The sequence below is a fragment of the Mustelus asterias genome, chromosome 6 (assembly GCF_964213995.1).
Source record: "Mustelus asterias chromosome 6, sMusAst1.hap1.1, whole genome shotgun sequence".
NCBI lineage: Eukaryota > Metazoa > Chordata > Chondrichthyes > Carcharhiniformes > Triakidae > Mustelus > Mustelus asterias.
Window position 1 is genome coordinate 34,633,390 of NC_135806.1, and position 259,556 is coordinate 34,892,945.

The 259,556-nt window shown below is 45.1% G+C and overlaps 1 protein-coding gene across 2 annotated transcripts; it reads left to right on the forward strand.

Moving 5' to 3' along the window:
* Window positions 1-11,118: 11,118 nt before the first annotated feature.
* Window positions 11,119-221,054, forward strand: ttc39b (tetratricopeptide repeat domain 39B). 2 transcript variants are annotated; one of them, XM_078214156.1, is made up of 19 exons: window positions 11,119-11,266; window positions 62,526-62,560; window positions 126,832-126,936; window positions 129,607-129,738; window positions 150,111-150,187; window positions 161,212-161,279; window positions 177,341-177,405; window positions 188,161-188,263; window positions 188,381-188,446; window positions 189,842-189,950; window positions 192,318-192,385; window positions 199,414-199,473; window positions 201,074-201,235; window positions 203,429-203,520; window positions 207,301-207,421; window positions 210,404-210,515; window positions 211,256-211,373; window positions 213,216-213,332; window positions 220,523-221,054. In XM_078214156.1, exons 1-19 carry the CDS (start codon window positions 11,234-11,236, stop codon window positions 220,617-220,619), a joined length of 1,740 nt encoding a protein of 579 aa, XP_078070282.1. In that variant the 5' UTR covers window positions 11,119-11,233; the 3' UTR covers window positions 220,620-221,054. The 2 variants fall into 2 exon arrangements, with proteins under 2 accessions (XP_078070282.1, XP_078070283.1); XM_078214157.1 differs by lacking the exons at window positions 189,842-189,950; window positions 192,318-192,385.
* Window positions 221,055-259,556: the final 38,502 nt, after the last annotated feature.

Consider the following 259,556-nt stretch of genomic DNA (forward strand, 5'->3'; position numbering starts at 1 on the left):
AGCTTTTATGATGTTACTACATGCTGCATCACACTAATGCCTGGTAATCTATCTCACTTTTTGACCTATTTTCAAGTTTTATTTATATTTCTGTTCATATGCAGCAATAAATGGAAAATACATTAAGAGAATGTTAAATAGGAGAGCTATTTGGTTAATAAATCTGAAATTGTAAAGAAGTTTGTGACTTTGCTGCGACCATGGTATTAATTAGGGCCACTTATTGTTTAAATATTTCATTGGTTGCTTTAGAGTGATTGTCTCAAAATATCTTATTGCAGGATCAAAACACTTAGATTACTTGATCTAGCTATTAGCATACGCCTTTAGATTATTTATTTCTACACTTTAGGTAAATTGTTTTATATTTTGTTTCCCCTTAAAAATGAACAGATAGGAGTTTGATTTTAGAATGATGTTTTTCATTATTGATGTCAGACAGTTTTGGGCACAGTTTAAAAATTAGGTCTCCTATTTAAGACGGAAATAAGGAGGAATTTCTTCTCTTTAGAGGGTCATTAGTCTCTAGAATTTGCTTCCACAGAGAGCAGTGGAGGCTGGGGTTATTGCTGAGTTAGACACATTTTTGATCTACAAAGGAATCGAATGTTGTGGGGGAACAGGTAGGAAAGTTGAGTTAATCGGACGATCAGATCAGCCATGATCTTATAGAATGGCAGAGTGGGCTTGATGGGCTGAATGATCTTATTCCAACCACAACATACAGGGAGATGTTGTTCATCCAGGACCATAAAAAAACAAACAGCAAAATACTGGAATATTGGAGATCTGAAATGAAAGCAAAGTACTGGAAAAACTGGGTTCCAAAGAGAGTCATATCTGACTCAAAATGTTAACTTTGTTTCTTTCGCTCCATAGATGCTATCATACCTGCTGAGTTTTTCCAGCACTTTGATGAAAAATAATTTCCCAACTTTAAAAACTTTCTGTTATCATTGTATTGTTATAGACAGGAGAGAAACAGTCAACCTGCACTGATCTCCTCTTCTCCATAAGGAGAAGGTGTTTGAATTAGTTTTGAAAAGAATAGGCAGGTGGTGGTGTGTTTCCCCAATGTGTTAGGTTTTTTGTGATCCAACTTTACTAATAATCCACAGCAAATCTGAGATAGGGTTAACTCTGAGGTTAGTTTATTTTACATATTTACATCCTGGAAAAAGGAATGTTGGCAGCAACCCGCTCGCATGCACGCGTATATATACACACACAGTCAAACAGGTGGTGCAGGGACAGGCATATAAAGAATTGGGGTTTTATAAACAAGGACAACAGGAAAATTAATATTAGTTCACGCGACTTCCAGAGTCCACAATTGGGGTTCAATGAGAAATTCTTTCATGTAGGCATTTGAGTTCAGCTGGGGAGTTGTAGCATTCACTCTACAGTGGGGATGATCCCATAAGATGAAATGGGTATTGCAGAGATTGAGAGAGAATAGAGCCAATTAGTAGCTCTGATGGAGGGTCATCCAGACTCAAAACATTGGCTCTATTCTCTCCACAGATACTGTCAGACCTGCTGAGTTTTTCCAGCATTCTCCGTTTTTGTTCCTGATTCCAGCATTTGCAGTATTTTGCCTTAATGCAGAGATCGAGTTGGTTATGTAGGCAATGGTGCAAAATCTGTACCTTTAAGACTTGATTAGCTGTAAAGACTCGCATTCCAATCATTATTCATTATTCTGTAAATTGAGTTTGTGTCTTTATATGCCCTGTTTATGAACAGAACTCCCACTCACCTGACGAAGGAGCAGCGCTCCGAAAGCAAGTGGCGTTTGCTACCAATTGTGGACTTTAACCTGGTGTTGTTAGACTCCTTACTGTGTTTACCCCAGTTCAACGCCGGCATTTCCACAGCAAAATCTTCCAGCAGAGCCAGGCTACATGGCCAAGTTATTATTGAGCTTGGAGGAGCCTGTTTCTTGGCTCATCAGTTCAATACTAGAACAGCAGACTGACTGTGATTTGATTTGATTTGATTTATTGTTGTCACAAATACTGGGATACAGTTAAAAGTATTGTTTCTTGCATACTGTACAGAAGAAACATACTGCTCATAGAGTACGTAGGGGAGAAGGAAAGGAGAGGGTTCAGAATATAGTGTTACAGTCATCATAGAGTCCCTGCAGTGCAGAAGGAGGCCATTCGGCCTATTGGTCTGCACCAACCACAATCCCACCCAGGCCCTATCCCATATCCCCACGTATTTTCCCTTGCTAGTCCCCCAACAGTAAGAAGCAATTTACAATGGCCAATCCACTTAACCCACACATCTTTGGACATAACTAGGTTGTAGAGAAAGATTAGCTTAATAGGGCGGCACGGTAGCACAGTGGTTAGCACTGCTGCTTCACAGCTCCAGGGTCCCAGGTTCGATTCCCAGCTTGGGTCACAGTCTGTGTGGAGTTTGCACATTCTCCTCGTGTCTGCGTGGGTTTCCTCTGGGTGCTCCGGTTTCCTCCCACAGTCCAAAGATGTGCGGGTTAGGTTGATTGGCTAGGTTAAAAATTGCCCCTTAGAATCCTGAGATGCGTAGGTTAGAGGGATTAGCGGGTAAAATATGTGGGGGTAGGGCCTGGGTGGGATTGTGGTCGGTGCAGACTCGATGGGCCAAATGGCCTCCTTCTGCACTGTAGGGTTTCTATGTTTCTATGTAATATTTAGTTTTATTAACATGGCAATGAAGTTACTGTGAAAATCCCGTAGTCGCCACACTCCGGTGCCTGTTCGGGTACACTGTGGAAGAATTTAGCATGGCCAATGCACCTAACCAGCACGTCTTTAAGACTGTGAGAGGAAACTGGAGTACCCGGAGGAAACCCACGCAGACACGGGGAGAACGTGCAGACTCCGCACAGACAGTGATCCAAGCCGAGAATTGAACTTGGGTCCCTGGTGCTATGAGGCAGCAGTGTGCCACTGTGTTACTTAATGGTCGGTCCATTCAAAAGTCTGATGGCAGCAGGGAAGAAGTTGTTCTTGAATCAATTGGTACATGATCCCAGACTTTTGTATTTTTTTAGGCCCAAAGCCGCAATATTAAAACTTCACAGACCAGAGGGTTGAATCATATGACATGGCTAATTGCAGCATAACAATTAGCTTCTGTGTTCCTGGTCAGGATTCCATTGTTCCTCCTTAAGAGAGACAAATTGGTTATTAGTATCTCTTCCAGTTTTGATCTTTCTCTTTTGTGAGGGAGAGTTTGTTTGCACTTCCTCTGCTTTTGTTGATTACAAAGAGTTTGTATAGTGAAGTGTAAAATTCCAGAAGCTGAAAAAAATAATTATTTTGTTTTTGAACAGAGAGCGTACCCTGTGATCAGGTGATTGTAACAGTCATCTTAATTTTCATCATTCAGCAGAAGAAGTAATTTAAAAGAATAATAAGAATAAAGTTTTAAATATACAGTGGTGAGTTTCTTTTCATGTCGTAGGAACCAACAATATAAATACATCTTCATTCGCATATACAACTTTTGTTTAGTTGCTCTCCTTACTGAGACTTTTATCTCATTTATTCATGCTTAGATCGATGCCAATGCCATTGCATTCATAAACACTCCTAGCACCAGCATGTTATGACTGAAGTTAGTATTACAAAGAACAAAGAAAATTACAGCACAGGAACAGGCCCTTCGGCCCTCCAAGCCTGCACCGCCCATGCTGCCCGACTGAACTAAAACCCCCTACCCTTCCAGGGACCATATCCTTCCATTCCCATCCTATTCATGTATTTGTCAAGACGCTCCTTAAAAGTCACTATCGTATCTGCTTCCACTACCTCCCCCGGCAGCGAGTTCCAGGTACCCACCACCCTCTGTTTAAAAAATCTGCCTCTTACATCTCCTTTAAACCTTGCCCCTTGCATCTTAAACCTGTGCCCCCAGCAATTGATGCTTCCACCCTAGGAAAAAGCTTCTGACTATCCACTCTGTCCAGATGCAGGTTGTATATGCAGCAATTCACAACATTTAATTTGACAGCATTTCCTTCCGCTATGGGCTGAATCACCAAAAAGAAAAGCACCAATGATGTCATGGGAATGCCATCACTTCCAAATTTCCATCCAATTCATACATCATCCCAATTTGGACATTAATTCCCGTATCCTTATGGCCACAAGGACAATAGACTGTTATGGTTTTGGTCATGGTCCAGGCATTAGCCATACGGCATTAATCAGATTGGCAATGTAATGCTGAAGGTTGTTGACAGCTTCACATATCTAGGCTCACAATCACCAGTAATTTGTCACCTGATGCCGGAATCAACACACAAATTGCAAAAGCTGCGGCTGTTGTGTCCAAGCTGAGTAAAATTATGGAACAACAGCAGCCTGACCAAGAACAGTAAACTGTAGGTCTACTAAGCCTGTGCCCTTTGTGCACTAATTTATAGAGGTGAATAAGTTTGTTTAAATCCTTTCCAACGGCACTAACAAACTGTCCCATGATTAGGTGGCACAGTGGTTAGCACTGTTGCCTCGCAGCGCCAGGGACCCGGGTTCAATTCCGGCCTCGGGTGACTGTGTGGAGTTTGCACATAACTCCGCGTGTCTGCGTGTTTCCTCTGGGTGCTTCGGTTTCCTCCCACGCTCCAAAGATATGTGGGTTAGGTTGATTGGCCATGGTAAATTGCCCCTTAGTGTCAGGGGATTAGCTAGGGTAAATACAATGAGGTTATGGGGATAGGGCCTGGGTGGAATTATGGTCAGTGCAGACTCGACAGGCCAGTTGGCCTCCTTCTGCATTGTAGAGATTCTATGATTTTGATCCCAGTTCTGTTGAGGTGCAATTTTTCTGGCCTCTCCACCTCCGCAAGAATGGGTTGCAAAGTTCCAAGAAGCCCTCTCTCCTGCGAAGCATTCGTCTGCTGCATGCTCCTCTTCTATACTCATCAGATGTAGCACTGAGAATGATCCAGAGATTACTCCAGAGGCTGAGCCCAGGACACTGTTCTGAGGAACGCCTGCAGTGTTAGAGCTAAGATGATTGGCCTCCAACCTTCTTCCTTTTGCTGTACATGACTCCGAGTCAAGACTGGTGCAACCACTAGGAAAACTAGGCGGTTGCCTCGAGTGGCAAAATTTAGGGTGGTGGTGGGGGATGTGCATGGCAAAGAACTGAATGAACTATTCATGAAATTACATAAATAAAGAAACAGGCTTCAGCATTGGGAATGAAGGATGTAGATCTATTAATATACATCTAAATATACTGATGTACATATAGATTTCAATGCATTTATATTGCAGTCTTTCCCAAAATATATTTCTAATTCTGTTCATGTGAGTTTTAAAAATTTGTACATTTGTAAATTTCTGTTCATGTGAGTTTTAAAAGTTTGTACATTTTCATGATATACAAACCAGTAAATATCATCAATTAACATAATTTAATCTCGCCCATTCTATCATAATGATTATTGATGTGTAAATTGTGCATTAATCATAATCTAGTAATTTTTGCAGGAAGACATAATACTATATCATGTGAGCCATATTACACATATCCTTTATTTCTTCTGGTACATATCTTGTGAAAGATACAGAACAATGAGAATATATAATTAGTGTCATGATATCCTCCTTTTTCGTGCAAAATAAATCTGTAATTATGAATGCAGAATGTTTATTCACACTAATGCACAAATTTAATTTTTGAAAGTTCGTGGGGGGCGGGGGGGTGCGGGTGGAGTTGGGGAAACAGAACACAGAAGATTCACCTATAGGGTATCTAAAACTCTTGCACTGGCTCTGCTCCCAGTGGAACCAGTGGGGAGATTTCCCCCCTTGTATTCAGTTTCTCCAGGGGCCCTTAATGCCACATTCGGTCAAAATGCTGTCTTGATGTCAAGGGCAGTCATTCTCACCTCACTTTTGAAATTCAGCACTTATGTCCATATTTAGACCAAGAACATAATAAGATATGGAGCTGAATGGAACTGGAGAAATCCAAACTTAACATCTGTGATTTGGTTATTGCTGAGTAAATGCTGCTTAAATAGCATGGCTGACAACACTTTCCATCACTTTGCTGATGATTGAGTACATGTTGGAATGGTAGGTGGCTGGATTGGCTAGAGAGAGTGAATGCAAGCAGGCTTTTTCCGCTGAGGCTGGATTGGATTTGACTTGCATACATGGGCAATTCTCCACTTTTTTCAGGTAGATACCTGTTTTGTAGCTGAGGCTAGGGGAGAAAAAAAACAGAGGGCATGTGTTAAGGGTGAAAGGAGAAAAGTTTAAAGGGAATATTAGGGGGGGCTTCTTCACGCAGAGAGTGGTGGGAGTGTGGAATGAGCTGCGGATAAAGTGGTAAATGCGGGGTCACTTTTAACATTTAAGAAAAACTTGGACGGGTTCATGGATGAGAGGGGTGTGGAGGGATATGGTCCAAGTGCAGGTCAGTGGGACGAGGCAAAAAATGGTTCGGCACAGACAAGAAGGGCCAAAAGGTCTGTTTCTGAGCTGTAATTTTCTATGGTTCTATGGTTCTATCAGCAAACTTGAAAATTGAGTTGGAGGGGAATTTGGCCACACAGTTATTGGTGTATAAGGAGTATAGTCTGTGTGGCTAGTCTGGGGCTCTAGTTTAGTACTGTCTTTTGGCATCTTTGATGGATCTCCTTCGATCATATCTGGCTTTCTTGTATAGGTCAGTGTCGCCTGACTTGAGCACCTCAGACCTAGACTTCAGCAAGCAGTGGATATCCCTGTTCATCCATGGTTTCTGGTTGGGATTTGCTTCTTTGGCACACAGTCTTCTACACACTTACTAATGAAGTCAATTACTATAGTGGCATACATCGTTCAGGCTGGTTACAGAGTTTTTAAATACTGACCAGTCCACTGACAGTGGATAGTCAGAAGATTTTTCCCAGGGTGGAAGCGTCAATTACTAGGGGGCATAGGTTTAAGGTGCGAGGGGCAAGATTTAAAGGAGATGTACGAGGCAAGTTTTTTTACAGAGGGTGGTGTGTGCCTGGAACTCACTGCCAGGAGAGGTAGTGGAAGCAGAAACGATAGTGACTTTTAAGGGGCATCTTGACAAATACATGAATAGAATGGGAATAGAGGGATATGGTCCCCAGAAGGGTAAGGGCTTTTAGTTCAGTCAGGCAACATGATCGGTGCAGGCTTGGAGGGCCAAAGGCCCTGTTCCTGTGCTGTAATTTTCTTTGTTCTTTGATTCTAAGCAGTCCCGTAAGAGATCATCCGATTTCCTCAGACCCACTTTGCACGACTTTCTTTGATGGATTCTCCCACTTCAGCTTTTGCTTGTAAGTCGGGAGCAGGAGCACAGCCTTGTGGTCCTTGTACCATTATTGGGAAATCTGTCCCATAAACTTACAGAATCTTACATCTCCTCCATCACCATCCCTGTTCTATCCACCAGCAGGGCAGACATACATTTGGCAGGGAAAGATCCTAGGAGTCATTAACGTTCTGGACCCCATTGTTTTTCATGGCGTTATTTCAAACATGAGCAAGGAAACTGTCTACTGATTACTATACTGGATCAACTAGTACTTCTCCACTGAACTGCACTAAGGGTAGCAAGAGCACTAAAATTCAATGTGGCTCGGAAGTAAATTATTGACTGAGTTGGCCGAATCCCAAAGGACATTGAAGTTTGAGTTCTGTGCACTACCAGCATGCTAAATGGGATAGATTCAGAACAGATCCAGTAGATCAAAACCAGGTATCTATGAGGCATTGTGGGCCATCTGCAGGAGAAAAAGTGTATTCCACCAATATCTGTAACCTCATTGTCCATCTCCCATTACCATCAAGTCAGGCAACTAATCCTGGTTCTATCTATACCCATCAAAATCTTATACACCTCTATCAAATCTCCCCTCAATCTTCTATGCTCCAGGGAATAAAGTCCCAACCTATTCAATCTCTCTCTGTAACTCAGCTTCTCAAGTCCCGGCAACATCCTTGTGAACCTTCTCTGCACTCTTTCAACCTTATTTACATCCTTCCTGTAACTAGGTGACCAAAACTGTACACAATACTCCAAATTCGGTCTCACCAATGCCTTATATAACCAACGCCGGCATCTCCACATTATATAACCTTACCATAACACTCCAACTTTTATACTCGATACTCCAATTTATAAAGGCCAATGTACCAAAGGCACTCTTTACGACCCTATCCACCTGTGACGTCACTTTTAGGGAATTTTGTACCTGTATTCCCAGATCCCTCTGTTCAACTGCACTCTTCAGAGTCCTACCATTTACCCTGTACGTTCTACTTTGGTTTGTCCTTCCAAAGTGCAATATCTCACACTTGTCTGCGTTAAATTCCATTTGCCATTTTTCAGCCCATTTTTCTAGTTGGTCCAAATCCCTCTGCAAGCTTTGAAAACCTTCCTCACTGTCCACTACACCTCCAATCTTTGTATCATCAGCAAACTTGCTGATCCAATTTACCACGTTATCATCCAGATCATTGATATAGATGACAAACAACAATGGACCCAACACCAATCCCTGCGGCACACCACTAGTCACAGGCCTCCACTCAGAGAAGCAATCCTCCACAACCACTCTCTGGCTTCTTCCATTGATGATGTGGAGATGCCGGCGTTGGACTGGGGTAAACACAGTAAGAAGTTTAACAACACCAGGTTAAAGTCCAACAGGTTTATTTGGTAGCAAAAGCCACACAAGCTTTCGAGGCTCTAAGCCCCTTCTTCAGGTGAGTGGGAATTCTGTTCACAAACAGAATTTATAAAGACACAGACTCAATTTACATGAATAATGGTTGGAATGCGAATGTATTCGCATTCCAACCATTATTCATGTAAATTGAGTCTGTGTCTTTATAAATTCTGTTTGTGAACAGAATTCCCACTCACCTGAAGAAGGGGCTTAGAGCCTCGAAAGCTTGTGTGGCTTTTGCTACCAAATAAACCTGTTGGACTTTAACCTGGTGTTGTTAAACTTCTTACTGTGTTCTTCCATTGAGCCAGTGTCTAATCCAATTTACTACCTCCCCATGTATACCTAGCGACTGAACCTTCCTAACTAACCTCCCATGAGGGACCTTGTCAAAGGCCTTGCCGAAATCCAGGTAGACAACATCTTCCCTTCATCCACTTTCCTGGTAACCTCCTCGAAAAACTCTAATAGATTGGTCAAACATGACCTACCACGCACAAAGCCATGTTGACTCTCCCTAATAAGTCCCTGTCTATCCAAATATTTGGAGATCCTATCCCTTATCACACCTTCCCTGCCTGCACCCCATATTGTTTGATTCCCTGAGAGACTAAAATTCTGTCTACCTCAGCCTTAAATATATTCAATAATGGTACATCCACAATGCTCTGGAGTAGAGAATTCCAAAGATTCACAACCCTTTGAGTGAAGAAATGTTTCTAGATTGACCCGATATCCTGAAACTGTGCTCCCTAGTTCTAGACTCCCCAATCAGGGGAAACAACCTCAGTCCCTATCATCCACTTCACGATCACCTTTCATTTTTCAAAACTCCACAGAATATAGGACCAATTTACTCAGCTTCTCATCATAACTCTTTATCCCAGAGACCAATCTAGTTAGCTTTTACTGTACTGCTTCTAATGCAGATATATCCTTCCTTAAATGCAGTATTCCAGGTATGACCTCACCAAAGCCTCTTACAATTGTAGCAACATTTATTTTATTCATGTTTATTTAATAAATCAAATCAAATTAAAGTTCTCCACAACTTTTGCATGACCTTTGTTACAAGCTCTAATAACTTATTGTTTAATGCACCATCCAACTAGTGTTAAGGAGTTTATAAACTACTCCCAGAGATCTGGTTGTGCAGGGGATAGTGTCCCTGCCTTTGGGCCAGAAGCTCCGGTTCCAATCCCACTCTGGTACTTGATGGCCCAAGAAGGTGCATTCATAATGCAGTTAACCAGATTGTGTGGCAACTTGTAAACCCTTCCACCATGTGTCAACAACAGGTGGTAAGAATGGGATAAATCCCTGGTCAGTCCTGTGATGGAAAGAAACTGGAGCCTTGACCATTACGATGTGCAGCTCCAGGCTATAACATGTATGTAAAAGTGCATCTTGCCACAGCAAACTGGGGACTCCTTGTGGGACTCAGTTGGCTAGACGGCCAGTGGAGCAGATTGGTGCCAACAGCATGGGTTCAATTCCTGTTCTAGCTGGAGTGGATTTGGGATCTGTCCCCTTGCCCTACCTAAGGTGCCACTGTGGGTTGGACATGCCTTTGGGCAGGGAACTGAAGAAGAATGTATCCCCACCAATGTTTTCTCACCCTTGCAATCCTAATCTCCACCCACACTGATTCTACCTCCTGATTTTCTGATCCAAGATCCTTTCTCACTGATATCATTATGTCATTATTTATTATTAGGGCCATTCTTCTTTTTCCCTCTTATACCAAGCTGCTCGAGTGAAACATAAATGCCTGGACCGGTTATGCCAAATGAACTATGTCTATGTCATATGTCCTACGTAATCCTATGTAATCAACATGAACGTTGTATCATGTCGTTTAATGTGCCTTTAACTGGATTATCTTGTTTGATTTCAGGAAAATAATTTGAAGTATGTTTATGGTAAATGACCCCCCCCCAATTATAAAAACACTATTGGGAAGCAACAGGCAAAACTTTTGTGAAACTATTAAATCCTTAGGAAAATCCAACAGATTCATGGGTCATCGTTTTTATTCCATTTTTAAATTTAAAATTACCAACTGCTTTTACGAGATTTGAACTCACATCTGCTAATTATTAGCCCTTTGAACGCTAAATTATTATAACAATTTCGCTGCCGCTTTCACAGAGTCGCTAAAAGAGATAAGAGAATTGTCTGAAATAAAAATAAAAGATGCTGGATAAACTCAGCAGGTCTGACCGTATCTATCTTCAGATAATTGTTAGGAAAATCCAACTGAGACTTGCCTGTTATAACTACAAATATCTAAGTCGGTGTATAGAATGATGCTCAGCGTTGTACCTGGCGGACAGGTGCCTGCTCCCTCTCCGGCTTTGTCGAAGGAGGAGTCTGCTCAGATGACTAACAGAGGACTTGCTCTCCTTTCGTTTTCTAGTGACACAGCGGCTGGATCCATCCGGCGGAAAGACCGCGACATAGGGAAACGTTCTCGGTTGTGCCAGTGAACAGAAACTTTCTACAGGGTTACTCACCCTGCTCGTTGTGGAGATCATGGCCAACCACACAGAAAGCGAGGCTGACGAGGTAAATTCTCCGACCTAATATTTTATTTGTGTGGGGTGGGGGGATATTTGATCTTAAATTGCATTTGTTTTTGTGATACTGATTCCAACGCGGGAGAGGGATTAAATATGCTGCAGAAGAGGTTTTGGCTGCTGGGGTGAGTCAGGTTAAAATATGAAGTATTTTCCTTATGTATATGTTAAACTGGCTGTTCGTGGAAGGTCTTTCACCCATTTTGTTACTCTGGTTTCCCACTGGCTGTGTTGTGCAATTTAACCCTATGTAGTCCAGTATTTTTAAACCTAGTAACCTTTCATTCCTTTTCGCCAAAGCACATTCAATACTTTTATATTGTATTTTTTTGGAGATCAGACATCTTGTTATTTGCCATCCATGTTGTCTCCAGGTAGTGACGCACCCCCCCACCCCCCGTTGCTGTATATTAACCTCACTCTTTCTCTCTTTCTCTTATAAAGTATTATTTACAATGTGTTTATTTACATTAGCCCCTTCCAGTTCAGTATTATTGAGAGAGGACACTGGACAGCAGTATGTTTTGCAGCTCGCAGAGCGCAGTGTTAAATCTGGTGATGGGTTTTTTTTTAAACCAGGGACCTTTTCTTTCATCCCCTAATCGTTTGTCCCATCTCATCCCCCAGTCTGAGGGTAGAAGCTCTCAGGAGCAGTCCCAAACGCTGCAGGTTTGTCCAAGGTTTACCTGCTTGTCTGCCTCTTCAGAGTTCAATGCTGCGCCTGAGCTTGCCACATGAGAGAGTAGGAAAATTCAAGGACGTAGTTTTTTTAAATAACGAATGCAAAAAAAATCAGAGGGCAACCATATGAAACAAAACCTTGGAGATGATGGGCATATTTTGTGCAGGAAATACGGCAGCCAATTTGTCCACGGCAAGGCTCTCCAAATAGCAGTGTGTATTTTTTAAGGGTAGATTTTGGCCAGGACTCTGAGGAGTAACTCCAGTGTCTCCCACTCCAAACAGTGCAGTGGGATCTTTTAGGTTTCACCTGAGAGGACTGACGTGCCCTTGTCATAACATCTCATTCGCAAACAGCTTCTCTGATGGTGCAGCATTCTCTCAGTACTGAAATGTTAGCCGAGATTGTGTTTCATCAGAAGCTCTGATGAACTGTTACACTTGAAGTGTGAACTTGTTCCATGTTCGCCAGATATGAGGGAGATTATCTGAATTTCTGCCCTGGCAGGATGGATTGCTTGAGTAATATTGAGAAAACAGGTGGGTTGAAGTATCTGCCTGCAAACGAATCCACGTATTTAAATAAATGGAAATAAACTGGGTGAGATTCTTTGAGGGTGTAATCTCTGACCTTGTGATTTGCCATCTTGCCTGAGCTTAGTTGATCCAGTGTTACTGAGTGTAGACCTGAAAAATCCTTCCTTTTTACTTTTAAGAATGCATTTGGCATTCAGCCTGTCCATCAAATTTGACTTTAAAAATTTGCATTTAAAATCTATATGTTATTTTTTAATCTCTTGGTTATTTCCTTTCCCTTCCCATACCTTTCTCTTTCATTTGCCAAGTCTTTAGAACATGTAGCGAATAAAGTGGGTTTTCCAATACAGCCAACATGTTGGAAATATATATCTGCGTTGTAAGATATCCTCGAATTATGAAGGCACTATTTGCTAAAATGTGGGATTGAAAATTTTGTTAATGATTGCAATACGTAATCAGGTCTGCACGGTGCTAGACCAATGTACGAAGCAAGTGAAGCTGACTGGGTTAATGCTTTGCAAATTTAAGCCCATTTCTATTTTTTAAATAAGCTTTTAGAAGGATAAGTCTTTTCTTTATATGAACTGATAATTATAATATATTTTATAATCGTGTGTGTATAATATATGTTTATTTCAGCTAAGTAAAACTGCATATAGAACCATGCTAAAGTTACAGCACAGAAAAGGCCATTTGGCCCAACTTGTCCATGCTGGCCCGAGGACATCCAGGTGCCCTTTCTGATCCTACCTTCCTGCACCGGGCCTAGAGCCCTGTAACAGCACTTAAGGTGTAGATCCAGGTACTTTTAAAAGAGTTTCGGGTCTCTGCCTCCACCTCCAACTCAGGCAGTGAATTCCACCCACTACCCTCTGCATAAAGATTTCTCCCTCATGTTCCCTCTACACCTTCTGCCACTTATCTTGAATATATATCATGCATAATTGTCATTACAACATTTATGATTTTAAAAAAATCTATTTTTAACACAATTTTTGCTGAACAAGTGTAAGGTCAAATTTAGTGACTTGACTAACCAGAGTTCAGTAAATGTGTAATTTGCTACACGTTAGATAATTTACATTGAGACAGTCAACCAAATATTTAAAGCTGACAGTTTCTTGTCATGCTTAACTGTCTTTTTCAATGTGCTATTTATAATAGTCGGTTAACTCAGTTGGTTGGACAGCTGGTTCGTGATGCAGAATGATGCCAACAGTATGGGTTCAATTCCTGTACCAGCTGAGGTTATCATGAAGGCCCACCTACTCAACCTTGCCCCTTGCCTGAGGTGTGGTGATCCTCTGGTTAAAATCACCACCAGTCAGCTCTTTCTCCCTCTCTCTCAAAGGGAAGAGCAGCCTATGCTCATCTGGGACTATGACAACTTTACTTTTTGACTTATAATGATAAATTAGTGTTAGTCATATAGGATGGCACAGATTGTAATCTGTTCCAATATATGCTGAGGGATTGAAATCCTGAAAAACTTTTAAGAGTTAAGGTTAGTGAATTATTAATGCCACCTGAACCATGACATATTTATTCACTTCAAACTAAGGATATTTTTTCCAAATGCAGTAAAAGATATCATGATAAATAGTTGATGTCTTAGTCAGATTAAATGATTCTAACTGTTGTGGTATTAGGTTTTGTCTCAATACTCAATAGTTTGGCCTGTTGCAAACTGCTGTTTCTCATTTTCTGTTTTTTTTTCACATCTCCATGTAGTCCCTTTGTGGATTCATAGATCCCCTCTGCACTCTCTCCAAGGCATCGACATTTTTCCTTGATTTCCAGAATTGAACATAATTGCCTTGTTGAATTTCAAAATAAAATTCAGAGATACCCCGCCTTTCTGCTTTTTCTTCCTCCAATAGGGAGATATGATGGGCGATTCTACCCAAATAATTCTAAGTGTTGAATTCGCGTAAAAACTGGAGTAAATCACGCTGGCTTTTTCAAAATGAATCTCCCACACTCTGTGCACTGCAGAGTGCACTAGCGTAAACCAGTCCAAAAAGGTGGGTGGGTGGGGCTTATTCCCATTGAAGAGCCGGCAGCATAGCACTGGGCGGGCCACTGTGCATGCGCTGATCTGTCAGCACCAAGATCGCTGCATGTCCAGTGGTCCCGCACTGCTGGCCTCCCGATCAATCATTGGCCAGCCCCACGACCCCCCATTGCTGCCCCACCGATGCCCCCATGGCACAACTGCTGACACTCTGGACATGTCTGGACCAGGCTCGACAGACACCCCTGACCCCACCGATCACCCCGCCCCCTTGGCACTGCCCGATGCCTGGTGGGCACCCACCTCATCCCTGACCTTCTGGGGGACATCGATGGCCCCCTTCACTTCAGTGGGTTGGGCCGCCAGCTCCCAGCAAGTGCGGAACTATTGTAAACCGCGCTGGAGTGAAACACTCCTGGCCGTGGGAGGGGAGGGTGGGGGTAGATCCCAGTGGGCCTGGAGACTTCAGTCCAGGGCTCACTAATAAGGTATAAAGTATATTACAATGAGCATCAGCATAATTTATTCAGCTCTGCATAGGTTTTTTGCTCAGAGCTGATGGTGCCGGAAATCCGGCGCCCAGAGACTCGCACAGGCTGTGGCCCCCAGTGGGGAGCCCATGAAACGGCCTCCGCTTAAGTCTCCCGGTCTGCTGTGCTGCTAAAGCAGTGCAATGGGCTGGGAGAATCACTCCCATGGAATCTGGCATGCTACCTAACTGAAATTAGAAATTTAGGAACTTGAGGCCTTTGTTGAGAGTAGGTACCACTGGATGCAGATCAGAGTGGGAACCATGGTTCTCTTCCTCAGCTAACCTGAACTAACTTATGAGGTGCAGAAGCACACTAGATGGTTCATTTATCCCAGTGTTGCCTAAACTATTTTCCAATGTGACTCAATTTTAGCACTATAAAATTTATGTGAACTCAGATGCCAACAAAAACAACGCAACGTAGTAATATAATTATTATGATCTGCATATTCTGGATCAATGTATAATACATAATATAAATATGGAACTCTGTTTTTAAAGTAGTGTAAAAATGTTACTTTATGTATCACCAGTCTGTTACTTCATCTGAGCCACTGCAGCTCATGGATCTTTGCCAGGAGGAACGCTCATTCAGCTTTACTTGTCTATAGCAACAGCACACACACATTCCCTAAAGGCCATCTTGACAGCATTGATTTTAATGTGAGACGATCCAAATAAAATTTAGTTTTCTACTGAGGATTTCAAATGACACAAAATCATGTTTGTAGTTTCAGAACAGTGGTGAGTAACCTGTAGCCCATCTGTTTCTGAGTGTGGCCTACGAGACATTTTGTCAACTGTTGTTCACGCGCAGGGTTGCCACATTCTGCTTTTTTCCATCCACATAGTTTTTTTCCTATAGGTACAACTGAAGTTATACGCGCATAAAGGAAGAGCATGTGAAGTGAGCATATTGACTGTGAAAGCTGCGCACTTCCTCTGCATCCGTTCAAGTATAAATCATAGAAATCATAGAAACCCTACAGTGCAGAAAGAGGCCATTCGGCCCATCGAGTCTGCACCGACCACAATCCCACCTAGGCCCTACCCCCTTATCCCTACATATTTACCTGCTAATCCCTCTAACCTACGCATCTCAGGACACTAAGGGGCAATTTTAGCATGGCCAATCAACCTAACCCGCACATCTTTGGACTGTGGGAGGAAACCGGAGCACCCGGAGGAAACCCACGCAGACACGAGGAGAATGTGCAAACTCCACACAGACAGTGACCCAAGCCGGGAATCGAACCCAGGTCCCTGGAGCTGTGAAGCAGCAGTGCTAACCACTGTGCTATTGTGCCGCCCTTCAAGTATCTGTTTTGTTTTTACCATTTGACATTGATAGTTCTATTAAAATATGAATGATTTAGCATTTTCTATACCTCGTTATGGGGTGTTCAGCGTGTATTAAATGTATTCAATCTTATTCAAGGGTTATGGTTTGTGAACAAGCCTGATTTCAAACTTGCGGCCCACTGAGATGTGAGAGGGCCTAGGTTGCCCATCACAGCAGCAAAGGCTGCAATTTCACTGTGATTTCTGCTATACACAATTTGGCTTTAAAATAAAATGGACTTAATTTGCAACTTATCTGAAGTTGTAGCAGTACTTCTCCCAATCTGGGGGGAACTGGAGTGCTTCTGAATAGGCACAGAATATAAGATGCGACTGTTAGTCATCACTGAGATTTCAGCCAAGTCTCCATATTCCCAGGTGACAGGAGACTATGTGAAGTCCCCCGCAATGCCCCAATCCCCCACACACAATAATTAGCCCTCTGGCCTCTCTTCAAATGCAGACAGATACATACACAGTAATCAAAATTTCAGTGGGGGAGCATTCTGGCTGTATTTTGTATGTTTTATTTCTGTATGTTTTAAGTTACTTATGGTTAAGGATAAGAGTAGTGCTGGGTGAACGTACTAAATTGGGGGAAGGCTAACTATTAGGAACTGGGAATCTAGATTGGGGTGGCTGTTTGAGGGTAAATCTACATCCATCATGTGGGAATCATTTAAGGCCAGTTGATTTAGAGTTTAGGACCGGCATGTTCCTGTGAGAATGAAGGATAAGGATGGCAAGATTCAGGAACCTTGGATGACAAGAGAATTGTGAGCTTAGTTGAAAAGAGAAAGGAGACATATGTAAGGTTTCGAAAACTGAAGACAGACAGAACCCTCGAGAATTTAAAGAAAGCAGGAAAGAAGGAGTTAGGAGGGCTAACAGGAGCCATGAAGTGTCCTTAGCAAACAGGATGAAGGAAAATCCCAAGGCATTTCATATAAGGAGCAAGAGGATAACTAGGGAAAAGGTAGGTCCACTCAAGGACAGGAGGAATTTATGCATGGAGCTGGAGAAAATGGATGAGGTCTTTAACGAAATTTCTGGGGCCTTGTACGAAATCTTTGTATCCTCTTTAGTCACAGGAGAGGTCCCAGAAGACCGGAGAATAGGCAGTGTTGTTCCTTTGTTTAAAATGGGCAACAGAAATAATCATAGAAATGATCCGGAATAATCCGGGAAATTACAGGCCAGAAAGCCTTACATTAGTGGTAGGGAAATTATTGGAGAGGATTCTTAGGCACAAGATTTCTCGCAGTTGGAAAAATATGGACTTATTAGCGATAGGCAGCATGGCTTTGTGCAGGGGAAGTTGTGTTTCACAAAGTTGGTTGAGTTTTTGAGGAAGTGACAAAGATGATTGATGCCACAGTGGCAGTGCTGCCTCACAATGCCAGGGACCTGGGTTCAATTCCAGCCTTGGGTGACTGTCTGTGGAGTTTGCACATTCTCCCTGTGCCTGCGTGGGTTTCCTGTGCAGGTTAGGTGAATTGCCCTTAGTGTCAGGGAGATTAGCTGGGTAAATACATGGGGTTATGAGGATAGGGCCTGGGTGGGATTGTTGTCAGTGCAGACTCGATGGGTTGAATGGCCTCCTTCTGCACTGTAGGGAATCTATGATTCTATGAGTGCAGGGCAGTGGATGTGTTCTACATGGACTTTAGCAAGACCTTTGACAAGGTCCCTCATGGCAGGCTGATACTGAATGTCAATTACTAGGGGACAAATGTTTAAGATAAAAGGGGGAAAGTTTAAAGGAGATGTGAGAGGCAAGTCTTTTTTACAGAGGGTGGTAAGTGCTTTGAATGCATTGCTAGAGGAGGTGGTAGAAGCAGATACAAGATAAGAGGCATCTTGACAGATACATAAATAGGCAGGGAATGCAAGGATATGGACTGCATAGAGGCAAAAGATCTTTAATTTACATAGGCGTCATTGTTTGCGCAGGCTTGATGGGCTGAAGGGCCTGTGCCTGTGCTGTACTGTTGTTTGCTAGTGGCAGCTCCGACAGTTTGAGTATGAGCTTGTGTGTGGCTCTTTCCCTGCAGACAATTTTTAAAAATCCTCTTGGGGGAAAAAGAGAAAAGCCCCAAGTTGGCGAAATGAGTCAGGAAAGGGCAAAGCCAGGTGCAATCTGGACCTTGATGCGGGGCAAAGCCTTGGAGGAAGGAGAGTTCATAAACTCGGGTGATGTTTCTGCGACTCAATTGGGGTTGCTACTGTTTCCGTACAGACTTGTTCAAATAAAAGTTATGATAATTGATCAGTTGTATTTGATATTTGGCTGGACTGTGTCTGAAAAATGGGTCATGCTGAAGTCAGACAGGAATATTCAGCAACAATCTCTTCAGGCTATTTAGCTTCAATGTTCTGTCCCCAGTCACTGATGGAAGACTAATTAGTTTATTTTAATAAAGAAGTATGCAAGCTCTGGTGGTAAAATTACATTAGTTTATTGTTAACATTTGGGTATTCTATTACGCAGTGTGAAACTTGGCATCATTTACTCAAACAGCAACCATCATGATTATGTATTTACAATTGTTACACGGTCACTTTCTATGGCAACTGACCATGCCAAGTTCCACTTTGCTGTAATAGATTTCGTGATTTTTCACCGGTAAATAGGGGAACCAATTCTGTTTATAATTGTGCCTCTTGATTTGTAATGAGTGAATATATCAAATTATACTTTTATTGGATGGCATTATGGAATTTTCACATGTTTTTGGAACATAATGTTTGATTCTGCTCACTCGTCCATGAGGCACAAATGGCTTTGGCTGGAACCTACTGAACATTGCAATATCCCATTGTTTATAATACCTTTTGAACTCTGGAAAGATTGTGGTTCCCATTGAAATGCAATTCTGTTTTCCTGACAGTTTAAAGGGTAAATGTATGGGCTACAGTATTGAGACATGCAAGGTTTCAGGTTTGACCTTCATCTTTTTAATTTAGCCGAGCTTGTGATGGGAGTGGGCTATATGAGAGTGCTGCATCAGTTTGTGAATCCAGAATAGGGATCGGAAAGATCAGCTTGGGTTTCCACATCTCAACTGAAGAAGTAGCCAGTTAGGCATATCCCTTTTTAAAGACAATTAAAAGCATTTGTTTTTGACTCGGTTTATGCCATTGCTTTTGTCTGTTAACATAATAACCAACCTCTTGAACCTATATCTTGTGCAGTGGATTTGAATTTTTTGCACTACTTTCTACTAATGACTGACAAAGAAAAGCTGCCAAGAAAACAGCTCCGGATGTAGTATCAGCAGATAATGAGCCAACGACCTGTTTTTGGGTGAAGCGTACATCACATGACAACTTTCAACTGTGCTTCTGGCATTAAGCTTCTCCTACCCATGTGGGTGCAGGCATGCAATTAAAAATGTAGTATTGATGCAGTGGGAGAGGGTTTGGTAGTGGCGGCGAGAAAACAGGAACACATCAGAGGAGAGTTAGTAATGCCATCTGGAAAACTAGTTTTGCATCAGTAAGGTGGGGAACATTTTCGGTACATTTGTAATTGCAAAAAAGGATTGGTTTTGTAAACCACCTTTGGCAATCTGCTGTACCAACAGTTGCATTTTAATTGTTGAAAAGCAGTGACTATCTCCAACTTATTTGGTCCTCAAAAATCATGAATGGAGGAAATCTGTTTTCTTGACTATACATGCCAGATATTTTGTCTTCCCAAATTTCACAATGTGTGTGTGTGTGTCTTTCTGCTATAAGAGGCTGCATTTGGACCACAAGTTAAGACACTCAATTTAACTCTGTGTAGCTGTTCCTGCTAAACAATAACACTTCTCATTGTGCATCCGTGCATCCGGTTTATATTTTTTTGAATAAATCCAATGTTTTCCCCATAACAAGCTATTATTGTATCTGATGTGCTTTGGGTAACAAAGAAGATGGTTGCTAAAGTATCCTCTTGCATAAACCCACCACTCGGAAATTTCAACGTTGAAAGACTTGAAAGTTAATTAATCATTTTTCTTTGACCATGAGGGCACCTTTGTAATCAAATACTTGGATTTTGTTTATTATTCATTCACAAGGTGTGGACATCATAGGCAATGTTGTCATTTGTTGTCCATCCCTAGTTGCCCTGATGAGGTAATGGTAGAACGAAGTGAAAGGCTGTGCCAAAAGAAAGGCTGTGCCTTTGACAGGAAAGGTATGACCACATTAATTACAGGCTAATAGGCTGGAGGAAATAGATGTTCGGAGGGAGGATGTCCTGGCAGTTTTGAATAAACTGAAGGTCGATAAGTCCCCTGGGCCTGATGAAATGTATCCTAGGATTCTTTGGGAGGCAAGGGATGAGATTGCAGAGCCTTTGGCTTTGATCTTTGGGTCCTCACTGTCCATGGGGATAGTGCCAGAGGACTGGAGAATGGCGAATGTTGTTCCTCTGTTTAAGAAAGGGAATAGAAATGACCCTGGTAATTATAGACCGGTTAGTCTTACTTCGGTGGTTGGTAAATTGATGGAAAAGGTCCTTAGAGATGGGATTTACGACCATTTAGAAAGATGCGGATTAATCCGGGATAGTCAGCACGGATTCGTGAAGGGCAAGTCGTGCCTCACAAATTTGATAGAATTTTTTGAGGAGGTAACTAAGTGTGTTGATGAAGGTAGGGCAGTTGGTGTCATATACATTAGTAAGGCATTTGATAAGGTCCCCCATGGTCGGCTTATGATGAAAGTGAGGAGGCGTGGGATAGAGGGAAAGTTGGCCGATTGGATAGGTAACTGGCTGTCTGATTGCAGGCAGAGGGTGGTGGTGGATGGAAAATTTTCGGATTGGAGGCAGGTTGCTAGCGGAGTGCCACAGGGATCAGTGCTTGGTCCTCTGCTCTTTGTGATTTTTATTAATGACTTAGAGGAGGGTGGATCAGTAAATTTGCTGATGACACCAAGATTGGTGGAGTAGTGAATGAGGTGGAGGGCTGTTGTAAGCTGCAAAGAGACATAGATAGGATGCAAAGCTGGGCTGAAAAATGGCAAATGGAGTTTAACCCTGATAAATGTGAGGTGATTCATTTTGGTAAGACTAATTTAAATGTGAATTACAGGGTCAAAGATAGGGTTCCGAAGACTGTGGAGGAACAGAGAGATCTTGGGGTCCATATCCACAGATCTCTAAAGGTTGCCACTCAAGTGGATAGAGCTGTGAAGAAGGCCTATAGTGTGTTAGCTTTTATTAACGGGGTTGGAGTTAAGAGCCGTGGGGTTATGTTGCAACTGTACAGGACCTTGGTGAGACCACATTTGGAATATTGTGTGCAGTTCTGGTCACCTCACTATAAGAAGGATGTGGAAGCGCTGGAAAGAGTGCAGAGGAGATTTACCAGGATGCTGCCTGGTTTGGAGGGTAGGTCTTATGAGGAAAGGTTGAGGGAGCTAGGGCTGTTCTCTCTGGAGCGGAGGAGGCTGAGGGGAGACTTAATAGAGGTTTATAAAATGATGAAGGGGATAGATAGAGTGAACGTTCAAAGACTATTTCCTCGGGTGGATGGAGCTATTACAAGGGGGCATAACTATAGGGTTCGTGGTGGGAGATATGGGAAGGATATCAGAGGTAGGTTCTTTACGCAGAGAGTGGTTGGGGTGTGGAATGGACTGCCTGCAGTGACAGTGGAGTCAGACACTTTAGGAACATTTAAGCGGTTATTGGATAGGCACATGGAGCACACCAGGATGATAGCTTGATCTTGGTTTCAGATAAAGCTCGGCACAACATCGTGGGCCGAAGGGCCTGTTCTGTGCTGTACTGTTCTATGTTCTATGTTCTATTAATGGGGTTGTATTATAAACCACCCAATAGTCAGCGAGAATTGGAGGAGCAAATCAGCGGAGAGATAGCTGACAACTGCAGGAAACACAAAGTTGTGATAGTAGGGGATTTTAATTTTCCACATATAGGTTGGGACTCGCATACTATTAAAGGTTTAGATGGGGTAGAGTTTGTAAAATGTGTTCAGGAGAATTTTCTACATCAGTATATAGAGGTGCCAACTAGAGAGGATGCGATATTGGATCTCCTATTGGGAAATGAGTTAGGGCAGGTGATGGATGTGAGTGTGAGGGAACACTTTGGATCCAGTGATCATAATGCCATTAGTTTCAACCTGATCGTGGATAAGGATAGATCTGGTCCTCGGGTTGAAGTTCTGAACTGGAAAAATGCCAAATTTGATGAAATGAGAAGGGATCTGGGAAGTGTGGATTGGCACAGGCTGTTCTCTGGTAAGGATGTAAATGGAAAGTGGGAGGCCTTCAAAGGAGAAATTTTGAGAGTGCAGAGTTTGTATGTTCCTGTCAGGATTAAAGGCAAAGTAAATAGGAATAAGGAACCTTGGTTCTCGAGGGAGATTGTAACACTGATTAAGAGGACGAGAGAGTTGTATGAAATGTACAGGCAGCAAGGAACACATCAGATGCTCGAGGAGTATAAAAAGTGCAAGAAGCTACTTAAGAGGGAAATCAGGAGGGCTAAAAGAAGACATGAGGTTGCTTTGGCAGACAGAGTGAAGGAAAATCCAAAGAGCTTCTATAGGTATGTTAGGAGCAAAAGGATAGTGAGGGATAAAATTGGTCCTCTTGAAGACCAGAGTGGTAGACTGTGTATGGAACCAAAAGGGATGGGGGAGATACTAAATGGTTTTTTTGCATCCGTATTTACTGAGGAAACGGGCATGGAGTCTAAGGAAATAGGGCAAACAGGTAGGGAGGTCATGGAACCTTTACAGATTAAAGGGGAGGAGGTGCTCGCTGTCTTGAGGCAAATCAGAGTGGATAAATCCCCAGGACCAGACAGGGTATTCCCACGGACCTTGAGGGAAGCTAGTGTTGAACTTGCAGGGGCCCTGGCAGACATATTTAAAATGTCAGTATTCACGGGGGAGGTGCCGGATGATTGGAGGGTGGCTCACGTTGTTCCGTTGTTTAAAAAAGGTTCCAAAAGAAATCCGGGAAATTATAGGCCAGTAAGTTTGACGTCGGCGGTGGGCAAATTATTGGAAGGTGTGATAAGGGATAGGATCTCCAAATATTTGGATAGACAGGGACTTATTAGGGAGAATCAACATGGCTTTGTGCGTGGTAGGTCATGTTTGACCAATCTATTAGAGTTTTTCGAGGAGGTTACCAGAAAAGTGGATGAAGGGAAGGCGGTGGATGTTGTCTACCTGGATTTCAGCAAGGCCTTTGACAAGGTCCCTCATGGGAGGTTAGTTAGGAAGGTTCAGTCGCTAGGTATACATGGGGAGGTAGAAAATTGGATTAGACACTGGCTCAATGGAAGAACAGTAAGAAGTCTCACAATACCAGGTTAAAGTCCAACAGGTCTATTTGGTAGCAAATACCATAAGCTTTCGGAGCAATGCTCCTTCGTCAGATGGAGTGGTCTCTGTTCTCAAACAGGGCACAGACACAGAAATCAAATTACAGAATACTGATTAGAATGCAAATCTCTACAGCCAGCCAGGCAAATGGAATTTACCGCAGACAAGTGTGAGATATTTGCATTCTAATCAGTATTCTGTAATTTGATTTCTGTGTCTGTGCCCTGTTTGAGAACAGAGACCACTCCATCTGACGAAGGAGCATTGCTCCGAAAGCTTATGGTATTTGCTACCAAATAAACCTGTTGGACTTTAACCTGGTGTTGTGAGACTTCTTACTGTGCTTACCCCAGTCCAACGCCGGCATCTCCACATCAATGGAAGAAGCCAGAGAGTGGTTGTGGAGGATTGCTTCTCTGAGTGGAGGCCTGTGACTAGTGGCGTGCCGCAGGGATCGGTGTTGGGTCCATTGTCGTTTGTCATCTATATCAATGATCGGGATGATAATGTGGTAAATTGGATCAGCAAGTTTGCTGATGATACAAAGATTGAAGGTGTAGTGGACAGTGAGGAAGGTTTTCAAAGCTTGCAGAGGGATTTGGACCAACTAGAAAAATGGGCTAAAAAATGGCAAATGGAATTTAACGCAGACAAGTGAGAGATATTGCACATTGGAAGGACAAACCAAAGTAGAACGTACAGGGTAAATGGTAGGACTCTGAAGAGTACAGTTGAACAGAGGGATCTGGGAATACAGGTACAGAATTCCCTAAAAGTGACGTCACAGGTGGATAGGGTCGTAAAGAGTGCCTTTGGTATATTGGCCTTTATAAATCGGAGTATCGAGTATAAAAGTTGGAGTGTTACGGTAAGGTTATATAAGGCATTGGGGAGGCCGAATTTGGAGTATTGTGTACAGTTTTGGTCACCTAGTTACAGGAAGGATGTAAATAAGGTTGAAAGAGTGCAGAGAAGGTTCACAAGGATGTTGCCGGGACTTGAGAAGCTGAGTTACAGAGAGAGATTGAATAGGTTGGGACTTTATTCCCTGGAGCGTAGAAGATTGAGGGGAGATTTGATAGAGGTGTATAAGATTTTGATGGGTATAGATAGAGAATGCAAGCAGGCTTTTTCTGCTGAGGCTAGGGGAGAAAAAACCCAGAGGGCATGGGTTAAGGGTGAAAGGAGAAAAGTTTAAGGGGAATATTAGGGGGGCCTTCTTCACGCAGAAGGTGGTGGGAGTGTGGAATGAGCTGCCGGATAAAGTGGTACATAGAACATAGAACAGTACAGCACAGAACAGGCCCTTTGGCCCACGATGTTGTGCCGAGCTTTATCTGAAACCAAGATCAAGCTATCATCCTGGTGTGCTCCATGTGCCTATCCAATAACCGCTTAAATGTTCCTAAAGTGTCTGACTCCACTATCACTGCAGGCAGTCCATTCCACACCCCAACCACTCTCTGCGTAAAGAACCTACCTCTGATATCCTTCCTGTATCTCCCACCACGAACCCTATAGTTATGCCCCCTTGTAATAGCTCCATCCACCCGAGGAAATAGTCTTTGAACGTTCACTCTATCTATCCCCTTCATCATTTTATAAACCTCTATTAAGTCTCCCCTCAGCCTCCTCCGCTCCAGAGAGAACAGCCCTAGCTCCCTCAACCTTTCCTCATAAGACCTACCCTCCAAACCAGGCAGCATCCTGGTAAATCTCCTCTGCACTCTTTCCAGCGCTTCCACATCCTTCTTATAGTGAGGTGACCAGAACTGCACACAATATTCCAAATGTGGTCTCACCAAGGTCCTGTACAGTTGCAGCATAACCCCACGGCTCTTAAACTCCAACCCCCTGTTAATAAAAGCTAACACACTACAGGCCTTCTTCGCAGCTCTATCCATTTGAGTGGCAACCTTTAGAGATCTGTGGATATGGACCCCAAGATCTCTCTGTTCCTCCACAGTCTTCAGAACCCTACCTTTGACCCTGTAATCCACATTTAAATTAGTCCTACCAAAATGAATCACCTCACGTTTATCAGGGTTAAACTCCATTTGCCATTTTTCAGCCCAGCTTTGCATCCTATCTATGTCACTTTGCAGCCTACAATAGCCCCCCACCTCATCCACTACTCCACCAATGCTTTTAACATTTAACATTTTAACTTTTAACATTTAAGAAAAACTTGGACGGGTTCATGGATGAGAGGGGTGTGGAGGGATATGGTCCAAGTGCAGGTCAGTGGGACTAGGCAAAAAATGGTTCGGCACAGACAAGAAGGGCCAAAAGGCCTGTTTCTGAGCTGTAATTTTCTATGGTTCTATGGTTCTAATGGGCAATTATGAGCCAACCATGTTGTTGTCGTGTCATATAATAAGCCAGACTGGGTCAGAACAGTCAGATTTCCTCCCTAAAGTAGTGTTAGTGAACCACTTATTTTTTAACCATGATCTAAAAGCTTTCTAGTCACTTCACTCGTACAGCTTTTTATGCATGAATTTTTAACATTAAATTCAAATTCTCAAACTGCCAGAGTGGGAATTTGAACTTGAGACTGAAGGAATAGTTGAGGTATTTGAATTACATGTCCAGTAACATGACCACTTCCTGACTATAATGCAACATGGATTATGAAAGATATTAATATGACTCCTGAGCACATCGAAGATCAAGTTTAACATAAAGTCTTTCTGTGGAAGTCTGAGGTGAGGCTAAGGAGAAAAAAATAACTTCTACAAAACTAAGCGTGCCCAAATTATTCACCTTGTGAATTAAGGTCCAAACAGACCTGACTCCATTCTTTCTGTTGAGGCCTTTCTTAGCATTGATCTTTGATCACTGTTGCACTTCAGATATTAGTTTTGGTTGTTACCATTATGTATTATATACTCTGCAGTAAAATAGCATGAATTCTTTAAAATGTTTGTAATTATTAAAACTCCTTGTTCAGTTCCTCTTTCTTAAATTCTAACATGCCTTTGTTTTTACTGGTTGAGTGTCAATGACATATACAACCTGTCTGCATATTGTCACACTTTAATCAAAGACAGCTTCTCTTGTCTAAACAAAGCACTTCGTGGAAGTCATGTTGTTTAGAAATTTGTTGAGAACCATGCTACTGTGATTTCAGACTAAAGTCCCAGATAAGTGTGAATCTTGTGTGGCTGAAGAAAATAGCAACTTGTGAGTGCTATTGGAGAGTGGCTTTATTGGAGAGACTTAAAGGAGTTCTGATTGTTCTCCTTTAGAACAGAGAAGGCTAAAGGGGGATTGAATACAAATGTTCAAAATTGAGGAGTTTTAAGAACATAGAACATAGAACATAGAAAGCCACAGCACAAACAGGCCCTTCGGCCCACAAGTTGCGCCGATCACATCCCCACCTCTAGGCCTATCTATAGCCCTCAATCCCATTAAATCCCATGTACTCATCCAGAAGTCTCTTAAAAGGCCCCAACGAGTTTGCCTCCACCACCACCGACGTCAGCCGATTCCACTCACCCACCACCCTCTGAGTGAAAAACTTACCCCTGACATCTCCTCTGTACCTACCCCCCAGCACCTTAAACCTGTGTCCTCTCGTAGCAACCATTTCAGCCCTTGGAAATAGCCTCTGAGAGTCTACCCTATCCAGACCTCTCAACATCTTGTAAACCTCTATCAGGTCACCTCTCATCCTTCGTCTCTCCAGGGAGAAGAGACCAAGCTCCCTCAACCTATCCTCATAAGGCATGCCCCCCAATCCAGGCAACATCCTTGTAAATCTCCTCTGCACCCTTTCAATGGCTTCAACATCTTTCCTGTAATGAGGTGACCAGAACTGCGCGCAGTACTCCAAGTGGGGTCTAACCAGGGTCCTATAAAGCTGCAGCATTATCTCCCGACTCCTAAACTCAATCCCTCGATTAATGAAGGCCAGTACGCCGTACGCCTTCTTGACCGCATCCTCCACCTGCGAGGCCGATTTAAGAGTCCTATGGACCCGGACCCCAAGGTCCTTCTGATCCTCTACACTGCTAAGAATGGTACCCTTCATATTATACTGCTGCTTCATCCCATTGGATCTGCCAAAATGGATCACCACACACTTATCCGGGTTGAAGTCCATCTGCCACTTCTCCGCCCAGTCTTGCATTCTATCTATGTCTCGTTTTGAAAGTGTAAATAGAAACTGTTTCCATTGGACACACTGTTTCCAGAGGACACAGATTTAAGATAATTAGCATAAGACCATCAGGTATAGGAACAGAATTAGGCCATTCGGCCCATTGAGTCTGCTCTGCCATTCAATCATAGCTGATATGATTCTCATCCCCGTTCTCCTGCCTTCTCCCCGTAACCCTTGATCTCCTTATTGATCAAGAACCGAGCTATCTCTGTCTTAAAGACACTCAATGACCTGGCCTCCACAGCGCTCTGTGGCAATGAGTTCCACAGATTCACCACCCTCTGGCTGAAGAAATTCCTCTTCATCTCAGTTTTAAAGGAACGTCCTTTCACTCTGAGGTTGTGCCCTCGACTTCTAGTCTCTCCGACTGGTGGAAACATCCTCTCCATGTCTACTCTATCTAGGCCTCTCCGTATTCTGTAAGTTTCAATTAGATCCTCCCTCAAGTCCTTCTAAACTCTATCGAGTATAGACCCAGACTCCTGAACCGCTCCTCATATGACAAACCCTTCATTCCTGGGATAATTCTTGCGAATCTCCAATGGGCCCCCTCCAAGGGCCAGCACATCCTTCCTTAGGTATGGGACCCAAAACTGCTCACAATATTCCAAATGGGGTCTGACCAGAGCCTTGTACAGCCTCAACAGTACATCAATGCTCTTGTATTCTACCACTCTAGAAATGAATGCCAGTATTGAATTTGCCTTCCTAATTGCCAACTGAACCTGCATGTTAACCTTAAGAGAGTCCTGAACCAGAACTCCCAAGTCCCTTTGTGCTTCAGATTTCCAAAGCCTTCCCCATTTAGAAAATAATCTACTCCTCTATTCTTCCTATCAAAGTGCATAACCTCACACTTTCCCACATTGTATTCCATCTGCCACTTCTTTGCCCCTTCTTCTAACCTGTTCATTCTGCAACTTCCCCACTTCCTCAACACTACCTGTCCCTCTACATATCTTTGTACTATCTGCAAATTTTGTAACCATGCCCTCAGTCCCATCTTCCAGATGATTAATGTGGAAGATGAAAAGTTGTGGTCCCAACACTGACCCCTGTGGAACACCACTAGTCACCGGTCCCAAAACTGACCCCTGTGGAACACCACTAGTCACCGGTCCCAAAACTGACCCCTGTAGAACACCATTAGTCACCGGTCCCAAAACTGACCCCTGTGGAACACCACTAGTCACCGGTCCTGTAAAGGACCCCCTTATCCCCACTCTCTGCCTTCTGTCTGTCAGCCAATCTTCTATTCATGTCAGTACCTTGCCTCTGACACCATTGGCTCTTAGCTTATTTACCAGTCTCCTGTAAGGCACCTTGTGAAAGGCTTTCTGGAAATCTAAATAAATCACGTCCACTGGCTCTCCTTTGTCTAATTTCTTTGTTACCTCCTCAAAAAATTCTAACAGATTTGTCAGATTTCCCTTTGACGAAGCCTTGCTGACTAAGCCCTATTTCCAAGTACTCTGTAATTTCATCCTTAATAATGGACTCCAAGATCTTAGCCACAACTGAGGTCAGGCCATCTGGTCTATAATTCCCCATCTTCTGCCTCCCTCCCTTCTTAAACAGGGATGTTACATTAGCTTTTTTTCCAGTCCTCTGGGACCTTCCCTGATGTGGAGATGCCGGCGTTGGACTGTGGTAAACACAGTAAGAAGTCTTACAACACCAGGTTAAAGTCCAACAGGTTTATTTGGTAGCAAATGGGTTCTTTCACTAGTGGCTTTTGCTACCAAATAAACCTGTTGGACTTTAACCTGGTGTTGTGAGACTTCTTTCTGTACCTTCCCTGACTCCAGTGATTCCTGAAAGGTCACCATCAATGCCTCCACAATCTTCTCAGCTATCTCCTTCAGAACCCTGGGGTGTAGTCCATCCGGTCTTCAGACCTTTCAGCTTCCCTAGAAACTTCTCTTTAGTGATGGCCACTACATTTACCTATGCCCTCTGACTCTCTTGAAGTTCTTCCATGTTACTGGTGTCTTCCATCGTGAAGACCGATACAAAGTACCCATTCAGTTCCTCTGCCATTTCTTTGTCCCCCATTACTACCTCTCCAGCCTCACTTTCCAGCGGTCCAATGTCCATTTTTGCCTCTCTCTTACCTTTTATATATCTAAAAAAACTCTTGCAATCTTATTTTATTTTACTAGCTAGCTTAACTTCATATTTCATCTTCTCCACCCTTTTTTTTTAGTTATCCTAAAAGAACCAGAGGGAGATGAATTTTTTTTTGTGCAGCGAATTGTTGTGATCTGGAGTGCAGTGCCTGTAGTGCAGTGCAGTGCAGTGCGGTGTTGGCAAGTGGGATTAGGTGGGCAGGTCTGGGCCTTTCATGCATCGGTGCAGACTCGATGGGCCTCTTCTGCACTGTAGTATTCTGTGTTTCGGTAAGGTGGTGGGAGCACATTTTGTAGGCACTTTTATAAGGGAATTGCAAAATTAAAGTTTGGACTATGAGATATGCAGGAGAGCGGAACTATTTGAGTAGCTTTATCAGTGTGATGGAGGCATTTTATTCTCTGATATGATATGATTTATACCCTTTCCAGTCCAGGACCATTCCCTATGAACTAAATGATGAACTTATACACAGTAATCTGAAAGCATTGGACATACCAATGGGAAATGGCTTTGTTGTATGAAATTGTGCCCAGGCCCTGTTGGATTGGCGAAGTTGACAGAATGTGCATGTCCAGCCACTGCTGAGTTTTGTTAATTTAGAAATAAAATCTGAAGCAAAAAAGTGAATTAGCAGCAGACCATTGAACAATAACACAAACGCAAGTTGCTAGAAATCAAATAATGGAAGGGATTTCGCACCCACATTCACTGTGGGCGCAAATGATTACGTGGGCACAAAATCCCATGAGAGTTGGAAAATGAAAATCTCGCCGGTGAGATCTCATTTTGTGATTTTTTTTTTTTCCCCCGCCCCCATCCACGCAAAATGAGGTTCCCGCCCAGGAAGGTCAGGAATCTCATTGCAATACATTTAAATGTAATTAGTGGGCTTCCCCTCCATATCGCCCCTCCACTTGAAGAATTCTCCCTTTCTGACATGACATGACATCACGTTGGCAACGTTTACAACTGTTTTTTAAAAACATGAGCCAGGTGATGGGAACCCACGGGGCTGCACAGGTAATTATAGCCCCCAGGAAAGGACATAGCTGGGCATTGTCCTGGCACTCACCTGGAGATTTGCTTGGCAGGTGCATACCTTGGGGGACCAGTTGGGATTTATGCCATTCTGCCCTGATGCTGATATGGATGGTTTTTCTGACCGTGAGGGTGGGATAAGCAATTTGGGTGTGGAGGCCTAATAATAATGTTCCCGATATTCAATGTCAGGAAAAGCACTCTGCCAGATGGAAGGGGGGCAATCACGTCACCTGTTCACGACAACATGCAACATGATTTGGCTGTTCCCGTGAGACTTTTCATTCGCGTTGCTGGACCCACCCGATGTGATTGGGAGCAGAAAATCATCATTCACAAAGGGTTAACTTGGTTCTTAAGAGTTTCAATCTCTTATTGTTTAGTTGTGGGAACAAGAGTAGATGGTTAAAAATTTCGAACATTCCACTATTTGTTACATTCTAGGAATTAGGCGGAAAGATACCTGCTATAAGTATTTGTCTGTTGCATATGTGCTTGCTCATTTTATAAAACACATTTGATTGAAGTTTGACATGATGGTATGCTGATTTTAAAGACTGAAGTGTTGGTATGAGGAATTTCTACTCACCCTTGAATGATCTGAAAATTGAAATCTGAAGTAACACGAACTGCAAAGATCAGAAAAGACTCCAAAAAAGTAGATTAAATGGAGGATGGCTGCTTCAGAGAGCATGTTCTCTTACTATGCTGTAAACCCTCTTGATTATGTCACATAGCCAATGGCGAGGTCAAAGAAAGTTGCATCTAACCCAACTGGACGAAGATGTACTGCACAAGTCTAAATTGGATAATTGTGATACATCAGCCATATGTACAGACTTGAAAAATAAAAGCCGGAAATGCAGGCTTGGCTGCATCAAGGGAGAAACAGCATTAAGGTTTCAGGTCATGACCTTTCACTGGAAAGATCATTGACCTGAAATGTTAATTTGATGAATTTCCAGCATTTTATGCTTTTATTACATTTCCAGCAGCTGCTGTATTTTGCTTTTGTGCAAACTTATGTTCTATGCTTTGGAGACTGTTGAGGCATTATTAATTGGAATTTAGTTGGTGGTGCTGGTCAGTGCTCAAGGTGCCCTTCATTGTGAAGGCCCTAAATTCCTATGCATTCAGCTCTTCCAGGGGCCCACTGAAAACATGTGTAATCTCCCAATCATCTGCATATCACTGTTTCGAAGTAGTGACCGATGCGCTGTTCGTGACGGCTCGCCAATATATAGACTATCGAACTATCGAAAAGGAAAGCATACAATAGGTTCAGAGAGCTAGGCGATGATGGGGATCTAGATGAGTATACGGCTTGTAGGAAAGGACTTAAGGAAATTAGGAGAGCCAGAAGGGGTCACGAGAAGGCCTTGGCAGATAAGATTAAGGAGAACCCTAAGGCATTCTATAAATATGTGAAGAGTAAAAGGATGAGATGTGAAGGAATAGAACCTATAAAATATGAAGGTGAGAAAGTCTGTATGGAACCGGAAGAAATAGCAGAGGTGCTTAATGAATACTTTACCTCGGTATTCACGGTGGAAAAAGACCTGGGTGGTTGTACTACAGGATTGCGGCGGACTGAGAAGATTGAGTTTGTCGACATTAAGAAAGAGGATGTGTTGGAAATTTTGAATAGCATCAAGATAGATAAGTCGCCGGGACCGGATGGGATGTACCCCAGGTTACTGTGGGAGGCGAGGGAAGAGATTGCAGAGCCTCTGGCGATGATCTTTGCGTCATCGATGGAGATGGGAGAGGTTCCGGAGGATTGGAGGATTGCGGATGTGGTTTCTATATTCAAGAAAGGGAATAGGGATAGCCCAGGAAATTACCGACCGGTGAGTCTCTAACCTGAGTGGTTGGTAAGTTGATGGAGGAGATCCTGTGGGACAGGATTTGTGAACATTTAGAGAAGTTTAGTATGCTCAAAAGTAGTCAGCACGGCTTTGTCAAAGGCAAATCGTATCTTACGAGCCTGGTGGAGTTCTTTGAAAATGTGACTAAACATGTTGACGGAGGAAAAGCGGTAGATGTGGTTTTCATGGACTTCAGCAAGGCGTTCGATAAGGTCCCCCATGCAAGACTTCTTGAGAAAGTGAGAGGGCATGGAATCCAAGGGGCTGTTGACTTGTGGATCCAGAACTGGCTTGCCTGCAGAAGGCAGAGAGTGGTTGTAGATGGGTCTTTTTCTGAATGGAGGTCGGTCACCAGTGGTGTGCCCCAGGGATCTGTTCTGGGACCCTTGCTGTTTGTCATTTTCATAAATGACCTGGATGAGGAAGTGGAGGGATGGGTTGGTAAGTTAGCCGACGACACGAAGGTTGGTGGTGTGTTGGATAGTTTGGAGGGATGTCAGAAGCTGCAGCGTGACATAGATAGGATGCAAGACTGGGCGGAGAAGTGGCAGTTGGACTTCAACCCGGATAAATGTGTAGTGGTACATTTTGGCAGGTCAAATGGGATGAAGGAGTATAATATCAAGGGTAAGACTCTTAGCAGTGTAGAGAATCAGAAGGACCTTGGGGTCCGGGTCCATAGGACTCTTAAATCGGCCTCGCAGGTAGAGGAGGTGATTAAGAAGGCGTATGGTGGGCTGGCCTTCATCAATCGAGGGATTGAGTTTAGGAGTCGGGAGATAATGATGCAGCTTTATAAGACCCTCGTCAGACCCCACTTAGAGTACTGTGCTCAGTTCTGGTCGCCTCATTACAGGAAGGATGTAGAAATGGTTGAAAGGGTGCAGAGAAGATTTACAAGGATGTTGCCTGGATTGGGTGGCATGCCTTATGAGGAATAGGTTGAGGGAGCTTGGTCTTTTCTCCTTGGAGAGATGAAGGACGAGAGGTGACCTGATAGAGGTGTACAAGATGTTGAGAGGTATAGATCGGGTGGATTCTCAGAGGCTTTTTCCCAGGGCTGAAATGGCTGCTACGAGAGGACACAGGTTTAAGGTGCTGGGGGGTAGGTACAGAGGAGATGTCAGGCGTAAGTTTTTCACTCAGAGGGTGGTGGGTGAGTGGAATCGGCTGCCGTCAATGGTGGTGGAGGCAAACTCGCTAGGGTCTTTTAAGAGACTTCTGGATGAGTACATGGGACTTGATAGGATTGAGGGTTATAGGTAAGCCTATATATAGGCCTAGGTAGGTAGGGACATGACCGGCGCAACTTGTGGGCCGCAGGGCCTGTTTGTGCTGTAGTTTTTCTATGTTCTCTGAACTGATGCAGGCCATCAGGTCGAAAGAGCCAAAGGTTTCAGTACTGTCACTCAATTGCCCCAGGAGCTCCCACATGGTGTTCTCCTTTGTGGCTAGCAGTGGTAGAGGCAGGCAGCTGACCCTGCTGTCCCATGTTCTGGGATGACATTGGCAGGAGTCCTTTGGCTGCCTAATGCCTGCTGGGCCTGGCATGATGCGAGAGTCCTGCACCTTCTGTCCCATAACTTGAGGTGCTGATACCGCTGGTCAAGGAGCCACAGTGCACATCCTAAGAGAAGCTCCCAGAAACAGAGAGTAGTTCATAGAAATCATAGAAACACTACAGTGCAGAAGGAGGCCATTCGGCCCATCGAGTCTGCACCGACCACAATCCCACCCAGGCCCTACCCCCACATATTTACCCACTAATCCCTCTAACCTACGCATCTCAGGACACGAAGGGGCAATTTTTAACCTGGCCAATCAACCTAACCCGCACATCTTTGGACTGTGGGAGGAAACCGGAGCACCCGGAGGAAACCCACGCAGACACGAGGAGAATGTGCAAACTCCACACAGACAGTGACCCGAGCCGGGAATCGAACCCTGGACCCTGGAGCTGTGAAGCAGCAGTGCTAACCACTGGGCTACCGTGCCTCCTCCCTCCATTATAAGCTTTACTTGTATCTTCCTGCTGACCTAAGGAAGTCAAGGACCTGGTGGGGAACCCAGAGTGCCTTATCTCCATTTTACCTGGCCATTGCTTCGTTAAACAATGGACAAGGTGATAGCATGCATGTCTTTGTGCATCTCCTGCATTCACTCACTCATTTGCTTGTTCTGGCTGTCCAGGAGGGTCACCAGCCTCTTGATAGAGGAACCCATGCGAGAAGGCAATGACAGTACTTATGGTCTGGATGGACTCCTGGATAATGATTTCAGAAGGTGGTCCAGTTCTGGCTGCCTATAAATGTGATCATGATGTGGAGATACCGGCGTTGAACTGGGGTAAACACAGTAAGAAGTCTCACAACACCAGGTTAAAGTCCAACAGGTTTATTTGGTAGCAAACGCCACTAGTTTTCTGAGCGCTGCCCCTTCGTCAGGTGAGTGGAGTTCTGTTCACAAACAGGGCATATAAAGACACAAGCTCAATTTACAAAATAATGATTGGAATGCCAGTCTTTACAAATAATCAAGTCTTAAAGGGACAGACAATGTGAGTGGAGAGAGGGTTAAGCACAGTTTAAAGAGATGTGTATTGTCTCCAGACAGGACAGTCAGTGAGATTTTGGAAGCCCAGGCAAGTCGTGGGGGTTACAGATCGTGTGACACGAACCCAAGATCCCGGTTGAGGCCGTCCTCATGCGTGCGGAACTTGGCTATCAGTCTCTGCTCAGCGACTCTGCACTGTCGTGTGCCGTGAAGGCCACCTTGGAGAACGCTTACCCGAAAATCAGAGGCCGAATGCCCGTGACCGCTGAAGTGTTCCCCAACAGGAAGAGAACACTCTTGCCTGGTGATTGTCGAGCGGTGTTCAGTCATCCGTTGTCTTGGCGTCTGCATGGTCTCCCTAATGTACCATGCCTCGGGACATCCTTTCCTGCAGCCTATCAGGTAGACAACGTTGGCTGAGTTGCAAGAGTATGTACCGTGTACCTGGTGGATGGTGTTCTCACGTGAGATGATGGCATCGGTGTCGATGATCCGGCATGTCTTGCAGAGGTTGCTGTGGCAGGGTTGTGTGGTGTCGTGGTCACTGTTCTCCTGAAGGCTGGGTAGTTTGCTGCGGACAATGGTCTGTTTGAGGTTGTGTGGTTGTTTGAAGGCAAGAAGTGGGGGTGTGGGGATGGCCTTGGTGAGATGTTCGTCTTCATCAATGACATGTTGAAGGCTCCGGAGAAGATGTCGTAGCTTCTCCGCTCCGGGGAATTACTGGACAACGAAGCGTACTCTCCACCGTGTCCCGTGTTTGTCTTCTGAGGAGGTTGGTGCGGTTTTTCGCTGTGGCACGTTGGAACTGTCGATCGATGTGTTGAGCACCATATAGGATGTGGTGCTCGACTCCAGGACTTTAACCTGGTGTTGTGAGACTTCTTACTGTATAAATGTGGTGCCAGCAGATCATACCGTGTCAGCTAATTATGTGGTTGCCACTTCAATCACCACTCCTCCTGCTGAATGATTGGCCACCCCTCCTTGCCAGCTGTTAATTGGTTGGCCAGTGTAAGATTGCTACAGAAATGTAAGTCCGAGCAGGAGAGCCCTTCCCACACGCTTCTGTCTTTCCCTTCCTGCCTGATCATGTAAAATATAGCTCTTAAAATCTCATTAATTAAAGAAATATGTTGTTGGTTCTCCAGATCACCAAGGTCCCCGATATCCTCTTTCCCTCCATGCATATTTTCAGCTTGCACTTTGAGCAACTTTGTGGACAGTTTATTTTGAAACTTAAATGCAATTTTAAGCCCCAGTCCAGCAGCATCTGTGATGAAATGTAGAAAGTTTTACACCACAGAAGGTAGGTATTCAGCCCATTATTTCTGTTCCGTAATCTGATCCTACCTTTCAGCGTTTGCTCCATAGCCCTGTAGGTTAGTGCCTCAAGTGCATATCCAAGTGTTTCTGTACCACTCCTCTGTTTCCAAATGAAACAAATCTCGCCTATCTTTCCTCATAACTAAAATTCTTCATTCCTAGTAACATAGTTCTATATTTCCTCTATATCCTTTCTAGTGTAATTGCATCCTTTCTATTGGAAGTGACTAGAACTGTACACAGAACTCCAGTTATGGTCTAACTAGTGTTTTGCACAGTGTGGTGAACCATAGATGGTTACCACTATGGGTACTGAACCATAGATGGTTATCACTATGGGTACTTGTACATATGTTACTCTTGTTACTGTTGGGGTTAGGGTTGGGGTGTTCCACCTGTTGGTATTGTTCTGTGGTACACTCCGGTTGGCTCCGCCTTCCTATAGGAGTATAAAGGTCACTGCACTTCCTCGTGACCCTTTAGTCTGAGATTGTATTGTTAAGCAGTATGCTCCATTCTTGTTGCTAATAAAAGCCTTTATTTCCCGGGTACGATCAGCCTCCCGAGTGAATTAATCGCGCATCAATTTTATTAGCAACAATTTTGTTTGGAAAAAAAAAACCATGGAGCAAATGTTAAAACCCGATCGGCTTACCTTAGATCCGCGTGCCGCTGGAGCGTTGAACACTTTCGACCATTGGTTGAAGTGTTTCCAGGATTATATCGACGCCTCAACAGCAGTCCAAAGCGACGCCGATAGATTGCGGGTCCTCCACGCAAGGGTAAGCGACACTGTGTATGCAACAATCCGCGATTCACAAGACTACAAAGAGGCCATCGAACTACTTAAGAAGCTGTACCATAAACCGCCAAACGAGATTCATGCTCTGCACCTACTAGCCACTCGACGGTGGCAGCCCGGCGAAACGACGGGACAGTACCTGCGCGAACTTCAACAGCTAGCCAGAGCCTGCAATTGCAAGCCAGTGTCGGCTACTCAATACACTAACGATCTGATCCGAGATGCGTTCGTGGCGGGAATCGGCTCATCCTATATTCGCCTGCGGCTGCTAGAGCAAAGTAACTTGGACCTAGCTAAGACAGTGGAATTGGCTGATGCGATGGAAACGGCCTCCAGAAGTCTTGAAACTTACCCCACCGACCACGTGGGAACATCGTGGCAAGTACAGCCACCGACTCAACTCTACCCAGCGGCTCCTAGGAACTGCGCGATCGTGCTTTCAACCTCGGACCTGACGGCGGCGGCAGCTCCAGGAGGCCCACGGTGCTATTTCTGTGGATTGGCGAAGCACCCTCGTCAGCGATGTCCGGCCAGAACGGTATTTTGCTCCGTGTGTGGGAAGAAAGGGCACTATGCTAACGTGTGCCGAGCGAAACCACCTTCGAAGCCAAGCAGTGCTGCGTGTGACTCTCCAGGATCCGTCTCCTCGTCTCCAGCTTCGTCGATGTCTTCAACCACGTGCGATTCACGAGCGCCGTCATTCCTGAGGATGACGACGCAAGACACGTGTGACCTGCGAGTGCCGCCACTTTCAACGCCATCGACCACGTGCGATCCATGGGCGCAGCCATTTTGGTCGACACCGACCGCAGACGACCAGCAGGGGTCCTTATCATCGACCATCTCAGCTGCCTGCAGTTGCACTCAAGATTCAACGGTGGCGTCAATCATCCTGGACCAGGTCAAGCCTCACAGACTCGACAAGTCCATGATGGACATAGAGGTAAACGGACGCCTGATACATTGTCTGTTTGACAGCGGGAGCACAGAGAGTTTCATTCATTCAGACACCGTGAAATGGTGCGGTCTCCGAGTACAGACTGTCAGACAGACAATTTCTATGGCGTCGAGGTCCCGATCTGTTACCGTTCTTGGGAGCTGTGTGGTAAATCTAATGGTGCGGGGCACAGTTTATGAGAACTTCAGGCTCCTCGTGTTACCGCACCTTTGCGCTCCGGTACTCCTGGGACTAGACTTTATGGTCCACCTGAGGAGTGTGACTGCAGTACGATGGGCCACTCCCTCCACTTTCAGTGGGAGAACAGCAGCCGCCAAATTGCCCAGCGCGCTCCACGTGCAGTCTCTCGACACTCAAGATCACCCCGCCGTCTTTATTTGAAAATCTCGTGCCAGGCTGCAAGCCCGTCGCAACTAAGAGCAGGCGTTACAGCGCTGAGGATCGGATCTTTATTCGATCTGAGGTTCAGCGGCTCCTCAGGGAAGGGATCATTCAACCTAGCACTAGCCCATGGAGAGCACAAGTTGTGGTGGTTAAGACTGGAGACAAGCCCCGGATGGTCATAGACTATAGTCAGACCATTAATAGGTACACGCAGCTGGACGCGTACCCTCTCCCGTGCATATCTGACATGGTCAATCAGATTGCGCAGTACCGGGTGTTCTCCACCATCAACTTGAAGTCAGCCTACCACCAGCTCCCCATTCACCCAGAGGACCGAAAATACGCGGCCTTTGAGGCAGATGGTCGTCTCTACCACTTCTTAAGGGTCCCTTTTGGCATCACGAATGGGGTCTCGGTCTTCCAGCGTGAAATGGACCGAATGGTGGACCAAAACGGGCTACGGGCTACCTTCCCGTACCTGGACAACGTCACTATCTGCGGCCATGACCAGCAGGACCACGATGCCAACCTCCTAAAGTTTTTACGCACTGCGTCTCGCCTGAATCTGACCTATAACAGGGAGAAGTGTGTATTCAGCAAGCGCCGCCTATCAATTCTCGGATACGTGGTGGAAAACGGGGTCCTCGGCCCTGATCCAGACCGTATGCGTCCCCTCCTTGAACTTCCCCTACCCACTAGCGTCAAAGCACTGAGAAGATGCTTAGGCTTCTTCTCGTATTACGCACAGTGGGTTCCCAATTATGCGGACAAAGCCCGTCCGCTCATAAAGTCTACCTCTTTTCCCCTGGCAGCAGAGGCTCGCTTAGCCTTTGAAGGGATAAAAGCTGACATCGCGAAAGCCACGATGCACGCTGTCGATGAGTCCATCCCCTTCCAGGTGGAGAGTGATGCATCTGATTTCGCCCTGGCCGCCACACTTAACCAGGCGGGCAGGCCCGTCGCCTTTTTCTCTCGCACCCTCCAAGGCCCTGAAATTCGGCACTCCTCTGTGGAAAAAGAGGCTCAGGCCATTGTGGAGGCCGTCCGGCATTGGCGCCATTACTTGGCTGGAAAACAATTTACCCTGCTCACGGACCAGCGGTCCGTGGCATTCATGTTCAACAACACGTTAAGGGGTAAGATCAAAAATGATAAAATCTTGAGGTGGAGAATCGAACTCTCCACCTACAACTATGATATCATGTACCGTCCGGGGAAGCTCAATGAGCCCTCGGATGCCCTGTCGCGTGGAACATGTGCCAGTGTGCAGGAGGACCGGCTACAGGCCCTCCACAATGATCTCTGCCATCCGGGGATCACTTGGCTCTTTCATTTTGTAAAGGCCCGGAATCTGCCCTACTCCGTAGAGGATGTCATTTCGATAACTCGAAGCTGCCAGGTATGTGCTGAATGCAAGCTGCACTTCTACCGACCTGACAGGGCACACCTCATTAAAGCCACTCGCCCTTTTGAACGACTGAGTGTTGATTTCAAGGGCCCCCTTCCTTCGACAGATCGGAATGTGTACTTCCTCAACGTGGTTGACGAGTACTCCCAATTCCCTTTTGCCATTCCCTGTTCAGACATGTCCGCTGCCACGGTCATCAAAGCCTTGCGGAGTCTTTTTACCCTGTTCAGCTACCCCAGTTATATCCACAGTGATAGGGGTTCGTCGTTTATGAGCGACGACATGAGGCAATACCTGCTCTCTAAAGGAATTGCCTCAAGTAGGACTACGAGTTACAACCCCAGGGGTAACGGGCAGGTCGAAAGAGAAAACGCTACAGTCTGGAAGGCTGTCTTACTGGCGTTGAGGTCTAGGGGTCTTCCAGTCTCCCGTTGGCAAGAGGTACTTTCTGATGCGCTCCATTCAATCCGGTCCCTCCTGTCTTTGGCAACCAACGCTACCCCACATGAGCGGATGTTTACCTTCCCTAGGAAGTCTTCCTCTGGGACCTCACTGCTATCTTGGTTGACGTACTTAGGACCTGTCCTCCTGCGGCGGCATGTAAGGACCCGCAAGTCCGACCCTTTGGTTGAACAGGTCCATCTCCTCCACGCCAACCCTCAATATGCCTATGTAGCATATCCTGACGGGCGAGAGGACACGGTCTCTATCCGAGATCTGGCGCCTGCAGGGGACCTGGAAACCCCCGTCGCTCCCGCACCCCTGTTTAGGGACCCCTTGCCCTTTATCTCCCCTCCTGACACAGCGCGGGCAGTATCGGGACCACCACTTAATCCTCTTACTCCCGTGTACAGCTTGCCTGAGTCCAGGAGATTGTCGTTACCTCGAGGCTTGCCTGAGTCCAGGAGATTGTCGTCACCTCGAGGTCCACCCGTCCGTGAGGAACTGGAGGAGTCACTGGACACCACCTTGGAGAGAGGGTCACCAGAACCGGCGCTACCGCCAGTGCTGAGGAGGTCGCAGAGACGGTGCGGACCTCCGATACGACTGAACTTGTGAATATATGGACAGTTCGTACTGTTTTTTTGCCCCACCGGCCTTTGTTTTTAAAGGAGGGGTGAATGTGGTGAACCATAGATGGTTACCGCTATGGGTACTGAACCATAGATGGTTATCACTATGGGTACTTGTACATATGTTACTCTTGTTACTGTTGGGGTTAGGGTTGGGGTGTTCCACCTGTTGGTATTGTTCTGTGGTACACTCCGGTTGGCTCCGCCTTCCTATAGGGGTATAAAGGTCACTGCATTTCCTAGTGACCCTTTAGTCTGGGATTGTATTGTTAAGCAGTATGCTCCATTCTTGTTGCTAATAAAAGCCTTTATTTCCCGAGTACGATCAGCCTCCCGAGTGAATTAATCGCGCATCACACAGTTCTAGCATAATCTCCCTGCTCTTATAATCTGGGCCTAAGCCAATAAAGGAAAATATCCCTGGTGCCTTTTTGACCAACTTATCTCACTGTTGTGTTATCTTCAGGGATCTGTAGACATATCCAAGTATATTTTAAATACGATGACGTTTCTGCGTCTATCACTCTGTTCCTCTGCTCTTTTTGGAATCTACCACTTATTGTATAGTCTTTCTGCCTAATGCATCAAAGAACTTCAAATTTGCAGTGGCAACTCAAACTACCAGCATGTGCCGTTAGACCTGCTACAACAAATTTTGCCCCCATATGTAACAAAGTCCACTTACAATATTGTAATGAAGCTTTAGTGTAGGCTGAAGAGAAGAATAATAGGCTGTGGAATGCTTTGATATGAATATTACCATAGTAAGTGCAAATCTTTCCATTTCTAGCAGTTTCTGGAGATCAGAAGTAGCACATATTCCATGTTAGTTTGTATTCCAACACTAAAGAAAATATGTGATGCTCATTTTGGTTCTTATTCCAAAACCATCATAGTCAATTCTTGGCTCAGTTTTCTCTAGAACTGAACAAGATGCATTTCTATATGACTTATATTTTATGACACTAATAGTTAAAGATTAAACTAATATCTACAGAATCACATAATCACAAGAACGCACTAGGATTAAGTAATTTTGGATGAACTCATTTTGAATAATGTAGCATAACTCAGAAAAGAGGATGTTGGGTCTTCTTGAGCTCCTTCTCCTGCAATCTTAATTGTCTTCTCATAATGGTGTTGGATCAGGAATTCTAGCAGATTGATAGTGATCAACAAATGGTGATTATATGTCCACATCAGGATGTTGTGTGACTTGGAAGGTCACCTGAAGTGTTGATTGTATGACCTAGCTGCTCCTGACTTTTTCCATGGTAAAAGCCACAAGGGAGGGAGGTGCTGTCAAAATATCTTGGTGAGTTATTGCTGTACATACTGCCTGTTCAGCTGCTTTAAATATCTTGCATTATTATTTTATCTATGTCCCCTTGTTCTTGACTCCTTAAATACTTCTATCTATTTCATACCATCTTTTCATATTTTAAAAACTTCTTTCATAATCCTCCCATAAATGCATTATTCTAATGAATAATGACTTAATTTTGCATTTTTTTTACACTGGTATTTGCTGTGCTAATCAGCATCCTAATTGAACATGCATTGTGCCCTTTCTAAAGGCCATAGTTAACAGTGTGCTAACTGAGGTCTTATGGAGGTTTTATATAGGTTCAATTATTATCTCTTGGCTTTTTTATTCTATACCTGGATGATAAAATCTAGAATTCAGTTCGTTATTTTTTTAACAGTCTTACCAGTCTTACTCTTTGAACCTAGTACTCCCAAATCTTCCTTCTACACTTCTGCCAGTGCTGAGATGAATTCCAAATTCAGTATAGACATGCTATAAACAATAGCAGATATAATGTGGTTGAATCCACACCTGAATCACTTTCATTCCTGCCTGACCCTAGACATGATTGGGGATCCTGGGCTTCACAGCACTAACATCATACAAGTGACTAGGCAGGCATGTTGCTCAATTGTTTATAACACATTTTAGATGTCTTTGAATCGGGGCCAAAAATTCAAGGCATTCTGTTTATCATCATCCTGAATATAACAAGAATGTTGTAGATCAAGACTGCGAGGTGTGAACAAGAAAACACAGCTGTTGCCGCACAATGTAAATGGAGAAGTTATCATTCTGTAACCAGCAACCGTACTTCTAAGTGCTCCATTGTCCTGGTTGCCAAGCATGTGTTTTTTGAGGCAGGCCTAAATTGAAAACAGAAACTGATAAGGGAAAATCAAAAAAAGAAACATAGAAAGGAAACTGACCCTCCCCATTTCTAAGGAAACAAACAGAACCTGAGATTTGCAAGCCAAAGTTTCTGGGAAGACTGAAACTCGTCAAGGCTATGTAAAGGGACACAGAGCCACGTAGGTTCAGTAATAATAGTTGATGAGTCCAGTAGTGCAGTACAGTAAGCTGAAGAAGACAGAGTCCAGATTGAGAAGCTGAGAATTAGGTGCTGCAGCTGTTTCTGTAACGTCAAGGTAACATTAGTGGATCTCACCATCCAAACGGAGTTGAGGTTGTGCAGACACATGCTATTTGTGGTGAAGACCATGATCATAGAACTTGGATTGGTTGTGTGCTGTTGTCTGCTGAGGATCAGACTATATCTTAGAAGGCGATTAGCTGAAATTCTTTGTAAGGAAAACAAAATTTTGAAGGACTTTGTGACTGAGTTGTTTGACCTATATACTGTGTTGGGCTGCCAAGCCCATTCATTAGATCTGTCTTTGTTATATCTGACATTTAATGTGTACTTTATAATTGACCACAATTTGCCTGTTGATTCATGTTCAACTCGTTTTGATTCAGGATGTTAGAATATTGGAGATAATCTAAGATAATATTTATTATTTACTTAGTGTGAGTCTTGTGTAGCAATTTCTGTTTAAACCATGGAATCTTGTGGCTTTGTCCTTTCAGTACATTTTTGGGATTTCAGATTTTTCTACCGAGATCATAACATCATACCATATTTCCAGCATGCTACACAATTCTTTGACCAAAGGCAAGGTTCCAGAGGATAAAAGCATATTGCTGTGGCTGCTGGAATCTGAAACCAAAAGAGAAAATGCTGGAAAGTCTCAGCCGGTCTGGCAGCATCTGTAAGGAGAGAAAAGAGCTGACATTTCCAAGCTTCCAGAGGACGTCTTTGACCACAGGCGAGGTTCCAGAGGACTGGAGAGTTCACCAGGATGTTGCCTAGGATGGAGCATTTGAGCTATAAGGAGAGACTAGTTGGATTGTTTTCTTTAGAACAGAGGAGGCGAAGGGATGGGGTGGGAGGGGGGTCATGATTGAGATGTGTAAGATTATGAGGGGTATGGACAGGGTGAGTAAGGAGCAGCTGTTCCCCTTGGTTGATGGGTCAATCACAAGGGGGCATAGTTTTAGTGTAAGTGGCAGGAGATTCAGAGGGCATTTGAGAAAAACTTTTTCACTCAGGATGGTGGGAATCTGGAATACACTGCCTGGGAAGGTAATCAAGACCGGAAACTTTACAACCCTTAAAAAATATTTGGATGAGCATTTGAAATATCACAATATTCAAGGATATGGAACAATTGCAGAAAAATGGGATTTGCGTGACTTCAGTGTCGGCGCAGACTCAGTGGGCTGAAGGGCCTTTTCTGCACTGTATGTATGACTCTATAATTCCAAGGCGGGACCTTCATTACCCGTGCTGGGGAGCGAGCTGGAGTTGGGCCAGATGACCTGGAAAGAAGGGCAGAGGTAGCCACAGGGTGCTGAGACAGGCTGTTTAAAAGCACCACTTTGTCCTGGTGACAAAAAAACACAAAGCTTCCTTGATCCCTCGCCCCTCAGTCTCCAAATACTCCCTATTGCTACCTCATGTCTCCCCACCAATCCCTAATATTCCCTCATGTTCCCATCCCAGACAATGACGTTCCATGTCCATTGACCCACTGTACACTTTCTGGAGTCAATGAACGTCACATTGTAAAGTGGGATGTGTAAAAAGAAGTGTTGAGAAAATGTACTCCATTGATAAATCTCTCCTAAGAAAAGAAAGTCTGGACTAATTAAGTGTCAATCATCCAGGCCCTCTGAAGTTTCAAAAGTCACATAGTTATATCAATTTGCTTATGCCAGGAAACACTTGGAAAATGATGGCAGATATTAGAGAGCCTGAACTGTCAATTAAACAATGTTTACACTGGGGAGCAGATGTTCTACCTGCTATTCTAATAGCAGGGTTCAGTCAAACCTTGTTATATATCTTTGGCTGAGAGCACATTGTTTGATTGGTAGCTTAGGCTCTCCGATATCTGCGGTCAATTTCAATGTTTGTTGACATAAGCAAATGTTTACAGGTTTTCTGTGGTTTTTGAAGCTTCTGAAGACTTGGATTTTTGACACTTTCATCATCATTCAGTTCAGACTTTTTTTCCATATGAGAGATTTATCAATGGAGTACTTATTTTTCATTTTTTTTTTAAACATCCCATTCGACAATGTAATAATTGACCCATTGTACGCTTCCTAAAACCATTGGGTGAGGAACTACCAGAGCTTGGCTTAAGGGCATGAAGAGATACAGAGGGTGGGTAGAAGCCTCAAACTTAGCATAGGGAGCCTGATGGGGCTGTGTAGTAATCTGGCATAGGGACTATGAGAAGGATCTCTTTAACTTGCCTTTTAAAAGGCCCCCTCTTGCGACTGGGTTCATGACTCCTCATGCACCATGACTCCATTAAAAACCTGGCCCAACTCCATGAAAATTGCATAGGAGATGCCCATCTCTGCAATGGAGTCATAGAATCCCGACAGTGCAGAAGGAGGCCGTTCGGTGCATCGAGCCTGCACTGACAACAATCCCACACAAACCCTATCCCCGTAACCCCATGTATTTACCCTGTTAATCCCCTGACACTAAGGGACAATTTATCACGGCCAAACCACCTAACCCGCATATCTTTGGACTGTGGGAGGAGACCGGAGCACCCGGAGGAAACCCACGCAGACACGAGGAGAATGTGCAAACGCCACACAGGCAGTGACCTGAGGCTGGAATTGAACCCGGGTCGCTGCTGCTGTGAGGCAACAGTGCTAACCACTGTGCCACTGTGCCACCTGTGGTCATCCTGGTCAGCAGTGCTAAATGCAGACTTCTGACAGAAAGCTGCCCGTATCCTTTAAATGCACTCCCAAAAATATCTCGGCACGACCCATTGTCATTTTCAAAGGCTGCCAATTCAATCCAACTCTTGTGAAAATCAGACTCAGCATGCCACAACACAGATCGCTTTCTCTGAGTAGATAAAAACAGCAGCATTGACCTGCTAGTCAGCACAAAAATTACTTTGTAGCAGAGTCATAGAGGTTTACAGCATGGAAACAGGCCTTTCGGCCCAACGTGTCCATGCCGTCTTTCTTTTTTAAAGCCCCGAAGCTAATCTCAATTGCCCGCATTTGGCCCATATCCCTCTATACCCATTGTACCCATGTAACTATCTAAATGCTTTTTAAAAGACAAAATTGTACCCGCCTCTACTACTACCTCTGGCAGCTTGTTCCAGACACTCCCCACCCTCTGTGTGAAACAATTGCCCCTCTGGACACTTTTGTATCTCTCCCCTCTCACCTTAAACCTATTTTTAGACTCCCCTACCTTTGGGAAAAGATATTGCCTTTCTAGCTGATCTATGCCCCTCATTATTTTATAGACCTCTATACCATCACCCCACAGCCTCCTTTGCTCCAGAGAAAAAAGTCCCAGACTGTCCAGCCTCTCCTTATAACTCAATCCATCAAGTCCTGGTAGCATCCGAGTAAATCTTTTCTGCACTCTTTCGAGTTTAATAATATCCTTTCTATAATAGGGTGACCAGAATTGCACACAGTATTCCAAGTGTGGCCTTACCAAGGTCTTGTACAACTTCAACAAGACATTCCAACTCCTGTATTCAGTGTTCTGACCGATAAAACCAAGCACATTGAATGCCTTCTTCACCACTCTGTCCACCTGTGACTCCACTTTCAAGGAGCTATGAACATGTACCCCTAGATCTCTTTGTTCTGTAACTCTCCCCAACGCCCTACCAACGCTCTACCATTAACTGAGTAAGTCCTGCCCTGGTTCGATCTACCAAAATGCATCACCTCGCATTTGTCTAAATTAAACTCCATCTGCCATCATCAGCCCACTGGCCCAATTGATCAAGATCCTGTTGCAATCAGAGATAACTTTCTTCACTGTCCACTATGCCACCAATCTTGGTGTCACCTGCAAACTTACTAACAATGCCTCCTATATTCTCATCCAAATCATTGCTATAAATGACAAATAACAGTGGATCCAGCACTGATCCCTGAGGCACACCGCTGGTCACAGGCCTCCAGTTTGAAAAACAACCCTCTACAACCACCCTGTATCTATTTAGATACCTCACCCTGGATCCCGTGAGATTTAACTTTATGCAACAACCTACCATGCGGTACCTTGTCAAAGGCCTTGCTAAAGTCCATGTAGACAACATCAACTGCACTGGCCTTATCTACCTTCTCGGTTACCCCTTCAAAAAACTCAATTAAATTTGTGAGACATGATTTTCCACTCATAAAGCCATGCTGACTGTCCCTAATCAGTCCTTGCGTCTCTAAATGCCTGTAGATCCTGTCTCTCAAAATATCTTCCAACAATTTGCCCACCACAGATGTGAGGCTCACTGGCCTGTAGTTCCCAGGCTTTTCCCTGCAGCCCTTTTTAAACAAAGGCACAATATTTGCCACACTCCAATCTTCAGGCACCTCACCCGTGACTATCGATGATTCAAATATCTCGGCTAGGGGTCCCGCAATTTCCTCCCTAGCCTCCCACAATGTCTTGGGATACACTTCATCAGGTCCCGGGGATTTATCTACATTGATGCGCTTTAAGACTTCCAGCACCTCCTTCTCTGTAATATGTACACTCCTCAAGACATCACTATTTATTTCCCCAAGTTCCCTAACATCCATGTTTTTCTCAACAGTAAATACTGAGGAGAAATATTCATTTAGGATCTCACCCATCTCTTGTGGATCCACACATAGATGACGTTGTTGATCCTTAAGAGGCCTTACTCTCTCCCTTGTTACTCTTTTGCCCTTTATGTATTTGTAGAAGCTCTTTGGTTCTCCTTTGCCTTATCTGCCAAAACAATCTCGTGTCCCCTTTTTGCCCCCCTGATTTCTCTCTTAATTTTACTCCTCCTCTTCAAGGGATTCACTTGATCCCAGCTGCCTATGCATGTCATGTGCCTCTTTCTTCTTGACCAGAGCCTCAATATCCCGAGTCACCCAGGGTTCCCGACTTCTGCCAGCCTCGCCTTTCACTCTAAGAAGAGTGTTTACCCTGAACCCTGGTTAACAGACTTTTGAAAGCGTGCCACTTACCAGACATCCCTTTGCCTTCCCACAGACTCCCCCAATTAACTTTTGAAAGTTCCTGCCTGATACCATCAAAATTGGCCTTTCCCCAATTTAGAATTTTAACTTTTGGGCCAGACCTATCATTCTCCATAGCTATCTTAAAACTAATGGAATTATGGTCACTGGTCCCAAAGTGATCCCTCACTAACACTTCTGTCACCTGCCCTTCCTTATTTCCCAAGAGGAGGTCAAGTTTTGCCCCCTCTCTAGTCGGGCCATCCACATACTGAATGAGAAATTTTTCCTGAATACACTCAACAAATTTCTCTCCATCTAACACAATACTTTGGCTGTCCCAGTCAATGTTGGGAAAGTTAAAATCTCTGATTATTACCACCCTATTTTTCTTGGAGCTATCTGTAATCTCCTTACATATTTGCTTCTCAATTTCTCGCTGACTATTTGGGGGCCTATAGTACAACCCTATCAAAGTGATTTCCCCCTTCTTATTTCTCAGTTCTATCCATGTAGACTCAGTGGCCAAACCCTTGGATATATCCCCTCTCAGTACGGCCGTGATGCTTTCCCTCATCAAAAGTGCATCTCCCCCTCCTCTCTTATCTCCTGTTCTATCTTTCCTATAGCATCTGTACCCTGGAACATTGAGCTGCCAGTCCTGTCCCTCCCTTAGCCATGTTTCAGTAATTGCTATAATATCCCAGTCCCATGTACCCATCCATGCCCTGAGTTCATCTGCCTTGCCCGTCAGGCCTCTTGCATTGAAGTAAATGCAGTTTAATCTGCTGGAAAGTGTTGAAATTGAGGGAATACAACAAAACAAATAACCTGCGAAAGTTAAACTACTAAATTTATGGCTGCTATTTATTATGGCAGGCTGCCAATTTAATCCTCTTGTTGATTTAAGATGACAAAATGCTGCTGCCTACAGATTAGCACAGTTTAAATGAAATCAACAACAAAAGTGCGCATCTTCATTGGCACTGGCACTATTTCAACAATTAAAGGAAATATGGCAGCAAGGTCCCACAAACAACTATGTGATAATTACCAGAGAATGCGGAGAACTAACACACTTTTTGAAATAGCACTATAGGGTCCTTACATCCACCTGAAAGTTACTAATTTTCACTATTGATGCCCTCTATATATTCTTAATAATCCCTAATTTTCTTCACAAAGCTAACAGGTGTTAGACATGCACAGTGAATAGTGGGCTAGACTGCTCCTGAATATGTACAAAGTTCAAGCTATGGAATTGAGCTGGGTAAACATTGAAAGGTGCAATGGACATCTGTCCGAATTGTTTCAAACCAAGAAGGAAATACATTTTTTAAGTGTGGAAATGGGGACCATAGTGGTTTGGATCTCAAACAATGATGAGTCAGAGTACAGGAATGAGATAGAGAATCTGGTGAACTGGTGCGGCAACAATAATCTCTCAATGTCAACAAAACAAAGGAGATTGTCATCGACTTCAGGAAGCGTAGAGGAGAACATGCCCCTGTGTACATCAATGGGGACGAAGTGGAAAGGGTCGAGAGCTTCAAGCTTTTAGGTGTCCAGGTCACCAACAACCTGTCTTGGTCGCCCCATGCCGACACTATAGTTAAGAAAGCCCACCAACGTCTCTACTTTCTCAGAAGACTAAGGAAATTTGGCATGTCAGCTATGACTCTCACCAACTTTTACAGATGCACCATAGAAAGTATTCTTTCTGGTTGTATCACAGCTTGGTATGGCTCTTGCTCTGCCCAAGACCGCAAGGAACTACAAAAGGTCATGAATGTAGCCCAATCCATCACGCAAACCAGCTTCCCATCCATTGACTCTGTCTACACTTCCCGCTGCATCGGCAAAGCAGCCAGCATAATCAAGGACTCCACGCACCCTGGACATTCTCCTTTCCACCTCCTTCTGTCAGGAAAAAGATACAAAACTCTGAGGTCACGTACCAACCGACTCAAGAACAGCTTCTTCCCGGCTGCTGTCAGACTTTTGAATGGACTTGCCTTGCATTAAGTTGATCTTTCTCTACACCCTAGCTATGACTGTAACACTACATTCAGCATTCTCTCGTTTCCTTCTCTATGAACGGTATGCTTTGTCTGTATAGCGCTTTGTCAGTATAGCATTCTCTTGTTTCCTTTCCTATGAACAGTGTGCTTTGTCTGTATAGCGCGCAAGAAACAATACTTTTCACAATGTTAATACATGTGATAATAATAAATCAAATCAAAGAAATACATCATTTGCATTCTTTTACCAATTCTCACATCCACAGGATGTTCCAAAGTGACAAATGCCAGAATATGCCTGCCTTTTATACCCTCCCAAATGCTGAGTAAGTCACCTGACTACCTGTCAAATACAGTTCCATTCATGGCTTTTTAAATGTGGAAATTAGGACTGTCCGGAACCACATAGGGGATTAACACATCAACACAGGGGCATGGCTAAGGTATTAAATGAATACTTTACATCCGTCTTTACCAAGGAAGAAGATGCTGCTCAGATAATGATGAAAGAGGAGGTAGTTGAGAATTAAAATGTTTAAAATTGATAGGAGGTATTTCTGTTCATAAAGTTGGTGAGGACCCAGGACTGGATGAGGTGCAATCAAGGATCCTGAGCAAATTGTGAGTGGAAATTGTGGACGCACCGGCCATAATTTTCCAGTCTTCCTCAGACACTGGTGGTGCTAGTGGACTGGAGAATTGCAACGTTACATGCTGTTCAAAAAGGGTGTTAAGATAAGCCCAGCATTAGAGGCCAGTCAGTTTAATTTCAGTCATAAGGAAGTTTTTAGAAATGATAATTTGGGACAAAATTAATAGTCACTTGGGAAAATGTGGGTTGATTAAGGAAAGCCAAATTGTGTTTAACTTGTTTGAGTTTTTGAAATGAAATGCCTTCGTCATGTAATTGGACCTCTAGAAGACATTTGGTAAAGTGCTGCATGGCAGACTTGTGGGTTGGAATTTTCCTGCTGTTTACGCTGGTGGCATTCTCTGCTTCCATTGCAGTGAACAGATTTGGCTGAGCACCAAATTCTCCATCCTTGCTTATAGCGGCAGCGGGGTGTGAATGGCTGGAAAATTCCAGCCGTGATCAAGGACAGTAGCAACATAGTTACAAAATTTGCTAAGTGACAGGAAACATAGAGTAGGGGTGGATGTTTTTTTTTCCTGAAGGAAAGTTTTTAGAGTGGAATTTCCTAGAGATTGGTGTTAAGACTTTCGCACTTCTTGATTGAAATTAATGACCTAGACCTTGATATCCAGGGCACAATTTCAAAATTTATAGATGATACAAAACTTGGAAGTATTCTGTACCATGAGAACGATAGTGTGGAACCTCAAAAGGGCACAGGCAAGTTGGTGGAATAGGTGGTAAAAAGGCAGGTGAAATTTAAAATAGATAAGGGTGAAGTATTTCTTTTTGGTAGGAAGAATGCAGAGAGACATTATAAAATTATAAGTATAATTCTTAAAGGGGAAAGGAGCAGAAAGACTTGGGTGTACATGTGTCCAAATAATTGAAGGTGGCAGGACAGGTTAAGAAATGGTTAATAAAGCATACTGTATCCTGGGTTTTATCAATAGGAACATAGAATACAAAAGCAAGGAAATTATGTTGAACCTATATGAAACACTGGTTCAACCTCAGTTGCAGTATTGTTTCCAGTACTGGGTGTCACACTTAAGGAAGGATGGGAAAACATTAGAGAGGAGTGCAGGAAAAATTCAGAGGGATGAAGGACTTCAGTTACATTGATAGATTGGAGAAGTTGGGATTGTTCTTCTTGGAAAAGCCATGGTTGAGAGGCGATTTGATAGAGATATTGAAAATCACGAGAGTCTTAGTAAGAGTGAACAGGGAGAAACAATTCCGATTGTTGGAAGGATTGAGAATCAGAGGGCCAGATTTAAGATAATTGGCAAAAGAATCAAGGGTGACATGAGAGGGAAATTTTTCATATTCGAGTGGTTTGAATCTGGAATGCATTGTCCGAGAGTGCGGTGGAGGCAAGGTCAAAAATAAATTGGAATCTAAAAATTAAGACTGTGTAGAGCTACAGGGGGGTGGCACTCGGTGAATTGCTCCTTCTGAGGGGCAGCAAAGATATAACAGGCCAAATGGCTCCCTCTGTGCTGTAACCAGCTTATTCTTTTCCTAACCCTTTTAGCTTTGTCTTTCTCCTTTTCCCTACTCCATGTTTAACCTATAGTAACCTACTATGAAATTACTTGACTTGTGCCATGCGTAGCATTATTGGTCATCTATTTAGCTTTTCTATTTACTTGAGGCCTGTGTGAACTTGTATGCAAGTGGGTGAAGTGTAGCCTCTTGATTTATCATGGTGCAGATGACCAAATTATTTAAAACAAAACATATTTATTGTACAATATCTTTTCATTCAAGAAGACTGATCCACTCTGGTAGTCAGTACGAACAGTATTAATGCATATTGTGATGCGCAATGTTATGAATGTTCACTGTTTTAGTTCTTTCTCAAATTTAAGACAAGTCAAGTTGCCAAGTAGCTGCTACATTTATACTTCTGATGTGGGCTGATTGATAACAAAACTTTCAGGGAAGAAGTCTATAGATTACTTGGAGCAGCCTTTGATTCACAGCTTATAACAGTTCAATATGTTGCTGGGCTAGTAATCTAGAGGTCTGAGGTGGAATCATCTTTTCGCACCAAGGGTTCTCACCAACATCTCCCCACCTCACAAACAACGATCCCTGGAGTGCTGCCACGTCCCTATCTGTTGATTGCGATCACTTTCTATGCCCCAGCACAGACAACGAGTGGCCCCATGGTTCATCGATGCCTCACTGTTGATTCACCTCCAGGTAATCTGTGAATGGTGGGAGGTCCTGTTTCCCAATGATGGCCATGATGTGGAGGTGCCGGCGTTGGACTAGGGTAAACACAGTAAGAAGTTTAACAACACCAGGTTAAAGTCCAACAGGTTTATTTGGTAGCAAAAGCCACACAAGCTCCGAAAGCTTGTGTGGCTTTTGCTACCAAATAAACCTGTTGGACTTTAACCTGGTGTTGTTAAACTTCCCAATGATGGCAGCAGGGGGCTCTCTTTGCCAGAGGTGTCATAGAGTCATAGAGGTTTACAGCATGGAAACAGGCCCTTCGGCCCAACTTGTCCATGTCGCCCTTTTTTTCTTAAAACCCCTCAGCTAATCCTAATTGCCCACATTTGTCCCATATCTCTCTATACCCATCGTACCCATGTAACTATCTAAATGCTTTTTAAAAGACAAAATTGTACCCGCCTCTACTACTACCTCTGGCAGCTTGTTCCAGACACTCACCACCCTCTGTGTGAAAAAATTGCCCCTCTGGACACTTTTGTATCTCTCCCCTCTCACCTCACACCTATGCCCTCTAGTTTTAGACTCCCCTACCTTAGGTGGTGGCAGAGATTAGCAGGGGTCCAAAAATGAGACTGGTTCAGTGCTGTACAAGGATGAAAAACCTCCTGTAAGGGTAAGTAGCACAGTGTAGTCATGACTCGACATGCACATCAATGTGATTGTCTCTCAAAGTGCATTCTGAAGTTCCCTAGCAAATCATTCGGTTGCATGAGAAATGGGTAACAGCATTCACATCCTAGAGCCATTCCTTTTTTTAAAAAAGGAATAATACTAACACTGAACTTTGCAAGCTTGAGTACTACCTGGTTGGTGTTTCAGAAGAGGACTTTGGTCATTGGTGTTTTCTGTAGAGCTGTTTACTGATTAGCTGCCTTCACCTGCAGGGTTCCCGAGTGAAATGACGAGTCTCTGTGGGATGGGAAACTAATATTAGATTTAAATTGTAGGAACTTTTCAAGAAGAAGTAATGGTCTGATGTGCTTGTGCTGTGTGCACTGTTTACATTGTGGGAGGATTACATGGTAGTGAGCAACAGCAAAACAACTATGTAACTCTTGCGTAAGAGCTTTTGCCTAAAGGTTACAAATCACAACTACCTTTCTGATTGTGAGTTCTGTCGCACATTGGGAAGAGAAATGTGGCTTAAAAGTTCTCAAGATTCATTTGAGATGTGTCCAAGTAAATGACTTCTGGAAAAGCATCCTGAGCTTACTTTCAGCATCATAGAAACCCTACAGTACAGAAAGAGGCCAATCGGCCCATCGAGTCTGCACCGACCACAATCCCACCCAGGCCCTACCCCCATATCCCTACATATTTATCCACTAATCCCTCTGACCTACACATCTCAGGACACTAAGGGCAATTTTTTTTTTAGCATGGCCTATCAACCTAACCCACACATCTTTGGACTGTGGAAGGAAACCGGAGCACCCGGAGGAAACCCACGCAGACACGAGGAGAATGTGCAAACTCCACACAGACATGACCCAAGCCGGGAATCGAACCCAGGTCCCTGGAGCTGTGAAGCAGCAATGCTAACCACTGTGCTACCGTGCCGCCCCATCTGAACTACAGCAGTCTAAGAAGAAGGCTGACCACTGTTGCGTCCACCTTCTCTGGAGGACATGGGATCCACAATAAATGCAGCGTAAACAGCAACATTCTGAGAACGAACAAATTTTGATTAAAAAAATAAATTCTCTATTTGAAGCAAAATGCATCTTTAGAAATTGAGAGATATTGCGGCCTCAATTCTCACAGTAGAATTCTAATTTCCCATTGGCAGGTTCAATGGGAGGGATTTTGGCGGGAGTGCAAATAATCGGTTTCACACCAGTGTGAATTCCCCATGGTACCTTGCACTAGTGCCTGTCATGGCAGATCGGGAAATTTTCCGGAGGCTGGTGTGAAACTGATCTGCATCCTGCTAATGGGATACAGCTGAAAGCCCAACTGGAATCATCCACCCATGCCCCATTCTACGTGATGCAGCGGGAAAACACGTCAGTCCAAAATGCATCTGGAATAACGCAGGGTACAGATGAACAATGCCTGCGCCTGACTCCTAAGTTCAGAATGGAGGCTGCTACCAACCCTGAACCCGGAACACTACAGATGTGGGTGGTGGCAACATTTACAGGTTGATCTTCCAAATTCATAGTCATCGAGGAGGTCCATCTATAGCCTCAATGTTCCTGAAGATCCATGAGGCGGGATTTTATGGCCTCGCTCATCCCGAAACTATAAAATTCTGCCCGAGGTAAATGGACCTTCCTATGCCCTGACCCTCATCCGCTCCGATTCCCGTGGCGGACGGGCCAGTAAATTCCAGCCATTGTCTTTTTCAGGACATCAATCTTTCTTCCATAGTGGTCAGTGATATTGGGCGCCTTTTCAATGTGGCATCTGGATACGATGGCAGACTACCTGCCATCAGGTCTGCCACACCATGGAATACGCCACAAAACTCCTGGTTACATAATTGCTGAGGTGGTGGCCAGAAGATATGGAGTGGTTTCCTGCGAACTATCGCAGCGGGAAACACCCCACATCCCCACTACCTTCAGGAGACTTCGTCACCATAAGACATCGGAGCTGAATTAGGCCACTTAGCCCATCGAGTCTGTTCCGCCATTCAATCATGGCTGATATTTTTCTCATTCCCATTCTCCTGCCTTTTCCCCATAACTCCTGATCCCCTTATTAAGCAAGAACCTATCTGTCTCTGTCTTAAAGACACTCAATGACCTGGCCTCCACAGCCTTCTGCGGCAAAGTGTTCCACAGATTCAACACTCTCTGGCTGAAGAAATTCCTCCTCATCTCTGTTTTCAAGGATCGTCCCTTTCGCCTGAGGTTGTGCCCTCTGATTCTAGTTTTTCCTACTAGTGGAAACATCCTCTCCACGTCCACTCTATCCAGACCTCGCAGTATCCTGTAAGTTTCAATAAGATCCCCCCTCATCCTTCTAAAATCCCACAAGTACAGACCCAGAGTTCTCGACCGTTCCTCATAAGACAAGCTCTTCATTCCAGGGATCATTCTTGTGAACCTCCTCTGGACCCTTTCCAAGGCCAGCACATCCTTCCTTAGATATGGGGCCCAAAACTGCTCACAATATTCCAAATGGAGGCTGACCAGAGCCTTATACAGCCTCAGAAGTACATCCCTGTTCTTATATTCTAGCCCTCTCGACATGAATGCTAACATTGCATTGGCCTTCCTAACTGCTGACTGAACCTGCACATTAACCTTAAGAGAATCTTGAACAAAGACTCCCAAGTCCCTTTGTGTTTCTGATTTCCTAAGCATTTCCCCATTTAGAAAATAGTCTATGACTTCATTCCTCCTTCCAAAGTGCATAACCTCTCACTTTTTTCCATGTTGTATTCCATCTGCCACTTCTTTGCCCACTCTCCTAACCTGTCCAAATCCTTCCGCAGCCCCCTGCTTCCTCAATACTACCTGTCCCTCTACATAACTTTGTATCATCTGCAAACTTAGCAACAGTGCCTTCAGTTCCTTCTTCCAAATCGTTAATATACATTGTGAAAAGTTGTGGTCCCAGCACTGACCCCTGAGGCACACTACTAATCACTGGCTACCATCCTGAAAAAGACCCTTTTATCTCCAGTCTCTGCCTTCTGCCAGTCAGTCAATCCTCGATCCATGTCAGACTCTTACTCTTTACACCATGGGCTCTTAGCTTATTTAACAGTCTCCTATGTGGCAACTTGTCAAAGGCCTTTTGGAAATCTAAATAAATCATGTCCACTGGTTCTCCTTTATCTAACTTCCTTGCTACCTCCTCAAAGAATTCTAACAGATTTGTCAGACATGGCTGCCTCTTGATGAAGCCGTGCTGACTCAGTGCTATTTTATCATGCACTTCCAAGTACTCCGCGATCGCATCTTTAATACTTTAAACTCTTGCCAATGACCGAAGTCAGGCTAACTGGCCTGGTGGCACAATGGTTAGCACTGTTGCCTCACAATGGCAGGGACCTGGGTTTGATTCCCGGCTTGGGTCACTGTCTGTGTGGAGCAAAGAAGAACAAAGAAAATTACAGCACAGGAACAGGCCCTTCGGCCCTCCAAGCCTGCACCGATCAGGCTGCCTGACTTAACTAAAACCCCCTCCCCAAAGAACAAAGAAAAAAGTTTGCACATTCTCCCCGTGTCTGAGTGGGTTTTCTCCGGTTTCGTCCCACAGTCCAAAGATGTGCGAGTTAGGTAGATTAGCCAAGCTAAATTGCCCCTTAGTCTCAGGGGGACCAGCTAGAGTAAATGCATGGGGTTATGGGGCTAGGGCTTGGGTGGGATTGTGGTCGGTGCAGACTCGATGGGCCAAATATAATCTTTCCCTCAATGTCAACAAAATGAAGGAGATTGTCATCAACTTCAGGGAGCATAAAGGAGAACATACCCCTGTCTACATCAATGGGGACGAAGTAGAAAGGGTAGAGAGCTTCAAGTTTTTAGGTGTCCAGATCACCAACAACCTGTCCTGGTCCCCCCATGCTGACAATATAGTTAAGAAAGCCCACCAACGCCTCTACTTTCTCAGAAGACTAAGGAAATTTGGCATGTCAGCTACAACTCTCTCCAACCTTTACAGATGCACCATAGAAAGCATTCTTTCTGGTTGTATCACAGCTTGGTATGGCTCCTGCTCTGCCCAAGACCGCAAAGAACTACAAAACATCATGAATGTAGCCCAATCCATCACACAAACCAGCCTCCCATCCATTGACTCTGTCTACACTTTCCGCTGTCTCGACAAAGCAGCCAGCATAATTAAGGACCCACGCACCCTGGACATTCTCTCTTCCACCTTCTTCCTTCGGGAAAAAGATACAAAAATCTGAGGTCACGTACCAACCGACAAAAGAACAGCTTCTTCCCTGCTGCTGTCTGACTTTTGAATGGACTTACCTTGCATTAAATTGATCTTTCTCTACACCCTAGCTATGACTGTAACACTACATTTTGCACTCTCTCGTTTCCTTCTCTATAAACGGTATGTTTTGTCTGTATAGCATGCAAGAAACAATACTTTTCACTGTATGTTAATATGTTAATACATGTGACAATAATAAATCAAATCAAAATGCCCCCCCCCCGCACTGTCTATGATTCTATTTCCCGTCTGCTGCCTCTCTCCCTTCTTAAACAGTGTTGTTACATTAGCTACTTTCCAGTCCTCTGGGACCCTCCCTGCCTCCAGTGATTCTGGAAAGATCACCACCAATGCTTCCACAATTTCCTCAGCAACCCCTTTTAGAACCCTGGGGTGTAGTCCATCCGGTCCAGGTGATTTATCCATCTTCAGACCTTTCAGTTTCCCCAGAACCTTCTCCTTAGTGATGGCCACTACACTCACCTGTGCCCCCGATTCTCCTGGAGCTCTGGCACTGGTGTCTTCCACCGTGAAAACTGATGCAAAGTAACTATTCAGTTCCTCTGCCATTTCTTTGTTTCCTATGATTACTTCTCCAGCCTCATTTTCCAGTGGTCCAATGTCTATTTTTGCCTTTCTCTTACCTTTTATATTTTGAAAAAAACTCTTCCTATCTTTGTTTATATTACTAGCTAGCTTGCACTCGCATTTCATCTTCTTCCCTCTTATTGCTTTTTTAATTGTCCTCTGCTCGCTTTAAAGGCTTCCCAATCCTCTGGTTTCCCACTAACCCTCGCCAATTTGTATGTCCCCAGTTAGAAGAATTTCAACTGTATTAAATAACATATTGTTTTTGTTTGTTTTTGTTGCACGTAATATATGCTGGAGGTTTGGATCATTACAGAATGTGTTCATAACTTGGCATCTGTATTTTTTATAGAATTGCAACTTTTAATTGAGTCACAAACCAAGAGTTACAGCTTAATCATTTTTGATTTCATGACAATGCATTGCATTTTGTGAGCCAAGGTATACCCTTACCGAATTAACACCATAATAGATACATACAATTTTACAAACATTAGCTCGAAGAATATCTGGCCATGAAAAACATGTATTTGGGGATATGACTCCCACATCTCCCAACATTTAAAAATGTTTTAGTTGAAGTGCCTTTTTGTGATTGACTCTCAATCTTGTTCTCAACTAATAGTTCTCGCACTCTTTCCCGTATTTTGAAGTTTCACTTTATTTAACATCTAACAAAGGTTGGTGCAGGTCATGTTATTTATTCACTGATTCTGTATACAATGTGAAATGCACAGTGCTATGTTTTCTCCTTCAGCATCCAAGTGGAAAATTGGCCATTGTACTTTTTGAAATAGAAACTCATTTAGTGCATGAGAAAACGAATAACAAATTGCTCCAAGCTCTTAATAGCTTAATGCTACCTTTTTGGTTGAAAAGCAACTCCATTTCAAGCCATTGTATAAAAGTCAAAGCCCTATTTTTTTTAATTCATTCATGGGATATGAGCATCGCTGGCTGGCCAGCACTTATTGCCCATCCCTAGTTGCCCTTGAGAAAGTAATGGTGAGCTGCCTCTTGAAACGATGCAGTCCGCAAACTGTGGGTTGACCCACAATGCTGTTAGGAAGGGAATTACAGGAATTTGACCCAGCGACTGTGAAGGAACGATGATTATATTTCCAAGTTAGGGTGGTGAGTGGTTTGGAGGGGAACTTGCAGATAGTGGTGTTCCCATGTATCTGCTGCCCTTGTCCTTCTAGATGGAAGTGGTCATGGATTTGGAAGGTGCTGCCTAAGGATCTTTGGTGACGTCTATAATTTATAAACAGTGGCAGAAACAGATTTAAAAGTAGGTGCCAAAAAGCAGAGATAGTTGCGATATTGAACCTTGAGGAAGGAAAGGGTAATCCAGATAAAATGCAGACTGAGTTGGTTAGAATTCAGTTACAAATGAATTAACTTGAACATTAAATAGAACTTTCCTGCTCTGGAGATGAAAATATGGGCGTGTGGGCAGAGCTGATGGGCTTGGGCCTTTGCAGGCAGGAAATGGCCCGACATAAAAATCCAGCCCGTTGTCTCAGCTATGAATTAACAGATAGGAAGCTTGTATTTGTTTCAGTCTTACTTCAAGTAAATTCTCCTGTCTCATACAGGGGGACTGGGCAGCACGGTAGCACAGTGGTTAGCACTGCTGCTTCACAGCTCCAAGGACCTGGGTTCGAATCCTGGCTCGGGTCACTGTCTGTGTGGAGTTTGCACATTCTCCCTGTGTCTGCGTGGGTTTCCTCCGGGTGCTCCGGTTTCCTCCCACAGTCCAAAGATGTGCAGGCTAGTTTGATTGGCCATTCTAAATTGCCCCTTAGTGTCCCGGGGTGCATAGGTTAGCGGGATTAGTGGGTAAATATATGGGGATAGGGCCTGGATGGTGCAGGCCGAATGGCCTCTTTCTGCACTGTAGGATTCTATGACTGTGTTGGTTTATGATTTGCAATGTTACCAGTTTTAAAGTCTCTTTTTCTCAAAGTATGCTTGTTGTTTATCATTTTCTATAACTCTTGTGCTTGCAGTAAGAGGATCTATTGTGTTACGAAACGTCAATGATATTATGTGCTAGAGTGGTTCCAACCTGAAACACTGGTTTTGTATGGTGTATTGTTTTTTGGATATTAGCAAGAAACGTTTGTGGAAACAGTGAGAACTCTGACCTCTCTTTCTTCAAGCCACAAATAGCAGTATTTATTAAAGCAGAAGAAAGATAATAAAACACTACAAAGAACAATCTTCTACTGCGGCATAATAACAGTAAGCACTTTACCCTCAAAGTCTCAACTCTGAGACTGAAAACCCAAAAGTATCTGTTTTCTCTATAATCCTAAACTTTGCTGAGACCCCGTTTCCCAAACGATAACCATAAACCCATAGCCAGTGATTACCACACCGTTCAACTTATGTGACCAGGACTTGGGAATGGTCTTCGATTCAGTGAAAGAAACAATATATTGCACAAACTGGCTTTAGCTAAGGTGTTTCCTAAAGATGGTTGCCTCTCTCCCCTGCTCTGCTGCAGCCTTCAGCCCCTAATCTCTGGCTGAACTGGTTCCTGGAGATGGCTGCCTCTCTCTTGCTGATACTTCTTCAACACCTCTTCTGTGTCTAAGCTGCTTCCTGTCTCACAACACACTATTAATTCTATAAGATGCAAAGAACACCCTGTTCCCTATTCTTCCCTTTCTCTTAGTTGCTGTCCGGACTTGCAGTTTGATTTTACTTGTGCAAAAATAAATTCATTTTAATAGCATCCTACAATTTTGTGACAAATGTCATAGCTGTCTTTAAGAACAGGTTTGTAACTTAGCTCTCGGCAACATATTGGAGAGATGGAAAGGGGCAGATAACTCAAATTAAGTTGCAAAACATTATGTTTGTCTTTTTTGAATGTTGATATGACAATTCTCTGATGGATTTTTGATCTATGTCAATTCAAATGCAATAATCTAAACAGATGTTTTTACTGTTTTTAAACACAAGTCAAAATTAAAATAAAGCAGTGCCAATTGCATCAGTTTTTCTCTCTCAATCACTGCATGATGTATGCAGTTAGCCTTTTTTCTCTCTTTTTTCATACCACTTATAGTACTTTCAGGGAGGGGATAAATTTAGCCATTGCTCTGTGACTTAACCTAATTTGTGAAGTGCAGTAATTTACAGTTTAAATTCAAATATAAAACTGACAATAGAATCATCTGAAAACGTATGTAATGTTTTTCCTCCACAGATAAATTGTGAATTATAATCTTCAAGTTATCAGTTTCGTTAGCTTAACCAGCCACTAGAGGGATATTATTATACTTTCTTTGTTTTATAGGACCAATTTGAAGATGCCTATGAAAACATCCCAGTGTAAGTATAGTCGAATGTTACTGTACCCTTCAGCTGTGCAAGGTTTTGCATACATGAGGAGGCAAAAACATACATGGTTAATTTAAAGCTGCTTCATCATTATTTGTAATCATTTTTCACATTTAGTTCATATCATTTGTAGATATTCCCAAGTATTAAAAGGGAACTGTCAGTGCATTGACAAGGGAGATTAACATAGAATGGCTGTGTATTGTGTGCATGTTAGATATTTTTGATGTGCTGTGTAGTTGTCGATACTGTTTTAGCAATGGCAAGGATGTCAGCTACATATTTGTGTTTGGAATGGCTGAACATCTATGGTATTTCATCAAACTTTTGTGCTCTCCTAAAGGGCTCCTGACCTCTCCAAAGACCTAAGGCTGGCTTTACAATTTTTGCACAAAGTTGGAAGGGACACTAGGCAGGTTGTGGAAATGCCAAGAAAGAAATTTACTTTTGCTTGTGGTCAGCAGCACTTTTAAATGTGCTGAAATGCCCATGTGCGAAATCCATCCTGCACCTGTTTCCCACACCCATGGTGAAAATGATTCATGCTAGACATGGTCAGGACTTTGAGATTCAGGCATCATTTTCAATAAGGTATGGCATTATAAGGACTTCCCAAAAATCTGAGCCTAAGTTTTGTTGTACATGCACCGAAAAGCACCTGCACATCCAAACAAAACATTTGGTCCCAAGTTTGCAAATATTTCAACTTCACACAGTTGTACAGAAGAGGAGTGAAGTTGATGACCATGGAACAGAATTTGTGGTGGGCCTGAACATTTCAGTCTGTGCATTATTCAATTTGAGGAAATTTCGGTTCATTCAATACAGCACAAAGAACAATACAGCACAGGAACAGGCCCTTTGGCCCTCCAAGCCCGCGCCGCTCCCTGGTCCAAACTAGACCATTCTTTTGTATCCCTCCATTCCCACTCCATTCATGTGGCTATCTAGATAAGTCTTAAACGTTCCCAGTGTGTCCGCCTCCACCACCTTGCCCGGCAGCGCATTCCAGGCCCCCACCACCCTCTGTGTAAAATACGTCCTTCTGATATCCATGTTAAACCTCGCCCCCCTCACCTTGAACCTATGACCCCTCGTGAACGTCACCACTGACCTGGGAAAAAGCTTCCCACCGTTCACCCTATCTATGCCTTTCATAATTTTATACACCTCTATTAGGTCGCCCCTCATCCTCCGTCTTTCCAGTGAGAACAACCCCAGTTTACCCAATCTCTCCTCATAGCCCAATCCCTCCTCATAACTAAGCCCTTCCATACCAGGCAACATCCTGGTAAACCTCCTCTGCACTCTCTCTAAAGCCTCCACGTCCTTCTGGTAGTGTGGCGACCAGAACTGGGCGCAGTATTCCAAATGCGGCCGAACCAACGTTCTATACAACTGCAACATCAGACCCCAACTTTTATACTCTATGCCCCGTCCTATAAAGGCTAGCATGCCATATGCCTTATTCACTACCTTCTCCACCTGTGACGTCACCTTCAAGGATCTGTGGACTTACACACCCAGGTCCCTCTACGTATCTACACCCTTTATGGTTCTGCCATTTATCGTATAGCTCCCCCCTACGTTAGTTCTACCAAAATGCATCACTTCGCATGGGGGACAAGCGAACTGACAGTTTTGAAAAAGAAGAGGGATTTAAGATGTGGTGTTTGTGGTTTAAGGATTTGGCATATAAAGGGACTAAGAGTCATCCAGACTCCATGTTAGCTGTGTTCTCTTTCCACAGATGCTTGCACACCTGCTGAGATTTTCCAGCATTTTCTGTTTTTGTTTCAGATTTCAGATTTCGCAGTAATTTGTTTTTATCTAAGGGTTAAAGTGTGGTTGAATGTAGTACTGCCCAGACTATGATGTAAGAGAATACATACCCTATGGGTCAGTATAGTGTTGGACAGAGCCATGTGTAAAAGCAAGCATGGAGAACAGCTCCTAGCTTGGATCTTTACTGTCCCTCAGTATATAGTTTATAGTAATTGAAAAACACTTACCTTTGAATTACACAAGACTATGAATAAGACCTACTGAACTACACCCAACACATTCCAAGTGGCAGCAAATAGAACAACTCAAAACTTTGCACTAACTGCAGAAAAAAACAAAAATCCTGGAAAACCAAAGGATAAATCTGAGATGCATTCTGACCTGAAGAAAAGCTCAATAAGCAAAGGCACAGAAGGATATCACCAGAGAAAATCTCCAATGTAAGGCTTAGAAATCCAAAGATGTGCTGATTAGGTGGATTGGCCATGCTAAATTGCCTCTTAGTGTCAGGGGACTAGCTAGGGTAAATGCATGGGGTTATGGGGATTGGGCCTGGGTGGGATTGTCGATGCAGACTCGATGGACCGAATGGCCTCCTTCTGTACTGTAGGGATTCTATGAAGCTGAAGGCAGTATTATATTTCTCACTGCAATAGAAGACTTAATTGAATTCTGTGGAAACGCAGTTGCAACACCTGGAATGAGCAGAGTCATTTATGCATCACCGCAGGGGCTGAAAATCACAATTTCTGAAAAACACAAGTCCTGAAAAAAGTTAAATTACTACAGTGACCACATTGCCATTTAAGTCCCTGAGTTGGCACATGGACACGTGGTGGCAAAGCTTGCTCCAAAAAAAAGACAAGATAATCGCAACAGAGTAGGCAGCTTAAAAAACCCACCAAAAACTAGGATTCAATGCACTAAAGGGGAAAACCTCTAACCAGTTGATCCAGGCAACCATGCTTCAAGTGAAGGAAAATCTATGCTTTGAGCAAGCCACCCAGGTTGTCAGGCAATCTGAAATCCGTTTGCAGCATAGATCCATGTTAAGGAGAGAAAAAAAAAGTGTGGTACAAAGTAAATTCCACTGTCCAGTCAGTGAAACAACACAAAACAGGTTCAATCCAGACCAAGGGAAGCAATGCCCTAACTGATCAGTAGAGTGACCATGCCAGCACTGTGGAGCAAAGCGTCTCTAAAGGTGTGATAAATGTCTGGCAATTTCAGTCCAATTTTTCAATGTAACCAGTTAGGACACTTTGGAAAGCTGTCCAATGCCATTTGGAGCAATAAACCCTTCGAGTACAGAGCAGATGATGCAATCTCCAGGTAACATGACAATGTTACAAACAGTGCTGGAACAGAGTAGCAAACATTCACTGATGATAACACGCCACACAGCCTAATGCCAGCTGAGCTTATTACTAAGTCGCACCCTCACCACAGGAAGAGCCATCTTCCATCCCAGTGTGCATTACGGTGAGTTGCACTAAAAGAAAAGAGAAAAAACTATCGAGACATGTTCAGAGTTCATCCACCCTGTATAAAGAGCAGGTATACCAACCTCCATCTATCACTACAATTGGGGAATTGACAATTGCAAAATCACTCTCCCCTGGTGGGAACTTGCAGTCCTGACTGTCATGGTGGATTAATGATGCATCGCCATTCCTGCCATGGGTGGTGTTGGTCTGTGTTGGGGAGGGATGTTGGGCATTAGACGGGGAGGAGAGCAATGAAGAGATGTGCAGGTGTGTAGGCTAGCGGGGCCAAGGGAGGTTGCGGATGGTAGGGGAAAGAGTTAGATTTTGTAGCAGCTATGGATTGAGTTTGTTTACGGAGTGGGATGATGGGAAGGACTGTGTACGGGCATTGGGGGGTAGTTGTGCATGTGAGTATGGACAAAGTTTGCAGGGGGAATGGGTTCGGAGAAAGGGGCCGGGCTGTCAACTGATGAGTCCTAGGGGCACACTGAGGGAATAGTTGATAGAAATGGATGGTGAGTGTTAAAGGGGGAGCTGGTAGGATGAGCATTAGCAATCAAGGGTGAAGGGATGTTGGAGGGGATACGGAAATAAAAGTCAATTCTGGGGATCAGCAGAATGGGAGGATGGGCAGATCTACTGTCACAGGTGAGCTCCTCAGGAGCGTAGGGGATGTGGACATTTGCCTGTATAGTATGGAGGATGATTTGGGGGGGAGGAGTTCAAGGGTAACTGGAAAGGTCAAAGGTGACCCTGGTTATGGGAGGGTGTGGGACCCAGGGGGAGGTGTAACGGTATTGGACTGCAGTGCAAACGTAACATGAACCATAGTCACTCACAACTATCCAGCGTCATATGGTGGCGATCTCGAAATGCTGGATGTCAGTTGGCACATTGGGGGTGTGCAGAGCTGCAGGTCATTTCAGCTGGCAACTGAACAGGAACCCCAGCATGTAGTACTGACAACGCTAGGGTGTTGGAACAGATGAGTGTGAAACAGGAGGCTTCTTTGCACATGGCTCGCAAAGGTCCGGCAAATACCTATGCTTCCCAGCATACACGTATGATTCCAGGGGGCATGGTCAGGACTGTCCCCCAGGCGGTGACTTGAGTAAGAATCACAATGAAACCACATCAGACCCGATTAAAGTAAGAATGGTAAACTTATGAGCATAGAAGGAATAGCCACAAGGAGGCAGGGCATCTGCTGCTGATATCCCTTATGTCCCACCATCCTCCTCCTCCCCTCCTATAATATGAGTTCTCTGTGGCTGGGTCAGTGACCTGCAGTTGCTTCTGTACCTGTAGACTAGATAGACTGCAGTATGACTCGGGCCTTATTTGTGAACTCTTTATCATAGAATCCCTACAATGCAGAAGGAGGCAATTGGACCCATTGAGACTGCATCAGCTCTCTCTGACAGTGTACCTTATCCAGACCCTTTTCTCCCACCCTATCCTCGTAACACGACACATTTACTATGGCTAATCCATCTAACCTACACATCTTGGGACACTAAGGGGAAATTTAGCATGGCCAATCCTAACCTGCATGGACACACAGATGGTAGCCTGTCCACTGAAGCCTATATCCCAGTTCCCATTCTGAGGCGAGTTTGAGCAGTAGATAGTTCATTTACTATGGTGACATGGGTTAGGTCCATCATCCTTTTCCTGCATTGCAGGGCTGTCACTAGTGCAGTGGTTGCCAACGTTTTCAGTATTATAAGACAAACTATTGCATAGTGCACCTACTTTTTTTCAGCTGAATTGATTGCTCACAAATGTCACACTTACACGTTTACTATGGTTATGGTCTTAGTAGAGAGGTTTGCAACACACAATTGAAATTCAATGGATCAGCGCAAAATACTAATTTGAGTAAATAGCAGCACCATTTAACTCAACATTTCCTTCATAAATCTTGATTATTTACATATTACAGCTTTCATATGTAAATTCAAAAGTTACATTGGTTAAATTTACTCTCACTTTATAGAATCATTGAAACCCTACAGTGTAGAAGGAGGCCATTCGGTCCATCGAGTCCACATCGACAACAATCCCACCCAGGCCCCATCCCCGCAGCCCCATACATTTAGCCCGCCGATTCCTCTAACCTACACATCCCGGGACACTAAGGGGCAATTTAGAATGGCCAATGCATCTAACTCGCACATCTTTGGACAGTGGGAGGAAACCGGAGCACCTGGGGGAAACCCACGCAGACACGGGGAGATGTGCAAACTCCACACAGACAGTCACCCATGCCGGGAATCAAACCCAGGTCCCTGGAGCTGTGAGGCAGCAATGTTAACCACTGTGCTACCGTGCCACCCAATATGTTTAGAATGAACATCTGATTATTTCTCAGGGTGTTGGTATCGATTGAAATACTGACATTTATTGTCCATTCCCAATTGCACTCAGGAAGGTGGGAGTGGGTTTTTCTTGAACAGTGTGTAGCTCTTTTACACAAGTGGCTTCGTGGGCCATTTCAGACAGCTAAATGAATACATAATGAAGAGTTGCATTTGTATAGCGTCTTTCACAACTAATAGAAGTTTCAAAGCCAATGAAGAACTTTCTTTTTAAGGATGGTCGCTGTTGTAATGTTGGGAACACAGTAGCCAATTTCCACACAGTAAGGTTTGCTTTGTTAAAGATCTCCTAATTGCAGCATTGAAATAGTATTTCTGAATGAATTGATTTTTTTTCAAGTTTAAATCCTTGCTTTTTTTTTAGTGAATCTTCCAAATTCCCTCGGCAGTATCCTATGTTACTGATAAATCCATCTCGGTGATATCTTCTAAGTAAATCACTCCAACTAAAGGTCTTTAGTTTAAATCAGCTAATTTAATTTCTTCCTATTCAGACAATCAAAAATAGTGTCCTTGGCATTTTACAAATAAATATTCAGATCTAAATCATAAAACAAATGTGGAGAAAAGTACCCATCACTCCACCATCTCAGGAAGGAGAATCTTACACTGCATTATTCTTTGGAATTCATTGCCAGCCGAATACATGGGGTACTGTGGGAGGCGAGGGAAATACATGGGGTTACTGTGGGAGGCGAGGGAAGAGATTGCAGAGCCTCTGGCGATGATCTTTGCGTCGTCGATGGAGACGGGAGAGGTGCCGGAGGATTGGAGGATTGCGGATGTGGTTCCTATTTTCAAGAAGGGGAATAGGGATAGCCCAGGTAATTACCGACCAGTGAGTCTAACCTCAGTGGTTGGTAAACTGATGGAGAAGATCCTGAGGGACAGGATATATGAGCATTTAGAGAGGTTTAGTATGCTCAAGAATACTCAGCATGGCTTTGTCAAGGGCAGATCATGCCTTACGAGCCTGGTGGAGTTCTTCGAAAATGTGACTAAACACATTGACGAAGGGAAGGCGGTAAATGTGGATTATATGGATTTTAGCAAGGCGTTCGATAAGGTCCCCCATGCAAGGCTTCTAGAAAAAGTGAGAGGGCATGGGATCTAAGAGGCTGCTGCATGGTGGCTCCAGAACTGGCTTGTCCAAAGGAGGTATAGATGGGTCTTTTTCTAAATGGAGGTCGGTCACCAGTGGTGTGCCCCAGGGATCTGTTCTGGGACCCTTGCTGTTTGTCATTTTCATAAATGACCTGGATGAGGAAGCAGAGGGATGGGTTGGTAAGTTTGCCGACGACACGAAGGTTGGTGGGGTTGTGGATAGTCTGGAGGGATGTCAGAAGTTACAGAGGGACATAGATAGGATGCAAGACTGGGCGGACAAGTGGCAGATGGACTTCAACCCAGATAAATGCGTTGTGGTCCATTTTGGTAGGTCAAATGGGATGAAGGAGTACAATATAAAGGGAAAGACTCTCAGTACTGTAGAGGATCAGAAGGACCTTGGGGTCCGGGTCCATAGGACTCTGAAATCGGCCCCGCAGGTGGAGGAGGTGGTTAAGAAGGCGTATGGTGTGCTGGCCTTTATCAATCGAGGGATTGAGTTTAGGAGTCCGGGGATAATGATGCAGCTATATAAGACCCTCGTCAGACCCCACTTGGAGTACTGTGCTCAGTTCTGGTCGCCTCACTATAGGAAGGATGTGGAAAAGATTGAAAGGATGCAGAGGAGATTTACAAGGATGTTGCCTGGATTGGGTGGCATGCCTTATGAGGATAGGCTGAGGGAGCTCGGTCTTTTCTCCTTGGAGAGACAAAGGATGAGAGGAGACCTAATAGAGGTGTATAAGATGTTGAGAGGTATAGATCGGGTGGACTCTCGGAGGCTTTTTCCCAGGGTGGAAATGTCTGCTACGAGAGGACACAGGTTTAGGGTGCTGGGGGGTAGGTACAGGGCAGATGTTAGGGGTAAGTTTTTCACACAGAGGGTGGTGGGCGAGTGGAATCGGCTGCCGTCAGTGGTGGTGGAGGCGAACTCAATAGGGTCTTTTAAGAGACTCCTGGATGAGTACATGGAGCGTAATAGGATGGAGGGTTATAGGTAGGTCTAGAAGGTAGGGATGTGTTCGGCACAACTTGTGGGGCCGAAGGGCCTGTTTGTGCTGTAGTTTTTCTATGTTTCTATGAATCAATGAATTTCACCGTAAACTGAGTTATAACATGTTACCACTTGTTGAATAAACTCTAAAGAAAGCTCCCTGTTAATACTACATTCTCTAATGTGGATTACTTCCACTTTCACCATGTTAGCCACCACACAAATAAAATTAACCTTTAAAAATAACAATTGCAATGTTCCATATTTCAATAAAAACCAACACACAGGAGCAGTATCAGAAGGAACTCGTTACTGACACTTGCAATGAACCAAAGGATTTTTAATCATCCCATTCAATATCAATGGACATTTTACAACATATTTACCACAATGTAAGAAATATACACGTAAATACATTAGATCTATTAAATAATGAGCAAATCTATAACAGAAGACATCATGTCAACTGGAAATTAGAGTTAATATTTTATATTAGACTCATTCTAGTGGTGAAATACAATGTGCCAATCCACCATCTCCATTTTATGTTTCCAGTTTAAATGAGCAACAATATCTTTACACTTTCTGTTATCAACAATGCTGCAAACCATCTGTCGCTAGTGACTTGGAGTATTGTAAAAATGAATAATTAATTCCAGAAAATCCATCGAATTGAGTGGAAATCGTGCTTTCAATATATATATATATACTCTGCAGTAAACTGCACATGTATTCAACACATGAATTTAAATAAAATATCTAAAACATTTGAGTATAAACGTGTTAGGAAACGAAAGGTAGCTTAAAGGGATTTATATTTGTATGGGTAAACATTAGAAATAAGATACAGTTTTAGGTAGGTTTAATTTAATGTTTCTCTGCCTGGAAGGAACCTATAGTTAGATTATGCTGGACAAAGGTGTTCATATGTGTGGGGGTTGGTTTGAATTCCAACTGGGATTCTATTGTACTTAGAGAGGTTTATGGCGTGTAGAATAAATAGCTGTGGTGCTGCTTCGCAACAAGTAGCTGACTTCCCAGAGGGGAAAAAGATTTCTTTGTTCTTTAGTTTTTATCAGGAATCTAGAGCTGTTGTAGAAAAGACACCGGTGAGGGAACATCTTCCACAGTTCTGCTAAAAGCTAGAAAGAGACCAGCTCCTTCTGCTTTGCAGGTAGTCTTGAGGAAAGGTACGAGAACAAAGGACTGTTCAGTAAAAACAGAGTTTGGAATAGGGCTGAATCGCCAGAAAGACATGTGAAGTGATTTTTCAGGTTTGTGGGATTTTACTACAGCCTACGAAACACAAATTGAAATGATTGTGAGAATCAGTGGCAGTCAAGACAAAGAAATCCTGGAGTGGATTTGCTGTTAAAAGTGAAGCAGAAGCTTCATTTAAAAGGGCTATTTGTATAATTTGGATTGGATTTTCAGAATGCAAACCGCAAAGTGAAAGTATTACTACGAGAGAAGGTTTTAAAGCATGTTTTGGGAATGCAGTTTGGAAACTCTGATATGAAAATCATCTGAGGGATTCTGAGGAGAAATCCACAGAACTAACTTGGGTTCAGACAGGAGTGTGTATTTGCTTTCAGCCAATCTGTGTGCTTTAAAAAAGCATTTTGTGTGTTAATGAGACCATTGTAGATTCAAATGTACTGTGTCATCTGTGTTAATCTTAAAACCTGTGTGTATTTGCTCATCCAAGGAGGGAGTTAGGGAGTATTGTATTAGAACCATAGAATCCCTATAGTGCAGAAGGAGGCCATTTGGCCCATCAAGCCTGCACCGACAACAGGGGGGTGGGACCCAAAGCAGTAGGGAGACAGAAGGGAAGGTTGAGGACAGCACAGAAGTTAAAGAGTGCACATTGAATAGTAAAGGCAGTGTCAGTAATCCTAGTGCTAGACAGATCAGGCAAAAGCAGAGCAGAGAGCAAGGGATGTCCATATTAAACTGCATTTATTTCAATGCAAGAAGCCTGACGAACAAGGCAGATAACTCAGGGCATGGATGGGTATATGGGACTGGGATATTCTAGCTATGACTGAAATATGGCTAAGGGAGGGACAGGACTGGCAGCTCAATGTTCCAGGGTACAGATGCTATAGGAAAGATAGAACAGGAGGTAAGAGAGGAGGGGGGAGTTGCACTTTTGATTAGGGAAAACATCACGGCAGTACTGAGAGGGCATATATCTGAGGGTTCGCCCACTGAGTCTATATGGGTAGAACTGAGAAATAAGAAGGGGGAAATCACTTTGATAGGGTTGTACTATAGGCCCCCAAAGAATCAGCGGGAAATTGAGGAGCAAACAGTTAGCTCCAAGAAAAATACGGTGGTAATAGTAGGGGATTTTAGCTTTCTCAACATTGACTGGGATAGCCATAGTATTAGAGGGTTGGATGGAGAGAAATTTGTTGAATGTATTCAGGAGGAATTTCTCATTCAGTATGTGGATGGTCCGACTAAAGAGGGGGCAAAACGTGACCTCCTCTTGGGAAATAAGGAAGGGCAGGTGACAGAAGTGTTAGTGAGGGATCACTTTGGGACCAGTGACTATAATTCCATTAGTTTTAAGATAGCTATGGAGAATGATAGGTCTGGTCCAAAAGTTAAAATTCTAAATTGGGGCAAGGCCAATTTTGATGGTATCAGGCAGGAACTTTCAAAGGTTAATTGGGGGAGTCTATTGGCAGGCAAAGGGATGTCTGGTAAGTGGGAGACTTTCAAAAGTGTGTTAACTAGGGCTCGGTAAGCACATTCCTCTGAGAGTGAAGGGCAAGGCTGGCAGAAGTAGGGAACCCTGGATGACTCAAGATATTGAGGCCCTGGTCAAGAAGAAGGAAGGAAGCACATGACATGCTTAGACAGCTGGGATCAAGTGGATCCTTTGAAGAGTATAGAGGGTGTAGAAGTAGAGTTGAGAGAGAAGTCAGGAGGGCAAAAAGGGACAAAGAACAAAGAACAGTACAGCACAGGAAACAGGCCCTTCGGCCCTCCAAGCCTGTGCCGCTCCTTGGTCCAACTAGACCAATCGTTTGTATCCCTCCATTCCCAGGCTGCTCATGTGACTATCCAGGTAAGTCTTAAACGATGTCAGCGTGCCTGCCTCCACCACCCTACTTGGCAGCGCATTCCAGGCCCCCACCACCCTCTGTGTAAAAAACGACCCTTTGATATCTGAGTTATACTTCGCCCCTCTCACCTTGAGCCCGTGACCTCTCGTGATCGTCACCTCCGACCTGGGAAAAAGCTTCCCACTGTTCACCCTATCTATCCCCTTCATAATCTTGTACACCTCTATTAGATCTCCCCTCATTCTCCGTCTTTCCAGGGAGAACAACCCCAGTTTACCCAATCTCTCCTCATAGCTAAGACCCTCCATACCAGGCAACATCCTGGTAAACCTTCTCTGCACTCTCTCTAACGCCTCCACGTCCTTCTGGTAGTGCGGCGACCAGAACTGGATGCAGTACTCCAAATGTGGCCTAACCAGCGTTCTATGCAGCTGCATCATCAGACTCCAGCTTTTATACCCTATACCACGTCCTATAAAGGCAAGCATACCATATGCCTTCTTCACCACCTTCTCCACCTGTGTTGCCACCTTCAAGGATTTGTGGACTTGCACACCTAGGTCCCTCTGTGTTTCTATACTCCTGATGACTCTGCCATTTATTGTATAACTCCTCCCTACATTATTTCTTCCAAAATGCATCACTTCGCATTTATCCGGATTGAACTCCATCTGCCATCTCTCCGCCCAATTTTCCAGCCTATCCATATCCTGCTGTATTGCCCGACAATGCTCTTCGCTATCCGCAAGTCCAGCCATCTTCGTGTCATCCGCAAACTTGCTGATTACACCAGTTACACCTTCTTCCAAATCATTTATATATATCACAAATAGCAGAGGCCCCAGTACAGAGCCCTGCGGAACACCACTGGTCACAGACCTCCAGCCGGAAAAAGACCCTTCGACCACTACCCTCTGTCTCCTATGGCCAAGCCAGTTCTCCACCCATCGAGCCACTTCTCCTTGTATCCCATGAGCCTTAACCTTCTTAACCAACCTGCCATGTGGGACTTTGTCAAATGCCTTACTGAAATCCATATAGACGACATCCACGGCCCTTCCTTCATCAACCGTTTTTGTCACTTCCTCAAAAAACTCCACCAAATTTGTAAGGCACGACCTCCCTCTTACAAAACCATGCTGTCTGTCACTAATGAGATTGTTCCGTTCTAAATGCACATACATCCTGTCTCTAAGAATCCTCTCCAACAACTTCCCTACCACGGACGTCAAGCTCACCGGCCTATAATTTCCTGGGTTATCCCTGCTACCCTTCTTAAACAACGGGACCACATTCGCTATCCTCCAATCCTCAGGGACCTCACCCGTGTCCAAAGAAGCGACAAAGATTTCCGTCAGAGGCCCAGCAATTTCATCTCTCGTCTCCCTGAGCAGTCGAGGATAGATGCCATCAGGCCCTGGGGCTCTGTCAGTTTTAATGTTCCCTAAAAAACCTAACACTTCCTCTCTTGTAATGGAGATTTTCTCTAACGGGTCAACACCTCCCTCCGAGACACTCCCGGTTAACACGCCCCTCTCCTTCGTGAATACCGATGCAAAGTATTCATTTAGGATCTCCCCTATTCCCTTGGGTTCTAAGCATAATTCCCCTCCTTTGTCCCTGAGAGGTCCGATTTTCTCCCTGACAACTCTTTTGTTCCTAACGTATGAATAGAATGCCTTAGAATTCTCCTTAATCCTGCCTGCCAAGAACATTTCGTGACCTCTTTTTGCCCTTCTAACTCCCCATTTGAGTTCTTTCCTACTCTCTCTGTATTCCTCCAGAGCTCCATCTGTTTTCAGTTGCCTGGACTTAACGTATGCCTCCCTTTTCATTTTAATCAGATCCTCAATTTCCCTGGTTATCCACGGCTCTCGAATCCTACCTTTCCTATCTTTCCTTTTTACAGGCACATGCCTATCCTGCAGCCTTATCAATAGTTCCTTAAAAGACTCCCACATGCCAGACGCGGACTTACCCTCGAACATCCTCTCCCAATCAACATCCACCAATTCCTGCCTAATCCGGCTATAGTTAGCCTTCCCCCAATTTAGCACCCTGCCCGTAGGACAGCACTCATCCTTGTCCATTGCTATCCTAAAGTTAACAGAGTTGTGGTCACTATTTGCCACATGTTCCCCTACCGAAAGTTTGACGACCTGACCGGGCTCATTTCCCAGAACTAGGTCCAGTATAGCCCCCTCTCTAGTCGGGCTATCTACATACTGTTCCAAAGAACCTTCCAGTACGCATTTTACAAATTCCTCCCCGTCCGGACCCCCAGCTCTAAGCACTTTCCAGTCTGTGCCAGGGAAATTAAAGTCCCCCATTACAACAACCCTATTTTTTCTGCACCTATCCAGAATCTCCTGACATATCCTTTCCTCCACTTCCCGTGGGCTGTTGGGTGGTCTGTAGTACACCCCCAGCATAGTGACTGCACCCTTCCTGTTTCTGAGTTCCACCCACAGCGACTCAGTACATGACCCCTCTAAGTTGTCTACCCTCTGCACCGCGGTAATATGCTCCTTAACTAATATCGCTACTCCCCCACCTTTTTTAGCCCCTCCTCTGTCTCGCCTAAAACACTTATACCCCGGAATATTCAGCTGCCAGTCCTGTCCTTCTTTTAACCACGTTTCCGTCACCGCAACCACATCCAAATTCCGCATAAGCATTAAGGCTCTAAGTTCGTCTGTTTTACACAAGACACGAGATTGCTTTGGCAGAGAAGACAAAGGAGAATCCAAAAAGGTTCTATAGATACATAAAGGGCAAAAGAGTAACTAGGGAGAGAATAGGACCTCTCAAGGATCAACAAGGTAATCTGTGTGCGGATCCACAAGAGATGAGTGAGATCCTAAAGGAATATTTCTCATCAGTACTTAGGGGCCGATTTTACCAAATCGGGACTAAGTGCCGGGTCCGGTCGTCAGACGGATCCGCGCCCGGCAGCCGCGCTCCGGCGCGCCCATACGCCTTTTTCGGCGCCGGTTTATTGGGCGGGGCTTAGCGCTGTTGGAGTGGCCGGAGCTCCAACTGCACATGCGCGGTTCGGAACAGACCGCAGGCAGCGCGCCCGGGCGCGAAAGGCAAAGCAGCACAGACAGCAGAGAGGATGAAAGGAATTCCCTTTGGAGGATAATGTCCACGTTATAATCACAGGAACAAAAAACCTGACAGTCCAAAATCTGGGATAATATTACAGGACAGGGATGGGGGGATATACATTTTGAAATATTATCCCAGACTCACCTGAAGAAGGGGCTTGGAGCTCCGAAAGCTTGTGTGGCTTTTGCTACCAAATAAACCTGTTGGACTTTAACCTGGTGTTGATGACAGAAGACAGAGGGTGCTTGTAAAAGGTTGTTTTTCAAACTGGAGACCTGTGACCAGCAGTGTGCCTCAGGGATCAGTGTTGGGTCCACTGTTATTTGTCATTAATATTAATGATTTGGATGAGAATTTAGCAAGCATGTTAGTAAGTTTGCAGATGACACCAAGGTTGGTGGCATAGTGGACAGTGAAGAAGGTTATTTTGGATTGCAACAGGATCTTGATTAATTGGTCGAGACTTCCCAGTCAAAGGATACAGTGTCCCAGTATCTATAACACCCAAAGCCCTCTGAATACCAACACTGCAGTTTACTTATCACCACCTTATCAAGGGCAATTGGAGACAGGCAATCAACACTGGTCTTGCCAGTAATGTCCACATCTCACGAACAAATAAAAATTGCAACTATAAAAACTTCCAGCTTCAGATCTACAACACAGTCTGTTGATTTAAAATCTGAGTGACTACACATTTTGTTTGTCCCCAGCAAGTGGGAGGGTGGATCTCAACTCCGTCCTTATTCAGGAGTTAATCACTGGGTCTGTCAATCAAACCGATTAACCCCCCCCTCCTCTTACAGGGGTATATAGAATCATACATTGTAGAAGGAGGCCATTCGGCCCACCAAGTCTGCACTGACCACAAGCCCACCCAGGCCCATCCCCACAACCCCATGCACTCACCATAGCTAGTCCCTCCGACACGAAGGGGCAACCCAGCATAGCCAATCTAGCCAACCCGCACATCTTTGGACTGTGGGAGGAAACCAGAGCATCCGGAGGAAATCCATGCAGACACGGGGAGCATCCAGGGGGGCTTCTTGAAACCGTATGTAGATAGTCAAACTAGGGAACGGGCCATACTGGACCTGGTATTGGGAAATGAGGCCGGCCGACGTGGTCGACATTTCAGTCGGGGAGTAGGTCGGGAACAGTGACCACAATTCAGTAAGCTTTAAGGTACTGATGGATAAAAATAAGTGTAGTCCTCAAGTTAAGGTGCTAAATTAGGGGACGGCTAATTACAACAATATTAGGCAGGAACTGAAGAATGTAGATTAGGGGCAGATGTTTGAGGGCAAATCAACATCTGGCATGTGGGAGGCTTTCAAGTGTAAGTTGATAGGGATTCAGGACCGGCACATTCCTGTAAGGATGAAGGATAAGTATGGCAAGTTTTGGGAACCTTGAATAACGAGAGATATTGTGAGCCTAGTCAAAGAGAAAAAGGAAGCATTTGTCAAGGTGAGGACAGGACGCTGGGAACACTTGAAGCAAGTGTGGAATATATGGAAAGTAAAAATAAACTTAAGCAAGGAGTAAGGAGGGCTAAAAGGAGTCACGAAAAATCATTGGATTAAGGAAAATCCCAAGGCCTTTTATACATATATAAAGAGCAAGAAGGTTGGGCCACTCAAGGACAAGGGAGGGAATCCATGCATGGAGCCAGAGGAAATGGGCAAGGTAATAAATGAGTATTTTACATCAGTATTCACCAAAGAGAAAGACTTGGGGGATGATGAGTCTGGGAAAGGGTGTGTAGATAGTTTGAGTCATGTTGAGATCAAAAAGGAGGAGGTATTGGGGTTCTTGAGCAACATTAAGGTAGACAAGTCCCCAGGGCCTGATGGGATATATCCCAGAATACTGAGAGAAGCAAGGGAGGAAATTGCTGGGGCCTTGAGAGAAATCTTTGTATCCTCATTGGCTACAGGGGAGGTACAGTAAGAAGTCTAACAACACCAGGTTGGACCTGTTGGACTTTAACCTGGTTTTAGAACATAGAACATAGAACATTACAGCGCAGTACAGGCCCTTCGGCCCTCGATGTTGCGCCGACCAGCGGTACCAATCTAAAGCCCCTCTAATCTACACTATTCCAATATCATCCATATGTTTATCCAATAACCACTTGAACGCTCTCAACGTTGACGAGTCCACCACTGCTGCAGGCAGGGCATTCCACACCCTTACTACTCTCTGAGTAAAGAACCTACCTCTAACATCTGTCCTATATCTCTCACCCCTCAATTTAAAGCTATGTCCCCTCGTGCTAGTCAACACCATCCAAGGAAAAAGGCTCTCATTATCCACCCTATCTAATCCTCTGATCATCTTGTATGCCTCTATTAAGTCACCTCTTAACCTTCTTCTCTCTAACGAAAACAACCTCAAGCCCCTCAGCCTTTCCTCATACGATTTTCCCACCATACCAGGCAACATCCTGGTAAATCTCCTCTGCACCCTTTCCAACACTACCACATCTTTCCTATAATACGGCGACCAAACTGTACGCAATACTCCAAATGCGGCCGCACCAGAGTTTTGTACAGTTGCAGCATGACCTCCTGGATCCGAAACTCAATCCCTCTACCAATAAAAGCTAACACATCGTACGCCTTCTTACTGGGAAGTTAGACTTCTTACTGTGTTTACACCAGTCCAACGCTGGCATCTCCACATCATGACTACAGGGGAGGTCCCAGAGGGGTAGAGAATATCCAATGTTGTTTTTTTGTTTAAGAAGGGTAGCAAAAATAATGTAGGTAATTACAGGCTGGTGAGCCTTACGTCAGTTGTAGGGAAATTATTGGAGAGGATTCTTTGAGACAGGATTTGCTTCCACTTGGAAATAAGTGGACGCATTAGCGAGAGGCAACATAGTTTTATGAAGGAGGGGTCATGTCTCACTAACTTGATTGAGTTTTTCGAGGAAGTGACGAAGATGATTGATGAGGGTAGGGCAGTGGATGTTGTCTACATGGACTTCACTAAGGCTTTTGACAAGGTCCCTCATGGCAGACTGGTGCAGAAGATGAAGTCACATGGGATCAGAGGTGAGCTGGCAGGGTGGATGCAGAACTGGCTTGGTCATAGAAGACAGAGGGTAACAATGGAAGGGTATGTTTCTGAATGGAGGGCTGTGACAAGTGGCGTTCCTCACGGATCAGTGCTGGAACCTTTGCTATTTGTAATATATATATATATAAATGATTTGGAGGAAAATGTAACTAGTTTGATTAGTAAATTTGCAGACGATACAAAGTTTGGTGGAATTGCAGATAGCGATGAGGACCATTGAGAGGATACAGCAGGATATAGAAGTTGGAGACTTGGACAGATGGAGTTTAATCTGGACAAATGTGAGGTAATGCATTTTGGAAGGTCTTATACAGATAGGAAATATACAGTAAATGGCAGAACCTTTAAGAGTATTGATAGGCAGAGAGATCTGTGTGTATAGGTACACAGTTCACTGAAAGTGGCAACACAGGTGGAGAAGGTAGTCAAGAAGGCATACGACATGATTGCCTTCATCGGCTGGAGCATTGAGTTTAAAAATTGGCAAGTCATTTTGAAGCTTTATAGAACCTTAGTTAGGCTGCACTTGGAATATAGTGTTCAATTCTGGTCGCCACACTACCAGAAGGATGTGGAGGCTTTGGAGAGGGTACAGAAAAGATTTATCAGGATGTTGCCTGATATGGAGGGCATTAGCTATGAGGAGAGGTTGGAGAAACTTGGTTTGTTCTCACTGGAACGACGGAGGTTGAGGGGTGACCTGATAGAAGTCTACAAGATTATGAAGGGCATGGACAGAGTGGATAGTCAGAAGCTTTTTCCTAGGGTGGAAGAGTTAGTTTCCAGGGGGCATAGGTTTAAGGTGCAAGGGGCAAGGTTTAAAGGAGATGTACGAGGCAAGTTTTTTACACAGAGGGTGATGGGTGCCTGGAACTCGCTGCTGGGGGAGGTCGTGGAAGCAGATACGATAGTGACTTTTAAGGGGCGTTTGGACAAATACATGAATAGGATGGGAATGGAGAGATATAGTCCCCGGAAGGGTAGGCGGGTTTTAGTTCAGTCGGGCAGCATGGTCGATGCAGGCTTGGAGGGTCGAAGGGCCTGTTTCTGTGCTGTAATTTTCTTTGTTTTTTTTTGGTCCAGTCGGCTGACAAATGGCAGATAGAGTTTAATTTAGATAAATGCAAGGTGATGCATTTTGGTAGATTGAACCAGGGCAGGACTTCCTCAGTTAATGCCAGGGCGTTGGGGAGAGTAATAGAACAAAGAGATCTAGGGGTACACGTTCATAGCTCATTGAAAGCTGAGTCGCAGGCGTACAGGGTGGTGAAGAAGGCATTCGGCATGCTTGGTTTCATTGGTCAGAACATTGAATACAGGAGTTGGGATGTCTTGTTGAAGTTGTACAAGACATTGGTAAGGCCACACTTGGAATACTGTGTACAGTTCTGGTCACCCTATTATAGAAAGGATATTATTAAACTAGAAAGAGTGCAGAAGAGATTTACTAGGATGCTATCGGGACTTGATGGTTTGAGTTATAAGGAGAGGCTGGATAGACTGGGACTTTTTTCTCTGGAGCATAGGAGGCTTTGGGGTGATCTTATAGAGGTCTATTAAAAAAAATGAGGGGCATAGATCAGCTAGATAGTCAATATATTTTCCCAAAGGTAGGGGAGTCTAAAACTAGAAGGCATAGGTTTAAGGTGAGCGGGGAGAGATACAGAAAGGTCCAGAGGGGCAATTATTTCACACAGCGTTTAGACAGTTACATGAGTAAAATGACTATTGAGGGATATGGGCCAAATGCGGGTAATTGGGACTAGCTTAGGCGTTTAAAAAAAGGGGCGGCGTGGACAATTTGGGCCGAAGGCCTTGTTTCCATGCTGTAAACCTCTTATGACAACATTTCCATCCAGGCCCTATCTCCGTAACCCCACGTCTTTACCCTACTGATCATATAACCAATCAACCTAACCCACATATCTGTGCTCTGTGGGATGAAACCGGAGCACCTGGAGGAAACCCACGCAGACACAGGAAGAATGTGCAAACTCCACACAGACAGAAAGGGCCCAATGCGTGGGAAAACAGGAGGTATTTACGCCCGTCTTTTGGGCGAGCTTAGTAAAATGAATTTCTGGCACTTTGAGCAGCACAGAGTCCGTCAGGTGATTTATGCCAGTTTGGGGGGGGAGAGTCTAATCTCGCTTGAGAGGCCAGCATCAGACTGCTGAGGGGCACTAATGTGCTTGCGCCAATCTCCCAGCACACTGAAAGATCGTTGAGAGCTGGCCCCACCACCAGCCCCCACCCCCAAGGCAGAGTCCACTTCATTCCCTTCCCCTCCTACCTTCGCCCTCCCCCCTCTCCTCAGTCTGGCTCTGCCCCCTCAGGCCCTGCCCCCTTGGTACTGTGCTGTGCTGGCTGGGCACTCCAGTGCCCCAAGGACCAACCCCCTGTCCCCGAACTTCTGGGGAGCTTCAATCCCCTCTGGTCCCACCAGCGAGGCTGTCACGCTTGGACACCGTTGCTGGGGACCATATGTGATCCCTACAGGTGTGGACCTCCATTGGCGGGCTCAGAAACTTTCGCGAGCCTGGAAGATTGCGTCCTGGGCTCTAAATAGATGCAAATAACATTTGCATAGTGCGATGACGTAAAAAAAAAATGACCCGGGAAGATCATGACCGCTGGATGCCAGTCGTGATCCCTGCTTTTGGCTACGCACTGACATTTCCCGTCCCACTGCCCTACTCGATCAGTGTAGCGGTTTGTGAAAATCGCGCCCATTGCCTTTTGAGCCAGGGTTGCATTCTGGGATCTTCCCATCCAGTTATAACATCAACTGGGATCGTAACAGATGGATTTATCTGTTACAAAATTTATATGTTCATTTATTCACTTTTTGAACAGAAGATGGGTATATTCATAATATTTAACAAGATATTGATAGAGTGCTTCATTATAAAGTGTTTCTGGATGTTAATTGACAGCATAATTTCCTCCTGAAGGTTAATTATCGGGAATCTGTTCACAACCAGTGAAGTGTTCAATTAAACTCTCTGGACAAACAGGAATGGGCCTTTCATGAAATTAACAGGAACACACAGGCCTGGATCAACTAGAAGCAAATCACATGGGACGTACTCCTGTAAACTTCTTTAAATTATAAAATCTGCCCCTATAATAATAAAATCCATTCTCCCCGTTTCTCCTTGCCCGGGAGGAAATAAAACCTCGGTAGACACAAACTCACATGGACCCATTGAGTGCAGCCTTTGATTGAGACAGAGGAAACAACACGCCACACACACTGCTCTCATAATGGTACCGGCCTTTCCGGGCGCGAGGCTGATTTAAGTAGTCATGTGGTAATTTAAATGTTATTAGTGAGAACATAAGAAATAGGAGCAGGAGTAGGCCATCTAGCCCCTCAAGCCTGCTCCGCCATTCAATAAGATCATGGCTGATCTGATAGTGGGTTCAGTTCCACTTACCCGCCCGCTCCCTATAACCCTTAATTCCCTTAATGGTTAAAAATCTATCTATCTGTGACTTAAACACATTTAACGAGGTAGCCTCTACTGCTTCTTTGGGCAGAGAATTCTAAAGATTCACTACCCTCTGGGAGAAGAAGTTCCTCCTCAACTGTGTTCTAAATTGACTCCCCCGTATTTTGAGGCTATGCCCCCTAGTTCTTGTTTCCATTGTAAGTGGAAATAACCTCGCTGCTTCTACCCTGTCTAGCCCCTTCATTATCTTATATGTCTCTATAAGATCTCCCCATAACCTTCAAAACTCCAATGAGTACAGGCCCATTCGTGAGTCTCAGACGCATAGTGAGCCTCGGACGCAATCGTCCGGGCTCACCTACCTTAACCTCACCAGTGGAGGTCTTCACCAGTGGGGACCTGCCATGATGGCCTCGCCGGTGAGACCGGAGGCCATTGAGATCCCTCGGGTGGATGGGGGCAGGGACAGGCAGTGCCAGCCTGACACCGTGGCACTACCTACCAGGCACCAGGAGTGCAAAGGGGACAAGGCATGCGGCCCATTAAGGGTGTGGGGCCATGACTGGGAGTCCGGGGGGTGGTGAGGAGCTCTGTGGGGAGGGAACTCTGCACTGGGTATTGGCTGGGGTAGCGACTTGGTCAGGGATGGTGATTGGCCAGGGTGTGGGGGTTTGGGGGCAATGAGCAGCTGGCGGGGGAAGCGATATTAGGGGGTGATGTCCAGAGGAAGTAACAGACTTGTACACAGTGCACTGGGAGATCCGGGTGTCTGCGCAATGGTACCCCCACAGCTTTGTAGCTGGCTTTACAGCGTGAATAGGCTCAGTCTACTCCCCCTGCTGGTGAGAATTACACTTTGCCTTGTTTATTTTTCTAAGTACTGTACGACTGTGTTGGGGAGCTCACCTAAAAAATGGGTACGATTCTCTCCTTCAGCACACTGGCTGAAAACAGTTGTTCTAGTGTGTGCTGTTCGCACTCTGGTGACTGCCATACAGGGTTGGTGAGTCAGATGGGCCTCCTCCTTCCATTCCTGGGGTACAGGAAGTCCCTCCTCTCCTCTAGTGCATTGAGCAGTGCCTCCAGATGTGGGTCACTAAATCAGGGTGCCAATGCAGCTTGCTGTCTCCAGGTCATTTCTAAACCTTTTAAGTATGGCGCCAGGATATAATGTGACACCCTGCCCACTGTACCATGTGGAACACCAGGAAACCATTAGCTGCATAATTGCTAAGTCCAGCATCACATGATTCATCATGCTTTCCTGTTCAGTTCTGCAGAGAGGAAAATATTCCCACTTCCTAACCCACCACAGGACTGGGGGGCCCAGGGCAGAAAATCCTGGCCATTGTTTTGTTTTAAACTTTTCAGCATTTGCAAATTTGCAGAAAAAAAACAACATTTAAAAAAAAGGATCAAGTAGTGCAACAGTTAAGATATAACTAAAATATACCTGGCCTGGGTTTGAACTGTCATCAATTGAAAGGAATGCTCAACAGACTTGTTTGCTGATCAATGCCTATTTCAGCCTAGTGTGTACCATGCAGTATGTGGTCAGTCCTCATGTTTCTTGTACTACTTTTGAAGCCTAAAAGGGTCGATGAGGAATTTTCAAGATTCTTCTCCCGACTTAACCTGATTTTTAAAATTATTTTGTATCTCCTCCCAGGAGATGACTCCGAGTAGTTGGGGTGTATCAGTATTGTAATTTATAAGGCATCACAACTATATGGAACAGGCCAATAGTTTTTGTCCGCTCAATATTTAGTTGAAAGAAATTTCTATTCATTCAGCAGTGGATATTAGACAATGTGACAATTTAGGGACAATGTTGAAAATGGTGGTGACAAGGTATTGTTCAGCCAGAGTGAGACAGAGAGGAGAGATTTATTGCAGGAGTGCTGGGGTAAGAGATCTACTTTTAAAATACTTTTAATTTAAAAATAATACTTTTAGTTTAACTTACTTTTTCGCAGGTGTTTTTTTAAAAAAGAACTTTGAACTCTAACCCGGAAGTAGGCCGCTGGGTGTTTTGGGAAGGTCTAATTTTTCTTCAGCGCGCAGGAGGTATATAAGTAGGCCGCACTATTCAGCGGGCAGCGTCATGAGCAGAGTGAGAGCTAAAGGGCTTTGGCTCATCGGGCTTGGGCAGAAACGGGCGAGGCAAGGTAGGATTACTTCTTATTTTGTAATAACTTAAACTAGGTAATTGTGATGGAGGGTCATGCGATGTGTTGTTTCTGCATGATGTGGGAGCTGGTGGACCCCACTGTGGTTCCCAGTGAGCATGTCTGCAGTAAGTGTTGGTTGCTTGAGGAACTCCGGCTCGGGGTTGATGAGCTGGAGTCTGAGCTTCAGACACTGCGACATATCAGGGAGGGGGAGAGTTACCTGGACACTGTGTTTCAGGAGGCAGTAACACCCCTTAGACTAACTAATTCATAGAATCATAGAATCACTACAGTACAGAAAGAGGCCATTTGGCCCATCGAGTCTGCACCGACCACAGTCCCACCCAGGCCCTACCCCCATATCCCTACATATTTATCCTCTAACCTGCGCATCTCAGGACACTAAGGTCAATTTTTAGCATGGCCAATCAACCTAACCCGCACATCTTTGGACTGTGGGAGGAAACCGGAGCACCCGGAGGAAACCCACGCAGACACAAGGAGAATGTGCAAACTCCACACAGACAGTGACCCAAGCCGGGAATCGAACCCAGGTCCCTGGAGATGTGAAGCAGCAGTGCTAACCACTGTGCTACCGTGCAGCCGGGGGTCAGGGACAAGAGAGTGTGGCTGCGAGTGAGGTAGGAATTGGGATCCAGAAGGTAGAGTTGCAAGAGCCTCAGTCCCTGAATCTGTACAACAGGTTTGAAATTCTTGCTCCCAGTGTGGACGGGAATGGCGACTGCAAGGAGGACGAGCAAACTGCCCACGGCACCTTGGTACAGGGAGCTGTTCAGGTGGAGGAAGAAAAAAGAAATGTAGTGGTAATTGGGGTAGTGTAGATAGGGGTATTGACACTGTCCTTTGTGACCAGGATCGAGATTCCTGAAGGTTGTGTTGCCTGCCTGGTGCTCGGGTCCAGGATATCTCATCTGGGCTGCAGAGGAACTTGGAGTGGGAGGGTAACAATCCAGTTGTAGTGGTCCACGTAGGTGCCAACGATATAGGCATCTGATCGAAGACAGAGGGTGGTGGTGGATGTAAAATTTTCGGACTGGAGGCGGGTTGTTGGTGGAGTGCCACAGGGATCAGTGCTTGGTCCTCTGCTCTTTGTGATTTTTATTAATGACTTAGAGGAGGGGGCTGAAGGGTGGATCAGTAAATTTGCTGATGACACCAAGATTGGTGGAGTAGTGGATGAGGTGGAGGGCTGTTGTAGGCTGCAAAGAGACATAGATAGGATGCAAAGCTGGGCTGAGAAATGGCAAATGGAGTTTAACCCTGATAAATGTGAGGTGATTCATTTTGGTAGGACTAATTTAAATGTGAATTACAGGGTCAAAGGTAGGGTTCTGAAGACTGTGGAGGAACAGAGAGATCTTGGGGTCCATATCCACAGATCTCTAAAGGTTGCCACTCAAGTGGATAGAGCTGTGAAGAAGGCCTATAGTGTGTTAGCTTTTATTAACAGGGGGTTGGAGTTTAAGAGCCGTGGGGTTATGCTGCAACTGTACAGGACATTGGTGAGACCACATTTGGAATATTGTGTGCAGTTCGGGTCACCTCACTATAAGAAGGATGTGGAAGCGCTGGAAAGAGTGCAGAGGAGATTTACCAGGATGCTGCCTGGTTTGGAGGGTAGGTCTTATGAGGAAAGGTTGAGGGAGCTAGGGCTGTTCTCTCTGGAGCGGAGGAGGCTGAGGGGAGACTTAATAGAGGTTTATAAAATGATGAAGGGGATAGATAGAGTGAACGTTCAAAGACTATTTCCTCGGGTGGATGGAGCTATTACAAGGGGGCATAACTATAGGGTTCATGGTGGGAGATATAGGAAGGATATCAGAGGTAGGTTCTTTACGCAGAGAGTGGTTGGGGTGTGGAATGGACTGCCTGCAGTGAAAGTGGAGTCAGACACTTTAGGAACATTTGAGCGGTTATTGGATAGGCACATGGAGCACACCAGGATGATAGGGAGTGGGATAGCTTGATCTTGGTTTCAGATAAAGCTCGGCACAACATCGTGGGCCGAAGGGCCTGTTCTGTGCTGTACTGTTCTATGTTCTAGAACAGGAACAGAGGTTCTGCAGAGGGAGTATGAAAAGCTAGGAACCAAATTAAAAAGCAGAACCAACAAGGTGGTAATCTCTGGATTACTACCTGAGCCACAAGCGAATTGGCGCCGGGTCAATAAGATTAAGGAGGTAAATGCGTGGCTCAAAGATTGGTGTTGGAGGAATGGGTTTGAATTCATGGGACATTGGCACTAGTATTAGGGAAGATGGGACCTGTTCAGATGGGATGGTCTTCGTCTGAATCGTGCTGGGACCAGAGTCCTGGTGAATCGTATAACCAGGGCTGTAAATAGGGCTTTAAACTAAATAGTGGGGGGGGGGGGGTTCAGGGGTATGGGGGGGGGGGGTTCAGGGGTATGGGGGGGGTTCAGGGGTATGGGGGGGGGTTCAGGGGTATGGGGGGGGGTTCAGGGGTATGGGGGGGGTTCAGGGGTATGGGGGTGGTTCAGGGGTATGTGGAATTACAAAATCAAAGGTAAAGCAGAGGGCATGAGTGAGGGTCAATGATGAGGACATTCATCTAGTTAAAGGAGTCAAGGGCTTAGGCAGAGTAAAAACGGTGACAAACACAAGAAGGGAGGTGGTCAACGCAGTGCAAGGAGATGGTCTGGGGAAGGATAACCAGTTTGCGACAGGTAGGGACAGAGCGTGCAATCAAAAGAATGCACTAACAAATCGGGTCCATATAAAGGCTAGCATAAAGACACTTTACCTGAATGCACGTAGCATTCGAAACAAAGTGAATGAGTTGATGGCACAAATCAGTACAAATGGGTATGATCGAGTGGCCATTACAGAAACGTGGTTGCAGGGTGGCCAGGACTGGGAACTGAATATCCAGGGGTATCAGACATTTCGGAAGGATAGACAGGAAGGAAAAGGAGGTGGGATAGCTCTGCTAATTAAAGATAACAGTAAGAAGTCTCACAACAAAATTCCAACAAATTTATTTGGTAGCAAATACCATAAGCTTTCGGAGCACTGCTCCTTCGTCAGATGGAGTGGAAATGTGCTCTCAAACAGTGCAAACAGACAAAATCAAGTTGCAGAATACTGATTAGAATGCGAATCCTACAGCCAGCCAGGTCTTAAAGGTACAGACAATGTGGGTGGAGGGAACATTAAACACAGGTTAAAGAAATGTGTATTGTCTCCAGACAGAACAGCGAGTGAGATTCTACAAGCCCAGGAGGCAAGCTGTGGGGGTTACTGATAATGTGACATAAATCCAACTGAGTCTCACATTTCCACTCCATCTGACGAAGGAGCAGTGCTCCGAAAGCTTATGGTATTTGCTACCAAATAAACCTGTTGGACTTTAACCTGGTGTTGTGAGACTTCTTACCGTGTTCACCCCAGTCCAACGCCGGCATCTCCACATCAATTAAAGATAACATCAGGGCGGTAGTGAGAGACGATATAGGCTCTAAGGAGCAGAATGTGGAATCGTTGTGGGTGGAGATAAGGAATAGTAAGGGGAGAAAGTCACTGGTGGGCGTGGTCTATAGGCCCCCAAATAATAACTTTGAGGTGGGTCAGGCTATAAACAAGCAAATAATGGATGCGTGCAAAAACGGAACAGCAATAATCAGGGGGATTTTAACCTGCATATTGATTGGTTGACTCAAGTCGGACGCGGTGGACTTGAGGAAGAGTTCTTAGAATGCTGTTGGGATAGTTTCCTCGAACAGTATGTTACAGAACCTACGAGGGAGCGAGTTATCTTGGATCTGGTCCTGTGTAATGGGACAGGTAAAATTAATGATCTTCTTGTGAGGGATCCTCTTGGAATGAGTGATCACAATATGGTTGAATTTCTAATACAAATGGAGGGACAGAAAGTAGGGTCCCAAACCAGTGTCCTCTGCTTGAACAGAGGGGAGTACAATAAGATGAGGGCAGAATTGGCTAATGTAGACTGGGAGTGCAGACTAGTTGGTAGGACAGTTGAGCAACAGTGGCGGATTTTTAAGGAGATTTTTCTCAGTACTCAGCAAAAATATATTCCTGTGATAAAGAAGGAATGTAAGAAAAGGGATAACCAGCTGTGGATAACTAAGGAAATAAAGGAGAGTATTAAATTAAAAACCGATGCGTACAGAGTGGCCAAAACCAGTGGGGAATTAGAAGATTGGGAAAGCTTTAAAAAACAGCAAAGAACTACTAAGAAAGCGATGAAGAAAAGAAAGATAGATTATGAAACTAAACTAGCACAAAATATAAAAACTGATAGTAAAAGTTCTTACAAATATATAAAAAGGAAAAGAGTAGCTAAAGTAAATGTTGGACCCTTAGAAGACGAGAAGGGGGATTTAATAATGGGAAACGAGGAAATGGCCGAGGCCTTAAACAAGTTTTTTGTGTCGGTCTTCACGGTAGAGGACACAAATAGCCTACTGAAAATTGATGGTCATGGGACTGTAGGGGGTGAGGTCCTTAAAGCGATTACTATTACTAAAGAGGTAGTGCTTGGTAGGCTAATGGGACTAAAGGTAGACAAGTTCCCGGGCCCGGATGGAATGCATCCCAGGGTACTGAAAGAAATGGCAGAAGTAATAGCGGATGCGTTGGTTGTAATTTATCAAAATTCGCTGGACTCTGGGGAAGTGCCGGCTGATTGGAAAACAGCTAATGTGATGCCACTGTTTAAAAAAGGAGGTAGACAAAAGGCGGGTAACTACAGGCCAGTTAGCTTAACGTCCGTAGTTCGGAAATTGCTGGAATCCATCATTAAAGAAGAAATAGCAGGACACCTGGAAAAAAATGGTTCGATCAAGCAGACGCAGCATGGATTCATGAAGGTAAAGTTGTGTTTGACGAATTTACTGGATTTTTATGAAGATGTAACGAGTGCGGTTGACAGAGGGGAACCGGTGGATGTGGTGTTTTTGGATTTCCAGAAAGCGTTCGATCAGGTCTCACAAAAGGTTGCTGCAGAAGATTAGGGTACACGGAGTTGGGGGTAAAGTGTTAGTGTGGATTGAGGATTGGCTATCTAACAGGAAGCAGAGAGTTGGAATAAATGGGTGCTTTTCTGGTTGGCAGTTGGTGACTAGTGGCATGCCGCAGGGATCGGTGCTGGGGCCTCAACTGTTTACCATATACATAGACGATCTGGAGGAGGGGACTGAGTGTAGGGTAACAAAGTTTGTGGATGATACAAAGATGAGTGAGAAAGCGAATTGCGTGGAGGATGCGGAAAGTCTGCAGAGAGATTTGGATAGGCTAAGTGAGTGGGCGAGGATCTGGCAGATGGTGTATAATGTTGACAAGTGTGAGGTTATCCACTTTGGAAGGAATAATAGTAAAATGGACTATTATTTAAATGGTGAAAAATTACAACATGCTACTGTGCAGAGGGACCTGGGGGTCCTTGTGCATGAATCGCAAAAACTCAGTTTGCAGGTGCAGCAGGTGATCAAGAAGGCAAATGGAATGTTGGCCTTTATCGCGAAGAGGATGGAGTATAAAAGCAGGGAGGTCTTGCTGCAATTGTACAAGGTACTGGTGAGGCCGCAACTGGAGTACTGTGTACAATTTTGGTCCCCTTATTTGCGGAAGGATGTATTGGCCTTGGAGGGAGTACAGAGAAGGTTCACCAGGTTGATACCGGAGATGAGGGGGTTCGCTAATGAGGAGAGATTGAGTAGATTGGGCCTGTACTCGTTGGAGTTTAGAAGGCTGAGGGGAGATCTTGTAGAGACATAGAAGATAATGAAGGGGCTAGACAGGGTAGAGGCAGAGAGATTCTTTCCACTTAGAAAGGAAACAAGAACTAGAGGACACAGCCTCAAAATAAGGGGGAGTCAGTTTAGGACAGAGTTGAGGAGGAACTTCTTCTTCTCAGAGGTTAGTGAATCTCTGGAATTCTCTGCCCACTGAAGCAGTGGAGGCTACCTCATTAAATATGTTTAAGTCACAGGTAGATAGATTTCTGATCAATAAGGGAATTAAGGGTTATGGGGAGGGGGCGGGTAAGTGGAACTAAACCACTATCAGATCAGCCATGATCTTATTGAATGGCGGGGCAGCCTCGAGGGGCTAGATGGCCTACTCCTGCTCCTATTTCTTATGTTCTTAAGGCTGTTGTCAGTGTACTTGCAAACTGATGTTGTGCTTTCATAGAGAACATTATAAGAAAGTTGTATATTCTCTTAAACATTCATTCCCTATCACCTACCAGCCCCAACTGCCACCGTTTTACAGGCCAAATTTGCTTCTTTTGTATGGCTTGACTATTCATAGCAACTAATAGCTGCTCTTGTAAGTATGTAACTACATGTGTTTTTAAAGCCTTAGCATGAGTTTTATCATTTATTTAGTTAATATGGTTACTATTCACCACATTCTCTACCTCTAGTAAATTGACACTGGCTCAATCTCTTCAGCATTTAGTCAGTGAATGACTGACAACACATAATGTGCAGTTATTTAAACACAATGGCCCTTTATTCAGAACTATTTATTTGATTGAGTCAACATTTTGATTTTAGCTGGTTCCATTTTATGAAATGAGTTTCTTCTTGTTTGTGACTAACAGATGGTTGCTGGATTACAGATTAAAACGCGTTCATTATCCTTCAGCATATCGGCAAGTCATCCGAGATGCTGATGCATTATTTATATAATGCTGTTTGTTCGTGGTTTTGAACATTAGTGTTCATTCTGAAGGATGCAGTAACAAAACAAAACATTGCTGCAATGGATGTTTAAATAACCTCCCTCTCAGACTGAAGATCTTGGCTTTCATACATGGTTCAGGGATGCTTTCAAATGTTAATCTGATTGCTGTTAATGATAATCACTATATTTAAGGCACTGTTTGTAAATTCAAATAAATACAGCGAATATTTCTTTTAAAGAGAATGAGGCCGGGGGAAGGGATGACAGGGATGGGGCCAGTGAGGGGGGGCGGCAACAGGGATGATGCCGGAGGTTGAGGGGGGGGGGGGGGCAACTGGGATGGGCTGGATGGGGATGGTGGGGGGGGGGGTCGACATGGATGGGACCGGGGAGGAGGGGGGGGGGGGCGAGAGGGATGGGGCTGGGTGGGGTTGAGGTTGGGGGGGGTTGGCGACAGGAATAGGGCTGCGAGGGGGTGGGGCCGGAGTGGGGGGGCAACAGATATTGGGGGAGGGAGGGGTAGGGCCAGGGGGGAGGGATGGAGCTGGGGGCTGAGGGATGGGGCCGGGGATGGGCAGGCGGCAGGGATGGGTCAGTGGGGGCGACAGGGATGGGGCGGGAGAGGGGGCGGCAGCAGGGATGAGGCCGGAGTGGGGTGCAGGGATGGGGTCGGGGGGGGCGACAGGGATGGGGCTGGAGGGAGGGGATCACCGGCTTGGGGCTGGAGGAGTCATAAAGATGGGGCTGGTGGAGTCATGAGGATGGGACCAATGGGTTATGAGTGTTTACAAAGGCATGCCTATATAGCTGGTGAATGTTGCAAATACAAGAGAATTTGCTTCATTTGTTGGTGGACGCAAGCATTTTGAAGTTGATCTACTCGGAGATAGGGAGCCACTGAATAAACAATAAGACTGGTAGGTGAAAGGGGGTTTTTGAGGGATTGCGGTCGGATGTGATTTTGTGAATCAATTGGTGTATAAGGGAGATAGCGCTAGGAGATATTGGAAAGGCATTGGAGAAGTTGAGTTAGGTGACAACAGGTATTATGACCAAAGCCAATGTAGGCAAAATTGGGGTAAAGACTGACCATGCTTTGAAAGGAGGAAATCTTGGTGTTAGTAGAAGAAGGCTTTGAATATCATCTCAGGGATAACCAGCTCTCAGGGTGCATCACATTGAGAAATGAGTTTGTGGATGAGCTAGTGGACTGGCTGAACAAGATGGAGTGAGCTTTGCTTATTTTGACCTTTTAATTTCGACCATGCACAGCTTAATGGCCAATCAAAATTCTGACTGTGGTGATGGCACAGAGAACTAAAGCTCGAGCATCATTGCGATCTTTATCAAAAATTGTGGACAATTATTAAGCTTTGGTGTTTTGGACAGACCCATTTGAATCCTAGTTTGGGCTATCCCAACAAAATATATGCAAAGTCAGTCACTCCCTCACTTAATTTTAAACCAGTCATTCATCTTTTACCAACAAGTACAAGCAGAAGAGAACTAGCAGGCGAATTTTGTAATTGTTTCTCAAGGTAGTGTTAAAGGGAAGCAGCAAGATGTATTGCCCTCGTTCTCTCTCTCTTTCCAGTCAACGTCCCTTAGTGTCAAGGGGATTAAATACGTGGTGTTGCGAGGATAGGACCTGGGTGGGGTGGTTGTTGGTGCACGCTCGATGGAACGAATGGCCTCCTTCTGAACTGTAGTGATTCTATAATGTTTTAACTCTTAAACGCCCTCTGAAATGGTTCAGAAAGCCACTCCAAGGGCAATTAGGGATGGCAACAAATATCGGGCCTGATTTTACCAAAACCCAACGGGCGCGAAATCACGGTAAAGTTGGGCATCAGGCCTTTAACGCGATCTGCACCCGAATCCGAGCAGATCGCAGCTTTACTGACACCCGATTTGGGCGTGGGTCCGGCCCGCGCCCGAATCAGGCGGCCCAACGATTTGCATGCATTTAAATTGACTTAATGAACCGCGCGCCCAACTCTACCGCCAAATCCCACTTTACCGTCTTCGGGTCCGATCCGCATCCGTGCTGTAAGCGACCTGCAAAATGAAAGTCTGAAGTCATCGCTGCAGCTTCCGAAGAGCGGGGTCAGAGCCTGCAACGGCTCTCTGACCCAGGTCACCTTCTGGTTTGGGGGCGGGACCCAGATCATCCTCTGGTCGAGGGGAGGGTGGGAGAAGGGGGGGGGGGGGGTGTGACGTTTCATCCTCTGGGTGGGTGGAAGAAGGGCGGGATGTGACGTATCATCCTCTGGGGGGGGGAGGGTAGGAGAAGGGGGGGGATGTGACGTATCATCCTCTGGGGGGGGGGGGGGGGAGGGTGGGAGAAGGGGTGGATGTGACGTATCATCCTCGGGGGGGGGGGGTGGAGGGTGGGAGAAGGGGTGGATGTGACGTATCATCCTCTGGGGGGGGGGGGGGGGGTGGAGGGTGGGAGAAGGGGTGGATGTGACGTATCATCCTCTGGGGGGGGGTGGTGGAGGGTGGGAGAAGGGGTGGATGTGACGTATCATCCTCTGGGGGGGGGGGAGGGTGGGAGAAGGGGTGGATGTGACGTATCATCCTCTGGGGGGGGGGGGGTGGAGGGTGGGAGAAGGGGTGGATGTGACGTATCATCCTCTTGAGGGGGAGGGTGGGAGAAGGGGGGGGATGTGACGTATCATCCTCTTGGGGGGGGAGGGTAGGAGAAGGGGGGGGTGATGTATCATCCTCTGGGGGGGGTTGGGAGAAGGGGGGGTTGTGACGTATCATCCTCTGCGGGGGGGTTGGGAGAAGGGGGGGGTTGTGACGTATCATCCTCTGGGGGGGGGTTGGGAGAAGGGGGGTTGTGACGTATCATCCTCTGGGGGGAGGGCGGGAGAAGGGGGGTTGTGACGTATCATCCTCTGGGGGGAGAGCAGGAGAAGGGGGGGTTGTGACATATCATCCTCTGGGGGGATGGTGGGAGAAGGGGGGGGGGGTGTGACGTATCATCCTCTGGGGGGGGTTGGGAGAAGGGGGGGGTGTGACGTATCATCCTCTGGGGGGGAGGGGGGGTTGTGATGTATCATCCTCTGGGGGGGGGGACTCTGCTGCCAGTCTGTGGCCGATCCCTCCTCCCCACCGGAGGAACGATTCCCTCTGCCGGAGTGGCCGCATACTTCAAACACCAAGACTGTCATTATTCACCTCAGTGGAATACAACAGTGCCACACTTTCTTTGCACCATCTGTTCAGGGCACTGATGCAGAATGAAACGACCAGGGTAAATGCCAAAGACTAAGTAGATTTGTGACATGAGCCATGTTCGTCCCGAAGGAGTAAATAGAAGGATAAATAATCTTGAGTTCATTTGGATCTGAGTTGTCTCTTGGTACCCTGGCAAGGATGATGTGTTTATTTTGCACTGCTGAAGCAGCTTTACATTGATAATTCCCACAGCTTGTTCAAGTTCACTCAGTTGACCAGTGGACCGCTGAGGTGAATGATGACAGTCTTGGTGTTTGAAGTATGTGGCCACTCCGGCGGAGGGAATCGTCCCTCCGGTGGGGAGGAGAGATCGGCCGCAGACTGGCAGTGGAACCCCCCACCCCCCACCCCCCCAGAGGATGATACGTCCCACCCCCCCAGAGGATGATACGTCACACCACCCCCCCCCCCCAGATGGTCTGTGTCAGAGAGCCGCTCTCTCCGCTTTCTGCTTTTTTTTCCTTTCGCGCCCAGGCGCACTCTGTCAAATTTTTTTTGAACTGCGAATCGGACCGTAGCTGGCAAAACGCGTATGGGCGCGCTGGAAAGAGGATTCCAGGCGCAGATCTATTTGATGCCTGGATTTGGCACTTAGACTCAAAATGGTAAAATTCCCCCCATTGACTTTGACAGTGACTCCCACGTGTCATGAAAGAATTTTTTTAAAAATGTGACCCTCTGCCCTATATTTAAAAGATAAAAAAACTATTTTTAAACATTTAAATCATAAAGATAATAAGTGTTGGCCGTACCAGTGACATGAACATTTTTTTAAAAAAGGTAAAAAGGTAAAAAGGAGTTTAACGCGGACAAGTGTGAGATATTGCACTTTGGAGGGACAAACCAAAGAAGAACGTACAGGGTAAATGGTAGGACTCTGAAGAGTGCAGTTGAACAGAGGGATCTGGGAATACAGGTACAGAATTCCCTAAAAGTGACGTCACAGGTGGATAGGGTGGTAAAGAGTGCCTTTGGTACATTGGCCTTTATAAATCGGAGTATTGAGTATAAAAGTTGGAGTGTTATGGTAAGGTTATATAAGGCATTGGTGAGGCCGAATTTGGAGTATTGTGTACAGTTTTGGTCACCTAGTTACAGGAAGGATGTAAATAAGATTGAAAGAGTGCAGAGAAGGTTCACAAGGATGTTGCCGGGACTTGAGAAGCTGAGTTACAGAGAGAGATTGAATAGGTTGGGACTTTATTCCCTGGAGCGTAGAAGATTGAGGGGAGATTTGATAGAGGTGTATAAGATTTTGATGGGTATAGATAGAGTGAATGCAATTAGGCTTTTTCCGCTGAGGCTAGGGGAGAAAAAAACCAGAGGGCATGGGTTAAGGGTGAAAGGAGAAAAGTTTAAAGGGAATATTAGGGGGGGCTTCTTCACGCAGAGAGTGGTGGGAGTGTGGAATGAGCTGCCGGATAAAGTGGTAATTTTTAACATTTAAGAAAAACTTGGATGGGTTCATGGATGAGAGGGGTCATAGAAGAAACCCTACAGTGCAGAAGGAGGCCATTCGGCCCATCGAGTCTGCACCGACCACAATCCCACCCAGGCCCTACCCCCACATATTTTACCCACTAATCCCTCTAACCTACGCATCCCAGGACTCTAAGGGGCAATTTTTAACCTGGCCAATCAACCTAACCCGCACATCTTTGGACTGTGGGAGGAAACCGGAGCACCCGGAGGAAACCCACGCAGACACGAGGAGAATGTGCAAACTCCACACAGACAGTGACCCGAGCCGCGAATCGAACCCGGGACCCTGGAGCTGTGAAGCAGCAGTGCTAACCACTGTGCTACCGTGCCGGGTGTGGAGGGATATGGTCCAAGTGCAGGTTAGTGGGACTAGGCATAAAATGGTTCGGCACAGACAAGAAGGGCCAAAAGGCCTGTTTCTGAGCTGTAATTTTCTATGGTTCTATGGTAACAATAGCTATTGATTGCTAAGCAAAAGATTTGGGTTGCAAAGGATTGTAGAATGGCAAACAACAGCTAATCATATTGCAGAACTTCCTTGTGAGCTGCCAGAATGCTCAATCTGTTGAGAACTGACCATCATCCTTTTTAATTTTTGATTCAGTCAATCTTTCAATTGTTCAGGATCTGGAAGAATTATTGGAGAATCATTGAAAATAGAGCCTACTGATTATTTTCTTCTTGCAATGAATGGGCAAAATTCTTGTGGGTTGCTAACATCTGCGTAATCTGGTGAAAAGAGTTGGGCTGCAGAGTGCCTGTGCTGGGCTGGTATTTAAGTATGGTGCCTGGACCTTCGAACACGTCAGCTGAATGTGGATAGACAAATCAGCTGCTGACCCGCCAGGAGAGCGGAATCTGATGCAGGATCTGGTTGGTCAGACAGGCACTGCCAGAGCTGCCCACCACCGCACTTAGTCTCAAAGTGGGAGAATTCTATCCTTTGTGCTGGGAAAAAAGAATGAACATAGTGCTTTTCATGACTTCAGGACATTCTGCTTTACAATGGGTGCTTTACATTCAAAGTGCTTTACAGCTGATTACCTTTAAAATGTAATCACTGTTATAATGCAGAGAGAACAGGTGACATGGGATCATTTGAAACCCAGTGAACAGGCAGACAGAGCATCTGCTTAACATCTCATCTGAAAGATGGTGTTTTCAATAAAGCAATATTCCTGCAGTGTAATCCCCTTTTATAAAAATCTTATTTTTATCACAGGTTAATTTCTTTGTTAAAACCATAAACGGCGAATAAATGACGTTGACTTGGAGTTGGGGAGCAGTTGGTGGGTTCATTGTGAACCAGACAGAGAAAGCAGTGACAAAACTACATCTTTATTGGTTATTAAACAATTAAAAAATAGAAATGTCTAAGAAATAGCCAAGGTAACATGGTTGAGGTGGTGGTGGTGTGGGAGTTGTGTTTAAGAGTCGCTCTCTTTGCGTGTGTGCGTGCGTGTGTGTGTGTATTTATATATACATGCAAGTAGTGAATTCTGAAAATCTAAAAATATTTGTTTATTTACTGGGTAACTATTTCTCTTAAACTGGAAAATAATTAGAAACCAAGTGACTTTGTATGTGATCTATTGTTTTTAGTGTAACTTAAAATCAAATATCTGCAAACCTGTAAGAACAAGAATGTTTTTTAAAAAGCCCTCTGCTGTTTCCTGTTGATGGCTGATGCTGCTGTATCACACTGGCACCAGGTTCTGTGATAGTAAAGGAGACTGCACAGATTTGTTCATAAGATTTATTGTGACTGCATGACGTTTTCCCAATAACGTGTGCAGAGCTGTACTGTGAGACAGCCTTGCCCAATCTTCACAAAGCTGCAGTGCCTGCGAAAACCTTGTCTGCTGCTTACATTTGCTGGGACTGTCAGTGAACCATAGGACAGTTTAATGGTCCCTCATGAAGGAAACATTACAGATAAGGAATGTAAGTGACTTGCAGTTTCCTTGTTTATTTTGAAAAAGCAAGCTTGATTGTGATGTCTCCATCATGTTTGGGAATACAGTGCGCTGTGCAATTTCCCATGCAGTATTTTTTGATCCTGAGTGTACAGAATATTAGTACTGCGTATTTTTGTTAATGGTAGGAATGACAGGTCCAAATAACAGTGAATAGCTGGGATAATGAATAATTAAATGTACATATACATTCAGATATAATTAAAATTATTTGTAAATGTATAGAATAGATGGTGCGACAGTGCTGTTGAGATTATGAAGATTAAAGTGCTGATGTATTGGTGTAACAGCAATGAATGTGTGTAAGCTTTAATGAAACAATATGTACAAAATAACATGTCTAGAATGCTCATGTAACTTGCTTAGTAGGAATTGTTGGCTTATGTGATTAGGTCAGATAAAGCTTAATGATCTTACTGGGAGCAGGATCAATAGATATTCCCTGAAATGCAGCTCTTTGCTTTATACTTACATGCTTTAAATATAGGTAACTTCCACGCTTATGTGCTTTACTTGCCCTTGGATAACTTGTCCAAGGGCTGGATTTTCAGGTTTCTGGGGACAGGAATGGTGGCAGGGGAGGTTGAAAAATCATTGCCAGGTTTCCGGTGTGAGCCAGTTTTACCAGGACGGGAGGTTGGGCCCAGGATTAGGCCCAATCCTGAGATCTGTGCAATCGATTCTGTTGGCTAATTAAGATGGTTAAAGAGCTCATTGGAGCTTGTTATGATTTCCACAGAAGCACATGGGCTGCATCCAGACCAGCTCTATGGAGGCAGGTGAACAGTGGGGAGTCAGTCATGGATGTCACAAGAAAATAGCTGGGCCTCATTAAGAGGTGAATGGTGCTCAGAGCACTTTCTCAGGAAGGCAGGTGCCATCAGCTTAGTGTAGGTGGCAGGGGGAGTCAGCAGTAAGTACTCAGGCAGTGCAATATATTTCCTGACATTGTGGGAGCATGAGGAGGGGGCAGGGCCTCCAAGAACATCTTGAGGTCAACCTAAGACCAAGGTGGGCTGCAGCTGGCAGTGGGGACACAAGTCAGATTTTTGGCCCAGTAGTGATGAGGAGCAACACCCTTCGCAGAAGCACAGAGTCCCAGATGTCATAAGAACTAGAACTAGGAGCAGGAGTAGGCCAACTAGCCCTTCGAACCTGCTCCGCCATTCAGTAAGATCACGGTTGATCTTTTTGTGGACTCCGCTCCACTTACCCACCAGTTCACCATAACCCTTAATTCCTTTACTGTTGAAACATTTATCTATTATTGCCTTAAAAACATTCAATGGGATACAAGGAGAAGTGGCTAGATGGGTGGAGAACTGGCTTGGCCATAGGAGACAGAGGGTAGTGGTCGAAGGGCCTTTTTCCGGCTGGCGGTCTGTGACCAGTGGTGTTCCGCAGGGCTCTGTACTGGGGCCTCTGCTATTTGTGATATATATAAATGATTTGGAAGAAGGTGTAACTGGTGTTATCAGCAAGTTTGCGGATGACACGAAGATGGCTGGACTTGCGGATAGCGAAGAGCATTGTCGGGCAATACAGCAGGATATAGATAGGCTGGAAAATTGGGTGGAGAGGTGGCAGATGGAGTTCAATCCGGATAAATGCGAAGTGATGCATTTTGGAAGAAATAATGTCGGGAGGAGTTATACAATAAATGGCAGAGTCATCAGGAGTATAGAAACACAGAGGGACCTAGGTGTGCAAGTCCACAAATCCTTGAAGGTGGCAACACAGGTGGAGAAGGTGGTGAAGAAGGCATATGGTATGCTGGCCTTTATAGGATGGGGTATAGAGTATAAAAGCTGGAGTCTGATGATGCAGCTGTATAGAACGCTGGTTAGGCCACATTTGGAGTACTGCGTCCAGTTCTGGTCGCCGCACTACCAGAAGGACGTGGAGGTGTTAGAGAGAGTGCAGAGAAGGTTTACCAGGATGTTGCCTGGTATGGAGGGTCTTAGCCAAGAAGAGAGATTGGGTAAACTGGGGTTGTTCTCCCTGGAAAGACGGAGAATGAGGGGAGATCTAATAGAGGTGTACAAGATTATGAAGGGTATAGATAGGGTGAACAGTGGGAAGCTTTTTCCCAGGTCGGAGGTGACGATCACGAGGGGTCACGGGCTCAAGGTGAGAGGGGCGAAGCATAACTCAGATATCAGAGGGACGTTTTTTACAGAGGGTGGTGGGGGCCTGGAATGCGCTGCCAAGTAGGGTGGTGGAGGCAGGCACGCTGACATCGTTTAAGACTTACCTGGATAGTCACATGAGCAGCCTGGGAATGGAGGGATACAAACGATTGGTCTAGTTGGACCAAGGAGCGGCACAGGCTTGGAGGGCCGAAGGGCCTGTTTCCTGTGCTGTACTGTTCTTTGTTCTTTGTTCTTTGATGTAGCCTCAACTGCTTCACTGAGCAAGGAATTCCACAGATTCACAACCTTTTGTGTGAAGAAGTGGGCGGCATGGTAGCACAGTGGTTAGCACTGCTGCTTCACAGCTCCAGGGACCTGGGTTCGATTCCCGGCTCGGGTCACTGTCTGTGTGGAGTTTGCACATTCTCCTCGTGTCTGCGTGGGTTTCCTCCGGGTGCTCTGGTTTCCTCCCACAGTCCAAAGATGTGCGGGTTAGGTTGATTGGCCTTGCTAAAAATTGCCCTTAGTGTCCTGAGATGTGTAGGTTAGAGGGATTAGTGGGTAAATATGTAGGGATATGGGGGTAGGGCCTGGGTGGGATTGTGGTCGGTGTAGACTCGATGGGCCGAATGGCCTCTTTCTGTACTGTAGGGTTTCTATGATTTCTATGAAGTTCCTCCTCAACTCAGTCCTAAATCTGCTTCCCCTTTTTTTGAGGCCATGCCCCCTAGTTCTAGTTTCACCTGCCAGTGGAAACAACTTCCCTGCTTCTATCTTATCTATTCCCTTCATTATCTTGTAGGTTTCTATAAGATCTCCCATCATTCTTCTGAATTCCACTGAGTATAACCCCAGTCTACTCAGTCTCTCCTCGCAAGCCAACCCTCTCACCTCCGGAATCAACCTAGTGAATCTCCTCTGTACCCCTCCAGTGCCAGTATATTCTTTCTCAAGTAAGGAGACCAAAACTGTACACAGTATTCCAGGTGTGACCTCACCAGCATCTTATAGAGCTGCAATGTTACCTCGCTGTTTTTAAACTCCATCCCTCTGGCAATGAAGAACAAAATTCCATTTGCCTTCTTAATTACCTGCTGCACCGTAAACCAACTTTTTGTGATTCATGGACAAGGACACCCAGGTCCCTCTGCACAGCAACATGCTGCAATTTTTTACCATTTAAAAATGGCTAAGAGGATAGTGGAAAGGGACACGTGGCAGGAAGACTGCTGCAGCAAAAATCCAGCCCTAAGGGAGTGAACATGCGGAAACAGAACTTTATACAAGACTGACCAAACATCATTAGTCACCTACCTAATTATTTTGTTAAGTGCAGAAAAATCTCTGGCTACTGGCAGGTGACTCTTTACTGGGGCCAGACACAACACCTAATCAATGTGGCCATGTATATGTAAATTGTGATCTAGGCCTGTATAAGTGATGATAATTGATCACCTTCCGTAAGGGTGTCGAAACAAAGTTAACTGCGGAAATCAGGCCCATTATTCCATAGTGACGAGAACATTTTTCAGGTACGTTAGAATAGCGCAGGCTTGGAGGACGGAAGGGCCTGTTCCTATGCTGTACTGTTCTTTGTTAGGTGTGAGCTGACCTGGAAGAAGCTGGACATCCTTAGTATTGTTCTTTAATACTGACGATGTCCAGATTCTTCCAGGTCAGATCACACCTAACAAAGAACAGTATAGCACAGGAACGGGCCCTTCGGCTCACCAAGCCTGCATCGATCACGTCCTACCCAGACCAACCGCCTGTATCCCTCTACACCTGTTCATGTGCCCATCCAGATAAGTCTTAAATGTCGCTAACGTGTCTGCCTCAACCACCTCACTTGGCAGTGCATTCCAGGCCCCCACCACCCTCTGTGTTTAAAAACTTCCCCTGCACATCTCTACTGAACCATTTCCCCTTACCTTGAACTTGTGCCCCTTTGTGATTGTCATTTCTGCTGTGGGAAAAAGCTTCCAATTGTTCACCTTATCTATGCCCCTCATAATTTTATAAACTTCTATCAGGTCGCCTCTTGGCCTCTGTCTTTCCAGGGAGAACAATCCCAGTTTATTCAATCTCCCCTCATAGCTAATACTCTCCATACCAGGCAACATCCTGGTGTAAACCTTTTCAGTACTCCCTCCAAAGCCACCATGTCCTCCTGGTAGTGTGGTGACAAGAATTGGACACCGTATTCCAAAGGTGGCCTAACCAACATTTTATATAACTGTAACATAATTTACCAACTTTTATGCTCGATGCCCCAGCCAGTGAAAGCAAGCATGCCGTATGCTTTCTTCACGTTTTCCACCTGTGCTGCCACTTTTAAGGATCTGTGGACCTGAACTCCCAGATCTCTCTGTGTGTCTACGCTCCTGAAGGTTCTGCCATTTATTTTATAGCTCCCACCTGAATTGGATCTACCAAAATGCATCACTCCACATTTGTCTGGGTTAAATTCCATCTGCCATTTCTCTGCCCAATTTTCCAGCCTATCTATATCCTGCTGTATTCTCTGAAAATCTTCATCACTACCCGCAATTCCAGCAATCTGCAAACTTGCTAATCAGACCAGTTACATTTTCTTCCAAGTTATTGATATATAATTACAAACAAAAGAGGTCCCTGCAATGATCCCAGCGCAACACGATTAGTCGTGATGTGGAGACCATTAATTACACCATTAGTTACAGACCTCCATTTGGAAAAACACCATTCCACCGCTACCTTCTATGGCCAGGCCAGTTCTGAATCCATCTCGCTAATTCACTCTTGATCCCATGTGATTTAACCTTTTGTGCCAACCTACTATGAGGGATCTTTTCAAATGTTTTACTAAAGTCCATGTAGACAACATCCACAGCCCTTCCCTCGTCAATCATTTTTGTCACCTCCTCAAAGAAACTCAATAAAATTAGTGAGACATGACCTTATACAAAACCATGCTGTCTGTCGCTAATAACGCCATTCAGTTCCAAATGTGTATTGATCCTATCCCTAAGAATCTTCTCCAACAATTTCATTATCACTGACGTCAAGCTCTCTAGTTACCTATAGTTACCTATATAGGCCTATAGTTACCTGGGTTATCCTGGGTTATCCTTGCTACCCTTCTTAAATAACGGGACAACATTGACTATTCTCCAATCCTCTGGGACCTCACCTGTGGCCAACGAGGAAACAAAGATTTCTGTTAGAGGCCCAGCAATTGCCTTGTCTCCCTCAGTAATCTTGATAGATGCCATCTGGTGCTGGGGTTGTTTACCTTAATGCTTTTTCATACACCTAACACTTCCTCCCTCATAATGATGACTTGCTCTTGAGGGTTTACATACCCCTCCGAGACACCATCAGTCAATGTGTCCCTCTCCTTCATGAATACTGATGCAAAGTACTCATTAAGAATCTCACCCACTTCCTTTGGTTCTATGCCCTCCTTTGTCTTTGAGTGGACCAACTCTTTCTCTAGCTACCCTCTTGTTCCTAATATATGTATGAAATGCCTTGGAATTCTCCTTAATCCTGCCTGCCAAGGACATTTCGTGACCCCTTTTTGCCCTCCTAACTCCCTGTTTGAGTTCTTTTCTACTTTCCCCCGGATTCTTCAAGTGCTTCATCTGTTTTTAGTTGCCTAGACCTTATGTATACATCCTTTTCTTTACAACTAGACTCGCAGTTTCCCCAGTCATCCACAATTCCGAATCCTGCCTTTCTTTTCATAGGCACATGCCAGTCCTGCACTCCAAACAACTGCTCCTTAAAAGACTCCCACATGCCAGATGTGGATTTATCCTCAAACAGCCTCTCCCAAACAACAGCCTCCAAATCGTGCCTTTCCTCAGTTTAGCATCTTAACCCTAGGACAACACTTGTCCATGAGTATCCGAAAATTTACGGAATTGTGGTCACTGTTCGCCACATGTTCCCCCAGTGCAGCTTTGATGACCTGGCTGGGTTCATTCCCTCGTACCAGATCCAGTATAGCCCCCCTCTTATCAGACTATCTCCTATTGTTCTAAAAAACCTTCCTGGACGCACATAACAAATTCCTCACCATCTGTGCCCCTAGACGTAAGGGATAAGTCAATATGGGGAAAATTAAAGTCTGCCACGACAACAACTCTATTATTTTTACATCTGTCCAATATACAAAGAACAAAGAACAATACAGCACAGGAACTGGCCCTTCGGCCCTCCAAGCCCGCGCCGCTCCTTGGTCCAAACTAGACCATTCTTTTGTATCCCTCCATTCCCACTCCGTTCATATAGCTGTCTAGATAAGTCTTAAACGTTCCCAGTGTGTCCGCCTCCACCACCTTGCCTGGCAGCGCATTCTAGGCCCCCACCACCCTCTGTGTAAAATATGTCCGTCTGATATCTGTGTTAAACCTCCCCCCCTTCACCTTGAACCTATGACCCCTCGTGAACGTCACCACCGACCCGGGGAAAAGCTTCCCACCGTTCACCCTATCTATGCCTTTCATAATTTTATACACCTCTATTAAGTCTCCCCTCATCCTCCGTCTTTCCAGGGAGAACAACCCCAGTTTACCCAATCTCTCCTCATAACTAAGTCCCTCCATACCAGGTAACATCCTGGTAAACCTCCTCTGTACTCTCTCCAAAGCCTCCACGTCCTTCTGGTAGTGTGGCGACCAGAACTGGACGCAGTATTCCAGATGCGGCCGAACCAACGTTCTATACATCTGCAACATCAGACCCCAACTTTTATACTCTATGCCCCGTCCTATAAAGGCAAGCATGCCATATGCCTTCTTCACCACCTTCTCCACCTGTGACGTCACTTTCAAGGATCTGTGGACTTGCACACCCAGGTCCCTCTGCGTATCTACACCCTTTATGGTTCTGCCATTTATCATATAGCTCCTCCCTACATTATTTCTACCAAAATGCATCACTTCGCATTTATCAGGATTGAACTCCATCTGCCATTTCTTTGCCCAAATTTCCAGCCTATCTATATCCTTCTGTAGCTTCTGACAATGCTCCTCACTATCTGCAAGTCCTGCCAATTTTGTGTCGTCCGCAAACTTGCTGATCACCCCAGTTACACCACCTTCCAGATCATTTATATAAATCACAAACAGCAGAGGTCCTAATACAGAGCCCTGCGGAACACCACTAGTCACAGGCCTCCAGCCGGAAAAAGACCCTTCCACTACCACCCTCTGTCTTCTGTGACCAAGCCAGTTCTCCACCCATCTAGCCACCTCCCCCTTTATCCCATGAAATCCAACCTTTTTCACCAGCCTACCATGAGGGACTTTGTCAAACGCTTTACTAAAGTCCATATAGACAACATCCACAGCCCTTCCCTCGTCAACCATTCTGGTCACTTCTTCAAAAAACTCCACCAGGTTAGTGAGGCATGACCTCCCTCTCACAAAACCATGCTGACTATCGTTAATGAGTTTATTCCTTTCTAAATGCGCATACATCCTATCTCTAAGAATCTTCTCCAACAACTTCCCCACCACGGACGTCAAGCTCACCGGCCTATAATTACCCGGGTTATCCTTCCTACCCTTCTTAAATAACGGGACCACATTAGCTATCCTCCAATCCTCTGGGACCTCACCTGCGTCCAGTGACGAGACAAAGATTTGCGTCAGAGGCCCAGCGATTTCATCTCTCGTCTCCCTGAGCAGCATATCTGCTTACATATCCATTCTTCAACTTCCCGTGGGCTGTTGGGAGGCCTGTAGTTAATCCCCATCATAGTGACTGCCCCCTTCCTGTTTCTGAATTCTACCCACTGAGCCTTGTTACATGATTCTTCAAAGATGTCCTCCCTCTGTACAGCTGTAATATTTTCCCTAAACAGTATTGCAACTCCCCCACCTCTCTTGCCTTCTCCTCTGTCTCGTCCAAAACACCTATGTCCTGGAACATTAAGTTGCCAGTTCTGTCCCTCTTTTAACCAAGTCTCCGTTACCGCAACCACATCAAACTTCCACGCATGAATCAAGGCTCTAAGTTAATCTGTCTTACCTGTTATACTCCTTGCATTGAAGCAGATGCACTCCAGACCTCCAGGCCCACTGAGTTCGACCTCCCCCAGCCTGTTCTTCCTCTTAGCTAGCCTGGCCTTGGTCCCATGCTCATCCCCAGTCTCTACACTTGCTGACCTACTCTTCTGATTCCCACCCCCCTGCCACACTAATTTAAACCCACCCGAATCACACCACCAAACCTCCCAGCCAGGATATTGGTGCCCTCTAGTTCAAGTGTAACTTGTCCTTCTTGTACAGGCCCCACCTTCCCTGGAAGATATCCCAATGATACAAAAATCTGAAGCCCTCCGTCCTGCACCAGCTCTTTAGCCAGGTGTTCAGATGCGCTATCTCCTTGTTCCTAGCCTCACTAGCACGTGGCATGGGCAGTAATCCTGAAATTACTAACCTAGAGGTCCTGCTTTTTAATCTTCTACTCCCTGAATTGCCGTTGCAGGACCTTGCTACTTTTTCTACCTATGTCATTCGGGCCATTGTAGACAATGACAGCTGAGCTAATGGAATATAGTACAACTAGAGATTATTGAGTTTCTGATTAGATTTGGAGTTTTGGAGAGCCTAGTTTTTCTCTCTCTCTCTCTCTTCCCCCTAAGGAATATGACACTTGAGACTAAGGTGATGATAAGGTTGAATAATAGAGCAGCTATGTCACACAATACAAATCACATTCTCCACCTCATTATGGGCTTTGCTTTCTAATCACTTGTTGAGTTATACCAAAACCTATTAAAACATCACTAAGTAGAAAGCAAAATGGTTCAAGATCCATCCAGCTTTGTTTAATTTTGGATGTCAATATATTATATGATGTCACCATTTCCTCCTTCCCCAACTTATCCTCCCCAACTGCCCCCTTAACCACCCCTTTTTATTCCCCCACCCTATCCTCCCCCTTTCATTCCCCCACCCTATCCTCCCCCCACCCTATCCTCCCCCTCTTATTCCTCCACCCAATCCTCCCCTCTTATTCCACCACCTTATCCTCCCCCAAACTATCCTCCCCCTCTTATTCCCCCACGCTATCCTCCCCCTCTCATTCCCCACCCTATCCTCCACCTCTCATTCCCCACCCTATCCTCCACCTCTCATTCCCCCACCCTATCCTCCCCGTCTTATTCCCCCACCCTATCCTCCCCGTCTTATTCCCCCACCCTATCCTCCCCGTCTTATTCCCCCACCCTATCCTCCCCGTCTTATTCCCCCACCCTATCCTCCACCTCTTATTCCTCCACCCTATCCTCCCCCTCTTATTCCCCCACCCTATCCTCCCCCTCTTATTCCCCCACCCTATCCTCCCCCTCTTATTCCCCCACCCTATCCTCCCCCTCTTATTCCCCCACCCTATCCTCCCCCTCTTATTCCTCCACCCAATCCTCCCCTCTTATTCCACCACCTTATCCTCCCCCAAACTATCCTCCCCCTCTTATTCCCCCACGCTATCCTCCCCCTCTTATTCCCCACCCTATCCTCCACCTCTCATTCCCCACCCTATCCTCCACCTCTCATTCCCCCACCCTATCCTCCACCTCTTATTCCTCCACCCTATCCTCCCCCTCTTATTCCCCCACCCTATCCTCCTCCTCTTATTCCCCCACCCTATCCTCCCCCTCTTATTCCCCCACCCTATCCTCCCCCTCTTATTCCCCCACCCTATCCTCCCCCTCTTATTCCCCCACCCTATCCTCCCCCTCTTATTCCCCCACCCTATCCTCCCCCTCTTATTCCCCCACCCTATCCTCCCCCTCTTATTCCCCCACCCTATCCTCCCCCTCTTATTCCCCCACCCTATCCTCCCCCTCTTATTCCTCCACCCAATCCTCCCCTCTTATTCCACCACCCTATCCTCCCCCACCCTATCCTCCCCCACCCTATCCTCCCCCACCCTATCCTCCCCCACCCTATCCTCCCCCACCCTATCCTCCCCCACCCTATCCTCCCCCTTTTATTCCTCCACCCTATCCCTCCCCCTTTTATTCCCCCACCCTATCCCTCCCCCTTTTATTCCCCCACCCTATTCTCCCCCTCTGATTCCCCCACCCTATCCTCCCCCTTTTATTCCCCCACCCTATTCTCCCCCTCTGATTCCCCCACCCTATCCTCCCCCTCTGATTCCCCCACCCTATCCTCCCCCTCTGATTCCCCCACCCTATCCTCCCCCTCTGATTCCCCCACCCTATCCTCCCCCTCTTATTCCCCCACCCTATCCTCCCCCTTTTATTCCCCCACCCTATCCTCCCCCTTTTATTCCCCCACCCTATCCTCCCCCTCTTATTCCCCCACCCTATCCTCCCCCTCTTATTCCCCCACCCTATCCTCCCCCTCTTATTCCCCCACCCTATCCTCCCCCTCTTATTCCCCCACCCTATCCTCCCCCTCTTATTCCCCCACCCTATCCTCCCCCTCTTATTCCCCCACCCTATCCTCCCCCTCTTATTCCCCCACCCTATACTCCCCCTCCTTATTCCCCCACCCTATCCTCCCCCACCCTATCCTCCCCCACCCTATCCTCCCCCACCCTATCCTCCCCCACCCTATCCTCCCCCACCCTATCCTCCCCCACCCTATCCTCCCCCACCCTATCCTCCCCCACCCTATCCTCCCCCACCCTATCCTCCCCCACCCTATCCTCCCCCACCCTATCCTCCCCCACCCTATCCTCCTCCACCCTATCCTCCCCCACCCTATCCTCCCCCACCCTATCCTCCCCCACCCTATCCTCCCCCACCCTATCCTCCCCCACCCTATCCTCCCCCACCCTATCCTCCCCCACCCTATCCTCCCCCACCCTATCCTCCCCCACCCTATCCTCCCCCACCCTATCCTCCCCCACCCTATTCTCCCCCTCTTATTCCCCCACCCTATCCTCCCCCTCCTTATTCCCCCACCCTATCCTCCCCCTCTTATTCCCCCACCCTATCCTCCCCCACCCTATCCTCCCCCTCTTATTCCCCCACCCTACCCTCCCCTCCCCCTCTTATTCCCCCACCCTACCCTCCCCCTCTTATTCCCCCACCCTAACCTCCCCCTCTTATTCCCCCACCCTACCCTCCCCCTCTTATTCCCCCACCCTACCCTCCCCCTCTTATTCCCCCACCCTATCCTCCCCCTCTTATTCCCCCACCCTATCCTCCCCCTCTTATTCCCCCACCCTATCCTCCACCTCCTTATTCCCCCACCCTATCCTCCCCCTCCTTATTCCCCCACCCAATCCTCCCCCTCCTTATTCCCCCACCCAATCCTCCCCCTCCTTATTCCCCCACCCAATCCTCCCCCTCCTTATTCCCCCACCCAATCCTCCCCCTCCTTATTCCCCCACCCAATCCTCCCCCTCCTTATTCCCCACCCTATCCTCCCCCACTTATTCCCCCACCCGACCCTCCCCCTCTTATTCCCCCACCCTACCCTCCCCCTCTTACTCCCCCACCCTACCCTCCCCCTCTTATTCCCCCACCCTATCCTCCCCCTCTTATTTCCGCACCCTACCCTCCCCCTCTTATTCCCCCACCCTACCCTCCCCCTCTTATTCCCCCACCCTACCCTCCCCCTCTTATTCCCCCACCCTACCCTCCCCCTCTTATTCCCCCACCCTACCCTCCCCCTCTTATTCCCCCACCCTATCCTCCCCCTCTTATTCCCCCACCCTATCCTCCCCCTCTTATTCCCCCACCCTATCCTCCACCTCCTTATTCCCCCACCCTATCCTCCCCCTCCTTATTCCCCCACCCAATCCTCCCCCTCCTTATTCCCCCACCCAATCCTCCCCCTCCTTATTCCCCCACCCAATCCTCCCCCTCCTTATTCCCCCACCCAATCCTCTTCTTTTTCTTCAATTTATTTTCCACCTTATTTTTCTTCATTTATTTTTCCACCCTTATTTTCCTTCAATTTATTTTTCCAACCTTCTTTTCTTCACTTTATTTTTCCACTTCTTATTCTTCACTTTATCTTTTCCACCTCTCTCTTATTCCCCACCCTACCCTCCCCCTCTTTTCCCCACCCTACCCTCCCCCTCTTATTCCCCCACCCTACCCTCCCCCTCTTATTCCCCCACCCTACCCTCCCCCTCTTATTCCCCCACCCTACCCTCCCCCTCTTATTCCCCCACCTATCCTCCCCCTCCTTATTCCCTCACCCTATCCTCCCCCTCCTTATTCCCCCACCCTATCCTTCCCCTCCTTATTCCCCCACCCTATCCTCCCCCTCCTTATTCCCCCACCCTATCCTCCCCTCCTTATTCCCCACCCTATCCACCCCCTCCTTATTCCCCACCCCATATCTCCCTCCATGTTCAATCACCCCCACCTCCATCATGCTCAGTCACCCCCGCCTCCCCCATGCTCAATCAGCCCCGCCTCACACCATCCACCCCCCAATCAGGGACATCCAGCTCCTCATGAATCTATTGTCCAGTCACGCAATCAGATGTAAAATCTTTTCTAATTTTCCTGTTAAAATGGATAACGTCACAGTTCTTCATGTTCTATTTCATTTGTCAAAATTCTTACCTACTCACTTAACCTGTCTCTATCCTTTTGTAGTCTTTGTGTCCTCCTCAAAGCTTGGTTTGCCACCAGCTTTTTATTGTCAGTAAACTTCGATCTGCTTGAACTCTTCATGTAAGTCATTGTTCTCGATAGTTATTCCTGAAGCGCCTGCAGGTGGTTGTCCTCCCAACTGTCAAACTGCAAGTGACCCATTTATTCCTGTTCTGTTTCTGTCTGTTAACTGATCCTCAACCCATGGTGATATTACTTCAGACCCCATAATCTCTAACTTGGTGTAATAACTCCTCAAGTGTAATCTCACTGAATGCTTTATGAAATTGCAAAGCCATCGCATCCACCAGCTCCCCCCTTCACTATTTTACTCGTTTCTATTTTAAAAAGTACTCCCTCAAATTTGTCCAATACAATTTCCACCTGATAAATCTGTTTATTCTGTGCACTTATATTGTTGTTGTTTGTCCATCGTCGTCGATGAGGACTTTGACACCATTAATCATTATGAGGCTGGGTGCGGTGTGTCCGAAGATGACTGATCAGGCCAATTCGGGCACGGAATGTCCTGGCACATATTGGGCAAACTTGTGTAGGCGCTGTAGTTGTTGCGCTGGTGGCTCTGGATTTGCACAGCTCGCGCTTAAGTTGTGCTTCAGCATTGCACCTTGCTTCATAAGCTTGACAGCCCTTGTGGATGAGGCAGCGCCAGGTAGGGTGGTTTTGTGCCAGCGTTTCCCAGGTGGTCATGTCTATGTCAAGCGACTTCAGGGAGGCCTTGAGTGTGTCTTTGTAACGTTTCTTCTGCCCTCCATGCGAGCGTCTTCCAGCAGAGAGTTCCCCAAAAAGGAGCTGCTTGGGTATGCGCTCGTCTGGCATACGGATGACACGACCTGCCCACCAGGTCTGTGCTCTCATCAGCAGTGTGTGGATTGATGGTAGACTTGCTCTAGAAAGAACTTCAGTGTCTGGTACTTAGTCTTGCCATCTGATGCATAATATTCTGCGAAGACAAGTCATGTGGAAATGATTGAGCTGTCTTGCATGCCTTTGATACACAGTCCACGTTTCACAGGCACACAGGAGGGTAGTGAGTACCACGGTGCTGTAGACCTTCAGTTTTGTTGCTGGGCTGATTCCTCGACGTTCCCATACAGTGGAATGCAGTCTACCGAAAGCAGAACTTGCCTTTGCTATTCTGCAGTTAACTTCTGTATCAATAGCACTGCGCGGGAGAGGGTACTGCCAAGATAAGTGAACTGGTCCACTGCCTGTAGTTTCTGCCCTTTGATTGTGATTATGGGTTCTGTGTACGGTGCATGAGGAGCAGGCTGGTGCATGACTTTGGTCTTTTTAATGTTGATGGTGAGTCCAAAGTTGCCACAAGCCGTGGAAAATTTGTCCATACCGACTTGCATCTCTGGCTCTGAGCCAGTACAGTAAGAAGTCTCACAACACCAGGTTAAAGTCCAACAGGTTGATTTGGTAGCAAATACCATAAGCTTTCGGAGCGCTGCCCCTTCGTCAGATGGAGTGGTTATCTGTTCTCGTCCTGAACAGAACAGATAACCACTCCATCTGACGAAGGGGCAGCGCTCCGAAAGCTTATGGTATTTGCTACCAAATAAACCTGTTGGACTTTAACCTGGTGTTGTGAGACTTCTTACTGTGCTTACCCCAGTCCAACGCCGGCATCTCCACATTCTGAGCCAGTATACAGGGCGCAGTCACCGGCAAAGAGGAAGTCTCTCAGAACAGTCTCCTTCATTTTGGTAATAGCTTGAAGTCTCCTCAAGTTGAAGAGCTTCCCATCCACTCTGTACTTAAGGCTGATTGCAGCAACACTGTCCTGGAAGGCATCCTTCAGCATGGCAGTAAACATCATGCTGAATAGTGTGGGTGCGAGCACACAGCCCTGTTTGACACCATTGGTGACTGGGAATGCCTCAGAGGATTCTCCGCCGTCCAGTACTCTGGCCATCATGCCATCATGGAACTGGCGTACCATCTGAATGAATTTGGGGGGGCAGCCGAACTTTGACACAATCCTCCACAGGCCTTGTCGGCTGACAGTGTCGAAGGCTTTTGCGAGGTCAACAAAGACTGTGTAGAGCTCGCGATTCTGCTCCTGACACTTCTCCTGAAGTTGGCGTGGCAAAAATCATGTCAATAGTCCCGCGACCTTTGCGAAAGCCACACTGTGACACTGGAAGCAGGCCCAGCTCCAGATGAGTGACCAGACGATTTAGCAGGACTCTTGCGAGGGTTTTTCCTGCAATGGAGAGCAGCGAGATTCCTCGATGGTTGTCGCATACTTGCAGATTGCCCTTCCTTTTGGAGAGGTGTACGATGGAAGCATCTTTAAGTTCCTGAGGAATGGATCCTTGCTTCCAAAAGGACTGGAACAACTCGGTGAGCTTCTCGATAAGTACAGGACCAGCAGCTTTGTAGATCTCTGCGAGTATGGCGTCTGCCCCTGGGGCTTTGCCACTAGATAGCTGGCTAATAGCTTTCGTGACTTCGGCTACTACCGGTGGGTCAGCGCTGTTGATATCGACCTGGGGAATCCTGTCTCATAGAATCATAGAATCATAGAATCCCTACAGTGCAGAAGGAGGCCATTCGGCCCATCGAGTCTGCACCGACCACAATCCCACCCAGGCCCTACCCCCACATATCTATCGCCTCATCGTTAATAGATGACGGTCGGTTGAGGACGGCTTCAAAGTGTTCAGCCCAGCTCTGCAGGATCTGAGCCCTCTCTGTAATGAGAGTTGTACCATCTGTACTCAGGAGGGGTGAACTCCCGAGAGATTGAGGTCCGTAGAGAGTGTTGAGGGCTTCATAGAACCGTTTCAAGTCGTTTATGTCAGCGTATCCCTGTATTTCATTTGTCTTGACGCTCAGCCAGGCATCCTGCATTTTACGCAGTTTATTCTGGACTGTCCTGCGAGCACTGGTAAAGGTGTTTTTCTTGGCAGCTGATGATGGGTCGCTCTGACAGGCACGATGAAGACAATGCTTTTCAACAAGTAGAGCCTGTATCTCCTCATTGTTCTCATCGAACCAGTCATGCTGCTTGCGGGTAGAGGGCCCGAGCATCTTCAGTGCAGATGAATGGACAGCATCCCTGGAGCGTTCCCAGTCGTCCTCAGCGCTGCCTGCAAGGTATAGGTCAGCAAGCTTGGTTTCTAAGTCTTCAGCCAGTGCTGAAGCTATGCTTGGCCACATTGATTCTTTTCATAACCTTGCTTCCTTGTGGTCGCCTCTTGGGTCTGATGCGGAGCCTCATTTTGAAGACAATGAGACTGTGATCTGTCCAACAGTCAGCACCACACATGGCCTTGGTCACTCTGACATCCTGCCTGTCTTTTCTCCTGACAATGACATAGGCGATAAGATGCCAGTGCTTAGAGCGGGGGTCATCCAGGAGGTATTGTTACGGGTAGGCAGACGGAAGGTTGTGTTGGTGATGAGGAGGTCGTGTGCTGCACAGGTCTTCATTAAGAGTAGGCCGTTACTGTTACACTTGCCTACTCCATGCCTCCCAACGACTCCCGGCCAGAATGCAGAGTCACACCCTACTCTTGCATTGAAGTCGCCAAGCAAGATCAGCTTGTCGGTACTGCTCACTGCTGATAGTATCATAGAAATCATAGAAACCCTACAGTGCAGAAGGAGGCCATTCGGCCCATCGAGTCTGCACCGACCACAATCCCACCCCACATATTTACCCGCTAATCCCTCTAACCTACGCATCCCAGGACTCTAAGGGGCAATTTTTTTTAACCTGGCCAATCAACCTAACCCGCACATCTTTGGACTGTGGGAGGAAACCGGAGCACCCGGTAGGGCGTCTAGTTCTTCGTAGAACTTGTCCTTCATCTGGTCCGGGTTGTTCATTGTGGGGGCAAAAGCGCTGATCAGGGTGGCTTGACTTCTGTTCTGTAGTGGAAGCTGTAATGTCATAAGCCGGTCATTCACACCCTTGGGGAGACTAGCAAGTTTCCGAATAAGGTGACTCCTGACAGCGAATCTAACTCCAGCATCACGATGCTCATCGCTGCCGTGACCGCTCCAGAAAAAAGTGTATCCACCTCCAGTTTCAGTCAGCTGACCTATGTTGGCAAGACGAGTTTCACTCAGGGCTGCAATGTCAATGTTGTATCTTGCAAGCTCTCTAGCAACTAAGGCTGTTCTTCTCTCTGGTCTATCTGCTGTAGGGTTGTCCAAAAGCGTGCGCACATTCCAAGTGCCAATGGTGAGCAGTGTCACCTTGTGTTTTATTTTGTTTGTTCGACCACAAGATGGGATCCCCGCCAGCCGCGGTAAACTGGCCAGGGTGTAGTGATGATGTGGAGATGCCGGCGTTGGTAGTGAAACAGGCAATGTTTAGGGCACCTTTTCTAGTCCTTCCTCATTCTACGGAGGTGAGCAGTGCTTTCCTGAAGAGGGCTGCTCATTTGCCCAGGTAGACGCCGAGTTTCACTGCTGCTTCGGTCAGCGGAAAACGACCATTAGACCTGAGCCACCTGTGTGCAGGTCCATGACTACAGCTCCCAGTGTATCCACACCTGCTGCTTCGTCGCTCGCCCATCGCCACAGGACTTCAAAGGTTGAACAGGAAGGTGATGATAATGATGATGATGGTGTCGAGACTAGCCCGTGATTTGGATTAAAGTGAGGGAGAGTTGCACAGCGTTAGCCTCACTCTCTCTTCCCAATTCCCATCTGGATCCAGTGGCAAGACAAAAGTCGAGATGGCTGGAGATGGGACTAGGCGCAGTGGGTGACCAGGACGTCTACTGTGTCTTGTCCAGCTCTTCGCGTTCCACGATGCTTGCAGAGACCGCCTTCTTGACCTTCCATTGGTCTCGTCCGCTCGATCCACCGGAGTCTGTCTTCATATGCTGGGAGAGACATCTCCCAATCTCACCGAGGGTTGAGATCCATCGGCTACCCTCACCTGGTTTAGCCGGCTTGTCGAAGCCGTTGCCAGAGTGTGGCCGATATCGCATGCAAACAGCTACGGGGAGCCAGAGGTGAAAGCTGAGTGCCAGGTGGGGACCAAAGGTGGACAAACCGCCCTAAAAAGGACGCGACATGTTCCCCCACCAGAGGTACTACCCCTCCCTGACTCCCCATACACCCTAATATATATGCACTTATATATTATTAGTATTAAAGTACTCTGTTACAATTGCTGTAATTAGAGACTGTAGCAATTTCTCTGCTATTTATGTCAGAATAACTGACCTACAGAACTGTTGCTCTTAGATTCAGAGAGTCATAGAAGTTTACAACATGGAAACAGGCCCTTGGGCCCAACTTGTCCATGCCACCCTTTTTTTAAAAAAACCCCTAAACTAATCCCAATTGCCCGCATTTGGCCAATTTCCCTCTATACCCATCATACCCATGTAACTATCTAAATGCTTTTTAAAAGATAAAATTGTACCCGCCTCTACTACTACTTCTGGCAGCTTGTTCCAGACACTCACCACCCTCTGTGTGAAAAAATTGCCCCTCTGGACACTTTTGTATCTCTCATCTTAAACTTATGCCCTCTAGTTTTAGACTCCCCTACCTTTGGGAAAAGATATTGACTATCTACCTTGTCTATGCCCCTCATTATTTTATAGACCTCTATAAGGTCACCCCTCAGCCTCCTACGCTCCATTTTTAAATAGAAATTCATAGAAATTTTTTTTTTAATAGATGTATTATGTTTGCTATCTTCCAATGTGTGGTAACCATGCCAACATCCTCTTCCCTTTCCCCTTCTCCTCCTCCCCAGACCCCTTGCCCCGGCTCTTCACCCAGACCCCCGCCTCAGATCTTCCCCCAGACCCCCTGCCCCAGCTCTTCCCCCAGACCCCCTGCCCCAGCTCTTCCCCCAGACCCCCTGCCCCAGCTCTTCCCCCAGACTCCCTACCCCTGCTCTACCCCCAGACCTACTGCCCCTGCTCTTCCCCCAGACTTCCTGCCCCTGCTCCTCCCCCAGACTTCCTGCCCCTGCTCCTCCCCCAGACCTCCTGCCCCTGTTCCTCCCCCAGACCTCCTGCCCCTGCTCCTGCTCTACCCCCAGAACCCCTGCCCCTGCTCTTCCCCCAGAACCCCTGCCCCTGCTCTTCCCCCAGAATCCCTGCCCCCGCTCTTCCCCCAGAATCCCCGCTCTTCCCCCAGAATCCCCGCTCTTCCCCCAGAATCCCCGCTCTTCCCCCAGAACCCCCGCACTTCCCCAGAAACCCCGCTCTTCCCCCAGAAACCCCGCTCTTCCCCCAGAAACCCCGCTCTTCCCCCAGAAACCCCGCTCTTCCCCCAGAAACCCCGCTCTTCCCCCAGAAACCCCGCTCTTCCCCCAGAAACCCCGCTCTTCCCCCAGAAACCCCGCTCTTCCCCCAGAAACCCCGCTCTTCCCCCAGAAACCCCGCTCTTCCCCCAGAAACCCCGCTCTTCCCCCAGAAACCCCGCTCTTCCCCCAGAAACCCCGCTCTTCCCCCAGAAACCCCGCTCTTCCCCCAGAAACCCCGCTCTTCCCCCAGAAACCCCGCTCTTCCCCCAGAAACCCCGCTCTTCCCCCAGAAACCCCGCTCTTCCCCCAGAAACCCCGCTCTTCCCCCAGAAACCCCGCTCTTCCCCCAGAAACCCCGCTCTTCCCCCAGAAACCCCGCTCTTCCCCCAGAAACCCCGCTCTTCCCCCAGAAACCCCGCTCTTCCCCCAGAAACCCCGCTCTTCCCCCAGAAACCCCGCTCTTCCCCCAGAAACCCCGCTCTTCCCCCAGAAACCCCGCTCTTCCCCCAGAAACCCCGCTCTTCCCCCAGAAACCCCGCTCTTCCCCCAGAAACCCCGCTCTTCCCCCAGAAACCCCGCTCTTCCCCCAGAAACCCCGCTCTTCCCCCAGAAACCCCGCTCTTCCCCCAGAAACCCCGCTCTTCCCCCAGAAACCCCGCTCTTCCCCCAGAAACCCCGCTCTTCCCCCAGAAACCCCGCTCTTCCCCCAGAAACCCCGCTCTTCCCCCAGAAACCCCGCTCTTCCCCCAGAAACCCCGCTCTTCCCCCAGAAACCCCGCTCTTCCCCCAGAAACCCCGCTCTTCCCCCAGAAACCCCGCTCTTCCCCCAGAAACCCCGCTCTTCCCCCAGAAACCCCGCTCTTCCCCCAGAAACCCCGCTCTTCCCCCAGAAACCCCGCTCTTCCCCCAGAAACCCCGCTCTTCCCCCAGAAACCCCGCTCTTCCCCCAGAAACCCCGCTCTTCCCCCAGAAACCCCGCTCTTCCCCCAGAAACCCCGCTCTTCCCCCAGAAACCCCGCTCTTCCCCCAGAAACCCCGCTCTTCCCCCAGAAACCCCGCTCTTCCCCCAGAAACCCCGCTCTTCCCCCAGAAACCCCGCTCTTCCCCCAGAAACCCCGCTCTTCCCCCAGAAACCCCGCTCTTCCCCCAGACTCCCGCTCTTCCCCCAGACCCCCGCTCTTCCCCCAGACCCCCGCTCTTCCCCCAGACCCCCGCTCTTCCCCCAGACCCCCGCTCTTCCCCCGGATCCCCGCTCTTCTCCCAGATCCCCGCCCCGGCTCGTCCCCCGGATCCCCGCCCCGGCTCGTCCCCCGGATCCCCGCCCCGGCTCGTCCCCCGGATCCCCGCCCCGGCTCGTCCCCCGGATCCCCGCCCCGGCTCGTCCCCCGGATCCCCGCCCCGGCTCGTCCCCCGGATCCCCGCCCCGGCTCGTCCCCCGGATCCCCGCCCCGGCTCGTCCCCCGGATCCCCGCCCCGGCTCGTCCCCCGGATCCCCGCCCCGGATCCCCGCCCCGGCTCGTCCCCCGGATCCCCGCCCCGGCTCGTCCCCCGGATCCCCGCCCCGGCTCGTCCCCCGGATCCCCGCCCCGGCTCGTCCCCCGGATCCCCGCCCCGGCTCGTCCCCCGGATCCCCGCCCCGGCTCGTCCCCCGGATCCCCGCCCCGGCTCGTCCCCCGGATCCCCACTCCGGCTCGTCCCCCGCTCTTTCCCCGGGGCGCCCCCGACCCCCCACCCTTCCCCCGGCCGTCCCCCGCTCTTCCCCTCGATATCACATTGCTGTTCCACTTCCAGATCTCCTGCCCTTCCACTGCCTCCACTCTCATTCTTCCATCCCCACTGCCCTACTGTTCCTCTTCTTTCTCTTTCCCTCCTCCTTTATCTCATTGTCTGCACAAATATTCTTCTTATCTTTTAGCAGTTGAATAATTTTGTTCAAGAAGGGTTCAAATAATTATGATTAATGAGTGCTGAAGATAACAGATACTGACAATCTCAGTGATTTAAAAAAAAGCATTGAACAAATGTTTAATGGGCACAATTCAAGTTTATTTTTCCTGAATAAACAAAGAAAGGATGGACAGTGATCTTGGTTGGGTGACAGTTCCACTGGTGTTGACAGCACAATGCTTTAAGTGGCTTTTTCCCTGAAGCTAATCTTATAGTGAGTGATGGCAGGCTGTTGAGAACCACCATGACTGAACCTAATCGTGTCCACATATGCACACTATTCAGCCAATATAACCAGTGTTTGATGCCTATCACTAACCTCTTTATAGACTAGAACATCATAATATCTGTTGCTGTTCTTCTGCCACATTTTATCAGAAGTCTTGACATTGCATTATGGAGCCGAATTCTTTGATCTCGTCTGTGGCCGCCTCGCTGCAAGAATGTAGAATTTGGCGTTCCAGCCATTCCGTTTCAGTGGCTCCGAAGAATCCCAGACGCGAACGACAATGGAGATTTTGGCCATTATCTAGAGTTTCTAATCTGTTTTGAGCTACAGCGCACATTACTACATCACCACAATATCAACAGACCTCCAAATCATTACTCCTTTGATCTCTCATTTTGGATAAAGCATATGTTGATATTGGCATTGGTCATTACAAATGGTACAAAGGTATTTAAGTTGACTATATAAATTAAGTTGCATTCTGTGGTGCTGGCCCTACATCCTGGAACTTCTTTCCTAAAATCTAACACTCTCTATCAACCTTAAGACCCACCTCAATGACCAACCTTTAGGTCAATGTTTTTAGTCTTTTCTTCTTTGTTTCAGCATTTGTCTCAGCATACCTGCTTTCAGTAATCCTGTAACATTGACCATTACCTTATTTAGTGGAATTTTTAAATCAGTGTGACAATACTTTAAGATTTTTTATGTAAGATTTCCATCCAACTCCTGCCAATTTTTAGATTACCAATTGCAATTTAAGGAGAGACGAGCATTTTTTTTAAGTTGCCATGTTATATGTAGCAGTGGGTAGAATAGTAGCAATCAGAAGCAACAGCACTGTGACCTTTAAAGTATACCCAAGGTACTTACTTGAGAGATCTAAGAAAAAACAAATGATGAGGCAAAGAAGAAAAGACTCAAAAGATTGACCAAAAGGTTGGCCATTGAGATGGGTCTTAAGGTTGAGAGAGAGTGTTAGATTTTAGGAAAGAAGTTCCAGGATGTAAGGCCAGCACCACAGAATGCAACTTAATTTATGTAGTCAATTTGTACCATTTGTAATGACCATGTTGAAATGTCTGTAATGTTTCTTTGACTGTACTGAATCACCTCAGAGTGTAATATGATTATGTAAAAACCTGAATATTATTGCATCTTGTGTGATGACCATTTTGAAATGTTTGTAATGTTCTTTCAGGTATTTTACAAATAAAGTACATTTTTCCAAAAAGAATGTATTGAAGTGACTCAAGAGTGCAATATGATCTGTGTAGATAATTTGAATGTCATTGCACTTTCTGTAATAATCATTTTGAAATGCTTGTGATTTTCTTTTTATTCTGTTGAAACACCTCAGGATGAAACATTATTTATGTAGCAAACTCAAATGCCATTGCACTTTGTGTGAGGGCCTTTTGAACTGTTTTGTAATGTTCTTTCAGATATTTTATAATATAATTTTTCCAAAAAAAGGGCCTAGGTGTCTGAAGGCACTGCTGTTAATGTTAGAATGTAAGGAGGGAGGTGCTCAAGAAGTGAGAGGAAGTCAGAGGAGCCAATAGTTACGGCAATGAGTTTGAAGGGCCGGATAAGGTTATAGTAATAGTTTACATTATCAGAAGGGTTTAGTATGAGATACTTAAACACTCGGGTGAAAATGTTAAATTTGAAGCCATGGGGGAAATTGGGAGCCATTATAGATCAGCAACGACAGGGGTCAAGACTGAGTAGTATTTGGTACAGTATAGGATATGAAAAGCAGAGTTTTGTGTGTACTGAAGTTTACTAAGGGTAGGGAATTGGGTGCAGCTTGGAGCACATGGAGGTGACCAAGGCATGGATAAGGGTTTCAGTGGCAAATAAGGCCGTTATGATATCATAATGAGGTAGTTTTACTGGTCAACATTATGGACTTAGAAGTAAATGGTCTTTTGTGATGTAGCGGGTATGGGGTTGGAAACTGAGTTCTGGTGTAAATAGGAAGCAGTAATTGTGAACAGGGGCCCCAGAGTCAGTGATAGGGATATTGTGTTTGTGGCTGAGGGTTGAAGATGACATCGATTTTCCCAATGCTTGAATGGAGAAGATTACTGATCATTCGAGATTGGGTGAATGGTAGTCTAGGGATAGAGCTGATGTCATCAATATATGTATGAAGGTTGACTCATGTCTATGGATTGTAATTGCAAAAGTCAGGATGCAGGTGAGTAAAAGAACCTGCATGGATCCTTTGGGGGGACTCCTGAGGTTACTACAGAGGTGAAACAGAATGGATTGCTACAGATGTTCCAAGTACAGTTTTACTGGTGGGAATGGAAGTAGCGAGGGCCGTCCAACCCAGCTGCATAAATAGCGAGGAGGTGTTTGAGGCAGATGGTATGATTAACTGTGCTGAGGGCTACAGAAAGACCAAGGAGGGATAATGTATGACGGGCTGATTTGATTCTGTGGGCGGGGTAGATATCTGATAGGAGGGAGTCAAATCAAGTGGTGGCTAAGATGAGCCTGGCAGATGCACAAGAGCTCTGCAGAGCTGGGAGGAGATTGAAGATGGGTTGAAAGTTAAAAGAGACTGAAGGGCTGAGGTGGATTTTTTGAAGAGGTTGGACAATTGAAAACAGTTTTCAAAGTGAGGGAGCAGTGCCTTGGCTGGAGGTTTCCAATCAAACCTTAAACAACACCAACTTGTATTTATATAGCATAACATGACCCAAGGTATTCTCTGGAGCATTATAAAACCAAATATGACACAGAACTAAATAAGAACGTAGGTCAGATGTCTTAGTCAAAAAGATAGGTGTCTTAAAATAATAGTATGAGAAATTAGATTAGAGAGAAAGTAGCAATAAATATAAGAGGTCAGTAAAATCTACTATAAGCAAATAAAAAGGAAAAGATTACCTTAAGTAAACATTTGTTCTTTAGAACAAGAGGCTGGGGGATTAATAATGAGAAACAAGGAAATTACAGAGATTTTGAACAAGTATTTTCCAGCTGTTCTCACAGTATGAGACACAAAAGCCTTACAACCTCAGTAGCAAATTACTAGAGGAAAAGTGCTAGTTTACCTAATGGCATTAAAGGTTGACATGTCTCCTAAAATTGATGGTCTGCATCCTAGGGTCTTAAAAGAAGCAACTGCAGAGATAGTGGATGCATTGTTTGCAATCTTCAGAAATTCCGTAGATTCTGGAAAAGTTCCAACAGATTGGAAAATCACAAATATAACGCCACTTTCAAGAAGGGAAGGAGACAAAAAGTAGGAAACTATCTGTCATAGGGAGTATGCCAGAATCCATTGTTAAGGAGATAGTATCAGGTCTTTGGAAATCATAATACAATTCTGATCTATCTCAATGACATGGATTTGGGCGGCACGGTAGCACAGTGGTTAGCACTGCTGCTTCACAGCTCCAGGGTCCCGGGTTCGATTCCCGGCTTGGGTCACTGTCTGTGTGGAGTTTGCACATTCTCCTCGTGTCTGCGTGGGTTTCCTCCGGGTGCTCCGGTTTCCTCCCACAGTCCAAAGATGTGCGGGTTAGGTTGATTGGCCAGGTTAAAAATTGCCCGAGTCCTGAGATGCGTAGGTTAGAGGGATTAGCGGGTAAAATATGTGGGGGTAGGGCCTGGGTGGGATTGTGGTCGGTGCAGACTCGATGGGCCGAATGGCCTCCTTCTGCACTGTAGGGATTCTATGATCTAGGATGATGGGGCTGACTGTATGATAGCTAAATTCACTGATAATACAAAGATAAGCCGGAAAGCAAGTTGTGATGAATTACAAAGAGCCTGCAAAGGGATATAGATAGGCTAAGTGAGTGGCAAAAATTTGGCAGATCGAGTATGATGTGGGAAAATGTGAGGTTATGTGAGGAAGAATAGAAAAGCAGAATATTATTTAAATAAAGACTACCAAATGCTGTAGTGCAGAGGGATCTGGATGTCCTTGTACATGAGGGATCACAAAAAGTTAGCATGCAGTTACAGCAATTAGGAAGGCAAGTGGCATGTTGGCCTATATTTCAAGGGTGTTGAAATACAAGAATAAAGAGATATTGCTACAATTGTACAGGGCATTGGTCACACCACATTTGGATGCAATGTTTGTAATCTTCCAAAATTCCCTAGATTCTAGAAGTCAAAACAGATTGGAAAACCACAAATTCATAGAAAAGAATCCTACATTCGGCCGATTGATTCTACACCAACCACAATTTCACCCAGGCCCTATCCCCATAATCCCATGTACTTATCCATGCTAGTCCTTCTGACACTAAGGGGCAATTTAGCATGGCCAATCTGCCTAACCCGCATATAGAACCATAGAACCATATCTTTGGACTATGGGAGGAAACCCACGCAGATACGAGGAGAATGTGCAAACTCCACACAGCCACTGTCCCGAGCTGGAAATCGAACCCGGGTCCCTGGAGCTATGAAGCAGCAATGCTAACCACTGTGCCACCATGCCATCCCACCACTTTCAAGAAAGAGCGGAGACAAAAAGTAGGAAACTATCTGTTCTTGAGAATATGACAGAATCCATAGAGATCACCTTACTTGAGGGATATATTTGTATTGGTAACAGTTCAGAAAAAGTCAGGCTGATTCCTGGGAAGAAGGGGTTGCTTTATGGGAAATGGTTGAGTAGGTTTGCCCTATACTCATTCGAGTTTAGATGAAGGAGTGATGATCTCATTGAAACTTGTATAATACTGAGGGCTGTGAAAGGGTGGATGCTGGGAGGATGTTTCTGATCAAAGGGACATCTAGAAATAGGGGGCAAGGTGGCACAGTGGTTAGCACTGCTGCTTCACATCTCCAAGGACCCGGGTTCGATTCCTGGCTTGAGTCACTGTCAGTGTGGAGTTTGCACGTTCTCCCCGTGTCTGGGTGGGTTTCCTCCCACACTCCCAAGATGTGTGGGTTAGGTGCATTTGCCATGCTAAGTTGCCCCTTAGAATCCCGGGATGCGTAGGTTTCGAGGGATTAGTGGGGTAAATATGTAGGGTTACAGGGATAGGGCCTACTGGGGTTGTTGTCGGTGCAGACTCGATGGGCCAAATGGCCTCCTTCCGCACTGTAGGGTTTCTATGATTTTTATGATTCTAAGTTTAAAAAGTAAGGGGTCTCTCAGTTAAGTCTGAGATCAGGAAGTATTTTTTCTCAGAGGGTCATTAGTTTTTGGCATTCTCTTTCCTAGAGAGTGTGGTGGCTGGGTCATTGAATAGATTTAAGGATGATATGTAGAGATTTTTGATCACCAAGGGAATTGAGGGTTATGGGAATTGGGCAGCAAAGTGGAGTTAAGATCACAGTCAGATTAGCCATGAACTTAATAACAGTTGGAGCAGGCATGGGGCCAAATTACCTCTTGCTCCTATTTCTAATGACCTTAAAGGAGGAGAGTGAGACAGAGGTGTAGGGAGGGTCTTCCTTGTTTGTGTATAACAGGACTTGTGTTGGATATTGTGGCCTTGGCAGCTGTTTTCTACATTGTTTTTCTGCAATGTAGTTTTCTCCAATCAAACAGCTAATCATATTATCTGCTTTCCATTAGCGGTAATTACATAAAGTATCATATGACATGTCCCATTTCCTGGTGGGTCTATTGGATAGTCATGCAGCCAGATTCTTGAGAATAAGAAGTTCGTAATAAAAGTCTGTCTATTTTCTGCAACCTCATTGTGCTTCTGCCTTTGACGGTTTCTTCAGCAATTGTGCACAGTATTCACTAAGCCCAATGAGAAATTTAATTCATTGATAACTTTGCTTATGGGCACTGCCTATTTATGTATGGTAAGAAATTTATTCTGTTTGTAGTTTTAATTTTGTGAAAGCTAAAGCTGTAATTTCATCATGTAAAAAATAAGAAGGAAATAAATGTTTTCATTGAAATGGGACAGTGTTGGATGCAGTATCACAGTCATGGTAGGATTAACTTAAAAGCTTTATTAAGTTATAATGTGCTGCACGTTTATCAAGCAGTAATGGATATTAGCAAAATCTCTGCTGTAAACATAATTAATAAGTCATAAATCATAAATGGTTCATAAAACCTAACTCCGTCATTCAAATTTTGGTCCTAATTCACTCATTTTGGTTTGATGTCCATTTTCCTTAGACCTCCTTGAAGAGTGTTGTGATGTTTTTCAATATTCAAGACATTATGTGAGCGCAAGTTGCTGTATGATCCATGAGACCCTGTTTCATTGCTGAATATTAACAATAAAGTGAATCAGCTCCCTTATTGGCTCTATATACTTATTCAACTTGTCGTCAAACATAATAATCAGCAAGATCCCAGGTCTCTGCCTGCATTGTGTAAGTTATTCTCTGCTACAGCAGCAATAAAGATGCTAACTTGTTAGCCCTAACATTTGAGTTAGTGGTGGGGGAAGAAAAGCTAGGGTTGCTAGTGCTGATTAGATGTGTCCAGCAATCTCTGCTGAACGTACACTGTGTGTGGACTTGAATGAGAAAGGATTGGCCACCTTAATCATGATCCCCACGATTCAATAACTTGCTTGTGCTCACTGTTGAGATTTACACATGAATGCTGACTATTTGGACAAGGTACAGAGAGGTAAATGGGGCTTGTAGAACTGTAGAATAACAAAGGATAATGTCTTTGAGTGGAGGAAATGAGAAATAATTGTTAAGAAATACATAATGCAGCCTTGGAATTCTCTCTTCAGCTTCTGCCCCTTAATAGCATATTATTGAGGGTGTAAGAGATGTCTAATTCATGGTATCTATTTCCTTCCTGTGCTGGGAAACTATTTTGTGTATTATGTTTCAGGATAGGTGTGTGTTTTGTTTTATTTTGATAAAGACCTATTAAAGATGCAGGCATGATCCCTTTCTTCCCAATGAACCCTTCATACTTCCTTTTTATGTTACAATGAACCTGTGGAAAGTTATTAACATTAGACAGCTTTCAGTTTTAGTCCACTTATGTGTTTTTCATGTTTGCAGTTAATTTTTCTTTCATTCCTATAATGTACAGAATGACACCCATTGCCAGTAGAGTTTATTGTTTGCTTTCTGTTACATTAGGGCATCCCAGATGGACTTGAAAAGTGCCCTGGAGGAATGCAACATTGCACTAAGCTTATTCTTAAATAACAAATTCTCTGAAGCTTTGGATTTGCTGCGGCCTTGGTAAGAGGTCTTTTGCATTTGTATTAAATGAGGATTTTTTTCAGTTTGTAGTTCCACATTTCCCATGACAGATTTTACATAGAATTTGGACTGCTTTCCTGTCCAGTCAATTATTTACAATAGTGTCGTGAATATCATAAAAGAATAAAGATGACCTTAGAGTATAGAGTGTGTTCTTATATATGTTGAAAAGAGAAAATAGTCAAATTTGCATTAATTTCAAGGTGCTTTGTTAGTTATCACAAAAATTATTTTTGCAGTCCGAGGCATTTTCTTTTAATTTCACTTTTAACAGGTTATTGAGCTTGAGAAGTCAGTTGTTAAACTTGTTACATTGCTGTTCTCTCCAAGGGTTTGTGTTTGAGCCTAGCCCAGACTGAAGGAATAGAGATGTTTTCTTTGCAAAATAAAATTTATAGCTTAAACCTAGTTATAGAGTCATAGAGGTTTACAGCATTGAAATAGGCCCTTCGGCCCAACTTGTCCATGCCGCCCTTTTTTTTTAAACCCCTAAACTAATCCCAATTGCCCGCATTTGGCCCATATCCCTCTATACCCATCTTACCCATGTAACTGTCTAAATGCTTTTTAAAAGACAAAATTGTACCCGCCTCTACTACTACCTCTGGCAGCTTGTTCCAGACACTCACCACCCTCTTTGTGAAAAAATTGCCCCTCTGGACACTTTTGTATCTCTCCTATCTCACCTTAAACCTATGCCCTCTAGTTTTAGACTCCCCTACCTTTAGGAAAAGATATTGACTATCTAGCTGATCTTTGCCGCTCATTATTTTATAGACCTCTATAAGGTCACTCCTCAGCCTTCTATGCTCCAGAGAAGTCCCAGTCTATCCAGCCTCTCCTTATAACTCAAACCATCAACTCCCGGTAGCATCCTAGTAAATCTTTTCTGCGTTCTTTCTAGTTTAATAATATCCTTTCCATAATAGGGTGACCAGAACTGTACACAGCATTCCAAGTGTGGCCTTACCAATGTCTTGTACAACTTCAACAAGACATCCCAACTCCTATATTCAATGTTCTGATCAATGAAACCAAGCATGCTGAATGCCTTCTTCACCACTCTGCCCACCTGTGACTCCACTTTCAAGGAGCTATGAACATGTACCCCTAGGTCTCTTTGTTCTGTAACTCTCCCCAACGCCCTACCATTAACTGAGTAAGTCCTGCCCTGAAGTAGTTCTCGGTAATTGTGATTTACATAACATAAAATTGCCCATAATTTGATATGCGGTTAGCTTGTGGTCAAATTGATAATCTCATTCCGATTACTGGCTGCATATTGTCTCTGAAGTATGCCAACCATATGGACCTTTTGTCTATTACAGACTTTTCCCACCTTTTTACCCGGGGGCAATATTTGCATTTCTTTCTCACTCAAGGGGCCAATTTCCAAATTTCGGAAAGATCACATTTGGCACAATAACTGAGTTTCAAAAAAAGGTTGAGATGTTGAGAAAATAAAAAAGCTGAGCACAAGTAAAGCAATGTTATAGCATTAATTTAATAAATTAAAAAGAGTAATTAATAAAAGTGACCAGGTCAGAGGGTTCAGTGTATGCGTGTCCGTCACACACTCAATCTCAGCGTACTTACTCACTCACACACTGTGAATGGGTGCATGTGTATATGTTGGTGAGGGGTGGTGAGAGTGCGTGAGAATCCTGAGGCTGGGAGTAAGGCTCACTCATGCACGCACTGCTGCATACTTACTACAGCACCATGCCCTCTCCCCTTCCTGGCCACTACAATTTTTTGTCCCTTGTGACCCTGCCCCATGCTGTTATTCATTGCTCCCCACGCTGAAACCGAGAATTAAAAATTACCTGGCAATTGACTGCATGTGGCCTATCCAATCACAGGCTGGTTCTTCCCTACATTGGCTGGTGATAGGCTTACCAGTGAGCCTATCAACAGCCAAGGCGGAGAAACCAGCCTGCCATTGGATGATCAGACTCGCAGCATTTTTCAAAGGTTTGTCCATGAAAATATTACTAGCTGAGTTCAACGATGCGGTGGGCTTGATTCAAATGCCTCTGGGGCTGCATCTAGCCTACGTGCCAGGGGTTGGACAGGCCTGGCCTATCCAGTCTATCAGAACTCCTTTCAGAAGGTTTTTGGTTCAAGTTACACTCCAATGTAGTTCTGAGGGGGTGCTGCTCTGTCAGAGACACTGCCTTTTGGATGAGCCATTAAATTGAGACTCCATCTGTTCAAGTCACAACTATCCCATGGAACCTGTTTGATGAAGAGCAGGGGAATTTTCCTTTGGGTCCTGGCCAATATTTATCCCTCAACAAGAATGACGGCAGAATGAAGAATCCTTCAAGGCTGGGGAAGGGGGTAGAGTCAGAAAAAAACAATTCAATTACATATTGTGGATGTGGTATTCATGCAGCATCCTTTTTGACTGTTGGTTTTAAATGGAATAACTTTGCCATGCAACCTGCATAGAGTCAATTGATGTAGCTCAAAAAATATGAATGGAAGAAAATAAAGGAAGCGAAGTTTGCCAAAAATGTTGAAGGAAAATGTCTCTGTAATTCAATTGTGATAACAGCAAAATCTACCTAGTATGAACTTCCCTCTTTGCCATAGAAGTGTTCAGATTTTTTTCTGCAGATACATAATTAGTTGTTTTTAATACAGGTCCAAAAACAGCATGTACCATGCCCTAGGTTACAGCACCATGCATGCGATGCAAGCAGCCATGACCTTTGAGCAACAGGATATCCTTGCAGCCATTGGAACAATGAAGGATGCTTTGCAAACCTGCCAGAGGTGAGTTTTGCAATGACAGTATTGTACCAAATGTTTTGTGATTTGTTTTGGCGAACAACCACTATTAACATACAAGTCTTCAGTTTGATTGGACACTACCACATTGTGTTGTGATTATTAAGATGTTCCTTTTGTAATTCATTTTTCTGATGACATTTTTGTTGCCTTCATATTTATGCCATAGCACTGGGAAGAATGTTCACGCATGACATAGAAAATCTCCTTTGAAATGATCATTGGCTATGATGAAAACACCTAACACTGTAATCAATTATAAGATTTGTTTTTAGATCTCTCTTGTGTTTTCTTTGGAAAGTTGAAATGCTCCTCACTGTTTTGATGGCTTCAAGCTCTTTCAGTTTTTAAAGGTTAGCATGTCGGTTAATCTTGTAAAAGCACTAAACTGACCTATTTGGCTCCATTCTCCAGCCAAGTCTTAATTGAGTGTGGATTAAGTACATTTTTAAAAATTCTTAAATTTTGCAAATTGGCATCAAAATGTAACAAGTCTGTTTCTAGCCAAATAGACTGTGAGATGCAATATGGTGCTATGTTCGCTTGCTGAGTAGTTGAACTTAGTGATCAGTCAGTCGTGAGAAGTTACAATGACTTCTTAATTATGTTTTGTGAAATCCTCTGCTCTTTATGGGAAATTAGAATATCATATGTTCCTTACAGTTGTAGGTTACATTTATGTGTGTTAGAAGTGTTTTTTGGGGTGTCAGCCTTTCATATAAGTCTACGGACTGTATAGTATTTGTGGTAAGAAAAATGCATGCTAACAGTCCAAAGATGTGCGGGTTAGGTTGATTGGCCAAGCTAAAATTGCCCCTTAGTGTCCTGGGATGCGTAGATTAGAGGGATTAGCGGGTAAAATATGTAGGGATATGGGGGTAGGGCCTGGGTGGGATTGTGCTCGGTGCAGACTCGATGGGCCGAATGGCCTCTTTCTGTTCTGTAGGGTTTCTATGACTTCTATGATGTAGAGATAGAAAGATATGCTATAATAGACATTATCATATTCTACAAAAGATCAAACAACCCAAAGCAAAGTCACCAACTTTACTAGCTGTACTTGAAAGGAAAACCTGCTGGCATGAAGCACTTGTGAATTTAAGATAATTACCCTTCTGCTCTCTTTCCCTCAGATCAGTCAATCATAAAGGCTAAATTCAGTCTGATGCTTTAGATTAGACACAGTGAAAGAAACAATGGGAAAAAAGGTAGTTTTTGCCTGAAAAAGTGATGAAAGTTCAGTGCAAATTTGATTCCTAAATATTCTGAAGTTAAACAGTGAGTTAAGATAATCTTTAACTTTAATAATCTCTTGTTTTATGAAAAATGGTCACAACTGTTTAATGCCTTGTCCATTGACTGCTGCCGAATAATTGTTTTTATCCATAATATCAGTGTCTTTAATTTTAAAATTTAGTCAACTGTAGATTTAAGCAAATAATGAAGTAACACAGGTTAGCTGGAGTCTGTTGGTCCATCATGTCTCTGCCAATTCTTTGAGATATAAAATTAGTCCTGCTCCCCTGCTCTTTTCCCATAGTTGTATAATTTTTCCCATTCAGATACTTATCCAATTCTATTTTGAAAGTTATTATTGAATATGCATCCACCAACCTTTCAATCAGTGCATTCCCGATCACAGCCTATTATGTAAAGAGTTTTATTTTCTCATGTTGCCTCTGGCTCTTTTGCTGATTACTTTAACCCTGTGTCCTCTATTAGCCTTTCTGCCACTGGAAACAATTTCTCCATATTCAGTTATCAAAATTCTTTAAGTTTTCCAGTCTAGTATATCATCCCTTAATTTTTGCTGTGGTGGAGAGAACAATCCAATTTCTCTCATCTCTTCCACATATCTCAAATTTCTCATGCCCATTCTAGCAAATCTCCTTTTCAAGACCTTGATGTAAGCTGGAAACTAGTGTCTAAGTTCTGTCATTCTAGTGTGATCTTGCGGAATGTGATCAATTAACAAGCTGCTTCCGGGAGCCTTGTTGAATTAGGGATAGTGGCCAAGTTCCAGAGTCCAAAAGTGCATTCAGGATGTCCTGTAGATATGGCCAATGGCTGTCTTTGCAGTGTGAGTATTGCTGACGGTCCAGCAGCAGGAGTGGCAGTGGCGCGATGGAGACAGCTTCAGTAGAAGGGGAGTGACTGCCACTGCTTTAGGTACAGCAATAGTGGAAACATGAACTGGCTGCAGTGAAATATGTTCTGCTTGGGGATACATGAGAGCATGAGAATACTGCCAGCAGATGATTAAAAGATATCAATTGTAATGCATCTTGGACCTCCCACTGAAAAGCCGCCTCTGATATATTGCTGGGCTCCTGTTATAGCTGATCCAATGCCAGGAGGTTTTCTTGTCATTATGAAAATAGCTTTTAACTGAGGGCTTAATGGCCCACCTGCCTCTTATGAGTGGGCAGCCAGTCCCACTGTGTGTCTGCCCCTGGTGTGTGTGCCTGGAGGTGGGAATATGTCGAAGAGCTGACCTCATACCCCTTGGAGTAATTTTCCACACATCCCCCACCTCCAAGACTGGGTATAAAGACAAAGAAAATTATAGCACAGGAACAGGCCCTTTGGCCCTCCAAGCCTGCACCGACCATGCTGCCCGACTGAACTAAAACCCCCTCCCCTTCCGGGGACCATATCCCTCTATTCCCATCCTATTCATGTGTTTGTCAAGACGCCCCTTAAAAGTTATTATCCTATCTGCTTCCACTACCTCCCCTGGCAACGAGTTCCAGGCACCCTCCACCCTCTGTGCAAACAACTTGCCAAATACATCTCCTTTAAACCTTGCCCCTCGCATCTTAAACCTCTGCCCCCTAGCAATTGACTCTTCCACCCTAGGAAAAAGCTTCTGACTATCCACTCTGTCCATGCCCCTCAGAATCTTGTACATAAGAACATAAGAAATAGGAGTAGGAGTAGGCCATCTAGCCCCTCGAGTCTGCCCCGCCATTCAATAAGATCATGGCTGATCTGATAGTGGTTTGGTTCCACTTACCCGCCCACTCCCCATAACCCTTAATTCCCTTATTGATCAGAAATCTATCTACCTGTGACTTAAACATATTTAACGAGGTAGCCTCCACTGCTTCAGTGGGCAGAGAATTCCAGAGATTCACTACCCTCTGAGAGAAGAAGTTCTGAGCAGACAGGGGGGTGTTGGTCGGTTAAAGGAACCGTGGTGCACGAAAGCTGTGCGGGACCTAGTCAAGAAGAAAAGGAAAGCATACAAAAGGCTCAGAGAGCTTGGCGAAGATAGGGATTTAGAAGAGTATACGACTTGTAGGAAGGGACTAAAGAAGGAAATTAGGAGAGCCAGAAGGGGTCACGAGAAGGCCCTGGCAGGTAGGATTAAGGAGAACCCTAAGGCGTTCTATAAATATGTGAAGGGTAAAAGGATGAGACGTGACGGAATAGGGCCTATAAAAGGTGAAGGTGGGAAAGTCTGTACGGAACCAGTAGAAATGGCAGAGGTGCTCAATGAGTATTTTGCCTCGGTTTTCACAGAGGAGAAGGACCTGGGTGGATGTACTGCGGGCGTGCGGTGGACTAAAAGGATTGAGTATGTGGACTTTAAGAAAGAGGTTGTGCTGGAATCTTTGAATGGCATCAAGATAGATAAGTCGCCGGGTCCGGATGGGATGTACCCCAGGTTACTGTGGGAGGCGAGGGAAGAGATTGCAGAGCCTCTGGCGATGATCTTTGCGTCGTCGATGGAGACAGGAGAGGTGCCGGAGGATTGGAGGATTGCGGATATGGTTCCTATTTTCAAGAAGGGGAATAGGGATAGCCCAGGTAATTACCGACCAGTGAGTCTAACCTCAGTAGTTGGTAAACTGATGGAGAAGATCCTGAGGGACAGGATATATGAGCATTTAGAGAGGATTAGTATGCTCAAGAATACTCAGCATGGCTTTGTCAAGGGCAGATCGTGCCTTACGAGCCTGGTGGAGTTCTTCGAAAATGTGACTCAACACATTGACGAAGGGAAGGCGGTAGATGTGGTTTATATGGATTTTAGCAAGGCGTTCGATAAGGTCCCCCATGCAAGGCTTCTAGAAAAAGTGAGAGGGCGTGGGATCCAAGGGGCTGCTGCCTGGTGGATCCAGAACTGGCTTGCCCAAAGGAGGCAGAGAGTGGGTATAGATGGGTCTTTTTCTAAATGGAGGTCGGTCACCAGTGGTGTGCCCCAGGGATCTGTTCTGGGACCCTTGCTGTTTGTCATTTTCATAAATGACCTGGATGAGGAAGCAGAGGGATGGGTTGGTAAGTTTGCCGACGACACGAAGGTTGGTGGGGTTGTGGATATTCTGGAGGGATGTCTGAAGTTACAGAGGGACATAGATAGGATGCAAGACTGGGCGGACAAGTGGCAGATGGACTTCAACCCAGATAAATGCGTCATGGTCCATTTTGGTAGGTCAAATGGGATGAAGGAGTACAATATAAAGGGAAAGACTCTTAGTACTGTAGAGGATCAGAAGGACCTTGGGGTCCGGGTCCATAGGACTCTGAAATCGGCCCCGCAGGTGGAGGAGGTGGTAAAGAAGGCGTATGGTGTGCTGGCCTTTATCAATCGAGGGATTGAGTTTAGGAGTCCGGGGATAATGATGCAGCTATATAAGACCCTCGTCAGACCCCACTTGGAGTACTGTGCTCAGTTCTGGTCGCCTCACTATAGGAAGGATGTGGAAAAGATTGAAAGGGTTCAGAGGAGATTTACAAGGATGTTGCCTGGATTGAGTGGCATGCCTTATGAGGATAGGCTGAGGGAGCTCGGTCTTTTCTCCTTGGAGAGACGAAGGATGAGAGGAGACCTAATAGAGGTGTATAAGATGTTGAGAGGCATAGTTCGGGTGGACTCTCAGAGGCTTTTTCCCAGGGTGGAAATGTCTGCTACAAGAGGACACAGGTTTAGGGTGCTGGGGGGTAGGTACAGGGGAAATGTTAGGGGGAAGTTTTTCATACAGAGGGTGGTGGGCGAGTGGAATCGGCTGCCGTCAGTGGTGGTGGAGACGAACTCAATAGGGTCTTTTAAGAGACTCCTGGATGAGTACATGGAGCGTAATAAGATGGAGGGTTATAGGTAGGTCTAGAAGGTAGGGATGTGTTCGGCACAACTTGTGGGCCGAAGGGCCTGTTTGTGCTGTAGTTTTTCTATGTTTCTAAGTTCCTCCTCAACTCTGTTCTAAACTGACTCCCCCTTATTTTGAGACTGTGTCCTCTAGTTCTTGTTTCCTTTCGAAGTGGAAATAATCTGTCTGCCTCTACCCTGTCTAGCCCCTTCATTATCTTCTATGTCTCTATAAGATCTCCCCTCAGCCTTCTAAGCTCCAACGAGTACAAGCTCGATCTACTCAATCTCTCCTCATAAGCTAAACCCCTCATCTCCGGTATCAACCTGGTGAACTTTCTCTGTACTCCCTCCAAGGCCAATATATCCATCTGCAAATAACGGGACCAAAATTGCACACACTATAGTTGCGGCCTCATCAGTACCTTGTACAATTGCAGCAAGACCTCCCTGCTTTTATACTCCATCTCCTTTGCGATAAAGGCCGACATTCCATTTGTCTTCTTGATCACCTGCAAACTGAGTTTTTGCGATTCATGCAGAAGGACCCCCAGGTCCTTCTGCACAGTAGCATGTTGTAATTTTTCACCATTTAAATAATAGTCCAATTTACTATTATTTCTTCCAAAGTAGATAACCTCACACTTGTCAACATTATACTCCAAAGAACAAAGAACAGTACAGCACAGGAAACAGGCCCTTCGGCCCTCCAAGCCTGTGCCGCTCCTTGGTCCAACTAGACCAATCGTTTGTATCCCTCCATTCCCAGGCTGCTCATGTGACTATCCAGGTAAGTCTTAAACGATGTCAGCGTGTCTGCCTCCACCACCCTACTTAGCAGCGCATTCCAGGCCACCACCACCCTCTGTGTAAAAAACATCCCTCTAATATCTGAGTTATACTTCGCCCCTCTCACCTTGAGCCTGTGACCCCTCGTGATCGTCACTTCTGATCTGGGAAAAAGCTTTCCACCATTCACCCTATCTATACCCTTCATAGTTTTGTACACCTCTATTAGATCTCCCCTCATTCTCCGTCTTTCCAGGGAGAACAACCCCAGTTTACCCAATCTCTCCTCATAGCTAAGACCCTCCATACCAGGCAACATCCTGGTCAACCTTCTCTGTACTCTCTCCAAAGCCTCCATGTCCTTCTGGTAGTGCGGCGACCAGAACTGGACGCAGTACTCCAAATGTGGCCTAACCAGTGTTCTATACTGCTACATCATCAGACTCCAGCTTTTATACTCTATACCCCGTCCTATAAAGGCAAACATACCAAATGCCTTCTTCACCACCTTCTCCACCTGTGTTGCCACCTTCAACGATTTGTGGACTTGCACACCTAGGTCCCTCTGTGTTTCTATACTCCTGATGGCTCTGCCATTTATTGTATAACTCCTCCCTACATTATTTCTTCCAAAATGCATCGCTTCGCATTTATCTGGATTAAATTCCATCTGCCACCTCTCCGCCCAATTTTCCAGCCTATCTATATCCTGCTGTATTGCCCAACAATGCTCATCGCTATCCGCAAGTCCAGCCATCTTCGTGTCATCCGCAAACTTGCTGATAACACCAGTTACACCTTCTTCCAAATCATTTATATATATCACAAATAGCAGAGGTCCCAGTACAGAGCCCTGTGGAACACCACTGGCCACAGACCTCCAGCCGGAAAAAGACCCTTCGACCGCTACCCTCTGTCTCCTATGGCCAAGCCAGTTCTCCACCCATCTATGACACGAAAATGGCTGGACTTGCAGAGAGCGAAGAGCATTGTCGGGCAATACAGCAGGATATAGATAGGCTGGAAAATTGGGCGGAGAGATGGCAGATGGAGTTCAATCCGGATAAATGCGAAGTGATGCATTTTGGAAGAAATAATGTAGGGAGGAGTTATACAATAAATGGCAGAGTCATCAGGAGTATAGAAACACAGAGGGACCTAGGTGTGCAAGTCCACAAATCCTTGAAGGTGGCAACACAGGTGGAGAAGGTGGTGAAGAAGGCATATGGTATGCTTGCCTTTATAGGACGGGGTATAGAGTATAAAAGCTGGAGTCTGATGATGCAGCTGTATAGAACGCTGGTTAGGCCACATTTGGAGTACTGCGTCCAGTTCTGGTCGCCGCACTACCAGAAGGACGTGGAGGCGTTAGAGAGAGTGCAGAGAAGGTTTACCAGGATGTTGCCTGGTATGGAGGGTCTTAGCTATGAGGAGAGATTTGGTAAACTGGGGTTGTTCTCCCTGGAAAGACGGAGAATGAGGGGAGATCTAATAGAGGTGTACAAGATTATGAAGGGTATAGATAGGGTGAACAGTGGGAAGCTTTTTCCCAGGTCGGAGGTGACGATCACGAGGGGTCACGGGCTCAAGGTGAGAGGGGCGAAGTATAACTCAGATATCAGAGGGACGTTTTTTACACAGAGGGTGGTGGGGGCCTGGAATGCGCTGCCAAGTAGGGTGGTGGAGGCAGGCACGCTGACATCGTTTAAGACTTACCTGGATAGTCACATGAGCAGCCTGGGAATGGAGGGATACAAACGATTGGTCTAGTTGGACCAAGGAGCGGCACAGGCTTGGAGGGCCGAAGGGCCTGTTTCCTGTGCTGTACTGTTCTTTGTCCTAGCCACTTCTCCTTGTATCCCATGAGCCTTAACCTTTTTAACCAACCTGCCATGTGGGACTTTGTCAAATGCCTTCCTGAAATCCAATAGTGCGGCACTGTGGCACAGTGGTTAGCACTGCTGCCTCCCAGCGCCAGGGACCTGGGTTCAATTCCGGCCTTGGATCACTGTCCATGTGGATCTTGCATCTGCGATTGTTGGTGGTGAAGGCTGGATGGGATGAATGGCCTCCTTCTGCACTGTAGGGATTCTATGATTCTAAAGCTCCAGCCATTGTCTCTGAAGTGTCATGGCCACTACTGGACATCAGACTTCAGCTGAGGTCCTAACCAGTGTTTAATAAAAGTTTAGAATAACTTCCTTGCTTTTGAGCATGCCTTATTTCTGAAGGCAAGGATCAAAATGCCTTTTAGCAGGTTTCTCACTTGTCATGACCCCTTCAAGGACTTGTGCATAAAATTCCACGTGTTTCTGTCCTAGCACTCTTTTTGAAGTTGTACCATTTAGTTTTTATTACCTCTCCTGATTCTTCCTACCTTTCCTAGCAGGAGGGATCACTTTACACTTCTTTGTATCAAGTAAGAATGTGTCCATTAGTATATCATGTCATTCTGTCCACAGATTATATACAATTTTCTTTATCTTACACTTTGCACAATTTACTTAACCTGATGGAATGTTGCAACTTGCCACCAGCACTCATCACCCCAAAGGCAATCTAAATTTTAATTGATCATCTTTCTAATCCTACATTGTGCAATTTTGAATACATCCTACTCATCAATTTGGTTGCAAGCTGTCTGGTACAAGAGTACAGGGCAAATGATCTAGTTGCAACTTTCCAAAAGTCGTTAAGCCACAGAAAGATATTTTCTTACTAGTTAGAGTATAGGAGGTTTATATCAAGCGCTGATGGTGGTTGACCTGTCCCCAGGCTAAAAAGCTAGTGATAATTCCACTGTGGACACTTTTGGGAGCCCTGAAGAGATTAAATGCCAGCCTGCTGCTTGAGCTCTCATGCCTGTAAAGATGAGGAGCCCATCTCCAAGTGTTGCTGACCAATCAGGGGACCAGCAGCTCTTCAGTCATGGCAGAGCCACCCAGTAGTGTTGGCCACTACTGAACTGCAGCAAGCCCTGGCCTAGGTGCCATGAAGGAGGCCCCAGAAGAAAAGTCAGTGGGGTGGGCATGCCAGAGCCAGTTAAGCAGACCAGGATGGTCTTCCTGGAGGGCAGTCAGTGTTCATTTAGAAGGGTGGAGGGGACTCTTGCCTCTGGGGAGATACTCCACGGGGCACAGGGTGCACGATCAGGAGGATAACTTGAAGGCCGCCAGACAATACAACCAGCAGTATCTTGTTTCATCCCAAAGTATTTGATGAAAAACAAATGTGTAGAACAGTTTCTTATCATGTTGATGAAGATTTAAATATAATAGTGCTAATTTGCAAGAAGAGGAAATTGTTGGTCCATGAGGGGGTGATGAGGGAGGTGCCACTTAGGAACGAGATGAGGAGAAATTTCTTTACGTAGAAGGTTGTGAATTTTGGAATTCTCTACCCTACGGAAGCTCAGTCATTGAGCATGTTTAAAGTAGAGATTGATAGATTTCCTATCAACAATAATGTAAAGGGTTATGGGGATAGTGTGTATTAAAGGCATTGAAAGCCATATTGAATGGCGGAACAGGCTTGATGGGCTGAATGGCTTACTATGAATAAATGGGGAAGTGAGTTAGAGAGTATGAGAAATAACATGCCGACCTTACAACACCGAAGAAAGCCATTCACCCCATCATACCTGGCATCTGTTGTCCTTTTTTTACCTTTGACTTTCCGAAACAACAAGATCCTGTTGTAATATTTTTGATAGGATAAAAGCAATGGCAATATCAGTCCAGACATGATAGGCTGAATGGCTTCCTTCTATGCTGCCTAAGTAACATTATCTTCATCACATTACCATATTTGCTGTTATCAAGGTTACTTGCAGTATTAAGTGCAGGTTATGAAAAACTCGAGAAAATAGTGAAACTAAGGTGTTTAAAACAAGGTGAACCTGTTCCTAGCTGTCTTTTGGCTGATAGTTTCATGCTCAGTTTGGCAGCATTTGCCTCTGTCTTTATTTTCTATCTCTCCATCTCCTCTTAGCCTCGACAAAACTGCGTCAAATAATGAAAATCATTTTTTCTCTTTTAATTTTATTTTGGCTTCCCTACTACACAAGATCAAGGTAAGAATGTTTCAAAATATTTTATTTCCTGACTAATTCCAGAAGCTGTTCAGTTCTCCATCCTGAATCCTCTATCTGAAAATCATATCAACTGGATTCACCACCTCCATGTCCAACTTTTCAAAACAATCTTTGACAAACATTTCCCACTGATGCCTTGTTATTCACTCTGGCCTTGACCGTCCAGCATTATTTGCAGCGCCTTTCAACTCTCACCCTAGCTGTAAAACCATGGAATCTCTACAGTGCAGAAAGAGACCATTTGGCCCCTTGAGTCTGCACCAACTTCTCTTGAAAGGGCATTTTACCCAGGACCACCCCACCCTATCCCCATAATCCTGTGCATTTACCATGGCCAATCCACTTAACCTGCTCACCTTTGGACTGTGGGAGGAAACTGAAGCACCCGGAGGAAACCCATGCAGACACAGGAGAATGTGCAAACTCCACACAGACAATCACTCAAGGCCAGACCAGAATCGAACCCAATCCCATAGTGCTGTGAGACAGCAGCACGAACCATTGTTACACCGTGCCATCCTTCTAACATCCCACCATCAAAACAAGAACCTAAAAAATGTTTGGGGGGGGGCGGTGGAAGGTGGAAAAGAGACCAGCCCATTCCAAGGACGTGGGTTGGAATTTTGAAAGATGATAATCCGGCTGCAAATCTCTTCATCATTCAGCTTTTCAACTTTAACTGCTATTAGCTTGTTTTCCAAAACATTGGGAAACACAGCAGTTTCATCGAGGCGAAGACTTCGTGGATTCAGGAAGTAAATACCTTCATTCAGGTGCCTGCCTGAAAAGCGTTTCCAATCTGGCAACAACACCATTAACATCCCCTCCAATCCAACCTATCAGCCTCTGACCAACCCTGGACCCCCTGGCCCTCACCATTCTCTACTCAGTCTCCACCACTAAGCCCTTGATTCATTCCCTGAATGAAGTCTTTTGACTGTCCCGTACTGATTCCAGCCTTCCATTCCCGTGCTCCTTGCTTACTACCATGGGCATCACCAATCAGCTCCCAGCTTGACTGAAGACCCAGCCTGTCAATCAGGATGTGTGGGAATTCCAAATCTCTCTGACTTCCAGCCAGTCTCTCTTCCCTGCAAGTCGGATAAGTAAAAGCTCTCCTTAGACGTAAAAAATTGAAATGGTCACAGTATTTAATATTCCTTTTAATTTACAAAAGCACAAGCTGTGTTTGATGATGGAGAACGAGGAGGAGAAAAATACAATTTTACTCCATGAATAGGGACATAAGTATTTAATAGGCTTAGGACGAAAAGGTGAAGGAAAGAGTTTATGTTTGGCTGCTGTTCTTTGTACTATTAAATACTCGATTACTGTATAATTAACTAAGGATGCTTCAGGATTATGCTCTAATGTAATTAGCTATTTAAAAGTAACCTTAGCCCTTGAAAGAAATGTAGAGTGTAATTCCTTGAGAGTTTTAGTGAAACCGTTACTGTACAGTAAATATTTCTGTCCTAATTTGCCTCTTACTTTTGTGCCTAATATAAGCTGGTACCTTGTAGTACTAAATATCTTAACAATTTAGGATTCCTAAGCAATTTAGGATTCAAAAGTTATATGCAAATTTGGAAGAGACAAGATAACTGGTCCTCTTCACAATCCCCCAGTATTAATGATTCAATGTGTACTAAATTGTGCTAGGGTGGTGATCAATTGCTTGACCTATTCTCGAGATCACAGTTATCTCTATTGGGAGTCAAGGTGGGAGGCTCAAATTAGTTGTGACTGCATTATATAGAACATAGAAAAGCTACAGCACAAACAGGCCCTTCGGCCCACAAGTTGCGCCGAATATGTCCCTATCTACTAGGCTTACCTATAACCCTCTATCTTACTAACTTCCATGAACTTATCCAAAAGTCTCTTAAGAGACCCTATCGAATCCACCTCCACCACCACTACCGGCAGCTGATTCCACGCACCCACCACCCTCTGTGTGAAAAACTGCCTGCACCACCACCCCTGACATTATGTTCCAGACAACTATCACTGTGTAAAAAAGCTTGCCCCTCACATCTCCTTTGAAATTTCCTCCTCTCACTTTAGTTGCATGCCCCCATTTTGAAAAAAGGTTGTGGAAATTTGGAACTCCTCTCCCAAAAGTTTCTGGCTGCTGACTCAATTGATGCTTTTGAGGCAGAGATCAATAGGTGAGATAAATGTATCAGGGTAAGATAATGTGTTAAAGGTAGGTGAATGACACTGAGATATAAATCAATGATGATCTAATTGAATGGCAGAACAGGCTTGGAGCTGATTGACCTACTTACTTCTGCTTCTATGTTATGCTCAGTGCTTTGGAAAATGCATATTCTATTTTGAGAAAATTATAAAAAATGTATTCAACAATCAGTGTTAACAATGTCAGAGCATCTATCAATCACTTAGCTAGAAAATAATCGCCAAGTTACCTCCATGCAGTGATGTTACCTTGTATGAAGGTGGAGCAGGAGGGACGGATGTCATCAGCATTTTCTGGATTTGGAACATGAGGAAAAGGTGGTCAATTGCTGAGAGAGACAATAAAGGAGGAGATATCCCTATATTTTACCCAATTCCCCTTATTTGCATTGATGGTTCCAGTTCACAAAGCTCATTCTGTTGAAACCTACTCTAATTCAGTTATGTCTAAGACTGCAAAACTCTTGAACTGCCAACTTTCCTTTTGCAAAATTTACAGAATTTTAAAGTCTGAAATTTGAGCCAGCCAACTATGACCTTACTGCCCTGCTTCTCTTGTCTAGTTTAATCTGCTTGTAGACAGTAAGAACTTCACCTCAGTTTCTCAAAAAAAAAGCCCCATGTTGTAACTTTCATGCTGCTGAGATGCTGTGGGGTTTGAAATGAACTGCTGTCTAGCTGCTCGGTCAGTTCTCCATGACTTCATTTTCAAACTAATTTGAAACTACTGTCCTCCCAGCGTGCAGCTCTGCTAAGTTTTTCTTCTGATAAATACTGACAACAAACCCTTTAATTAGCAAAATAATTAAAGCTATTTCCCTTCACCTCCTAGTTTGGCTATGTATCTTGAAGCAACTGAGAGAGCCTCTCTAGTAAAAACATTTGATGACTTAATTAGTTCATTGATTTATAAAATGTTTGCTTGAATCACTGCAGAATATCACTATTGAATCATCGCTGAAACTCAGCAGAATATGGCAAGGTTTTTTTTTGTAGTTCCAATGTGTTTTCCTCAAAGTACGGATTAGCTCCAAGTCTGTACTGTGCCACGGAGTAGGAGTTCATGCCTGGCATTTTCCCAAGCAGTGGATTCCCAAACTCAGTCATAATAATACAGTCTCACTCAGACAAAGCAAAACTCTGAGGCTCAGTGGTAAGGAGGGAATATCGATGGACAGAATTGTACCTCCTTGCACCTTCTAGTAGGCTATAAAGCAACATTGACCAGAAGCAGTAAGCAGGCCAGAAACATAATAGGTCACACCATATATATATTTCCTGGATCAACAATTACTATGGGAATGGTAGCATTGCTGATATTGGCATGGGATTAGTAATCCAGAGGTCATGGAATTCAAATTCCAGCATGGTACATTGTGAAATTAAACTTAATAAATCTGGAAAACTGTGAAGAGACACTGGATTTGTTGTTTACAAACCCAATTAGTTCACCATTGCCCTCCAGGGAGAAATTCTCACTTCTACCTAGTCTGGCATACATGTGACTCCAGCTCCATACTACATAAACAGCTATGGATGAACAATACTTTTGTCAGTATTGTCTACATCTGAAGAAAAAAGGGAAATGGAAATTAGATTATCTCTCCAAAACCAGGTCAGTGTAGGACAAGTGGTAAGTGGTTTATTGGTGAGAGCCTCTTCAGAGAATCCCCTGTGGTACGATAGTATAGGGAAAATGTATCTTGGGATTCTCTTTCATAAGGCTACAAGGCGAAAGAGATCATTGGTTTATAATACAACATTGCTTCAAAGGTAGGGTGATATAAATAATATAGCAGGGTCACCAAACCACTTTTGCTGAAAGACTGGTGGGAGTCTGCTGTAATGGTCCAAACTTGTTTGGGACCCAGCTGTGTCAGTTCCTAGAAAGGTTGTGTGTGATTCTAGCTACTGCTCCCACTATAAGGTCATCAAAATTGATGTATGCACATATGAATGAGGAGCAGGGGTTGGTCATTCGGCCTCTCAAACCTGCTGTGCCATTGAATAAGGTAATGGCTGATCTAATACTAACTCAAATTTGGACCCTGCCTACCCCTGATAACCAATCACCCCCTTGCTTATCAAGAATCTGTCTCACTCTGCCTTAACAATATTCATAATTTGCTTCCACAACATTTTCAAAAGAGAGTTCCAAAGACTTGCGGCCTTGTGCGTAACAGACTTTCAGCTTTCCTGTTTTAAATGGGTGGCCCCTTTTAAATATTGACTGCTAATTCTAGGTTCTCCCACAAGAGGAAACATCCTCTCCACATCCCAAGACCCCTCAGGATCTTATGTTTCAATCAATTCGATTCTTACTCTCTTAAACGCCAGTGGATACAAGCCTACCCTGTCTAATCTTTACTCATAAGACAATCCACCCATGCCAAGTATTAGTCTCAGTGAGAAGTCTCACAACACCAGGTTGAAGTCCAACAGGTTTATTTGGTAGCACGAGTTTTCGGAGCGCTGCTCCTTCATCAGGTGAGTGGAGAGTTGGGTTCACAAACAGGACATATATAGACAGACTCAATTGCAAGATAATGGCTGGAATGCGAGCCTTAACAGGTAATCAAGTCTTTACAGCTGCAGACAATGTGAGTGGAGAGAGGGTTAGGCACAGGTTAAAGAGGTGTGTATTGTCTCCAGCCAGGACAGTTAGTAAGATTTCTCAAGCCCATGCCAAAGCGTTACAGGTAGTGTGACATGAAGCCAACACCCCAGTTGAGGCCATCCTCATGTGTGCGGAACTTGGCTATTAGTTTCTGCTCGGCGATTCTGTGATGTTGTGTGTCTTGAAGGCTGCCTTGGAGAATGCTTACCCGAAGATCGGAGGCTTGATGCCCTTGGCTGCTGAAATGTTCCCCGACAGGAAGGGAACACTCCTGCCTGGTGATTGTCGAGCGGTGTCCATTCATTTATTGTCGTAGTGTCTGCATGGAATCGCCGATGTACCATACCTCAGGACATCCTTTCCTACAGCGTATCAGGTAGACAACGTTGGCCGAATGGCATGAGTATATACCGTGTACCTGGTGGATGGTGTTCTCACATGAGGTGATGGCATTGTGTCGATGATCCGAAACGTCTTGCAGAGGTTGCGGTGGCAGGGTTGTGTGGCGTCGTGGTCACTGTTCTCCTAAAGACTGGGTAGTTTGCTGCGTACAATGGTCTATTTGAGGTTGCGCGGTTGTTTGATGGCAAGTAGTGGGGGTGTGGGGATGGCCTTGGCGAGATGTTCATCTTCATCAATGACATGTTGAAGGCTCCGAAGAAGTTGTCGTAACTTCTCCGCTCCGGGGAAGTACTGGACGACGAAGGGTATTCTGTTGGCCGTGTCTGTCTTCTGAGGAGGTCGGTGCGGTTTTTCGCCATGGCGCGTCGGAACTGTTGATCGATGAGTCGAGCACCATATCCTGTTCTTACAAGGGCATCTTTCAGCGTCTGTAGGTGTCTGTTGCGTTCTTCCTCATCTGAGCAGATCCTGTGTATACGGAGGGCTTGTCCGTATGGGATGGCTTCTTTAACATGTTTAGAGTGGAGCATCGTGAGGTTATCCGTGGGCTTGCGGTACAGTTAAGTGCTCAGGTGACTGCCCTTGATGGAGATGTGTGTGTCCAAGAATGCAACCGATTCTGGAGAGTAGTCCATGGTGAGTCTGATGGTGGGAGGGAACTTGTTGATGTCTGGTGAACCTTTTCTGATGTGGAGATGCCGGCGTTGAACTGGGATCAACACTGTAAGAAGTCTCACAACACCAGGTTAAAGTCCAACAGGTTTATTTGGTACCAAATACCAAATGCAAGTGAATGCAAGCAGGCTTTTTCCGCTGAGGCTAGGGGAGAAAAAAACCAGAGGGCATGGGTTAAGGGTGAAAGGAGAAAAGTTTAAAGGGAATATTAGGGGGGGCTTCTTCACGCAGAGAGTGGTGGGAGTGTGGAATGAGCTGCCGGATAAAGTGGTAAATGCAGGGTCACTTTTAACATTTAAGAAAAACTTGGACGGGTTCATGGATGAGAGGGGTGTGGAGGGATATGGTCCAAGTGCAGGTCAGTGGGACTAGGCATAAAATGGTTCGGCACAGGCAAGAAGGGCCAAAAGGCCTGTTTCTGAGCTGTAATTTTCAGAACCTTTTCTGAACAGCTTCTAACGCATTTACGCTTTTCCTTAAATAAAGTGATCAATACTGTACATGGTACTCCAAATATGGATAGGTTGGAGGGATGTCAGAAGCTGCAGCGTGACATAGATAGGATGTAAGACTGGGCGGAGAAGTGGCAGATGGACTTCAACCCGGATAAAGGTGTAGTGGTCCATTTTGGTAGGTCAAATGGGATGAAGGAGTATAATATCAAGAGTAAGACTGTTAGCAGTGTAGAGAATCAGAAGGACCTTGGGGTCCGGGTCCATAGGACTCTTAAATCATCCTCGCAGGTAGAGGAGGTGGTTAAGAAGGCGTATGGTGTGCTGGCCTTCATCAATCGAGGGATTGAGTTTAGGAGTCAGGAGATAATGATGCAGCTTTGTAAGACCCTCGTCAGACCCCACTTGGAGTACTGTGCTCAGTTCTGGTCGCCTCATTACAGGAGGGATGTGGAAATGATTGAAAGGGTGCAGAGAAGATTTACAAGGATGTTGCCTGGATTGGTCGGCATGCCTTATGAGGATAGGCTGAGGGAGCTCGGTCTTTTCTCCTTGGAGAGACGAAGGATGAGAGGTGACCTGATAGAGGTGTACAAGATGTTGAGAGGTATAGATCGGGTGGATTCTCAGAGGCTTTTTCCCAGGGCTGAAATGGCTACTACGAGAGGAGACAGGTTTAAGGCACTGGGGAGTAGGAACAGAGGAGATGTCAGGGGTACGTTTTTCACTCAGAGGGTGGTGGGTGAGTGGAATTGGCTGCCGTCAGTGGTGGTGAAGGCAAACTCGATAGGGTCTTTTAAGAGACTTCTGGATGAGTACATGGGACTTAACAGGATTGAGGGTTATAGGTAAGCCTATATATAAGCCTAGGTAGGGAGGGCAACTTGTGGGCCGAAGGGCCTGTTTGTGCTGTATTTTTTCTATGTTCTAAATATGGTCATAGAGTTCATAGAATCCTACAATTCTGAAGGAGGCCATTCGGCCCATTGAGTCTGCACCGACCATAATCCCACCCGGGCCCTATCCCCATAACTCCATGCATTTACCCTAGCTAGACACTAAGGGGCAATTTAGCATGGCCAATCCACCGAACCCGCACAATCTTTGGACTGTGGGAGGAAACTGGAGCACCCGGAGGAAACCCATGCAGACACGGGGAGAATGTGCAAACTCCACACAGACAGTGACCCAAGCTAGGAATCGAACCTGGATCCCTAGCGCAGTGCTAACCACTGTGCCACTATGTGGCCCACTTACTAGTGCCCTGTACAACTGAAGCATATTTTCCCTACTTTGTATTCAATTGCCCTCACAATAAATTATAACATTTTATTTGCTTTCCTAATTACTTGCTGTACCTGCACACTAACCTTTTGTGATTCATGCAGTCGAACACCCAGACCCCCTGCACCTCAGAGCTCTGCAATCTCTCACCATTTAGATAATATATCTATTTTTTGTTCTTCCTGCCATAATGGGCGATTTCATATTTTTCCACATTCTGCTTCATTTGCCAGATCTTTGCTCATTCACTTTATCTATCTATCTCTTTGTGGTTACCTCCTTATGTATGTTTCACAACTTATTTTCCTACCTAGTTTTGTGTCATTAGCAAATTTGACAACCATTGCTTCAATCCCTTCATTCAAGTTATTTATTTAAATTGTAAATAGTTGAGATCCCAGCACTGATCCCTGTGGCACACCATAAGGGCGGCACAGTGGTTAGCACTGCTGCCTTACAGTACCAGGCACCCGGGTTCAATTCCAACCTTGGATCCAACTTCTGTATGAAGTTTGCACGTTCTCCCCGTGTCTATGTGGGTTTCCTCCAGGTGCTCTGGTTTCCACCCACCATCCCAAAGATTTGCGGGTTAGGTTGATTGGCTAACTTGCCGCTTAGTGTCAGAGGATTAGCAGGGTAAATAAATATGGTTACGGGGTAAGGGCCGAAATGGGACTGTTGCCTGTGCAGAGTTGATGGGCCAAATGGCCTCCTTCTGCACTGTAGGGATTCTATAATTCGCCTGTTACATCCTGCCAACCAGAACAAGACCCATTTTTGCCTAATCTCTGCTTCCTGTTGGCTACCTTGCATCTTTGTAGAAACTTGATGTCTGTGTCGATATGTGCGATCTTCTTGGAGATCCTCTCCACTTGGAACCGGCAGTTTGCGGTGTCGATGGTAGTCATGATGTGGAGATGCCGGCGTTGGACGGGGTATCCCTGTCCAACGCCGGCATCTCCACATCCTGTTAGCTAGCCAATCTTCCATCCATGCCAATATGTTATCCTCTATGACATGAACTTTTATTTTTCACAATAACCTTGATGTGCCACTTTTAAATGCCCTATGGAAATCTAAGTACAATACACATACTGGTTCCCCTTTATCCACAGAACAGGTTACTTCCCTTTCTCAAAACCATGTTGACTCTGCCTGATTACCTTGTGCTTATCCAAGTGCCCTGCTTGAACTTATTTAAGGAAAACTTATTTATTAGAAAATTAAAAGCAATGCATCAACTATCTCTCTAGTCACTTCTTTTAAGGCTCTAGGATGAAGTCCATCAGGACCTAGGTTCTTAACAGCCCACAGCTCCAACAATTTACTCAGTACCACTTCTCTGATGACTGTATCTTCCTGAGTTCTTCCCTCCCTTCCATTTCCTGGTTTATAGCTGCATCTGGGATGTTACTTGTATCAGTGAAGACTGATGCAAAATACCTGTTCAATTCATCTGCCATCTGCTTGTTTTCCATTATCAATTCTCCAAACTCAATTTCTATAGGACCAATGATATAAAGAGAGGAGAACTGGGGATAGGACTCCCATAGCACTTGATTGGGACACAACATAGCTGCCAGCATCACACCATTGCTTGTATGTTCCAGATCCTGATCATGGATGTACACTCAAATCTCTATTATCTAGAATGATAAGAACAGCAGAACACATTTTCCCACATTATGCTCCATTTGCCAGATCTTTGCTCATTCACTTTATCTATCTCTTTGTGGTAAGCTAATTATGTAGGCTTCGCAACTTATTTCTTACCTAGCTTTGTGTATTAAGCAAATTTGGAAACCATTGCTTCAATCCTTTCATTCAAGTCATCATAGAAATCATAGAAACTCTACAGTACAGAAAGAGGCCATTCGGCCCATCGAGTCTGCACCGACCACAATCCCACCCAGGCCCTACCCCCATATCCCTACATATTTTACCCGCTAATCCCTCTAACCTACACATCTCAGGACACTAAGGGGCCATTTTAGCATAGCCAATCAACCTAACCCGCACATCTTTGGACCGTGGGAGGAAACCGGAGCACCTGGAGGAAACCCACACAGACACGAGGAGAATGTGCAAACTCCACACAGGCAGTGACCCAAGCCGGGAATCAAACCCAGGTCCCTGGAACCGTGAAGCAGCAGTGCCAACCACTGTGCTACCATGCTAATTTATTTAAATTGTAAACAGTTAATTGTAAACAGGGATTGAAGTGATCATTGCCAAATTTACTGATGACAAAGCTAGGTAGAAAAATAAGTTGTGAAGCATACATAAGGAGGTAACCACAAAGAGATAGATAGATTAAATGAATGGGCAAAGATCTGGCAAATGGAGCATAATGTGGAAAAATGTGTTTTGCTGTCCTTATCATTCTAGACAATAGAAATCTCTGTTCCACTTTAAAGCTATCCTGACTTAGGTTGCTGTTCGTTCATCATCAGTGAGTCAAAATCCTGGAACACCTACCTAACCGCATTGGGAGAGTACCTTGACCACCCGAATGTAACAACTCAAGTTGGCCACTGGCAATTGGGGATGGACAATAATTGGATTCAGAAAGGCTATTGTAGCTGTCTCAATATTGGAAAATTGAAGTATGGAAAACCTTTCATCGTGTGGCTTGAAAATCTATTAACTCTTATTAAAAAGCATGCTATTCCTTCATAAAACAAGACTAATTCAAACATCAATCTATTGCTACATCAAAGTTCTCAACGGGCTTAAAAATGTTTTGTTCAGGTTTCGAAAGAAGAATTCTGTTGTGGAGTCACTATCGCATTTAGTTTCAAAACAAGAGTCTGACCAACTGACAGAAGGTACAGTAAACGTTTAGTGTAAATATATTAAAACATGGCTAAGTAATATGGTAGTTTAGGAGCTAGGAATGTGATGTATATAAAAGGTTAGTGAGTATTTCAGACAGAGTATTAAATGGTTGGACTGGGAAGTGTTAAAGATTTGGATTGGTGTGGATAGTTAAGATGCAACAGTGTATGGAAAGGGAAGGGAGAGCTGGCGACGAACCAGGGTAGGGATTAATGAACATAGTGAAGGAGAAATGGGGCAGTGAATAAATGAAGTTGTATGATGATTCATTTATGGGAAAGGGAATGATTAGTGCTTGCGAAGTATAAGTTTGGGCAAAGAGAATGGTGCAGGTGTAATGAGTATTTGAAAGAAAGCATTTTAGATTCCATGAGGGGGCACCCGAAACATAAATGGAGAACAGTGGTGCCGGTTGGACAAAAGGGCAGAGAGAGGGAAAGATAGAGAGGGAGTGTGAAGGACCAATATGGAGGTGAAGAGCCATGGAGTAACTGAGACAAAAGCAGGATCAGCAAAAAATTCTTGAGTCGAATCAATGTGATGAGGGAAGGGAATAAGATGGAAATGAAGAGAAATGAATATGGATGAGGCGAGCACTATGGGAGCTGAAGAGTACAAAGGGAGATAAAGATAAGTAAAGTCATCAGGGAAGCAGAAAGTTGCCTTTAAACTTGGAGAGTAAGTTTCAACCAGTTTAACTCAGAAAGGAAGAGACTCAAGTTGGTATGTAATCAGCGACCGAGCTTTCAGAAAAATATAGCTTTTACCAAAGTAACTAAATTAATCAAATCAAATGTCATTAGGCCAGTGTCATCTTACTTATGTTTACATTTGCTGCATGAATAAAGCAGTTAAAAATTTGAAATCTGTATGACTTCACTAATTTTACACATGTCTGCAATTGTGTTTTAATATCCATAATCAAAATAATCTTTGCTTTCCGAAACAGTTTTTGAAACTAAGTCAAGGTGAGGACCGTAAGATATAGGAGCAGAATTAGGCCATTCGGCCCATTGAGTCTGCTCCACCATTCAATCATGGCTGATTTGATTCTCATCCCCATTCTCCTGCCTTCTCCCCATAACCCTTGATCCCCTTATTGATCATGAACCTATCTATCTCTGTCTTAAAGACACTCAATGACCTGGCCTCCACAGCCCTCTGTGGCAATGAGTTCCACAGATTGACCACGTTCTGGCTGAAGAAATTCCTCCTCATCTCAGTTTTAAAGGAGCGTCCCTTCACTCTGAGGTTGTGCCCTCGAGTTTTAGTCTCTCCCACTCGTGGAAACATCGTTTCCATATCCACTCTATCTAGGCCCCTCCAGTATTCTGTAAGGGTTCAATTAGGTCCCACCTCACTCTTCTAAACTTCATCGAGTATAGACCCAGACTCCTGAACTGCTCCTCATATTACAAACCCTTCATTCCTGGGAACATTCTTGTGAGCCTCCTCTGGATCTCCTCCAAGGCCAGCACATCGTTCCTTTGGTATGGGGCTCAAAACTGCTCACAGTATTCCAAATGGGGTCTGACCAGAGCCTCATACAGCCTTAGCAGTACATACATAGAAACTAGATGCAGGAGAAGGCCATTCGGCCCTTCAAGCCTGCTCCGCCATTCATCTTGATCATGGCTGATCATCGAATTCAATGTCCTGATCCCCCCTTCCTCCCATATCCCTTGATCCCTTTAGCCCCAAGAGCTATATCTAATTTCCTCTTGAAATCAGACAATGTTTTGGCCTCAAATACATTCAGTGGTAGTGAATTCCACGCATTCACCACCCTCTGGGTGAAGAAATTGCTCCTCACCTCAGTTCTAAAAGGTTTACCCCTTATCCTTAAACTATGACCCCTAGTTTTAGACACCCCACCATTGGGAATATTCTTTCTGAATCTACCCTGTTCGAATTTTATAGGTTTCTATGAGATCTATGAGACATTCTTCTAAACTCCAGTGAACATAATCCTAACCGACATAGTCTCTCCTTATATGACAGACCTGCTACCCCAGGAATCAGTCTGGTAAACCTTTGCTGTACTCCCTCTATAGCAAGGACATCCTTCCTCAGATAAGGCACCAAAACTGCACACAATACTCTTGGTGTGGCCTCACCCAATGCACTATACGACTGCAGCAAAACATCCCTATCCCTATGCTCAAATCCTCTCACTATGAAGGCCAACATACCATTTGCCGTCTTTGCTGCCTGCTGTACCTGCGCTCTTACTTTCAGCGATTGGTGCACGAGGATTCCAAAGTCTCATTTGCTATCCGCCTCTCTCACTTTACACCCATTCAAGTAATAATCTGCTTAGAACATAACAAAAACTCGGAGCAGGAATACGCCATCTGGCCCCTCGAGCCTGCTCCGCCATTCATGGCTGATCTTTTCGTAGGCAGCGTCGTTAGCGGGCAGCGGAGTGAGCAGGGGGCAGAGTGAGAGCTATAAGGGCTTTGGCTCACAGGGCTTCGGCGAAGGCGAGGAAGATTGTTTGTTTTTCTTCTGTTACACCCCCTTTTTGTTTTATCTCCCAAAAACTAAAAAGGACATGGCTGGTATGAGTGGGAGGCCAGTATACTGCATTCGGTGTGGGATGTGGGAGTTCCTGGAGACAACTTGCCTCCTGGAAGTCCATATCTGTGCCAGATGTGTGGAACTGCAACTCCTCAAGGGTCGTGTAAGGGAGCTGGAGCTGAGGCTCGATGAACTCAGTTTAGTTAGGGAAAATGAGAGATTAATAGATGAAAGTTATAGTCAGGTAGTGACACCAGGGTCTCGGAAGGAAGACACGTGGGTCACAGTTAGGAGGGGTAATAGTCAGAAGGGTGATGTGCCAGAAAGTACCCCAGTGGCAGTCTCCCATAAAAGAAAGGGATGGGCAACAGATGGGAGAAGGGAAGGGAGTGAGCAGTCTGTGGAGGGATCCCCTGTGGTTGTCCCCCTCCAAAATAGGTATATTGTTTTGGATTCTGTGGAGGGGGATGACCCTCCAGGGGTAAGCCATGAGGACCAGATCGCCTCCACGGAGACAGGCTCAGGGGTCCGGAAGGGAAAGAAGGGGTTTAGGAGAGCGATAGTTGTGGGGGACGCAATGGTTAGAGGCACGGACAGGCGGTTCTGTGGGAGTGAACGAGAATCCAGGATGGTAGTCTGCCTCCCTGGTGCCGGGGTACTGGATGTCTCCGAGAGGGTAGGAAGGTAGTCAAACGGATGTGATTGTACACATTGGTGAAAATGATGTAGGTAGGAAGAGCAGGGGGGTCATACGAGAGAAATTCAGGGAGTTGGGTGCTAGGCTAAAAAGTAAGACCTCCAGGGTAGCAATCTCTGGACTGCTCCCGGTGTCTAGTGCAAGTGAGGCTCGGAACAGGGAGATTCTACAGTTGAACGCGTGGCTAAAGGACTGGTGCAAGAGGGAGGGTTTTAAATTCATAGATAACTGGGAAATCTTCAAGTCAGGATGGCAACTGTACAGAAAGGATGTGTTACACCTCAACTGGAAGGGAGCAAATATCCTGGCTGGGAGTTTTGCTAGAGTGTTTCGGCAGGATTTAAACTAGTGTGGCAGGGGCGTGGGGAACAAAACAGGAGGTCAGTAAATACTGAGGCTGGGGTTGAGCTGGGGGCCAGGGCAAGGCTAGCTAAGAAGAGGAGCACTCTGGAGGAGGATGACCTGAATGGGCCTGGAGGTCTGGAGTGCATCTGCTTCAATGCGAGGAGCGTAACGGGTAAAACAGACGAATTTAGGGCCTTAATGCTTATGCGGAATTTGGATGTGGTTGCGGTGACGGAAACTTGGTTAAAAGAAGGACAGGACTGGCAGCTGAATATTCCGGGGTATAAGTGTTTTAGGCGAGACAGAGGAGGGGCTAAAAAAGGTGGGGGAGTAGCGATATTAGTTAAGGAGCATATTACCGCGGTGCAGAGGGTAGACAACTTAGAGGGGTCATGTACTGAGTCGCTGTGGGTGGAACTCAGAAACAGGAAGGGTGCAGTCACTATGCTGGGGGTGTACTACAGACCACCCAACAGCCCACGGGAAGTGGAGGAAAGGATATGTCAGGAGATTCTGGATAGGTGCAGAAAAAATAGGGTTGTTGTAGTGGGGGGCTTTAATTTCCCTGGTAGAGACTGGAAAGTGCTTAGAGCTGGCGGTCCGGACGGGGAGGAATTTGTAAAATGCGTACTGGAAGGTTCTTTGGAACAGTATGTAGATAGCCCGACTAGAGAGGGGGCTATACTGGACCTAGTTCTGGGAAATGAGCCCGGTCAGGTCGTCAAAGTTTCGGTAGGGGAACATGTGGCAAATAGTGACCACGGCACGGTAGCACAGTGGTTAGCACTGCTGCTTCACAGCTCCAGGGTCCCAGGTTCGATTCCTGGCTTGGGTCACTGTCTGTGTGGAGTTTGCACATTCTCCTCGTGTCTGCGTGGGTTTCCTCCGGGTGCTCCGGTTTCCTCCCACAGTCCAAAGATGTGCGGGTTAGGTTGATTGGCCAGGTTTAAAAATTGCCCCTTAGAGTCCTGGGATGCGTATGTTAGAGGGATTAGCGGGTAAATATGTGGGGATAGGGCCTGGGTGGGATTGTGGTCGGTGCAGACTCGATGGGCCGAATGGCCTCCTTCTGCACTGTAGGGTTTCTATGATTTCTATGATTCTATGACAACTCTGTTAACTTTAGGATAGTAATGGACAAGGATGAGTGCTGTCCTACGGGCAGGGGGCTAAATTGGGGGAAGGCTGACTATAGCCGGATTAGGCAGGAATTGGTGGATGTTGATTGGGAGAGGATGTTCGAGGGTAAGTCCGCGTCTGGCATGTGGGAGTCTTTTAAGGAACTATTGATAAGGCTGCAGGATAGGCATGTGCCTGTAAAAAGGAAAGATAGGAAAGGTAGGATTCGAGAGCCGTGGATAACCAGGGAAATTGAGGATCTGATTAAAATGAAAAGGGAGGCGTACGTTAAGTCCAGGCAACAGAAAACAGATGGAGCTCTGGAGGAATACAGAGAGAGTAGGAAAGAACTCAAACGGGGAGTTAGAAGGGCAAAAAGAGGTCACGAGATGTTCTTGGCAGGCAGGATTAAGGAGAATCCTAAGGCATTCTATTCATACGTTAGGAACAAAAGAGTTGTCAGGGAGAAAATCGGACCTCTCGGGGACAAAGGAGGGGAATTATGCTTAGAACCCAAGGGAATAGGGGAGATCCTAAATGAATACTTTGCATCGGTATTCACGAAGGAGAGGGGCGTGTTAACCGGGAGTGTCTCGGAGGGAGGTGTTGACCCGTTAGAGAAAATCTCCATTACAAGAGAGGAAGTGTTAGGTTTTTTAGGGAACATTAAAACTGACAAAGCCCCAGGGCCTGATGGCATCTATCCTCGACTGCTCAGGGAGACGAGAGATGAAATTGCTGGGCCTCTGACGGAAATCTTTGTCGCTTCTTTGGACATGGGTGAGGTCCCTGAGGATTGGAGGATAGCGAATGTGGTCCCGTTGTTTAAGAAGGATAGCAGGGATAACCCAGGAAATTATAGGCCGGTGAGCTTGACGTCCGTGGTAGGGAAGTTGTTGGAGAGGATTCTTAGAGACAGGATGTATGTGCATTTAGAACGGAACAATCTCATTAGTGACAGACAGCATGGTTTTGTAAGAGGGAGGTCGTGCCTTACAAATTTGGTGGAGTTTTTTGAGGAAGTGACAAAAACGGTTGATGAAGGAAGGGCCGTGGATGTCGTCTATATGGATTTCAGTAAGGCATTTGACAAAGTCCCACATGGCAGGTTGGTTAAGAAGGTTAAGGCTCATGGGATACAAGGAGAAGTGGCTAGATGGGTGGAGAACTGGCTTGGCCATAGGAGACAGAGGGTAGTGGTCGAAGGGTCTTTTTCCGGCTGGAGGTCTGTGACCAGTGGTGTTCCGCAGGGCTCTGTACTGGGACCTCTGCTATTTGTGATATATATAAATGATTTGGAAGAAGGTGTAACTGGTGTAATCAGCAACTTTGCGGATGACACGAAGATGGCTGGACTTGCGGATAGCGAAGAGCATTGTCGGGCAATACAGCAGGATATAGATAGGCTGGAAAATTGGGCGGAGAGGTGGCAGATGGAGTTTAATCCGGATAAATGCGAAGTGATGCATTTTGGAAGAAATAATGTAGGGAGGAGTTATACAATAAATGGCAGAGTCATCAGGAGTATAGAAACACAGAGGGACCTAGGTGTGCAAGTCCACAAATCCTTGAAGGTGGCAACACAGGTGGAGAAGGTGGTGAAGAAGGCATATGGTATGCTTGCCTTTATAGGACGGGGGATAGAGTATAAAAGCTGGAGTCTGATGATGCAGCTGTATAGAACGCTGGTTAGGCCACATTTGGAGTACTGCGTCCAGTTCTGGTCGCCGCACTACCAGAAGGACGTGGAGGCGTTAGAGAGAGTGCAGAGAAGGTTTACCAGGATGTTGCCTGGTATGGAGGGTCTTAGCTATGAGGAGAGATTGGGTAGACTGGGGTTGTTCTCCTTGGAAAGACGGAGAATGAGGGGAGATCTAATAGAGGTGTACAAGATTATGAAGGGTATAGATAGGGTGAACAGTGGGAAGCTTTTTCCCAGGTCGGAGGTGACGATCACGAGGGGTCACGGGCTAAAGCTGAGAGGGGCGAAGTATAAATCGGATATCAGAGGGACATTTTTTACACAGAGGGTGGTGGGGGCCTGGAATGCGCTGCCAAGTAGGGTGGTGGAGGCAGGCACGCTGACATCGTTTAAGACTTACCTGGGTAGTCACATGAGCAGCCTGGGAATGGAGGGATACAAACGATTGGTCTAGTTGGACCAAGGAGCGGCACAGGCTTGGAGGGCCGAAGGGCCTGTTTCCTGTGCTGTACTGTTCTTTGTTCTTTGTTCTTTGACTCAGCTCCACTTACCCGCCCGCTCACCATAACCCTTAATTCCTTTACTGTTCAAAAATGCATCTATCCTTGCCTTAAAAACATTCAATGAGATAGCCTCAACTGCTTCACTGGGCAGGGAATTCCACAGATTCACATCCATTTGGGTGAAGACGTTCCTCCTCAACTCAGTCCTAAATCTGCTCCCCCTTATTTTGAGGCCTTGCCCTCTAGTTCTAGTTTCACTTGCCAGTGGAAACAACTTCCATGCTTCTATCTTATCTATTCCATTCAGAATCTTATATGTTTTTATAAGATCCCTCCTCATTCTACTGAATTCCAATGAATATAGAATGAGAAGTATAGAATGAGTCTTCCTATTATTGCTACCAAAGTGGATAACCTCACATTTATCGACATTATACTGCATCTGTCATGCAGATGCCCACACATTCAATCTATCCAAATCACACTGAAGCATCTCTGCATCCTCCTCATAGCTCACCCTCCCACCCAAGTTTGTATCATTTGCAAACTTGGAGATAATACATTCAGTTCCCTCTTCCAAATCATTAATATATAATGTGAACAGTTGGGGCCTTAGCACAGATCCCTGCTAGCCACTGACTGCCAGAAAAAGACCCATTTATGACAACTCTTTGCTTCCTATCTGCTGACCAGCTTTCTATTCATCTCAAGACATTACCTGCAATCCCATGTGCTTTATATAGTCTCTCCTTGTATTGCATCCACTTTATATAGTACTCTGTTATATGAGACCTTGTCGAAAGCCTTCTGAAAGTCTAAATAAACCATATCCACTGGTTCTCCTTGGTCAACTCTACTAGTTACATCCTCAAAAAATTCCAGTAGATTCGTCAAGCATGATTTCCCTTTTGTAAATCCATGCTGACTTTGTCTGATTATACCACTGCCTTCCAAATGCCGAGTTATGAAATCCTTGATAAAGACTCTAGCAACTTCCCCAGTACTGATATCAAGCTCACTGGTCTATAATTCCCTGTTTTATCTCTACCTCCGTTTTTGAATAGCTGAGAAGGAGGGATCTTCTTCTCAGCTATTCAATCTATAGGAACTATTCCAGAGTCCAAAGAATTTTGGAAAATAACCACCAATGGATCTACTATTTCCAGGGCCACTTCCTGCAGTACTCTGGGATGAAGATTATCAAGACCTGGAGATTTACCCACTTTCAATCCCATCAGTTTCCCCAAAGCCATTTCTCTGCTAATGTTGATTTCCTTCAGCTCCTCACTAAAGCATGTTTCTCTCAGCATTTCTGGCACATGTTTTCCTTTGTGAAGATTGAAGCAAAGTACAAATTTAATTCCTCAGCCATTTCTTTATTCCCCATTACGAATTCTCCCATTTCTGACCGTAAGGGGCCTACATTCGTTTTTGTCAATCTTTTTCTCTTTACATATCTGTAGAAACTTTTACAGTCAGTTTTTATGTTCTCTGCTAGCTTACTTTCATACTCCATTTTTCCCTTCTTGATCAATCCCTTTGTCCTCCTTTGCTGAATTTTAAACTGCTCCCAATCCTCAGGCCTATTGCTTTTTCTCGTCAATTTGTATGCTTCTTCCTTGAATCTGATACTATCTCTAATTTCCCTTGTAAGTCACGGTTTGGCCACAGTTCCCTTACCACTCTTGTGCCAAACTGGAATATACAACTGGAATTCACCTATTCGTTCATTAAATGCCTGCCATTTCCCAGTCCGTTATGGCCAATTCATGCCTCATACCATCATAGTTATCTTTATTGAGATTCAGGACCCTGATCCCTCCTTCTCAGAATCAACTACATCATTATCCATCTTGGCAAAGAATTCTACCATATTATGGTCACACGTCCCCGAGGGTTATCTCACAACTCGATTGCCAACTAATCTTTCTCATTGCACAACATCCAGTCCAATATGGCCTGATCCCTCGTTGGTTCCTCAACGTATTGCTCCAGAAACTATCCCGTATGGACTCCAAAAATTCCTCCTCTATTGGTACTGTGGCTAGTTTGACTCTCCCAATCTGTATGCAGATTAAAGTCGCCCATAATCATAGATGTTCCTTTAACACATGTATCTCTGATTTCCTGTCTAATGCTTTTCCCAACATTACCACTACAGTTTGGTGGTTTGTATACCACCCCCACCAATGTTTTTTGCCCCTAGTTGCTTCTTAACTCGATCTATACAGATTCCACATCATCTGTGCTAAAATCTTTCCTCAATATCGTATCAATATCATCTTTAATCAACAATGCAACTAACCACCTTTTCCTTTCCGTCTTTCCCTTTCTGTCTTTCCTTCCTAACCACTGAATATCCCTCAATGTTTAGTTCCCATCCTTGCTCACCTTGGAGCCACGTCTCTGGAGTGCTAACTATGTCATACCACTTTACATCTATCTGTGCAACTAATTCATCCATTTTGTTTCGAATGCTCTGAGCATTCACAACACCAGGTTAAAGTCCAACAGGTTTATTTGGTAGCAAATGCCATTAGCTTTCGAAGCCCTGCTCCTTCGTTAGATGGAGTGGAGGTATAATCTGTCCAGTTTGTACAGGTCCCACCTCCCCCCGCTCTTATATTCTAGCCCTCTAGAAATGAATGCTAACATTGAATTTCCCTTCCTAACTGCCAACTGAACCTGCATGTTAACCTTAAGAAAGTCCCGAACCAGGACTCCCAAGCCCCTTTGTGCTTCAGATTTCCGAAGCCTTTCCCCATTTAGAAAATAGTCTACGTCTCTATTCTTCCTACCAAAGTGCATAACCTCACACTTTCCCACATTGCATTCCATCTGCCACTTTGCCCACTCCCCTAGCCTATCCAAGTCATTCTGCAGCCTCCCCACTTTCTCAACACTCCGCCTCTCTAAATATCTTCAGCCCTATTTTACCATGCATTTCCAAGTACTCTGCAATTTCATCCTTAATAATGGAATGCTTACAACAAATCAATGGAGATTTGTAAATGTCTCAGTTACTTTATTTCACAGTTTATGACTTTTTTGGTTTTCTCCTTATGATGGGCCAAAAGGGGCGGGGCAGGGAGGGGAGAGTGAGAGTGGGGAACACACACTTTGGAGGTCTGTAGGACTGCCCGCCCGGATGTTGCTGGTCAGTTGGAGGGCTGGTAATTGAATAGTCTCAACAGCACTGTCAGAAGAGGTGCCCATTGTTGGGACTGCACCTGGAAGTAGAGGATACCATGGGAGACAGTGCCTATGCAACCAGGTAAAAGAGGTCTGGGGACAGTGGAGGCAGGCCCTGGCAAGTGGTGGGGGTGCGGGGCAGGGGCTGTCATTGGTGAGGCCAATTGGTGCTACTGCCTTTTCTTGGGGATGGCCATGGCCCAATCTTGTGGGTGGCACAGTGGTTAGCACTACTGCCTCACAACGCCAGGGACCCGAGTTCGATTCCCCATTTGCGTCCACTGTCTGTGTGGGGTTTGCACGTTCTGCCCGTGTCTGCGTGGGTTTCCTCCCAAAGTCCAAAGATGTGTCGGTTAGGCGGACTGGCCACGCTAAATTGCCCATTAGTGTAAGGGGTCTAGCTAGGGCAAATGCAAGGGATTATGGGATAGAGCCTTGGTGGGATTGTGGTTGGTGCAGATGCAATTGGCCGAATGGCCTCCTTCTGCACTGTAGGATTCTATGCTTCCATGATTCAAACCCCTGCACCAGCTGGGAGGTCACCAGGGTTCATTTTGCAATCTCCCGACCTATCGCAGGTCCCCTTACGTGCTACTAGTAAATTACCAGCAGTGGCAGGAAGAGATGCTTAATTAGCCACTTAAGTGGCTCAAATGGCCATTAGGAGGGTGGCTGCTGGTAAAATGCAATGCCATCAGAAAGACAATGGACGTGCCATTCCTCCACATCCTTGTGCCATTTTATTGTGCCTTTGATATCATTCCTACCTCTGGCAGTTGTAAAAGCATCCGCTTCATAAAACATGTTTGGAATGCATAATCCGAACAATATCAGTGCATGAGTATAATTTCTTATGCTTATTTCTTATATCTCTAAGTGCTATTTTAAACCTAAATTTTAATTGCAAACGGTCCTGAATATATTTCTCTCCATTAGAGGAGATGCATGCAGAGATGTGCTATGCCGAATGCCTACTTCAGAAGGCAGCTCTAACATTGGTCCAGGTAAGAAATCACTTCTATGTTTAAACGTGGTTGCTTTTATTAATGAAACAAAGAGTTCACAATGAAGCATTGTTCGCCATTTCGTCATTTGTAACCAATCTAAAATTGCTTTTAATAAGGTTGGATTTGGGAAGAGAAATCAAAGGCTTCCAGAATAACATTTTTAACTTGCCCCTTCCTCCTCCTGGAAGTGTTGGAGTGAACTTTGATCATGGAACCATACACCATCATTGATCATTGCCCAGTTCTTTGTGCATGTGGCCATTCCTCATGTAGGCCAGGATGTGAAAGGTTTGGCTATTCAGCCATGACAAATACAACAATTGGGCCCAATATCGATGTGGGTGAACCGTGGCTGACATTCTGTACCCTATCTCAGAGTGGGAAAAATCTCTTTTTAATATTTGGGTCAGATCTGCACTAACGGTGGTTGACTTGACAACAGTATCATCATAACCCAGTTTTAAATTTGTAAACTTCTCAAGTGTAATTTTAAAGCCAATGCATATCATTATCTCAAGCCCATTCTATCTTCTTCAGTATGATGGGTATCATCATGTGTCGGGGGAAAGAGCTTTTTATTTTATTTGTCCCTAGTCCTGGGTAGTGAGATCAAGTGTCATTGCTTAGCTGAGACTGGTGAACTAATCACACGCTGGATGTTAACACTAGGTTCTCTGGGTGTGAGTCGGGTGAATTTATACACCATGCCCTGGCACAAGGCTTCCAAATGGCAGGGGATCCCAAAATGATGAGTGTGGGCCCGATTTTACCATTGCAAATGGGCGTGAAAGCGTGGTAAAGTCGGGTGTGAGGCTATTAACGCGATCCGCGCCCGCGCAGATTGCCCCTTTACCGAAACCCGGGAATAGTGGCGATCCGCTTCGCACCCAAAACGGGTGCAATGGCGATTTAAATGCATTTGCATGCATTTAAATTGAATTAATGAACTGCCCGCCCAACTTTATCAGCATTTCCCCCTTTACCACTGCGTTTGCCAATCCGGAACCGCGCCGTAATGGACCTGCTAAATAAAAGTCTGAATCGGGCGCTCCGGCCGCTAAAGAGCGCGTTCAGTGCGTCAGACAGCTCTCTGACTCAGATCAGTGGTGGGTGGAAGGAGGGAGGCGGGTCAGATCATTCTCTGATTGGGGGGAGGGAGGGGAGTGAAGCCAGATCGTTGTCTGGTTGGGGGGGTGGAGGGGGGGGGGGGGAGGAGGAGGAGGCGGGTCAGATGTATATCTGGTGTGGGGGAGGGCCGATCGTTGTCTGCGGGGGGAGGGCCGATCGTTGTCTGCGGGGGGAGGGCCAATCGTTGTCTGCGGGGGGAGGGCCGATCGTTGTCTGCGGGGGGAGGGCCGATCGTTGTCTGCGGGGGGAGGGCCGATCGTTGTCTGCGGGGGGAGGGCCGATCGTTGTCTGCGGGGGGAGGGCTGATCGTTGTCTGGGGGGGAGGGATGATCGTTGTCTGGTGGGGAGGAGGGGGGGCGGGTAAGATGTATCTCTGGTGGGGGGGGAGGCCCGATCATTCACTGGTGGTGGGGGGGGGGGCGGGGGGGTCAGATGGATCTCTGGTGGGGGAGGGGCAGGGGGGTCCGCTGCCACTCTGCGGGCAATTGGTTTACAGACTTAAATAATAAATACATAAGATAACTACTTAAAGAAAGTTGTGAATTATGTGGCCGACATTCAAGCACCTGCACCTAAAAACTTCCCACTACATCACTGGTGATGGAAGGAGAGAGAGAGTGTACATGAGGGGTGGAGGGGAGAGAGAGTGCATGCGAGGGGTGGGGGGCAGGCAGAGTGCGGGCGAGGGTTATGGGAAGAGTGCCTGGGAGGGCTGGGTTTCAGCCTTCAGATCCTAGGGGTAGTAGCGGTGTAAACGAAGCTGAGCACAGGGCCCGTTTCTGATGTGAGTGAAGCTGGCAAAGCAATATTTATTGCTTACTCTTAGTTTTTCTGAATGAATTAAGATTCAGCTATTAGTGAACAAGCCAGCAGTCAGGAACTGTAAGAGGAATTTTCTGAAGTGTCCCACTGGGGTAAAGCGCTTTCTTTAGTCAATTTCACTCAACCAATACACAGACTACGAAAGTCAACATGTAGTTAAAGAATGAAAAGGAATTTATTTGCTAATGCATGCATCAGGAGAAAGAGCAGTCAAGGGTTGACTATTCTCTCTGAGATGACATCACAATTGTAAAATTGTTATACTGTTCTAAACATTTCAATGTCCCCGCCCAGTCTGTCATGCATGCAGGAGGGTCCAATTACAATATTACACATTTTTACCTTGGCCAATAACATTCCACTTGTCAACAGGAATAGGAGATCATTAGCTCATTGCCCCGCAAGTTCCTCCCCTGTTACCTAGGAAACCTAACCCTTATGAACCCAGTGTCCAAGGCCACAGCTTACATCTGCGAATTTTAATTAGCAAAAGGAGTCACTCTCTCGCTTGAATCGGGGATTATTTTATTAGCTGAGAGACTGCACGAGCCTCACTACCCATGAGCAAATTCACTCCCATACATTCTAGGCATATGATTAAACTTGCTTTTGGGTATCCAAAACAGATAGTAAACTGTCTTTCTATACTCCATTGTATTACAAGAATTTGGTCTCTCTACCACTGTGGTTCCCAACATGCTGAGCAAACAGATTGTTGTTTGGCTAAAGTTCGTAAACACATTAATAATACAGTTTAATTTCATAATGCTTGGTTAAATTGTGGTTATACAGTTTATAATACCTTTGCATATTTTGTTCCAGGCACATTGTGAATTCTCACTATATATAAATAAGGCACTTTATCATTTAGTCTACTTATTATAACAAAACTAAAATGAAGGGCCTCATACGAAGAATCCTATACTACCTCCCATCATTCCCCGCTTTTGGCCCTTGACTATAGCTCAAGATAAGGCCACCAAATAGAAATATCTCAATTCTTGTTCCTGTGTTCTGAAGGACGACTGATCCCTTCATACCCTGGCTTGCTCAACTTAACTGCCATCACTGGTATCAACCCTTCTGTAGACTTGGACAACCTTACACCGTCTTATTTAACTACATTGACAAGCACCATCAATGACAAGATCACCATGAAGAATATTGCAGTCCCTTGTAGGATTGATGTTCCCAAGGAGCCTAGCCAGCCTGAGAGCCAACCACCTAAGGTAAATGGTTCAGGGTCTTTGAATTTCTCCACTTCTTTCCAGATATGATTAACCAGGTTAGTTATGTTTTCTGAACTATCTGGTATCATAGAATCATAGAAACCCTACAGTGCAGAAAGAGGCCATTGGGCCCATCGAGTCTGCACTGACCACAATCCCACCCAAGCCCTACGCCCATATCCCTACATATTTACCTGCGAATCCCTCTAACCTACGCATCTCAGGACACTAAGGGGCAATTTTAGCATGGCCAATTAACCTAACCCACACACCTTTGGACTTTGGGAGGAAACCGGTGCACCCGGAGGAAACCCACGCAGACACGAGGAGAATGTTCAAACTCCACACTAGACAGTGACCCAAGCCGGGAATTGAACCCAGGTCCCTGGAGCTGTGAAGCAATAGTGCTAACCACTGTGCTACTGTGCCGCCAGAGTGGTATGTACATGCAACACTCTGATCCAATCACTGCACAAGTCCCACTTCTTGCCGCCAAGACATCATCCAATGCCAATCTGTGTTGAAGTACCACAGTGCGCATGGTTACCATCTCGTCATTAACGTTAGCAAGGGCAGTTGCTGTAGGTGACTTGTTTCAAAATGGAGCATAGAACCAGAATTTCTCGCATCGCTTTAGCTACTCCATATTGGGGAAACAATATGCCAAAGAACCATTCTGTTTCTGTAATAGCTCATCAATGTCTTGGCAGGGGAGGGAGTTTAGGAGTGTGATATATATATGGGATTACATATCCAAGGTAACATGACCCCTTCCATCTGACAGGGAGCCAAGGATATGTCCTATCCCCACAAATCCAATATGTTCCATTGAGAGTTTAATAAGCGTTGCCTCCTCTGAAGCAATAAGAAATATTTCAAGATTGGCCGTTACTGGGTGGACTCGGGCATAGCCGGGTGGTTTTATCTACCATGTGGTTACATTCACTCATGCCTAAATTTTTCCATTGGCCTTCCATGTTTCTAGCAGAATATATCCCTTTTGGTTTTGGTGTTGGCTGTTTTAAAACTGAATTAGGAGCTGGTTTCTCTAGGTTATAGATAGGTGTATATGTGTTTATATGACCTAACCTCTCTGCACAAGACTCACTGTTATGAAATTCTTTCCTTACCTCTCTACTGATGAATCCTGGTATTGGGTGTACAGGATACTTGGAATTCTGGGCTGTTTGATCCACCATTACTAATTCTGACCGTGTTAAGGACATTGGCTGTAAAGGTACTCCCCTCCTGCATGTATGGGGATGTGCAAACATACCCAACACTTTGCCTGACTGGTCAATCTGCCATATATAAGTAGGTTTTAACAAGTACCTTCCCAGGGGAACGGTGAAGGACCTCATTGCTGGTTCCACCTGAGTCAAAATCTGTACATTCAATACTAAAAAGATATAATCACATGCATTCATTATAGCAGTCTCTACAACTTCTGTCTGACAATCAAACACAATTGTTGATCAATGTCAGGTAATAACACAGCTTGTTTACAAAACTTGCACAATCACCGCGCCACACTTGTACGTGTCGCGACTTGACTTGCTTCTGCATTGGGGGATGTCCGGGCGATCTTGATTGGAGCTGTGTCTTGATTGTAATCTTGTCTGTAGAGCTCCAAATATCTTCTGCTAGCATATAATCTGTAATACAACCCAGATGGCCTCACGGCCTTAAAATTAGCAATCAGAATAAATTCTATTTTATCAGATTCTCTTTACTTCTACTATTATAATAAATCATTCAGTTGCTGGGTCAAGTTTGCTGTCTTGACGTTTACCACCGGGGTAAGGCTTCAACTGAGTCCAATGTTTCCACCGTGGGCCGCACTTCTCATCAATTAGGGTACATGTCTGCCCTATAACCACCACACCAAAAGGCCCTTCCCAGCGAGTTCTTAGTCCCTTTTTGTCTGTCATGAGTTTCACCATCACCTTATTTTCCGGTGAAGGCAAGTTAAGAGTATTCTCTCCCGCCAACATAGTCCAAACTCGGTGCTGCTGTTGTGTGATCACCTGCTTTTTGAGAAAATGCAGATTGTCTTTTAGATTCCTCATACACTGAAATACCATGCCTTGGCTTATTTCTAATTCTCCTCCACTTGTAATTGCGTCCTCTGGGAGGCGCATCACTCTCCATGTCATCGGCTTAAAAGGAGTTAATTCTGTTCCACTCGCAACCCTTTGATGCAGCAAGATTGCAGGCAAGGCTTGTACCCAATTATTTCCTCCTTCTAAGATAGCCTTGGCTAAACTGTTCTTTAGTGTTCGATTCATCCTCTCCATCATCCCTGAACTCTGAGGGTGATATGGTATGTTAAACCTCTGCTTTATTCCCAACTTTCGACAGACCTGTTTCAAAACTCTCCCTACGAAATGCGTTCCCTTATCAGAATCTAGCTGAAGAGGCATTCCCCACCTGGGAATTATCTCATTTGCTGATATCACAGCTACTGTTGTAGCTTTGACATCTTTACATGGTGAATGCTTCAACCCATTGAGTAAACTAGTCTACAATTACTAAACAGTACGTTTTTCCCTGTACCCGTGGTAACAGCCCTGTAAAATCCATTTGTAAATTCTACCAGGATTCTTGGGCATCATGTCTCTGCTCAGTGACTGGGATATAGCCAAGTTCCACACACATGAGGACGGCCTCAAACGGGATCTTGGGTTCATGTCACACTATCTGTAACCCCCACGACTTGCAAAATCTCACGAACTGTCCTGGCTGGAGACAATACACATCTCTTTAACCTGTGCTTAACTCTCTCCACTCAGATTGTCTGTACCTTTAAGACTTGATTCCCTGTAAAGACTCGTATTCCAACCATTATTTTGTAAATTGAGTTTGTGTCTTCATATGCCCTGTTTGTGAACAGAACTCCCACTTACCTGGTGAAGGAGCAGTGCTCCGAAAGCTAGTGGTTTGTGCTACCAAATAAACCTGTTGGACTTTAACCTGGTGTTATGAGACTTCTTACTGTGTTTACCCCAGTCCAACTCTGGCATCTCCACATCATGACCTCCCCTGTAGCCAGTGAGGATACAAAGATTTCTCTCAAGGCCCCAGCAATTTCCTCCCTTGCCTCTCTCAGTATTCTGGGGTATATCCCATCAGGCCCTGGGGACTTGTCTACCTTAATGTTTCTCAAGAACCCCAATACCTCCTCCTTTTTGACCTCAACATGAATCAAACTATCTACACATCCTTTCCCAGACTCATCATCCACCAAGTTCTTCTCTTTGGTGAATACTGACGCAAAGTACTCATTTAATACCTCACCCATTTCCTCTGGCTCCACGCATAGATTCCCTCCCTTGTCCTTGAGTGGGCCAACCTTCTCCCTGGCTACCCTCTTGCTCTTTATATATGTATAAAAAGCCTTGGGATTTTCCTTAATCCTGCTGGCCAATGCTTTTTCATGACCCCTTTTAACCCTTGCTTAAGTTTCTTTCTACTTTCCTTATATTCCACACTTGCTTCGTGTGTTCCCAGCCTCCTAGCTTTGACAAATGCTTCCTTTTACTCTTTGACTAGGCTCACAATATCTCTCGTTATCCAAGGTTCCCAAAACGTGCCATACTTATCCTTCACCCTTACAGGAATGTGCCGTTCCTGAATCCTTATCAACTTACACTTGAATTCTATAACACAACATCTTTGAAACAGAAATCAAACCTTTCAATTTGATTCCAGGCCATAACTTGTTTTGATTGTTCATTCTTATCTTAAATAACGTCATTTTATTAAGGTAACTTGCTTACAGAACATTTTCTTATGTCAGAATCATCCCAAACTCAGAAAATGGTGTGGTGGGCTTTCAACTGTCCATTAGTGTCTATCTTATCTCTTTTTTTCCAAAAAGCTTTGTTCCTTCATCCATAGCTATCGCCTAAACTGTGTTTTACTTCCTAGAATCCCTTTAAATCTGTCACCTTTAACTCTGTCCTCCTCTGTTTACTATCAGCTCCTCTATAACATATCTTTTATTACCCTGTTCACTTTCTTTTCTCATTTATTTCACTGAATTATTTCTCTCATCTCTAATTATATTGATCTGTCAATTTGGTGTTATAGGCGGCGCTCCCTTTTAGCCCGTCTGGCATCTAATACAGTTTTCAACCTTCCCATACTCAAAATTTACAACAGGGTTTGCTGTGTGTTCAGAACTACTTGTGATTGATTCACTAACTTTGATTATCCATGTCACACATTTCAACTAGAATGCATTATGGCAGTATAATAATTTCCATCATTAAACATGCATTCCCATTCCACCTTATGCAACTCCCCACTAAACGTTCTCTCCCCCTCTGTTAGATTTTTGATTTAAGCCAACAATTTCTACTGTATAGAAAATCTACAAATAAATTCTTGAATGTCTTAAAACTATTGCAAGTCTTATAATGCAAAGATCCATCCTGTCTGGGACAGAATGGGTTAATTCTCTGCTTGTTTCAGCAGAGGCGGAAAAAGTTTGCTCAGATGGACGTCATCACTTCAAACACTCCAGAATACTTCTTTCCATTTATCTTTTCATTTTTCATTCTATCAAGAATACATTTCGAATTTAACAAAAAGACTAATCCCGATTAATCCAGAATAAGATTTATTTTTTATCATTTTTTAAATATCCCTACTGAATTAAGACTTTTACACTTACTTTCAATCTCTCCCGTTTAAGCTCAAAATTTGCATGTTTAGTTATTTCTACAACTCTGCCTCTGTGACCAACACAGACATACAAAACCAAATCAACTGTGTGCTGAAATGACTAACTCTCACAACTTTTCAGGTGTAATGTAACGCCATCTTGAAATTGACTTTCCTTTCCCAACATGGCAGAGCTCAAATCTCTGTCGGATTCCTATTCTTGAAAATGACCATGGCCATTGATCATTACCAAGATTGGGCGGCATGATGGCGCAGTGGTTAGCACTGCTGCCTCACAGCTCCAGGGTTCGATTCTTGGCTTGGGTCACTGTCTGTGTGGAGTCTGCATGTTCTCCCTGTGTCTGCGTGGGTTTCCTCTGGATGCTCCGGTTTCCTCCCACAGTCCAAAGATGTGTGGGTTAGGTGCACTGACCATGCTAACATGTCCTTTAGTGTCTCGGGATGTGTGGGTTAGAATGATTAGTGGGATAAATGTGTGGGATTACGGGGATAGGGCCTGGGTGGGATTGTTGTCAGTGCAGACTTGATGGGCCGAATGGCCTCCTTCTACACTGTAGAGTTTCGATGATTTCTATGATTAAGTAATTTAGAATTTATATCTTGACTCTGCATCAATTACACTATCGTAAAATCTCAACTGGGGGAAAGTAATTTATTAAACTCACACAAATGCAAATTCACTTTGACCTGCTATACTCTACTCCACCACATGGTACTCGAGATCGCACAATTACACACTCTCTCTGTTTCTTTGTCATACAAAGCAAGTCAGTCACCTGCTTACTTCTGTTAACCCTTTACTCCCCTCTTTGGTCTATGATGCTTCAGGCCAACCAATTTCACTCTGTCTCTCTCTCTCACGAATCTCTCACAGGAGACCTGTACTCCTGAGACCTCTCCCTGCCAGTTCTCTCACATGGCCTTGTCCCTTCTCTACCTCCGAACCCCTCCTTGTGAGTTCCTTGCATCCAAGCCAGCCGCCGCCTGTGTGCACGGTCTAGCCCCTTGACACTTCTCTCGCTATGCAGTTTTTACATGCCATTGCATAGGAGTGTCCGAGTGTCTGTCCACGGCCTCGCTATGTTTAAGCGTAGCTTCTCTGCAAATGCCCCTTCTATCCGTGCAGATTTACATGCGACTCCATAGGAGATGTGAGTGTCCGTTCCCGGCCTCTCCACTTTAAGCATGGGCTCTTTATATACACACTGCTTTCGCAACTCTTCCCCTGTCCAAGATACTCCACTTACGGCTTCTGACTGCCAGATGCATAGACCCCTAATTACTGGGTGGTATTTAAAGAATGTACGGGTGGCACTGTAGTTAGCACTGCTGCATCACAGCTCCAAGGACCTGGATTTGATTCCCAGCTTGGGTCACCGTCTGTGTGGAGTCTGCACATTCTCTCCGTGTCTGCGTGGGTTTCCTCCAGGTGCTCCGGTTTCCTCCCACAGTCCAAAGATGTGCGGGTTACGTTGATTGGCCATTCAAAATTGCCCCTTAGTGTCCTGGGATGTGTAGGTTAGAGGGATTAGTGGGGTAAATGTGTGGGGTACTGGGGGTAAGGCCTATGTGGGATTGTTGTCGGTGCAGTCTCGATGGGCCGAATGGCCTCCTTCTGTACTGTAGGTTTCTCTGATTTCTATAATGTTTTCTACTCCCCTACCTTTTGGGAACACGTCTTGCCTCCAGTCACCGGTGAGTACCCTGCTGTCACAGTGCCAAATTGTAAGAGGAATTTTCTGAGGTGTCCCACTGGGGTGTCTTGTACTTAGTCAATTTCACTCAACCAATACACAGACTACGAAAGTCTGCATGTAGTTAAGGAATGAAAAGGAATTTATTTGCTAATGCATGCATCAGGAGAAAGAGCAGTCAAAGATTGACTATTCTCTCTGAGATAATATCGCAATCGTAAAATTGTTATACTGTTCTGAACATTTCAATATCCCCGCCCAGCCTGTCATACATTCTGGAGGGTCCAATTATAATATTACACATTATTACCTTGGCCAATAACATTCCACCTGTCAACAGGAATAGGAGAACATTAGCTCATTGCACCTGCAGGTTCCTCCCCCGTTACCTAGGAAACCTAACCCACGTGAATCCAATGTCCAAGGCCACAGCTTACATCTGCGAATTTTAATTGGCGAAAGGAGCCATTCTCTTGCTCGAATCGGGACCTCTTTTATCAGCTGAGAGACTGCACCAGCCTCACTACCCATGAGCAAATTCACTCCCATGCATTCCAGGCTTATGATTAAACTTGCTTTTGCGTATCCAAAACAGATGCCTTTCTATACTCCTTTGTATTCAAAGAATTTGGTCTCTCTACCACTGTGTTTTCCAAAATGCTGAGCAAACAGATTGTTGTTTGGCTAAAGTTCACAAACACATTAATAATATAGTTTAATTTCATAATGCTTGGTTAAATTGTGGTTATACAGTTTGTAATACCTTTGCATATTTTGTTCCAGGCACATTGTGAATTCTCACTATACATAAGGCACTTTATAATTACCTTAACCTGGTCTACTTATTATAGTAAAATTAAAATGAAGGGCCTCATACTAAGAATTCTATACTATCCCCCCAGTCAGGAACTGAAGTTAGAATCAATTGGACTGTAAGGTACAGTGATGCATTATCCAAATTACTTGGTTAGGAACTCATTTCGACTGATGGAAAAGCACAAGTATGATCCACCTGCACTTGTCACACATGAATTAAAATCTAATCAGTGATCAGTAAACATTACATGATTTCCTGTTGGCTGTTAACTTGTTAAATTATGACTAAACTTTGAGATCTGACAAATGATTTAAAATTTCACCTGTGATAATTTTTGTGTTGGAATGGCTAATGATGGAGATACTGTGCTCTTAAACTTTGTCAGTATATATTTCTGTGAAACATCATGGCTGCGGCCCCGGCAGAGATATTAACATGATCAAGTTTTAAATGTGGGATTTTTCCAAGGCATTTCATAACCTTGCAGAAATTCATATTTCCAATTGATTCTAACTTCATATTTCCTGCAGAAGCATATTGTCTTTAGCAACTTTACTAAAACACAACTTTGGCCAAGAGTTTTGCTACAATGTCCACCAATTTCTCCTCTTCATTCTGAGCGACACTACTTATCCTGATATTCCCTGATGTGAAAAGTAAACTCAGCAATAAAAGGTTTTGGTGATTTGCAGATTAAAAGAATAAAATTATTGTGATCTCACAATATGAAGTGGGAGAATGATGAGAATCTGTGGGATACAATCTCTCCCGAAGCTGACAGTAATCTTTCTATGTGTCTGATTGTGCAGATGTAACTAACTAACTTGCACTATAAGTGGTTCCTCCTTCCGCATCCATTGTTGATCCCAAACATTACTTTTCCTGTTCTCTTGTCTCTGCAGTTAGAATTTATGGCCGGGATTCTCCCAAATAAAATCTAAGTGTCCAACGTGTGGGAAAACGGGACTATTTCCCACCAGTTTTTTGGGCATAGTTACCAGAGCGAATCTCTGATACTGTGAGCAATGCAGAGTGCCTCAGTGGGATTCACTTTGGTAAGTGGTGGGCAGGGCCTATTCCTGCCCAAAAGGTCGGCAGCATAGCACTGAGCGGGCCAGTGTGCATGCGCCAACCTGTCTGCGTGGAGATCGGCGCATGCACAGTGGCACCCCATTGCCAGCCTCCCTGATTAATGGCGTTCCCGATCGCTGGCCAGCCCTGCAACACCCCTGATCGCTGGCCTCCTGACCACCCCACCCCTCCCCGATCGCTGGCCTCCTGACAACCCCACCCCTCCCGGATCGCTGGCCTCCTGGGTCAAATCCTATGCACTCCCCCCTCCCCTCCCCCCAGCAAACTTCAATCTCCCTGTCCCTCCATCTCCCACTGATCCCGATCGCAGAATGGCAGTGGGTCACCACCCGCCCCCCCGCTCCACTGATTGCCCCAGCCCCTTGTCACTGCTCGGTGTCTAGTGGCCAGGCTAGCACTGCCCAAGAGATATCCTCCCTGCCCCAACCTCCAGGGGGCCTCAATGGCCTCTGTTCCCTCCAGCCAGGTCAGGGCGTCTATTCCTTGTTAGTGGGGAGCAGTTGTAAACCCAGCAGTGTCGGGGGGGAACACTAACTGGGCCAGAGAATACCGTCCCGGGCCCACTAATCAGTCTTTTTTAAAAAACTTTATTTATTAGTCACAAGTAAGGCTTACATTAACACTGCAATGAAGTTACTGTGAAGTTCCCTAGTCGCCACATTCCAGTGCCTGTTTGGGTCAATGCACCTAACCAGCACGTCTTTTGGACTGTGGGAGGAAACCGGAGCACCCGGAGGAAACCTACGCAGACATGAGGAGAATGTGCAAACTCCACACAGACAGTGACCCGAGCCGGGAATCGAACGCGGGTCCCTGGCACTGTGAGGCAGCAGTGCTAACCACTGTGCCACCATGCTGCTCTCTATTGAAATGGTAATTTCAATATGATCAGCTTGGCACGGGGCTGATTACGCTCAAAAGAAGTGCCTCGGAAACTCGCGACCAGCATAACGCTGGTTGCGAACCCCACTACAGGCTGGTGTCTGCCAGCCCACTGCGCTGCTCGAGCACAGCATCTGCTCAGACGAGTAGGATTGCAACAGACACCTACAGACGCTGAAAGACGCCCTCGTAAGAACAGGATATGGTGCTCAGCTCATCGATCGACAGTTCCGACACGCCACAGTGAAAAACTGCACAGACCTCCTCAGAAGACGGACACGGCGGACAGAGTACCCTTCGTTGTCCAATACTTCCCCGAAGCAGAGAAGCTACGACATCTTCTCCGGCGCTTTCAACATGTCATCGATGAAGACGAACATCTCGCCAAGGCCATCCCCACACCCCCGCTACTTGCCTTCAAACAACCGCGCAACCTCAAACAGACCATTGTACGCAGCAAACTACCAAGCCTTCAGGAGAACAGTGACCACGACACCACACAACCCTGCTACAGCAACCTCTGCAAGATGTAGTGGATCATCGACTCGGATGCCATCAGATCAGGACGGCACGGTAGCACAGTGGTTAGCACTGCTGCTTCACAGCTCCAGGGTCCTGGGTTCGATTCCCGGCTCGGGTCACTGTCTGTGTGGAGTTTGCACATTCTCCTCGTGTCTGCGTGGGTTTCCTCCGGGTGCTCTGGTTTCCTCCCACAGTCCAAAGATGTGCGGGTTAGGTTGATTGGCCAGGTTAAAAAAAAAAATTGCCCCTTAGAGTCCTGGGATGCGTGGATTAGCGGGTAAAATATGTGGGGGTAGGGCCTGGGTGGGATTGTGCTCAGTGCAGACTCGATGGGCCGAATGGCCTCCTTCTGCACTGTAGGGTTTCTATGATTCTATCACGTGAGAACACCATCCACCAGGTACACAGTGCATACTGTTGTGACTCAACCAACATTGTCTACCTGATATGCTGCAGGAAAGGATGTCCCGAGGCATGGTACATTGGCGAGACTATGCAGACGCTACGACAACGGATGAAGGACACCATTTAACAATCACCAGGCAGGAGTGTTCCCTTCCTGTCGGGGAACACTTACAACACCAGGTTAAAGTCCAACAGGTTTATTTGGTAGCACAAACCACTAGCTTTTGGAGCACTGCCCCTTCATCAGGTGAGTGGGAGTTCTGTTCACAAACAGGGCATATAAAGACACAAACTCAATTTACAAAATAATGGTTGGAATACGAGTCTTTACAGGGAATCAAGTCTTAAAGGTACAGACAATGTGAGTGGAGAGAGAGTTAAGCACAGGTTAAAGAGATGTGTATTGTCTCCAGCCAGGACAGTTAGTGAGGTTTTGCAAGCCCAGGCAAGTCGTGGGGGTTACAGATAGTGTGACATGAACCCAAGATCCTGGTTGAGGCTGTCCTCATGTGTGCGGAACTTGGCTATCAGTCTCTGCTCAGCGACTCTGCGTTGTCGTGTATCGTGAAGGCCGTCTTGGAGAACGCTTACCCGAAGATCAGAGGCTGAATGCCCGTGACTGCTGAAGTGTTTCCCAACAGGAAGAGAACATTCTTGCCTGGTGATTGTCGAGCGGTGTTCATTCATCCGTTGTCGTAGCGTCTACATGGTCTCCCCAATGTACCATGCCTCAGGACATCCTTTCTTGCAGTGTATCTGGTAGACACTGTTGGCCGAGTTGCAAGTGTATGTACCGTGTACCTGGTGGATGGTGTTCTCACGTGAGATGATGGCATCTGTGTCGATGATCCGGCATGTCTTGCAGAGGTTACTGTGGCAGGACTGTGTGGTGTCGTGGTCACTGTTCTCCTGAAGGCTGGGTAGTTTGCTGCAGACAATTGTCTGTTTGAGGTTGTGCGGTTGTTTGAAGGCAAGTGTGGGGATGGCCTTGGTGAGATGTTCGTCTTCATCAATGACATGTTGAAGGCTCTGGAGAAGATGTCATAGCTTCTCCGCTCCGGGGAAGTACTGGACGATGAAGGATACTCTGTCCGCCGTGTCCCGACAAACACGGGACACGGTGGACAGTGTACCCTTCGTCGTCCAGTACTTCCCCGGAGCGGAGAAGCTATGACATCTTCTCCGGAGCCTTCAACATGTCATTGATGAAGACGAACATCTCGCCAAGGCCATCCCCACACCCCCACTTCTTGCCTTCAAACAACCGCGCAACCTCAAACGGACCATTGTCCGCAGCAAACTACCCAGTCTTCAGGAGAACAGTGACCACGACACCACACAATCCTGCCACAGCAACCTCTGCAAGACGTGCCGGATCATCGACACGGATGCCATCATCTCACGTGAGAACACCATCCACCAGGTACACAGTACATACACTTGCAACTTGGCCAACGTTGTCTACCTGATACACTGCAGGAAAGGATGTCCCCGAGGCATGGTACGTTGGGGAGACCATGCAGACGCTACGACAACGGATGAATGAACACCGCTCGACAATCACCAGGCAAGAGTGTTCTCTTCCTGTTGGGGAACACCCCTCAGCGGTCACGGGCATTCGGCCTCTGATCTTCGGGTAAGCATTCTCCAAGGCGGCCTTCACGACACACGACAATGCAGAGTTGCTGAGCAGAGACTGATAGCCAAGTTCCGCACACATGAGGACGGCCTCAACCGGGATCTTGGGTTCATGTCACGCTATCTGTAACCCCCACGATTTGCCTGGGCTTGCAAAATCTCACTAACTGTCCTGGCTGGAGACTATTCACACCTCTTTAACCTGTGCTTAACCTTTTCTCCACTCACATTGTCTGCACCTGTAAAGACCTGATTACCTGTTAAGACTCTCATTCCAACCATTATCTTGTAATTGAGTTTGTGTCTATATATGCCCTGTTTGTGAAACAAATCCTGCACTCACCTGATGAAGGAGCGGCATTCCAAAAGCTTGTCATACCAAATAAACCTGTTGGACTTTAACCTGGTGTTGTGAGACTACTTACTGTGCCTGCTCGAGCAGCGCAGCAGGCTGGGAGAATCCCGCCCCATATTTCAAAAGCATTTTATGAGGGATTGCTTCAGATTCCATCAATGCAAAATTCCAGTTTGTGCTGCTTTCCTTTTATTCTGAGCTAATTAATGAATCTTCTTTCCCTTTTTCTTCCCTGTCCTCTCCACCTTCACTCCCCTCCCAACAACCTGTGTGGAACTAGGGAAGGTTGGATTAGCTGATCTCACTGTACACGACAATGAGGGTGCAAATAATTGATCTCAGTAGTCCAGAGTTAGGATAAGATAAAATCAGTCTGGAATTCTCTGTTCCTGATTACTGCTCAATTGCGCTTGCTGGAAAACCTGCATGTGTGGGTTCTGGATCAGAGCAGGATTAGGTTCGGCTGTTACATTCATCCCATAGTCGAATAGCTTGTGGTACACTAGGTTCCTGCATGGTCATTGCTTTTGTGAGTAGCACCAGAGGTAGAATATACCTGTTGAACTGTTCAAGAGAGGGAGGATTTTTTTCTTTCCAATCTCCTGCCTATTCCTCAACATTATTTATAATAATCTCAAAAAACATTATCTGGTCATTATCACATTGTTGTTTTATGGACTTTACATAAATTGGCTGCCTCATTTCCAACTGTACAACATTACAGCATTTTTGGAGGTCCCGAAGACATGAAAGGCACAACATAAACGCAAGTTTTCTTTTTCTAGGATGAAAATATGATAAATTTTATTAAAGGAGGAATTAAAATACGAACAAGTTACAACATCTACAGGTAAATGACTCTTGCCTCTCTAACCCTAAAGAATTCTGATTAAAAATTGTTTTTCATGCAAACTTTCCAGTGAGTTATATAGTGGTGCAAATGCTACATGAACCTTCACACAAATAAGCTCCAAACCAAGTAAGGTTGGTTTGGACTGATACAATTAATAAATTTATTGACATTTTGGTGGCATCTCTCTAGATGTTCCAGCAGCCAATGACATGGGGCGTGATCTTTCTGGCCCACTGCACTGGTTGATCAGCATTAGAAGCGATTAGTGGGGGTGGGGGACCAGCACAGGGAGCGGGAGAGGGGGTGGGGGTGTGTGCCAATGTCCAAGGGGGTGAGGAGGGTGGCAGGAGATCAGGGCGTTTGTGCAATGGTGCCCCAAGCGCTCTGCAGCCAGCTTCACCAGGAGCTTAGTTCCCTCTTCCTGGTGAGAATTGCACTTCTGTCCAAAAAGTGTCATAAGATTGCATTTTTAATCTCGCCCAAAAAAACGGAAACTCTCCCGTTTTCTTGTTTGTTCAGCACTTAGAATTTTTTTTTGGGAAGAATTGGCCTGAGAAATTTCCCAGCTTGGATGACGGGCAGTGGGAGGTATGAAGGGTATCTGGTATTGGCGTGAGGAAGGTTCATTGATGGCTCTAGTGCCTGGCCACAGGTAAAAAAGAGGGTATCAAATTTTATGCAGCCTTCTCTTCACCTGTGTCTTGAACCTTGAAGAGGGAAGGCGCACAGAATATGTCTTGACCCCTTTGGTTGTTACCCTCACTGAGTGCGCTGAGCATTGCGGGCTTTGGGAAGCAGGAACTCCATGTGCCTCAGTGCCTGCCATTGTATAATTGACCCTAGATGGACAGTTTTGGGGCTAAATTGGAGCAATTAGTGTCTGTTTTTTAGTTCCTTGCTGATTGAGAAACTTGTGATGAAAAAAGTTGTTCCTGGTCATAGATGGCTTGCTAAAGAAGTGAGAATAACTGGAAGAATTAAGTAAGGCCACACAAAGCAGGACTAACTCTTGGAGGAGGAGAGGGGAGTTATGGGGTGGGGGTGGTCTTGGGGAAAGGCTAGGCTCTCAACAGGAGGCCTGGAAGCATTTGGGGAACAATTTTCTCACCTCAGCTTCAACATGGACCAATGTTTGAGGTGCCTTTGCTTCACAAAAGAAGTTGTGGCTGAAATCTACCAAGTACTACAATTAGCATCGAGTGTTCAAAACAGGGAAATAACAGATAAAGGCAAAATACTGCAGAAGCTGGAACCTGGAACAAAACAGAAAATGCTGGAAAATCTCAGCAGGTCTAACAGCATCTTTGGAGAGAGAATAGTCATGTTTTGAGTCAGGATGACCCTTCATCAGAGCTGAAGACGAGAAAAATTGGACAAGATTTATACGATGAGAATGGAGGGAGTTGGTTGGAGGGTTGTACTTGATGGGAATGGCATAAACAAAGGGATAAAGGGAATATAAATGGTGATGATAAAGGCTGAGAATGATGCTAAGGGTGTCCATTAAGGGATTGCAACAGCATTGTGTGTGGCTGTCAGGATGATTGTGGCTTGTGATTTACGTCTGCCTAGATTGCGTTGGAACTATAAGCAATATCTCATAGTTTGCAGTGCACTGCTGCAGAAGGAGCGAACATAGAACATTACAGCACAGAACAGGCCCTTCGGCCCACGATGTTGTGCCGAGCTTTATCTGAAACCAAGATCAAGCTATCCCACTCCCTATCATCCTGGTGTGCTCCATGTGCCTATCCAATAACCGCTTAAATGTTCCTAAAGTGTCTGACTCCACTATCACTGCAGGCAGTCCATTCCATACCCCAACCACTCTCTGCGTAAAGAACCTACCTCTGATATCCTTCCTATATCTCCCACCATGAACCCTATAGTTATGCCCCCTTGTATTAGCTCCATCCACCCGAGGAAATAGTCTTTGAACGTTCACTCTATCTATCCCCTTCATCATTTTATAAACCTCTATTAAGTCTCCCCTCAGCCTCCCCCACTCCAGAGAGAACAGCCCTAGCTCCCTCAACCTTTCCTCATAAGACCTACCCTCCAAACCAGGCAGCATCCTGGTAAATCTCCTCTGCGCTCCTTCCAGCGCTTCCACATCCTTCTCATAGTGAGGTGACCAGAACTGCACACAATATTCCAAATGTGGTCTCACCAAGGTCCTGTACAGTTGCAGCATGACCCCACGGCTCTTAAACTCCAATCCCCTGTTAATAAAAGCGAACACACTATAGGCCTTCTTCACAGCTCTATCCACTTGAGTGGCAACCTTTAGAGATCTGTGGATATGGACCCCAAGATCTCTCTGTTCCTCCACAGTCTTCAGAACCCTACCTTTGACCCTGTAATCCACATTTAAATTAGTCCTACCAAAATGAATCAAACGTGTGAATCTTATTCCCTCTTGCCAGACAAAAGCAAGTGGTGAAACATAAGAGTTTGCACCAATTAGTCTTCTCGTAATGCTGAATGCTGCTGACTTCATGCACATTGACTTGCGTGCATATTTTGAACTCTTCGATTTCATGAACTGAAAAGGATTCACATTCTCAATCTGCAGCTGGTATAGAACATAGAACCTAGAACAGTACAGCACAGAACAGGCCCTTCGGCCCGCCCACGTTGTTGTGCCGAGCTTTGTCTGAAACCCAGATCAAGCTATTTCCTCCCTATCATCCCGAAGTACTCCATGTGCCTATCCAATAGCTTCTTAAATGTTCCTAAAGTTTCTGACTCCACTATCACTGCAGGCAGTCCATTCCACACCCCAGCCACTCTCTGAGTAAAAAATCTACCTCGGACATCCTTCCTATATCTCCCACCATGAACCCTATAGTTATGCCCCCTAGTTACCACTCCATTCACCCGAGGAAATAGTCTTTGAACGTTCACTCTATCTATCCCCCTCATCATCTTATAAACCTCTATCAAGTCTCCTCTCAACCTCCTCCGCTCCAAAGAGAAAAGCCCAAGTTCCCTCAACCTTTCCTCATAAGACCTACCCTCCAAACCAGGCAGCATCCTGGTGAATCTCCTTTGCATTCTTTCCAGTGTCTCCACATCCTTCTTATAGTGAGGTGACCAGAACTGCACACAATATTCCAAATGTGGTCTCACCAAGGTCCTGTACAGTTGCAGCATAACCCCACGGCTCTTAAACTCAAACCCCCTGTTAATGAACGCCAACACACTATAGGCCTTCTTCACGGCTCTATCCACTTCAGTGGCAACCTTCAGAGATCTATGGATATGAACCCCAAGATCTCTCTGTTCCTCCACATTCTTCAGAACTCTACCTTTGACCCTGTGATCCACATTTAAATTTGTCCTACCAAAATGAATCACCTTGCATTTGTCAGGGTTAAACTCCATTTGCCATTTTTAAGCCCAGCTCTGCATCCTATCTATATCTCTTTGCAGCCTACAACAGCCCTCCACCTCATCCACTACTCCACCAATCTTGGTGTCATCAGCAAATTTACTGATCCACCCTTCAGCCCCCTCCTCCAAGTCATTTATAAAAATGACAAATAGCAGAGGACCAAGCACTGATCCCTGTGGCACTCCGCTAGCAACCTGCCTCCAATCCGAAAATTTTTACATCGAACAGGTGAATGCCCATAATCCTGGCAGTAGTCCTGATTCCTTCATTCTTTGGCAGTCCGCTGTGCCATATGCATTTGTTCCACCATCACATATCACAAAGATTAGCTTTGGGCAGCAAGGTTTATCCACATATGAAATGGCACAGAAGTCTAGCCTGGAACCCACACTTACACATGCACATGCAGCAGGCCTACGACGAAAACCTTATTCTAGAAGGAATGTTGTATAGCACACATTGAAGTCTTCACGTTTCTGCTGCTCTGGAGGAATCCTGGAGTACAAATCAGATGATCAGAAGCATGAGGAAGAGGATGGATGATGGGAACTAGTGGAAGGGAAGCTACATATATGGCCCTTTTCTGCCCAGGCTCTACTTGGTCAGATAATTAATGAAGAATTCCAGTAACCTCGTTCACACCTCCCCAATTACCAAAAGTCTTGCACTGCTTAACTTTCCCTCATCATTGACGATACCATCCACTTTCCGACAACACAAAAAACAAGAACCACCAGAAAATATAGTTTCAATTTTTTAAAAGATTCAAAAATAAAGTAATCACCTTTGTACATTTGCTTTGTGCCTTTGCCTTTCCTGTGTGCTCCGAGGTGCTTCCTTAGTGTCTGCAGCGTAAGTGTAAAAGGATGCTGAGCTTCCGTTGAGGACACCTGCCGATTGCCTGAGACTGTGACCTCCAGGCATTGGGCCAATGGGCCCAACAGAAAACATCAGAAGAGATGCAAAATGGGAGCAAAAATGATGTTATTCTGAGAGAGGACAGAAGGTTCAAAAGCTACTACCACTTTGGGGTGACGACATAATAATCCAACTAATCTGTTTGAAACCAGATTGATGAACTGCTGAGACATTCTTGACCAGTGTTATCTAGAGCCATGATGGCAGCAATCTGAGCTTCCACCCAACCCTTGAGCTTTGCTGTAAATCATTCGTACTACAGTGGGAACTGTGACATTGGCTATCACATGCTGCATCACGGTGGACTCCACCAGTGTGGGGATATGAAGTGACCACCTGTACCTTTTTCAAAAGAAGCATAGAATCCCTACAGTGCAGAAGGAGACCATTTGGCCCATCAAGCCTGCACCGATAACAATCCCACCCAGACCTTATCCCTATAACCTCATGTCTTTACCCTGCAAGTCCCCCTGACACTAAGGGTCAATTTAGCATAGCCAAGCAACCTAACCCGCACATCTTTGAACTGTGGGAGGAAACCAGAGCACCCAGAGGAAACACATGTAGACATGGGGAGAATGTGCAAATTCCACACAGAGAGTGACCTGAGGCTGGAATTGAACCCAGGTCCCTGGCGCTGTGAGGCAGTAGTGCTAACTACTGTGCCACCGTGCCAGCCAGCATCTTTCAGAATTTTAAAGATCTCTATCAGGTCACCCCTCAGCCTTTTTTCCCAGTGGAATAGAGAATCAACCTGTCAATCCTTTCCTGATATGTAAACCGAGGCACATTGTAAAGTACATTGACTGTCACCTGTGTTAGTTTGAGCTCCAAGCTCTGCACAAAGCCCTATACTAAGTTGGTGTTTAACTCTTCCATGCTTCTTGCACAGCGTTTCTGGCAGGATTTCCAGACAAAGAACATTTTGCTGTGTGCATCCATGAGTCCTCTTCTATAGCCTGGCCCTTCTTTCATCTTCACTGCTATCTCCCTTCTGGACAGGTTCTAGGTTTTGGGTATCTGAAATGAAAACAGAACACGAGGTGGGTTGTAGTGAAGGGAGAGGAGAAAGTAAGAAATGCATGCTAATGTAAAATAGGGGCAGGGGTAGACCATATGGCCTCTCCAGCCAACTCTGTCATTCACTATTATGAATTTGGCCTTAGCTTCACTTTCTTGCTTCCATAACCTTCTGTTCCCCTATAGTTCAAAAATCTGTCAGTCTCAACCTTGAATATATTCAATCACGCAGCTCTTGGCATCAGGAATCCAAAAAAAAATCACAAACCTCTGCCTAAAACAGAGAAGCTCCCCTTCCTCCAGTTCTGGTCGCCACACTACCAGAAGGACGTGGAGGCTTTGGAGAGAGTACAGAGGAGGTTTACCAGGATGTTGCCTGGTATGGAGGGGCTTAGTTATGAGGAGAGATTGGGTAAACTGGGGTTGTTCTCCCTGGAAAGACGGAGGATGAGGGGAGACTTAATAGAGGTGTATAAAATTATGAAAGGCATAGATAGGGTGAACGGTGGGAAGCTTTTCCCCAGGTCGGTGGTGACGTTCACGAGGGGTCATAGGTTCAAGGTGAAGGGGGGAGGTTTAACACAGATATCAGAAGGACATATTTTACACAGAGGGTGGTGGGGGCCTGGAATGCGCTGCCAGGCAAGGTGGTGGAGGCGGACACACTGGGAACGTTTAAGACTTATCTAGACAGCCATATGAACGGAGTGGGAATGGAGGGATACAAAAGAATGGTCTAGTTTGGACCAGGGAGCGGCGCGGGCTTGGAGGGCCGAAGGGACTGTTCCTGTGCTGTCTTGTTCTTTGTTGTTCTTTGTTGTTCTCTACTTCCCATCATCCCCCTGTTCCTCATGCTCCTGATCATTTCACTTGTTTGGTAGTGGCAAGGACACTCATAATCGCAAAGTTACAAATTACAAATCTAGATATGAACTCCAAGTCTTCTCCAGAGCAGCCCAGGCAACAAAAACCTCTGTGTGCTATATAACGTTCCTGAAACTATGCCCCCTACTTTTAGATTCTCCCATGAGGGGAAACCAACTCATAGGACCTACCTTGTTAAGCCCTCTCAAAATATTTTATGTTTCAATAAAGCCATCTCTCATTCTTCCAAACTCCAATGAGCAAATTCCAACCTGCTTAACCTTTCAAAGAACAAAGAAAATTATAGCACAGGAACAGGCCCTTTGGCCCTCCAAGCCTGCACAGACTATGCTGCCTGACTGAACTAAAACCCCTACCCTTCCGGGGACCATATCCCTCTATTCACATCCTATTCATGTATTTGTCCAGATGCCCCTTAAAAGTCATTATCGTATCTGCTTCTGCCTCCCCCGGCAGCGAATCCCAGGCACCCACCACTCACTGTGTAAAAAATCTGCCTCGTACATCTCCTTTAAACCTTGCCCCTCGCACCTTAAACCTGTGCCCCCTAGTAATTGACTCTTCCAGCCTGGGAAAAAAGCTTCTGACTATCCACTCTGTCCATGCCCCTCATAATCTTGTAGACTTCTATCAGGTCGCCCCTCAACCTCTGTCATTCCAGTGAGAACAAACCAAGTTTCTCCAACCTCTCCTCATAGCTAATGTGTTCCAAACCAGGCAACATCCCTTTTCTGTACCCTCTCCAAAGCGTCCACATCCTTCTGGTAGTGTGGCGACCAGAATTTAACACTATATTCCAAGTGCGGCCTAACTAAGGTTCTATAAAGCTGCAACATGACTTGCCAATTTTTAAACTCAATGCCCCGGCCGATGAAGGCAAGCATGCTTTATGCCTTCTTGACTACCTTCTCCACCTGCGTTGCCACTTTCAGTGACCTGTGTACCTGTACACTCAGATCCTTCTGCTATCTATATGCCCCCTCAAATTCCTCAACCTTAATCCCAGGAACTAACCTAGCGACCCTTCTCTGAACTGCTTCCAATGTAAGTGTTTATGTTCTTAAATACAGAAACCAGAACTGTAAATAGTACTCTTGCTGTGATCTCATGAAACGCCCTGTGCAGTTGTAGTGAGACTTTCCTACTTTTAGGCTCCATACCGCTAGCAATGAAGGCCAACATTTTATTTGCCTTCCTCATTATTTTGTTAACATGTTTCATTTCAAATATCTAGATCCCTCTGCCACAGAAAATTCTGTACTCTGTCCATTAAATATTTTGCTTTTCTATTCTTCCTCTTAAAGTAGATAACCCCGCATATTCCCACATTATACGCTACCTGCCAAGTTTTTGCAGACTCACTTAACCTATCTGTATCTCTTTTTAGACTTTGTCCTTTTTATAGCTTGTTTTCCCATCTATTTATATCAGCAAATTTGACTGCAATACATTCCACCCCTTCATCCAAGTCATTTATATACTGTAGATTTAAAATAGTTGGGGTCCCAGCAACTGATCACTGTGGCACCCCATGAGTTACAGTTTGCCAGCCTGAAAATTGACCTGTTTATATCTTGAATTTGTTTTCTGTTATTTAGCCAATTCTCCATCCTGATATATGACCCCCAATCCATGAGCTTTCATCTTGTGCAGTAACCATTCATATTGAATGTCTTTTGGGAACCCAGACTACATCTACTGTTTCCCTTTTATTTATGCTACTCATCACAACCTCAAAGCAGTTTGTCAAGCTTGGTTTTCCTTTCATTGAAACCACGTTGACTCTGCCTGATTGCATTATGATTTTCCAAATGTCCTGCTGCTCCTTCCTTAATAATGAATTCAGCATTTTGCCTACAGTTTCCTGCATTCTGTCTCCTCCTTTCTTGAATAGGATCATTACACTTGGGGCTTTCTAATTCTCTGGGATCTTTCCAGAGCAAAAATAAATCTGGAAAATTAAAACCAATGAATCCAATATCTCTGCAATGGCATATTTTATGACATTAAAATGCAGGCCGTCTGGTCCAGGGATGATACCAATCTTTAGTGCCATTAGTTTGCTTGGTGATAATTGTCTTAAGTTCCTCCCTCCCTCCTACCATCATCTGCAATTTGTAATTCATGAGTAAAATGAGAAAGAGGAGGAGGATTAGGTGTGCAGTTACCCTCCTAATCAAACACTCCAGCTATGGCCTTTGTGATACAAAGCGTCTCCCTTGATGAACGACATTGTTTCCTTCACAGGGATTAAGGCATGCAGGCTTCTCTGTCCTCACCTGCTGCTGCCTCTTGACTTTTCAAAAATTAATTTCTGGGATGTGAGTGTTGCTGGTATGACTATCCCTCATTGCACTTGAACCACCTTGAATCCCTGCAGTCAGTGTGGTGAAAATATGCCTACAGGTGCTATTAAGAAGGGAGTTCCTGGATTTTGGCCCAGTGACAATGAATGAATGGTGAGATAGTTCCAAGTTTGTGTTGCTCAAAGGAAAGCTTTGAGTGGGTGGGGGGTCATTTCCATAAGTCTGCTGTCCTTTCCTTCTAGGTGGTAGAGGACACAGATTTGAAATATGCTGTTAAAGAAGTTTTTGGTGAGTTGCTACTGTGCAACTTGTAGATGGGACACTCAGAGTTTACACACATGTAACAACGGAGCACTGGTAGTGGGGAGAGTGAATGTTGAAGGTGGTGGATTGTATGTCAATTCCAACAGATAGTTTTGTTCTAGATGGTGTCCTGTCACACTCCTGACTTGTGGCTTATAGATGGTGGACAGGTTTTGGGAGTTAGCAGGTGACTGACCTATAGTTCCCAGCCTCTAACCTGCCCTTATAACCATAGTAATTTTGTGACTGGTCTAGTTAAGCTTTGGCCAATGTTGTCACCCAGGATGTTGATGAGGGAATCACTGGTGACAGTGCCTTTACATTTCAAGGGGAGTATTTTTAGATGGTTATTATTGCTTGGCATTTCTGTGGCACAATAATTACTTGCCACTTATTAATGAAAGCTTGATGTTGTGTGTAGGCAAGGACTGCGTCATTCCCTGGGGAGTTGTGAATGGGACTGAGCACTGCAATCATCAGCATGCTGCCCCAATACTGATCCGATGATAGAGGGAAGGTCATTGATGAAGCAGCTGAAGATTGTTGGACCTAGAATACTTCCCTGATACACACCTGCAGTAATGTCCTGGGGCTGAGATGATTGGCCTCCAAAACACACATCTGTCTTACTTCATGTTACGTATGACTCGAGCCAATGGAGATTTTCCCCCGATTCCCAAAAGGTTCACTTTTATTGGGCTCCTTGATGCCACACTCAATCAAGTGCAGTCTTGATGTCAAGGGTGGTCATTCTCACCTTCCCTCTGGCATTCAGCTCTTTTGTTCATGTTTGGAGCAAGGATGCAAGGAGGTTTGGAGCTAAATGGTGCTGGCAGAACTCAAACAGAGCACCGGTAAGCAGGTTAATGCTAAACACTGCTTAATAGCACTGTCAATGACAACTTCTAATTCTTTGCTGATAATTGATGGTGTGGCAGTAATCAGCTTGACTGGATTTATCCTGATGTTTGTTGCCAGGACAGGGCATAACTAAATAATTTTTCACATTGTCAGATAGATGCCAGTTCTGTAGCTCTATTCATCATCGTCGTCTGTCCCTCACTGTGAGGATGACAAATACTCAGAGTCGTGAGTTTCTGCCGTGGGGTGACATGTGGCTGAACAAGCCAACTGTCGACCCGCAGATCATTGGGTACATGTGGCAGAACTTTTTATGGGATCTGGAGTGCAGGATTTGCTTCCTTTTCTTTCCTTCTCTCCTGCTGCCCAGTCTCATTCTTATTCTGGCCTCACACTATGATGCAACTTGATAGGCATGTCATCGCAATTTTGGATGATTTAGCCAGAGGCATGACTGGTTCTGCAGCACAAGTCTTAGTACTGCAGCTGGGATTTTGGCAGGGTCATTGCCGGTTTTGAGACACCATACTGGCTTTGTGGGCATCTTTAAGCCTGATAGTGAAGCTACCATTTGGGTTAACCGAGCCAGGGACATACTGCAGTACCTGGGTTTTTGGGCTATCTAGAAACGCCCACGCCAGATCCAGCTGATTTCCAAGCTTCATTTAGGAGCTTGTTCCTGATGCACTTGTAACGCATCAGTAGAATAATGTCCCAGTGAGAAGGAAGGCTTTTGGTGGCCGATTCTCTCTGAAAGGGAGGGAGATGAATGAAATCAAATAAAGGTTCCTACAAATGGAAAATTAGGATTCTTTCTGGAAGGAAGAACTTCCTTTTTTCATATGTTTGGTTAATTGTAAGTAAAACTATGCTAATGTCAGGAGTGAAATGATTGTCATGTGTTTAGAAGCCAGATGACATTGAAATGTGCCAATTGATGATAAGGTGGGTTTTTATACTTTAGGCTCTTGGTTAGGTATCAGTGTTATTTTTATTTATTTAATTACTTATGTTTATCATTTATCTTGTATAGTATTGCTAATATTTGATCTATTTATTAAGAGAATGTCAACAGATCGTACAGATGACACAGGACCGAGTCAAAACCGATGTCTACTGCCAGTTTGAAGGAGGTATCCAACTAGGGATTGGAGCTTTTAACCTGGTACAGCATGCCCCCGTTACACTGCAGTTGTCTATTCTTTAAGTTGCAAAAATGTTACTACACTTGTTACTTGAGTATTTTATTGAACTAAAATGGTTCCATCCCCTTCCCACCCAGATGCTGTCTTTGCTACCTTTGAGGATTCTTCGACTTCTTGAATTTATTGGATTTTCGGGTAATCGGGTATGTATCAGTAAGTGTATATGTGTAAAAATAGCTTACAACAATTACATTTGAAGTTTCACCACTGCCTCTCACAGTCTTTTAAAGTAGGACCATGATTCGAGAGTACTTGCTTCGTGTCTGTGTGCTGAAAATGGAAGGTTAGCAATGCCAGTATTATTTGTTCCTGTAGCCATATATTGACATCTACTGGCAAAATGCAGTAGTGCATAAATTTCAACTGACGACCATTTCAGCATAGGCCCAGAGTGTCTTTCCATACCCATCATGTTGTGCTCAGTTTTTCTGCAGAATTCACACTTCAGTGAGCTTGCCCTGGAAGCTTTCTACTCACAAATTACCTCAATGGCGACATACCTGAGCTACGGCAGCAAACCACAAAATAATCCATAATGTAGCCCTGATAAGAGAAGTTTCCTGCATTTCTGTCTTTTTGAATGGATACAAATTTACAACTACATCTGCACCTAAACTAAAACCAATGTCACATAGGAGTTTCAGCCTTGGAAAAGGCGCCAAATATTACTTCTGCTGTTTGATATTGATATTTTAGGATCTTTTGTACTAATTTTTCACACTGGGACCTGCACTGTATATTTCATAACTTTGAATATATATAATATTGAAAAGAAAAATTTCCACAAGTGCATTTTCTTAAACTGTAGTCATGCTTAGACTGTGAGAACAATGATTCGATGGCTTCAAAATAATTTTCTTAGTATTACTAAAGTAAAGATTATAAGAAGGAACGTGGCATTGGATTTGCATGGTTTTTTTTCTAATGATTATGCTGAATTTGCATTTGTTTAGCATTAGTTTTCTTATGTCATGGCACAAACTGATTAGATTTTCAGGAAATGTTCTATGTGAATGGTGGGGAGTTCATCATAGTTGATAGCATATTGATGTAAGTTGGAGTGAGGAAATTCGAATGCTTCAAGCATTATCTGCAGGGGGACCTGTTCATTGTCCTCTTCTGCTTCATGCTGAGTGACTTACTTCATGCACTTCTTCTACTTTGAATGCTGTGGTGTTCCTTTCAATTGTGATTCTTCTTTTCTACATCAGATGTGCCATCCTGCCTCCTCTCCCTGATTGGTTGAAAAACCCATAGGTAGTTATTTGATTAATCTGGGAAAGAGCATCCAGAAAGTCCACTAATCAAAGGTGAAGCAGGCTTGAGAGGCTGAGTGACTTAGAATAGAATTCTGTCTCCAGCTTCTAATGTTTCTGTGAATAACAGCTCCCCAAAACTTTGGCATTTGTAGGATAATGTTTAATATGTGACCCAAAATAATTACTCATAACTTCTAATAATTTAATTGTTTATGTCCTTTCTTAGTTGTGTAAGTGAGTTAGGATTGTGTTGTATTTATATGTCACTGCTTGCTGCAGGATCTGGGGTTATCCATGCTGCGTGAAGGTGCCAGCACCCATAGCTTGAGAGCTGTATTGTGTGCCTTGACTTTATTGATGTATCAAACTTACATCACTGTAGTTCTCGGTAAGCTGAATCTTTTTATCGCTTCTAGTCTTCACTTGTCAATAGAATAATTGCAAATTTTCATATTTTCTCAAATAAATCAATGCAGATTTCTGTTTTGTAAATGGATTGAGGAACCATAGAATCCATACAGTCCAGAAGGAGGCAATTTGAGTCTGGACTGACTCTCCCAAAGAACATATAACCCAGGCGCAGCCCACCCCGCCCTATTCCCGTAACCCCACATATTTACCAGGGCTAATCCCCCCTAACCTACACATCCTTGGACACTAAGGAGCAATTTAGCATGGCCAATCCATCTAACCAGCACATCTTTGGACACTAAGGAGCAATTTAGCATGGCCAATCCATCTAACCAGCACATCTTTGGACACTAAGGGGCAATTTAGCATGGCCAATCCATCTAACCAGCACATCTTTGGACACTAAGGGGCAATTTAGCATGGCCAATCCACCTATCCTGCCCATTTTTAGACTGTGGGAGCACCCAGAGGAATCCACGCAGACACTGGGCGAACGTGGGAGAAATTGAATGGTCACAATTGCTGCTAAAAAATATTGTTAACAACAATTGGCTTTCAATATGGAGAACTGGGTATGGTAATATTCAAATAAAACAGTTAGAGGGTTATATCTCTGACTAGTAATCCAGAGATCTCTGGGGTGTGGGGAATTGGGTGGCAATATTGATCCTTCAATCACTAAAACATATTGGGCGTGATTTTCACAAAATGAATCTAAGTGCCCAACAGGCAGGAAAAAGGGACGGTTTCTCGCCCATATTTTGGGCAAGCTGAATTAAATGAATTTACGGCACTCTGTGCAATACAGAGAATGGCAGCGGGGGGGGGGGGAGGGGATGGTGGGGAGGGGGGGGGGGATGGTGGGGAGGGGGGGGTGGGGGGGGATGGTGGGGAGGGGGGGGTGGGGAGGGGGGGTGGGGAGGGGAGGGGGGGTGGGGAGGGGGGGGTGGGGAGGGTGGGGAGACCTAATCCCACTGGAGAGGTCAGCAGCAGAGTGCTCAGGGGGCTATCAGGCATGTGGCGACCTCCCAGTATACTGGAAGATCAGTTGACATGCCCCCCCCTCCCTGCTGATGGCCAACACCGACCTCCGATGGCCTGCCCCACATCAGCCCCCCCCCCCCCCCCCCTCCTCCTCCTCCTCCCAACCGATGCAGAGTTCCTCCCTTCCCTCCTCCAATACCTCCCCCACTGCACCCACCCCCCGCCAGGGGGCACTGCCACCCCCTGTTCTTGACCTCCCGGGGGCCTCAATGGCTCCAGTCCCACCAGCAAGGCTGTCATGTAAGGTCCCCATTGCTGGGGACCATCTGTGCTCCCCGCTGGTGTGAACTTCCACTGATGAGATTGGAAACCAAGTGAGCCCAGATAATACCTTCCAAAGCTCGCTATATGGATTTAAATTAGACAATTAATATTTAAATCAGCCTCACGCAGTTCCCCGGCGCGAGGCTGACCCCATCATAAAAAATGGCCTGGGAAGATTGTTGACCTCCCACTAACATTTCCTGCCTCACTATGCTACTTGACCAGCATAGCAAGGTGGGAAAATCATGCCCATTATCTGGTCACTAGCTCCTTGCTGTTTGTAGAACCTTGCTTTGCGAAAATTAATTACTGAGTTCTCTGGAGTCATAGAGGTTCACAGCATGGAAAGAGGCCCTTCAGTCCAACCTGTCCATGTCGCCCAGCTTTTACCACTAAGCTAGTTCCAGTTGCCTGCACTTGGCCCATATCCTTCTATAACTATCTGACCCATGTAACTGTTTAGACCAAAGAACAAAGAAAATTACAGCCCTCCAAGCCTGCACCGACCATGCTGCCTGATTTAACTAAAACCCCCTACGCTTCCGGGGACCATATCCCCTCTATTCCCATCTCAATCATGTACTTGTCAAGACGCCCCTTAAAAGTCACTACCATATCCGCTTCCACTACCTCCCCCGGCAACGAGTTCCGGGCACCCAACACTCTCTGCGTAAAAAATCTGCCTCGTACATCTCTTTTAAAACTTACCTATGGTAAACCTATGCACCTTAAACCTATGCCCCTCATTATTTTATAGTCTTCTATAAGATTGCCCCTAAGTCCCCTATGCTCCAGAGAAAAAAGTCCCAGTCTATCCAACCTCTCCTTATAACTCAAACATTACATCAATGACTACATTTCAAACATATTTAATTGCCTGTGAAGCACTTTGATGTGCTTTGAGGTTGTGAAAAATTCTATATAAATGAACATTCATGTTATTCTTTGGGTAGCTTTTAGTGGAAGTGATTTTTTTTCTTTGGTCTACCTTTCTTGGAGATTGTTTTTTTATCTTAACCAAATAACATTTTAACAGGTACAGGTGAAGGCAACCTCCAAGAAGCTGAAGCACTCCTTCAACCTTACCTTGAAAAATATCCTAATGCAAGTATTGAAGAAAAATAATTCCTAATTTTCTGTCTTGTATTGAATCTTCAGTTGCAATGAAAACCTTGATACTGAATAATTGCATCAAAGAATTTGTTACTAGAAGAGATTCAATTAAAACATCAGCAATAACTGATAAGTAGCAAGCATTCATAGTGTTGTCATTTTATGATATAAAGGCACCAATTGTTGATAGGGAAATGTGCAAACACTTTGTGGGTTCACTTTTGAGGTCAGACACATGGGAATATTTATACTGAATATATCAGCAGCAGAGCTGCATGTTTGCTATGCTCTGTTTGAAAGCAAAAGTGTAATTAAAACTGGATTGCATGATATACTTTCCTTCTAGTGATTTCATGATGCAGTTCCTTAAAGGCATATTGCAACTCATAGAATATAATTTTTAAAGGAGTATGGTACACTTTCTTGTGGGTGCATTGGCCAGGGCAGTATTTTCTGCCTGGCCAATGAGAAGGTGGTGGTAGCTCTTCTATTGATTGTGCTTTAATAAAAATGCACAACTTGCTATGCCACTTCTGAGGGCAGTTAAGAATCAATCACTGTGGCTTCAGAATGGAGTCATAGGTAGGCCAGACTGGTTAAGGGCAGCCTCATGATCAGTTTTATAGATTCCAATTTTTTATTCCGAGATTGGAGTCAGAGAGTCATTTGGCCCATAGAGTCTGCATTGACAATAACTACCACTAAAGGCGCGCTAGTCCCATTTTCCTGCACGGTAGCACAGTGGTTAGCACTGCTGCCTCACAGCGCCAGGGTCCCGGGTTCGATTCCCGGCTTGGGTCACTGTCTGTGTGGAGTTTGCACATTCTCCTCGTGTTTGCGTGGGTTTCCTCCGGGTGCTCCGGTTTCCTCCCACAATCCAAAGATATGCGGGTGAGGTTGATTGGTGAAGTTAAAATTGCCCTTAGTGTCCTGAGATGCGTAGATTAGAGGGATCAGTGGGTAAATATGTAGGGATATGGGGGTAGGGCCTGGGTGGGATTGTGTTCGGTGCAGACTCGATGGGCTGAATGGCCTCTTTCTGTACTGTAGGGTTTCTATGATTTCTATGACTTGTCCCATATCCTTGAATGTTATATTTCAAGTGCTCATCTAAATATTTTAAAAAGTTATAAGATTTCTGGCCTCCACTACCTTCCTAGGCAATTCATTCCAGATTCCCACCACCCTCTGAGCGAAACGTTTTTTTCTCAAATCCGCTCTGAATCTCCTGTCACTTACCCTAAAACTATGCCCCCTCGTGATTAACCGCTCAGTGAAGGGAAACAGCTGCTCATCCTGTTCATACCTCCCATAATCTTATACACCTCAATAATGTCCCCTTAGCTTTCTTTGCTTTAAAGAAAACAATCCAAGCCTATCAAGTTTCTCCTTATAGCTCAAATGCTCCATCCCAGGCAACGTCCTGGTGAACCTCCTCTGTACCCCTGTCTAGTACTATCACATTCTTCCTATAGTGAGATGACCAGAACTGCACACAATACTCCAGCTGTGGCCTAACCAACGTTCTGTACAACTCCAACATTACCTCCTTGCTCTTAAACTCTATACACGGCTGACAAAAACAAGTGTCTCATATACCTTCTTAACTAACCTATTAACATGCTCTTCCACCTTCAGGGATCTGTGAATAATTATTCCAAGATCCCTCTGTTCCTCTGAGCTTCCCAGTACCCTGCCATTCATTAAATACACCCTCACCTTGATTCTTCTTCTAAAGTGCATCACCTCACACTTATTAGGATTAAATACCATCTGACTAACCCATTTATATCTTCCTGTAACCTACAACTATATTCTTCGCTATTAATCACCTACCAATCATGTTGTCATCTGCAAACTTGCTTAACATTCCCCCTACTGTCTCATCTACATCATTTATGTATGTAACAAATAACAAGGGTCCCAGTATGGATTGTTGTAGCACTGCGCTGGATACCAGCCTCCAGTCACTCTACTAGTCTTCTACCACTACCCTTTGTGTCCTGTTACTAAGCCAAATTTAGAATCGCAGAATCATAGAATCCTACAGTGCTGAAGGAGGCCATTCGGCCCATCGGGTCTACACTGACCACAAACCCACCCAGACCCTATCCCAGTAACCCCATGTATTTACCCTAGCTAGTCCCCCTGACACTAAGGGGCAATTTAGCTTGGACAATCCACCTAACCTGCACATCTTTGGAGTGTGGGAGGAAACCAGAGAATCCAGAAGAAATATACGCAGACATGGGGAGAACATGCAAACTCCACACAGACAGGATTTGAACCGGGTCCCTGGCGCCATGAGTTTCTGATCCATCTTGCTAAGTTTCCCTGAATTCCAGGTGCTTTAACCTTCTCAATCAGTCTCCCATGTGATACCTTGTCAAAGGTTTTGCTAAAATCCATATAAACATCAACTGAACTTCCCTCATCCACACACTTGATCACATTTTCGAAAAATTCTAACCTTTGTCAGGCATGATGACCTCCCTCTGACAAAGCCATGCTGCCTATCTCTAATTAACCCATGCTTTTCCAAGTGGATATTAATTCTCTTCTTCAGAATTTTCTCCAATAGTTCCCTACCACTGACGTGAGACTTACCGGTCTGTAATTTCCTGGTTCATCTCCACAATCCTTCTTGAAAAGTGGAACCGCAATAACCATCCTCCAGTCCTCTGGCACTTTCTCTGTGGCAAGAGAGGAATTAACAATTTGTGTCAGAGCCCCTGCATTTTCCTGCCTTGCCTCCCAAAGCAGTCTGCAATGCAATTCATCCGGGCCTGGGGATTTGTCTATTTTTAAGCCCGTCAGAGCCTCTAATATTTTCCCATTTCCGAAATTAAACTGTGCAAGTTCCTCACAGTCCTTTTTCCTGAATACTGTACCTACGTTCTCCTTTTTCTGAGTGAGTCCGATGAGAACTATTCATTTCATACTCTCCCAATATCCTACGGCTTCATACACAGATTGCTTCTTTGGTCCCTGACGGGTCCTACTCTTTCCCTGATTAACTCTTCCCTTTAATGTATTTATAAAATAGCTTAGGATTCTCTCTAGTCATGTTTGCAAGTCCTTTATCATGTCCCTTTTTTTGCCCTTCTAATTGCTGTCTTCAGTTCCCTCTTGCACTTCTTATATTCCTTTAGGACCACAGCTGAATTGCTCCCTTTGGACTTGCTCCCCCCTTCGGCCTTTCTCTTCTTCCTCATCCAGTCTTGAATTGTTCTAGACATCTAGGGTTCTATGAACTTATTGCCCTTACATTTCCCTCTAAAGAGTACATGTTGGATCTGTACTGGCCCAGCTCCTTTTTGAATATCTTTTGCAGGCTATCTTTCGCTGCCCATAACAAATTTGAATCATAGAAACACAGAAGATAGGAGCAGGAGGAGGCCATTTGGCCCTTTGAGCATGATCCACCATTCATCATGATCATGGCTGATCATCCAACTCCATAGCCTAATCCTGCTTTCTCCCCATAACCTTTGATCCCATTCGCCCCAAGTGCTATATCTAGCTGCCTCTTGAATACATTCAATGTTTTGCCATCAACTACTTCCTGTGGTAATGGATTCCATAGGCTCCCCACTTTTTGGGTGAAGAAATATCTCCTCATCTCCGTCCTAAATGATCTACCCAAAATCCTCAGACTGTGACCCCTGGTTCTGGACTCCCCCACCATCGGGAACATCCTCCCTGCATCTTCCCTGTCTAGTCCTGTTAGAATTTTATAAGTCTCTGAGATCCCCCCTCATTCTTCTGAACTCCAGTGAAAACAATCCTAACCTAAGTCAATCTCTCCTCATACGTCAGTCCCGGAATCAGCCTGGTAAACCTTAGCTCCACTCCCCTGAGAGCAAGAACATCCTTCCTCTGAACCACACAGTGTTGTGGTTGCTATCGCTAAAATGCTCCCCCACTGTCACATTGAACACATATCTGGCTTCATTCCCCAGAACCAGATCCAACACTGCACCATCCCCTGTTCGGCCTTCTGCATATTGATACAAAAAACTCCCCCGAATACAGTTCAAGAAATCCACCCCCTTAACACTATAACTATCCCAACTTATGCTGGGAAAGTTGAAATCCCTGAGTATAATTACCCGATTATCACTCTTACACACTTCTGTGAACTATTTACATATTTGCTCCTCTATTTCCCGCTGACTCTTTGGGGGCCTAGGATACATTTCCAATAATGTGGCTGCCCCTTTTATATTCTTAAGTTCTACCCACAAAGCCTCGTCTGAAGACCTTTCCAAGATATCAGGGGCGATTCTCCCAGCCATTGCAGCGGGCCGGGAGACTCGAGCAGAGGCCATGTAGCAGGCTTCCCCGCTGGACGTCACGGCCTCAGGGCATCTCCGGCCGCTGTATTTCCAGTACTGTCAGCTCTGTGCCAGAAATCGGTGCAGAGCTGCATAAATTATTTAAATACTGATTTAAATAATATTAGTGGGCCCGGGACTGAAGTCTCCGGGCCTGCTAGAGTTTCCCCCACTTCCCCGCCTGCCAGGTGTGTTTCACTTCAGCGAGGTTTACAATAGCTCCCCACTGGCGGGGAGCTGGCAGCCTGACCCCACTGGTGTGAAGGGGAGCCATCGAGGCCCCCTAGGAGCTTGGGGTAAAGGGGGATGCCCCCTGAGCAATGCCATCTTGATAGTACCAGCCTGGCCCACTGGTACTACCCAAAGGGCAAATTGGCAGTGCCAAGGGGGCAGGGCCTGAGGGGGGTGATCAGTGGGGGCTGGGGGGTCCCGCTGCCACTCTGCACTCAGTGGTGACAAAGGGATGGAGGGAGGCCAGCGATCGGGGCTGGCCATTGGGGTGTGTGGGGGGTTGGGGGGGGGCGGATCAGCAATTGGGCAGGGGGGTCGCAAGGCCAGCGATGCGGGGTCGTGGGGCTTGGCCAGCAATTAAGCTAGCCAGCAGTTGGGAGGCCAGCAGTGTGGGGCTATTACACATGCGCTGATCTCCGCTATGACAGATCAGGCATGCACGATGGCCCACTCAGTGCTATGCTGCTGGCCTTTCCAGTGGAAATAGGCCCCGCCCCTTGATTTGTAATATTCACGCTAGTGCACGGAGTGTGGGTGATTCATTTTGACAGTCTCACTGAAAAAACCAGCAGGATTTTCCCCAGTTTTTACGCGAATTCGACACTTAAAATTTTTTTGGGAGGATCCCACCCACCATCTCTCTTATTGCAGTAATTGACTGCTTAATTAATAGTACTACACCACCTCCCTTCTCACACCCCCCTCTGTCTCACCTAAAGATTCTATGTCCTGGAATGTTGAATTGCTAATCCTACCCTTCACTCAACCATGTTTCTGTGCTGGCAACAATATCAGACTTCCATGTATCAATCCCCACCTTTAACTCATTAGTGTTACCTATTACACTCCTAGCATTAAAGTCAAGACCATCCAGTCGTGCCTTACTCTCTGGACACTCAACATAGCTGAACTCTCTCTGACTCGCATCCTATTGCTGTAGCATGATGTGTCTCTATTTCACCAATTTTCTGTGTCCCCTCCCTATGCCAGACTAGTTTAAATACCTCCCTACAGTACGTGCAAACATTCCTGCAAGAATGTTGGCCCCAGTGTGGTTCAGGTGCAGATCGTCCCATTTGTACATGTCCCACCTTCCCCAGGAACCTAAATCCAGTGATCCAGGAATCTAAAACTAAAAACTAAATTCAAGTTCAAACTGCTGTAGTGTGATTTTAATTCTCATTCTCTGATTTATTAGCCCAGCACTCTGGATTACCCGTTCAATCATCATACCTGATCTCCAAGAAAGCATGTATACCCTTTTTATTGCATTTTCATTATTAGAATGACACATACACTAGGGACGGCATGGTGGCACAATGGTTAGCACTGCTGCCTCACAGCACCAGAGACCCGGGTTCAATTCCAGCCTCCGGTGACTGTCTATGTGGAGTTTGCACATTCTCCCTGTGTCTGCATGGGTTTCCTCCGGGTGCTCCGGTTTCCCCCCACACTCCAAAGATGTGCTGATTAAGTTGATTGGCCATGTTAAATTGACCCTTAATATCAGGGGGATTAGCAAGGTAAATACATGGAGTTGTGGGGTTGGGGTCTGGATAGGATTGTTGTTGATGCGGGCTCAATAAGCTGGGTGATTTCCTTCTGCACCGATCTTCTCCTGTACCTGGATAGCTGCAGAGAATGGGGGGGGGAAAAGGATAGGTGGGCCAATTTTAGATATCCACTTCTAGAATCATTTGGCTTCCTCATTCCTTCTCCACTCCGAACACCCAACCCCTCTCCACTTTGGACAGAAACCTGTTTAACTGTTTCAATGCTTTGGAATGATGGTGAGGGCAGATAATTTTCCAGCAACTATTGGTACACTGACAGCCCCAGTTAAGATCAGAATTGAGCATGGTAGTACTAAATGCAACAGCAATAGGAAAACTATTAAAGGCCCTGAAGGAAATAGGGGGGCCTGGTAATGCACAACTCTCCCTCTTACCTGTCCTTATCACTCCTTAACAAAACTAGACCTTGGTTTGTCCTGAACCTTTTATCAAACTGTCATTGGAATTCTTCAGGATGCTTCTTTCGCTTTAGCTGTTTCTGCTTCTCCTCCTCATGCAGGTGCTGCTCATGTTAGTATGTCCTTGCTTGGCAGGGTTGGGCTCCTTCTGTGTGGTGGAGGCCCCATTGGGAGGCCAGTCTGCACTTTATGATGTCTTGAGATTCTAAGAAATGCTACATAAATGCAATCTTTTTTGTTCTTTTACTTTATTTCCTTTCTTCCTTTTATTCTTTCTAAAACAAGGTATTGATCTTGCAGCATAGTACTTGCAGTTTGAGTACAGATATTCACAAAATTTTCAATGATGCTGCTCACCGATCAGTACCTTGTGAAAAAAACCCTATTAGGTTGGAAATTATATTTTTGCAACTAAAGCAGTCCATAGTTGAAATCTTTAATTTTATATGAGATAACAAGCTTTTGTCCTTTGCCTTTAGGGCTCCATTATATTATTTTATTCAGCAAGAATAAAAATACTCAGGGGAGACTTTGAAGTGGTGAGTCTTTTTAATTTCATTTTGAATGTTACAAAATGCAACAGGCTTTTATTTGGTATATGTTCAATTCGTAACACACAGTATAACAAACTGCTAGCTGTCTTAGTGAGAATTTTTGCCAGTCATGTATGTTGCATTAATTCTGGGTCTTGTGGTCTATTCATGTAGCACATGAATTCTCACTGTGTAGTTAACCTCAAAGATCTTGGCAACTTGCTCAAATTTGCTAAATTCTAAACTGTGAAGCCAATAATTCCAGTGCTCTGTTCAGTTAGCTGCCGTGTTTTCCAAAGTAACAGTAACTGTCTTCAAAAATGAATCCATCATTGTGAAATGTCTTTAAGGTGTTCTGAGAACTTGAGTGGTGCTTGTCATGTTTTGGGATTTTTCTATATGGGAAGGATTTTGGGGTCGAGCTTTGCCTCAAGAGCTGTGTTTATAAAGGCGACGATCTAAAAATGGGATCAAGCTTTGCCAGAACGGGCAGGCCGAATGCACATCCAATGATCCCTTGATCTTCATTTATATGAGACTGATATTTCCTATTCTGCTCGCTGGTGCAGACAATTTAAATTTCAGGCTAGGATATCCCCTGTTCTCAGGTGGGTGCTACATTGGGCGGGGGAGGCAATCGAGAATAAATCAAGCAAGGGCCAAAATAGTCTTCACACCCAGTCTTCCCTAATCTATATTCAGGTAAGATGCTCCAAAAATAAGGCTGATCTTTGAGGATGTTTAACAAAAAGTTTGTTGCCATGTTGTTACTTTTATTTTAAAAAATTCGAAGGAAGCAAAAGTCACTATTAGATTTTTAAAATTAATTCGTGGAATGTGGGCTTTGCTGGCTAGGCCAACATTTATTGCCTCACCCTAATTGCCCTTCAAAAGGTAGTGGTGAGCTGTCTTCTTGAACCACTGCACTCCATGTGGTGTAGGTACACCCACAGTGCTATTAAGGATATTCTGACACCTTTTCCATCTTGCTGTGCTACTTGAGAGTACTAAACGGGAGGCGACTAGGGAAGGAAGAGTGGTGCGACATGAGACCGACATTGAAATATGTTTACACCAAACTTCAAGGGGCACAAAGGTGGTAGCCCTCATTAAAAGATGAGGTTAAACATTGAAAAGAAAGACATTTACAGGAGTTAAAGTATTTTTTCATTGACTGATGGGCATGTATGAACATCGGTTTGTAGATAAATACGGGATGCACTGGCTGAAGGAATGCTGTCCTTCTAATGAGAAATTAAATCAAGGTTTTGTCTGCCCTCTCAGGTGGACATAAATTACAATATTTAGAAAAAGAGTAGGCAATATTTCCCTAATATCCTGGCTAATACCTTTACTTAAACAACACCCCTATATAGTTTTGTTTGTATCATTGTTCGTGGGAGCTTGCTGCACCCAAATTGGCTGCTGAGTTTCCTTACATTACAACACTGCCAATACTTTAAAAATACTTCATTGGCCAGAAATCAGTTTGGGAGGTTATGAAAGGCGTTACATGAATGCAAGTCTTTCTTTTTCTTATTTTCAGTTCATGTTAATCAACATTTCTCCTTCCATTTGTCTTTTTTTTTAAATAATGAAAACTTAGGCTCAGGCGAAGTTTGAGGAATGCATTGAAGCTCAGGAAGAGTGGAGACAGATTCATCACCTGTGTTACTGGGAACTAATGTGGAGTAACTCCTTTCAGCAACAATGGCTGCAGGCATACCGCTTCGCTGATCTCCTCTGCAAAGAAAGCCGATGGTCTCAAGTCAGTACATTTGTAAAGAACATGTGATATAAAAGATCTTGTACTCTACATGTTTTGAGTTTAGCTCCTTTTTATTTGCTACTAATGCTTGTCAACCCAACTCTGCGTGTTAAACTCTAAGTTACAGTGGAAGTATTGAAATATACTCCATGTTGGAATCCAATTTGGAAGTGGTGGTAGGCCCAGGCTGGAAGCATGTGGGAGGCCTAAGCTGGAAGCATGTGGGAGGCCTGGGTCAGAGGCCCAGGCAGGAGGCCCGGGTGAAATAGGATTTGAAATTGATTTAGTTAAGATCAAAACTAGGACGTTAAGCTGAACAAAAGGAGGTTAAGGAAGTTTGGGAAACTAGGTTTAAAAAAATATTTTTATAGTTATTTGGCAAATAATTTGGACAATCCCTTAAAGAATGAAAACTTAACAGGAAAATTTGTCTTACCATGGCTATTGAGATGTTAAAGATAGAATTGAATTAACGGAAGAGGCTTTCCAAAAAGTGAATAGTCCTGAGGATTGGAGAGATTTAAAAATTCGCTGAAGGATGAACTGATAATGAAAGGGATGTGAGTGTAAACTAGCAAGAGACATCGCTGAAATGTTCTGGCCATCTCCAGCGGTGGTAGTTTCCGGTCCCGAAGATGACAACTTCCTCCCCCCACGCGGCATGTTACATGGCAGCTGAGGGTAAAACCAAAGGGAAAACCTGTTGAAAGCACTAAGACCAGAAGAGCCTGCTGCTGGCCAATGTTGGGCTGCCTCCACCATTGCAGGGGGGCAGAAAATCCTCCCAATAAAACCGCTTTTAAAAGCTTCTATAGGTACGTAAAAAGGAAAATGTTAGCAAAAGTAAATGTGTACTCCTTGGATGGAGAGACAGAAGTAATTATAATGGGGTGTAAGGAAGTGGCAGGCATTAAACAAATACTTGGTATCAGTCTTCATGGCAGAAATCACAAAAAGACACATTCCAGTAGTAAGCAAAACCAAAGGTCTAGTGAAAATGAAGGGCTTAAAAATAATAGCATTCCTAAAGAAATAATGCTGGAGAAACTGATTTTCTCTCAACTGATGGATGCAGATGAAGGCCTAACTGGAACCTTACCCCCATGCCCGATTCTCTGTGATGCCAGCAGGAAAACTCGCCAGTCCAGAATAAGTCTGGAACAACATGGCATGCAGAAATCGGGACTTACCTGAAGAATTCCATGGGCTGCTTTCGGAATGGAGGCCACCAGCGACCCTGGAACAGAACAGCAGTGGGTGGGTGTATCTTCCAGATTCAGTGTCATCAAGGAGCTCCATCTTCCAGCCTTGGAGTGTTTCTGAAGATCCATCTTCTTTTTCAGGTGTCCGTTTTATTTCAGTAATGTTGGGAACCTTTCTAAATGCCACCCAGATATGATGGAGGGGCATGCACAATCAAGCCTGCCTCACCACAGAATATGGCATTATATCCGCGAATGCATAATTAATAAGGTTGGGACCGGAAGATATGCCGTAATTTCTTGTTGGCCTCCATAGCGGCAAACACTCCCCATCTCCACCATCACCATGGGACTTAGTCCCAGATGGGAGAACTCTGCCTATTGTGTTGAAGATTTGATGATTCCATGAAAATGAATTGGGAGGAGTTGACCAGTTATTTAGTTACAGTTCATTTCAGCAAAAGTTTCTTCATCACTGTTAACATTTGAGCAGCATTTGTTTATTTGCATCACTTCAATGTCAGAGTGCCTCACTGAGGTGCTGTCTCTTGCATGAGGCATTAAAGTGAGGCCCCACTTTTTGGGTTTAAAAGATCCTGCAGCACATGAGGAGAAGAGCAGGGCAGTTCTCTCCAGTGTCCTGGCCAATTTTATCCAGCACTACCAAAAGCAGATTAGTTGTTCATTCTCTCACGGCTGGTTATAGGACCTTGCTGTGTGCAATTTTTCTACATACTATGGCGATAATATTTCAAAATATATTAAAGATGCTGAGGTCTTGAAAATTGCTTTATCAAGTTCTTTTCTTTAATCCAATACACTATGAGAAGTTGTGTGATATATGAACTGTGTCTGCTTTTGTGAATGTGAGCCCGAGAAACATTTTAAAATTGGTTGTACGTAAAGCAGGTACGTGTCCATTAATGTGATAACCCATGTTGTCTGGTGAATTTGGAAGATTTCTTAAAGGAGATTACTGTTTTTGCTGCAGGCAATCTACATGTTTCAGAAAGCTGCAATTCTCAGCATGCTCCCTGAGCAAGACATTGAAAAGACTGGAGAAAAAGTAGAAGAACTATTCAGGTCAGTGAGGCTTTGATTGTTACTGGCAAAATGTTATCTCAAGATGCTGAATGTTTAAGGACTCTGCAGCAATCCCATTTGTTAATGGGCTATTTTGTTTGCAAACTAAATAAAATGACTTCAAATACAGTACTTGGTCTTGAGACCTGCAACAGGATCAAATCTGGGCTCCATTCTCCTGCACCTCTTCTCAGTTAGACATAGACTAGACACCTACAGTGCAGAAGGAGGCCATGCGGCCCATTGTGTCTACACCAACCACAATCACACTCAGGCCCTTTCCCCGTAACCCCACTCATTTACCCTAGCTAGTCCCCCTGACACTAAGGGGCAATTTAGAATGGCCAATCCACCTAACCCACACATCTTTCGAGTGTGGGAGGAAACCGGAGGATCCGGAGAAACCCACACAGAAATGGGAGAATGTGCAAACTCCCCACAGACAATCACCCAAGCCAGGAATCGAACCAGGGTTCCTGGTGCTGTGAGGCAGCAGTGCTAACCACTGTGCCACCGTGCCGCCCCAGTTGTTGCAGATACTGTACACAGCACTGTATTTAGACTCCATTTTCCTTGATCTGCTCCTATTTCTTTCAAATGCCATAAATGACACTGAATAGGATGGAAGTCTTGTGGAACAGTGGTAGTGCCCCCTACCTTGGGCCCAGAAGTCCCAGGTTCAAGTCTAATACGAGGACCTGTTTGCCACAGAAGGCGCTTTCATAATACGGTTTAATGGGCTTATAATCGGCTCGGGAATCCTTTTCATAAAGGGAAAGAACAATGTGGGTGTGATGATATACTTAAAAGAAGCACTGAATCTAGCCTCCAATCTCTCCCTTATTCCTTGCAGTTTCTGTTTGCAGCACTGAACCGATCCTGCATTCTTTTTCATAGAATCTTCCAGAACAGAACAAGGCCATTTAGCCCATCATGTTTTTGCTGGCTCTTTGAAAAATCTATCTAATTAGAAACACTCCCCAGCTGATATTGCCCATAACCCTGTGAAAGTAGGACTCAATCTGATCTCCATTCCCCTGTATCTCCTCCCATCTCCCATTTATACTGTAGAAAGCACTGTAAAGCATTTTGGAGGATTTAGCACACTAAAGCCACGAGATAACTGCAAATTGTTTTTGTTTTCTTAATACAATAACAGAATATTGACCAAATGTTTCCTTTCATGAAGAATTGCAATATAAAAGCATAGAAAGTAGAAGCAGGAATAGGCTATTCAGCCCTTTGAGCCTGCTCAACCATTCATTTTGAACATGGCTGATTATCAAATTCAATATCCTGATCCCACCTTCCCACCCCCTTTTCTCTTGATCCCTTTAGCCCCAAGAACTATATCTAATTTCTTCTTGAAAACACACAATGTTTTGGCCTCAACTACTTTCTGTGGTAGTGAATTCCACACATTCACCACTCTGGGTGAAAAGATTTCTCCTCACCTCCGTTCTAAAAGTTTACCCATTATTCTCAAACTATGACCCCTAGTTCTGGACTCCCCTACCATCACAAAAAATCTTTCTGAATTCAGAAACTGTCAGAGAAAGGAACTAATGAAAAGTGGAACTTTTTCAAGGAACAAATACTGGATGTCCTTGATAGGTATGTCCCTGTCAGGCAGGGAGGAAATAGCCGAGTGAGGGAACCATGGTTCACGAAAGAGGTGGAATGTCTTGTGAAAAGGAAGAGGGAAGCTTATGTAGGGATGAGGAAACAAGGTTCAGATGGCTCGATTGAGGGTTACAAGTTAGCAAGGAATGAGCTGAAAAAGGGGCTTAGGAGAGCTAGGAGGGGACACGAGAAGTCCTTGGCGGGTCGGATCAAGGAAAACCCCAAGGCTTTTTACTCTTATGTGAGGAATAAAAGAATGACCAGGGTGAGGTTAGGGCCGGTCAAAGACAGTAGTGGGAACTTGTGTATGGAGTCAGTAGAGATAGGCGAGGTGATGAATGAATACTTTTCTTCAGTGTTCACCAAGGAGAGGGGCCATGTTTTTGAGGAAGAGAAGGTGTTATAGGCTAATAGGCTGGAGGAAATAGATGTTCGGAGGGAGGGTGTCCTGGCAGTTTTGAATAAACTGAAGGTCGATAAGTCCCCTGGGCCTGATGAAATGTATCCTAGGATTCTTTGGGAGGCAAGGGATGAGATTGCAGAGCCTTTGGCTTTGATCTTTGGGTCCTCGCTGTCCACGGGGATGGTGCCAGAGGACTGGAGAATGGCGAATGTTGTTCCTCTGTTTAAGAAAGGGAATAGAAATGACCCTGGTAATTATAGACCGGTTAGTCTTACTTCGGTGGTTGGTAAATTGATGGAAAAGGTCCTTAGAGATGGGATTTACTACCATTTAGAAAGATGCGGATTAATCCGGGATAGTCAGCACGGATTCGTGAAGGGCAAGTCGTGCCTCACAAATTTGATAGAATTTTTTGAGGAGGTAACTAAGTGTGTTGATGAAGGTAGGGCAGTTGATGTCATATACATGGATTTTAGTAAGGCGTTTGATAAGGTCCCCCATGGTCGGCTTATGATGAAAGTGAGGAGGTGTGGGATAGAGGGAAAGTTGGCCGATTGGATAGGTAACTGGCTGTCTGATCGAAGACAGAGGGTGGTGGTGGATGGAAAATTTTCGGATTGGAGGCAGGTTGCTAGCGGAGTGCCGCAGGGATCAGTGCTTGGTCCTCTGCTCTTTGTGATTTTTATTAATGACTTAGAGGAGGGGGCTGAAGGGTGGATCAGTAAATTTGCTGATGACACCAAGATTGGTGGAGTAGTGGATGAGGTGGAGGGCTGTTGTAGGCTGCAAAGAGACATAGATAGGATGCAAAGCTGGGCTGAAAAATGGCAAATGGAGTTTAACCCTGATAAATGTGAGGTGATTCATTTTGGTAGGACAAATTTAAATGTGGATTACAGGATCAAAGATAGGGTTCTGAAGACTGTGGAGGAACAGAGAGATCTTGGGGTTCATATCCACAGATCTCTGAAGGTTGCCACTCAAGTGGATAGAGCTGTGAAGAAGGCCTATAGTGTGTTAGCTTTTATTAACAGGGGGTTGGAGTTTAAGAGCCGTGGGGTTATGCTGCAACCTTGGTGAGACCACATTTGGAATATTGTGTGCAGTTCTGGTCACCTCACTATAAGAAGGATGTGGAAGCGCTGGAAAGAGTGCAGAGGAGATTTACCAGGATGCTGCCTGGTTTGGAGGGTAGGTCTTATGAGGAAAGGTTGAGGGAGCTAGGGCTGTTCTCTCTGGAGCGGAGGAGGCTGAGGGGAGACTTAATAGAGGTTTATGAAATGATGAAGGGGATAGATAGAGTGAACGTTCAAAGACTATTTCCTCGGGTGGATGGAGCTATTACAAGGGGGCATAACTATAGGGTTCGTGGTGGGAGATACAGGAAGGATATCAGAGGTAGGTTATTTACGCAGAGAGTGGTTGGGATGTGGAATGGACTGCCTGCAGTGATAGTGGAGTCAGACACTTTAGGAACATTTAAGCGGTTATTGGATAGGCACATGGAGCACACCAGGATGATAGGGAGTGGGATAGTTTGATCTTGGTTTCAGATAAAGCTCGGCACAACATCGTGGGCCGAAGGGCCTGTTCTGTGCTGTACTGTTCTATGTTCTATGAATCGACCCTGTCTAACCCTGTTAGAATTTTATAAGGTTTTATGAGATCCCCTCTCACTCTTCTAAACTCCAATTAATATAATCCTATCTCTTAATATTGATTCTGCTGTTGTACAACTCTTATTTGAATTGCAGACAAGTTGAAGGCCTGAAGCAACGGATTGCAGGGAAATCTATACCCACAGAGAAGTTTGCAGTGCGAAAAGCCAGGCGGTACATGTCTCCAAACCCTGTCAGATTGGTCCTGCCTTTACTGGTGAGGATTCTTTGTTTTGACTCACATTTTTCAGATGCAATAAACTCTTAAAAATGTAGGCTGGGAGAGGTAGTGTCTGAATAGTGATGAGTCAGAAGCAGAAGTATTGTTACGTAATGGATGAAAACACAGAGCTTCAGTAACAGGGGTTTAGTCATATGTCCCTTTCAATGGAGCCAACTCTGCACTTTCAATCTGAGCCAACAAGATTCCATGCTGGACGAAGAATTTCCCACTATTTAGTCTGTGATCATTTGCCTTTGAGCCTGAAGTTAACTTATTGCAATGTAATTAAGGTTAACATATTTCTCTCGAAAGCAGCAAATTGATGTGCAGTGGAATTTGTTTACGTATAAAGGTTAATAAGCCAAAGGTTGTGGTCTAATCAAACTTGGGTAGAAAGGAATATCTATTATATAAATCGTTGTATTTTGGGGAGACTAGATTTAACAAATGCTGTTTGTATTAAAAGTGATACATTCAACTTATAATCCAAAATCAACAACTCATTAAGAAGCTTCTTGTAGAAGCTCAAATACTGTGCTGAGCTTACTGTTGTAAAAGAGAATTTCCCTCCTGTTTTTTGGGCGTACTTAGTTTTACGAATCTCTGGCGCTCTGTGCATCACAGAGTATCTCAGAGAGATTCACACCGGTAAGTGGAGGGGAGGGGGTGGGCTCATCCTGCTGGAGAGACCGGCCACGAAGTGCTGAGCGGGCCACTGTGTATGCACTGATCTATCAGTGTAGATAACAGCGCCCGCGCACTGGACCACCATCGCTGGCCTCCCAATTGCTGGCCTTTACGATAGTCCCCCGACTGCACCTTGGCCAGCCTCCCCCCCCCAGTAGGCCCCATTCCCTCTGGCACAGCCTGGTGTCCAGTGGGTGGTGCCAGGCTGGCACTGCCATGCTAACACTGCCCAAGGGGCATCTTTCCTGTCCCCAACCTCCTGAGGGTGCCTCAGTGACCTGAGGTGAGCACACCTAGTCCTCGTTGGTGGGGAGCAGTTGTAAACCGTGCTGTTAGGAACCTCTCCCGGCCCAGGGGAGACTTTCTAGCGGGCCCGGAGACTACCATCCCAAGCTCACTAATTATATAAAAATAGCAATTTCCATATGGTAATCAGCCCCGTCGTGGGGCTGATTATGTGGGAAAAAGGACCTGGGAGACCCGCAATCAGCCGGACGCCGGTTGCAAGTCCTGCTACAGGCTGATGTTTCCCGGCCCGCTGTGCTACTCGAGCAATGCAGCGGGCTTGGAGAATCCCGGCCATCAATTTTATGGTAAATGGAATATTACTCCTTTAACAAGGCTGAATATATAATCCTGAATTCTGCACCGGCCAAGCTAAAACTTAATATTGATCACCTGGCTAGTCTATAAACTCCTGATTCTGGCCATGTATCCAGAATATGTATCCATGTATATAAGAGGACACTCTTCATTTACTTATTATTAAATCCACCAATGGATTGTATTAAGTGGGGAACCTAAAAAGCTTCCTCCCTCTACAATTACATTGAATTCATGGCATAGAGAGCATTAATCTGCCTACCTCACCTCAACACACCTGGGCCAGTAGTGGTTCCATGTTTTGGATGGGTGTCCACACCTTTTACAGTGCAAAGGGTGCACATCTCCAGTTCTATATTTGATTTCAGGACAGAAGTTAGCATTTTAAAGTTTAAATTTCTCCCTCACCCCAATGCTTCTACCAACATTGAATGCCAGGATGTCCCATGTGCCAATTGTTTCTAGTGTGTGAATGGTGAGAAATACTGTGAAACATGTGTTTCTCCTTATTTGCAAGGACCTGGGAGATCTGTCTAATCTGTTGGCTGGTGTATTGTGCAGCCAAAAGAATATAGAAGTCCTGATAGAAGAAAGCCTGGCACCGGGTCCTGCTGTATCTTCTACTCAGGCTACACCTGTTTAATTTTAGTATCCCCCACCATGGAGATTTGCGTTGGACAATCCTGGCAAACAAATAACTGGATTGTGAAACGATAGAATTTGTGATGTGGACCTATACAAATAAATTCAGTCACATTTTTAAGAGTTGCCATCACACTCTTTCAAATGCCATTTCATACAAAAAAGCTCATGCATTACCGGGGTTAAACAAAGTATGGGCGGCATCGTGGCACAGTGCTTACCACTGCTGCCTCACAGCTCCTCGGACCTGGATTTGATTCCCAGCTTGGGTCACTGTCTGTGTGGGGTTTGCACGTTCTCCCTGTATCTGCATCGGTTTCCTCTGGTTTCCTCCCATAATCCAAAGATGTGCGGGTTAGATTCATTGGCCATGCTAAATTGCCCTTTGTGTCCTGGAACACGTAGGTTAGCGGGGTAAATATGTGGGGTTACGGGGATAGGGCCTACATGGGATTGTTGTCGGTGCAGACTCGATGGGCCGAAAGGCTTCCTTCTGCACTGTAGGGATGCTATGATTCTCTGTGAATAGATAGAATTTATTTATGCAGTTGCCTATTCAATGTTTATATTAATCAATGATATAGTATAACAAGACAACTTAGTTTGAGCTTAGTATGTTATTTTGAAAAAAAAGTAAGAACAACCTTCAAGCAATGAGGTCTTTTTTTTTGTCTTTTTTCTTGGAATGTGGGCACTGCTGGCGGAGTGGGCATTTATTGCCCATCCTTAGTTGTTTTTTTGAACCACTGCAGACCACATGATGAAGGTAGCCACAGTACTGTTAGGTATGAAATTACAAAATTTTGGCTAAGCGACAATAAAAGAGCAGTTGGGATGGTATGTAATTTGGTGAGGAACTTGGAGGTAATTTGAGCTCCCATGTTCTTTTCTTTCAAGTGGTGGGAATTGCAAGTTTGGGAGATGCTGTGGATGAAGCCTTTGCAAGTCGAGAGTCAGATTGATGTTATGTAATTTCATTCTGCTATTTAGACGGGATTGATTATTATTAATTTGATAAATACATTAATTTATTCCTCTTGACAGGAAATGATGTATGTCTGGAATGGATTTGCAATACTGGGTAAACGAGCAGACCTGACTGAGAACATGCTTGTTACAGTAGAAAAGGCAGAAATAGAGTTACAAAAAAACCCCAGTAAGTACATTGTAATGTTGCACACTTTAAAAAGAAAACTAGGATGGCAAGTTTGCCTCAAATGCTTACCTTCTCTGCCTGACTCAGTTAAATGACCTGTGAGAAATGTTGTGACAGATCTGCTAGAACTTCTATTTGATAAATTCTCTCTGTGGCAAGCTAAAAGTGGGGAATAATTAGAGGCACAAAATGGAAAATGAATCAGATAATATAAATAGATTCCAAAGTAAATTTTAGAAGGTTCTTCTTTGAGCCTCTGTCGCTGTTTTGTCAGATATTCTCAGGTATGATAGCTGTAGAAAAGGTATTTTTGCCTTGGCTAGAAAAAGGAAATTCAGCTAATGTGTCCAAGTCTGATTACTATTTAGTGACCCTTTGCTAGGGAGCGCACACATGAAGTTTGGGCGATGATGTATATTATCCACACTTGCCTGTGATCTCTTTTCCTGTCCTGCTCAGATGAATTGCCTGATGTTGTCCACTGTCTGGGTTTACAACTGATGCTGCCTGATAATCTGGAATTTTATCCAATTAAAGGAAGTATCCAAATAAATATAGGATATATATATAGGATATTAAAGAGACATAAATTTGGGGGGAAAATATAGTAAGAAATAGTGTAATAAAATACAGACATTACAGCTAACTTTTTACTGAAACAATAGGTACAAAATAATGTACAAAAGTTGTCGAACTTTATTGACTGCAATATTTCACTTGTTGCTTCTTGTCTCTAAAAGAGCCTGTTGAGTACCAAGCAGATGATGAGAGTCTTGTACAGCTCTTAAAAGGGCTATGCCTAAAGCATTTGGGTCGTCTCTTACAAGCGGAACTCTGCTTCAATCAGGTGATCCAAAGGTAAGGTCACTTGCTAACACACTTTCTTTTACTGGTTTAAAGTTGCATGTCAGTGTAGTTTTTTGAAAGTTTATTTATTTGTGTCACAAGTAGGCTTACACTAACACTGCAATGAAGTTACTGTGAAAAACCCCTAGTCGCCACACTCCGGCACCTGTTCGGGTACGGAGGGAGAATTTAGCATGGTCAATGCACCTAACCAACATGAACTTTGGACTGTGGGAGGAAAATGGAGCACCTGAAGGAAACCCATGCAACTCAGGGAGAATGCACAGACAGTGACCCAAGCTGGGATCAAACCTGGGTCTGGCACTGTGAGGCAGCATTGCTAACCACTGTGCCACTTGGTGAATGCTTGGAGAGTTTGCTGATTTAAAGAGCATAAAGAAAATGCAGTCAAATAGACTTAAATAAGCAAGCACAGCATATTTTAATTAAATGAAGAAATAAGATCTGCCAGTTGAGGATTTATTCAGAGTGGGTGAAATCACTAAATGTATTGATTAACACAATGACATCTAGCTCTAAATCTGCATGATGTATATTAACCTATGTATCTCTTTAACAACAGCTTGCATTAATGTAGTGTCTTTAACAAAGAAAAATGGCTCAAGATACTTCACAGCAGCATAATTATACAAAAACTGGCACTGGTTTCATGGTTACTCTGGGCTGCAAGGCAGTTTCTTATTGAGCTCCTCTGCTCCAACTTTTTGCCCTGTGTTGTCACAGCCAAATTTGGGCGGCACGGTAGCACAGTGGTTAGCACTGCTGCTTCACAGCTCCAGGGACCTGGGTTCGAATCCCGGCTAGGGTCGTTGTCTGTGTGGAGTTTGCACATTCTCCTCGTGTCTGCGTGGGTTTCCTCCGGGTGCTCCGGTTTCCTCCCACAGTCCAAAGATATACGGGCTAGGTTGATTGGCCATTCTAAATTGCCCCTTAGTGTCCCGGGATGCATAGGTAGAGGGGTTAGTGGGTAAAATATGTAGGGATATGTGGATAGGGCCTAGGTGGGATTGTGGTTGGTGCAGACTCGATGGGCCGAATGGTCTCTTTCTGCACTGTAGGATTCTATGATTATTATGCTGAGTACAATCTTGACCAGTATTTGCAACCGAAATTGGTTGATCCCCAAATGGAAATTTTATTATTTTTTCCATGGAACATGTTGATGCAGTAAGAAGTCTCACAACACCAGGTTAAAGTTCAACAGGTTTATTTGGTAGCAAAAGCCACTAGCTTTCAGAGCGCTGCTCTTTCGTCAGGTAAGTGGGAGTTCTGTTCACAAACAGGGCATATAAAGACACAAACTCAATTTACAGGTAATCAAGTTGATTACCTGTAAAGACTCGCATTCCAACCATTATTTTGTAAATTGAGTTTGTGTCTTTATATGCCCTGTTTGTGAACAGAACTCCCACTTACCTGACGAAGGAGCAGCGCTCCGAAAGCTGGTGGCTTTTGCTACCAAATAAATCTGTTGGACTTTAACCTGGTGTTGTGAGACTTCTTACTGTGTTTACCCCAGTCCAACACCGGCATCTCCACAACATGTTGATGTCCAGCATTAGAGGAAGTAGTGCTCCAGATGGAGAACAGCCAAGAACTGTAAAAGTAAATAATGATCAGAAGTACGAATCTACAGATTTATGCCATTCCTACGGATTGCAAATTTTTGATCTCTGGTTTTCTGGTAGCTGCACTTTTCATCTTTACTTTACAGATATGCTAGATGGCAACATTTGAAACCACAGGCAAGATATAGATGACATTCTAGGTCATCGTGTGGTCAGGATTGTGAGTATTTATAAATATTTGAGCTTTCTGTTTTATTTTATATAGTGAGAAGAGGATACGGTATGACCATTATTTGGTGCCATTTACTTTTTATGAAATGGGATTGTTATACAAACAGCAAGGACACAACAATAAAGCCAGAATGTGCTTTGAAACAGCAAAGTAAGTACCATAATAAAATGTTAAATTTACAGCTGTATTAGCAATAATTAATTGATTATTTTTCATTTCCACTTCTTCCTCTACCTTGTGAATAAACCACTCGAACAAATTCAGACTGAAATTTCAGTGTGACATTAGGTCAATATAGCTTGAATCTTTGCCATGAGGGAGAGGCTCTCAGTCATGGTGAAAATGGCAGATGAGTCCGGAAGTCATAAATCCTATCCCTCAGCATGGCACTTCCCTTTTTCACTGGTATTGGAATGGAGGTGGGGCATGTTTGTACATGCATGGTTCAGGGAGGTAGTTAGCTATTTAGATCTTCAGCTGCCTCCACTCAAATCAGATCTTAGTAGCCTAAGAGTGTGGAACCTGAAGTGTGCAGAGTAAATGTGGTAAGAGCATGCCTGAATTATTTGCATTTCTTTGGATAGCCAAGATAACTTTAAACTTGTCATCACTGCCCAGAATTGGCATAAACTCAGTATCAACTGTTTTACCTTAAACTACGGGTGTCAGAGGGTGGGGCCGGTGGACTTGCAGGGCAATTTCTTTGCCCCTACAGACTCATGCCCCCAAAGGTGAAGAAAGAATTTGTGCCTGAGAAGGGTACATTGCACTTCATGCAAAGGAACATAGAAGATGGGCATGGCACCCTCACACAAGAGACCATAGAAACCACTCAACGTGAGCAATCAGAATTCAGAGGGACGACAGAAGGTCAGGAGGAAGAGGTTGTAGCAAACGCACCAAGGAAAAGGGGAAGTAGGACAAGCAGGTATCATAGATTTAATCTTCCTTCATTGTTTGGACACAGTTTAATCTCCAGATACAAGTCTCATCCAATCATGGGGAAGGTAATATGTTGAGACACTGAGATTCATGTAACTTCAGACATGGAACAAACAAGTATAAGTGGAATACTTGCATGTTCCTGCCAGTGGTAAGCCTGGTCCATTTCAGGATATGGGCCACATTGGCCAAGTAGAGAGGGAGCTATACTGGATCTAGTTCTGGGAAATGAGCCCGGTCAGGTCATCAAAGTTTCGGTAGGAGAACATGTGGCAAATAGTGACCACAACTCTGTTAACTTTAGGATAGTAATGGACAAGAACGAGTGTTGTCCTAAGGGTAGGGTGGTAAATTGGGGGAAGGCTAACTATAGCCGGATTAGGCAGAAATTGGTGGCCGTTGATTGGGAGAGGCTGTTCGGGGGTAAGTCCACGTCTGGCATGTGGGAGTCTTTTAAGGAACAGTTGATAAGGCTGCAGGACAGGCATGTGCCTGTAAAAAGGAAGGATGGGAAAGGTAGGATTCATTTGGAGTACTGCATCCAGTTCTGGTCGCCGCACTACCAGAAGGACGTGGAGGCTTTAGAGAGAGTGCAGAGAAGGTTTACCAGGATGTTGCCTGGTATGGAGGGTCTTAGCTATGAGGAGAGATTGGGTAACCTGGGGTTGTTCTCCCTGGAAAGACGGAGAATGAGGGGAGACCTAATAGAGGTGTACAACATTATGAAGGGTATAGATAGGGTGAACAGTGGGAAGCTTTTTTCCAGGTCGGAGGTGACGATCACGAGAGGTCACAGGCTCAAGGTGAGAGGGGCAAGGTATAACTCAGATATCAGAGGGATGTTTTTTACACAAAGAGTGGTGGGGGCCTGGAATGCGCTGCCAAGTAGGGTGGTGGAGGCAGACACGCTGGCATCGTTTAAGACTTACCTGGATAGTCACATGAGCAGTCTGGGAATGGAGGGATACAAACGAATGGTCTAGTTGGACCAATGAGCAGCATAGGCTTGGAGGGCCGAAGGGCCTGTTTCCTGTGTTGTACTGTTCTTTGTTCTTTGTTCTTATTGGCCAGGTTGCTCAGCAGGTTGCATAGGAAGGGAAATTCAACCTCAATATAATGGAAAAGCAACACCCCCTCCCCCCCACACAAGCGTTCCCTACCCTTCCCACCCTGGGACCCCTGCCACTTACCTGTCCTCCAGGTCCTAGGACTTAGCTGCAGGCAACTTTCATGTGCTTGGAGTGACTGGCCAATCTGAAGAAGTCATACGGGCTCGAGACGTTAGCTTTGTTTCTCTCTGCACAAACACGAGAAGGCAATGAGCCTGAATGATTGCATCCCAGGCTCATTTGTAATATGTAAATCTCTATTTAAATAGATTTAAACCGGTGCTCCACAAGGCTGTGTCCTCAGCCCCCTACTCTACTCCTTATATATCTATGACTGTGAGGCCAAATTCCCCATCAACTCAATTTTCAAGCTTGGGTTGGATCTCAAACAGCAATGAGACAGAGTACAGGAATGAGATAGAGAATCTGGTGAACTGGTGCGACAACAATAATCTCTCACTCAATGTCAACAAAACGAAGGAGATTGTCATTGACTTCAGGGAGCATAATGGAGAACATGTCCCCGTCTACATCAATGGGGACGAAGTAGAAATGGTCGAGAGCTTCAAGTTTTTAGATGGTCAGATCACCAACAACCTGTCCTGGTCTCCCCATGCTGACACTATAGTTAAGAAAGCCCACCAATGCCTCTACTTTCTCAGAAGACTAAGGAAATTTGGCATGTCAGCTACGACTCTCACCAACTTTTACAGATGCACTATAGAAAGCATTCTTTCTGATTGTATCACAGCTTTGTATGGCTCCTGCTCTGCCCAAGACCGCAAGAAATTACGAAAGGTCGTGAATGTAGCCCAATCCATCGCGCAAACCAGCCTCCCATCATTGACTTGGCCTACACTTCCCGTTGCCTCGGCAAAGCAGCCAGCATAATTAAGGACCCCACGCACCCCGGATATTCTCTCTTCCAACTTCTTCTATCGGGAAAAAGATACAAAAGTCTGAGGTCATGTACCAACCAACTCAAGAACAGCTTCTTCCCTGCTGCCATCAGACTTTTGAATGGACCTACCTTGCATTAAGTTGATCTTTCTCTACACCCTAGTTTCAACTGTAACACTACACTCTGCATTCTCTCGTTTCTGATGGTGGCTGAAGAGATGGTGTCAGGGGGAGGGTTTCAGATTCCTGGGACATTGGGACCGGTTCTGGGGGAGGTGGGACCTGTACAAATTGGATGGGTTACATCTGGGCAGGACTGGGACTGATGTCCTAGGGGAGTGTTTGCTAGAGCGGTTGGGGAGGGTTTAAACTAATATGCCAGGGGGATGGGAACCTATGTAAGGAGTCCAAGAAGGAAGGAGCAAGGACAAAATGTGGGGAGAAGGTTCCAACTACATCAAAAATCGTGAAAAAAGTTAATAGGAAGGAGAACTCAGGAGATGTTATTAATGGAAGTGTCAGAATTCAAAAAGAAGGGACAAAAACTAGCATAAGGGCACTTTATCTGAATACTCGTAGCATTCGAAACAAGGTAAATGAGTTGACTGCACAAATCATTGTGAACGAGTTATGATTTGGTGGCCATTACAGAGACATAGTTGCAGGGTGGTCACGACTGGGAGTTGAATATCCAGGGGTATCAAACTGTTCGGAGGGACTGACAGGAAGGTAAGGGAGATGGTGTAGCTCTGATATTTAAGGATGATATCAGGGCGGGAGTGAGAGCTGATATAGGTTCTATGGAAAAAAAGGTTGAATCCATTTGGGTGGAAATTAGAAATAGTAAGGAGAAAAAGCCACTGATAGGCGTAGTCTATAGGCCACCAAATAATGACATCATGGTGGGGCGAGAAATAAACAAAGAAATAACTGATGCATGTAAAAACGGTACAGCAATTATCATGGGGGATTTTAATCTACATATCAATTGGTCAAACCAGGTCGGTCAAGGCAGCCTTGAGGAGGAGTTCATAGAATGTATCCGCGATAGCTTCCTTGAACAGTATGTAATGGAACCGACAAGGGAGCAAGCTATCCTAGATCTGGTCCTGTGTAATGAGACGGGAATAATTAATGATCTTGCAGTTAGGGATCCTCTTGGAAGAAGCGATCGCAGTATGGTTGAATTTAAAATACAGATGGAGCGTGAGAAGGTAAAATCCAATACCAGTGTCTTGTGCTGAAACAAAGGAGACTATAAAGGGATGAGGGAGGAGTTGGCTAAGGTAGACTGGGAGCAAAAGCTTTATGGTGGTACAATTGAGGAACAGTGGAGGACTTTCAAAGCGATCTTTCACAGTGCTCAGCAAAAGTATACACCAGTGATAAGGAAGGACTCTAGAAAAAGAGATAATCAGCCCATGGATATCTAAGGAAATAAAAGAGGGTATCAAATTGAAAGAAAATGCATACAAAGTGGCAAAGATTAGTGGGAACCTAGGGGATTGGGAAATCTTTAAAGGTCAGCAGAAAGCCACAAAAAAAGCTATAAAGAAAGGTAAGATGGATTATGAGAGTAAACTAGCTCAGAATATAAAAACAGATAGCAAAAGTTTCTACAAATATATAAAACGAAAAAGAGTGGCTAAAGTAAACATTGGTCCTTTAGAGGATGAGAAGGAAGATGTAATAACTGGAAATGAGAAAATGGCTGAGGCATTGAACGGGTATTTTGTGTCGGTCTTCACAGTGGAAGACACAAATAACATGCCAAAAATTGATGACAGGAAGACGATGGCAGGTGAGAACCTAGAAACTATCATTTTCACGAAAGAGATAGTGTTGGGCAAGTTAATGGGGCTAACGGTAGACAAGTCTCCTGATCCTGATGGAATGCATCCCAGGGTACTAAAAGAGATGGCGGGAGAAATAGCAAATGCACTAGTGGTAATTTACCAAAATTCGCTGGACTCTGGGGTGGTTCCCGCAGATTGGAAAACAGCAAATGTGACGCCACTGTTCAAAAAAGGAGGTAGACAAAAGGCAGGTAACTATAGTCCGGTTAGCTTAACTTCTGTAGTAGGGAAAATGCTTGAATCTGTCATCAAGGAAGAAATAGCGAGATGCCTGGATATAAATTGTCTCATTGGTAAGACGCAGCAAGGGTTCATGAAGGGCAGGTCATGTTTGACTAATTTGGTGGAATTCTTTGAGAACATTATATGTGCAGTGGACAATGGGGAACCTGTGGATGTGGTGTATCTGGATTTCCAGAAGGCTTTTGACAAGGTGCCGCACCAAAGACTGCTACATAAGATAAAAGTGCACAGTGTTACGGGTAATGTATTAGCATGGATAGAGGATTGGTTAACTAACAGAAAGCAAAGAGTGGAGGTAAATGGGTGTTTTTCTGGTTGGCGATCAGTGACTAGTGATGTGCCTCAGGGATCAGTGTTGGGACCGCAATTGTTTACGATTTACATAGATGACTTGGAGTTGGGGACCAAGTGTAGTGTCTCAAAATTCGCAGATGACACAAAGATGGGTGGAAGAGCAAAGTGTGCAGAGGACGCTGAAAGTCTGCAAAGGGATATAGATAATCTAAGTGAGTGGGCGAGGGTCTGGCAGATGGAGTACAATGTTGGCAAATGTGAGGTTATCCATTTTGGTAGGGATAACAGCATATTATTTAAATGGTAAAAAATTGCAGCATGCTGCTGTGCAGAGAGACCTGGGTGTCCTTGTGCAGGGATCTCAAGGAGTTGGTTTGCAGGTGCAGCAGGTAATTAAGAAGACAAATGGAATTTTGTCCTTCATTGCTAGAGAGATGGAGTTTAAAAACAGCGAGATTATGTTGCAGCTGTATAAGGTGCTGGTGAGGCCACACCTGGAGTACTGTGTACAGTTTTGGTCTCCTTGAGAAAGGATATACTGGCACTGGTGAGGGTGCAGAGGAGATTCACTAGGTTGATTCCGGAGTTGAGAGGGTTGGCTTATGAGGAGAGACTGAGTAGACTGGGGCTATACTTATTGGAATTCAGAAGAATGAGGGTAGATTTTATAGAAACATATAAGATTATGAAGGGAATAGATAAGATAGCAGGGAAGTTGTTTCCACTGGCGGGTGAAACTAGAACTAGGGGGCATAGCCTCAAAATAAGGGGAAGCAGATTTAGGACTGAGTTGAGGAGGAACTTCTTCACACAAAGGGTTGTGAATCTGTGGAATTCCCTGCCCAGTGAAGCAGTTGAGGCTACCTCATTGAATGTTTTTAAGGCAAGGATAGATAAATTTTTGAACAGTAAAGGAATTAAGGATTATGGTGAGTGGGCGGGTAAGTGGAGCTGAGTCCACGAAAAGATCAGCCATGATTTTATTGAATGGTGGAGCAGGCTCGAGGGACTGGATGGCCTACTCCTGCTCCTAGTTCTTATGTTCTTATATTTCCTTCACTATGAATGGTATGCTTTGTCTGTACAGCACGCAAGAAACAATACTTTTCATGATATACTAATACATGTGACAATAATAAATCAAATCAAATCAAATTTAAATATTCAGATCAGCTGATCTCACTGGATATCTGGGCCCGGTAAGATTGCAATAGGTGAGAAATCAGGCGCGAACCTTATCTATCTCCCGATCTTACTGGCTCGCCCCACCCATCGCCCAGTGGAACAAGAAGGTAAGGTCTCCCCCTAACTCAATGATGGTTGTTTTAAGTGTGGAGCGAGAAACAGAGTTTCGAGTCCATATGATTGTTCTTCAGATTGGCCGATAGCTTTCCAGTCACTCCAGGTGCAGCACTGCAGTGGGCAGAAGAGGCGCTACACGAAGCTACCTGGGGCTAAATCATGGGATCTAGCCATGTAAGTGGTAGGGATTCCAGGGTGGGGAGAGTAAGGAAGACTGGGGAATATTTTTCCATCATATTGAGGTAGGATGTCCTGGAGGTCTGTTAGAATTGGTCTAACATTCCTCATTTATTTATGTGCATAAATGAGTTGAAACTTGTTGAAACACTGGGCAAATGCCAAGAATGCCATGATGTAAATAGAATAATAGAATTTTCTCATCTAGTTATATTGCTGGGATTTTAACACAAAGGTTAACAAAATGGCTGGTTGAATATATCTTGCATTACTATTACCTGTGAATACAAAACCCTCAGCCTAATTCAAGGGCTATTCAACCATCATTATTGCCTAACCTTAATTAGTAGCACAAACAATAGTTTTATTCAACATTATTTGGCTTTTCCAGCCAAGAATGGCCATGAGAAAATGTGCATATCCTAAATAGGTTAAAGTGAAGATTGATTCTTCATTACTTTGTTAAAAATTGTTTTCTATTGAATATATTCTTATGTTTTCTTTGCCCCTATTGCAGGAATAACTACAAAGACTATTCAATGGAATCTCGGTTACATTTTAGGATCCATGCTGCACTGAATAGCTTGAAGAATTCCCCTACCTCAACACCTTGACAATTCCTCAGAGCAAGTTCCTGAAGTATGTTGCAATAAATAAATGCCTGTGTACGGGTAGGAGTGAAATACAAATTACAGACGAGCAAAATAATACTGACATAATCTGCTGTCTTGGAAGTATTCTGAATGTAGTAATATGTTCCCTTAATCCTCATCTTACAAAATTACCCAGGGTTTTTTTCCACAGTGCTGTAAAGTGTGCTCTTGCACAAAAATAAAAGACAGAGATTTGTTCCTTATCAAAATAACATTTATAAAATTTGTTCTTTCTTGAATGCAAACAGGGCAATGCTGGTGCAACAAATTTATATAAGTGATTTAGGCAGTTTATTTTAATTTAAACTTTGTTTTAAGAGTCAGAATGAAAGAAAAGCTGAATATCATTCAACTTGAGCAGAAGGATAAAAAAGCCTTACAAATATTGAATATTTGGTATTCAATACCAAATATATTTGGTATTGTGCGGCACGGTAGCACAGTGGTTAGCACTGCTGCTTCACAGCTCCAGGGTCCCGGGTTCGATTCCCGGCTCGGGTCACTGTCTGTGTGGAGTTTGCACATTCTCCTCGTGTCTGCGTGGGTTTCCTCCGGGTGCTCCGGTTTCCTCCCACAGTCCGAAGATGTGCGGGTTAGGTTGATTGGCCAGGTTAAAAATTGCCCCTTAGAGTCCTGGGATGTGTAGGTTAGAGGGATTAGCGGGTAAAATATGTGGGGGGTGGGATTGTGGTCGGTGCAGACTCGATGGGCCGAATGGCCTCCTTCTGCACTGTAGGGTTTCTATGAAATGTTAGAAATCTGAAATAAAAGCCGAAAATGTGAATTTTCAACTGGCTTGTTGGCATCCCCAATAAAGTTAATAAACTTGGCTGGAGACCTTTCATCAGAATGGAGGGCCTCCATCCAAAACATTATCTGCATTTACTGTTGATGGACTTGTTATTTATTTCCTGTGTTTTCAGTGTCTATTACAGAGGATCCTTACTACAAGTACATTCTCTCTGCATCATCATGGATTTATTAGTTATTGGAACAGTTACCATGATAGTGTCCATGAACTTGCAATAGTAAATTTGGCTGTATAGTGCTCTCCACTCATTGGTCCCGATTTTACCATTTTGATTCTAAGTGCTGAATCTGGGAGCGATCCAGATCTGACTTGTAAACCGGTTCTCCGGCGCCCCCAGATGCACTCTGCCTGAAAAAAAGCAGCGATTCTGAATCATGCTGCAGAAGCCTGTGGGCGGGGATTATCGCGCCCGAAAAGCTGCTGCTCCGATCGGAACCTCTAACTGCACATGCGCAGTAAAAAAAAATTGAAATACGCTCCCGGGCCGGATAAAGCATCCCAGGAGCGATGGCCCCCACAGACATTGCCCCATCCCCACAACATAACCGTCCCCCTTATCCACCCAACCCCCCCGCTACCCAGATCAATCGCGGCCCCCTGCCCCACTTCCCCACCCAGCAATTGCCCGCAGAGTGGCAGCGGACCCCTCCATCCCTAAAGCCCCGCCCCCCCATCAGAGAATGATCTGACCCACCTCCCTCCCACCAGAGAATGATTTGACCAGCCTCCCTCCTCCTCCCCCCCCACCAAAGAATAATTTGACCTGCCTTCATCCTCCCTTCCACCCCCCCCCCCCCCCCCCCCCCCGCCCCATCCAGAGAACGATCTGGCCTCCTTCCTCACCCCACACCAGAGAACGATTTGGCCCTTCTCCTCCTCTCCACCCCCCCTCCTCCCCCACCAGGGATCCATCTGGCCCGCCTTCCTCCACACCCCACCCCACCCACCAGAGAACGATCGTTTCAGGTGCCATTTTAGCCGCTTAGTAAAGGGGAAACGGACGCGGAGGTGGTCACGGATCGCGCTACTTGCCTCACACCTGACTTTACCAAATTTCCGCGCCTGAAAACGGGCGCAACTTGTTCGTAAAATCGGGCCCTCTATGTACTGATTCCAGCTGGAAATTAACCTTCCAATATCTAAGACACAAGTAACCAAATATGGGAGTGTAGCCCACATACTCTCGCAGTCCAGGCTTCTATTCCCAGCAATTTGGTCATATTTGTTTCCTGGATTGTTTGGTTTGTATATTGTGGCATTGGAGCTTTGGCAAAGGCTGTACTTGAATTTCTTTCTTCATTGCTAAATAAGTTCAGAATCAGGCCACCACTCTTGGTAGTCAAAGATGCATATAAATTCCTAGGCCATGAGGCTCCATGTACAACATAGCTACGTGGCCGACCAACTTAAAAGCTTTGAATACCAGTGCTATAATAAATTAGCTCAAAACTGCAGCAAGGTCTGAGATTGAAAGTTATACATGGACACAATAAATGCAATAACTAATAGACTCCAATTAGCATGCAAATCATTAGAATAGAACAAAATACATTATTTTAAACCATTTGGCTTTCTGTCCAATTTTCCTGCCACTACAAATGTCTTCTACATAAGTGGCATACACTGTATATTCTTTATGTATGCACCATTATTGCATGCCATTGTACTTTTCTAATTAATTGTGCATGGGAAGAATCAATTCCCCAATATGAATGATGGTTACCATTTTCTGCATTTATCTTTCTAACGTTGGCTATTGATTTCCTATTGAAAATTTGATTCCATTCCTGCAAATGCAATTGAACTGAAGCCCAATTGTTCTAAGGTCTTTTTGGGACCTTCATTTTTAAATAATAGGAGTGAATAAGCTTTCAGTACTAACAATTTAGATGACTACTGCCTAAATTATTTCTTTACTCACACTTAGCCCTATTCACTCATCTGACCTGTCTTTGCTGATCTACATTGCCTACTGGTTAAGCAATACCTCTATTTTAAAATTCTGTCCTTATTTCAAATCCCTCCATGACTTTGCTCATCTCCATCTCAGTAATCGTCTTCAGCCCGACAGCCCCCAAAGATCTCTACGCTCTGCTAATTTTAGGCCTCTTGAGCATTCTTAATTTTAATCTATGATGCCCGTGCCTTCAACTGCCTAGGTTCTAAGCTCTGAAATTCCTACTTATATAAGTACATTTCTCTCCCTCTCTCTTCTCCTTTAAGACCATCCTCAAAACTTTTAGTAAGCTTTTGGTCACCTGGCCTAATATTTCCTTCTGTGACTTAGTGTCAAATTATGTTCTATAATGTTCCTGTAAAGCACCTTGGATGTGTTATTATGTTAAAGGCACCGTATAAATGCAAGTTGTTGTACAAAACTGGTTTAAATTTTTTTATGTAGCTGGAATTTCTGTCCAGTTTGTAGTCAAAATTATAACACCATGTGGTGTGCATGTTTTAATATTACACAGGTGTATTGTAACCTGACTGCTGTGCTCCAGTGTACTGAGTCAGAGACCTGTCCCTCGTTGGATCTAAGTGGTGTGGAATGGCTGTGATTTTTTTGTTAGTCTCTGAGTATACCTCCCCAAATGTTCACGGGCAACAAAATAAACTGTTTGGATCTACAAAATTCAGATAGTAATTAGGGTAGCTTCAGTTTGGCCTATGAACCAAACATTCTCATGTTTTAATTACTTGCATTCTGTCAACGAATGAATCATCAATAGCAATATAATGTAGACAACAAAAGGAACCATAACCCAAGGGCAAAATATTGCAGATGCTGGGAATTTGAACTAAAATGAAGGGTCACTGACCTTGAAACATTAACTCTTTTTCTCTTTCTGCAGATGCTACCAGATCTGCTGAATATTTCCAACATTTTTATTTGTATTTGAGTCATAATCTTGTTGGATCCGATGTAAACTGCCATTAAAATTTTTCACAGCTGGGCTGACCGTCTGACTGGGGTCTCGCCCTCTAGTCAGACACCTGGCAGGGAACCCTGTCAGTTCCATGGGAGGGGCCTGATGGAATCACCGTCAAGCCCTCCCCATGATTGAGGTTCCTTGCAGAAAATGTCCCACTGGAGAGCTGACAGCCAATCAAAATAACTTCTCATTGATGCCAGTGCCAACAGGAGCTGGTGGCAATGCACCGACCAGAGGCCCAGGATCAAAGAGGAACCTTAAGCCAAAGGTCAGTCATGGTGGGATTGGTGTGGCAGAGGGATCAGAAGCAAGGGCAAAGGGGTGGTTTTTAGTGGTCACTCCTTTCCCAATGCTAAATCCCTCGATTGGGCACAGATTGCCTAACTATGAGGAACCCACCCTGGGAGGCCAGTGGCAAAGAAAACATGGTTTGCTGGGCAGCCGTCCGTGGATCTGCAACCTCCATTTAATCCCTGAGCCACCAACAATATTGTGGGAGGCTCACGGATAATGGGCAACAATTAGTTGATTAATAAGTCTAATAGAAGTCCTGCCACTTGCAGCCAGGAATTCTGTGCCACCCCTTTCACCCTCCAACTTAATCAGGAGAGGTTTTCCTGTGGGCTTCTTATGCAATTTAATGGACCCAGTTGCCATGGTCTCTGCTGCAATAGGCTACATTATATCCAACCCCCTTTCGTTGACATGAACCTAGTCCACTTTCAAAATGCCCTCAGCAAACTATCGTGTATTTTAGTAAATATTGCTCTATATGGATTCTTTGATCGCTAGTAAGTGCCAAATCTTTGAAGCCATTGATTCCATATGCTTGTAATTTTATTGATATTGTCTTGACAAAACTTTGCCGACTTGATTCTGATGGAAAATGTTTTCTTTCAATGAACCGTATCACTTTGTAAAACACGAGTGGGAAAAAGTGTAGGCCACAAAGCCTGGATTTGGTGGGGAACTGAACTTAATTTGTGATCTGTTAAAATGGTCATACTTGATAATACTGAAATGAAAATGAATACGGACAGTTGCCATTACTTCTAAGAACAGTTTAGCCTTCATTCTGACAATTTTACACAACATGACTCTTCCTGTTCTGTTGCAGCTCAGGTAGTGCTTTACTATAACTTGCTCACGTTAATCCATGGAGAGTATTGTAAATTGTATTTAAAGACCACTTTGCAGAATGATACAGCAAAACCTGTTTTTACTCCCACCAGAAAACTAATGGTGTTGGTTACCTTGAAATCCAATTCACTGAGTCTTTGTTTTAATCGAAACCAAGAGGAAACTAGTAGATCATTGATCTCTCCTAAGATTAGTCGCCAGTGATACTTTGTGCGCATTAATTCACCCTGTGCCTCTGTAATTTAATTAATCCACCTGCTATGCAAAATGGCAGCTGCTGTGATTTGTCAAATTTCTGTTCTAAATGATTTAAGAACTGAAATTCCTTTATATATTCCTTTATATTTCAGTGTCTTGAATGGCAGGATAGCTTTGGTGAATCATTTGCTAAATTCTGATGTTTGAATGTTTTGTTTCAGTTAGTGTGTTGTACTGGAAATGGAGGCAGAAGGACTAGGTGTTTTGAATGCCTCTCCAATTTCCTTGTCTATCATTGGGAAGGATTAAGTTAGTGTTCAATTTCTTCCAAGGGATGGATCAAATTTTTAGGTTTAATTTTTAGGTTCAAGCTCCCTGCTGATTTTTTATGTAAATACATAACTTGCACAGGTTCAATCATCACTCTGTGTTGAGTCCACTAAGCTGTCATAGAATCATAAAAACCCTACATTGCAGAAGGAGGCCATTTGGCCCATCGAGTCTGCACCAACCACAATCCCACCCAGACCCTATCCCCATAACCCCATGCATTTAGCTAGTCCCACTGATCCTAAGGGGCAATTTATCATGGCCAATCCACCTAACCCACACATCTTTTGGTCATTGTAACAACAAAGACTCGTCTCCAGGAACCCTGCACTTGAGAGAGCCTGTGTTCTTGCTCCTGCTCTCTATCTAGTAACACCTGCTGAAAGCACAGATGTATTTGCTGAGCAAGAAATAGATTGGGCCTGACTGTTCTGGCTACAGTGCTGGATTTCCTGTTTGGCATTTCCTGTTCTGGTTAACTTAATTATACAGAGTCCTTGGATGAAAAACAGGAATAAAGGGGAAAACTAGTTTTCATTTAATTAAGTGTTTAAAAAATATAGTAAGATGGTCAAGAATGTTTTAGTTGCAGATTTATATTTCAATTTATATTTTTACGAAATAAATGAATTTTAAAGCAGAGTGTAACAGGGCAGCACGGTAGCACAGTGGTTAGCACTGCTGCTTCACAGCTCCAGGGACCTGGGTTTGATTCCCGGCTTGGGTCATTGTCTGTGTGGAGTTTGCACATTCTCCTCGTGTCTGCGTGAGTTTCCTCTGGATGCTCCGGTTTCCTCCCACAGTCCAAAGATGTGCGGGTTAGGTTGATTGGCCATGCTAAAATTGCCCTTAGTGTCCTGAGATGCGTAGGTTAGAGGGATTAGTGGGTAAATGTGTAGGAATATGGGGGTAGGGCCTGGGTGGGATTGTGGTCGATGGGCCGAATGGCCTCTTTCTGTACTGTTGGGATTCTATTCTATTCTTATTCTAAGTATCTTGATTTCACATTCTGCTTTGTGATTCTGTAGATGTATGTCCTGTTGCCCATGCCCTGTATTAGTGCAGTTACAGGCCATACCTTGAGATTTTGTGTTACTCTTCTCTCATCCGACATATTTCTTTACAATACATCTGGAAAATCCTGACTCCAGCAAACTGATTCGGATGAAAGTGTGCTAGATATTCTCATTTTTATGGCAAGGGGACTGGTGCTAATGGGAGATATGTTCTGTCCCTGGAACAATGCGGAGGCAACAATGGGCTGTCAGGTGTGGAGGTGAGCATTGTGCACTGCCCACTTTGGTGATCTGAGACTTTGCCCAGCTGATTAAAAAACAGCTTTCCAGCCATCACCCTTCATCTCTTATTCATTCCCCATGCCCCATCCATATAGTCTAAGGCCCCACATCCCCCAATGGTTCCTTATACCGTCCAAGCCAGCTGATGCCCTTGACCCACTTCCATGGCCCTTTGTAGCCATTGTAGTGCTAACACATGACCACCGCCCCCCCCCCCCCAACTTATCGCCATACCCTTTATACCTCCATGCCAACTTAGTGCTAACTCATGCCAATCCATGACCCCCACACCCACCATCTTTGTCACTTGCACCCTCCAACCCAACTCACCTAATAACCACCATGGGCAAACCTCAGGAGCCTTGGTCAGATGAAACAAAATAAAGTTCCAGATGTCTATTGATTACTTCACTATTTAAAAAACAGCACTCTCGTTGATAAAAATCCATTCAATACATTTAAAATCCTTCAAGTACTTAATCCTTCAGAAAACATATTCATAGCCCCATATAAAGGGGCTATCAATGTGAACATACAGGTTCCCCACTGTGATAAATGATTGGTTGTGAGATCAGTCTAGCAGCAGTAATCCTATAATAATAACCCTCAGGCGTATGCCAGTAACCATCCATTGAAATTGCAAACAGTCACAGCAGGTTGTTTTCTTTTAAAAAAACAGTTTGGGGATTTAAATGTCTTGACAACCTGACAGTTCCAATGAGTTTATCCACTTTTTATGGACATTCATGTTTATATTTAACAATCCCAAAGGACACTTGACTTTTCTCAAAGGGTTACTTGGACCTATCCAAAAGAGCCCAGGATCTCTCCAAAAGGATATCTTTTGGCTCCAAAAGACTCGGCAGTTTTGGACCTTTTGAATATCCCACAAACGAAACCTGCATATGTTTGAAGCCAACTGCACTTTTGCATGTGAACTGACCATTGGACTATAGAATCCTTGCATTGCAGAGGAAAGCCCCCCTCCCCATAACCCCGCACATTTACCATGACTAGTCCACCTAACCTACACATTTTTGGAACATGGGAGGAAACCGGAGCACCCGGAGGAGACCCACGCAGACACCAGAAGAACAATCACACAAGCCCAGAATCGAACCTATGTCCCTGGCACTGTGAGGCTGCAAGTGCTAACCACTGTGCCACCTTGCCAACCAGGAATGCTAATCACTGTTTTTCTGATTTTTCCCAAAGCTTTCCTCCTCCTGCAACTCCAAATATTTTGCCATGAGTCAATTCCATAATAGATGAGCATCCCCTTACGTAACACCAATGCCTGTCAATTTGTGTCTTTGTTTTTTTTTTCGAAAGGCAGAGTAGCATCTGATCAAACCTGGAATAAATTGCAATGGATAAGTTTTGTTCTGATCTTTTCTAAGCTGTGCATATTAACTCAAGTGAAATGCCATCTCTGCTCTGGAAGCTGAATGTTGAAGCTCCTTTTCATGCTTTGGGGTAGGTCTATGTTGCTCTTTCAATATAAGCATTTCTGTTTTGAGAAAGATATGTGAGAATATATCTTGGTACAATAAAATTCTTTCAGTTCTTCAGGAAGTGGGGTTTGTTTTCTCTAAAGTTTTGAGGAAAGTCGTTTTGTTATACAGTCTTCCTAGACTTCCCAACTTGATCAAAATAATTTTCATTTAATGTTGAGAATGAAACTTGCGCAGCAGCTTCTGTTTGTTTCTTGTAAACCTAGCCAACAACTTTCACCTTTTGCCACTACTGGCTCCATCTTCTGTATTGCTTCATTATTTCCTCTGACCTTGAGGGGAATTTCAGTTCTCCACCATTGTTGACTCTGTCTTCAAGAGGTTGCTGTTGGTCTTTCATTTCAAACATTCCATTTCTTTTGTCTTTCCCTCCTGAGAGTATCTGCAACCTAAGTCATCACTGAAATCATCACAACTCAGCCTGAATTGAATATGTATCGGAAATTGACTGCGCCGCTTCCACTTCCAATTCATATTTCTGATCATTATGGCAGATTCGGATCAATTCTGTAGCACAATTTGAGTTAAATTTACCACTGGGGAGTTAAGGAGCATAAAGGTGAAACTTCTGGTGTTCAGGGCCGAATGCACAATTCTGGGAAATTCTGGACCTGAAATTATCATTTTATGAATACTTGTAGTGGCCTCAATGGACAGGGTTCTCCGCCCAAGTGCCTGTGGATTTCCTTTTAACCCATTGATAAGATGCTGGGTAAATCTCTCAGCCACTTTCTAATTTAATAATTTGCTGCTGATTTGCTGGTTAGTGAATCAAGGGATTTATTTTGGCAAGAGACTTCCCAGCTGCCATGTAGTCTCAGTGCATGCACATTCAGCCATAGGTTTACAAGACAATTGGGGAGAAAAAAATTATGTTGTTGGTTACTTCAAGCTTGCAAATTGTCACCTTTCGCATTTTAAGCATGATAGTTAGTCCTTTTGTGGGCTAGTACATTTATCCTTTGTTTTGTGTTTGTGCTGCATACATGCATGATTTATTTGAATAGTAGAACAGACTTAAGGGTTTGATTGGTGTACTCTTGTCCCTATGATCATAATTTGATTTTAAAAATCACTGGTCCATTATAGACAACTAATTTTCATGTTTTGAATGCAAGACTTCTGGGTGAAAGGAATAAGATAGTTTAGAACTGACACAAACTCATGCCTACCATACTGTGAAGAAAAACGTAGTTAACGTTTTAGATTGAACATAAGAACTAGGAGCAGGAATAGGCCATCTGACCTCTCGAGCCTGCTCTGCCATTCAGTAAGATCATGGCTGATCTTTTTGTGGACTCAGCTCCACTTACTCACCTGCTCACCATAACCCTTAATTCCTTTACTGTTCAAAAATTTATCTATCCTTGCCTTAAAAACATTCAATGAGGTAGCCTCAACTGCTTTATTGGGCAGGGAATTCCACAGATTCACAACCCTTTGTGTGAAGAAGTTCCTCCTCAACTCAATCCTAAATCTGCTCCCCCTTATTTTGAGGCCATGCCCCCTAGTTGTAGTTTCACCCGCCAGTGGAAACAACTTCCCTGCTTCTATTTTATCTATTCCCTTCATAATCTTATGTTTCTATAAGATCTCCCCTCATTCTCTGAATTCCAATGAGTATAGCCCCAGGCTACTCAGTCTCTTCTCATAAGCCAACCTCTCAACTCTGGAATCAACCTAGCAAATCTCCTCTGCACCCCCTCCAGTGCCAGTATATCCCTTCTCAAGTAAGGAGACAAAACTGTACACAGGACTCCAGGTGTGGCCTCACCAGCACCTTATACAGCTGCAACATAACCTCGCTGTTTTTAAACTCCATCCTTCTAGGAATGAAGGACAAAATTCCATTTGCCCTCTTAATTATCTGCTGCACCTGAAAACCAATACCTTGTGATTCTTGCACAAGGACACCCAGGTCCCTCTGCACAGCAGCATGCTGCAATTTTTTACCATTTAAATAATAGTCAATTTTGCTGTTGTTCCTACCAAAACGGATGACCTCACATTTACCAACATTGTACTCCATCTGCCAGACCCTCGTCCACTCACTTAGACTATTGATGACCTTTATGATAAATAAATGCGAAGATAGATAAATACGAAGTGATGCATTTTGGAAGAAATAATGTAGGGAGGAGTTATACAATAAATGGCAGAGCCATCAAGAATATAGAAACACAGAAGGACCTAGGTGTGCAAGTCCACAAATCCTTGAAGGTGGCAACACAGGTGGAGGTGGTGGTGAAGAAGGCATATGGTATGCTTACCTTTATAGGACGGGGTCTAGAGTATAAAAGCTGGAGTCTGATGATGCAGCTGTATAGAACGCTGGTTAGGCCACATTTGGAGTACTGCGTCCAGTTCTGGTCACCGCACTACCAGAAGGACGTGGAGGCGTTAGAGAGAGTGCAGAGAAGGTTTACCAGGATGTTGCCTGGTATGGAGGGTCTTAGCTATGAGGAGAGATTGGGTAAACTGGAGTTGTTCTCCCTGGAAAGACGGAGAATGAGGGGAGATCTAATAGAGGTGTACAAGATTATGAAGGGGATAGATAGGGTGAACGGTGGGAAGCTTTTTCCCAGATCAGAAGTGACGATCACGAGGGGTCACGGGCTCAAGGTGAGAGGGGCGAAGTATAACTCCGATATTAGAGGGATGTTTTTTACACAGAGGGTGGTGGGGCCTGGAATTTGCTGCCAAGTAGGGTGGTGGAGGCAGACACGCTGACATCGTTTAAGACTTACCTGGATAGTCACCTGAGCAGCCTGGGAATGGAGGGATACAAACGATTGGTCTAGTTGGACCAAGGAGCGGCACAGGCTTGGAGGGCCGAAGGGCCTGTTTCCTGTGCTGTACTGTTCTTTGTTCTTTGTTTATTACATACCTTAAAAATGCTGGGATATACAGCTTCTAAGCAAGTACAAAACCAGTGAAAGGAGGGGTGGAGGGTCAGGGAAAGAACTAAAGAGAGGTCTGTGATGGGTGGGGGGCAGGAATGATTGAATGACAAAAGGAGACGATAATGAGACATGTACAGGGACAAAAGATGGGTCAAGTATCAAAGCTTGATTTTTCTTAGCTGATCCAAGGTTATCATTAGAGACCACAATATACTCCAAAACATTTAAAATGTTTTTTTTATTCAGGAGATGTAAAAGTGAAATTTATGATTTTTTTCACGAACTCAATTCTTGATCACTAAATTTTATCAATGGCTGGAAACACTGGTTTTGGAGAGAATATTTATTCAGACTGTCCCTTTCTTTCCAAATGGTAGCTGACTATCATTTAAATCCAGTCCAACTTTTCAGTTGGTATGGGTCTACTCTCTCGACATGCTAATATGAGGGAATTGATTGTGGCCTCAATGGACAGGGTTCTCTACCCAAGTGCCTGGGGATTTCCTTTCAACCCATTGATAAGATGCTGGGTAAATCTCTCAGCCACTTTCTAATTTAATAATTTGCTGCTGATTTGCTGGTTAATGAATCAAGGGAATTATTTTGGCAAGAGACATCCCAGCTGCCATGTAATCTCAGTTTACAAGACAATTGGGGAGAAAAAAATTATGTTGTTGGTTACTTCAAGCTTGCAAATTATCGCCTTTCGCATTTGATTTGTTGTGGTACTTATCTGGAATTAAGGAATTCATAGATCCTCTCCATTCCCATTTCCTTCCCAGAACATTTTTTTATTTAGTTGCTGATCTTCAGAATGGCACTATAGCTGTACATCACTGTTCAGTTAATGTGTTTCCAAGGCAACTGTTATTGTTGTTCTGTTTTGATGGGTCAAACTCTGGAACTCCGCCATGACCATTCAATCAAGGTGTCAGGTCGTGTGAGCAATAGCCTAGCAAGTCCTTCACAACAAGAGAATTCTACCCTTAAACCCAATAAACGAAAAATAGATACTCCATACCATCCATGCTGAAAATGCTGCTACGGACAAAATATTGTGTTTGCTTTAATTACCAGAGCATTTTCTTGGAATATTTTTGTACAATATTTGTTGAGTCAAATAATAAATATAGTTGTGAAGGTGTCAGAATTTGCCACATGCTTTCTGAATGTCAACAGAAAATTAGGTACATTTTAATAAAGAAAAAGCAACATTCCATGAATCTTGATATATTAAAATAAAAATACAAGAAATGCATTTTGGATCTGCAGATATGTATTATTTATTTTGTCCAACTAACGCATATTGACTTATATTAGCTCTAAAATGGAAGAACATTAGACACAATTGTATTCAAACTATATTTTGGGAGAAGTGGATAGCAATGCTGTATATTTTTATGTTGATGATACTATACATTCATTGTCTATTCTGTGATGTGTTGCTACATATTATGAATGTGTAATTATAATGAGGTAATATTGACAAAGACTGCTCAGCTATATGCAGCATATATGTATTTTTTAAATCTGAAGATTGGAATTCTCCCATTTTCTTCTGTATGTATATTCCCTGATGCATTATGCTATTGAATTACATGTTAGACTGTTGCACTGTAATTTGTCCGCTTTGGTGGTAATTACGTTTATCCCTTATAACCATTTATCAGGGGCGTAGCCAGGTTCTAAAGTTAGGGGGAGCGAGCACATAAAAAAGGCGCCACGACGCATACCAAATAATTTCAGTGATCAGTAATAAAGTTTCGATAGAGTTAATAACTATTAAAAAGTGTATTTACTTTTTGGAAGCTGGACCAAAGGGCAAGTCTGGAATAAAAACAAATCTTGTGGCAGGCTGCGGTGTTCCCTCCCTTTGCTTGGAGTTAAAGGGTTTACACTTGGCAGCTCTCTCGGGATTGATCACCACTGGCGGTGGACATGTCAAAGCTGGTAGAGCCCACTACCGGCAAAGGCGCTTTCAACGCGGACAGTGCGACCCGGGCACACACAGAGAGGTCTCGGCCGCATCCAAACATCCTGCCAGCGGACTGGACTCCCTGCAACGTCCTGGCCATTCCTGCAGCAACTAATTTAAAGTGGACGGATAAAGCAGACTGGGCACTGACCCTCCCCGATCCTTCCCCCGCCCAGGGAGGTGAGCCCTCCATTCCCCTTCCTCCATTGACCCTCCTCCAGCTCCACTCACCCAACTCCGAAACCGCCACCATCCTCTCGTGTGCGCGCCAGCCCCGCCCTCATTGCATGAGCTCCTCGCCTTCCAAACTCCAACTGCCCAGCCTTGCGCCCAGTCGGCCATGCCCTCCGGCTGACAGCTCTCCAGATCAGCAACTGGGAAATGGAGGCAGGCTTGAGGACTTCAGATCTCGGGAAGAGATCTGAGGGGCCCGTGAGGAACACACCGTTGAAAAGGTGCCACTTTTGAAGAATGCGCTCGCTCCCCCTCTAGCTACACCACTGCCATTTATTAAACCAAAACAAAAACATAATAGTTTATTCCAATTTTCAGTTCTATCTCTTACTATGTTTACAATAAAAGAATATGCTGGTACTGGTGTGACATTTGTGTGTATTTTGAAAGACACAGAATACATTAATTACTCGAGTTCAAATCCGTCTATAATTTATGCGGTATTGCAACTAAATCTACCAATTTCAGTCATGTGCATTAAACCTTGTAGCTTTACGCATGAACTGATGCACCATTGATTTACGCAAAGACTAGATTTGCGAAACAACAGGCTTTTATTAACAAAGAACAGAAGCACTCCCAAAGCGATAGCTAACCCGAACTGAGGCAAAAGGGGCGGAGAGCAGCCACCTTTATACCCCGAGGAGGGCGGAGCCCCGGATTGAGGCAGCAGGGGCGTGTCCAGGCATATCACATAACTATCACATAAACAGACAACTACAGTGGTTCACTACATTCACCCCCTGTTCAAAAAAGAGTTCGGCGGGGGCAAGGTGGTGGAACGACAGTCACAAGTTATTGATTCAAGTTACAAGTTCAGTCTCTCCGGGGGCTTGATCTGCCGCTGCGACCGCCGCAGTGTCAGCCGTGGTGCCGGTTCAGGAGGCCGCGGTGATGAGTCAGATGCCAGTCCATAACCGGTGAAGCCGTCCATAGCGCCTTCAGACTGTCGGGTGTGTGTAGGCTGCTCCTGGGGCTCAAGCGCGCCGTACACGGGGGCTAAATGAGCGTGCTGCGACTCTGGTGCATCATGGACAACGTTGGCAGCTGGGGGTGAGGGGCTGTGGGGCGTAGTACCTGTGGGGGCCAGATCGCGAATGGAGACCGTGTCCTCCTGCCCGTCGTGATACGCCACATAGGCGTGTTGGGGGTTGACGTGGAGGAATCGGACCGTTTCGACCAGGGGGTCCGATTTATGGGTCCGCACGTGCTTCCGGAGCAGGACAGGGCCAGGGGACGCCAGCCACGACGGTAGTGAGGTCCCCGAGGAGGACTTGCTGGGGAAAGAAATGGCAGATGGAGTTCAATCCTGATAAATGCGAAGTGATGCATTTTGGTAGAAATAATGTAGGGAGGAGCTATACGATAAATGGCAGAACCATAAAGGGTGTAGATACGCAGAGGGACCTGGGTGTGCAAGTCCACAGATCCTTGAAAGTGACGTCACAGGTGGAGAAGGTGGTGAAGAAGGCATATGGCATGCTTGCCTTTATAGGACGGGGCATAGAGTATAAAAGTTGGGGTCTGATGTTGCAAATTGGTTCGGCCGCATTTGGAATACTGCGTCCAGTTCTGGTCGCCACAGTACCAGAAGGACGTGGAGGCTTTAGAGAGAGTGCAGAGGAGGTTTACCAGGATGTTGCCTGGTATGGAGGGGCTTAGTTATGAGGAGAGATTGGGTAAACTGGGGTTGTTCTCCCTGGAAAGACTGAGGATGAGGGGAGACTTAATAGAGGTGTATAAAATTATGAAAGGCATAGATAGGGTGAACGGTGGGAAGCTTTTCCCCAGGTCGGTGGTGACGTTCACGAGGGGTCATAGGTTCAAGGTGGAGGGGGGGAGGTTTAACACAGATATCAGAAGGACATATTTTACACAGAGGGTGGTGGGGGCCTGGAATGCGCTGCCAGGCAAGGTGGTGGAGGCGGACACACTGGGAACATTTAAGACTTATCTAGACAGCCATATGAACGGAGTGGGAATGGAGGGATACAAAAGAATGGTCTAGTTTGGACCAGGGAGCGGTGCGGGCTTGGAGGGCCGAAGGGCCTGTTCCTGTGCTGTATTGTTCTTTGTTCTTTGTATTTGTTCATGAGGGGTGGCGTTGGTAGCCGTGCACAGTAGTGACCTAATTGAGTGTAGTGCATCAGGGAGGACCTCTTGCCAGCGGGAGACTGGAAGACCCTTAGACCGGAGAGCTAATAAAACGGCCTTCCAGACTGTCGCATTCTCCCTCTCCACCTGTCCGTTCCCCCTGGGATTGTAGCTGGTGGTCCTACTCGTGGCTATGCCTTTGGAGAGTAGGTACTGGCGCAGCTCGTCACTCATAAAAGAGGAACCCCGGTCGCTATGAATATAGCTGGGGAAACCAAACAGGGTGAAGAGGCTGTGCAGGGCCCTGATGACCGTGGTCGAGGTCATATTCGGGCAGGGAATAGCAAAGGGGAACCGCGAATACTCATCAACGATGTTTAGGAAGTATACGTTGCGGTCAGAGGAGGGGAGGGGGCCTTTGAAGTCAACACTCAGGCGTTCGAAAGGGCGGGTGGCTTTGATGTGGTGCGCTCTGTCTGGCCGGTAGAAATGCGGCTTGCACTCCGCGCAGACTTGGCAGTGCCTGGTTACAGACCTGACTTCCTCAATGGAATATGGCAGGTTCCGGGCCTTGATGAAGTGGAAGAACCTGGTAACCCCCGTTGAGCTTCCCAGGCCGGTATAAAATGTCGTAATTGTAGGTGGAGAGCTCGATCCTCCACCTCAAAATCTTATCGTTCTTGATTTTGCCCCGCTGCGCATTACTGAACATAAAGGTGACGGACCGTTGGTCCGTGAGCAGAGTGAACCATCTGCCAGCTAAGTAGTGGCGCCAGTGCCGCACAGCCTCCACGATGGCTTGTGCCTCTTTTTCGACAGATGAGTGTCGAATTTCAGGGCCCTGGAGGGTGCGCGAGAAGAAGGCCACGGGTCTGCCCGCCTGGTTAAGAGTGGCGGCTAGGGCAAAGTCAGACGCATCGCTCTCCACCTGGAATGGGGTGGATTCGTCTACGGCATGCATCGTGGCTTTCGCGATATCTGCTTTGATGCGGTCAAAGGCCAGCCGAGCCTCCGCCGCTAGGGAAAAAGATGTGGATATGATGAGCGGACGGGCTTTGGCCGTATAATTGGGGACCCACTGGGCGTAGTATGAGAAGAAGTCTAGGCATCTCCTCAGCGCTTTAAGGGTGGTGGGGAGGGGAAGTTCCAGGAGGGGACGCATGCGGTCGGGATCGGGGCTGATGACCCCGTTCTTCACAACACAACCAAGGATGGTGAGGCGGCGCGTACGGAATACGCACTTCTCCTTATTGTAGGTCAGGTTGAGGAGTGCCGCAGTGTGGAGGAATTTTTGGAGGTTGGCGTCGTGGTCCTGCTGATCGTGGCCGCAGATGGTGACATTATCCAGGTACGGGAAGGTGTCCCGCAACCCGTTCTGGTCCACCATTTGGTCCATCTCACGCTGGAAAACCGAGACCCCGTTGGTGACGCTGAAGGGGACCCGAAGGAAGTGGTAGAGACGGCCATCCGCCTCGAAGGCAGTGTATTGGCGGTCTTCTGGGCGGATAGGGAGCTGGTGGTATGCAGACTTCAAATCAATGGTGGAGAACACCTGATATTGTGCAATCTGATTAACCATGTCAGATATGCGGCGAAGGGGGTACGCGTCCAGCTGCGTGTATCGGTTGATGGTCTGACTGTAGAGAATGACCATGCGAAGTTTCTCCCCAGTCTTGACAACCACCACTTGGGCTCTCCAGGGGCTGGTACTGGCCTCAATGATCCCCTCCCCCAGGAGGCGTCGCACCTCGGACTTGATAAACGCTCTATCTCCAGCGCTGTACCGTCTGCTTTTGGTGGCAATGGGCTTGCAGTCGGGGGTGAAGTGCTCAAAGAGCGAGGGAGGGGCGACTTTAAGGGTCGAGAGACCACAGGTGGTGCGCGGTGGCTGGTCTGTTAGCTGTGGATTTTGGACGGAGATTGAGGGAAAAGGCCCATTATACACCATGGTGACACTCCCAAGGTGACACATGAAATCTAGCTCCAGTAGTACGGCAGCGCAGAGCTGTGGCAGCACGAGGAGCCTGCACTTGTCGTACAGCATGCCCCGTACAGTCAGAGTTGCTACACAGTACCCGAGGACATTCACTGACCGGGACGTCGAAGCCATAGAGATTGATTGCTGCATTGGCAGTACTGGCAGTGCGTAGCGCCTCACCGTGTTAGGGTGGATGAAACTCTCCGTACTCCCACTGTCAAATAAGCAGTTAGTAGTGTGGCCATTTACCTTGATGTCCATCATCGACCAGGCGAGCTGGTGAGGCCTGGACTGGTCCAACGCGACCGAGGCCACTGTCTGATTAGGCGAAGAGGTGGACTGTTCCCAAAATGGCGGCCCCCGTGACTTGGCTGACATCACCCAAGATGGCGGCCTCCATGGGTCGCACGCGGCCGCTGGCATCCAAAATGGCGGCACCCACGGATCGCACACGGTCGATGGCGTCGAAGGCAGTCCCTCCCGCGGATCGCACGCGGCGCTGCTGGGCCTGGGGGCCGATTTTGCCCTGCAAACTTTCAGGTAATGACCCTACTTACCGCAGCCAGAGCAGATCGAGTCTTTCGCCGGGCAGCGTCGTCGTGGGTGCTTCTCCAGGCCGCAGAAGTAGCACCTCGGGCCTCCGGGGACTGCCGCAGTGGTCAGTTCGGCGTCGGGATGGGGCGTGGCATAGGTTTGCGGCCCTCCTGGGTACAGAGATGGCTGCGGTCGCGGTGTCCACGGTGCGCACTCGTGGTCGGGGGTGTAGGCCTCGAGGTTCCGGAAAGCCACCTCCAGCGAGCCAGCAAGCTCCACAGTTTTCTTCAGGTCCAGCCCACCTTGTTCCAGCAGGCGCTGCCGGATATAGGTCGACCTGATGCCCGCGACAAAGGCATCTCTGATCAGGTTGGGTCGGCGTTTTGGGCGGCTGAAACGGCCTTGCAGTTGCAGGCTCTGACGAGTGCACGCAGTTCGCGCAGGAATTGCTCAGTCAATTCCCCGGGCTGCTGTCTGCGAGTGGCCAGCAGATCCCTGGCGTAGACCTCATTCGACTGCCGGTTGTACTGGCTCTTGAAGAGATCGATTGCCTCCTGGTAAGTTTCCGCGTCTCGGATCAGCGCGAAGACGTGAGCGCTGACGTGGGCGTGAAGCACGTGTAGTTTGTCGATGTCGGTTATGACGACGGAGGAGGAGGAGGCGATGAAGGTCTCAAAACAGCGCAGGCAGTGATCAAGAGAGTTAGAGGCGCCAACTGCCTGCGGATCCATGTCCAATTTGTCAGGTTTCAGGAGTTGCTCCATCTCAAAATTTTTGTTAATAAAATTGATGCACCATTGATTTACGCAAAGACTAGACGTTGCGAAACAACAGGCTTTTATTAATAAAGAACAGAAGCACTCCCAAACCGATAGCTAATCCGAACTGAGGCAAAAGGGGCGGAGAGCAGCCACCTTTATACCCCGAGGAGGGCGGAGCCCCGGATTGAGGCAGCAGGGGCGTGTCCAGGCATATCACATAACTATCACGTAAACAGACAACTACAGTGGTTCACCACACAAACCATGTCTAATTTATTATACCCGTTATTTTCGACAATCTTGGAATCAAATTTTGTTGCTTTATAAGCTAATTTATTTTGGTATTCTACAATGCTATCTACCCGTACTCATCCAAGGCAACTTGCAGCAATCCTTCCTTGTGACCCCCTAAGGTGTTTCTGCATTGCCCTCTTGCATTCAAGTCTCAGTCCATTTTGTTTATGTCAGAGTTCCCAGACTGATGCCTCATGTGTCCCTATATTTATGATGTGGAGATGCCGGCGTTGGACTGGGGTAAACACAGTAATAAGTTTGACAACACCAGGTTAAAGTCCAACAGGTTTATTTGGTAGCAAAAGCCACACAAGCTTTCGAGGCTCTGAGCCCCTTCTTCAGGTGAGTGGGAATTCTGTTCACAAACAGAACTTATAAAGACACAGACTCAATTTACATGAATAATGGTTGGAATGCGAATACTTACAACTAATCCAGTCTTTAAGAAACAGTCTTTCTTAAAGACTGGATTAGTTGTAAGTATTCGCATTCCAACCATTATTCATGTAAATTGAGTCTGTGTCTTTATAAGTTCTGTTTGTGAACAGAATTCCCACTCACCTGAAGAAGGGGCTCAGAGCCTCGAAAGCTTGTGTGGCTTTTGCTACCAAATAAACCTGTTGGACTTTAACCTGGTGTTGTCAAACTTCTTACTCCCTATATTTATACCACTGCTGTTTAAACAAGAGTGGGGAAAATCTACCATCAAGCATGGCATGCTTTTCTCAATACTGTAAGTGGACTCTCATTTTGCCCTGAATGAGGGGTTTACAATAGGACTGCTATTCAGTGCATTTTTTTATTGACCTGAGGAAGAAGAATTGGATATCCTGCAGCAGGGAGATGTATTTAGAAGTGTGGTGCCAGAGGAAAGAAACCATACATTAGAAGGCTCCAGATTTAGAGACATGAAATGAAACAGTTGAAAGGTTGCTCAGGAAAGGGGGAGAAATCAGGCAAAGACATACAAAGGAGAAATCAAGAGTCCAGAAGTATTTGGGGAGAGTGTATGATTATCTGTACTTCCAAATGTACAACGTCTCAGTATTTCAAATAGATCAAACAGAAGGGAAGGTTGACAGCACAGAAGTTAGAGAGAGCACATTAAGTAGTAAAGCCAGTGTCAGTAATCCTAGTACCAGACAGATCAGGCAAAAGCAAGACAGAGAGCAAGGGAAGTCCAGATTAAGCTGCATTTATTTCAATGCAAGAGGCCTGACGGGCAAGGCAGATGAACTCAGGGCATGGATGGGTACATGAGACTGGGATATTGTAGCAATTACTGAAAAATGGTTAAGGGAGGGACAGGACTGGCAGCTGAATGTTCCAGAGTATAGATGCTATAGGAAAGATAGAACAGGGGGTAAGAGACGAGGGGGAGTTGCACTTTTGATTAGGGAAAACATCACGGCAGTACTGAAAAGGGATATATCCGAGGGTTTGGCCACTGAGTCTATATGGGTAGAACTGAGAAATAAGAAGGGGGAAATCACTTTAATGGGATTGTACTATAGGCCCCCAAATAGTCGGCGGGAAATTGAGGAGCAAATATGTAATGAGATTACAGATAGCTCCAAGAAAAATAGGGTGGTAATAGTAGGGGATTTTAACTTTCCAAACATTGACTGGGACAGCCGTAGTAGTAGAGGGTTGGATGGAGAGAAATCTGTTGAGTATATTCAGGAGGAATTTCTCATTCAGTATGTCGATGGCCCGATTTGAGATGAGGGAAAAACTTGATCTCCTCTTAGGAAATAAGGAAGGGCAGGTAACAGATCACTTTGGGACCAGTGACCATAATTCCATTAGTTTTAAGATAGCTACGGAGAATGATAGGTCTGACCCAAAAGTTAAAATTCTAAATTGGGGCAAGGCCAATTTTGATGGTATCAGGCAGGAACTTTCAACAGTAAATTGGGGGAGTCTATGGGAAGGCGAGGGACATCTGGTAAGCGAAGGCTTTCAAAAGTGTGTTAACCAGGGTTCAGGGTAAGCATATTCCTCTGAGAGTGAAGGCCAAGGCAGGCAGAAGTAGGGAATCCTGGATGACTCGGGATATTGAGGCCCTGGTCAAGAAGAAGGAGGTGGCACATGACAGGCATAGGCAGCTGAGATCAAGTGAATCCTTTGAAGAGTATAGGGGTGTAGGAGTAGAGTTAAGAGAGAAATCAGGAGGGCAAAAAGGGGACACGAGATTGTTTTGGCAGATAAGGCAAAGGAGAATCCAAAGAGCTTCTACAAATACATACAGAGCAAAAGAGTAACAAGGGAGAGAGTATGGCCTCTTAAGGATCAACAAGGTCATCTATGTGCAGATCCACAAGCGATGGGTGAGATCTTAAATGAATATTTCTCATCAGTATTTACTGTTGAGAAAAGCATGGATGTTAGGGAACTTGGGGAAATAAATAGTGATGTCTTGAGGAGTATACATATTACAGAGAAGTAGGTGCTGGAAGTCTTAAAGCGCATCAAGGTAGATAAATCCCCAGGACCTAATGAAGTGTATCCCAGGACATTGTGGGAGGCTAGGGAGGAAATTGCGGTCCCTTAGCCAAGATATTTGAATCATCGATTGTCACGGGTGAGCTGCCTGAAGATTGGACAGTGGCAAATGTTGTGCCTTGGTTTAAAAAGGGCTGCAGAGAAAAGCCTGGGAATTACAGGCCAGCGAGCCTCACAACTGTGGTGGGTAAATTGTTGGAAGGTATGTTGAGGGACAGGATCTACAGGCATTTAGAGATGCAAGTACTAATTAGGGACAGTCAGCATGGCTTTGTGAGTGGAAAATCATGTCTCACAAATCTGATTGAGTTTTTTGAAGAGGTAACCAAGAAAGTAGATGAGGGCAGTGCAGTTGATGTTGTCTACATGGACTTTAGCAAGGCCTTTGACAAGATACCGCATGGTAGGTTGTTGCATAAGATTAAATCTCACGGGATCCAGGATGAGGTAACGAAATGGATACAAAATTGGCTTGATGACAGAAGCCGTAGGGTGGTTGTAGAGGGTTATTTTTCAAACTGGAGGCCTGTGACCAGCGGTGTGCCTCAGGGATCAGTGCTGGGCCCACTGTTATTTGTCATTTATATTAATGATTTGGATGAGAATATAGGAGGCATGGTTAGTAAGTTTGCAGATGACACCAAGATTGGTGGCATAGTGGACAGTGAAGAAAGTTATCTCCAATTGCAACGGGATCTTGATCAATTGGGCCACTGGGCTGATGAATGGCAGATGGAGTTTAATTTAGACAAATGCAAGGTGATGCATTTTGGTAGATTGAACCAGGGCAGGACTTACTCAGTTAATGGTAAGGCGTTGGGGAGAACATAGAACATAGAACAGTACAGCCCTTCGGCCCACAATGTTGTGCCGAGCTTTATCTGATACCAAGATCAAGCTATCCCACTCCCTATCATCCTGGTGTGCTCCATGTGCCTATCCAATAACCGCTTAAATGTTCCTAAAGTGTCTGACTCCACTATCACTGCAGGCCGTCCATTCCACACCCCAACCACTCTCTGCGTAAAGAACCTACCTCTGATATCCTTCCTGTATCTCCCACCATGAACCCTATAGTTATGCCCCCTTGTAATAGCTCCATCCACCCGAGGAAATAGTCTTTGAACGTTCACTCTATCTATCCCCTTCATCATTTTATAAACCTCTATTAAGTCTCCCCTCAGCCTCCTCCACTCCAGAGAGAACAGCCCTAGCTCCCTCAACCTTTCCTCATAAGACCTACCCTCCAAACCAGGCAGCATCCTGGTAAATCTCCTCTGCACTCTTTCCAGCGCTTCCACATCCTTCTTATAGTGAGGTGAACAGAACTGCACACAATATTCCAAATGTGGTCTCACCAAGGTCCTGTACAGTTGCAGCATAACCCCACGACTCTTAAACTCCAACCCCCTGTTAATAAAAGCTAACACACTATAGGCCTTCTTCACAGCTCTATCCACTTGAGTGGCAACCTTTAGAGATCTGTGGATATGAACCCCAAGATCTCTCTGTTCCTCCGCAGTCTTCAGAACCCTACCTTTGACCCTGTAATCCACATTTAAATTAGTCCTACCAAAATGAATCACCTCACATTTATCAGGGTTAAACTCCATTTGCCATTTTTCAGCCCAGCTTTGCATCCTATCTATGTTTCTTTGCAGCCTACAACAGCCCTCCACCTCATCCACTACTCCACCAATCTTGGTGTCATCAGCAAATTTACTGACCCACCCTTCAGTCCCCTCCTCTAAGTCATTAATAAAAATCACAAAGAGCAGAGGATCAAGCACTGATCCATGCGGCACTCCGCTAGCAACCTGCCTCCAATCTGAAAATTTTCCATCCACCACCACCCTCTGTCTTCGATCAGACAGTAAGAAGTTTAACAACACCAGGTTAAAGTCCAACAGGTTTATTTGGTAGCAAAAGCCACACCCAACAGGTTTATTTGGGAGCAAAAGCCACACAAGCTTTCGAGGCTCTGAGCCCCTTCTTCAGGTGAGTGGGAATTCGATCAGACAGCCAGTTACCTATCCAATCGGCCAACTTTCCCTCTATCCCACACCTCTTCACTTTCATCATAAGCCGACCATGGGGGACCTTATCAAAGGCCTTACTAAAATCCATGTATATGACATCAACTGCCCTACCTTCATCAACACACTTAGTTACCTCCTCAAAAAATTCAATCAAATTTGTGAGGCACGACTTGCCCTTCACGAATCCGTGCTGACTATCCCGGATTAATCCGCATCTTTCTAAATGGTCGTAAATCCCATCTCTAAGGACCTTTTCCATCAATTTACCAACCACCGAAGTAAGACTAACCGGTCTATAATTACCAGGGTCATTTCTATTCCCTTTCTTAAACAGAGGAACAACATTCGCCATTCTCCAGTCCTCTGGCACCATCCCCGTGGACAGCGAGGACCCAAAGATCAAAGCCAAAGGCTCTGCAATCTCATCCCTTGCCTCCCAAAGAATCCTAGGATACATTTCATCAGGCCCAGGGGACTTATCGACCTTCAGTTTATTCAAAACTGCCAGGACTTCCTCCCTCCGGACATCTATTTCCTCCAGCCTATTAGCCTGTAACACCTTCTCTTCCTCAAAAACATGGCCCCTCTCCTTGGTGAACACTGAAGAAAAGTATTCATTCATCACCTCGCCTATCTCTACTGACTCCATACACAAGTTCCCACTACTGTCCTTGACCGGCCCTAACCTCACCCTGCTCATTCTTTTATTCCTCACATAAGAGTAAAAAGCCTTGGGGTTTTCCTTGATCCGACACGCCAAGGACTTCTCGTGCCCCTCCTAGCTCTCCTAAGCCCCTTTTTCAGCTCATTCCTTGCTAACTTGTAATCCTCAATCGAGCCATCTGAACCTTGTTTCCTCATCCCTACATAAGCTTCCCTCTTCCCTTTCACAAGACATTCCACCTCTTTCGTGAACCATGGTTCCCTCACTCGGCCATTTCCTCCCTGCCTGACAGGGACATACCTATCAAGGACATCCAGTATTTGTTCCTTGAAAAAGTTCCACTTTTCATTAGTTCCTTTCTCTGACAGTTTCTGTTCCCAACTTATGCCCCCTAATTCTTGCCTAATCGCATCATAATTACCTCTCCCCCAATTGTAAACCTTGCCCTGCCGTACGGCCCTATCCCTCTCCATTGCAATAACAAAAGACACCGAATTGTGGTCACTATCTCCAAAGTGCTCTCCCACAACCAAATCTAACACTTGGCCCGGTTCATTTCCCAGTACCAAATCCAATGTGGCCTCACCTCTTGTCGGCCCATCCACATATTGTGTCAGGAAACCCTCCTGCACACACTGCACAAAAACTGCCCCATCCAAACTATTTGACCTACAAAGGTTCCAATCAATATTTGGAAAGTTAAAGTCCCCCATGACAACTACCCTGTGACCCCCACATATATCCATAATCTGCTTAGCAATTTCTTCCTCCACATCTCTATTACTATTTGAGGGCCTATAGTAAACTCCTAACAACGTGACCGCTCCTTTCCTATTTCTAACCTCAGCCCATATTACCTCAGTGTGCAGATCCCCCTCGAAGTGCCTTTCCGCAGCCGTTAAACTATCCTTGATTAACAATGCCACTCCTCCACCTCTTTTACCAGCTTCCCTACACTTAGTGAAACATCTATACCCCGGAACGTCCAACAACCATTCCTGTCCTTGTTCTACCCACGTCTCCGTAATGGCCACAACATCGTAGTCCCAAGTACCAATCCACGCCCCAAGTTCATCCACCTTGTTCCGGATGCTCCTTGCATTGAAGTAGACACACTTCAACCCACCTTCCTGTCTACCGGTACCCACCCTTGACCCTGATACCTTCCCCAATACCTCACCACCCTCACTGACTTCTGGACTACAACTCCTTTTCCCACTCCCCTGACAAATTAGTTTAAACCCCCCTGAAGAGCCGTAACAAATTTCCCTCCTAGGATATTGGTGCCCCTCTGGTTCAGGTGCACCCCGTCCTGTTTGTACAGGTCCCACCTTCCCCAGAATGTGTTCCAATTATCCACGTATCTGAAACCCTCCCTCCTACACCATCCCTGCAACCACATGTTTAACTGCACTCTCTCCCTGTTCCTCAACTCGCTATCACGTGGCACCGGCAACGTACCAGAGATGACCACATGTTTTGTCTTGGCTCTCAGCTTCCAGCCCAGCTCCAGAAATTCCTGCTTTAAATCCCCGTCCCTTCTCTTACCTATGTCATTGGTACCAATGTGTACCACGACTTGTGACTGTTTCCCCTCCCCCTTCAGAATCCGGAAAACACGGTCTGAGACGTCACGGACTTTGGCATCCGGTAGGCAACATACCATCCGTGAGTCTCTTTTGCTGCCACAGAACCTCCTATCTATCCCTCTAACTAACGAGTCCCCAATAACTATTGCCCTCCCGCTCTGCCCCTTACCCTCCCGAGCCACAGAGACGGACACAGTGCTGGCGATCCTCTCACTGCGGCTCACCACTGGTATGTCATCCCCCTCAACCGGATCCAAAGCGGAATACTTATTGCTAAGGGGAACGACCACCGGGGATCCCTGCACGGACTGCTTCCTCCCAGCCCCTCTCACCGTCACCCATCTGTTTTCATTCCTCGGAGTAACTGTATTCCTAAAGCTTCTGTCTATGGCCACCTCTGCGTCCCTAATGATCCTAAGTTCATCCAACTCCAGCTCCAGTTCCCTAACATGGTTTTGGAGGAGCTGCAGATGGGTGCACTTCCCACAGGTGTAATCAGCAGGGACACTGTCGTCGTCCCTCACCTCAAACATAGTGCAAGAGGAACATAGCACTGCCTGCACACCCATCCCCTCTAGACACCTTGCCAGTACCAGGTAGAAACAGCAAAAATGAATTAAACTCACCCCTGCCACTCCTCCACCTCTTTTACCAGCTTCCCTACACTTAGTGAAACATCTATACCCCGGAACGTCCAACAACCATTCCTGTCCTTGTTCTACCCACGTCTCCGTAATGGCCACAACATCGTAGTCCCAAGTACCAATCCACGCCCCAAGTTCATCTACCTTGTTCCGGATGCTCCTTGCATTGAAGTAGACACACTTCAACCCACCTTCCTGTCTACCGGTACCCACCCTTGACCCTGATACCTTTCCCAATACCTCACCACCCTCACTGACTTCTGAACTACAACTCCTTTTCCCACTCCCCTGACAAATTAGTTTAAACCCCCCTGAAGAGCCGTAACAAATTTCCCTCCTAGGATATTGGTGCCCCTCTGGTTCAGGTGCACCCCGTCCTGTTTGTACAGGTCCCACCTTCCCCAGAATGTGTTCCAATTATCCACGTATCTGAAATACGTGGGAAATTGAGGATCTGATTAAAATGAAAAGGGAGGCGTACGTTAAGTCCAGGCAACTGAAAACAGATGGAGCTGTGGAGGAATACAGAGAGAGTAGGAAAGAACTCAAACGGGGAGTTAGAAGGGCAAAAAGAGGTCACGAGATATTCTTGGCAGGCAGGATTAAGGAGAATCCTAAGGCATTCTATTCATACGTTAGGAACAAAAGAGTTGTCAGGGAGAAAATCGGACCTCTCAGGGACAAAGGAGGGGAATTATGCTTAGAACCCAAGGGAATAGGGGAGATCCTAAATGAATACTTTGCATCGGTATTCAGGAAGGAGAGGGGCGTGTTAACCGGGAGTGTCTCGGAGGGAGGTGTTGACCCGTTAGAGAAAATCTCCATTACAAGAGAGGAAGTGTTAGGTTTTTTAGGGAACATTAAAACTGACAAAGCCCCAGGGCCTGATGGCATCTATCCTCGACTGCTCAGGGAGACGAGAGATGAAATTGCTGGGCCTCTGACGGAAATCTTTGTCGCTTCTTTGGACATGGGTGAGGTCCCTGAGGATTGGAGGATAGCGAATGTGGTCCCGTTGTTTAAGAAGGATAGCAGGGATAACCCAGGAAATTATAGGCCGGTGAGCTTGACGTCCGTGGTAGGGAAGTTGTTGGAGAGGATTCTTAGAGACAGGATGTATGTGCATTTAGAACGGAACGATCTCATTAGTGACAGACAGCATGGTTTTGTAAGAGGGAGGTCGTGCCTTACAAATTTGGTGGAGTTTTTTGAGGAAGTGACAAAAACGGTTGATGAAGGAAGGGCCGTGGATGTCGTCTATATGGATTTCAGTAAGGCATTTGACAAAGTCCCACATGGCAGGTTGGTTAAGAAGGTTAAGGCTCATGGGATACAAGGAGAAGTGGCTAGATGGGTGGAGAACTGGCTTGGCCATAGGAGACAGAGGGTAGTGGTCGAAGGGTCTTTTTCCGGCTGGAGGTCTGTGACCAGTGGTGTTCCGCAGGGCTCTGTACTGGGACCTCTGCTATTTGTGATATATATAAATGATTTGGAAGAAGGTGTAACTGGTGTAATCAGCAAGTTTGCGGATGACACGAAGATGGCTGGAATTGCGGATAGCGAGGCGCATTGTTGGGCAATACAGCAGGATATAGATAGGCTGGAAAATTGGGCGGAGAGGTGGCAGATGGAGTTTAATCTGGATAAATGCGAAGTGATGCATTTTGGAAGAAATAATGTAGGGAGGAGTTATACAATAAATGGCAGAGTCATCAGGAGTATAGAAACACAGAGGGACCTAGGTGTGCAAGTCCACAAATCCTTGAAGGTGGCAACACAGGTAGAGAAGGTGGTGAAGAAGGCATATGGTATGCTTGCCTTTATAGGACGGGGTATAGAGTATAAAAGCTGGAGTCTGATGATGCAGCTGTATAGAACGCTGGTTAGGCCACATTTGGAGTACTGCGTCCAGTTCTGGTCGCCGCACTACCAGAAGGACGTGGAGGCATTAGAGAGAGTGCAGAGAAGGTTTACCAGGATGTTGCCTGGTATGGAGGGTCTTAGCTATGAGGAGAGATTGGGTAGACTGGAGTTGGTCTCCTTGGAAAGACGGAGAATGAGGGGAGATCTAATAGAGGTGTACAAGATTATGAAGGGTATAGATAGGATGAACAGTGGGAAGCTTTTTCCCAGGTCGGAGGTGACGATCACGAGGGGTCACGGGCTCAAGCTGAGAGGGGCGAAGTATAACTCAGACATCAGAGGGACGTTTTTTACACAGAGGGTGGTGGGGGCCTGGAATGCGCTGCCAAGTAGGGTGGTGGAGGCAGGCACGCTGACATCGTTTAAGACTTACCTGGATAGTCACATGAGCAGCCTGGGAATGGAGGGATACAAACGATTGGTCTAGTTGGACCAAGGAGCGGCACAGGGTTGGAGGGCCGAAGGGCTGTTTCCTGTGCTGTACTGTTCTTTGTTCTTTGTTCTTTGCTCGCCCTTTCTGCCTAAGCCCTGTGAGCCAAAGCCTTATAGCTCGCACTCTGCTTCCCACTCACTACACTGCCCGCTCCCGACACTGCCCGCTGTATACTGCAGCCTACCTTTTATACTTCGCGCGCTTAAAAAACCCTTCCCAGACTCCTTAGCAGCCCACTTCCAGTTTTCACTTTAAACTTAAAATCCTACTGCAAAAGTAAAGGCCAAAAAAAACACACACTAGCTGACTAATTAAATAAATAAACAATTCAATTAATCTCTCACCAGCACTGCTGCCTCCAATCACTCCCTCTCAGCTTGCTCCTGTGGAACAATGAGAGGGAACCTCTCAGGTAACTGACTTTTAAAGTTAAAATAAAAACCCTTCCCAGACTCCTTAGCAGCCCACTTCCAGTTTTCACTTTAAACTTAAAATACTACTGCAAAAGTAAAGGCCAAAAAAAAACCGCACACTAGCTGACTAATTAAATAAATAAGAGAGTTACAGAACAAAGAGATCTCGGGGTACATGTTCATAGCTCCTTGAAAGTGGAGTCACAAGTGGACAGAGTGGTGAAGAATGCATTCGGCATGCTTGGTTTCATCGGTCAAAACATTGAATACAGGAGTTGGGACGTCTTGTTGAAGTTGTACAAGACATTGGTCAGGCCACACTTGGAATACTGTGTGCAATTCTGGTCACCCTATTATAGAAAGGATATTATTAAACTAGAAAGAGTGCAGAAAAGATTTACTAGGATGCTACTGGGACTTGATGGATTGAGTTATAAGGAGAGGCTGAATAGACTGGGACTTTTTTCTCTGGAGCGTAGGAGGCTGAGGGGTGACCTTATAGAGGTCTATAAAATAATAAGGGGCATAGACAAGGTAGATAGTCAATATCTTTTCCCAAAGGTAGGGGAGTCTAAAACTAGACGGCATAGGTTTAAGGTGAGAGGGGAGAGATACAAAAGTGTCCAGAGGGGCAATTAATTCACACAGAGGGTGGTGCGTGTCTGGAACAAGCTGCCAGAGGTAGTAGTAGAGGTGGGTACAATTTTATCTTTTAAAAAGCATTTAGATAGTTACGTGGGTATAGCGGGATACGGGCCAAATGTGGGCAATTGGGATTAGCTTAGGGGTTTTAAAAAAAAAGGGCGGCGTGGACAAGTTGGGCCAAAGGGCCTGTTTCCATGCTGTAAACCTCTATGACTCTAAGAGGAATTTTCTGATGTGTCCCACTGTGGTGTATTGTACTCAGTCGATCTTACTCAACCAATACATAGACTGCAAAAGATAACATGTAGTTAAAGAATGAAAAGGAATTTTATTTGCTCATGCATGCATCAGGAGAGAGAATAGCAGTGAGCTCCATCTATCATCTCTGACATAACATTACAAACGTAGAATTGATATACTGTTCTAAACACTTCAATTATCCACCCAGCCTGTCATCCAAACTGGAGGGTCCAATTGCAATATTACGCATTAGCCAATAACGTTCCACCTGTCAACAAGATTGGGAGATCATCGCATCTGAAGGCTCCTTCCCTGTTACCTAAGAAATTTAACCCACGTAAATCCGGTATATCCAAGGCTACCACTAACATCTGCAAATTTTAATTGACGAAAGGAGTCATTCTGTTGCCCGAATCCAGCCTCTTTTATCAGCTTGAGAGACTGCACCAGCCTCATTAACCAGGAGCAAATGTACTCCCATATATTCTAGACCTCTGATCAAACTTGCTTCTGCCTATCCCAAGCTGACAAGAAGAACTGACTTTCTATACTCCATTGTATTAAAAGAATTTGATCTGTCTATCATTGTGTTTCCTATCATACTGAGCATTCAGATCACAGTTGGCCAAGGTGTACAATATAAAAATATATATTAAAAATACAATTTAAGTTCATAATACTTGGTTAATCTGTGGCTATGCAGATATAATACCTTTGCATATATTGTTCCAGGCACATTGTGAATTCTCACTATATATAAGGCACTTTATAATTACCTTAACTTCATCTACTTATTATAGTAAATCCAAAATGAAGGGCTTCTATAATACGATTTCAATTTACCCTTCTTCAGTAGGGTTTGTGGCATGCTCTTCAACTGTGAGAAGCATCATAAATGAACATTGTCCTTTCTTCTCACCTACAATGTTAATACCCTCCTACTTGTAGCAGGGATTGCGAGGTAGCAAGCACACATTGGAACCCAGGCTGATTTTTCCCTCCAGGGATGTTAGGGCTAATTGTAGCATCTCATACTCATGCCCCAACAAGTTTATGCATAAACCAGTGAAATAAATCCTGGTCTGTTTATATCCATATAGTTTTGCTACTTCAACTGATGGGTTCATTTGTGCCATAATTTTCTCAGGTTGGGTCTGTAACTCCAGCTTAAGCTATCCACAATTTTAGTGTGACCGCATTTACTGCTGTACCTTGAGAGAGTTAACTTAATAGATAGAATAGGAATGAAAGACTTTACAGCAAGTTACCATATTTAGGGATTTCAATTTGCCAAGGTACTATTCAAACCTGTGATTATTGGGCTGTTGGTTTAGTAATGCAAAGTTATCGTTTTCATTCCCAGGATATGACAAGGCCGATATTTGTTGCTCATCCCTAATTGCCCTCGAGAATGTGTTGGGGAGCTGCAGTCCAAAGGACAAGGCATTGTCACAGTGCTGTTCAGCATGGAGTTACAGGATTGTGACCCAGTGATGATGAAGGAACAGAGTTACATTTCCAAGTCAAGATGAAGAGTGATTTGGAGGGAAAGTTGCAGGTGGTGGTGTTGCCATTGGTCTGCTGCTGTTATCCTTGGTGGGAAAGATTTGGAAGATGCTGTTGAAGGAGTCTTACAAGTTGATGCAGTGTCAGTTATACATGGTACACACTGCAGCCAAGGTGTTGATGATGCAGGGAGTGCATGTTTAAGATGGTGAATGGGGTGCCAATCAAGTGACCTGCTTTTTCCTGGATAGTGTTGAGCTCCTTGAGTGTTGTTGGTGGTGCACTCATCCAGGCAAGTGGTGAGTATTCCATTTCGCTCCTGATTGGCACCTTGTGGATGGTGGATGGTGTTAGAAAGTGAATCACTTGCTGCATAATAGCCAGCCTCCGACTTGATGCTGTAATACTTCAGTGGCTGGTACAGCAGTTAAGTTTTGGGTCAACAATAAGTTCCCAGGATGTTGATGCTGGGCGAGTTGATTATGGTAATGCTGTTGAATGTCAAGTGGACTTTCTCTTGCTGGAAATGGTTATTGCCTGCCACTTGTATGGCATGAATGTTACTTGACATTTATGTTGTCCAGTTCTTGCTATATGTGGGTGCAGACTACCCCATTATTTTAAATTGTGAATGGAACTGAACATCATGTAATCATCAGTATATATCTCCACTTCTAACCGTAAGATGGAGAGAAAGCCATTGAGGCAGTTAAAGATGGTTGGGCCCTGGACTCTTGCAGCTTTGTCCTGGGGCTGAGATGATTTGGGCAGTTCTGCTCAGAAGAGTGCATGGTATCATCTCCACATTCTATTAAGTTTCTGTGATTCCTGAGGGAAGCAGTTCATGCTTTTTGGACTTAGCAGGAGCCTTCAATAATATGCAAGGTATTGTTTGATATTGTCTAATAAATCCAGCATGAAATTGGATAACATTGACACCGAGTGGTACATTTTAATTGTTCTTCCCAGGAGAATCTGACTGTATTGCTATTAAGCATGCACCAGCGGCGTATCTTCCTGTGAGTGAGAAGATTGTGATTCAAGGCTAACTTCAAGGCTAATTTTTATTAATGACCTGGATGAGGGCGCAGAAGGATGGATTAGTAAATTTGCGGATGACATTAAAGTCGGTGGAGTTGTAGACAGTGCGGAGGGAAGTGGCAGGTTACAGAGGGACATAGATAAACTGCAGAGCTGGGCTGAGAGGTGGCAAATGGAGTTTAATATGGAAAAGTGTGAGGTGATTCACTTTGGAAGGAGTAACAGGAATACAGAGTACTGGGCTAATGGTAAGATACTTGGTACTGTGGATGGACAGAGGGATCTGGGTGTCCATGTGCATAGATCCCTGAAAGTTGGCACCCAGGTTGATAGGGTTGTTAAGAAGGCGTACGGTGTGTTAGCTTTTATTGGTAGAGGGATTGAGTTTCGGAGCCAGGAGGTCATGCTGCAACTGTACAAAACTCTGGTGTGGCCGCACTTGGAGTATTCCGTACAGTTCTGGTCGCTGTATTATAGGAAAGATGTGGAAGTGTTGGAAAGGGTGCAGAGGAGATTTACCAGGATGTTGCCTGGTATGATGGGAAGATCGTATGAGGAAAGGCTGAGGGACTTGAGGTTGTTTTCGTTAGAGAGAAGAAGGTTAAGAGATAACTTAGAACATAGAACATAGAACATTACAGCGCAGAACAGGCCCTTCGGCCCACGATGTTGCACCGACCAGTTAAAAAAAAAAACTACGGATCTCTTAAACGCCCCCAAACTAGGCGCATTTACTACTGATGCTGGCAGGGCATTCCAATCCCTCACCACCCTCTGGGTAAAGAACCTACCCCTGACATCGGTTCTATAACTACCCCCCCTCAATTTAAAGCCATGCCCCCTCGTGCTGGATTTCTCCATCAGAGGAAAAAGGCTATCACTATCCACCCTATCTAAACCTCTAATCATCTTATATGTTTCAATAAGATCCCCTCTTAGCCGCCGCCTTTCCAGCGAAAACAATCCCAAATCCCTCAGCCTCTCCTCATAGGATCTCCCCTCCATACCAGGCAACATCCTGGTAAACCTCCTCTGCACCCTCTCCAAAGCCTCCACATCCTTCCTGTAATGTGGGGACCAGAACTGCACACAGTACTCCAAGTGCGGCCGCACCAGAGTTGTGTACAGTTGCAACATAACGCTACGACTCCTAAATTCAATCCCCCTACCAATAAACGCCAAGACACCATATGCCTTCTTAACAACCTTATCTACTTGATTCCCAACTTTCAGGGATCTATGCACACATACACCTAGATCCCTCTGCTCCTCCACACTATTCAAAGTCCTCCCGTTAGCCCTATACTCAACACATCTGTTATTCCTACCAAAGTGAATTACCTCACACTTCTCCGCATTAAACTCCATCCGCCACCTCTCGGCCCAACTTTGCAACCTGTCTAAGTCTTCCTGCAGACTACGACACCCTTCCTCACTGTCTACCACACCACCGACTTTGGTGTCATCAGCAAATTTGCTAATCCACCCAACTATACCCTCATCCAGATCATTAATAAATATTACAAACAGCAGTGGCCCCAAAACAGATCCCTGAGGTACACCACTTGTAACCGCACTCCATGATGAATATTTACTATCAACCACCACCCTCTGTTTCCTATCCGCTAGCCAATTCCTGATCCAATTTCCTAGATCACCCCCAATCCCATACATCTGCATTTTCTGCAGAAGCCTACCATGGTGAACCTTAATAGAGGCATACAAGATGATCAGAGGATTAGATAGGGTGGATAGTGAGAGCCTTTTTCCTCGGATGGTGATGGCTAACACGAGGGGACACAGCTTTAAATTGAGGGGTGAGAGATATAGGACAGATGTTGGAGGTAGGTTCTTTATTCAGAGAGTAGTAAGGGCGTGGAATGCCCTGCCTGCAGCCGTAGTGGACTCGTCAACATTAAGAGCATTCAAATGGTTATTGGATAAACATATGGATGATAATATATCCTGCTGTATCCTCTGACAATCTTCATCACTATCTGCAATTTCTCCAATCTTAGTATCATCCACAAACTTGCTAATCAGACCAGCTACATTTTCTTCCAAGTCATTTATATATATTACTAACAGCAGAGGTCCCAGCACTGATCCCTGCGGGACACCATTAGATACGACTTCAATTCAGAAAAACACCGTTCCACCGCTACCCTCTGTGGCCAAGCCAGTTCTGAATCCATCTAGCTGGTTCACCCCTAATCCTGTGAGATTTAATCTTTTGCACCAGCCTGCCATGAGGGACCTTGTGAAATGCCTCACTAAAGTCCATGCAGACAACATCCACAGCCCTTCCCTCGTCAATCATTTTTTGTCACTTCCTCAAAAAACTCAATTTAGGTTCGTGAGACATGACCTCCCATGTACAAAACCATGCTGTCTGTCACTAACAAGACCATTCAGTTCCAAATGTGTATAGATCCTATTCCTAAGAATCTTCTCCAACAGTTTCACTATCACTGACATCAATGGCCTATAATTACCCAGGTTATCCTTGCTACCCTTCTTAAATAAAGGGACACCGTTAGCTATCCTCCAATCCTCTGGTACCTAATGAAGAAACGAAGAAATAAAGATTTCTTGTTAGAGGCCCAGCAATTTCATCTCTTGTCTCCCTCAGTAATCTGTGGTGGATGCCATCTGGCCCTGGGGATTTGTTTACCTTAATGCTTTTTAATTCACCTAACACTTCCTCCCTCATAATGATGACTTGTTCTAAAGGGTTTACATACCCCTCTAAGATACCATCAATCGACGTGTCCCTCCTTGGTGAATACCGATGCAAAGTACTAATTAAGGATCTCACCCACTTCCTTTGGTTCTACACATAATTTCCCTCCTTTGCCCTTAAGTGGACCAACTCGTTCTCTAGCTACCCTCTTGTTTCTAATATATGTATAAAATGCCATGGGATTTTCCTTAATGCCAAGGGCATTTCGTGACCCCTTCTTGCCCTCCTAACTCCCTGTCTGAGTTCTTTTCTATTTTCCCTGGATTCTTCAAATGCATCATCTGTTTATAATTGCCTAGACCTCATGGATGCATCCTTTTTCTTTTTGACTAGACTAACAACTTCCTTGGTCATCCACGGTTCCTGAATCCTGCCTTTCCTGTCTTTCCAGGCACATGCCTGTCCTGCACTCCTATCAACTGTTCCTTAAGAAACTCTCACTTACCAAATGTGGATTTACCCTCAAACAGCCTCTCCCAAACAATAGGCTTCAAATCCTGCCTAATCTGGTTGTAGTTAGCCTTCCCCCAATTTAGCACCTTAACCCTAGGACAACACTCATCCTTTTCCATCAGTCTCCGGAGACTTACAGAGTTGTGGTCACTCTTCACCACGTGTTCCCCCACTGCAACTTTGATGACTTGGCCAGGCTCATTCCCTAGTACTAGGTCCAGTATAGCCCCCTCTCTGGTCGGACTATCCACATACTGTTCCAAAAAACCTTCCTGGACACATTTAACAAATTCCTCACCATCCAGATCCTTAGCCCTAAGGGATTTCCAGTCAATATGAGGAAAATTAAAGTCTCCCATTTCAAGAACCCTATTATTTCGACATCTGTCCAGAATCTGCTGACATAGCCATTCCTCAACTTCCCATGGCCTGTAGTATGCACCCAACATAGTGACTGCCCCCTTCCTGTTTCTGAGTTCTACCCACAGTGTCTCATTACATGTTTCTTCCAAGATGTCCTCCCTCTGTACAGCTATAATATGTTCCCTAACCAGTATTTCAACTCCCCCATCTCTTTTACCTTCCCCTCTAGCTCACCTAAAATATTTATATCCCAGAATATTTAGCTGCCAGTCCTGTCCCTCTTTTAACCAAGTCTCTATTATCGCAATCACATCCAAGTTCCGCTCAAGAATCAAGGCTCTGAATTCATCTGTCTTACCTGTTATACTCCTTGCATTGAAGCAGATGCACTCCAGACCTCCGGGCCCACTGAGTTCAACCTCCCCCAGTCTGCTCTTAGCTAGCCTGGCCTTGGTTCCCTGCTCATCCCCAGTCTCTACACCTGACCTACTATTCTGATTCCCACCCCCTGCCACATTAGTTTAAACCCATCTGAACCATACTAGCAAACCTCCCAGCCAGGATTTTGGTGCCCCTCGAGTTCTGGTGTAAACTGTCCTTTTTCAGGCCCCACCTTCCCAGGAAGACATCCCAATGATCCAAAAAACTGAGACCCTCCTTCCTGCACCAGTTCTTTGACAACGTGTTCAGCTGCACTAACTCCCTGTTCCTAGCCTCACGAGCACGTGGCACGGGGAGTAATCCTGAGATTACTACCCTCGAGGTCCTGCTTTTCAATCTTCTATCTAACTCCCCAAATTGCCGTTGCAGGACCTCGCTACTCTTTCTACTTATGTCATTCGTGCCGATATGGACAATGATACCTGTCTGATTTCCCTCCTGTTTCAGGATGCTTTGCACCCGATCAGAGACATCTAGGACCTTGGCACCAGGGAGGGAAACCACCATCCTGGAGTCCCTTTTGTGGCCACAGAAGCGCCTCTCTGTACCTCAAACTATTGAAACCGCTACCACTATTGCTTTGCTACGCTTTGTACCCCCCATCAGTGCAGCAGGGTAAGCCGTGGTGCCTTCACTCTGGCCACTGCTATTGCTGTCCCCTGATGCAACTTCCCCCTCATCAGTATCCAAACTGCATACTTTTTAGATAGGAGACAGCCAAAGTGGAATCCTGCACTGACTGCCTACCCCATCTGGCGGGCCCCCATCTATCTTCCTGCACCTTGGGTGTGACCACATCTCTGTGGCTATTGTCTATAACAATTTCAGCTAATTGCATGCTCCTCGGAGCCTCCAGCTGGTGCTCTAACCAATCCATGCATTCGGTGAGCATCTGCAACTGGATGCATTTCCCACAGCTGTAGTCCTCAGGGATACTTGAAGTGTCCATGATACCCCACATCGTGCAGGAGTAGCACACAACCCTGCCAATTGACATCTCCCTCCCTCTATTGGTTGTTAGATTAAAAAAACTAAACACTAGTTGGGCACTTAAAAGAAAAAAATACTGCTGCTGCTCTCAAGAATAGGCCCCCTAAAATTAATATGTCTCCTGATTACTTCGGTTGGCAGACATATTTAAAATGTCAGTATTCACGGGGGAGGTGCCGGATGATTGGAGGGTGGCTCATGATGTTCCGTTGTTTAAAAAAGGTTCCAAAAGAAATCCGGGAAATTATAGGCCAGTAAGGTTGACGTCGGTGGTGGGCAAGTTATTGGAAGGTGTGATAAGGGATAGGATCTACAAATATTTGGATAGACGGGGACTTATTAGGGAGAGTCAACATGGCTTTGTGCGTGGTAGGTCATGTTTGACCAATCTATTAGAGTTTTTCGAGGAGGTTACCAGGAAAGTGGATGAAGGGAAGGCGGTGGATGTTGTCCACCTGGATTTCAGCAATGCCTTTGACAAGGTCCCTCATGGGAGGTTAGTTAGGAAGGTTCAGTCGCTAGGTATACATGGGGAGGTAGTAAATTGGATTAGACACTGGCTCAATGGAAGAAGCCAGAGAGTGGTTGTGGAGGATTGCTTCTCTGAGTGGAGGCCTGTGACTAGTGGTGTGCCGCAGGGATTGGTGTTGGGTCCATTGTTGTTTGTCATCTATGTCGATGATCTGGATGATAATGTGGTAAATTGGATCAGCAAGTTTGCTGATGATACAAAGATTGGAGGTGTAGTGGACAGTGAGGAAGGTTTTCAAAGCTTGCAGAGGGATTTGGACCAACTAGAAAAATGGGCTGAAAAATGGCAAATGGAATTTAACGCAGACAAGTGTGAGATATTGCACATTGGAAGGACAAACCAAAGTAGAACGTACAGGGTAAATGGTAGGACTCTGAAGAGTGCAGTTGAACAGAGGGATCTGGGAATACAGGTACAGAATTCCCTAAAAGTGACGTCACAGGTGGATAGGGTCGTAAAGAGTGCCTTTGGTACATTGGCCTTTATAAATCGGAGTATCGAGTATAAAAGTTGGAGTGTTATGGTAAGGTTATATAAGGCATTGGTGAGGCCGAATTTGGAGTATTGTGTACAGTTTTGGTCACCTAGTTACAGGAAGGATGTAAATAAGGTTGAAAGAGTGCAGAGAAGGTTCACAAGGATGTTGCCGGGACTTGAGAAGCTGAGTTACAGAGGGAGATTGAATAGGTTGGGACTTTATTCCCTGGAGCGTAGAAGATTGAGGGGAGATTTGATAG

Excerpts from the sequence above, each read along its gene's own strand:
- ttc39b (XM_078214156.1), top strand. The coding sequence starts at position 11,234 with ATGGCCAACCACACAGAAAGCGAGGCTGACGAG. Across the intron at positions 161,280-177,340 it reads CAGCTCTAACATTGGTCCAG|GATGAAAATATGATAAATTT; the intron begins GTAAGAAATCAC and ends TTCTTTTTCTAG. Across the intron at positions 210,516-211,255 it reads AGAGTTACAAAAAAACCCCA|AGCCTGTTGAGTACCAAGCA; the intron begins GTAAGTACATTG and ends TGTCTCTAAAAG.